At 43.3% G+C, this 270230-nt stretch overlaps 3 protein-coding genes across 12 annotated transcripts; 1 reads left to right on the top strand and 2 right to left on the bottom strand.

Moving 5' to 3' along the window:
• Positions 1-26614: 26614 nt before the first annotated feature.
• On the bottom strand, positions 26615-33422 carry DPH3 (diphthamide biosynthesis 3). 3 transcript variants are annotated; one of them, XM_088798317.1, is made up of 3 exons: positions 33138-33422; positions 32501-32597; positions 26615-29109 (listed from the first exon to the last, which is right to left on the bottom strand). In XM_088798317.1, exons 1-3 carry the CDS (start codon positions 33243-33245, stop codon positions 29051-29053), a joined length of 264 nt encoding a protein of 87 aa, XP_088654443.1. In that variant the 5' UTR covers positions 33246-33422; the 3' UTR covers positions 26615-29050. The 3 variants fall into 3 exon arrangements, with proteins under 3 accessions (XP_088654443.1, XP_019581555.1, XP_019581556.1); XM_019725996.3 differs by having other exon boundaries at positions 32523-32597; positions 33138-33397; XM_019725997.3 differs by lacking the exon at positions 32501-32597.
• A 167-nt stretch (positions 33423-33589) lies between these two features.
• Positions 33590-69255, top strand: OXNAD1 (oxidoreductase NAD binding domain containing 1). 8 transcript variants are annotated; one of them, XM_074312806.2, is made up of 11 exons: positions 33590-33960; positions 38368-38523; positions 39464-39503; positions 40368-40494; positions 40784-40847; positions 52165-52271; positions 60069-60210; positions 64366-64525; positions 66981-67126; positions 67891-67999; positions 68669-69255. In XM_074312806.2, the coding sequence occupies exons 2-11, from the start codon at positions 38464-38466 to the stop codon at positions 68821-68823; spliced, it is 1110 nt and encodes a 369-aa protein (XP_074168907.1). In that variant the 5' UTR covers positions 33590-33960; positions 38368-38463; the 3' UTR covers positions 68824-69255. The 8 variants fall into 8 exon arrangements, with proteins under 8 accessions (XP_074168907.1, XP_074168908.1, XP_074168911.1 ...); XM_074312807.2 differs by having other exon boundaries at positions 33590-34040; XM_074312805.2 differs by lacking the exon at positions 64366-64525 and adding an exon at positions 36431-36499 and having other exon boundaries at positions 33595-33960; positions 66884-67126.
• Positions 69256-82614: 13359 nt separating this feature from the next.
• On the bottom strand, positions 82615-269435 carry RFTN1 (raftlin, lipid raft linker 1). The gene is made up of 10 exons (XM_019726003.3): positions 268955-269435; positions 252191-252343; positions 195828-196011; positions 172952-173060; positions 142352-142691; positions 133958-134161; positions 123145-123260; positions 95845-95948; positions 93284-93365; positions 82615-84010 (listed from the first exon to the last, which is right to left on the bottom strand). Exons 2-10 carry the CDS (start codon positions 252333-252335, stop codon positions 83612-83614), a joined length of 1683 nt encoding a protein of 560 aa, XP_019581562.3. The 5' UTR covers positions 252336-252343; positions 268955-269435; the 3' UTR covers positions 82615-83611.
• Between the last annotated feature and the right edge of the window lie 795 nt (positions 269436-270230).

Genomic DNA, 270230 nt, shown 5'->3' with positions numbered 1-270230 from the left:
TGCAAACAGTTTCATTGGATAGCACTGATCTAGATAGAGTCGTCTTCTCATCGAGAGAAGAAAGTGCAGCCATCTTCTTCCTTCAGATCTGTCTATATTTAAAACAATTTCTCTTAATATCCTGAGGTGGAGACAGAGCTAAAAATTCTCAGACGACAACCTTGTAAAGGGTATTAATGGTTGAAAAATAAAAATTAAACAAGACCTCTATTTTTTTAAATGAACTTTTATTATTGGCATTGTGGGTATTTGAAATTGCTGAAATAAATTAATATAATTAAATAAAAAGCTGAATTCAATTGTATAAGTTGTGTTTGACAGTAATTAACAGAAGGACCCAGATGGCTTATTACTTAATTGGTTGAACAAAGAAACAACGTGGTGTTTTTTGCTTCCTGAAACATCCCCATGATTTATTACTTTATTACAGAAATGGCTGTCAACTCAGTCCCTGGCTGGTACTTACAGACCCTTAATTTAAACAAAACAGATGCCTCCATTTAGTTCTAAAAGACATTCAACCTTTTTCTCATAGTGTAACTGAGTGTTCAAATTCTCTTCTCCATGGGCTCAGTTCTGATTTTATTCGCAATGATCAACTTAGAAGTAGAGAGACCTGGAAGTTGGAAGATTTGATTTTCGAGTTTGATCTTCCTATGTCCACCTGAGTTTTATGATTGAAGTTTATTCTTTGGGTTTTAAGATCGAATTCGTCATTACCCCCACCAAGTTCACCATTATGAAGTATCTTAATGAGAGGACAGACAGAAGTATTCAGCCAGCAGTCTAGAGTCCAACATTCTTTGCACTATTTCACAACAGTAAAAGCAGATGTCATCCCTGGAGAGGCCCTGATTATTTCCTCTTTGGTCTCAATGCCATAGAGCCCACTGGCCAACACAGAATTCCAGCTCCCATAGATATCAAAAAGTCCACCAGGTCCATGAATGATGGTCACTCACTGCACCAGAACTGGACATTTTCAGAGGTCATCTTGAGGGAGTTCCATTTTCTCCTGAAAAGCCATGAAAAAAGCCAGTTGGACACCATGTGATCTGTGACCAGTTACCAAATCTGGTAAAAGGCAGCCCATTGACATAAGGTGCCTTGATAGGCGCAACTCTATATATTGTGTACACTATTTATGCTTGTTCTTTATTTTTTTTAAATGCTTGTTCTTTAAAAGCTCTTTTAAAAATGCAGCTTGTTTGTAACCACTTTTGGCGAAATCCCACAGCACTTATAAGTCGTGCCTTGATTATTCAAACATCTTGATTTAGGCATATTTCATGATTGTATTAAGTACGATAGCCAAGGAGGTGATATTTCCAGGATTCTAGAATCCTCCCTATTTCTGTATAAGCAACAGTTCTTCTCATCTCCAACCTCCTTGCCAGTTTCCACCCCTTCTTCCATGCAGTGTGTTCTTTGGATATGGAGGTTTGTCCTTAGCACTGTTTTAATCATGTAAGGTTATTTGCTGGTGTCATAGTTCTTTCCACAGGCCTGGGATGCTTATATTTCCTCGTCACCAAAGGCTCTATGTAATAATACCAATACCCTACGCTATCACAATAGATGAGCCCCTTGCCTGACTTTATTTATTTTAAAATAGTTATCATGATCACTTCACCCTAGTGTGATAGTTTGAAATTTCAGCCCAAACAGATCAGATTCATGTTTGAAAATTAGTTTCCCAACAATTTCCAAACTGTTGAACTAACTTACAGTCAACGATGACATTCTGTAACCCCTGACAAATGCTAATGTGATACAGTACTCTCTCAGGAAGAATACACGGCCAACTCTGCTGCAGCTTGGGCTTAGGAAAGCCTTTCAGCTTTTCAGTAAAGTGTGACCATCAGGAAGATATCCTTTCCTTCATTGAGAGGCCCTCACAAAGCCACTGCTCACTGCTATCCTTTAGGTAAAGGACAGGGTGGCACCGCTTAATGTGTTGTATTATTAATATCCAGGAGAGCCTCAGGAGCCATCTGTGGGGATGGAGTCCCGGAGAGCAGTTTCCAGGCTCTCGGCCTCGTGGAAATGTACCAGCTTGGTTATTAGATGGCCATCAGCTGTAATCAGATGACCATCTACTATGGCTGGGTGGCCAGCAGCTGTTACCGGTTAGCCGTTAGTCACTAATATAACTGCCGTGGCTGAGCTAGGGGGGTGGTTGGTTGGCAGAGAAGTGGATGGCAGATTGTGGATCGTGTGGCTCCTGTTTCCTATGTCTCCAACCCAGCCACCAACGAGAATATAGTGGTATGACTCCCCTATCCGTGGCTCTATTGGTGTTCCTTTTTGGCCTCACCATGTCTTGTGTCCACCCGCCAAGAGCGGGACCAGAGTCCCTGCATGACACCATCTTTAAAGTAATAACCTGCTCAGATGCACCAATGCTGACCCTGTTCAGAGGATGGAGACGTTCTGTTGTATGGGGGGTAGGCAACCAGAACAACTCTCCAACTCTAGCCATTCAGCTACAGTGGAGCGGCCTTGTTCTCACAGCAGGATTCCACCCTCTTCTCCCAGTTGATTGGTTCCAGGGAGGACATCCTACCCAAGTTGGGTCAATCAACACATATCCCAGTAATTTTGTTACTGAGACTAAGAAATTAGTGTTTCTGTCAGAGATTTAAGAGATGATGTGAAAATGTATGAGCTGTCAGCAGCCTTGTTTTCTACTGCCCTTTGAAGCTGATGAATCCAGTCTGGATTGAAAGAAAGAGAGTGGGGTGGGGATGGGAAGTAAGTGTACAGATAGGAGCAGGCAAGAGATGGATGGAACCTCTTGTTAGTATTCAAGTTGTTGGTTCCAATTTGCTCCCAGGGTCTTGCTAGACCCCTGTCCTCAGAGTCCATGAAATGCCCTGAAATATTTTTGTTTAATCCAGTGCTCCTCAAATTTTACTGTGCTCACAAATCACCTGGGCATTGTGTCAAAATGCAGATTGGTTATGCTGTGCTCTCCTCACTTTCTTTATCGTGCCCTTTGATGCCCTTTTTCTCATCTCTGACTGAAGCTGCTTTTCCAGCACCCATATATATTCTTGTGGCATCTTTTATGTCACTCTCCTTTTCCCTCTATCTGGCCACCGAGGCCCTTCCATCACCAAGCGCAATTTGGATCTTGATGGAGTGAACAGCATCAGTTTCTCCAAAGGATTTTTGGGGCACTGAGCAAATCCATTAATTGCTTGAATTGTTAGCTCTTCTCTGCCTCAGCTCCTCTCTTGGAAGAATCCATAGTATGAAGGCACAGAAATGCCATTTAATGTGGACATGGGGTGATAGAGCCATTAGAGGTGTTACTGGTAGTGGTGGGAATACAGCCTTGGTCTTGAGGAGGCAGCTGGGGCCGTGACAGACAGGTAGCCCTATATAGAGGATCTACATAGAGGCAGCTATAGGAAAACCTCTGGAGATGGGCTAGGACCTGTGGCCTCTAAACATAGTCGCATCTAAGAGTCAAACATGAGATTAGATGGTAGGAAATCAAATCCTGCCAAAGCCCCAAATTTGATTCACATAATCCTTACACTAAATCCCTCCATAAAATTAAAGCACAATTAACTAAGAGATTCCAAATTCACCCTTCAATACCAGAGTCTGTGACCTAGAGTGTTCTGGCTCCACCTGCCTCCCTCTGGTTGTAAAGATTTAGTGTGCTCCTGAAGAACTTCCAGCTGTCGCTATTTCCATTTCTTTGCCTGAGGGTTTTCCTAGAGTCAAAGAAGGTTGCTTCATGAAGTGGGGCAGGCCAGACATGCCTTGAAAGTCTCCCCCAGGAGCAGCCTTCAATCAAGAGTCAGTGTAAAAATATCTCTGCTCGCTCACCTCTCTGGTAGGATAATTCTGTGGTGCATGTTCTACACCATTTCCCGGAGTTTACTGTGGGATTAAGCTCTAATTGCCCACAGTGGCTTGAGAAGGCATCTTTAATTGGCTACATTCCCTTCCCCACTGACCTACTGGTGCTTCCTAAGCTTGTCTTCCAGATAAACCACTTGCAGTCAAATCCTTGTCTAAACGTCTTCTAAAGGGGAAACCCAGCCTAGGACATATGGCCTGGCTTACCAAACCTTCCATCTGTAAAGGTTATCTTGCTCATCAAATTCAGCTCCTTATCAGTAGTCCCACCCCATATACTAGATATCCCTTCTCCCCTGAGTTGAACTTATCCCACTAAACTGCAAGACCAGAGAGTATGGGCTTCTGGGTAGCTCTGCCCCAGGAGAAAGAGACTGGGGATGGGGCAACATATTCAGTCCTTATCCCAAGCTTACCAGTAATATTAGACACCCTTCCTCCCTGGGGAAGAACGAGTGAGGGGCAGAGAGAGACCACGAAAGTTGCACTAATTGATGTCCCTCCTTATAAAAAGCTGAAGCCTGGGGAAGCAAGGTTCCTCCTACATCACAAAAAAATGTTCCCTCTCATATTCATTATTTTTCTGTAACTGGTACATACCAGTGTTAGAGAATACATAGGTGTACCGTGTAAGTTAGAAGTGGAGAGCATGATTGCTCTCCATGATAAAGTGAGAGGACTCAGATATGATGTCAGCATTGAGGAAGTGAAGGATCAAACCGTGTGGTGAAGACTTGCTAATAAATAGAAAATGCTCAGGCGGTATTCCTAGTGAGGGCGGGAGACAGGTTGCCAGAGGTATTTTCAGAGTTAGGTGTCTAGTCCTCAATATATAGTTGTTTACCTTATTTCAATCACCCCCAATTTTTAGCCAAGACTTCCGCATTGACTGTGTACTGTGTTGGAGGATGGAAATCCAGGAACAGGGAGGGTCGAGCTCCCTATCTGGGAAAGAGCGGCCTTTGCAAGCTGGGTAGATGGCAGTGAATCTGGGCAGTCAGTGGAAGCAGGGTGACATTGCTATAGAGAAGAAATAACACAAATTCTTGCTACACCCCATCACACAGTGCCACTCAGAATAAATTTACTTAGCTAAGATAATATTTTAAAATTATATTAGACTATAGATTAGAGCAAGGGTCAGCAAACATTTTCTATAAAGGACTAGATAGTAAATAGCTTTGGCTTTGCGGACCATACGGTCTCTGTCACAACTACTCAACTCTGTCGTTGTAGCACAAAAGTAAGCATAGATAATAATAAATAAATGAGCATGGCTGTGTTCCAATAAAACTTTATTTACAAAACCAGGTGGCTAGCGAGACTTGGCAACTCTAGTTTGCCACCCCCTGGACTAGAGCATTTGGCCCAGCTACAGAAGGAGATACATTACAGATTCTTTAAAAACAAACAGAGCAGCATCAGCAAAGAAATTTTGAGTGAGCTTGAAAAACAGAAAAATAGAGTGTTTCTGTACTATAGATAACAAAAAAGCAAAGAAAACAAAAGAGAACCAATCTATAACACACACTCTCATTACAAACAGGCTCCAATCCTTTTTAGAAAGAAATAGGAATAAACAAACAAATAAATCATGTTTTAAATCAATATGTAAAATGTTAACACTGTAGCCCATAGCCTTCTTTTTTGCGGAGACATACAGATTACACAGGCCTTCACTCTTAACAGAGGTTGGGCAGAAGGAGCTTTCTTAATGAGAACACAGGCTACAGTAAGAGCAACAACATGGAAGGGAGGGCTGCTAAGTAGCAAAGAGTAACCCTCAGCACTGCAGGCAAGCCAATGGGATTAAATTGCGCTAACAGATAAAACTTGGCCCTCTATTTTTTATGTTGTTGTGATGAAGACACTCACAAAGGGCGATGCACACACACAGTTCTTTTGCCATTGGGATGTGAGGACAATCAGATACAGACTCTTGTGTGGGCAAGAGCAACCACCCTCTGTATTTATAAAAACTCTGATCCCTGGCATCCAATTCAGCCAAAGCACAAACAGTAAGAGAAAAGCCAAGTAAAGGGACTTCCAACAGCAGGGCTTGAGGCCAGGGCTGTACCAGGCCAACAGACCTCACTCGTTGTGCTCCTAAGCCGACACGGGCCCACAGAATGGGTTTAAAGGCCAGACCAAGGGGTGCCTCTTGCCTATTACAATCTATCTCTGGAGCTGCCAACTCATCATGCCCCTTCAAGTGTCAGTGTCGGCAGGTCCAAGGCTGGCTCCAGATAAAACGAACAGCCAGAGGCGCACCCCCCCGCCACACTCACAGACAGTGCCAAAGCTCTCCAACCCCATCTCTGCTTTGCATCCTGTCACTCTGCCCTCCACACTGCTGACCCCACTTGTCATTGTTCCGTGAGCCTTTAGCATGCACAGGGATAGGTGGCACCACAGCTCTGAGTACCCGGGTGGAATGATGCCTACTTGCTTTTATTTTGGAGAGATCTTGTTTTTTCCCCCATGTTGGTTAGATTCTGAATGCAATGAAAGAATGAGAAGCCCCTGTTCTTACTATCCATTGGGAATGTGATTTTCTTTATCAGTCAACTCTTGGAGAACATCTTTGACCACTCTCCATTGGAGGCCCTTGTACACAGCTCCAGGTGGTCGGTTCGTTTTCCTGGTGGTGAGCCACCACTGTCTACCTGAAGGTCCAGCCTTGTGCCCCTGACAATGACATCCCCTCACAGATTGGTTTGGGCAATGGCTCTCCCAGCTGACCAGTTCTCCAGCACCTTCCTCCAACCCATCTGCCACTTCCTTGAGTAGCCTCTCTACCCAGCTGGTCGTAGCCCAACAGGTAGAATCCAGATGGAAACATGCTGCATGTTGTCTTAAGATAGCTGTTGTCCTGCCTACATTGTTATTTAATATGGCTCATGGTATAATTATATTCCAGACTAAGCCATACACTTTTTTTTTTTTTTTTTTTTTTAAGCAAAGAGCCATGGTCCATACTTCTTTGTTTACCCGTCAGCCCTCACCACAGGGCTGAATGCTGGACTGCATGGATTGTCTCATGGAAGAGAAAAAAAGGAGTTGGGATAAAAATGAATGACATTTCAAGATCTGAGAGAATAATCAAGTTGAAAAAAACTTTGAACAGTAATTGGGCAATAAGACCTCTGTGAACAGACATACCCATCATCAAAAATAACAGTAATAACAAGCACAAGTGTTAAGCCTGTGCTAAGCCCTTTACTCACATTATTTCTTCTTCACAATAGGCCAATGAAGGAGGTACCATTATTATCCTCATGTTCTACTACTTCATTCTATTGTTGAAGAAAATGAGGTTTACATAGATTAAGCAATTGTCCCAAAGCCATACGACAAGAAAGTGATACAGCTGATCACAAACCCAGGTTCATCTGGTTCCCCGGTCTTTACCTTTAACCTCTACATTTTATTGCCCTGAAATATTTGTAAGTGAAAAAAAAAAAAAAAAGTAAAACAGTGACCGTCCCAGTGGGAATGGCTGAAAATACAAAGCAAGTTGTTTGAGGACCTGCCAAAATTAGATGCATCAGTTAGAATACATTTAGGTGTAAGTAGCAGAATAACCCACTCCCAGGAGCTGAACAAATAATGATATTTTGTTATCTCACATGCCCAGTTCAAAAGTAGGCAGTTCCATATTTGGTGCAACAGCTCACAGACGTCATCTATGAACCAGGGCTCTTTTTAACCTCCAGTCACCATCCCTGTTGGCTTTGATTCTGGTATCTATCTCTTCCTGGTTACAAGATGGCCACCACAGCACCAAACATCACATCCTTGCCCCAGTATCTCAAATAGGAAGGAATAGCGGCCGCAGGAGGAAGCTCTCCTCTAACATCTTTATCCCCAAAGAAAGCAAGTTTTTCCCCAGAAGCCCCTCAGCATCTTCCACTTCTGTCTCATTGGTCAGAACTATGTCACATGATCACCTTTGGCAGAAAGGGAAGCTGGAAAAGTGACTAGGAAGGTACCTCAGTAAGTGGGGAAAGGGCTGAGCACACTGCCACCCAGAACCTAACTGGGGTTCTGTGAGTCAAGAAGATGGGAGGTTGACAGGATGGCTAGTAAGTAGCTGTGTTGTGAGATGACTCTTTTCTTAGACAAGACTGAGCTCTTCTTTCTTTTTATTAATTATTGATTATGACCCTGAGACAGAGACCTGTAAAATTCTGAACTCAAACTCCCAGGTATTATCCAATCAGCTCTTGCCCTGTGTTCAAAGGTAGGAATCTTCAACTGCCCCAGAACTAGCTCAGTTTACTCAGTTTGGGGTACGGGGAAGGCATATGGGTGCCTGCCATCTGGATCTCACCTTCTACCTCCAGATTTGGTCAAACATTCTAAGGAGCAAAGGTGTTTGGATATCTTTCATTACACACCTTCTGGGAACAAATATGGCCCCAAGGTACCATCGAATAAAACTCTTTCTTTTATTCCTGTCTCGAAGAAGATGGTTTCTATTTGCTTTCAAAAAAGAACTTAAAAAGTGAGCAAGCATGGTTCATAAAAGTGAGAGGAAAGAAATTTCCATAGGATTTATAAAGATTTTCTTCTTTTATTGTATGTCATAGGAGAGTATCTGACATAGGAAGTTGCTTGGGAATTTTGCTTAAAACAATAGTTACAACCCCTTAACCTCATCTGCTTCCCATAAGTGGGAGACGTCATTCCATGATAGAGTCAAGGGGCCTCTGGATTTTCTCAAGGCTTTCCCATAAGGCAGATGCTTAAGACGAAAATCCCCCATCCCTTTGGTTCTAATCCGTCCCCTCTTAGTCCAGTCCGTAACCACAGAAGGTAACAGAATCTGGCTAGTACCCAGGAGAGCTGACTTGGAAAAGTGAAAATCTATGCTCTGACAAATTTCAATAGCTGGACTTGAAGTGGTCCCCAAGCACAAAGTTAAGTTTCTGAATGACGTGTTTACTATTAGCAACCCAGATTACAATGCTCTTTCTAGAGTGAATTCTATACTTAGGGATACTTCCCAATTAAAAAAAACAAACAAACTATAAATATTTATTGGATATCTATTACGTACCAACGACACTTGTCCCATATGTTTTCTGAGCTCTTTAGTGTGGATAACCTTGATGAGTAGCCCATGAATCAGAAAATTGCAAAATATCATCTTCATTGCGTTATGTCAGCACAGACTCAGGGAGAGTTGGATATGTACTCTCTGGTTTCTGGGAAGGCAATAATATTTCAAAAACAATTCCAGGAAAGCAAACAAATGAGCTTTTTGATACATTTGCCAAGTGGGACACAAAGTAGAACTAAATTTGTAAATAATAATTATTTCTCCAAAATTGCTATGAGGACATGCCCAACATTCAGTGCTCCTTAAAATGCGTATTATAAAGTCATAATCCACCTATGTTCGGATAATTCCCAGGTGTTTCTCCAGCCTTGACTCCTCCCTGGAAGCTCAGATTCACTCATTCAAGCACCATCAGACTGCAATTAGAGCCCAAGTGATCTGACTAAAGAGCTCGCCTGCTGGAATCCCTTCCATGTTACTTACTACCTTCAGGATAATACCCTGGCTCCCCGATACAGCCTGCCCTACAAGGTCCTTCCTAGCCTGGCCTTCACACTCTGGACTCACCTCCTACGCATCTCTAAATACATTCCCAATACAATACTTTTTTTGTTTCTGCTTTTGCTCTGCCCAGAATGCCCTTCTCTCCTTTCACCAGCTTGTTTTTATCCATCATGCAAGACTTAGTTCATGTGTCATCTCTCCAGAGAGTCTTCCTCAACCCCCCAGGCTGGGCGAAGTGCCCTCTTCTGGTGTCTGCATATGTAGCTCTGCCTAAACATGAACCACTCTGGATTAAAATGATCACACGCATGTGTCCACTAGACTAAACAAATTTTGCACATCTTTTCACCCAGAGTCCTTAGTATAGTATCTGACTCTTGTGAGACACATAATGCATACTTCTTGAACTTGAACTAACGTGATAACATCTGTTTTTGTGCTTTGAGTCCAGTAGAGTGAAAGCAACCAACGTTACAGAATTTAAATTTAGACACCTAACAGCTCTTATTTGCAGTCAAATTTAAGAGGACTTTGTCCTGATCAATTGTCTTCCAGTGTCTTTAGACTAGAAAACAAGAATTCTCAATAAGCTAAAAACATTTTTTTTTTAAAGAATGTGCAATTCTAGTTCATTGAGGTGAAAAGGAAACATTTTTTTTTTTCAAAAGCAGAATCATATATAATTTTAAGTGGTATAAAGAGACACAGATCAGGTAAGCCAGAATGTGCTGACTAGAAATGAACTATGAACAATTCATTATTCAACATGAGGAGATTAAAGAGAAAAGCTTCAGAGAACCTGGAAGTAATAGCCATGGAAGATAACTGTGCAGAAGGCAAGATCCCCATGCCCCACACAGAAGGCTTGGCATTCTACCTGGAATCTGTGGGTTCCAGAACAAAATAGGGAGGTGAGCATGCAGTGCGGACATCGGTTAAAATCCGGGGGAGGGGGCATCAGTTGCTTAAGCCTGGGCACAATGGATTCACTATGAAGTGTGTGGTCTTTACACTGTAGCAGAGCAAATGGAGCATGAATGGATTCAGTCCCCAAACTCAAATGTATACCCATTTTGAGTTCCAGAGTGCTAGGCGGTAGATACTCAGTCCTGGTGAATGTCAAGTTCCTTCTCCTGGACTGGGTCTGGGTCCCAGGGACTTGCACTGTGTCACGACATCAGAGGCCATGTGGGCGTCTGCTCTTTGGTCTACACAAGTGGTTTCTGAATCTTCCTCATTCATATTGGGAGGGTCCCTCTGTTCCCAGCTTTCACTCTTTATCACCTCCTCAGTGCTCCCAGGGGCTGGGACGTCATTTATTCCGCTGCTGTCTGGGCAGCAGAGCACAGAAACTGGGCACACAGAAACACTGTCTGCTCACACTCACCACAAAGCCACTTTGGCTTCCACACTAAGCTGACACCCAGGGAAATGCTGGGATCTTGCCACCCCCTCAGGTCTTCCTGTGAAGCCCCAGATTCACTGTGCACTTGACAGCCCCCTAACCCCAACCTGGGATGGGAGCTGGCCCAGTACCCTTTCTCAAGGCTCATACCAGCATCTAACTCCCTGGCTATTCTTCCATCTGGGCCCCACCTCTGGCCAGGCATATCCTGTCTCTTAGACAATGGGGTGGGGGCATGTGTAGAAGTTTCATTTTGGCTCCTCAGGAGAGTTTCAGAGTCTGTGGGCTTTCACATTTCCATACTTCTTTGCATTTTGATTTTTTCCGCGAGGCAGTAAATGCTACAGACCAGATGGGGCCCGGGCATCTGTACTTTTAAAAGGTCGCCAGGACTCTGCCATGTAGCCAGGGTTAGGGGATTTTAATGCTGTTGAGATGTAGCCTTATCAGGTAACTGCCCTTCAACAATTGCAGAGGCCAGAACAAAACTGAACTTTACATTGTTCCTAAGAAAAACTGGGTGCTGGATCTTTTAGGATTCTTCGGTTTACGAGCAAAAGAACACCTAACCCCAACTGTTTTAAGCAAAAGGGGGAAGTAATAGATTCATGTAATTGGCAAGTGTGGGATAGTTTACCTTCAGATCCAGCTTGATCCAGGAAACAAAAGGGCTCACCAGGATCCATTAGTAGGTCTGGCTTCCTCTGGTTTTGCTCTATTAGTTGGTCCCCAAGGTGGCCCACCTGATGGCTTTAGACTCCCCCTCTGGCTGCAATAATTCCGGACCTCACATCCTTCACTGTGCTGTTCCAGAACTCTCATGCTGCATAACAAATTATCCTTAAACTTCATGGCTTAAAACAACTATTTCATTATAGCTCACAACTTTCTGGGTTAGGTGTTTTGGTATGGCTCTGCTTTGTGTGGTGCCTACCGGTGTCACTTGGCGGTATTCAGCTGGTGGCTGGTCTAATCTGGAGGGTCCAAAAGAGCTGCCTCTCAGCAGAATCATTTGGCAGGCTGGCTCAGCTGGGCCCTCCCCTCTGCATTAGTCTCAGGGCCTCACTTGGCATCTCTGTGGCAGCGCCGTGAGGTTTCTTACATGGAGGCTCAGCATACTAAAAGACCTGCCACTCCTCTTAAAGTCCAGACCTGGAACTGGTATACCACCCCCTCCACCATCCTCCATCCCTCAAAGCAATCATAGATCAGCCCGATTCAAGAGGAGGGGAAACAGACCCTACCTATTAAAGGAAGGAACAACAAAAAAATGTGCAGCCATCTTTAAACCACCACTCCAACAGGCTGAGCGGCGAAGGCTGAGTCTACCTGCCAGAATCCCCAGCGAAAGCTCTGAGGGTCAGTCTGATTCAACAGGCTTCAGGAATGAGCCTGCCCCTGAGCCAATCTCTGTGACAAGGAGCTTGGGAAATTTTGATTGGAGCTGGGGGTGGAAACAACCTCAGCCAACATTATGGTTAAGTTTTGTAGGGAAGAGATGGTGGTGGGTGGGTCCTGGGGAAGTGTACTAGTTTGAGGTAACCTAAGAGCAGAGTTGGACAAGGCCTTGGATGCAGGTGCTTTATTTGGAAGGTGACCCCAGGAATCAGGATGAGGGAATAGGCAGAGTGAGACAGGAAGGGAGGAGATGCCAGCGTAAGGGTGTTGTGAGCAATGGGCCTTGATTCTTCCTCTTCTGAGGAATATGCTCCAGAATGTCCACTGAAGGGGAAGCAGGCTGGGACACTTTCCCACCAGCTCTCCTCCCTTACTGGTTGAAGGGGCATTAAGTATCTCCGATGTATCTTGGAGGCTGCACTCACAAGAGTAAACTTGTCTAATGTTAGTATTCTGTAAAGTTGTGTGTTAAGGAGGGAGGGGACTCAGCAGCCTAGGTGTGGGTGCCAAGCCTAGTGGTTGCTGCCTTTTTCTTCCTCAGGCTTCATATGACACAGACTCTGGGCTCTCATAAAAGTGACAGGTGCCCTCGTGAGCCCAGCTGCAGAGCTCTAAGCACCAATCGACTCATGGAGTGCAAGGGGCAGAAGAATAGGCTAGATTGACAGGGCTCTTCTGTCTCTTGAAAAGCTCTTTCTAAGTGTGGCTGGAGACATTTAAGTGGATTCTCTCTACCTCCCCAGTCACTCATGTGAAGCTGCGATGCTCATGGTTGAACCTTGGAGTGCTGCCAGTAACAAGGAAACTGACAATGCTCCCCGATTCATTTCCTTTCATTAGTTTGAGGGTGACAAAGCACGATGGTGACAGCTCAGATAACCTTCCCAGCCACAAAATCCTTAAAATAAATGGAGCCTGGCTGTCAGGGAGGAGAGTGACAGGCATTCTACATGTTGCAGACTCTGCTGCTAGCTTCAGCCATTGCAGGAGAACTTTAAATGGGATTTGGAGCCTGTAAAGAAGCTTCTGAAGCAGGGTTTGTGCACGGCCACTTATATGACTACAAAGTTCAGTAAGGTACGGTTGGAGACACCTCTGGTGCTTGCGCCCTCGGCCACTTCTGCTTTTAGCCGCAGCTCCTGGACAGTGCTGGGGGGCACGGATTCCCTTAGCCCATGTTAAAGGTCTTCTGAGTTCTGTCACATGGTCTTCTCTGAAGGCAGAGTTGTTACACAGCCAGGGAGCAAGCATCCTGGCTTGCTGGGAGAGTTACACCTCCAGAGCAACCCTCAGTCACCGAGGGCATAGGATCCAGTGGATAGATGGCCCACCTGTCTGGTGGATAATTCTAGGAGGTATGCTGTATGCTTCTCAGGAGGGCCCATCAGTGTTAACCAGCAACTTTGATAACATGCCCCTTATATCGGCTTTTTCTTCTTCCCCATCTCACTTCTCAGTCCCACACTCTTGCTTCCCAGGTTCACCTGCCCCATTAACCACCTACTATCCTTGTCTCAGGCTCTGCTTTGTGGGGAATCCAAACTAAACCACACATGAACACAGCCTTCCTTTATTACACAGCCTTTCCAGGCTTACACAGTGGATACCAAGTACATTCATTCTCCACCTTAGGGCTGCAGAACTAGAACAGGGCCTCGCCAGTCAGATGCGTCTGGGAATCCAGCCACAAGGCCCATGGCCCTGCTATAGGGCTAGACCTGCATCCTCACACAATCAAGAAGTTCTCTCCAGGTTTCTTCAATGGATCTCCCTTTCTAGCAGGAACCAACTGGAGGCATGTGATAGAAATGCCAATTAAACGATTTTTGTCCTGCAGAGTTGTAGAAGACTACTGAAGCATCTTATATAATTGAAGGAAGGGTTGGAAAATCAAACCACAGGAAGGGCAGGGGAGCAGCTGGGCCTCAGAAGATAAGCTGTGCCACTGGCTTCCTTACAGAAAGAGAAATGTGGCCCCAAACAGCTCAGGAAGCCCATTTTAAAGAAGACAAATGCATGTGCAAATATCGTAATGTGAACAGATTTCTGCAAGTTCCTTGAACAAGTTGTTTCACTGTTTTCAACCAATTCACAGTACCTAAAACATATGGTATATGATTAATAGATATTTGTTGACTGAATAAATGAATGACTAGGAGGAGGAGACAGCAGGAAAGAGAGGAGATGGGGTGGGGGAAGGAGGTTTGGGGTGGGATTGAGGATAAAATTATCTAGCCCCTGGCTTTGGATAGTTGCTGCTCTTTCCAGAGCTCATGGCTGGTGATATTGTCCCGTCATTCCTCTGCTCAGAAGGCTGCTGTGGCTCCTCGTTGCCTGTGATAAAAACTGACGTGCTAAGTGTTACACGCAGCTCCCCCACAGCCTGGACCTAACCACCACTCCTTTGCATGCCCTCCACTCAGAACACACTGGCCCACAAGTCCAAGGCAGCTGTCCTGAAGCTGTTGTCCCCAGCCACCATCACTGGTGCCCTCCGGGGAAAATATCATTCATGTTTCAAAAGGGATTTTAAATTGGTTTCATGTGGGAAACATATTATCTTGTCCATATAATACTATATAACAGAACCTGATGGGGGATAGTAAATTCTGAATACAAAGTAACACTCTTCTAACTCTGGAGGGGAAAGTAGGATACCATATAGCTAAAAAAAAAAGTATTTCTATCAATGAATATTGGAAATGGAAGGATTATAGGAGTAAACTATTTTAAATAAAAATTAGAGGGCATAATTTTTTCTAGTGAGTTGTATGGCCCATGGCTCTTAATTGCTAAGAAAACTAGAGAAGTACGAAAGAAGTATCTTTACAGTGTTCTTATTGTTATTATTGCTACATACACTATCATTATTTTACGTCTTTCAGACTGTGGCTTTTCATATATAAATGCATTTGAATAATGGTACATTTTAAATGAATTTGGAACTTGTAGGGGCGAAAGGTAGTATGTCTTCTACTCCAGCAACTATAGAAGTAAAGTGTCTGCGTGTAAGACATTGCTATATTGTACGATGCTGAGGACAAAGCCTTGATGGGCCATGGCATAGAAACATGGACCAATAAATATGTATTGAATGAATGAATGAATGAATGAATGAGAAAACAGATGGGTAGTGACTATTGGGCATCCACTGTGTGTCTGACACTGTGCATGCTTAGTGTGACATGCTTAGCACATGTCACCTCATTTAATCCTCACAACCACCCTGCAAGGTGATTTTCATCATTCCTAGTTTACAGAAGGAGAAACCGGCTGGTCCAAGGTCACAAAACGAACAAAGGATTCAAATCCGGGAATGTCAGCTCTCAAGGCTTTTGCCTTTTACATTGCGCTGCTGCTGGCCTGTAAAGTGAACTTGCGCCATCTAGTGGCAGAACTAGAACAAGTACAACAAGCAATTTTAACCCCCTCACTGCGTTAAAGCAGCAAGCTACACGCCCCAAAAGGGTTTGCGGCAGCTGGAGAAGCAAATAGGCTCATCTGTGTCCCACCCTCACCCTAACCCCACCACCAAAAAAGGCAACAAGAGCAAATGGCACCATAAATTCTAAATAACAACAAATAATGCCAGGAGATTTTAGGAAAATGAAAAACCATTGGGCCCCTGGTCCTGCCTTGGTGGAATGAAGTGATTCAGAGAGAGGAAACTCTTATTTTCTCATAAGCATTCCTACATTTGGGTGGTTCAGTTCACTCACGGAAGAGTCCAGCTACCATTTTAAATACCCATTATATGAAAGATGAGGTAAGCATAGGTTTCAACCTGGGGTTGTTATGAACAACTAATCTCTAACTCTGAAACCTCTATTACAGGGCTTATCAGAGAGTTCGTTTTAATTGTTGATTTAAGAAACAAACAAGCAAGCAAACAACTTTTCTTTGGCCCAAGTGTGAGTTCCTTGAGATCAGCCTCCACTTGCATTTCCCCTAAATGCAGTGCCTAGGGCGGCGCCAGGCCCAAGGTAGGCGCTCAGTGAGTTATGGAGAGTGCAGAGCACGCGGTTCCATGGGGAGGCCTCGAGCGGGGTCCTGCAGACTCTACCACAGGCTGGCAACTCGATTGTCAATGTATATATATTTTCAAAAAGTTAAAAAAAATATGACCCTCATTCAAATTACGGTGAGCATGGGCTAAAGATTTATTTAACTCATTAATGAGGAAATCAGCAGAGTGGTAAAGCCAGCTCAAGGAGGCACTGGCATATACCGTTAGTAAAAGAATATTGCCTTCCAACAAAGAAAAACAAATAAATAGAGCAAAATATAGCACCCCCCTACCCCTCCAGAAGATGAAGCAACAAAGAAAGAATGTTGAAATGAGATTGCAAAATTAGATGATGTCTATAGGACAATGAAACCGGTGGGAGTTATGTTTTCTGGTGGATAGAAAATACTGGCATCTGTAGCAGGCTAAAATCACCTGGAGCTTAATTACTCTTCTACAAATTAATATCTAACTTCATAGAGCCTGAGCCCTAATAAAAAAAAAAAAAGAATTATAAGCCAAACACAGGCACGTTTCTATAGAGATTTAGCCAATTCTTGGGCAGGTCCTGTTGGACAATGCTCCAGTGTGATAGCGAAAGGATATGCAGCCATCCTTTTGCCTTGTTTCCATGGTTTAGATGATTTTCTTAGCAGTACCATTGGCTGGACTAGTCCTGAAATGTTTCCAGAATAACCTGGAATTCTTATGCTGCAGGGATTCTCAGAAAGCACCTAAGACCTTTGAATTTTGTAGATGAGGAGTCTGAGGATAAGAAAGTTGTCACCAGAGAATCAGTGCCCTGCTAGGGGACTCCAGTTTAGAGCCCCTCTCTCCTCAGCACAGGGCTTGAGGTTCCCAGGGGGCCCCCAGACATTCAGCCCAGCCCCCTCTAGAATCCCAGCAGTGCCCCCTTCCAAGTGCCTTTCCTCACATGGTGCCTACTCTCCTAGGCAAAGCTTCTACCTCCTCACTACCCTCCTTCATACTCTGCCCGTCCACACACACCTGGTTCCATTACTGACTTCCCTACAAGCCCAGGGGTGTCTAGGTAGCTCAGCCCCCTCCCCCGTCACTTCACCTTCCAGCTGCCTCCTCCTCAATCCTGGGAAAACTATTAAAAGTTAATTCTCAAGAAACTGGTAAAATCATGGCTCTCGTACAGATATAAAAATGAACACATGTCGAAAGATTTTATTTTTCTCATGAGGGGACCATTTTATTTAACTCATGAGGGTCCAGGAGGTGTTGTTCAAGAGAATCCAAAGAGCAGACACATTTATAGATGAGGAATATTGAAATGAACATGTAAATGAAGCAAAACCCATTTTTTCACAGGGTGGGAGGGCAGACAATTGAACCTTTACTGAAGTACAGAACGTGCTCTCCTGTAGACGAGAATGATCTTGCATTGCTGCCACTTGCCTACAAGGACAAAGTTGCAAAATAGCTCAAAGTCAATTAGAGGCTAGAATCAAAAAACCTGGAGGGGTGCCCTCTAGATGAAGCATAGTTTTCTATTGAAATACAAATTATTTTCTCTACACTGGGAAGATAGAAGCCCCTCACCATCCCCCTGCCCTACCCAAATTTTCAGGGCTTCCCTTGACCCCAATCTGCTGTCCCACACCCTGGTCCAGCGCTGTTTTCACTGAAGATCTACCTCTTGCCCACAGGCCTGGCATGGCGGTGACCCTTCACACAGCACATGGGCACCCCTGGGAACCAAATGTTATGTGTACTTGGTGCTGAGGCTTCCAGCTCATCTGTGGGCAGCCGGAGTTATTTGGGAGATTATAACTCTCCAACCCAGTCATTACCCACTGATCCATTCCCCTCCTAGCGGCAGTCCCACCTTCTCTGTTTTTACTATTCTTTGAGGAAGGGTGGTGTTCGGTTTCATGCTGTATGGGGACAGAGCCAGGAGTGCAGTTTCCAGGCTCTCGGCCTCACATGGAAAGGTGCTGGCTCAGGTAGTAAATGGCCATCAACTGTGATTGGATGGCCATCAGCTGTGGCTAGTTGGCCGTCAGCTGTAACCAGTGAGCCATTGGCCACTAATATAACTGCCGTGGCTATGCTAGCAGCAAAATGGGGGCTAGCAAGAAGATGGTGGCTGAGCTAGCAAGCGGTGGAGTGTGGATTGCGGATTGCAGAGAAGTGGAAGGCAGGTTGCGGATAGTGTGGCTCCTGCTTCCTGTGTCTCCAACTCAGCCGCCAGCGAGAATATAGCAGTATGACCCCCCCTATCTATGGCTCCGTGGGTGTTGCTTTTTGGCCTCACCATTTCCTGCGTTCTTATGTGGGGAGCAGGAGCTGAGACCCCGCCTGACACCCTGCATGACATGCTGTCTGTTGAAAATATTCAATGAGGAGGTATTGTTCAAGTGACTGCTTCCCCTCAAAACACACAAGAACTTATTTTGCCCTAGAAAAGATTATAGGTACCTTAGCCAAAAGGCAAGTGGACATTCTCATAGTCTGCATCATGGGTCCCATGCGCTTGGGCTGGTGTTCTCTCTCTCTCTCTCTCTCTCTCTCTCTCTCTCTCTCTCTCTTTCTCCCCCTCCCCCACTTCCCTCTCTGAGTCTCTGCATCTGTATCTCACTCTCTTTCATACTTTTTATACACACAAACACGCATACACATATCTCATATAAGAACACATATAATATTATGTTTAAAGATATCAAAATACAATACAAAGTAAGTACCAACAAGTGCAGAGAATGGGCAGCACAGACGTGCTGGAGTCATCTGCAGAGAGGACTCCTGGGCCCACCGAGGATGAGCCTTTCCCTAAATTGCATCTGGAGCAGGCACATGATGAACGCTGATGATCCCAGGTCAGGGGTGCCTACAGCTCCTCAGAGACAAAAAGATAGGGAACCTGGAATCGCAGTGAGAGGAATGGAAGTGGAAATGAGGCATCTCTCTGTTTTTACTTGAATGCGTTTTTAAATGCTTCTCTTACCTCAGGTTGGTGATGAACTCTGATGAGCCTCAAGGCCAGTTACCTCCACACACCTGTGGGAGGCATCACTGAGTGCTTTCCAACTGCCGAACACATCTCCTCAGAGAGGCCGTGATCACAGCACAATCTCTCCAAGTGGGTAGCAGGCACTGTCTTTGGATTCAGTTTCCCTGCACTTGGGCATGAAGCAAAGAGGTAAGCTGACCCCAAAAAGAAACGGGGTCGGGGTAGGGGAAGGACTACCTATTAGTGTGGTGGGGGGAGGGTGGGCGGTAGCAGGGCATGGTAGAACTTTCTGGCCACCTTAGAATGCGTGGAAAGTAGACTGATTAATAACAGGCACTGTTTTCCCAGTTTTTATCACTGTGCTTGGCACAGAGTAGCAGCAAACCCTTATTTAGCACTTTCCATGTACCAGGCACCTTTCTAAGTGCTTTGCTTACATTAACTCATTTTATTCTCTCAACAACCGTTTGAGACAGGTGCTGTTATTCTCCCCATTTTACAGATGGAGAAACTGGGCAGAGACAGGGTAAAGTGCCCCAAATCACACTAGAATGAGACAGAGTGAGACTGTGTGACAGAGGCAGGTGCTGTGCTAAGTGCTAACGTTCATTATTTCGTTCAGTATTCACAGCAACCCTGCGAAGCAATATCACTGTGTCCGTTTTACAGGGGAAGAAACGGAAGTTCAGAGAGGTTAAACCATTTCCTAAAGGGACTCTACTAGTAAGTGATGGACTCAGGCTTCAAATCAAGGATAGTAGCCATTAGGGGCTTAGTTTCCCTGTGCTGTTCACTCAAGTGAATTGTTGGACTGTCAGGAAGCAGCCTGCAGAGTTGTCCAAGTGCCTTGGTTGTCCTATATGCCAGCTGGGCCCAGACTGACTGATGCCTGACAACCAGCATCTTAGGATTGGTTTGGGGTTCAGAGACAATCTGGGGATGGGTATAAGGCTCCATCAGCCCTTCCTCAGTCATCTGGGGTGTTCTCACATCGGCGAGGACAGATGTGCTCCCTTCCTCTGATTAGGGTCCAGGAGTGAAAGTCCTGCAAAGGGGACAGTGATTCCAAGAAGAGACAGCAATGGAGTCCCTCCAATCCTGGGACCAAGGGAAGAGGAAGGACCCCAGGTGGGGGTGGGAGACTAGATGAAGGGGTCTGGAGGGGCTGGGATTCAGGTCGTTTCATCCTCTGTGTGTTGGAGCTCTGGGCCACGAGAGGGCCTCAGTCACCCAAAGATCCATTCTTTTGGAATTTTGCAAGACTTTTTTTTCTCTCTTGTCTTTTTAGTCTAATTCATTTCTGTCAATTTTTTTTCTGTTTACAGTAACGAAATATTGGAACAATGCAGCTTACAAAAATAAGAGTAGTTGGAAGAAGTCCAAGGATTGGTGGATTGTTTATATAAACTGTGGTAAGTTCCAACATGTATAGAATGATTTTATTTTTACTGAAAAAAGTACACATGTGCGTGCGTGTGTGTGTGTGTGTGTGTGTGTGTGTGTGTGTGTGTGGAGAGAGAGAGAGAGAGAGAGAGAGAGAGAGAGAGAGAATTAGAAAGATATACACCAAGGTATTATTCAGTGTTGGCTGAGTTCTCAGGGAAGTTGGGATAACGAGAGCTCATGTTCTTTATTTTCTTTTGTTTGTCTGTGTTTTGTGATTTTTCTGTTATGAGGATGCATTACTTATAGAATGGGACAAAACAACAAAATTCTGTTATAGAAGAGGGTAAAGGGGGTCTAATATATGGTGATGGAAGGAGAACTGACTCTGGGTGGTGAGCACACAATGTGATATACAGATGATTATTACAGAATTGTGCACTTGAAACCCATATAATTTTACTAACCAATGTCGCCCCAGTACATTTAATACAAATTTTTAAAAATCATTTCTCCAAACCCTCCTGCTCCACGGTTGAGCCCATGGCCTGGAGAGGTGAACAGCACTGTCCTTGGCCTTCTTGCCCAGGGCACTGACCCACTGAGACCACAGATGGGGCAGGGACACGTGTGCAAGCGAGAAAAACTGGAGCCATCTGGCTGAGGTCAGGGAGTCCTTCTGCTTCGTTGTGTCCATGTAGTGAATCCTTAAAATTGATGATGAGTAAGGGGTATGTTTGGCAAAGAACGAAATTTCCAATCATTTCACTGCCAACACATACATTTGGGTCACTTATTGGCTTTTTTTTTCTTTTTTTAATCTGTCCTGTTCTTCCTGTTCTTAAAGATTCTCTGTAGTACAATTCTATTTTTTAAAATCTTCCTTGCACAGAGATCAGGCCTAGCTTTCATAGACAAAATACTCTTGGAGCATATGTATTGATTGAATGACACTGCTTACCCATCTTTGGAGTAACTACTAATAATCTCCATACTTCTCCAAGCAGAAAGCCCTCCTACATGTCTGACTTTCTTGATTTTTCCCCCTGCTAACACAGCATAGTGTGGGGGAGTGCTTAGCCAGGCCAGATGGACAAGTCATGAGAAGGCCACATTTTACTAGGCGTATATAAGCTGTATTTAGCAGACTTGTTAATGGTTCAAATGTCAAAGTTTCAGATACGGCCATGCAGATCACATCAGACTTAAAGTGACAACTGCTCACCTGATTTGAAATGGTCTAGATAACACACTGTTGGGTACCACTGAAATGTATCAGGAAATTAGTTGCAATGAAAACACTCAAAATGAATCATCTCCAAGTTCTGGCAATCTGGAAGCAGACGTGTCAGAAAAGTAGGTAGTCAAGGTTTCTCTGGGCATTATATCTCGCTTTTAATGGCACTATGAGCATAGGGCCCCATTTCCCTCTATAATTAGAGCTAATAAATATCTTCAAGTGGGTATTTTTGGCAGACTTTGGAAATATTAACCTATTATTACTACAGTTACAAGGTTCTGAATTTGAATATGAAAAACATAGCCAAAGTCTTGTTCATCTCAAAAAGCAAATGTAGCAAAAATTAGTCCCACGGGACTGTTGTCTGATGTCTGGCCAGCAAGATGAGTGTGGCTGACTGAATGTTTCCACTGCTTCCATTTTATCACTTGGAAAGTTTTTCAATTATTTAAACACTGCTACAGAAGAAACAAAAATGGGATTTGGAGAAAAAAGTATTGGATTGAAATCCAAGCCTGCCACTTAATGACTGTGGTAGATGAGATTATTTTTCAGAAATATTCATTCCTTGCCTCCCACCACATCCATGGGAGAATTGTATTTCCCTGCCCCATTGACTTTGGGTTTGGCCACGTGGCTTGTTTTGGCCAATGGAGCGTTGGCAAACACAATGTAAGTGAAGACTTGCAATGCACATACCCAGTGGGAATTGGCTCTTGCACCTCTTGTCTTGGCTGCTCCCTGGTCTGAGGAAGAAGAGATGTGCTATAGGACTGAGACTCAGTCTGCAGTTTAGAGCCACCCAGCCAATCCCAAGCCAGGATTGGCTAACCCCAGCTAACCCATAGACACATCGGAGAATTTTTAAATGACTACTGTTTTCAATTTTCGGGTAGTTTGTAATGCAATAATACCTGGCTGACATGTTGGCAAAGACTCAGTTTTAGTTAACATGGAGATAATAATGTCAACATTACAGTGTGATCGAAATGACATCATGCTATTATCACTTTACCTGTTTAGGAACAAACAAAGTGTCCCACTCCCTGCCTGGGCTCCCCGACACTGTATATGGTGACCATTTAGCTAAGCCGGGACTACTCTATTTTCCAGAATTCCCTTCCCTCTATGTACCTGGGTTAGCATTGACCACCAGAAAAATATTGTGCAAGATTTGGAAGCCAGAAGTAAAGTTCTGCTCTGAAGGTGGGAGCAGGAATAGTGGGTGGTTATGCAAGTTGTTGCCGATCTGTTAGCTTGCCTTGTTCTAGGCCAAGTACTTAGGCAATTCCGTGGGGAAGGGGACCATTTTCCTCTGAAAGTCACACACAGCATCAAGGTTGGAGGTGGTGAGAGACAGATGTACGTTCCACTTTGTATTTTCTTTTGTGCACACCAAACTTTCTTTTCCAATCACCAATTCGACTGACCTATGGCTACTTTAGGCTCAACATCAGATGCAGAGGTAACAGGCTTGGCTTGATGCCACCGCTCACTCCCACAATTATGGAAAAGTCTAACCCCTATAACAAATCCTTCATTCTCTAGCACTCCCAGTTCTTCTCTGGATTGAACTCTGACATATTATAGCTGAGCCCCTTGTTGTTTTAATCTGTAAATTCAGGCAAGTTCCCCAGATCATAGTCTTGAGCCATTTCTGATGGAGCAAGAAATATGTAACATCAAGCTATCCTTCACTGAGCCCTCACTATGTGCAAACACTCTGCTGCTTTGCATGTATTATCTCATTCAATGTCATTAAATGGTCCCAATCCCCCATCCTGGCTAGTTCACGCTTGTCATCATCACCAGTTGGTAGTTCAGAGATACCTGCTAGCTACAGTAATATTCCAAGTTCTGCCATTTGGGATTGTAGACGGGGACCCAGTGCCCTCTGGGGTGACCCTAGGTAGCCTCTGCTGCTTTTGTGTAAAGAGCCTGGATCACAGGTGGTACCCATTATGGGTTTGTTTCCTCCTCTTCCCCACCCTCAACCTTGGCATTAATCTTTGTCCAAAAGTATACTACCCTTTGACCCGACCCAAGAACTCAGTTTCCTTCTTAGAATGGAGTCCGGCCCCAAATCTTTGTCTGGTAACTTGGTCCTGCTGCCATGGTCAGGTCTCAAATGGGAACTGCTTGCCTCAGTCCCACGTGTTGACTCTCCGGGATTGAAGTAGGGCCTCTGGCTTGGGGCCATTTATTGAGATGCCCCACCCCTTACTAGACATTCACCCCTAATTGGGACCGCTTCATATTGACTCCCTTCCCCCATCCAATAACCCCATTTGCTCTCTAGGACTGAGGTAGCTGCCTTCCTTGGATACAGGCTACTGGGCCTTGTGCCTCTTCAATCTGCACTGCTCACCGAGTCAGGAGTCAGTTTCCCAGTGTTTGTCCTCTTTCAGGAAGCAAGTGTTATGACAAGGTTTGCCAGGTTGTACAAAAATTAAATTTCATGGAGCTTTTAACCCAAATCCTCAGGTGGATTTGAGAGGTTTTTCAGTATCAATGGCTATGGTAGTTTTTGTGCTGTACCAACTTGGCTAAGCTGGAGCAATGTTTCCCAGCATTCTCTTCCCTATCAACTGTTCTGGGTTACAGTTGGTTAAAAAAGAGATTTGTGCAAAATATGGAAGGCAGAAAGGAAGCAGCAGCTGTGACCTTGAAGAGCACTGTGGTTAGAGGTGGTGAGACAGATGTGGAGGTGCCAGTGGTTAATTTGTCCCCTTTCCTGCTGAAAGGCAGCTCTTTCTCCTGTCTGCCAGCTCTACTGACCAACAGCAAGGCTTGGCTGTGAACTCCTAAAGTATAATTGCAACATAGAAGCAATGACCTTCCCAGACTTCTGCACCAGCCCCGTCCATGGTTCCCACTCCAGCAGCGGTATGTGCCTAACGTTCAGATTTCCCTGCAAGCTCAAACTTGTTCCCCAGCACCAGAGTTTGGGAAAGACTGGTTAGTGACTTTTCTTCCCTAATTTTAGGGGTAACCAGTTTTCCTTTGAAAACTGCTAACATGCTTTCCTAGAATTTGACCAATATTCACTCAGAATTCTACTAAGATTTTTCCCCCCCCGAATTCTTGAGCTCTCCTGCAAGTCCATAGAGAAAGGTAGAGATTCCACTGTTCCTTCCCCAGTGTAAGCACTTTGTGAGCTGGGAATAAGATTTTTCAACTGTGCTTTCTTTTTCATGTATCCTTTGTTTTAAACCCTTAACAAGGAATAATTTGTAAAACGGTTTCCCAGTCGAATATGTAATCATGAGCAATTTGCCTTGTAGGAAGTAGGCAATGGCGGCCATCCGCAAATGGAGTTAAAGAAATCCTAATTACTTACACCTGCAGAAGCTGTCATTTTCATAAGGTGTGTAATTAGCAGCCAGAATGTACGCTGGAAACGTGTGATTGCCTGTTTAATAGGGGTGCAGCCCTGAGGCTCCCATATTGGGGCTCTCCCACTGTGTTCATGAGCCCAGCCTGGGATCTTCAGTCACTTGTTAAGGCTGATTGCATGACTGAACACAAAGTGTGTGGCCAACTGAGCCCACACACTATTCCACATGCAAAGCAGGTGTGACCTTTTAAAAAATTGAGTCTTTTACTTTGCCATTATGAATTTTCTGCTTTCTTAGCTCAGTGGGTCTCAGCTTTGGCCACATGTTAGAATCACCAGGGAGATTCTAACCAGGGCTGATGCCCAATCTGCATCCAGACTAACGAAATCCCTCTCTGGGGTAGCACGTTTTAAAGCTCCTCAGAGAATACCAGTGTGCTTGCTGTTGTTTGAAAACCAGTTCTAGACCCCTGGGTCTGAAACTTTAGCTGCATCAGTCATCTGGAGGGCTTGCTGGAAACCCAACCCAGATATTCTGTAAGGTGTGGGTGTGCCCAGTGCTTCACACTTCTCATACTTATTCAATGCTCAAGACAGTGTTGAATTCCTTTTGAATTAGAATACTTTTCTGCACATACATCGTGCTTAATGTTTCATAGTCATTAACTCATTTAATCATTTTCACAGGCTATCTATCATTCTCATCCTTCAGGTTTCAGAAAAAGGGCCAGACCTGTCACCTTCTGTTCATCCTTTATGAGGCACCTGGTGCAGTTACTATCACGTCACCTGCTTTGTTTCCTTCTGGGCCCTAACCTCTCTGGACTCTTGCTATTTCCTCTTTGAGTTGCGCATAAAGTCCATCATGGCAGAAGCCCTGCCTGTCTTCACCTAGTGCCGAGTAGGTAACTGGCACGCCACAAACACTCAAATGAATGAATGCACAGAGCAACCATAGGAAAGCGGTACTAGTATGGTTTATATTTCCCAGACCGGGATATGGAGATACAAAAAGATTAAGTAACTTGTCTAAGGTCATAGCGGAGGAACTGAGACTCAAACTGATCAGGGCTGGGCTTTCAAGCCACTGCAAGAATTGATCGTCAGCCTTAAAAGAGAAGCCTTCTTTCCCGGCAATAAACTGAATTACTCACCTAAGAATGTCAAGTGTCTTTGCCTTACTGCCAATTAATTCAAAGCTCTATGTTTTCTCAAATAACAATAAAAATCCAAAGCCCAAACCCATGTGGCCAGACTGTAGAATCAGTGGCACTTTTTTTCCTATTTAAAAACTACTGTTCATGCCAGAAACCTTACAATGCCCCAAAGCAGGTTAAATATTTGCACCTCACATAATACATCAAAACCTTTTAATAAAAAAAGTTAGTATTTAGGGAAAGAAAAACCACATTAAAACAGATGGATTTAAATTATGACTTTATTGAGCATGCCAATACAATCATTCTGATAATAAATTAATATGTAGTTACAAAATGTTGAGTGCTTTCTCAGAAAACGCTTCTGAATATGTACACTAAAGGATACGCAGAATCCTTTAAACAGCTGACTATAATTTTCAAACTCAGAAGTGTGGTAACATCAAGTCACTGAAGAATGGAATCTCTTTCTCTGTAATTCATGAGTTAGATAGTTTTGAGTTTAAAAGATTTCAATAATCATTTCAACCTGCAAGCTACATACCCTAAAAACACAGAACTTACAGATATCACCTGACCCAGTCTCATATGCGTACAGATGGAGAGTCCACTGGACTTGCCAATGATAGAGCCAGTAAGAGACAAGAGGCTGGATTACAAAATCCAAAGGTGCTCCAGAAATGTCTGCTGAGCTAAATAAGGCACATACATCACACAGAGCTTTAATCATGTCTGAAAGACCCTGGCTTTACTTTCTGCTTAACAGAAATTGAAGTCCTGATGTGTTCTTTTGTAGCTAACAAATGTAGTGACTCAGTTGCTTAGGAAACAAAATCGTTCCCATGATTGCAGCTTATCACGGATCGCTGGCGGCTGTTTATGCTTCTTTGCTGCTGGATGTGTGGACTCGGGACAACTGTTCTTCCTGCTGTTTTGTGCTCCTGTCGACATCAAGGGTGTCTGTTCTTGTTTGAAATCATCATCAGCGGAGGCAGCTGGCGTCCTCAGTGTCTACAAAGCCATCGACATTTGTACACGGGACAGTGCATTTCTCTCGGCAGCTCATTCCCACCAGTCAGCACCTACTCTGCTCATCCGAGCCATCACGGGTTCCACAGCAACTGTGGATTACTTCTGGGGTGTCAGCGTCCCAAACAGCAATGAGATTTCTCATCACATCCAGAAGTTGCCATATGCTTCGTGTGACGCACCAAGCACTTCTGGCACACATTTTTTGGTGATTTGTCTCAGTCTAATGGCTGCACAGAGCCATGCTGCCAGCAGGTAAAAAAAGGCCACTCACCTGTTTTAATTTAAACCCTGATGAATGTGTGCAGCACCTTTATCAATCAGTAATAGAATGTTCACATTCTGGCAAGCTATTTTTCTCTCTAATTGCAGGAGACATTCCCAAAACAACCTACCAGATTTCAGTTTTGTTTTTTTTCTAACTTTTATATACACAGCAAAATTGTATATTATAAAGGGAATTTTTGAATTTCCATGTAAGCAATTCTAATTTCTAGCTACTCTCAGCACTGTAGCAAAGGAAGACTGATAGCCTATCTTTATATAGTTCTTTTTCCACAGGGCAACATTTCTCTGTAAGAGCGAATGTTTGGTTTGGTTGCAACTTACAGAGGCTTATTAGATGTGCTCTCAGGGGCATACTTATTTAGAATAGGCCTCTTACTTTCAAGTTCATCCTCAGCAAATACAAGAGTTGTAAAAGATTTACCTTTTAGGAGTAGTGACTTGATTTTGTGGTAATGCTAAAAGCCCGGCCTCCGGCCATGAAGACGTGACATTTACCCCTATCTACAATGCAATTTCATTAGCTGTATCTACAAAGTAACAAATAAGAACTCAGATAAAGAAACAGTATCTGATCTGGCAACAACATTCACACATCTACTAAACGGGCATGATTTTTGCCTGTCATTCTGTTAGCAATTTCACTTCTTTTGGCTGTTTTTCTTTTTATCTTATCCTGATTTTCAAGGAACGTGCAGAATATCGGTAAGGAAACACCATGTTCTTTGACTATTTCACTTTCTGACTTTTCTCTCTCACTTTTAGCTCTGAAACAACTGTGTTCTCAGTATATTTTCTAATACCATGACCAGGACTCAAAGCATGAAGTATAATGGAAAAGGCACGCTTAACAGAACAGTAACATCCTAACAGTGGCAGGACTGAGAAGACTGGGTTGGAGTGGAAACTGATTTTCTTAAGTTTAGAACAGCAAAGCTGATGTCAAATTTCAAAAAGCGCTAATTTTATTCATCTTAATAACCAATTTAAAAATAAAATCCCTTTTAAATTAAGAAATCCTAATGACTTTGAGGTAGATGATACTATTATCAGATAATAAAATAGTTATAAGATATAAAAATAACAAAACTGAGGGAAAAAAAGCATTGATTTGAAATTATCTTCCTTTAAATTCAGATGGAAAATTAAGACTACTTTTTCCAATCCAAAGTTCTAAGCACAAAATCCATGTATGTCACGTTATGGACTTGCTTCTTTAATTGGAGATGAACTCAGCATCTGATAGAAAGAATCCACACTCTCACAGAATAGCAAACTACAAAATGGTTGTCCTCATGAAGAAGCCAGTAATTTTGCATTTGATTTTCCCAGCTTGGCTCATTCCCAAATGTTCAGGATTTGGATTTATAGTCTTTTTTCAGCATTTAACTAATTCTTTGTTGGTGGAAGGAGCTGGGATGGTTTCTCCACACATAAACTGCTCCTAGAAAGAACAAAATATTAATTATTCAGTGTCTGGGTTACAAATGCATCAATATTAAACTTGTATCTTTTTACAGAATCAATCCAGCTCTGTGAGTTTTTTCATTGCTTTATCACTTCATCCATGTTCAAAGAGTCAATGTCAGCACCAGAATTATAAACTTAAAAGTGTATCAGTTTTCAGTCCTGAATTCGTATTTAATATTAAGCACCGTATCTTACAAACAAACATGCTCATCTTTACCACAGAGCATTCATTTCTCAGAAATCATTTATAAAGACACTGCCACACCTTTTAAGTGTCTGTATTAATTACTACTTACACAAAAACTTCTCCACTTCAGTATTTGGTCATTCAAATACCTGTCCCCTTCAAAGTAATTACTTCAACTAAAAAGGATAGCTCTTTTAGTTAATCTGCAATGTTAGCTACTTTATAAATGAAGTCCGATTTCTGATTATTTATCCAGCTTATGTCAGCTACCACAAGAAATCTCTGCCTCCCAGGTTACCCTCATCTCCTGCAATCTGATCACCATAAGGATCAGTCTGTATTCTGTCCCTGTCGCTGTGTCACTCCTGCCCAGCACCTGGAACCACTGTGCTCTTTGGAATTTATGGTCCATCACCAGCACAATGTTCCATATTCTCAACCTCTTCTTTAAAGGTCCCTGTGCCTTTCTGCTCTAACACAGTGGTTCTCAAGGTGTAGTGGTGGTGAGGTGGTGTTGATTTTGTCTCCAGGGGACATCTGGCAATGTCTGGAAACATTTTGCGTTGACCTAATTGAAAAGGGGGTGCTACTGGCTAATGGGTAGAGGCCAGGGATGCTACTTAACACCCTCCACTGCACAGGGGAGCTCTGTACAACAAAGTTATTCAGCCCAAAATGCCCACAATGCTGAGGTGGAGAAGAGGCCAGCCCGCAAGGACACTGTTTCCCCTGTAACCCCTGAAATGAGGCTCTGTGTTCTCTCTGAGCCCCAGTACTACACAGACTGGAGGAGGGGCTGGTGACTCCTCTCTGCCACTGTTCTTCCTTCTCTAAAACCCACCAACTTTGAATCTTATGTCATGAGACTATATCATCACTATTTGTCTCTGTTGCTATCATCTTCCCCTCTTGGATCCCTCATTCCGACTCCTCTGGGATCTCCAGTGTATTCATCCTACCACCTTTTCACTGCCCCCCTCACTCCCTTAATGTTTTCTTTATCTAGTTTAAATTCATGGTCAATTATGGTAATTGCTCGTCTCTCACTCCACCCTATCCACTTGGCAAAACCATAACCCTGGTTGAATCTAACTTCCTTTGTCTACATTCACCCATGTAGCTGAATGTCTGCCCCGTAAGCCCTCTCCATCATCACCAGTTACTGTCCCATGTCTCTGCTCCCCTTTGCAGCAAAATCCTTGAAAGAAATGTCTGTACTTGCTGCTTCCTATTTTCTCTCATTCTCTCCAACAGGTTTTCCACCCATCTGGCTCTGTCTCCTTTACTCCACTGACACTGCTCCTGTAACCATTACAAATGGCCTCCCTGTTAAAGCCAACTGTTAATTTTTTGTTATCTTTTTATCAGTGGCATCTAATAAGGCTGATCACTTCCTCCACCTTTTCTCCTCTGGCTTCCAGGATATGACACCGGTGGCTTTCCTCCTTCCTCAGTGGTTGCTCCTTTCTGGCCAGCTGTGCTGATTCTTAGCTTCCCTCCCTGACCTTTTAATACTGGAGTGGCCCAAGGTTCAGTCCTTTTTCTTTTTTGTCCCTCTCTACTACATTCATAGTCCTGGTGATCTCATGGCTCTAATACTATCTATATGCTGACAACTCCCAAATTTACAGTGCCAGCTGAACACTCTTTGAATGCTATGCTTACATATCCAATTGCTTTCTCACCAGCTCCACTTGGATGAAAACTAGACCTCTCAAACATAGTATGTCCACTTCTGCCCCACTATCTGCAGTCACCTCCCCCTCAGTTGATGGTAAATCCATCCTTCCAGTTATGAAGGCCACAAATGTTGAAATCATTCTTGACGCCTCTCATATCCAATATCTAATCAATAATAATAAAAAAAACCCTATCCTTTAAAGTGTATCCAGAATTCAACCAACCACGTCTCAATATCTCCATTGCTCCAGCCTGGGTCAAGCTACTCATCCCCTCCTTTGATTAGTCTAACAGCCTCCTCCCTGGTTTTCCTGCCTCTATCCTTTCTCCTTCATAGTCTACTCTGAACACAGCAGCCAGAATCCCTCTTTTAAAACTTGAGTTGGATCATGGCACTTCTTTGATCAAGAATCCTCCATGGATCTCCATATCATTCACAGGAAAAGCCGAAGTCCTTAAAGTGGCCCACAAACATCTCTGTGATCTGCCCCACTCCACCAATTCATCTTGGATGATTCTCACCCTCATTTACTCTGCTCTGGTCACAGTGGCCGCCTTGCATGTCCCTGCTTAGGGCCTCTTCACTGAAAGTTCCCTTTGCCGGGCTGCTCTTACCCTGTGTATATACAGAATTCACTCCCTCACCTTTTTCTATCTTTGCTCAATAAGGCCTGCCAAGATCACCCTATTTAAAATTGCAACCTCTTCTCATACCAGCACTCCTGATCTCCTTTACCCTGTTCTCTTTTTGTTCCGGAACACACTTTAATGCAAGAGTAAATCAGTAAACTTCTAAATCATAGTCTAAATTATTGTCTGCTTCTCTCATGAAGCTAACTACCTTGTTCCCACCTTCCCTAAACTGATTTTAGAGCTCATCCTTAAGATGTTAAGCTGTTTTATGTCAATTATGTCTCAAAAAAAAGAATGTTAAGCTTCTTACTTAAGACTTTATTCAAAGTACTAACCTAAAGTTGGGGCGGGGCTGGGCAGTGATAACATTTGTTTTTTATTGTTAATATCCCTGGGTGAAAAACAATACGACAACTAAAGGCTAAAATGAAATTGTAAAATCGCAACTACAACTATTTCTCAAACAATATATTGCAGGTATTCTATGTATAAGCCAGGTAAAAAATATGATACAATTGTTCCCTTAAAGAAAAGTCTAGGAGCTCTGAACAATTTTAATTACTGATTAAATAAAGGAGGAATAAAGACCGTCAATGAATTAACCTGTATAATTATTTTTCTTCTATTTAGTAAGTAAGCAATAATTTTCATTAGATACAGAGTAGTTTCCTTTATTGCCCCGTTAAAGTCAAAATGAGTTAATTAGAACTTTAAACTTTTAAATTTACAATACGGCTATTAATGGGTTTTAAAAATTGCTATAAAAAACACAGTATTTACCTAACACACTAGGTTAGAAAACACCCCCCTTGCCTTACATATAGACAGACTGTCCTAGGTTCTTGGATCGAAACCCTCCCCCCACCTTTTAGAATTCGACCCCTTACTTTGTCATAAATCACTTTTATAATGAGAGAGCAGCTAGGACACGTTGCCACGTCTTCCCCATTCTCCAAATCTTCCTATAACAAAACCAAACACCGTATGATCAGCACAGTCTTCCCTTGGCAATCTCCTCCTCCCAAACCTTCCCACTCATAAGGGCAAGCTCCTTTGTGGCCTGCCTCCCTGCAAGGTGAGGGCCAGAAGGGCCTTGCGAGAGAAACGCCCTTGGAGACCGCATTCTCCACCGAAGCGTCTCTTGGGAAAAACACCCAGGAAGGCGAGTCAAGGTTCAGTCGCCTCAAAACCTCTGGGAAGACAAAAACACGTTCCTTCCTCCAAAAAGGCATCCCAAGAAGTGGGACCCGACGTGGGACGCCAAGTGGGGGAGGACGGCGAGAAGTCTGCCACTCCCTCCCTGCCCCCCTCCCCAGCCCGACTAAAGGCCAGATGATGGGCCCACTGACAGCTCAGAGTATCAACTTTGGGGAGATCCATGAACAGGATAAAAATGGGCGTGAGTAACTATGAGCCGGATGGGCGACTGATCGGCGGAAGCAACATCGTAGAGCAAAAGCGCGCCTGCTCCGATGAGTCGCCTGGTGGGATCCTGAAGTTACCCTGGTGATGCAGAAGTTATCCCCACACGGGCAGGGGTAGAAATACGTCTCCAGGTCCTCGTCATATTGGAAGTCCTCGATCTCCACCTCGTCGTGAAACACCGCCATCGTCACTGGGGCCAGCAGAGGGCTTGTCACCCCGGCCGCCCGACACCGACCCGGGTCGGTCTAACTTCGCGGATGCCGGCCCCAGCCGGGGGTTGTCACCACGCACCCGGGGCCGGAACTATCGTTTCCGGCGCATAGACATGACGCAACTGCGGGCTCGGAGGCCAAATGGGTGACCTGTAACGGTCACCATGGAGATGGCTGAGCAAGGGGGCGGAGACACTAGAAGACAGCGCTCGCGGCTCTGCGGTGTCCGGCCCCGCTTCACCCATTGGGCGGAAGTGACCAATAGACTATGAGGATCGCGCACGTGACCTCCCTGTCACGCCCCGGAAACCGGAAGCTTCCAGGCACCCGAGGCGGAGTTTAGCCCGGAGCTGCCAGATAGGTGTAGTGATGGCGGCGTGGAGGAGTTTCACTGCGGCTGTTGTTGTGTGGATTTTAGTCCGTGGACCTTAGAGAGGCCTTAACCAGGCCCCGCTGAAGACCGCAGCAGGCCTAAGTAGCATAGTTCTGGCACTCGGTGCCCCTGGGGAAAGAGCCGCAGCTTTGCTTGGTCTTCGGCGGCACTGGCTGGAGAAGCTCAGCCTTCGTGATCTTCTCCGTGACTTCCCAGTGACCAACGAAAAGCTCCCCTGGAATTTCAATTCACCGGGTCACCTTGAGCTCAGGGCGACGCGTAGCTTGTAGTTCCTGGCTGCACTCGGCTGTTCAGGTACACCCACGCCTCTTCCTCAGCTCGGATTGTACTCAAATGCCCTAAGTTGTGTTGCTGAAAGGACCAAGACCTGGGAGGTAGATTGAGTTTTAGTCCTGTGTTTACCAAGCATATATCATTATTTACTACAGTGATTTGTAATGGCATCACCTTTTCACAGGGAGTTAGCTGTGTGCCAGGTATTGCGCTACGTATAATTCTTCCATCGACCTTGGGAGTTTAGATGTTATTCCATATTATTTATCTTCAAACTAAGATACAGAGAGTTGGGAATCTTGACCCAAATCATATACCTAGGAAATGAAGAGGCTGTCTGTCCCTAAAGCCTGGGAACAAATTATTTAGGTGAACCACAGTTTCTTTTTTTGTAAAAGTAATGGCCTCAGCAGTCACAGCATTATTACCATGAGGCTTCTTTATACCTTGAAGCGAAATGCAAATTAAAGGTGCTTTGTCTTGGAAGCAGTGCTAGTGTGTATTTTGGTATAACCGGATTCCGTGGGGGTTTTGCTTCATTACTAGGCAGTAATTCAAATCTTGGTAGAGAAGGAACGCAGTGCAGTGAAAAAAGTGCTGTTGAGCAGCAGATCTGGGCTCAGAATCTGACTTGTGAACTAGCTCTGGGAGCTGGATGTTTACATTTTTGGGCCTTATTTTTCTGACTAAAGTGGGTTGGATTAGAGATGACTTACAAGTTCCCGTTCAGCTCGAACATCCTAGGACTTCGTTCAGCAATCACGTGTACCGTATTTAGTTTATATTCACATATATAAACATCCCTATGCTTATTTATGTACACACACTCAAATGTTTGCATGGAGTTACCAATTTTATGCCCACCGAAAGTGAAGTTCCACCTGGTCTAGCTCTCGTAAGGCTTGAAAACCTGGAGGCAGAGGGATCTTTGGGAGAAAATCTAGAAGTTACATTAAAGGAGTTTGTAGAAGATTATTTCAGAAGCCTCACAAACACTCCATTTTGCATTATTGGAGATCTACTCAGCAGTTAGGGAAGATTTTTATACCTTTGGAGCATTAACTGGGATGATTCTGCTCTGTTTAAGCAAAGGAGAAATTCCAGTAAAGCCCACTTAGCCCCCTGGCTACTCTCTATAGCCCTGTAGACACAGATACTTCCCAGGTACCCTCTTGGGGTCAGGAGGATGGGAGAGCCACCAGTGTCTATTCAGTAGGCCCAGTGAGCACTTTGAGGTTGGGAACCATCGTTAGTTCTCCAGTGCTTCTGAGAATAAGTACCTACAAATTAAAGATGAGCCAGCCATTTCTGAATGTACAGAAATGGGTGCTGGGTGCAGCCATATTTGGTTCATGGAAGTATAAATTGGTAGACTTTTTAGAAAGCAATTTGGATCTCTCAAAACAATTCATTGGGGAATCTTAAAATCTGAGGTTAGTAGTCGTAAAAGTTACAGGGGTTGTTGGGTAATTTTCTGTATAATTTCTTTGTACTTTTCCAACTTTTCTTTGTGTATTACTTAAAATGGAAAAAGAAAAAGTAACGAAGCACTAATGAATAATAATTGACACTATGTGCCAGGCACTGTACCAAATGGTTTACATGCACTATGTCATTAAAACAGTCCAGTGAGGTATAGGTATCATTAATCCCATCTTCACCTTTGGGACCCTTGAGGTTTAGGGGCTAAGGAGACTTGCCTAAAGAGGTAAAGCTGGTAAGTGGCAGTAAGTTATGGTGAGAACTCAACATCGGTCTGACCCTAGAACCCAGACTTTTCTTACCTTTGATGCCATCTGTGATATGAGAGTGTGAAACAGCTAGATGAAACAGTAGCCCTGGAGCTCTGCAGGCTGCTGAGATTTTCACTAGAGCAGTGCTGATTCCATTGAGACCTAGGTTTGGGGGTCTTCTTGACTTTCCATACTGTTTTCATCCTGCCCTCTGTTAGCCATACCCTCTATCTGCCAGGGCTGGTTCCCTATGTGGTGCTGCCCAATTTGAGTTCATAGTGTGCTGAAGAAAATAAAACTATAGCCAAACATGTGATGTGTTTTATTCCACCCAGCATTTAAAAAAGAAAACAACATTACAGTGATTACTAAACTTTACATCTATTCCTGAAAGGTAATGGAAACATTCTATAATGTTTTGTACCCTGGAAGTGTGACAAAAGCAGATTTACTAGTTGTTACAGGATCATTTGAAGTCACAAATTTATGGCTTAAAGTTTTTTTTAAATTTAATGATAAAATGATAACACTCCTGATCTGGAAGATAACAGTGACCAAAATTTTTAGCATAAGATCCAATTTAGAAATGGGTCATAATTATGTAACAGAAACTACTTTGTGAGTGCTGTTGTCTGTCAAGCTAAGGGGAGTTGTGTATTGGTAATATCAAACCGCTACCTCTCTAGATTGTGTGGCAGGGAGGTGGGGGGTTAATGTATTTGGGTTGGTTTATTTGTAACACTCTTCTTGCTTGCCAGATACTTCCGTAGACATTTATTCCTCTCAGCAATCCACTGAGGTGATGTTGGCATTCCCATTTAAAAATGGTAAGAGGCAACTGGCCCAAGACCAAAAAACAGGAGGGAGTCAGATCTGAGCCCAGTTCCACGGATTCCAAGTCAAGCACTCTTGAAATAACTTGTATACCACTAGGGTTCCCCTGCCAGATGCCAAATTCTGGGAAGCCCTTTGCTTCCTCAGTGGCACCTTGGCTTCTAAATCAACAGGTGCCATGATATTTCTGTGAATTGACTATATTTCAGTGTATTAGTGCTCTTTGAGGCATTCCTGGGTTTTCTTTCTCTCACTGCTCTCTCATACCTCATTCAATCGATCAAGTCCTAGGGCTCTAATTCCAAAATACATTGTATGCTGATCTACTGCTGTCATCTCGGTAGCTTTGTGCTACTCTAACCTTAAACTGGAGCCTTCTGACTGGACTCCCTGCTTGAGCTCTTGCCCCTCTATGATCAGCTCTTCAAATAGCAGCCTGAGCAATCCTTTAATGTAAATTCGATCATGTCCCTCTCCTGGTTTATTCAAATTCTCCAGTTGCTTCCCATAGAATCACGTCCAGACCCTTACCATGGCCTGCTGTGATCTGGCATGTGTCTGCCTGCTCGACTTCGTCTCACGTCACCTAGCTCACTGTTGTCCCATCACACTGGCTATGGTTCCTCTAATACACCAAGCTCGTTTCTGTGATTGGGCCTCTGCCCCAATGCTCTGCCCTTGACGTCTGCTTAGCTGCCTCTTCCTCATCATTCAGGGCTCAGCCCAGATGTGTTGAGAGAGACCTTTCCTGATGCTCCCACACCCACCCCATCACTCTTAATTTCTTTATCATACTCATTGTAATCTGTAAGTGTCTCATTAATTATCTGTTTACTATTATCTGTCACACACACTATAATAAAAGCTTCATGATGGCAAGGACCTTGTGTTTGGTTCTTTACTGTGTCTCAATGGCCTAAAATAGTGCCTGGCATCCCCTTAATTGTTAAATAAATTGAGTGTACTTACTGAACAGAAACCAGTATAGTTCCTTTTAAATCCTAAATTTATGATAATTTTCTCTATTTTGGAAATAGAGCTAATTAAGAATTTTTTGGTGAGGGAGGTCCTATGAGGATACTAACATTTATGGAATATTCTTGTTTGTTATGGTTTTAGAAATTAATGTATGTTAATATTACATAGTTAATTGAATATTACATTAAATATATGAAACCATTAGATATATTTAAAAAAATAAGTAGTTTTGTTTTTTAAATACCTATTGCTTTGGAAGTCACTTTGAACACAATTTGATAAAACTACCCTTTATTTACCAGTAGGTGGCACTCTTGGTCATGGTTACTATTACAAAATAAGATTTTAGAATTTTGAAGAGAACAGCTTTTAAAATTAACATTTCTTTGTTTTCTAGTTTAGTTGAGCGGTGGACCATTCAAACAGCATAATCCTAAAAGCTGTATCTTATGTGAGGACAGTTTATTTTCGCAGTAGTTGTCTAGAACATTAAGCAGTACAGTGTTTCCATATTAAACTATACATCAGTTAAATATTATCAGGCAACTTGGCCTTAAATGACACTAACTGTATCATTCCAGCAATTGGTCTGGTCTTTCATGGGTGGATATCCTAAGTAGCAAGAGTTAAAGACAAACCAAGAAAGATGAAAAAGAAGCAGTAAGAAAAACAATCAGAAAAGGCGGGGGGTGGGGGGGGCCAATCAGAAAAAAGAAAAGTAGAAACATAAGGAGGGAGAATGGATGGAAAGGGTATAATTAAGAGTAGACTCGCTGTGAGGTGATGCCCGCTGATTATAATGAGCCTTTCCTTTTGCAGCTAAGAGGAGTGCTTTCTAAGTTTCCCAAAACATTGTTCTTACATGTTGTCTCTGCCATTGCAGGAACTTTGTGAGAATTTCAATATATGGAAACACTGTCTGTGTTCCAACTGGTGTATATCCGAAGGTCTCAGTATAATACCAGGACCAAAATATTGCATGTCACTCAGTCAGCCAGCCATATACTTAGTGACTCCTAAAATCTCATGGACGTCTAAAGTAAGTTTCTTTCTTTCAATGAATAACACGCCATTTTTGGTTTAGCGCATTTAAAGGAGAGAAACTACATTTAGTAGTCTTGCGTGAGGTAAAGAGGCTTTATACTTTTTTCATCTACTAGAGAGAAATATAGCAAGTAGCATGTTTATCTACAATGGTGTTACATCATACTATGGCAAGAAATAAATCTTTTACCTTATCTAAAGATTAATTATGAAGCAGTGGGTTTTTAATATGATTTGGTTGTCACTGAATAAATTACATACGACATATTACCACCTGATTTATTTATTTTCTGTCTCTACCTTCTAAAATACAAGTTCGCTAAGAACGTCTTTGTTTTGTTCATGTGTGTATCTCCAGTGATTGCCACATAATGGGCTCTTAATAAATATTTGTCAAATGAAGGGCTGAATTAATGAATATGGATTAGGAGGGTAAACACACCTAGCTTGAATATTTTTCTAGCACCAACTTTATTACCATTAATTTATATAGTGCCTTCCAAAGAGCTTTGAAAAAAAGTGTTCACATACATCTTAATTTATTCTCAAGCTAACTAAGATAGGAAAGGACAGTTATGTTATGGCCATGTATGGTGAAAATGGCCATCTTAGGCAAAGAGATATCTAAATTAAAAATTGACTGAGGAAAACAGAATGTAGGAACCAGAAAAATACATCATCTGACTCCCAATCACTGCTTTTCCTAATAGGCTAGTAGTTTTTAGAATTTGAAATGTTGGGAACCTTTGTGGGTTTTTGTTTTTTTAAACTATTTATTGAAGTGTATACCATACAAACAGAAAAGTACATAAATCCTAAGAGGACTTACTGATTTTTGTTTTTTTTATTAAGATAAATTTTTTAGAGCACTTTTAATACATAGATTAATACAAAGTATTAATACATAGATTTCCCATATACCCCCTGCCCCACAGATGTGTAGCCTCCCCGATTATCAACATCGCCACCAGAATGGTACGTTTGTCACAATTGATGACCCTACATTGCTACATCATAATCACTCAAAGTCCATAGTTTACATTACGGCTCACTCTTGGTGTTGTGTGTTCTATTTTGGACAAGTGTATAATGACATGTATCCATCTTTATGGTCTCACACAGAGTATTTTTACTGCCCTAAAATTCCTCTGATTTGACGAGGATTTATAAAAAGAATACCCATGCAGTCAGCATTCAGATTAAGAAACAACATTGTCACTACTACTTCCCCAACGGTAACTGCTAACTTGATCTCCAGCTTCATAGATTAGTTTTGTCTGTTTCTCTGCTTTACCTGACTAGACCCATAGAATGTGAACTTTTGAGTCTGGGTGCTTTCTTTTCATTCAGTGTGATATTTGTCATACTCATCTGTGTTACTGCATGTAGCTACAGTTTGTTCATTCTCACTGCTGTCAACCTCTGTTTGTCTGCCCCTTGCACTTTAATAGGAAATTAATTAAAGACTTATGTGGTGCTCTTTGGGCAGAATACAATTATCAGGCAGTTAGAAAGTCTACTCTCCTCTTCTGTAATAGCTTAAGATTAGTCACGTGAACTTGGTCAGAGATTTTGGAAACTAATAGAGAACATGGATATTTGATGGCACCAATAATTATATATGTATATACTGTGGCGACCCGTTGAATCAACTCTATGTAGTGGCAGAACTCTTGTCAGGGTGAAGTTAGGCCCTTCATTGCTTTGTTTGTTGTTAGATGAGTAAGAACATAAGCACATCCAGCTTGAATATTGGGCCCTTTATTGGCCCCCAAAGTAGTGTGATATTTCTCTACTTTTTCTTAAAATAGTTTAACTTTCAGTTTTATGTTTGCCCAGGAGGCGCCATGGGCTGTGCTGCTGTCATGATTCCTGGGTTGTTGCGAGGCCCTGTTGGAGCCATCTGTACTCAGGCTGCTTCGCTGAGATCGACACGCAGCGCCGTGCGCCACCTTTCTCTAACCAGGTGAGTCATCAGCCTTCAGCGTCATTTGAGGTTGATTTTCAAAGGGACCTGACCTGCTGTGGGTCACGGGAGGCTTATCACACTCCTGAAGTCATAACGTAACATACTGCTGAAATGTGCACGACATCAGTAAATTGTTCAACTTTAGTTAGATGTGCAAATTTCCAGTGACCGTTTTCCAGGATCCATAATGTTACATTGTATTTTGGATAGTTATGATATTATAGGGGAAACTGATTATTTCTTATGAGGATAATATTGAATAACCTAATTTTACTTTCTGTTAAAGCGTAATGAAATCCAAAAGGAAAACTGACCACTTGGAGAGAACTGCAAATGTCGTTCGACGGGAGGTTTGTATCTTTGGGCTGTGGCAGGTTTTCCGAGGCCAGATAGTTTGCACACAGTTATGACTGGCTTACAGAGAACGCATTCGATGAGCTTGACCTTTGAAGGACAGTCAGGGAGTTTGTTATTTTTCTGTTCACAACGTTTCTGAACAGGACACGTGACAACAGATTTGAGAAGATGACAGTTAAACATTCAAATTTTTCCCTTTAAACTTGGAGTGAATGGATTAATTTTTGATGAAGGAAGTATAGCAGCCATTGAGGGAACTGTCCTTACAGGTATGATGTGTAGGGTTATATTTTAGGGATAGAACTTCGTTTAGAGCCTACATTTTATGAATAGTTTACCTTTTCTTTTTCTTTGTTATTAATTAATTAATTAATTAATTTAGACGCTATGTCCCCAAATCCTTGTTTTTATCCCTACTTTAGAACAACTTCTTATTTCATCAAGGAAAAGGAAAAAGTACTAACATCTGAAAAAGGAAGGTGGAGGAGCTCTTGTCACCTTTCCCACGTGCAGATTTGTTGCTACCACACTCACACTGTAGAAGCTAATCCACCACCTGACGGGTATCAAGGGCTGGGAAATAAGGATCCTCACCCTTTACTTCTGAGTAACCATATTTTCTCTTAAAAACATAAATTGGGTATTTGTTTTGCTTTTTGAGTGATTTTTCACATATTTGTATATATTTAGCTTAGTGTTATAAGATAAACTATTTCATATAAAGAAGGATTTATACATATCTGTAAACATGGTCAGAAATTCTGTTGTCACAGTAGTTTCATTTTTAGTAGTAATAGTAGGATCCTATTAATTAAAAGAGTATTGTTTGGGCCCTTTTCAAGCTAATTCTATTTTCAGAAAATTTCTTCCGGACTAAGGGTGGTGTGTTTGTAGATTCAGCTTTAAGTCGATGTTGTTTTTTGCGGTCTGTAAAATTAGTTCAGCATAACATTTATGGATGTGTGGGAAAATGCACTTTCCCAGAGATGATAAATCTGAAAATACTTTTCTTTTGGTTTGTGCAACACACAAAAATGCTGACTCTGTAAATGTGAGATTTGTTAGAATTTCTTTTTTAAAAAGTGAAACCTTGCCAGTTTTGAAGAAAAAGGGGTTTCACAGTCTTAGACTATACTCTTTTCTGTTATATTTTGAGGCAGGTAGAACTAGAGCAGAATTTGTCAGACTCTCTGGAAAGGGCCAGATATTAAGTATTTTGGGCTTCATGGGCTACACTGTCTTAGTTCCAACTACAAAACTCTGCCTTTATCGTGTGAAAACAGCCATAGACATATCAACAAATCAGTGTGGTGGGTTCCAGTAAAATGTTCTTTACCAAAACACCCAGATTTGCCTTGTGGGTAGTAGTTTGCCAGTCCCCGAATTAGAGTAGTCATTTCAGAATTTTACAGGACAAAATTATTGAGACTTTTTGGGGGGTTTTTTGAGCCAAGTTTAAGAAAACTACACAGAAAGTTAATGTGAACTCTAATAGTGTGATTGAAACTTCAAAATTTTAATACCTGGAAGTCAGAAAATTTCAGGGCTAATTCCAACCATCATATTACTTTGGCGGAAGAATTTTCCAATTGCAACTCTCCTCCTTTTCTTCTGTTTCTAATTTCCACTCCTCTCCCAAACAGAAAAAGAGCTGGAAGCTGGGAGGAGCTGGATAAAGCTAGATGGTGCCTGGGGCCACTACTTCAGTGGTATAATAAGGTCATCAGGGGCTCACCCCAGTCCCTTCAGAGGGCAGCTCCTAGCCATAGAGCAGGAGTTCGATCTTGGACTTGCTGAAATGAACAGTACCTCAGATTGGGCCATAACAGAACTGGCCTACCTCATGGTCTCATCTGCCTCTTGCCTTTAATTTACATTGCTTTACGAAACTCCCCACATACCATTTGCTCTTCAGTTCAAGTCTGAGTAGCCTAGAGGTAGGATGGCACCTGAATTTTGCTAGAGGAAGTAGAATCTAGGAGATGCAGTGGCTTCTCCCAGGGCCAGGGGCAAGCTCCAGCACAGGTCTATGATTCTGGGGCCAAAAGACCCTGCTGTCCCTCCTGGAGTGGGTCGAAAATGGTGCATTCATCCACCCAGAAATTTCCTTTCCTTATTAGACATTGGGTTTCCTATAGAGAACTTATTGAATGGCCATATTATGATGTTAATGCTTCTTACTTGGATCTATAAATAAATGTCTTGGGTCATGCTGATGCAGGAAACTGAACTCTGAATTGAATGACATTTGACTGTTTGTGTTGCGTTCACATTTTTTTCATAAGGATCAAAGAATAAGCAGTCTGCGTAACCTTAGAAATGTCAAGGAGATAAGACATAATGTAATGCAGCAACGATTGTTCACTTGTTCCGGGTAAGACTGATTTCATTGCAGGAGTCACTCTGTGCTTGGCCTCTGTAGAGGGCTTGCCCACTGAGCAGGATATACTCTATTTATCAATTTGATGGGAGAGTTTGGTATTGAAAGAATATATTAAGTTACTAATTCTTATGCAGTCATTTGGAAGTGTGCCAGCCACTAGGCTGGGTCCTTGGTATTAGGGGTTGCAGCATTGAAAATGATAAATAAAGTCCCAGACATCAGATTGTAGAGGACTGATTTTGTGCACCTAATTCATTTTGAAAAACGCCTAATCCTGTTTCAATTGTACTAGTTTCCTTCTTTTAGAAGTCTCTGCCTTATCCTACAAATGCCTTATGTGTATTGTTTCCTTTTTGTTTAAAAGCACTCGATTATACAGTAAGCTGTTACTTGATTCTCACAGCCATCCTGGGAGGGAGGTGTAGGGATCCTTATTCCCATTTCACAGATGAGGAAATTCAGACTTCAGAGATTTAGACAGGATGCCCTGCTTCCAGATTTGCCTGGGATAGTACTGGCTTATGCCTCTTGTCCTGGGGGAAAGGCAGTAGCACGCCTTTCACTCTCACAAATGCTCTGTTTTGGATGATAAATTATGTTGTCAGCCTAAGTTTAAAGGACTTGTTCAAGTAAGTGGAGTACACAGCCCTTGAACTCAGATCTTTGATATCAAATTGGTTTTTCTTTCTACTATAACAGAACATGACACTGATTTAGGCAAAGTTTAATTGAGATAAAGTTCACATATCCTCATCTCTGTTCCAAGTCAAAGCTTCCCTTAAGTGTTACTGGGTGTAAGAAGGGGGGCAGTTACTGCTGGCACAGTAGTCAGCTAATAAAGTCACACGGCTGGGATCCGGGAGCAGAGACCTTCGGGGATGTCCTGGTCCAGGTGCTGATTATCCAGCGCTGATAATCTGCCTGACTCGTGCTTGCTGAGGCCTGCGTCGGAGTGGCATGGGCTGCTGAGCCAGAGAGCTGGCCTCTGTCCCAAGTTTACCCTTCCAGTTCTGTTAGTCGTCACCTATACATTCTGGGAAGATTGTATGCTGGAGTGGCCTTCTTCAACTTGGTGGGGAAGGGGGCATCTTTTTAATAGGGAATATTTCCTAACAGTTGGACACCTAATGTGCTTTGATTATCAGAGCCTGTTGCTCAGAGAGCCTTTTAGAGATGATGCAGCCTGGGACGAGCAGTGCTTGGCATTCATGACACTGTCAGCTCTGACAGAGCAGAGAGTGGTGGGGAGGCACCTCAGGCCCCACCACCCAGAGCTAGGTGTGCAATGTGTAGTTTCTTGGAGAAACTCCCAGGGAGGTGCAGCCTGACGGCCGTGGAGCTGGCCTCTGGGCCCGCAGGGTGCACAGCTGCCTGCTGTGAGTGGAAGCCCATGAGGGAGACTCCTCGTGGGAAGGCCCAGCTCCCCAACGCTGTCGCCACAGACGCTAGCACAGTGCTGACGTGCCATAGGCCCTCAGTGCCTGTTTCACTGCACAGAATCCCACCTCTGTCGCTGATTACCTCACTGCCTTGGATGAGTCACTTTTTAAAATAGTAGCAGGGATGATGCCAGTTACTCACTCTGTGGTTCTATACTGATAAGAGCTGTGAACAACAGAAGACTTGCCTGTACTGCTGCTTCCTCCCTATGCCCAGAACTTACCTTGTTTGTGTCTAAAATGTACAGTGTCAGTGCTTTTCACTGACGCACTTTTGTTCACTAAATTAAGTGATCTAAGAGGCAAGGCTTTTTTCCATTTCTCCCCCCAGGAGACCCAATCAAATTCAGTGGATTTAATTTGAAATTCAGCGGACATGTGTTGAATGCCCGCTGTGTGCTCAGCCCTGTCCTAGGTGCAGGGGGCCCTGCCGTGCATGAGGCAGGTAAAGCCCCTGCTGTATGTGGAGCTTATTATGGTACCAATAAACCAGGGAATGTCAGATGTGATACACACTATGAAGGAAATAAATAAGGCAATGGCTGGGGGTACAGCTGCTGTTGTCAATGGGTGTGTAACATTTGAGCTGAGACTTGAGTAAGGAAAAGAGCCAGCCAGGTGCACAGCAGTCCTGGCAGAGGGATTGGCAAGAGCCAAGGCTTTGAGGCAGGAAGGAGCTCGGCATGTTCAGAGGAAGATGGTGGGATGAGAGGTAGGCAGGGCCCAGGTTGTATAAACTGTGGGCTCAGAAAAGGAGGGATTTTATTCTAAGGGCGTTGGATGGTTTTAAGCAGGGAAATGACATGTGATTTACACTTCCCATGGGTCATCTGTTTGCTAGGTAGAGCAGTGGGCAGGTCTGGGACAGGTGGGGCCAAAGGGAATCCCAGACTGAGGATATGGATGCAGTTAGTGAGAGAAGGAGAGGAAACCAAGAGGTTTCTGGCTTTGGGATTTGAATAATCTGGGTAGATGGTGATGGTGGCATATATTTGCTAGCATGGAGAAGAACAAGTTTGAAGGAGGGGAAATAAAGAGCCCAGTTTTCGAATAATATGGGCTGGTAGGGTGGGAAGTGGATTGCAGATGAAACAAAATGAGCCATGAGTTTCATCCACTCACGTCAACTTGAATCTCTGGGGCATGGGTTCGTGGAGATTCATTATATTATTTTGACTACTTTTATATTATGTTTGAAATTTTCCATAATAATAAAAAGGAAGAAACTTTGGGAGATAAGTTCTGTGTTGGATGTGTTGTTTGAAATGGAAATTCAAATTGGCAGTAGGATATATGAGTTTGGAGTTCAGTGCTGGAAATAAAAAGTTTAAGCCACATAGAGAGCAAGGGAGGAGAGCCCAGGCCTCAGCCCTGGGCTGTGTCAACATTCAGAGGCCAAACAGAAGAGGAAGGGCCAGGAGAGGAGAGGGAGAAGGAGTGGTCAGTGAGACTAGAAGGAAGTCAGCAGGGCGGTGGTGAGGCCAGGAGGAAAGGTGTTTCAAGGAGGGCGGGGCCCTCTGTGTTGGATTCTGCCGAGTTCATCATTGGATTTAACGAAATGGGTAGTGGGTGACCAAATGACCGGCTTTCGTACGTTGCTGAGAGGGAAAGCCTGACTGTTGTGTTGGAGAGAGAATGGGAGATAAAAACATGAAGCCAGGTCCCTGTATAACTCTTGAAAATTTTTCTTGTGATTGGGAGCAGAGAAATGGGGTGATAGCTGGATTAAGGGAGAAGCTTGTTTTGTTTTTTGTATTTTGAGAAGCAGCAACGCTCAGTGGCAACGTGCCTGGATTCCGGTCTCTGCTTTGCCACTGACTGGCTCTGGGACCTCACGTTTTCTCATTTGTAAAATGCGGATAATGTGAATACTTGCCTTCCAGGGTTTTTATGAAGATTGAATGAATTAATGTATGTAAAGTACATGGCACATGTACAGGTGTTTGCTGCTGATGTTATTTGAAGTGGCAGATCCAAGTGTCGCATGTGTTGTTGTGCAGAGCGGGAGAAAGGGGTGAAGCATGAGAGGGGATACTTGCTCGCATGAAGGCTTGAGAAGGCAGAGAGACCAGCCCAGGTGGACCGGTTAGCCTTTGCTAGGAGCAAGGAGAGTTCATTTGCCAGGATGTACCGTGTTTCCCCGAAAATAAGAACGGGTCTTATATTAATTCTTGCTCCAAAAGACGCATTAGTGCTTATGTTCAGGGGATGTCATCCTGAAAAATCATGCTAGGGCTTGTTTTCCGGTTAGGTCTTTTTTTCGGGGGAACATGGTAGTGTTGACGAGCATAAGCCACTTAAGTGGTAGAGTTGACAGAATGTTGTGGTCTTTTCCTTGTCAGTAAATCACTTCAATAAAAACCAGTTTCTTTGAATCAGGTTCCTACTCATCAGATTGGTACTCTGCTGCAATTTAAATAATGTCTCTGGGCCTTGGTGTCCTTAGGTATTAAATGACATCTCTTTTTGATGATGAATGAATTTTCCTTCAATTCCGAAATTCTCTGTGCTCTCTGTTGTTTCAGGTCATCTCTAACCTTGGCTTTGTCTACATTTTTAAGCCCTCAAATGAATGAATGGGAATGAACAGAGGAAGCCAGTCAGATTTCCCAAAGAAAGACCTATTTCCTGTACAGAGACTTTTACAGCAGCAGTAACATCAAGATATCCTACATAAAACCAGCTTTTTAAATCAGTATGATGGAATTTCCTTTTAGATGCTGACTTCGTCAAAGCATTGAAAATGTGAGCTGGTAAAAGTTGGCAAATGTATTGTTATTTTATTGAACAGTAGAAGGGTCTAAATGTTATTTTATGGAAAACTTCATTTCCTGCCATGTGTTTTAACTTAGGACATGGCTAGTTGAGGTTTCAGTTGTGAAATCTTTTGATCCATTAAGTATGAGAACAAGTACAAATGTGAAATCATAAAGTCTCTCTCCATCATGTTTTACTTATTCAATAAAAGAAAGAATGGCACACAGCAAGGGCCACGAGTACAAATCTTAGTCACGTGAGACTAGCTTCCGAATAAAATAAAGATGCAGCCTTCAAAAAGATTTTGCTAATGTTTTTAGTCCACATTGCTAGGGATCTTTATATAGTGTGCAGCCTTTGTATTAATTAAATAAAGTGTTAAAAGGGAGGCATGTCTTTAAAAGTATGTTCAAGGGATTTTGCGTCACCAGTTCCAGCAGTTTTGTCCAGATTATTAGGATGAATAGCAACAGGGATATTGCCATTCATGTTAATACCAATAGACATAAAGCGTCTGGGAACACTTTTGGTCATGGAGACTATCTAAATGAAAATAAGACTTTTTCAATAGAACGTGTAACTTCTTTCCCTTCTTCACTGACTTTTATATTTAGACAGTGGCCAATGTTTGGTGATTTCATTTTGCACAGACGGGCATTTGATTTTGAAGCATGCTCCCATGTTTCAGCTGCAGTTGTGTGCGCCTTTCCCCCTCCCCCCCCCAGGGATTAGGCATGGTGGATTTTCTGCCACCAGGTGACTCTTGGGGATGCGTTTAAAGCTTATATGCATCTAGTTTTGTTCATGAGTCTGACAGATGCCAGTTAAGCTGTTGTAAATGAAATAATCTAGCTCTTGGCTGTGTTTTTACAGATTATCATATTGAAGGAAAATAATGAATGTTTATAAAATAAACATTTCTTTTTTTTGTGAACCTAAAGAAAAAAAAGAGACAGTATTAATGTAAGGGAGAGTCCTCTGATGATACTTATTACTTGTCTTTGTAATAAGATATTTAAAATGGAATGTGTGATAAACAGAAGATTCCGGTTCTGCTGACGAGCTCCCTGCCTTCCCTGCCCTCTCCCACCCATCCCAAACCAACTTTTTTAACAACAAAAAGCTCCTGAACTTTTACTAACCTTCATTCTAGAAACCAATTTTAAGTGACTTCAAGTCAGAGTCTTCATTTATTCTGCAAATATTTACTGAATCTGACAGTGTGTTGGGCCCTGTGCTTGATCTAGGGAGTTGGTAGAGGTGTGAATTCTACCCAGTACTTGATCTCAGGAGGCCTGTGTGGTCTGTGTGATGAAAAGGACATGTGCATGAGTGTTTATAATTACATTCCTATGTGCTAAGTATGACAAAGGCAGAAACATTTTATGGGAAAAGTTGAGAGGGTGGAGAGAAGAGGGAAGACCTTGGGATGGGGTGGGGGGTAGGATTTGAGCAGGGCCTGGAAGGGTGGGTGAGAGGTTGCTGGCAGGACTGAGAGAGTGTGGCATGCCGAGGGACCTTGGCAGGGTTGGGGGAGGTAGGCAAGTGTCAGGTGCCTTTGAGGACCAGCAAGTTGTTCAGTCTGGCTGGGAAACCACTAGCCCAGGGATCCAGGAGGAGTTTAAGTTGGTATGAGTTACAAAGGCCTTTTAGCATTTTGGGTTTTGTTTGTTGTTGTTGTTTTTTTGTTGTTTGTTTGTTTGTAGTTGAGTTTTAGAGAGCCCCTGAAGGTTTTTGGGAGTAACTCAGTAAGGTTGGAACATTAGGAGTATTTATCTAATGTTGGCTGCTTTGAGAGACAAGGAGGAAAAGGCAGCAGTTCGAGTGAAAAGAAATTCTTGGCTCGGGAGGGTGGTGGGTGCACAGGGGAGGAAAAGACGAGCTGAATTCATGGAACTTGGCCGTGTTAGGGACATGATGCCTGGAAGAGACAAAGACTGCGTGTGTGTGCGCGTGCGCGGCCAACTGAAAATGCATTTGACTTTATTGAGTCCAAGATGGGTCTGGAATTGAAATCCTGGTGATGGAAAGCAGCTGATTTTATGGGGCTCTCTGAGGGCAGGAGTTGCCTTCTCCGTCTCTGCCTCTCCAGTGCCTGGCACCAGGCTCAAGCAATGTTTGTGAAAGAATATGGTGGTTCTAGTCATGCACATAAGGGAGGGACAAGACTCTCTGGTGGCTCAGGTCCAAGTAGGCCTGGGTTTGAGTCCTGACTCAGCCATTCCTGAGTCACCTCGAGCGAGTTACTGAACCTTTCTATTTCCTCATCTGCAGGATGGAGGATAATAACACTGTCTCTTTATTCATATTAGCTGAATGAATTAACGCACATGAAACATTTAATCCAGCATTTGGTATACACCCGAGATAAATGCTCCTCAGACATTGGCTGTTGTTACTCTGGGGTTTAGTAGCTTCGGGAATGCTCGACGCCTCAGCCGACAGAGGGAGTAGGAGTGAGACAGTTTAGAAAAAGCTCCCATTGAGGAAGTGGGAGGAGAAATGGTAAAGGAGAAGGCCCAGGCTCAGAGGGGCAGGAGGGGACCTGAAGAGTTCGATGTCAGCTCTTCCAGGCAAGGAAAATGCTTTAGGATGGAAAAGAATTCAGAGAGACCAGGGAGGGTGAGAACTGAGACTTGCCATTGAATTTGTTCAGGAAGCCATCCCAGCAACCTTGGAAGGAGAAGTTGTAGGAAAGCAGAAGCCAGGTTGCCTATGGTTACGGAGAACACCAAGGAAAAAGGGAAGATTCTGTTGGAAAAGGAAGTATCAGGAGAGGCAGGTACAGCTTTTAAATTTGTTCTGGCAAAATAATTGCTAGGATGTGGTACGAGGCCACCAGACTTTACAGGTTCTTACTGTCATGCAGGAGAAGCCCCCCGGGGGTGTGCAGTGCGCAGTCTGCCATGTTCTGCCTGGCAGCACTCGTGTGATGGCATACGCAATTATAAATGAATGAAATGTAATACATAATGTAATAACAAGTAAATATTATTATAAACTTACTATAATGAATGCAACAACATACATTATAACTGACGGTTAATGAGTGTGCACTTACTATAGGCCAGCGGTGTTTTATGTTCTTTGCTTCTATTATCTCATTTAATCCTTTCCCAACAACTCTGTGAGGTATGGGCCTTGTTATTCTCATTTAAAGCTAAGTGGGGGCTAGTAACGTGCCCGGAGTCACTCCGCTGGTAAGTGAGTGGTGGAGCCAGGGTTACATAGGCAATCTAGCTGTAGAGCCCATGCTGTTAACAGCCATACTATGCTGCTTTCCTTTTTATTTTGCTGAAAGTTTAGGATGAGCAAATGGCATTGGATATCATGATGAAACAGAAGGTCTAGAGGGAAAAACTGAACCTAAAGGAAAGGGCTGATAGGAGCCATGAAACGGTTTCCGGGAGGGCAGGCAGGACTAGGATCACAAGTGCAGGGGGACGGTCAGTAGGGAAAATCACCCCACCTCTCTCAGGGAGAGGAGCTAGAGAAGACTGGCAAATTACAGAGAAAGAGAGGCAAGGGATTTTACAGGAGCAAGAGAAAGGTAGAAAATTTGAAGAGATATTTTGAAGTGGTGAGGGAGACTGTCATCCACGTTGAGAATTTTTCTGTGGATTATTAAGCAGTGTCTCCCTCTGATAGAACGATTGGACCTAGTCCTATTGGAGACAAGGCGCTGAGTGAGCCAGCATTAGGGTAGGGGGTTCCTTGACCTTGAACAGATTTCTCAGGCACCCTTTGGTGGAGCCGTGATAGTAACACCATCCGAGGAGAGTGACTATATTTTGGTTTCTTGCTACTGATGTGATTTGCTGCTGGAAGTGGCATTGAACAGCAATAGGATGTTGAAGAAAGACTCATACTGTCTTTTTTTCACCTGCTGTGAAGATGTCCCAGGTTTAGGGAGGAAGAGAAACCCAAAGGCGGAAGAAACAAAGAATGAGGTAGAGGCATTTTGAGTTTGAGGGTTGCCGAGGCATGGATGGCACTTAACCGAAGAGTGCCAAACTCAGACCTCTTTAGGATTTTCTAGAAACCAGATACGTCATTTAGAATAGTGCTTCTCAAACTACTGGTGGTGAAGGGCTGTTGCTTTAAGGTTGTGGACTGTTTATATTTTGTAAAATATAATAAAAATGGATTAGAAAAAATAAGTTAAAACAACAAAGACATAAGAAGTACAAACCCAATTTGTTTTCTATTTTTAGAGTCAACAGATATATAATTTACTCTGCATTTGTGAAAATAAGGTTTCTAAGTGCTTACTTTTAATTTCTGAAATTTCTTGTCATGGACTTCTTGCAGGTTCAGAACAAATGCAGGCTCGTAGCTCACAGTGGGTCTCCGTGTGCGTCCATAGTACAGACAGAATTTAGAAGCCAGGCAGGCTCTAGTTCCCTGAACTCTTCCCACCAGAGTACTCAGCCTGGTACGGGGCACATGCTACACACTCTACAAATAAATGCTTGTTAAATAGTCCCCTTCAGAGATGGTTTTTGTATGCAGAATAAAATTCAATCAGTATTTAACAAGTCTCTCACAAACAAGATAATTAAAATTTGTTCACCTGGTGGTAGGCAGAATTTTAAAGCAAAGTGTGCTTTATCTTGTTTTGCAATTTTCAAAAACCACATCTTCAGAAACCCTGAGCTACCAGAAAGCCGCCGTTTGTTCCTTGTGTTGTGTACACACTAACCTTAGCCACAGTTCCTCTTTTGACTCAAGGTCGTGTCTGCAGCAAAGGTGTGTGGAGCTGCCAATGAGTCCCCCTCCGTGAAGAGGCTCCGCCTGCTCGTTGCTGATAAAGATTTTTCTTTTAAAGCTGGCCAGTGGTAAGTGGCTTTTCTGTTTCCTGTGTTGTGTGTGTTTAAGAAGGTGCTATCAGAGGGCTCATTTTTTCCTTCTGGAAAGGACTTCCGTTGCCAGCAATTTCTCCTGAGGAATGAGTATTCTAGACCATCTCCATTCGGGGTGAGCCTTTTTTTGGCATGGAGAATATGATTTTTTTCCTAGCCTCGGAGCTTACCTTGATTTTGCACCCATGGCCCTCTAAGTCATATGTGAAAATTGCTGGCTTGAGTTTTCAGATTGAAACAAAGCAGCTAGTTCTGGTCTATGGTTCCAACAACTCTGATAATTCTGCTCTGCAGGGACGGTTGCTAATAGAGTGCCCTGCAATAATCTACTCTGCTAGAATAGGTGTTGCTGGGGATTGATTCGTTTTTAAAAATTAGTCTTTAGGTCAAGTACAGAGTAAAGAGCAGTCTGAGAAGAATAGCCAGTTATGTCCCAGAGCTGGCCACCCTCTCGACTGAATTCCTGCATCATTCATCCCATGTCTGGGTGGGGTTTATTATTAGTGCTGACTTTATTGTCAGGAGCCGCCCCCGCGCCCCTCTCTCCCCCTCTCTCCCCCGCCTCCCGTCAGTCCCAGTCCACACCACACTGAGGAGTCTGCCCCATTCAGCTCTGGGGACCAGTCAGTATCCTGACAGGGAAACAGCCCCGCTGTCCCCCCTCCCCGCCAGTTCCTGTGAGTGGCCTCACTGAGCTGCAATTCAAGGTGAATTGTAAATAACTTGTATTTCTTTAGGAAAGGTGTGTTTGGGTGTATGTTTCCTTTATTTAAATAAAGCATTCATTTCTAAATGAATTTCTGGCATGTCAATCCTGGTAGCATTTTTTAGGAGTCACTTGACTAATTTTGGCAGTCCATCTGGAAATGTGGTTTTGTTAGAAGGAGGATGTGTGATAATAGCAAGTGTGATAATAGCAAGAGTTAGCAGTCTTGTGTTAATAGTTTGCCTTTGAATTTAGAACTAGAAAACAAGATGCTGATTGCAATAATTTGCGTTTGTGAAGCAATTTACTGCAATCTTTGCACATGTTCAGTGATACATATTAAATGCATTTGGGCTGTTTTGGCGGGGGGTGGGCAACGTTTCTACCCTTCAGAAATAGTTTAGCAGTTATTACATTGAAAAGTGGAAACTTTCATTGTAATGATCTGTCTTTCCATATTTCCCTTCTGTGGAAGTGTTTGTGTCGTGTGCACAGCGTTGCTTTGTGCCGTCAGCTCTGAATTGGGCCCAGACTCTGACGCCAGTCCCCAGTCTTTTGATGAGAAAAGGCCTGTGCATTGGTTTCTAATGCTGCTGTCACCGTGTGCCTGCAGGTGTATTAACACTTGCAGATCTGTAGTCACCGATGAGAAAAATGTCATCATTCTGTAGTGATACATCCAGAAATAGGGTCGGTCCCATTGTGATCCTCAAGGTAATACTATCAAGGTTGGTGGCATGTAGCCCATATCAGTGAGCGAACTTAGTCAGGTCACTGAGGCCAGGACCGGTGTTAGTATGTGCTTGACAGACACCTGCCTCACAGCGCAGATGTGGGGGTGGTCATCTGGCAGGTAAGTGAGGACTCCCCCTCAGCAGCCATTCCTGGCGCTGGGGCCTCCCTTTTTAGAAGATCAGTCCCTTAGCGTGGACTTCCTGCAGGGCGGTAGGTACCGACTCCCTCTGCACATTTGACTCCGTGGTACAGAATGGCCATCTGCTTAGGGTGGGGTGTCTGCTCCTTCAGCGCTGTGGCTGCATGGCTTGCAGTCTAGGCTCTTAGCTCCTCAGCTCGGTAGTAACCTCCATGTGGCACTTGGGAGGCGAGGACAAGGGTTAGGGAGTGTGGATGTGGCTGCCATGCCGTTTGTGTCAGTAGGATTCTCAGATTTATCGCTACTTAGCGATAAAGGAGAGGATTGCTGTTGAGCTTAGCTTTGGGGCGGGAGACTGGGCCACGGTGATCCCCTATCACTGGATTCCTGACCGGTGGGCTGCTCTGATACATGCCAAACTGAGGGGGTGATTCCAGACCCGCCTCAGAGCTCTGGGGTTTTGGGCACAGATCCCAAGTGGACACCTCAGCGTAGACCCGAGATTGGTCTCCAGGGCTCGTCCTGGGCACTGTGTCCTTCCTGGGCCCTCCCAGAGAGGGCGGACTGGTTTCTGTGCTAGGAACCCAGTCCCAAGAACTCAAGTCATCGAATGCAGAGAGAAAAGCCAAAAGGAGAAACGGCCTCTGAACCCCTTCTTACGTGAGCAGGGCCAAACCTTTAGGGCTTCCCTCGCCAGTGGGTCCATCCCTCAGTACCTACCTCCTTGGTGAGTCTTGCCCTTCACTTCTTCAGAATTCCTCTTTCCTGAGGGTGGAAAGATTGGCCCGCTCAGGGCTGGCATGTGCCACCAACAGTCCTCGTGTGGTGTGTGTGTGCTCGGGGCTGCCACAGTCCCTTCTCTGGTGCTCAGTGCAGTGGGCTGGGTCCACCCCCCGGGGAGGCTGTCCCACAGTGTCACACGCCTAGTGCTCTGGGGACTGCCCAGCTCACATGTCCGCTTTTCTGCGTGCTAGCTCTGTGTCATGGGCAGTTTCTATCTTTCTCTGGGCTTCGGTTTCCAGGTATTTAAAGAAGGAATAGTAATATTCCTGTATCTTGGGATATGGTAGCACTTAGTGCAATGCCTAATATTTAACTTTATTAGTTTGTTTCTTGTTATAGCCAATGTTCCACTCAGTCATTTAGATCATTTGTGTTGGTGAGGCCCAGGGGACAGATTCCAATTCTTAGTTCCTGGGCCCGTTCTCCTGCAGTGACGCTGGGTTGGAAGAGCAGCAGGCCCAGTAGGTGTGGGTGTACATGCGTCTCCAGTGACCGGATGCCTCTCGTGCCGTGGGCAGCTCTGTCTGACTCCACGGGGTCTGCGCACAGGACACCACCCGAGGGGAAGCAAGCGCAGCGCGGTTCTGGAAAGAGAAAGGTGTATGTCTGGCTTCAGACAAAATAACGTATGTTTTTATGCTTGAAAGTGACAGGGCTGTACTAGAAGAAGGAGAACACCAAGAGGAAACCCATTAGAGGAGCAGAATTAGAGAAAAAAGACTACCCCACCCTCCAGCATCTCCGCTGTTATAGACAGTATACACCCTACACAGCCGTGTCCGGCAGCCTGACTCATGTGACCACACACAGAAGTGCTGCAGTTGTCGGTGTCGTTGTCCAGACTGTCCTCCATTGCTCGTCTCGTGAGCGCTACGTGTCTTTTACGACTCCTGTGAAATCTTGCTCAATTCCTCTACCTCTGGTAGAATTGACGACTTCTTCCTCAGCTCTCCTCCTCACCCCCAACTGACTCCCCACAAGCAGTTGTTGTTTTTTAAATAAAACAGTGGCTTTAATATTTTCCGATAAAATCAGGATCACATATGTTGGAACCAAGAAATCTCTGCTAAGTACAGATACTTCCAGACAGATCTCAAATGACGAGCATTTTTTTTTCTCTCTGCCAAGCAGATTTTGACATAGCCCATTTAATTGTATTTATTTGTTAATTTCCCTCCCATTCGGGTGAGTTTATTGAGGGCAGGAACCAAGACATAACTTGCATCTTTACTTCTAACATGAACCACAGTGCCTGGACATTGTAGGCAGGTGCCACCTGTAGTGTTTGCACAGGGGATGTGTGAGGGGCTCCGACTACTACAGTTGAGGACTGAAGAACTTTGGGATCTCATTATAAAGCATCGCTCTTTGGCCACGGTTTTCGTGCCTGCTTTGTGCTGGGCACTGGGGCTGCGTCTGTGGGCAGGACAGCGCTGCCTGGTGTGTCCCAGTTAGACATGGCTATGTGTGCCTCACTCCAGAATTAGGCTTTTTCTCAGTTCTGCATATACTCATGCATCTGGGGCTGCAGTAGGTGCCTTAATTTTTGGCTCCAAGACTGCTCATCCCACAAAGGTCATTTTTAAAGTGGTGTGTGTGTGTGTGTGTGTGTGTGTGTGTGTGTGTGTAAAATAATTCTTCCTTGGACACATGTTTTATCAAACATGTATTGTGCATATTTTCTTAAATCCATTCACATGCGGTTTCTATGTCATTTGAATTCTTCTGTCGCATTTAATGAGGGGACTCCTTTTTCCCAAAGGTACCTTTCCAGATTTTCTATAGGATTCGGTTTCGCTCACCTGAGAATGGTCTTCATCAACATCAAGCAGCAGAGGGCGCTGTAGTGCAGGAGATGAAGCAACAAGAGTAGTTCGTTGACTATTATTTTTTTACCATGTAAGCTGTGGAGATGCTGTTATACCTCCTCACTGAAAGCATATAGGAACTATGTTAATAAATGTTAACTATAGTCTTTTAAAATTTGTATCTTGTCTGAAATGAAAGGGAAATTAAGGTATTCGTGGGAAACAGTCACATGAATATAGGTGAAAGTAGGCTAGGGAACTTTTCTGGAGCATTTCCAGTCCAGAACTGGTTTTTATAAGACTATAAAAAGTAAACAGATATTTAAGGTCATAGATAGAAAGAAAGCATCTTTTGAGGTCATAGATGAAATCAGTAGAGAATATTTTCATGTAAGCCTGCAAGTAGGAAAACAACTGTGGGAAAATGATACTTTTGCTCTTTGATGGCAGAGAAACATGTCGATTGGATGTTTGATTTTCCTAGACATGGAGATGAGGATTTTTTTGTGGTCCCGGATTCTAATAAATTTTTCTTTCCTTGGTATGTGACTACGTTTGTTGCACTTCCTAGAATCCCCAACAAAAGGGTTTCTGTGGTACAGAACTATTGAAGGCTTGAAACTTGAAAGAATTCTAGACTACAGGAGTGTGGTTAGAAGAAAAGCAAGAAAAATAAGACTTTTGGAACTTAGAAGGCCATATCGGCCTATTTAGTTTGTCAAATGCCAGTGAAAGAGTTTTTGTTGCCTTTTTATTCACCTCTTGAAACTGTTTTATTGAGATATACTTTACATATTATAAAATTCATCCAGGTAACGCATAAAATCCATCCACTTAAAGTGGTTTTTAGTAGTCACAGAATTGTACAATCATGAGCACAATCAACTTTAGAACATTCTCTCGTCCCAAGAAGAAACCCTATACTAATTATTATTTATTCCTCATCCTCACCCCCTTAGACAACCACTGTTCTCTTTCTGTATTTATGGATTTGCCTATTCTGGACATTTCTTATCAATAGAATTATACAATATATGGTCTTTTCTGTGACTGGCTTCTTTCACTTAACATAATTTCAGTGTTCATCTATGTTGTAGCACGTAGCAGTACTTCATTGTATGGATACACACATTTTGTTTATCCATTTATCAGTTGATGAACATTTAGATGGTTTTCACTTTTAGGCTATTATCAATAATACTACTATGAAAATTCGTGTATATATTTTTGAATGGACATATATTTTCCTTTCTCTTGGGTATATACTTAGGAGTAGAGTTGTTGGTCATATGGTAACTCTGTTTAACATTTTCAGGCACTACCAAAGTGTTCCAGAATGGCTGCTCCATTTTACCGTCCTGCTGCAATGTATAAGGGTTCCAATTTCTCCGGATGCTTACGAACACTTGTCATTGTGTTTTTGATTAGCCACCCATCCCAGTGCTTGTGAAATGATAGCTCATTTTGATTTTGATTTCCATTTCCCTAATAACTTATGATGTTGAACATCTTTTCATGTGTTTATTGGCCATTTATGTATCTTCTTTGGAGAAATAGTTATACAAATCCTTTTCCCGTTTTTTTAATTTGTCTTTTCATTACTGAGTTGTAAGAGTTTTTTATATATTCTGCATGCAAGTCCCTTATCAGATATATGTTTTGCAAATATTTACTCCCATTCCGCCAGTTGGTTGTCTTTTAACTTTCCTGATGATATCATTTGTAGCACAGTGTTTTTCATTGATGCAGTCTAGTTTCTGTATTTTTTCTTTGACCTTTGTGTTTTGGTATCTAAGTAACCCTTGCCATGAAGAGTTAGTCCTGTGTAAGTTTTCTAAGAGTTTATAATTTTAGCATTTACATTTACATCTTTGATCCATTTTGAGTTAATTTTTGTATATGGTGTGAGGTAAGGGTCAAATTTCATTCTTTTTACATGTGGATATTCAGTTGTCCTAGCACCATTTATTGAAAAGACTAATCTTTTGCCATTGAATTGTGTTGGTACCCTTGTTGGAAATCAACTGACCATAAATTTAAGTATTTATTTTTGGGCTCTCAGTTCTTTTTCATTGATCTATATGCCTGTTCTTATGCAAGTATCACAATGTCTTCATTACTGTAGCTTTATAGTAAATTTTGAAACCAGAAAGTGTACGTTCTCCAGATTTCTTCTTTTTCAGGATTGTTTTGATGATTCCGGGTCCCTTGAATTTCCATATTAATTTTATGATCAACTTGACAATTTCTGCAAAGAAACCAGCTGGGTTTTGATAAGTATTGCATTGAATTTGGAGATCAATTTTGCGAGTATTGCTATTTTAACAATATGAAGTCTTTCAATCCATGATCATGAGATGTCTTTCCATTTATTTAGGTCTTTGATTTTTTTTCAACAATGTTTTGTGGTTTTCATTGTGCAAGTATTATGCTTCTTTTGTTAAATTGATTCTCAGTTATGTTATTCTTTTTATGGTATTACAAATAGGATTATTTTTCTTAATTTCACATTTAGATTGCTAGTGTATAGAAATACAATAGATTTTTGTTATTGCTCTTGTATCCTGCAGCCTTATTTTACTTGTTAATTAGTTCTAGTGTCTTTATAGTAGATTCCTTAGGATTTTCTGTATACAATGTCATGTCATCTGTAACTTCTTTCTCTCCAATCTGGATGCCTTTTATTTCATTTTCTTGTTTAATTGCCTTGGTTAGAATCTCTAGAATAATGCTGAGCAGAAGTGGTGGGAGTGGACATCCTTGTCTTATTTCTATTCCCAGAGGAGGAACTTTCAGCCTTTCATCATTAAATATGATTCTGTAGATTTCTTTATCAAGTCTAGGAAGTTCCCATTTATTCCTAGCTTGTTGAATATTTTTATTATGTAAGGGTGTTGGATTTTATCAAGTGCCTTTTCTGCATCTGTTGAGATGATTATGTGGGTTTTGTCCTTTATTTTATTAAGTGGTGTATTTCATTGAGTGATTTTCAGGTATTAAACTGGCGTTGTATTCTTGGGATTTTTGCATCTGTATTCACAAGGGATATTGATCTATAGTTTCTTTCCTTGTGATATCATTCTTTGGTTTTGGAATCAGGGTAATAGTAATACTGGCCTCATAGAATGAGTTTCGAAGTGTTGTTTTCTGTTTTTTTTTAGAAGATAAAATTGTGAAAAGTTAATATTAATTCTTCTTTAAATGTTTGGTAGAATTCAAGAGTGATGCCACCTGAACCTGCTGTCCTTTTCTTTGTGGGAAGTTGTAAAATTACTAATTCAATCTATTTGCTTGTTACAGGTCTGTTCAGATTTTTTGTTTCTCCTTGAGTCCATTGGGTAGTTTTTTTCTTTCTGGGAATGTGTCCATTTCATTTAAGTTATCTAATTTTTTGTCAAACAGTCGTTCATAGAATTCCTTTACAATCTTTTATTTTTGTAAGGTTGGTGATGATGTCCCGTCTTTCATTCCTGATTTTAGTAATTTTCTGTTTTCTCTTTTTTTTTGAAATCAGTCTAGTTAAAAGTTTGTCGGTTTTGTTTGCCTTGTTGCCTACTTTTAAAATTGTTTCAACAGTAATAATTTATTTGCCTTCCTTTTAGGGTCGATTTCTTTATCCCAGGAGTCTCTGTGGTTGGTGGGTTCTCAATATGCTCTAGCCCCAGACTGCTAGAACAAGAGAGAATGATAGAATTGGCAGTGAAATATACGAACCACCCTCCTGCTCTCTGGATTCACAATCAGGTGAGCAAACCTCTATTTAAACTTGCAGATTAGGGCATCTCTGCCGCCCACAAAATTTCTGTTAGCTCTCTTAATCTATCTAAGAAACCTAGGCTTGAGTGAAAAGGGTAAATGCTCACAGAGAGCTCCCTTACATCCAGAATTCAGACTCCAAAAGGTCAAAGAAGCAGAATCTTTTTGGTGCATTAAGGATGACTCAAAGATACTTTGGAATCTGGAAATATCGTCTGGGTCACCAAGCAGTATTCAGTTGAATACTGCTTTAGGAGTAAAACATTTTATTTATATGTAAGTTTTTGAAAATTGGTTCTTTGTATGTCTTGTAAATGGTAAATCTACAAAATCAGATTATTTTGTCCTAACCATCCTAATGAAGGGAATTAAACTACCATTCTATCATTATTTGGATGGGAAACGGTCTCTGATTACATACTGCTCAAGCCCAGAGCTGAGCACTACTAAATCTGAGGTGTCCTTGCCTCTCCATTTCAATCTCTAGAGATCTCTGCACATGGGATTCTGAGAGGGAATCCACATTTGCTGCTAATAACTCATGCCTCCTCCGGGGACTCAAACACAGTCCTACATAATAAGCTGCCTGCTCATTCCCTACTAGAACTCTGATAACAAAGAATGAGCTGAGAGCACATCAGTTATTTGTCTACTTAGTTTTTGACCTTTGTCAGTTTTGTTTTACTGCCATCCCTTTCACTTCTAGTGTGCGCCTATCCCATCCCAGGCATTTTCTTATCCCCTTTACCGAAAAGGAATGTATCAGTAAAAATACTGTAGATAGATACACTGATTTTAAAATTTATGTGGAATGGCAAAGGAACTTGAATAGGTAAAACACTTTTGAAAAGTAAGGCTAAAGTGGGAGGAATCACATTTCTCAAATTTAAGATTAAAATAAAATGACAATAATCAAAACAGCGTGGTATTGGTGAAGGGATCGACACACAGATCAATGGAACGGAAAAGAGTTCAGAAATAGACTGACACACATATGGCTATTTGATATTTGACAAAGGTGCTTAAGAAATTCAATGGAGAAAGGCTAACCTTTTCAACAAATAGTATTGGAACAATTGTCTATCCATATGCAAAAAAAAAAATAAACCCATAAAACAAAAAACCTTGACCTATGTCTCATACTTTATATTCAAGATTAACTCAAAATAGGTTGTAGATCTAAGTATAAAACATGAAACTATAAAAGTTTGAGAAGAAAACATAAGAAATATTCTGAACTTGAGGGTGGGCAAAGAGTTCTTAGACACGACACCAAAAGCAAGATGCATAATCAAAATTTAAAAAATTTTTTCTGCAAAAGACACTATTAACAGAATTTAAGAAAACAAGCTACAGACTAGGAGAAAGTATTTGCAAATTAGAGAGCCAACAAAGGACTGTATCCAGAATATATAAAGAACTCCCAAAAATCAGCAAAAAAGAAAACAAATATAATTTTAAAATGGCCAGAGAATTGAATAGATACGTCACTAAAAAGCATGTAAGGATGGCAAATAAGCAATGAAAAGATGTTTAACATCTTTTATCATTAACTGTTAGGAAAATGTGGAGTAAAACTATATATAATGGGATATATACAGACCTGTTAGAATGACTAAAATTAAAAATATTGACACTACCAAGTGCTAACAAGATTGTGGAGCCACTGGAACTCTGTTAATATAATGCTTATGTTGCCAACAGGAATGCAAGGTGCTCAAGCCAGTCTGTAAAACATTTTGGCAATTTCCTATAAAATTAAATATACACTTACCATGAGACCCAGCAATTCCACTCCTGGGTATTTATGCTAGAGAAATGAAAGCTCTGTTCGTATTAAAACCTGTGCATGAATGTTTACAGCAATTCCATTTACAGTTATCAAAAAGTGAAACACCCCAGATGCCCCTCGAGAAGTGAATGGATAAACAAACTGTAGTATAGTCATATAGTGTATTGTTACTCAGCAGTAAACACAGATGAACTATTATTTATTGATGGCACACAGCAACTTGGGTGAATCTCAGGCATTATGTTGAGTGGAAGAAGCCAGTCTCAAAGGCTATGTACTGTATAATCCCTTTTATGTCACATTCTGGAAGACAAAGATACAGTGATGGAAAACAGATCTGTGGTTGACAGGGTTAGGGTTGGGGAAGGGTGTGAGCCTAAAGGGATAGCACAAGGGGCTTTTCTGGGGTGAGGGAACTGTTTTATATCTTGATTCTGGTGGTAGTTACACAGACGTATGTATGTGTAAAATTCATGGACCTGTACACCAACAAAAGTTTTCCTGGAATATAATGGAAAAAATAAAGGATTTTTAAATCTATGGGGGCATAAAAAATATATGTTCTTATGGTTTACATATCAAGTTGTGTCTGTTCAGAATAACCCCTGGCTGCTTGCCTTAGCATTTCCATTGTAAATGTATCCTGTCACATTTTTATCCTCCAACCTTCTGAGTTCTTCCTTTGGTGTGGCCTTAGCTGCATCATTCCTTTTTAGATTCTCTTTGGATTTTCCACCCATTACTGTCTCGAGGCTACATCCTGAGTCTCTAAAATATGCCGCGGGTATGGGACAAGCAAGGTGGCCTGCACTCACTGTTAAAAGGAGCTTAGCCATTCCGTCTCCTAGTGCTATGCGCCCCCTCCCGTTGTCAGTCTCCCACGTGACCTGACCTGGTCCTGGTCCATAGCTCCCTGCTCGGTTTCATGCCTCATTGGCATTTCAATGAAGGAACTTATTCTTGGAGGCTGTAGAAAATCTCCAAGTGGCATCGCTTGAATGCACATCCTAATTGTAGTGCCTGCTCCACTCTGCCCAGTGGGAGTTGCAAACAGCCTTTATGAAGTCAGATTTTTCTTGGAACCATTCTCAGGTGGCTGTATTCCTCCCGAGGATTTGTCTTATTAAGCTATTAGAGTGGACAATAGAGGCACATGAGTGTCTGGGTGGCAGCAGGCTGCTCTGTTGGGACACGGGATAAAATGCCATAATGTCTTCCTTTATTTCATCTGCTTTGGCTCAAGCTCCTGGCAGGGTAAAGGGTTCTAGACAGCTGTTGTGTGCCTGCTCCAGTTGCTGTGGAGAAGTAGTGTATTTCAGAAGTAGAAAATCTATACCCAAATTAGATACATTGCTATGTGATTGAAGGTAATATCCTTTTACTCACTTCCATATTGTACTGTACAGTACTTTGAGTTTTATCATTCGTGCTACCCTGGCAGTTTTTATTGATCAACAAAAGACAAAGATGGCTTTTGATTCTTTCCAGATGCTGCAAATTAGAAGATAGATCTACTGAAGATTATTTTGTCATTAAGGAGACGACAGGCTTCTTGAGTATTATCTTTCCCTGGGGCATGTTTTCTTGCCAACCTTAAGGTTGAAAACACTGTGGTTTTTAAAAACAATAACCTAAAGGCATTTTTGTTGTCATTACTAAGCATGCCGAAGAAGACCATTGGAGAAAATTATTTCTTTTTCAGTTCTTTGTCTCTTACTGTTAGATTCTTAGCGCTAAAGAGAGAAGTGTACAGGCAAGCAAGAGAGGGGGAGGCAGGGCATAAAGAGATTAAATCCATTGTCATCGTTAGGCAGAGCCTCTCGTATCATAAATTCTATTTTCAAGACTTGAAAGGAGGGAACATTTTAAAGCACTTCGGTAGCCAGTGTAGTGATTCTTAGATTTTAGTTATTACTAACAGAATGCTCCCTTGATGCTAATTTCTTTTGTCAAAAATGAAAACCCACTTAGTATTTCATGTAAAAATCTCCTACATATTTAGAATAGTTAAGTTCAGATGTATTTTCCCCCTCAGAGAAAGGATTTCCATTCATTTAACAGTTCTTTACCAAAAAAGACCTGTTTTGTGAATTCAAATAATTTTTTTTCTTAGATTTTTCTCTAAGATTAACTCTTCTTTAAGTTATAGAGCCTCAAATTAAATTCATGTCTAAAAGGACTGACTGCCTATCTGCCATGCAAGGTGCCAGGGTGTGAATGCTAAAGGTTCAGTCTTCAAAGAGCATATGGTACGTTCATACGTCTTAGGAATGAGTTCATTTAGTTGATTTATGTCAGGAATGTGTAATGAAACAGGCCTATGCTCTTAATATAAATTTCTTGATTTCCAGATTCTGTTTTTTAGTGACAGAGAAGAAGGAGGCAGGCACCCCCAGCACTTTTTCTACCGGACAGCTGCACTGACCAAAATACCCTATTCTGTGGAGCTGGATGCCAAAAGGGAGTTTTCCCCCTCAGTGTGTCAAGTGATGCCCACCACAGCCCTGTGGGGTGAGCTGGACAGCTGCTGAGACCCATTTTCCAGATATGGCAGCAGAGGCTCAGAGAAATGAAGGGACTTGTTGGATATCATAGAGGATGTGATTAAAATTCAGTCTTCTGACTCCTAGATCAGTACATTTTTCTCCAAACTAGGTATTCTCAACCTTGTTAGATCCAGTGGCCTTTCTCTAGAACTATCTTGAAATGAAATTCAAAGTTAATGTAATCAACACATAAATTTTTAGAGGTAACGTGATTCTTTAAGTGTACTACAAAAGAGAAATAAAAGGATAAAGGAAAATGATTCACAAAGTCTATGTATTTCTTATAAATGCGTGGACATATCTACATGAGAAGGTAGAATGAAGTAGTCAGATGGCTGTTCCTCAGGGTAGCGTTGCCATGACACACTGTGCACAGATGCAGGTGGTGAAAGCTGTTGTGTGGTGACACAAGGCTCACATGCACATGTTCCCAGTGAGGACATGGTTTTCCAGAACAGTGAACATGCTTGGTAAAGTTCTGAGCACAACCAAGTACAAACTACACAGTGGTTACATTCTGGAAAATTCAGACTACATTAGATCCATGCAAAAAACACTTTTGAATTTTTTTTGTAAAATGAGTTAGAATCTAGTCTCAGATCATTAAAAACCAGTTCTCACCTACATGTATGTCCTATGGGTCATTGAGAACTCTGTGCATTGCAGATAATGATGTGCTGTTAAACCAACTCTCTGAGTAAACACTGCCCTGATTTGCAGCATTTGCTGATTGCTGTGCTGTAAATACCCCCATAATGGCTGTATGTGGTACTCACCCCGCAGTGTATGCGGTACTCACCCCCCAGTGTATGTGGTACTCACTTCCCAGTGTGTGTGGTACTCACCTCCCAGTGTATGTGGGACTCACCCACCAGTGTATATGGTACTCACCCCGCAGTGTATGCGATACTCACCCCCTAGTGTATGTGGTACTCACCTCCCAGTGTGTGTGGTACTCACCCCGCAGTGTGTGCAGTACTCACCTCCCAGTGTATGCGGTACTCACCCCCCAGTGTGTGTGGTACTCACCTCCCAGTGTGTGTGGTACTCACCCCCCAGTGTGTGTGGTACTCACCCCCCCAGTGTGTGTGGTACTCACCTCCCAGTGTATGTGGGACTCACCCACCAGTGTATATGGTACTCACCCCCTAGTGTATGTGGTACTCACCTCCCAGTGTGTGCGGTACTCACCCCCCAGTGTGTGCGGTACTCACCTCCCAGTGTATATGGTACTCACCCCCCAGTGTATGCGGTACTCACCTCCCAGTGTATATGGTCAGTGTATGCGGTACTCACCTCCCAGTGTATGCGGTACTCACCCCCCAGTGTGTGCGGTACTCACCTCCCAGTGTATATGGTACTCACCCCCCAGTGTGTGCGGTACTCACCTCCCAGTGTATATGGTACTCACCCCCCAGTGTGTGTGGTACTCACCTCCCAGTGTATGTGGGACTCACTCCCCAGTGTGTGTGGTACTCACCTCCTAGTGTATGTGGGACTCACCTCCCAGTGTATGTGGGACTCACCCCCCAGTGTGTGTGGTACTCACCTCCCAGTGTATGCGGTACTCACCTCCCAGTGTGTGTGGTACTCACCTCCCAGTGTATGTGGGACTCACCTCCCAGTGTATGTGGGACTCACTCCCCAGTGTGTGTGGTACTCACCTCCTAGTGTGTGTGGTACTCACCTCCTAGTGTATGTGGTACTCAGCCCTACTGTATATGGTACTCCCTCGTGTGAAGCCTCAGGCTTCCTATTCTTGCTGCAGGGAGACATGAAAAGTACTGAACGGTGCTGCAGTACTTCTCTCAGTCTGTGGAGCAGCTCTGGCTATGCCCTGCTGGCAACCAGGAGGAAACCCCTGGTACCCGCATTTCTCAGCCCTGATAAGTCCAGGGCAGCCACAGCTAGTGACACTTACCCTGTCTTGCCTCTCCTAGCTCCATAGCTTTGATCAGAACAGGAGCGCCACTCCGAAATGGAAACTCATACTTCAGAGCTGTCTCCTGAGCCCAGTGCCTCTCCACAACTCAGTTCCTTATCTAAGAAGTTAACAAATGATAAAATTACTCAAGTGAGTCTCCTCAGTAGTGGAGCAGCTGCGCAGTATGGAGCACAGAAGAGCAGAGTAGCAAATAACCTATATAATGGATGAGTGGGATCAATTCACAGGGCCCTGGGAAACTTGAAAGCAAGCTGCAAACATGGTCCTAAATACTGATACAAATGCAGTAGGTAGATGCAGTCAGTTTTAGTTAAGAAGAACATTTGGTTTAAGACCTGTGCTACAAAAGAATAAAGGTTCTTTTCTTTCCTGCCTTAGTGTACACTTGACTCTGAAGTGGCTGTGAGAGTGGGTGGAGAGTTCTTCTTTGACCCTCAGCCTGCAGATGCCTCTAGAAACCTCGTGTTGATTGCAGGAGGAGTCGGAATTAACCCTCTGCTTTCCATCCTGCGGCACTCGGCAGATCTCCTCAGAGAACGGGCAAACAAAGGAAGTGGATATGATACAGGAACAATAAAACTATTCTACAGTGCAAAAAATACCAGCGAACTCCTGTTTAAGGTATAGATATGTGTGTTTCGTAGGTTGCTGTGGGCAGACTTGTGTCATGATATTAATTGTCCACAGAACTTTCCTCTCTCAGTTCTGTCTTCTCTGTAACAGTTCAAACAAAAGGCCCGACAAGGCTTAGCCATGTTCGAATGAGAATTAACACAGCTTAACCAGGACAGTCAAAATAGCTAGTATTGAGGAGGCTCCCAGTGACATGATCGGATAGGGCAGGGCTTGTGGGCCTCAGTCTGGAAGTGGATGAACAGAAAAGTCACCATGGCCATGAGACTCGGTCAAGAGTCAAGCAACTTACAAGTGGGCTCAAGTGTTAACAGGAGTAGGTGAGACGTACTTAGTTTGGACCCAGCTGGGTAAATGAAACCCCCATCAGTTGCATCTGTTGAAACTAAGCTTTCATTCTGGATTGCTTTGCAGCTGCAAGGATGAACAAAAGAACAGAAACAGTTAAAAGACACAACTGTGGTCAGTGAAACTGCTGCTTAATTGCTAAGGCTTAAGAAAAAGGAAAAAGGAAAAAACTCCTGGAGACTTAGTAATATGCTTGTTAGCATGTTCACATTTCAATTAAAGCCAAAGAGCCCTGTGTACTCCGAATGCTCCAGCCGGCTTGGCTGCAAACAATGTCTGCCTAAGTAGAGAGCAAGAGTGGCCGACGTGTGCAGAATGGGAGGCGAGGTTCGACGTCAGTGGTTGTACACATCTGTTTTGATTTTTTAAAATTGTAGTGTGACCAAATATGTTTGACATTCCAGAAAAATATCCTCGATTTAGTAAATGAATTTCCTGAGAAGATTGCATGCAGTTTGCATGTTACAAAACAGACTACACAAATCAGTGCAGCACTCAAGCCATACATCACGGGTAAGTCCCCCCAAAATACTTCGACTATCTCTATGGAGTTACGTGGTAGACATACCAGTTGGTTGAATGTAGATGCTTTATTTTTGGGACTTGCAGGCTGGGAATGTCACTACCTGGGCAATTGAGAGGTGATTCATGGTGGAAAAGAGATTTAGTTGGATTTATTTACTACGTGCAGGTTTCCTATGACCCAAATTAAAAATTTATTTTCCACATTTTTTTAGGGGACCTTTGTATCATCACTGCAATATGCATATAAAGAATTTATATTCCAGCTTTGACTGAATCAATGCCATTTGCCATTAATGGTGGTTTAAATTACTTGTAGTTTCCCCTGCCTGGTAGGGTTTTTCACAAAACAGTTTCTTGACTTTGCTGAAGGCTGTTTTGAATCTCTACCAAAGATCAGTAAACTCTCTGGCCCTGTCTGCAGAAGGCATTGTGATTCATTTCCTACTTTACTTGCCATAAGTTTAGGAATCCTGGAGATGCCCTCGCTGGGGTCTGGCCTGGATGCCAACAGGAGCCATCGCGTGGATGACTCAAGACGAGAGTCACTAACCTTGAGTCACTGAAACAAAAACACTGTTGCTGAGTTGTAGGTAGTCCTTCCTCATTGCAATACAAACACGTCTGCTCTAATTTGGTGTTTATTCTGTTTCTTGATAGAAGGAAGAATAATGGAGCAGGAGATAAGAGATCATATTTCAAAAGAGACTTTGTTCTATATCTGTGGCCCACCTCCAATGACAGATTTTTTCTCCAAGCAACTGGAAAACAGCCATGTTCCCAAAGAACACATTTGCTTTGAGAAGTGGTGGTAGTGAGCAGGCAAAGGTCGAAGAGAGAAGGCTCTGAGAACCACTTAGGACAGCCACAGGTATTATGCTATATGACTTGTGGCTGGGTGAATTTACCTCTACTCAGCCTTATTTTTTAAGGCTGTGAACTAAGTGACCTACTGGAGAATAACAGAAAAACCAGCTGACAGACTTAAATGATAAACTTTTTGCAAAGACTCCATTGATTAAAACTATTTTTTACTATATTGACTTTCTTTTATTAATAGCTGATTATCTCATGATGTACTTGAATTGGTCAGTATAGATTTTCTTTCCCCTGAGGGAATAAAAAAAGGTATAAACTTACATTTAATCATATGAAAAGGTGGTTTTGTGTGTGAAATGCAGGCTGTCTTTAAATTATTTGACAGCAGCCTACTATCTTATGTTCAATAAACTTATAATTTAAACACATTCTTAGTGATGTTACTTTGGAAATTCTTTCTACTTAATTGTCTTAGTTGACCGCACCCTGGCCTGCAGCCTTGCTTCTTCAGACCATCAGAGTCGGGTTTGGAAAGAGAAAATTGTTAGGAAAACTGCTTTAGGGAATTGAATGACCAGCATATTTGCTTAGTGTTAATGAATATCCTCAGTATGTATCCTGACTAATTGTTAGTTCCTTCTCAAATGAAACCCTTTGTGCGTTCTTTCTTGGCTGCGTGCCATTACACTACATGTAGGAGGTGGCTTCTTGGTGGGGACAAAGGCACTGGTGGCTGCCGTCTTTCACATTGAATCTGCCTTCCGCCGCCGTGCTCACTGGCTGTGGAAATGTGCTTAAGGTTGATTAGGGGTGGTATAGAGCTGTTTCCAAATCATCGCTCTGCCTTTTATTTCATTCCTTCACCAGGGTCGTTCCTGGCAGCAGCAGCAGCTCAACACATACTTGTCGAATGACTGAGAGAAAGCAAGACAGTTGAACTCCTTGCTAAGCCTGGGTGGGGAGGCATTCCCCAGGGTGGGGAGAGAGAGAGGTGGAGCTTCAGCCCAAGGCTGCCCTGGTAAGGCCAGGCCGTTCATACTGTGACAGTCTCCGGCCTAAGGCTTCCATGCTTAGAGGACACTGAGGACACAGGAAGTCTGGGAAGAGGGCAGATCAGTGCTGGAGACCCAGGAGCTCCAATAGAGAAGACGCTGTTCTGGAGAGAAGACAGTTTGCCCCTCTCCTGTCTCTGGCTGCAGGCCTCACAGGGACTTCAGGGCCTATACATGGCTTTGATTTACGGACCTGGCTGGCATCACCATTCCAGCCTCTACTCTGTTTTGAATTTTGTCAAGTTTTAAGCAGAGATCACTTGTCAACTATTTTGATCCCAAATATGAATTCAGCAGGAGGAAAGAGGGGCCATTGACCTGATGGGAGTATCCAAGTCCATCCAAGGCAGTGATCATCTGTGTTTCAGAGATGAGGGGAATGTGAGAAGCCCTGGCTGCTATAAGACTCCCCAGGTGGCCCCAAAGTGTCCAGGCTGAGGGCTGGGCTTTAGGACCGAGTACCAAGAGCATAGGAGCACAGCACGATGAGCTTAGGTATGTGAGAGAGCAAAGGGCTCTTCTGATGACAGGCAAAGGCAGCTGGCCGGAGGAACCGCAAAGGGATGGAGAAAGTGGCCACCGCAGGCCTTTCTGTGTTGGTACTGGAGATGCAGGACGAGCGTCTTCAGGGTAGCCTGCGAGGGGTGCTGCCCACTGCCTCCATCCAACCAACACCACGGCCCGTGGTCCTGCGGTTACAGAGCAAGGGCCTCCTGTCCTGGAGATGCCCGCTCTGCAGCCACCCTCCCAGTGACTCACTCACCTTCTGTAAACTGCTGAGATGGGCCAGGTCGTGACCTTTGCCTGGACTCTGGTTCCTTCCAGCTCTCATTTCTGGTGCTGAGTGCTGACGAGTATTTCTGGTCTGCTGGCCAAGAACGTCCTGTTGCCCTTGCTTGCCAGGCCCGTCAGGATCTCTTTGGTACTCACACTGAGCTAACTCCAGTCAGGGTGCCTTGGGATTGAGAATGGAGGCTGGAGAGAGCTCTTGAACCAGGCTGCCTGGGTTCAAATCCCAGCTATGCCACTTATTAAGGAAATGACCTTGAGCAAGTCACTTAACTGTTTTATGCCTCAGTTTGTGATTACACACACGTGTGTGCACGCTGGCCCCTGCATATACAGGTAACACTCCCAACCTTGTAGCGTTGTTAATTTCATCCTCAGAGGATGAAATGAGATAACAGAAATAAAATGCTTGCAGAACACTACAGTTGTGTGTGTTACTAATTTGCTATTCCTTGTCCTGTTCAGAAAGGATTGCAAGAGGTTAGTTCACTAACCTATAACCTTCATGTGGGTAGGACCCTGTCTTGTTCAGCACTGTATTTGGCACATAACAGGTACTTGATAAACATTTCTTATGTGGGTGAAAGGGCCTGCCCAGAGCTGATGAGGTATATTAAAGGAATTCTTAAGGATTCTTCTGAGTCTGTGGGTTTATGAAATGATGTTTCTTCTTGTGACATTAGACCCTTCCACAATCTACTCAAGAGATAGGTTAAGCTGATGTATGAATCTTTCCCAAATTGTAAGTGTCAGTATGAATACCAGCGCTCACCAGAAAATGGGTCAAATACCTGGTCTTTTCCAAAGAGTCCACCATCAAAGGAGCTTTCTATGGGGGACAGCACTTACTTTCAACCAACAGGATGTCTGCAGGTGGACATCATGCTCTGAGAGAAGGATGTCCCCTGAGACCCCGGTTTTAGTCAGTAGCGTCTACTTAAAAAAAAAAGAAAGAAAGAAATCTTAGGAAAGTTTTCAGAGATACCAAAGAAGACAGTAAAATGAACTCCTGTGCATCCATTATCCAACATCAGTGATTTATCACCATTCTGCTATTTTTGTCTTTGTTGTGTTGTCGCCTGGTGTATTTTGAAGCAAATCCTAGAAATTATATCCTGTCACCTGTAAATTCTTCAGTATGTATCTCCTCACAGATACATCCAGGGCCATAATCATACTCAACACAAGTAACAGCAATTCCTTAATATCTAAGACCAATCTGTGTAGTTTTCCCCCATTGTTTTGAAGTCTGCACATTGCATCAGTTGATGTGTCTTTCAAGTTTCTTTTAAACTGAAGCACCCTCCCCCCACCACACAGACACTTTTTACCCCCCTTATTCATTTGTTGAAATTGGGCCAGTTGTCCTATATAATGTCCCATCTCACTATTTCTCTAAGATGAGAACAGAAAACATCTTTGAGTTTCATTTAAAATAAAATGAAATTACAGCTCTTGGGTTAAATTATCAGATTTTTGAATTGGCTTACTGTATCCTCAAAAGTGTCATTTAACATGATCCTTTACCTGTATTTCATGTAAACTGGTGATTACATCTAGAGCTTATTTAGATTCAGATTCAAGTGTTTTTTTTTTTTTTGAAAGACTACATTATAAGGGGTGGTGTTTACTTCCTATTTCACACATGAGGAGGTACGTAATGTCTGATTGTCTCACTCTTAGTGTTATTAAGATTGACCAATGGGTTCAGCCTTTGTCAGCCTGATCCATCCAATAAAGTCCTCTATCAACCTTTCACCTAATTATCTTAGTAGCTGTTGATCATAGCATATACCTACTATTCATTAAGGATTAATTGTCCATTTCTATCATTTTTCCTGCATTTATTGCCTGTGGTTCTTCTATAAAGAACTTTCCCTCATTGACTTTGCCATGAAATGCGTCTGAACAGGAAAGACAGTGCTTGTTTCTTTCCCTTTATTTATTAGGTAGCCTGTTCTGAGCAGGTGCCCTGGCAACCTTGAGATGACCAGTGAGATTTTTTTTAAGTATTATTATGAACTTACGGCTTTTTATATATTGATTGTTTTCATCCACTACAGTCAGTTTTTCTATGTTCCACTTGTTTCAGGTTGCCACTGCTGTGTTGGTGGTCCACACTAAATCCTGGGCGTTGGTGAGGTTTGGGGCTCGTAGAATCACAAAAACATGCTCTGCTAAACAGGAAGGAGGAACAGGAGATGAGTGTGGTGCCAGGAAGCCACAAGACAGTGTCTCGAGGGATGTCATGTGGCTGATAGGACAGGAGAGATGAGTTCTGATGAGCAGCCATTGATTGAGCAACTGGAAGGTCATTGGTGATCTTGACAAAATGGATATAAAGAGTGAAAACATTGGAGTGGGTTTAAGAACAACTGGGAGGAAATAAATTGTAATGAGTGAATATAAGTAATCATTTCAAGTAATTTATAATGGAATGGAGAAAGATGGGATGGTAGCTGGAAAGGGAAATGGGGTTAAGGGAACTCCATTTCTTTGTACTCATTTAAAAATTTTGTTTTTAAAATTATTTTGAAATATTTTAGATTTATAGAAGAATTGCAAAGAGAGTACAGGGTTCCCATACACCCTTTACCCAGCTTCCCTGAAGGTCAACATCTTATATAAGCATGGTGTATTTATGAAAACTAAGAAATTAACAGTATAGTTAGATTAGTACAGTATTAACTAGTTTTTTTGTTTGTTTGTATGTTTTTAAGGTGAGAGAAATAGCAGCTTGATTGTATGAAAAACTATGAAAGAGATTCATTGGGACTGCAGTTGGGGAGGTGACGACTTTTTCTAGCGGATAATAAATTTGTTAACTGTCATTTATTGAACATCTACAATGTGTAGTCACTATGCTAGAAATTGAAGAGAGGAAAGTATAAGACAAAGGTTATCTTGAAGAGCAAGTTAAATACTTTGGGGAGCTATTTTTTTATGAGGCTAAAAAGTGATAAAAGCTATCTTCTACAAAGAAATATATTGAGTACTGAGAACATTTCAACAAGATTGAAAGTAAAAATGCTCTGGGGAAAATATGTTTTTCTTTGCAACTATCACTGGTTGAAAGAAAAGCTGGGGAAGACAGATGTCTGGGCAAGTCATTGAAGTGACAGAATCCAGTGGGTGGAGGGTGGAAGGGTACCACGCTCTGGAGACAGCGCTCAGGAGAATTATTATGGGATGCATAGCTGCATGTGTGTATGCACGCACATGTGGAAATACAAATATGAGCGTGCATGCAATGATTGTCAAACAGTGCTCAATGCTATGTTCCTCTGCCTGAGGTTTTTTTCCCTTCTGAATGGAAAACAGCAATTTCCTTTATTCCTGGGTATTACAGATGATCATATGCTGATAATTTAACCCGAGAGTTGTTATTCCATTTTACTTTAAATGAAACTCAAAGGATACTGTTCTCATCTTAGAGAAATAGTGAGACGTCTCGTCTTTAATATTACTCTTTGCTAATACGTGCACACAGAGCTCATGTGGTGATGACAGACACAGATACCTACTCACCCACCATCAAATCAAAGCATGCATTTTAAAATGGTTTGTGCTCAGGAACCCAGACTTTCCTAGTTGGTAAGAGCCTAGGTCAGTCTGTTCTGAGTTATTAAAAACCCTACAGGTGCCCTAAGCCTAACCTAGCCTTTTCCATCTCATCCCCATGTCCCATTTTGCTATGCTTGAGCCATCCAACATTTTGTCTGTTCCTTTGTTCTTTTTTTAATTACCTGATAAATATGATTATAAAAAATCAAATAACATGAATGTATGTACACTAAATGCTCAAGTCCTCTGATGCCCCACCCCACTCCCTTGCCTAGGATGGCCTGTATAAAGAGCTTTCTAAGTAATCCTTTTAGACATTTCACAGTATATTAACCTTGTACACATATGCAGGTATGTGTGCTTGTGGGTTTCTTTTAACTCCAAATTATGGATATATATATACATATATATATATATGTATATATATATATATATATATATATATATATATATATATATGTATGTATATATCATATATATATATCATAATATACTTAACCATATCTTTATGATAGATGTTTAGATTGTTCCCAGTTTGGGGTGATTATAAACAATATTGCAACGAACTCACTTGTTCACATAATTTTTGTGCACATATTCCTGTAGAGTTTCTTGAAGTGTCATTTCTGGATCAAAACTTGACTAGTATTGCCAAATTACTCTATAAAATGCCTAATTGATTTATATTCTAATAGATTATAAAAGTACTCATTTCCCTACCTTCTAGCAACACTAAAGATTCTAAGTCCTTAAACTGTTTTTTCTTGTCTGTTAGGTTAAAAAGAGTATTTTTTAAAAAATTAATTTCCTGTTTTCTCCCTAGCATTTTTTCCCTAAAGTGTTTTAGCCATTTCTCTTTCTTTTGAGAATAGTGTGTTTGTTCACATTTTATGTCCATTTTGATGTCTGACTGATTTGTAACTCTTTGTAAAATAGAATGAAGGCTAATCCTGTGTCTGTTAAATGTATTGCAAATATTTTTTCCCATTCTGTTTTCACTGAGTTTGGTGCGTTCTAACTTATACCAGAGTTGAAATTTACATACAATCCAATATATCAGTCTTTTTCCTGGGCCTTTATGGATATATTTTCTTCTAATACTTTTACAGGTCTTTAATCCATTGGGGACTTATTTTTGTGTTTGATGGGTGGGGTCAAGGATCTGGTTTTTTTCCATATGGCTTTCCAGTTGCCCAACACCATTTATCAAGTATTCCACACTTTCCCTGATGATTTGAAATGCCTCCGTTATCACATACTAAATTCCTTCCTACATATAGATTTTTTTCCCCTAGATTCTCTACTCTGTTCTATAGGTCTCCTTATTTGTTCCAGCTCTGATATCACATTGTTTTAATTACTCTAGCTTTTTAGTATAGTCTGTATTTTCTGCACTCCCCCCACATTGTTTTCATCTCCAGGTTATTTAAACACAAACAGATCTTACGCATAGTGATATAACTTCACTTTCACAGGTAAAGTCATAAAGGAAAACATAGGAAAGAGTGACTATGGGGTTACCTGAATTCATTGATCCTCTACATTTTGGTTCGGGCTTCCATTATCAATTGAACATTACAGCAGTACTTGGCAATGGGCACGTACTTCGTTTTGTCTCATTAAATTACTCCACAACAATCATGTGAAGTAGGCAGAGTGAATGATGGTGTCCCATTAAGGGAATGGAAACAGAGTGGTTAGATAGTTTGCCCTATCTCACATGGCTGGGGAGCAACAAAGCCAGACCTATAGGATTTGGTCTCTTTCTGGTCTTGGAGAACTTTCCTCTCTGCAGACTCAGACTTGGGCTTGTTCCAAAATCCTCCCACCACTAATGGGGTGGGCTCACTGCCATTTTTTTTAGAAAGACTCAACCAAAACTCCCCATCGCCAGAACATTCCAATTAGTGAGAATTTTTGAAAATCCAGCTAGGCCTCTCTGCTTTTAGAGACTAGGAGTCTAGAGAACAGATACCAAGAATGGGACAAAGTTTGGTTGGCTGTGCGACATGAAGGAAGAGCACAGCGCCAGGCATCGAGATACCTAAACCGGTCCTGTTCTATATTCTACAACTCGCTTCCTTCATTGACTCCCTCCACCTCTCTTTGTAACCGGCTTTCCTTGTCTGTCAAGTGGGTAGGGCTATGCAATTGAAAATCCCCTTCTACAATGTCATGATGGAAAAGTGGGCCTTAGAGATCAAGGGGAGTTGAGGTTGACTATTCAAATGAGATGATGAAGTGTCTTAACTGTCTTCAGATATTTGATTAATTGTTGCAATGACTGTTGTTTGCATCTCAAACATTGACCTAAGAAGAAATTGCCTTGGACTGAAGCGAGGGAAAAGTTAGGTTCATATAGAGAACTTTTGGATACAGTGCTGATTAAATTCTGGAGTTGGGGCCCAAGAGAAATGGTGGATTCACCATTAGTAAGAAAGAAAACGGACATTTGCCTATGGAGTTTGAAGTGGGCTGGACTGAACCAGGGGCTGAATTGAGAGTTCCCTAGCTTCATGACAAGGAAGAGTTTTAGGCTGTTATTGGGCATTTTGTGGATCCAGAAACTGGTGAGCTTGCTGGTTGTCCTTCCTTCCAAGATGACCTTCTTGTTCTTTTTATTGAAGAATCAACTAGATATGACATATCTAGAACTGAGTGTTCACAAACATAGAGGTCCATTACAGGAAGCATTTTGACATTCAACCTGATTAGGGAAATATATTATCAACATTAAGCCTTTATATTATTTAGAGGCAGCAGAAAAATCCAGAGCCATACTGAACTTAATGACTAGTGAGCAACACATTTAAATACATTAGTGTAAGTTTTACTGCATTAGTTATAGGGTGAAAACCTTTTCTTTTTTCACAAGTGTCATGTGGGGTCTCTGGTCCCGCTCCCCGCATGAGAACGCAGGATATGGTGAGGCCAAAAAAGAAATACCCATGGAGCCATGGATAGGGAGTTCATACCACGATATTCTCGCTGGCGGCTGGGTTGGACATACAGGAAACAGGAGTCACACGATCTGCAATCCGCTGTCTGCTTCTCTGCCAACCAACCCCCCAACGCAGCACAGCAGTTGTATCAGTGGCTAATGGCTAACTGGTAACGGTTGATGGCCAACTAGTCACAGCTGATGACCATCTACTACGTGAGCCAGCACCTTTCCACGTGAGGCTGAGAGCCTGGAAACTGCTCTCTGGGACTCTGTCCCCACAACAAGTCAACCAAAATGAGATCTGTGTTTTTAAACCATCTCTGGAGTGAATGAATCCCGTTAGCCCATTTTCAAGACATGGTCCCGTAGTGGACAGCCGTGGCTGTAATTGTCAGCATCACCATTAAAAATCATTTTGGGGGCAGAACTCAGGCTCTGCCCCTCAGACCCGAGACAATTCCTTTTGTACAACCACACGCCTTACCCACGGCATCTCTGCACCAGCTGCTTCTATTTCTCAGCTCTCTCCAAAAATTAAAGACATAGTACTTTGGTTCTTAAGGAAGGTATGAAGACTTACGTTTTAGTGATTTTATAAAACAATGTTGAAGTAGTCATTCAAGTCCTGAAACATAATCCATGAGACTGGTTCTAGAAAAGTTCCAAGCCACAGCAATATCACTGGAGTATTTATTGCTCCGAGGACATGCCTTTGCTACGGACAGGACTCACTTGTTTCTGGTATGGCTGGCAACTTCAATACCTCCTTCACTTTCCAGTCAGTGGTAAAATTCAGTCAATTTTCACTCCTAAATTACTATCACATGTGACCCCTTCTCTCCCTCTTCACTAAGGTGAAAACCTCCAGCCCTCTCACCTGGACTAAAGCACTGGCCTCCTAACTTGTGCCTCTTCTTTTCTCTCTGGGCCCCCTACATACCAGCTTTCTCTTTTAGCGGCGGAGATCTTTTACAAATACAAATATTAGGTCATTTCCTTGTTTAAAACTGATCAACAGCCTCCCGTGAGGACTGGAATCCTTACCATGGCCCTGCCACATCTGGCCCCTTTCATCTCTAACGTCATCCCTGCTACTCTGCCCCTTCCCTGCCACACACACACTGTAAAAATGCCTTACTGGACTTTTTCCAGTTACTGGAACATGACAAGCTTCTTTCTTCAGAGGCTTCCCTTTCAATTCTTGCTCCTCCTCATTACCAACCCTTTCATGGCACTTAACTGTGTGCCAGCCATTCTCTAAGCATCTTGCATCTATTAATTCATTTCTTACAACTCTTATCCCCATTTTACAGATGAGGCAACTGAGGCACAGAGGGCTTAAGTAACTTGCCAAAGCCACACCTGGTAAGTGGCGGAGTCAGGTTCTAGCCAGGGAGTCTGGCTCCAGGCTCCACGCTCTGAGCCGCTAGGCACGTTCTGAGCCGCTAGGCACGTTCTGAGCCACTAGGCACGTTCTGAGCCGCTAGGCATGCTGCCCCCCACCTGGTGCTCCTGTCTCAGGGCTCAGCCTAACTCCGGCTTCTCCATAGAGCCTTGCCTAGCAGGTTACGTCTCCCTGTTCCTTCACGGTATCCTGCTCTTCTCCACGGCGCTTACCCAGTTATAACCAACTGGGGCAACTACTCAGTGTCTGTTGTAAGTTCCGGAGGAGTCAGGATTGGATCTGTCTTCATTCATTGCTGTCTCTCCAGCACCTAGCACCGTGGTGTAGGCATTCAAAACTGTCTGTGTAGTGCGTGATCTGATCCCTTATGCCCACATAAATGCACAGGTCTTCCAAGCGGGCCGCTACCTCTGCTGGAGGGAAAGGAAGTGTCACACCACACTGTCTTGCAGGGGCTGGGGAAGCAAGTAGCTGCTGGGTTCAGAGAGCCAGCTGTCTGTAACCAGAGTTAGTTTTCTTAGTCTGGCCACAGAAATGATCGTTATCAACAGGAACCTGTGGTGAACATCACTTTGCTTCCTTCTCTGGGGACAGCCATTTCAGAAATCCCAGCCAAAGGCTTGGGTCTTGGACTTAAATCTAAAGTTCACATGCTTCCCTGTTCCAAACTCTGGGAGCCAGGTACAGGAAACCCAGACTCTCCTGGGAAGCTGCATCAGTCGTTCTGGCAGGTCACAGAGCGGCCAGAGTGCGGATGGCCAGGGGCACACCCTGTACTGCTCACGCAGTCAGCTCCCAGCACTTCCGGGAGGGCTGAGGGAGACAGGACTCCCTGAAACGGCTGAGGAGTCAGCACTGAGCTGCCTCCGGGCTGCGTGTCTACACCCCAGTCCTCCTTTCCCCGCCCCCCTCTCACCAGCCCTTTCAGGACTTCATCGTTAGTCCCTATTGCTGCGCTTGGCCTGTGCAGGGCCGGGAGCCCCAGCAGGACAGAGCTGGGACTGGCTGCTCCCTGCAGTTAGTCCACCAGGGCCAGCACACCCTGCACTGGGTATGGGCGCGACCACAATGTGTTCCATGACTGATGAATTTTGGGTCAACATCTTCCTACTAATAAGCATTGCTGCATCTGAGAGCTATTCTTGAAAGATGTTTTGTGGTTTAGAAAAGGCCATAATTAATATGTGTAGAGTACTGATAAAATGTACTTCATCAGAAATGAATTAGAATGTCTCCTAATGTTTTTTTTCCCCCCTTGAAGCTGGTCCCATCATGTATAATTCTAGTGACGTATGCTCAATTTGGAGATGTAAAAACATTCAGGGAAAGATTGTTACTTATAAGCCACTCACAAAGATTTTATAAACATTACAGTATTTCTATTAGGATGGGATACGCTATGCTTCAGTAACAGATAAACTTCCATATCCCAGTGGCTTTGCACAGCAAAGATTTACTTATACCTCGTGCCACAGTCCATTTCGAACTACGCCAAGGATGTTGGAGCTGAAGAGAGGGCTGGGGTTGCATAGGGTATTTTAATGTTCAGGCCCCGAGTTGGCTTAATCACATCTGCTCATGTCCTCTGAGCCAGAACCCAGTCACAGAGCCCAAACCGCAAGAGTGGCTGGGCAGTACAGGAGCCCATGGGTATTGGGTGAGTACTGACAGTCTCTGCCCCATTTATTACCTATCGGTATTATGATGAACTGCTACCCACAGAGCGCTTCCCCCAGACCAAGTACGTAACCACCCCTTAGTAATCCTCACAACAATCCAACGAGGTGGGTGTCATTAACCCCTTTTCACAATGAGGAGATGGGTGCTTGCAGGTGTGAAGGAATGAACTGGAGGTTGCATCTGTAGGTTGTGCAGTGTTCTAACCAGCTCTGGTTAGAGCTGTTCTAACCAGCTCTGTCGGACCCCAAAGCCAGGCTGGGCTTTCCCACTGCATGAGCCAACACAGAACATTAACACAAGTGTTGGCTGGCTCTCCATACCTCCCTACTTTGTCCTTGTGGCCTCGTTCACCGGAGAGCAATACACCTGCCTGCTTTTCTCTAAGCAGCTCTGGTAAGAATTCGGCCTCCGCCTCCCACAGCTGCCCTGGGAATGATGCTAACCTCCGCCCATTACCCTCTCCTGAACCTCCGGAGGTGAAGAGTGGGTCATGAAAACAATTCCTAGTGAACGACTTAGAATTCAGTCCCAGTTTCATAGGAACATCTCTTTTGTTCTTAGGGGAGACTCCCCCCACCTACCCCGGCCCAAAACCTCCTTCCACAGGCAAACGACTGGGCCAAAGAACTACCAGAACCCTCCATGGCAGTCAGTCCATCTGCTCCTTCCATAGGCTTGCCCTGGCCTCCTGGTACCTTGGTTCCTCAGACTCCCTGGAATGCGCCATCCTGCTGCCTGGTGGTGGCAGCAGGGCCTATTCCAGCCACTTAGGTCCCCCCTTCAGTCACCTGATCACCCCCCCCAGAACTCCCTGTACCTTCAAGACCTGCTGTGACAGTGGCAACCACAAAGACTACCTGCCACATGCACAAGCCTCCTCGTGCCAAATGCTACAAGTCTTCGCAGCTTATACTGGTCACTGGGGCCTTGTCAGTGCCAACGATGGCCCTGACGGCCCTGACAGCCCCCACAATGATCAGCAATCACAGGAAAGTGAAATTTCCTTCAGGAATTTGCAGTGCCCTTGCAATGCACATAGGATGCTGGACTGGATTTTAGGGATTTGGTTATTTAGCTTTTATAAAAAGCATTGTATTTCACAAGGAGTAAGCTGTGATTTGATTCACAGCAACCCTATGGTCAGTGGGTCTCACCGTTGGCTGCACCTTAAAAATCCCTGTGTGTATGTGGGGTGGTGGTGGTGGTGGTGGTGGTCATGGTGGTGGTGGTGGTGGTCATGGTGGTGGTGGTCACGGTGGTGGTCATGGTGGTCGTGGTCACGGTGGTGGTCATGGTGGTGGTGGTGGTGTTTACAAATCCTGATGCCCAGGCCACTCCCAGTGTCTGGTGTGGGACCCAGGTTATCAGGGGTTTTGAAAGCTCCCCCAGTGATTCTAAGGTGCAGCCAATTTGAGAACTGCCTGTGGGAGATTGATATTTTGCCAGGTATCAGCAGGGGTGTGGAGAAGTGGAGGAAAAAACAAAACCTTCAGGAATTATTTGTTAGCCTGGCCTTAGGGCCCAACTTCCTGAAGAATTCAGATTAGCTACAATCACCTTTAATTTTTTTCCACAACAAATTCAGCCAACATAAATGTCATTTAATTATTGAAAAATGTACCCAATGCTGAGTGGCATAAGGCCATCTACCTGGAGGATGCAGCCTGGGATCGTATGCTTTTCAAAGATGTGAAAGCTGGGCATTGTTTTTGTCCCAGCCTGCTGCTCACTAGCCTATTTTTTTAAAAAGCCATGATCCTCTAAGATATGGGCTAACTGGTAATATTTTTATTAAATCATAATGCTGTATTGATATTCCTAACGAGTATAATTGTGGAAAATGTTATTTAAAAATAGTTCTCTTTGAACAGAGCCTTCAACCTTTCCAGGTAAGCTCTCGGGGTTGGGTGGGGGAAGTCTGCTCAAAAATCGAGAGGAAAATGACTGTACAATGTGGCTGTACAAGGTTCAGTAAATATTTTACACATGCGTCTTATTTTAGCAAACTTGCAAATGGGAATCACTTGCCTCATTAGATAATTTACTTAAAAGCTCGGAAACATGCTTAGAAACTGGCGTGGGGCTTTTTGTTTTCAAAAGGTTTGTCTCTATCACCTTTACATGGTGGTACCTGAATCCCCCTTTCTATCTTCTTTCTACAAATCACAAAAAAGCACAGTGTGTTCAGCTGGCGCTGCTGTTTCCCACAGGAGCTCATCCTTCTCCAAAATCATCATGCTGCCAGGAGTTAGAAACTTATGAAAAGTAAATGAGGGATGTGAGGTCGAGTCCTTTGGACATCAGCTAGGACTTTTCACTGTGACACAGTAAATACTCAATACTCACAATGCACTAACTCATAGATGATTTATTGCTTTAAGTAACTAAACAAGAAAGAAGAGACAGGTGGTTGTTTTGGTCAAGACACTCGGCATCCTCTCTCCAAGGTTTGCCAGTTGCATCTACTTAAAGCCTTAACAATACTTTCTGGACGATATAAACACGTGGTAGCATACATGGGAAACAACTTGGCCAATGATACACTGATTAAAAATAGCACATAACGAGGACACCCAACCAGTCGGGTTGCCCTGAAATGACAGAAAGAACATGTGTTCACGTGGTGTGCTGAGTACAAAACCGTCAAAACTTTTTTTTGGCATTAATACTAACACAGAATACTTTCTTGGACGTTCTGCAAGAGCAGGTGCACAAACAGAATTACCTCTTCATTTCCAGATTTCCAGTATCTATGGGAATACTTTGAGAAAAGCCAGGAGGTGGGGCACCTCCCTTCCTCTAATGTGATTTTCTTTGCCAAAGCATCAGGGTCTGGGGGGTTTCAGGAGAGAAGAGCAGCTGACAGGGCTCCAGGGACTGTTACAATCACCAGGTAGCTGCAGAAAACAGCAAGGGACGGACAGTGCCCCGGCAGGGTGTGGGAATGAACAACACACAGCCTTGGTTTGGAGTCAGGGAGGCCCATGGACTTGACCCGGATGCTCCCTGGAGGCCCTGGGGGGTGGACACAGGCACTGGATGGTCCAGACCCTCCCACTGAGGAGTGACAGAGCCAGGGCTGGGCCTCCAGCCCCGAGTCTAGAAGAAATAACTTGATCTCTTGCATTCTAACACTGGAGCATTACGACACGTTTCAAATGGATATGCAGAAACCAACACTGTCAGGGAGCCAGCCAGCCCTTGCAGGGCCTGGGAGAGCTCACGAGGAGAGGTCAAACCAAGCCAAAGGGTAACACAGGACACCAGGGCAAATCAGTCCCCGACCCGGCTGTCGGCACAGTGCCTCGGGTTGGCCAACTCACAGGGCTGCCGCTCCAACCGCCGGCGACTCAGTTGTCTTCTGCTGTCAGGGGCTCTGCAGCTGCTTCCTCAGCACCTCCCTCCCTGGCATCCTCTCCAGGACCCGACTGGCCCTCACAGCCCCCCGCTGGAGCCCTGCAGTGGCCAGCAGGACCGTTCTGCATGGCGGCCCCCTCCACACAGATCCGGCTGTCAGGACACAGCTGTTCTCCTGTGACCTCCTGGAAGGGGACCTTCATCTCCTCGGAGGCTCTCACCTCCAGCTGCCGGCTCAGCACACAGTTTCCCACATCTCCAGCTTTAGAAAACTGTTCTTCTACATTCTTCTCATTTTCTTCTGCTTGTCGCTTGTCTCTGGCACTGAGTTTACCTTTGGATTTCCTCATCTGCCTGCTGTGCATGTCTTCCCGGGAGAATCGCCACTGAAACTAAAAACCGAAGAGGATGGGGATAAATAAAGGCAGTCTCTGTGAACGAGAGCGTCACCTGCACATCTTCTTGCACTGACACCCATATCACTTTTTGGAGCAAGACACACAATTCCCAGCATTCATGGGGCAGAGACTTACCGACACCAAACATCATGGCCCAAACATATCACACCCACCCGAGAGCCTGCTCAATGCCTTCCATGGAGAGTACTTTAAAGGTGGATTTTAGAGTGTTGTGGGGGGCCGAAGGGGTACCTCTTTCAATTGGCCCCATGCCAAAGGCTTGGAAGGGGAGGTCCTCAAATCCTATTATTTGAATGAGCAGGATGGGAGAGGGGACATGGGGCCTGCCCTGCCTAAGTGCCAGGTGTTTGGTTACTTGCTTCTCTTCTGAGCTAGCTGTGGGCCAGCATCGTCTCACCTGAGTTAGAAGGGCACAGAATGTGGGGTGCCCAGATTACTGCCCCAGCTGCGGGGACTGCTGCCCTCAGCGGAGCCCCTCTCTGCTGGCAGCCTCCACCATCTTACAGAAGGTCACACTCCCTTCTTGGGGCCACCTATGACCAATGACTGATCCAGGTGGGGTACAATGGGATCCATTCTCCCTGTCCCAACTCGGGACAACTTGAAAAGGCCACCCCAGCTCCAGATACCTGCAGGGTCGGCTGAGGGCGCTGCTGAGACGGCATCACAGCTCAGCTTCTCCCCCTGCCCACTCCTGCACCCTCCTTACCCCACAGGTGTTTGTTCCTGAGGGCAACTTCCTCCTTTCAGATCTACCTCAGACCTTGCTTCCCAGGGAGTCCGATCTGCAACCAAGCGTTTCCCCATGTGACAGGGATGTCAACAGAGACTCAGAGAGGACTCAGGTCAGGCAACAGAGTTGGGCAAGTACCATGTCATGTCCCAGCTGTGGAATGAGACCGCCAGCGGAAAAGTTGAAATTCCACCGCTCACTGGCCTAATTTTGTTTTTTTCTAATTTTTATTGGGGAATATTGGGGGACAGTGGCTTCTCTAGGGCCCACCTGCTCTAAGTCATTGTCCTTCAATCTAGTTGTGGAGGGCGCATCTCAGCTCCAAGTCCGGTCCCTATTTTCAGTCTTTAGTTGCAGGGGGCGGAGCCCACCATCCCATGCGGGAATTGAACAGGCAACCTTGTTGTTGAGAGCTTGTGCTCTAACCAACTGAGCCATCCAGCCTCCCCTCCGGAAGCTCAGTGGCAGCTTGTTGTCTTCAATCTAGTTGTGGAGGGCACAGCCCACTGGCCCATGTGGGAATAGAACCAGAAACCCTGTTGTTCAGAGCTTGCGCTCTAACCATCTGAGCCACCCAGCCACCCCAAACTAGCCTAATTTCTTAACCTCAGCGTCCTCATCTGTGCAATGGGGACAGTAACTCTAAAATCAAGATTGGTAACCTGATTTTCTGTAAAAGCAAGATCCGTTAACTTTTTCTATAAAAGTCAGATAAATATTTTAGGCTTTGTGGGCCATGTGGTCTCTACTGCAACCATTTAACTCTACCGTGGTTGCAGAAAAGCACTCATAGATAATAAACAAATGAGCGTGACTGTGTTCCAATAATACTTCATGTGTAAAAACAGGTGAAAATAAATAAATAAATAAATAAATAAATAAATAAATAAATAAATAAAAACAGGTGTGGGCTGGACTTGGCTGCGAGCCGTCGTTTGTCAAGCCCCGGTGTAGAGGGTATTTATATGGTTTCAATGATGGGATAATCCATGTCATGGACTTAGCCCTGTGACCAGCACATTATATACCAGATACGTTTGCTGTTACCATGAATGACACCAGATGTAAGTTCCATTAGGTCAAGGATGCCATCTGTCCTATTTACTTCTGTATCCCTGGGGCACAGTGCCTGGCACAGAGTAGGCACTCAAAAACCACTTGTGGGATGCATGATTGGAAGGATGACAGAGCCCAGCCAAGCCGGCTACACTGTGCTTCAGGGTAAACCAGTTCCATAATGTAGAATCAAAACATCGCTTAGGGTTTAGTGAGGAGGGATGGGTACATCTGCACATTACTTCTGGGTGATCTCCAAAAAAGAGAAATTAAGGAAGGAAACGAAAAGTTCTGCTGAGTGTGCTGACTACATGAACTGTCTGAGCAAGACAGTTTAGAGGCCTGTGCACTTGGAATAAATCTAGGCAAATGAGCTTGAGCAGACATGCAAACACTGAAGGGTGTTAATTAAAGAGAATACCTTGGAAACCTCGGAGTCATGGGTCACTGCATTTATAAAAGAGGAATGTGTTCTGTGGGCTAACGACTCAGCAAGAACTGTAGCCTTCTTCTACTCCCCGAACATCAGGGGTGTCCCCAGTTTTCCTGAGCCAAAGACCCTCTGACCTCTGTCATTCTAGGGGGTCAGTATCCCCAGGATGGCCAGTCCACTCAGGATGGGGGCCCAAAGAGTCAGAAGCCAGGGATCCATGTGGTGTGTGTTCCCTCGGGAAACTGGTAGCCACAGGTTCTCCAGGATGTGCCAGACCTTGCTGTGAAAGGCACAAAGAACAAGAGAGAAACCCCAGAGGAGAGCGAGCTGGGTAGGTGGGGGCCAGAGTCAGGACCCCCAGCGGCAGGGAGTGTTCTTATTGGGAAGAGGAGAATCATGGGACTAGATTCTGGGCATGCCCGACAGGTACAGCTCAGTGACTCATGGTACACACAGGGGTTTAGTTTAAGTTCCCATCATGTCTTTCTACTTCAGTCACACTACGTTGGTTTCGCCAAATATGGACTTAAAGCTTAGCCCGCCTGCGATTGAAAGAAAAATAAAGGGAGTCTTCAGTTCTGATGACTTCTTACTAGGCTGGTGAGGGGAGCCTAGGAATGCGGTTGCACCATCAGTGGAAAATGACTGAAGCCTTCACCACACTGTAAATAATTGAGTACTTTGCTAGGAAAAACCAAAAACGTGCTATGTAAATTTTTAAACATCTGCCATCTTTGCAGAGCTCTCAGTGGTAGAGACCTGTTTTCCCAAATAAAACATTTGCCCAAGCACTCACAGGGTTCTGAGATTGAACACGTCATGAGATTTTTGCATTGAACACCTTTTGGACAAGACTGGTAAATTTGAATATTTCATCAAAGAAGAGAAAAAGGAACGAAGTATATGCTGAGGTGAGGATTGAACTTCTATCCTATCCTCCTCCACCCTGCCCTCCCACCCAAACCCCAAAATGGGCTCGCCTACAATGGGATGGGTTTTCCCCCAGCCCCTCCTTCAGTGCGGTTCTCCCTCTCACACTATAGCTGACAGTTTGAGCTTCTTCCACTTAAGCCAGGAGTTTCCAACAATGGCCTGAGAACCCCTCCACAGGCAACAGTTTGCCTCAGGCCCCCACCCCAGGGGTGCCCACTTTGGCTGAGACTGCCAAGCAAGCATCTCAGCTCCATAACCACCAATGCATGATGCCGACTTTGGACCTCAGAGCCACGGCTGTTGCCTCGGACACCAGCCTTCTGTGGCTCCCAGGCACAGGTGATCATGGGTCATAACTGCTGCCTTATTACATGCAGCAGCTGCTGCTGCATTTTAATTCCAGCCCACATGGAAGAGCCTTAAAAAAAACAACAACTGATGTCCCCAAATAGTCAGCGCCTCTGCGTTTTGCATGTTTTTTTGAAAAAGGCCCATTAAGCCTGCCTGCATACAGTGCTCCGAGGGTCAGTCGGCTGTCAGGGAAGTTGGAGGCAGTTCTACTTTTGCTAAAGAAGTGGTGAGATTACTTTAGCTGCAAGGCCCTACATGCCAAAATGTCAAAGCATTATAGTATGGTGGCTGAGACCCCGATTCAAATCCCAGTTCTGGCACTTGTTCGCTCTCCATCCTTGGGCAAGTTATTAATCTCTCTGGATCTCAAGATCCTCATTGCTGAAATAGGTGTCTCTGCCAGCAGGGCTGTGGTGCACACCCCAGGCTGGGAGTGGATGTGAATAGCGACCCCTGCAGTTGGGTGCTAGACAACTGAGGATGCTTCCACCTGGGCCAGATTCCATCCTCAACAATTATTTTCTTATGCAAACCCATTCTCTCAGGGGCTGCTCTTGCTAATTACACAACAGAATATTCATGGTTCCTCTGGGTGACCAGTCATACCCAGTTTTCTGAAGAAGACCACATTTTGTTGATCACCTGATATAATATGACTGGAGGACACAGACTGTGGAAAGGGCCTGTGGCAGGCACACCAGCTACTTTCTCCAGGAACGTGCCTGGACTGCTGGGCAGAGGAAGACTTGGGACTGTCAGCGCTGAGCTGGCAGGGAACTATTCCAGCCAATGTTTTCTGTCCTGCAGAATCATCACAGAAAAATCTGCCAAGCCACATGCCTTCTAGGATTGCATTGTTTTCTGTGTCGTCAGATGGGTTTGTGCGGACTCCCCCTGCTGCCTGGGCACCCTGATCCTCCCACAGCTGTCCCCGTGCTGCAGCCAGACACTCAGGAGGCTGTCTGACTCCACTCTTCCATTTTCCTCCTCTCTCCTTCTCTCCTGTGTGGGCACATTTTCATGAGGCAGGGAAGTAGGAGCGGCCAAAACTCAGGGACTGCATAATCTAAAACCTAAATGTTCCGAGTTGCAAAGGCAGACTATCTGTAGAATAGCTGCCTAGGAAAAAACAAACACATACCAAGGAGTCTACTATATGTGTCGCACATTGTGATAAGGTTTCCCATTTCCCTAAATCCCCAAAGCAATACTCTAGTAGGCATTGTTAAAGCCATTTTATAGATGAGCATGTAGAGGTTCAGAGAGGTTAAGTAACTTGCCTAAAGTCACACAGCTAGAAAACAGCAAAGGTGGAATTCAAACACAGGTGTCTCTGGCTCCACACTACCCTCCTAGCCTCTTATTCTTGGTGAATGAAAGGCTTTAGTCCCTTGCCCTAGAGAGAAGGGGGGAGAGGAAGCAAAGGGAGAGGCCACACATCTTTGGATAGCTCAGCCCAATGCATACGTGCCTCAGCTTTCAGACTGTACCATGTTCAAATGCATCTTCTAGATCAGGAGCTTGACTCATGAGGCCAAGTGGTCAGCTAATGGAAGTTCAGATTTAACTGCCAGTAAGGATTCTTTGGTTCAGTTTATTAATAACAAGTATCTACACTGGAGGCTCCCTGACAGGCCCATTTAAAAAAAATCAATAATGATAAAATTTGGATGGAGGTTCATAGGTGGGCCTAGAAGGGCCCCAAACTGTTCGACTAAGACACTGGCTCTCAGACTGGAAGGACATCATCATCACCTGGAGGGCTCCTTCAAACCCATCACTCACTCCTCTTAGAGTTTCTCACTCAGTGTGTTTGGGAAGCGGGGCAGCCATTCCAGTTCTAACAAGCTCCCAGGTGAGGCTGATCCTGCTGGTCCAGGAGCCATAATCTGAGACCACCAAGCTAAGGAAAGCACCTGGGCAGAGGTTAGCTGTGTGAGAAACAGCGGGTGAGAAAAGAACACGCCCCTAAGCCTCCGCCATGCCCCAGCCCCGCCATGCACGGAAGGGCCTCCTGGTCTCCCTCCCTTCTGTCTTGACACCAGCTCCCTCACACCCAGGCTTCTCTTTCTCCTTGAAGCTGGGGACAATCACAGTCTCGAACAGACAACAAAAATTGCTCCAGATCCCAAGGCTCAAAAAGGTGACATTTCAGAAAGCAAAAAAAGGAGAGGCAGGGATGTGGCAGCCCCTGGGACAGGGACGGCTTTCCGGGTTGTCTCTGAGAGGGTGTCTGTAACAATCATACTTAAAGGCAGGCAGTGCAGCCTGGAGGATGTGTTTCATATCTTGAGCAGTATCAGGGAGCGTCTCTGCACTCCACAAACAAGCTGCAAGTTAGACTGCACGATGCTGGGGGCCTTCGTAAGCAGGGTATCTGTGGCACGGGGGTGTGCCACTGGTGCCTAAAGCAAGAAAGATGCCAACTAGCCATCCATGTCAGAAATAACTGAGGAAAGAAAACAAATCCTCCATTTCACAGCAGTGTGTCCAGAGTTCCATGTCAGCAGGGGCTAATGAATTTAATTCGCACATTTTGAACACGATTCGTTATCTCCCTTCACTTCAAGTAGTTTAGAAGGATGATTTCTCCGGTGTCATAGGAACCACCTATTACCTTTGAAGGAGTTTCATATTTGCTCTGAAAGCCACACTCACATACACACAAAGAGGTTTCTTTCAGATGATGAAAAGTCTTGATTGGAGAATTTTGTCCACTTTGCTCGTTAAGAGGACTGCTTCCTTGGTGTTGCCACCCTTGTGATTTCTTTTCTTAAATTTCAATGCTAGAGATCAATATGTATGTTCTGGGCTCAGAATTTTGATTACTCATTCACTGATTCAACAAATATTTGTTGAGAACCAACTTAAAAGCCAGGTATTGGGCATACGACAGGAAAAACGTCTTTGCTCTCATGCACTGCCTCTACCAGTACAGGATAAGCTAATGAATACAACTAATTAGAAAGGAGAAGAGAACTCTGAAAGAGAGGAGCGTGGTTCTTCCCTGTGTCTCACAAATGAGCCTGAAAGGAGAGAACATCATCCTGAGTAAATACAAAGGAACAGTGTCCTAGGCAGACGGAACAGCCAAAGTAAAGGCCCTGGGGCAGGAAGGGACACTGAAGAGCGTGAGGCCAACAGAGCTGGGAAAGCAAACATGGGGGCCAGATCACACAGAGCCTTGTGGACCATATGACAGGTTTCCATCTTCATCTTAAGAATAATACAACGCTTTAGAACCATGTTATAAGCAGTGGGATGACATGATTCCATTTGCTTTTTCAAAAGATCACTTTGTCTTTGAGTGGAGAACATATTGGAAGGGAGACCTGTCATTAGAAGACTGGAGTAGTTGAGGCAAGTGAGGGTGCAGAGAAGTGGAGGATTCCAGATTTTCCAGGACCTAACATAGACATGTCTTAAGGATTGACTGAATACAGGGGAAGGAGATGTGGAGAGACAAGGGTGATCCCTAAGAGAGCAGGTGACTCTGGGTCAGTGGTGGCCCATTCCTCTTGGTAGAGGGAGGTGGGCCAGGTGTGGGGGAGGGACAAAGTCAGGAGTTGCTCTGAGATTGTTGAGCAGTGACAGGACAGGTAGAGCTGGGGTCTCCGGGGAGCAGGGAGGGCTGAAACCGCAGATAAAGAGTCATCAACACAAAGGTAGTGAGGAGAATTTCTCCTTCTGTGGATGAATGAGATTTTCTAAGGAAGAGGTTAGAGAGTGAGAGGAGAATTGGGCTGGGTCTGAACCCTGAGGAACCTGGTGGAAAACCATGAGAGTATGGTGGGACAGAGCCAAGAGGAAAAGGTGCTTCAGGAGATAGAGGCAGCTGACAGTTTAATTGCTGCCGGGTGCTCAGGTACCGTGAGGAGTAGGTGGGGTTATTGCCACAGGCACAGGGGTAGACAGACCTCATGGGAGCAGAACGCCGACCTGAGTCAGCTGAGGAGCAGATGACAGCAGTGGTGAGATAAAAACAAGACGTCCGATGTAAAGTCCCCTCTCTGGGACTCTATCAGGGAGGGAACCTCTCCGGGTCACATAGAGAACAAGTGCTCGGCACCAGCCAATCCTTGCAGTGAGTAGGTGATAAATAAGTACTTTAACAGAGAAAGCAGCCAATCCATATAGTTGATTGGGGTTGGAAGTGTCTACTGACCAGAAAATAAATGACCCCTATCCTCTCAGGATGTTTCCTGAGGAAAGTCACTCTATCCTCTTAGAGCAGCTTAAAAACCTTGAAAATCTCCCTGCTGCTCAAGGTTCCACTGGCTCATCCCCCTGTGAGAGATGTATGGCCTTCACCAAAATCAAAACACGTGTCTCTGCTTTGGGATCCCACGGCACCACAACCAGGACAGCTGGCAAGAAAAGGCAGCACCACCTCCCTCTCTGAGAGGGAGAACGGGTTTCTTCTGGTGTCTGGTGGAGCCTGGCCTGTGCTATTGTTGAATGTGACTCTGTGAATACACACGGTCCCCAGGAGCCGACAGCAGTCGGGCTGATCCATCTTCCCGCCGGCGGTTGACTGCTCCTGGTGGTTAATGTTGGGTTTGGCAGTTGCCTTCTGGTTCTCTGCTGCTGTCACCTGTCACATTAGCATCTCAGAGCTTGGAGAGAGACTGTCTGCAGCACTCTACCCCATCTGGCTTCAAGGCGCCATTTCCTTGGCATTTCTCCCACGAAAGTCCCCCTCCCTGGATTTGTTGGCTGGTGAGGGGCTGCTCCAATCTGTTCTGTTGCCTGGTGCTCCTGTCCGGGCTCCATGTCCAAAGAACCTGAGGCACAAGAGTGGGAGCCCAGGGACGGTGGCAAATGTGAGGAGAGGAGCACGCCCAGCAGTCTCTGCCGGAGAGCATGGCCTTGGCCATCAAAGGTGGGGCACGATGGCCCCAGGTGACACCTGACTCGGGCTTTGGCAGGTTCCCTCGATTCACCTGCCTCTTCCTGAGCAACTGGTGAAACGCCCATGGGAAAAGCACCTTCCAGCAGCAAAGCATGGGCGTGTGAAGCATCAGAAGCATCTGACACAGGACGGACTTGGGCTTGACGTTATGAAACACAGGAAATATTCTGTGAATGGCCACAGTCTCTCATGGTGACTGTGTTTTCCAGATAGTTCATGTGACATCCAGTGAGGGAACGGAAAGGAACCTGGCGATCCCCAGGACAGTCTGACCTGAAGACTCACTGCCACAGGTGGAGGCTGGCTGGCCTCTGTCCACACCAGCCACTGTCACTCAGGGGCTTCTGGGTCAGAGCCTGTCAAAAACGGGCTGCGGTGGGGTCTGTCTGCCCAAATCACCACACTTCTGATGTCTGAGGGATCCGAAGGGCAGGCCAGACCTCTACCCAGCTTGCAATGAGATGAAGATACAGAGATGCTGGGCCTGAGCTCAAGCCACCCCCCTCATCCCGACAGACTGCAGCTGACTTCATGACCCTATTTTTAGCCTAGTGGGAATATCTGGCACGCTTGACTGTCCTGAAAAACCTCTCTCCTCTGCTCTTCTGGCCTCACCAGTAGGACACTGGCAGACAAGGTCCCCCAGTGCCCTCACCTGTCCCATTTTGGCAGCCTCAGTCTGATTCAGTTTGCCAAGGGGCTCAGGTGCCCTTGGGCTCAGAGCCCTTGGAAGTTGGAGCAGGCTGCCCGCTCAACTGCTGAAGACAAATACACTCGAAGATGAAACCCTGCAAAGAAAACCTGAGGAAAGCCATCAAGGTCACTTACCTTTGATTCCTTCTTCTTGATTTTCTGAGGTAGACACGGTCTCTGAAGAAAGACAATCTGCTTGGTGGATACACTGCCCTCCCTGCAACACACGCGGAGCTGAGAATGAGCTATGTTATACCTGGGGGGGACTCTAAACCTCACACAGACACTGTAATCCCTAATTTCATAAGGCCAACCAAATAGTGAGGAAGAAAGGAAGGCTGCCACCAAATAGTGAGAGGTCAGAATCAAGAAGCGCCCCCCTCCCACTCCCAGGCTATCCTCCCTTGCTTCTGGGGGGCTATCTCAGGGGCCCAGTCAAAGTTTTGTGGGTATCCCTGCAAAGTCAATTTCATAGCTGAAAAAACCCCTTCCCTTGATGTGAAATAGCAGCTATCACCTTGGCCAAATGATGACAAACTGGCTTCTTTAGTGCCAAAAGGGTGAGAGACCTCTTTGAAATCTGTCTTTGGTAATGAGGTCCCAGAGGGGCAGGCAGATGAGGACCTGGGTGAAGAGCTCTGCCCATCAGCCATCACAGGGACAGTGGGCAGAGGGCTGGCTGCGCACCGGGTCCCAGGCACGGCCTGGCACACGCTCACTGAGCAGGAGGGCCATGCCACTCCTGCAGGCACACAGATGAAGGGCAGGCAGAAAGGCAGGGATTGGCATTAACAAAGCAGGTGAGGGGACATTTATGAGCGCCACCCATTTTTATGGCACAATGAGTGTGCTTTCCTCCCAGGAAGGCAGATAGAAATATTATAAAGGAGATCATTGTTTTCTCCCCCACCCCCATCCTTCTGATTACTTTCTTAAATGTCTATTTTACAAATGTCTTCTCTGCCGAGGCAACATGTCACCACATGGAGTGTCAGAGGGTAAGGAGGGAGAGGACTAATATTCCCTATTTTATTCCTGGGCTGGGCGGGCTGGTTCCACACATAATGGCTCATGTAGGTCTCACCACAACCTTTCAAGGATTGGGACAGACACCTTTACAGACAGGAAATGAAGTCTCATTTAAAAAGCAGGCTCCACAGCACACAGCTAAGATCCAGGTTCAGGTCTGCCTGATTCTATGCGTTCTCCCACTCCACCATGAGGAGTCACTTAAGGCACAGGGCCTGGGGGACTAGGGAGAATTATTGAGCAGGTGTGACTATCTGAGATGCAGACAGACAGAGACCTATCTGCACCCTGTGGGCTTAGCTCAGAACCAGCTGGAGCATCCCATTGAAATACATTCTCATCACAATTCTTGTCCTCTGGAATGGGTGGTGGGGCAGGCGTTCTTCTGTCTTACAGACGAGGAAACAGACTCAGAGAAGCTACAGGACTTGGCCGAGGTGGCAGACTGAGGACTGGGGCCACAAATCCAGGGTTCTTTCCATTCTGCTGCATCGCCCTGTGCCCCTACAAGTCTTGGCTAAGAAACAATATGGTGGCTCTCAGGGGCCAAGGGGTCCAAAGGTGGCTGCAGCCTGGCTCCTGCAGGTACACAGACCCACCATGGCCCAATGTTAGGAGGGAGACAGACTGAGGGCCCAAACAGGCTTGTGGAGGGACCCAGGAAAGGCTGGTTGTCACCATCATTCTGCACACCCAGTCTGTGCCCTGGGGCTGCACTGCTCTGCCATCTCCCCATCTCCCCAGCTTTGCCCCATGCAGTCCCAGACCCTGCAGCAGTGGATATATAACAGGACTGGGGAAGGTGGGGCACTGAGGGCCACAGGAGGGGGCATCCCTATAGGTTAGCAAAGAGGCGGCATGGTGCACAAGGAACCCTTGACTCTGCAGACTGAGTGAAGTGCTGTGTGGCCTCAGGTATGTGATTGAGGCTCAGTCTCCTCATCTGTAAAATGGGAATCACATATATGCTCACAACCCCCACAGAATTGCTAGGAGGACCAGTTTAGATAGCAAACCCAAAATATAGATGGAAGGCCTTTTAGGGTTGGTATGACTAGAACAAACCCATGGGCTCAAGGGCTGGTGAGCAGAGCCAAGGGTAGACAGATGATCATGAACATGAAATTGTAAGAAATGCCACAAGCTAGGGCCAAGGCTCCAAGTTTTCACATCTTTAGGGGGACTGCTGACCAGTGCTATGATCTTGGGCAAGTCCTTCTACCTCCCTGGCCACCACTTTCCTCAGCTGTAAAATGGGTTTAATTTTTAAAAGTCCACCTCATAGGATTTTGGGGGAATTGAATGAGATTTTATACATAAAGTGCCTACCTAGCCCAGCAGAGGGCACATAGCAGATGCTGGATTTCTTTTGCATCTGAGAGCCCCAGGCGTCCTCAGGTGGCTCATCTCTGACATGCTGGGCAGTAATGATTCACTGGCCAAGCCTCCCCATGTGGGAAGAGGGGTGCAGAGGAGTGCTGTGGGGGAGAGCGGTTTAAGAATCTGAAATCCTAGCTCTGCCACTTCCCAGCTGGAGCGTTGATGTAACCACACCAGCCTCATCGGCTTGTCACAGGATTAAATAAGTTATATACAAGAAGTACTTATCGAGAACAGTGCCTAGCTCCGAGTAAGCGTTCAGTAATAATCATGACTGTTCTTGTTACCTGTTAGTCTTGACGACGGGAGTTGGTAGCACACAGGTGAGCTGCCAGCCATAGGCTGCCAGTGAGTTCAGCAGGGGCACGTAGTCTGTCTGCACCTCGACACCCTGAGGGAGAAAGGCGACCGTGAAGGATGCTGCTGCCTCGAGCTGCCACCTGAGTGACTGAGAGGAGCTGTTCAACCCGCCCACCCAGCCAAGCAGAAAGAGGTGGGGGCGTCCTGCAGCGTGGAGGCCCTGCCTCTCATTATGCTTCCAGAGCTCAGAGCCAAAACACCAACATGGAACCTCTTTCATGGCCCCCTCTCAGCCTGCATATTGGCAAGGAATTAGAGCCCAAGGATTAATCCATGAATGTTGTTTTATTCTTGTCTGGACAAACAGCCTCTTGTGAGTTCTAATGAAGCACCATCACCTTGCCTCAATGATGTATTCAGGCCATATGACAACACACATCGCTCTGGATCATTTCGGAGAGCGTCGTGGGAGTTAAATTACATTTGACAAATGATCAAGTCACTTACATCCAGCCACAGCAGACGCACACACCCTGCGTGTGCACATAGAAGGAGCCTCACCTGTGTTATGCAGCCTGACACAGGGGTAAATGGATGCTGCTGGGTTTTATTTCAAATCAGTGTGGGTGGCAGGGAGACGTGCCTAATATATGCCTTTGAATTCCGAAGCTCCGTCCTGCTCCCACAGGGAGAGAACCCCAAAGTGAGGCCACTGCACTGGGTCCCACATTCTGCTTTCTCCCTGCATCAGGCCTAATTTCTTACGCTGGGCTCCTCACTAGACACCGCCATCCTGTGTCTCCATTGGACTCCCCATCTCAGTTAGGCTGGCTTCTGAACATCTCAAACATGTGTCCAGGTTCCTTCCAACTGAGGTGGCCACACGGATTCATCACCTAGTATATTGGAGCTGTGGTGGGTACAAAAGGGGAAGGAAGGTCCTGTCCTACTGCTGGAGTTCACGGTCCAGCAGAGGCAACAGCACAAACACACAAGTAACCAAAATACACAATGGGCTGCTGGCAGGGCCACGAGGCTTCCAAGGTCAGCAGAGAGGAAGGACGCAGAGCTGGGCAGAAATCGGACAGGTGGAGCTGTGGAAGGGGCATTCCAGGGGGGAATTCCAGCGTGTACAAATGAAAGACCACACTGGGCCTAGAGCGCTGGGGAGGATGGGCTTAACTGGGGCACTTAACTGTGCAGAGGGGCCACCGGTGGTGAGAAGCTGTCCTGCTGGTGGCCTTTGGGGAATAGAACTCGCTTGTCCGGCTGCTCTGGGTTAGGGAGCTGACCAGCCCTGCCTCTTCATGTGGCTTTTAAAGCTTCTATCACTGGGCGCCTGTCCCACCTGAACCACTGGCAACCAATTTGTCCTCTGGGAGCCTCAGTTTCCTCAATGGTATAAAATAAGTCTTGGCCTTTGTCAGTGGTTCTCAAAGTGTGGTTCCTGAGGCAGCAGCATGAGCAACACCTGGGAACTTTTAGAAATGCAGAGTCTTGAGACTCAACCTAGACCTCCCGACCAGACAGGAAACTCCCAGGGTGGGACGTGGGAATTCGTTTTGAAGAGTCCTCCCAGGAGTTCTGATGCAGCTAAGTCTGAGCAGCACTGCCTGGACAATCATTCAGATCTCTTCTGATGACAGAAAGAGTCTGGGATGCGGCGGCCAGCATGCATCAGCTGTTACCTCAAGCCCCACCTTTCCCATTATTCTCCACGTGAGGAGAAAGAGTAGAGAGACTCTGAAAGGATCAGCTCTGTTAGAAATACTACTGCAGCTGACAGGAATGGAGGGGAGGAAGGGGAGAAGGGTGGGGAGAAAAGAAAGTGGGGGAAGAAGAGGAAGGAGGTGGAGAAAAGGAATGGAAGTTAAAGGAGAGGGAACAGGAAGGGAAGGAGGGAAGTGAGGAAAGGAGGAGAGAGGTACAACCGTAACCAATTTATTTACAGGAGGGGGTGGGAAGGGTCCCTATTCTGGCCCTGTTTCTGAAGCCCCACTCAGGCCAGAGATGGCAGCAAATGACCAGGCGACTCCCCTTTCTGCCTGGCTCCCTGGGCACGTGGCAACCTCCCTTCCAGACCAGCACAGCAGGACACCTGCTGTGGCTGCTTTATCCTGAGAACCCCTGCCCCCCACCCTGCATTCCTGATTTAAAGAGAGGAGGGGAAAAAATGTTAAATCCACACTCTCAAGCTTTGCGAGGTTATGATTACTTGGGCCTATCAAGAATAACCTTCCCACTTTATCAAGCACTGTGACAGACCCACCACAATCAGACAGTAGCCATGGCAACCAGGACAAGCTTTGGCGCCTCACAAAGCCCTGAGTGGCAGAATGGAGTCCTTTTATTGGTGACTGTGCCTGGCCGGTTTTCTCCACGGGCACCCAAACGGCAAGACAATGGACACCTCTGCTGTCGCCTGACCTGCTTGCTCAGACAGGCCTCGTAAGGGGTGCTTCTATTTTGCTCTATTTTATTTCATTTTTATCACTATCTTAAAGAGAAAGACAGCAGGATTTCTTCCAAACAGGTTTTCCCCTCTGGGTTGGGGATACCAGCCAGAGGGTGCAGAATGATAAACACTAAAAGGAAAAGGAAAAACACAACCAAACCTAACCCTGCTTGGGAGAGCTGACGGTTCAATCTCAAGTGTTAATATCTGGCTGTCACATGGTGGGCTGAAAAGTAAAGTACAAATGGTCGGGGGTGAGGTGTTACACTCTGCCAGACCCTACCTCTCCTCTGACTATATGGGCTGGTCTTGATGTAATTAATGTTGAATGTGGTTTTCCATAGCATCTATCAAAACTGGTTTGCTTATTATCCACACAGTAAGATGGCACTTCTAAAATATGACACCAGCCCGCTGCAGTCAGTGGAGGACGCTTTCAAGTCCATTAGCTAAGAAAGATGGTAGGAAACCTATATGGATGGAAGGCTCTCTTTGATCTGCTTTTCTGTGACACTGCAGTGAGGAGGGAAAAGCACAAACAGCACTCCAAAGCCAGTCTGCTTATCAAATGAAAAGACATTTCTTTCTGGGAGTAGGAGCAAAAATTTTAATTAACTCTCTACTCTCCTGTGTGGACACGTAATCTGCCATCACACCTGGAGTGCTAAAAAAAAAAAAAAGGAGCATGTCCTGTGGTTCTTCAACTTGTATAAAAGGAATTCATTTATGTTTATGATTCTTTTTTCTTTGGTTCCCTATTATTTCTTTGGTGGTCGCAAATCAACTAAAGAAACAGGCATCCAATACAACCTTCCCTTACCGTCCAAAAATTATGACAACGGAGTGTAGTTTATGACAAATGCATTTGTCTTTTGATCATTTTGTTTTTAAAGATCTTCCATGCAGGAAAATAACGAGGAGGTGACACATTGGTCCAGTGAGAAAGTTTGTATCCTGAGTATCAGTTTGCTGTTTCCTTTTTAATTTGTGGAAGCAATCTGGGAGACAAGCAGTTTAAAAGAAAAGGCTTTGTTCCTTATACATGATTGTAAATGAACACGGGAATTCAATTTTACATATCTGAAAATTTGTGGGACCAGTTCTGGGATGGTCTTTGTACCTGAAAACAGTGATTGGGGACTGTTTGCTTTCATCCCCAACAGCCACAAGACTGGGCCCTACCTAGCCTGTTACCAAGAAAGCATCTGAAGAAGAGCCCTGCAAAAACACTGCATCTTTTGTAAAATTGCTACCAAAACACTAATGCCCAACACTATTGGCTGGTACATTTATATGACTATTTCTTTACTTATCAATTTTAGATATCTTTTGATTTACTATCATGGGAAATAAAGGGTTAGTGCTCTCAAACACATTTCTTACTTCCTCTTTCTTAGTGGCCCAGTTATAATGTAATTTTAATTAAATCAAAAGTCAGTATTTATGTTATTACAACTTTGCAAATTATTGCTCAACTTGAGCTGGTCAAGTAATGCACTGTGACCACACCTTCCTTTTTATATAATCTTATCTGTTTCCTGGAGTTAATTATGACCTCATATATATTTTTTTCATCTGCCTGGTTGTACACCAACCCATCATTAATTTATATTCCATATCTTCCAACACCTCTTATTTATGCCCATCAATAAATCCCATGTACCTAAATTCATTAGTTCGATTTTTTTTTTTTTCCCCCCTACTGGAGACATCATTTCTGGTGCTTTCTGTACCCTTGTTCCAATCTGGTCTGAATGCTTTCCATGCCTGGGTTCTCCTTCCACTGCTGTCTATGGCTGGTGTTTTTCTTTCTTGGTTTCCTCCTCATTTTGCATCCTCTAGTGGCTCCCTAGGAAACAATGTCCTGGAAGTCATTTGAATCCCTGACTTCCTAAAAATGTCTTCGTCTTCACCCTAAACTAAAAGTTTGGGTACAGATGTCTGGACTGAAATCTATTTTCCCATGAAAATTTTGAAAGTATCGTTCCTCTAGCTTCTAGATGTTAGAATTTTGCGATATCTATTTTGATTATTAATACTTTCAGTGTAACCTGCTGTGTTGCTTTGAAAGATTTTAGGGTATTTTTCCCCATGAAGTTCCAGAATTTGACACTGTGCTTAGTGTGGGTCTTTTTTCACTCAAAGGGCTCTCTATCCACCTGATGGCTTTGCAATCTGAGGATTCCCGTTCTTTAGTTCTGAAAAGTGTTCTTTGTTTTTCCTTTTATAATTTTTCTCCCCTCCATTTTCTGTTTGCTTTCTGGGCCTCCTATTACGTAGTCAAAGTGTAGGATTGATATTTTCATTTTATTGCCTTTTCCACCCCTATTTTCTTCCTCTTTTTATTTTACCTTCTGAAATATTTTTTTTTCATTTTACAGCCTGTTTTAGTATGTTTTTAAATTTCCTACTGCCTTATTTTCAAGACCCAAAAGCTCTTGCTTATCTTCTGAGGTTTTTTTCTTCTTCTTTTTGGGCATCTTGTTTTTGTTTCATGGATGCATATATTTTATCTCATTATTTTAAGTGGTTTCTTCTGATTCCTGCATTATCTCTACAGTTACCCGGATGCATGAGGCAGAGATGGGGGCTAGAGATCTCACCACACTATATAAGGACTTTAAATCAATGCCCTGATTTTCAGCTCTCTAGTTCATTTCCCACCATCCCATGGAGACTTATGCTTTGAAGACCAGAGCTTTTTCTCAGGTTCTGCAAGAGAACCAGCTCCCTGCTATACGCAGGTTACAGCTTTCTCTACTTTGCTAATCCATTAGCATTCCTCCATGCACTTTCGATCTTCTAAAAATTTGTTGAAATCACTCATCTTCTACTTTTTTTCTTTCAATCTTTCCATTCTTGTTGGGTATGTTATCTATCTATCTACTTATCTATCTACCAACCTACCATCTACAATCACTTTTCATTATTCACAAGCGTTCTCTTCTATAATGTTGCCACAAACACTGAATTAATGAATACTGAACCACTGCTTCTAGGGAGAAGTACAGGGTTAGGTTCCTGCAAGCCTCTGATCACAACGTCTTCATCAACTGATAAATACAGAAACTTGTTTATGTGTATTTCTGTTTAAAGACACCTTGTTAATATATACTGTCAATTCCTTAACTTTGACCTCACGGCCAACGGCACTATAAGTCAGACCTGAACAAAGCTTCTACCACACACATTTGCTGTGTAAGGCCCATCACAGCCTTCTTGTACTCAAGAACACTAGACAGCACTTCAGCCCTGTGCCTGGGGCCATTTAAAGCAGCAACATCACCAACACAAAAAGCACAAAAATGTGAAAATATGGCACTAAGTAGACCACAAAAGAGACAGTTGTTTATAATATGACAATTGAAATAAGAAGGTGGACAGTCACCTTAGCTGGGTTGCACACTGGCGACTCAAATTTTTTGCTATTCTGCGTATCGACAAGTGACAATGAAAGCACTGAGTATTGCTTTGGGGATTACAAATAAATTTTAGAAAGTTGCATTTGCAAATATGGAATCAAAAATAATGAAAATAGTCTCTCATCCAACTATCTATCATTCCTTTAGTATTATTTTACAGGGATTTTTCAGAGGAGAAGAAATGTATGCCTGTGTCCAATTCCCCACATTTAACATAATTTTATTATTTTACTTTTTAAAAGGTCTACTAGAAGCCCTTTCTAATTACCTTAGAATCCAGAAGCCATAAAGTAAAAATAATAAATGTGGTGACAGACTTAAAAACCCTTCTGCGTGACAAAAGACAAGCTATGCAAAGTCAAAAGACAAATGACAAGATGCGAAAATATTTGCAGCTCCTATTACAAAGAAGAGCTCCTGAAAATTGATCGAAAAAAATCCAGTAATCCAAGTTTTAAAGTGGAAAAGGGTAGGAAAGAGTCACAGGAAAGGAAATTCAAATGGCCATTAAGCCCATAAAAAAATGCCAAATCTCACCATAAGAGAACGTAAATTCAAACCTATCGTATTGGAAAAAACTCCAAGGTTTGACAACCACTTTGTTGACAAGACGGTGAGGAAGCAGCCTTTTCATACATCAGTGGTGGGGGGCAAACTGACACAACCTCACGGAGAACAATTTGACAGTAGCTCTCAAATACACAAGTACTGAAATCCCCTCCCTTATCCGTGCTTTCGCTTTCTGCAGTTTCAGTTACCAATGGTCAACCTTGGTCCAAAAATATTAAATGGAAAATTCCAGAAATAGACAATTCCTAAGTTTTAAACAGCACGTTACTCTGACTAGTGTGATGAAATGTGGCGTTGTCCCTCCTGGGACATGGTCATCCCTTTGTCCAGTGTATCCATCCTGCATATGCTGCCTGCCCATCACTTAGTAGCCATTGGGGTTATCAGATCGACTGTTGCAGTATCACAGTGTTTGTAATCAATGTAATCAAAGGATACTTAGAAGAGAGAGGCAGGAGGAAGGTCAGAGTCAGAGAGAGAGAGAGGTGTGAGGATGGAAGCAGAGGTCAGAGTGATGGGCCTCGAGCGCGATGGCCTCTAGATGCCGAAAGGGAACAGAATGTCCAGGAAAGTCTCCAGAAAGAAGGCAGCTCTGCCAACATCTTGAGTTTAATCTCTTAAAACCCATTGTGGACTGTTGGCCTCTAGAGCTGTAAGAGAATAAATTTGTGTTGTTTTAAGCTATTACATTTGTGGTCATTTGTTATGACAGCGAAAGAAAATTAATACGCAGTCTGAAGCCAGGAAAGGTTAGAATGAAAATAAAGACTTGGAGGCATTGGCCAACACAGGCTAGAAGAAAACTGGAGGAGGCGTGAGGCTGGCTGAGGCCTGGAATCCTAGGGAGGGGAGTGAGCAGAAGCTGTATAAAAACATTGAATGAATGGGGGAGGAATCAGCTCATGAGCAGCTCCGGGTGGAAAACAGGTTTAAGAAGAAGGATCCACGCCATCAAGTGTCCTGAGAGGGCATGAAACACGAAACCAGAAAAACCATCTCTGGAATGCTTAGGGAGGTCTCGGGAGACTATGCCAGGACATTTCTGGAGTGAAACGGCAGATGGCAAGAGGTTGAGCAGTGCTGGTAGTGAGGACGAGGCAGGGCTTCTAAACCCGGTCTCAGGAAACCTGGGGTTTGTCGTGACTGCACCTGGGCAGCAGAGACCCTGGCCACAAAGGCACAGGATAAGATAAGAGTCATGCCCTCAGATGACGACACAAAAGATCCAAAGAGGGGCAGGAGGGGAATGCCAAGCTGGAAAGAAGGAACATTTCACCTCCATTTATCAAAGGGAAAGTGGATGCTGCAACGCGGGGGCAGGCATGCGGAAAACGCAAGTCCTTCAGTGCCCCACAGACCATACCCAGCACCACCATTCATTTACAGTTCTCCACACTCAATCAGCCTTGCTCTGTGCTGGGCACCTGGGAAGCACAGATATGTGAGTCTCTTCTTCAGCCCCAGGAGATCCTGGTCCGGGGGATGGTGGGAGAGTAAGCATGTGGTTCCCCACCAGATGGAAGCCACTGGGAGTTGTGGTGGAGGGAAGGACAGAGGAAGGAGTGACTTGTCCTCTCTTCTTTCTGGGGAAAAGGCAAATCCCTCAGAGGCCAGTGGAGGCTGCAGGAGCCCAGTCTTCCTGGCCCATCCTCCCGCGGGCCTCCTGTTGGACCACTGCCTCTGCCAGCCCAAAGGAGGGGCAAGAACCCTGGGCTGGCTGGAGATGCTGTTTTCCTCTTTGTTTTACACACAATGCCCCAGAAAAACATGTTGCTGATATGTAATTAGGCCAACATAATAGAGTCTAAGAAAGCAGTCGGTCTCATTTTAGACAACTTTGGCTTTCATAACGTTCAAAGAGAATACGTTAAAAAAAAAAAAAAAAGCTTAGTTTTCAGATGTAGAAAAGGGGGCAGATGAAAATACATGCAGTGCAGAGAAGGCTTCTTTCTGTTCCAAGGCTCTTTACCCACCCCTGCTGGTTAACGCACATCTTTGCCTGATTTTCTCTAACAAGCAAGAAAGGCAAACTCTGTAGCCCTTTGAGAGCCCAACAAAATAATAATAATAATAGTAATAATAATAATAATAATAATAATAGCAGCTATTATTTGAGATACACTGTTTGCAAAAATGGCCTCAATGATTACCCTCCCTGTATCCAAGCCTCTTTACAACAGAACATTGTAGCTCCTCCCCTAAAAAGGTAGAATCCATTTCCCTGCCCCTTGAATCCAGGCTGGTCTCGTGACTTGCTCTGACCAACAGAATATAGTAGAGGTGACATTATGGGGCTTCTGAACCTAGATCTCCAGAGACCCTGTTACTTCCACTTGCCTATGCTACAATAGGACAAGCCCAGGCTTAGCCTATTGGATGATGACAGACATGTGGCTCAACCAACTGGCAGACATGTGAAAGATGCTGTGTTGGACCAGGTAGCGTCAGTCAACCCATCAGCGACTGCGTTAGCACGACTGAGCCCATTTGAAATTAGTCAAGCCCAGGCCAGCTCAGCAGAATCACCCAGCTGAACTGGGAACTCTGTGGCAACCGTAAAGGGTTGTTATTTTAATTCACTAAGCGTGGGGTGTGCTCTATTCCAGAGAAGAAGCTAAATGATATATTATTACTACTATTACTAGAGGAAGAACTGAATACCCAGCAATGTCGAGGAGGACAATCGTAGTGAACGTCACCTTGCTTGATACGAGAGAAAGAAAATGTAATAGCGACTACTTCATGGAATTCAGTGCTGCTCATTCTCTACCACACGCAAAGCTGGCGTGCCTAGCCCTCATTTCCTCCATGCCCGACACACTATAACCTTGCATCACATCTGGAGCCCTAAAGTCTCATTTATGATAACCTACAGTGAAGCCCAGCACTGCCACCAGCGTAGCCTGGGAGGGACAGATAAAGCCCCACGCGGGGAGAGGAAGTCTTAGCTCAAGATGCTGCTCTGGCTTCTCCGAAAGTACCACGCATGCCAAGCTGGCAGGAAAACCAAACCTGCACAGGCAAGATAACACTCTCCTGGATTCTAGGACAAGCGGGGTGATGTGGTCCTGGTATGTACCGTGTCTCTGAAGCCACATACTCGGAAGGCAGAGAGGGGCTGTTGGGACAGAGGGAGGGGCAGGAGACAATATGCCAAACTATTATCCTGACATGCACCTGCCTGGGTGGGATGAGAACCCTAAGAGGTGCTTTACAATACAGGGCTCAGATTAGGTTGGGGGTAATAAGGCCGAGCGCTAGGAGGTTCAGGGGGTGACGGCTGGGGCGGACTCTGACCATTAGTAGGGACAGAGGCTACTGCAGTTCTGAGTGCAAACAGTTAAGCAACTCAAAGCTGTTACATCCTGTCGGCTGCACAGCAGGGACCTCATACTGAGACAGCACGAGGCTTACATCCTCCAGAAGCTGACATTTTACACACATACTGAATGCATCAGGGGTGAGCGTGTCCTCTCTGGCAGACTTGGAAACAGCTTTGTTTGATAACAATTAAACACGAAACATTTTCTCCATCCAGGGACTTGCCAAGTCCCTCCCACTTGCTTTGATGAGAGAGGAAATTAGGCTTTGTGGGAGTAAATGGGATTTGCCACTTTATTACTCTCTCTCTAGATAATTTGAGGTGGATGAAAGATCACATTTTTAACCTTTCTTTCTTAGAAACCTCATCTATTACACAGAGGTATTTAAAGAGAGTTTTCCCACAGTATATAATTAAAAGTATTTACTTTGGAGTGGGGTCCAGAGGTTTGTCAGCAAAACCTCTAAACCTTAAAATTACATCAAAGTTATCACCTTCATCTACAGTAGATTCCTCACACAGTACCAACAATCATAAAATGATAACCCAGAAGATGTCTCTGAACAAAGGCTCATTGAAAATCTTAACAGAGAAGGAAATGGAAGTTAAAGGGTTATTCCACTGTCTCTGTGCATCTAGCAACTGGCAAAGCCACACAAAGCACTATGTAGTGGACTGTATCAACCTTGGGTTCATTCTGAAAAGAAAGTGGGTAAGAATCGGGACAGTGTGGAATACTGTGCACAACGGGTTTTCTCTCCCTGACTTTTTCCACCTGGTAAATTCAAGGTGCCACGTTCCCACTTTGAGCATTTGGTCACTCAATTGTCAGCATCTTGTTACTATGGTTACCATGATTCTAACTCCACCCTCTCCTCACATTCCCCTCTCCCTCAAGCCAAATTACGTTGAACTAATCCTTCCAACATGTTCTCTGAGGACCTTGCTCATGGTAAGTGGGCTTCTAATAGGATCTCTGAGGTGCTGGAAGTTGCTAACAGGAATATCCAAGCTTCAGGACATGTCAGACCCCTGACTGTTCGGTACTCTCGCCACCATGAGTCCTTCCATTCTATCTGGCTCCCTCATCCACGACAGCCTAGAGATAAATCCACCAGAGCCTCTAACAGATGCACTCTTGGGTTTTCATCAGCACCTGGACTGATGCACCAAAGGACAAGCTGATGAAGAGAAAACCAAAGTCAATAAAATTAAAATGGTCTCCGAGAGACTGGCCAACTCTGTTTGGAGTCCACTAGAAAATCTCCCTCTGTTCCTTCCCTCATCATATCGATCCCTACTTGCCACTGATTTTGATTATCTGTATATTGCTAACTCCTTCACTGCAATGGAGTCTCCTGAAAAGCAAGGAATTAATTTTGTTGTCGATGAATCCCAAACTCCTAGGGAAGTGTCTGGCACAAAATTAGTGCTCAATAAATAGTTGTTGAGTGAATGAATGAAAGTACCTATCCTCTCATTTTTGGGGTAGGTTCTGCCAATGCTGTCTTATATTCTCAAAGTCTCAGCAAAAATGCTGTAAATCATACCCAACGATGATGAGACATGAGTTTAAATTAACTCACCATTAAAAATGTGAGTGAATCTGCAGGATGGTGAGATGCCATTTTGGGGGGCATGCTGTATGTGGTAGTTGGAAATATATTCATGTATGAAAATTAAATGCGCACAGACATATGCTGGTCACCAACTACTGAAGCTGCTTAATGTTTTAGCAAAGATTATCTGGTAAATCATTAAACTGGTCATACACAAATGTGTCCCTGTATCTGTGCCACTTGTAGTCTGTTGCAGATCATTCTATCAAGATATAGTGTCTATTTCTCCACCTCTTGAATCTGAGCTTAGTTTTGTGACGTTTTTTGGTCAATAGGATATTAACAAATGTAATGCAAAATGAAATAAGCTAGCACATTGGGGCTCTTGGGAACCCTGTGACTGCCATCCCATGAAGAAGCCCAGGGCAGCCTATTGGATGTTAAGATACGCAAGGCCCTGTGGCCCCAGCCAATAGCCAGCCATGTGAGTGAAGTCACCTTGGCTCATCCAGCCAGCAGCTAAGGCCTGAGAGAGCCCATGAGAGATCAGCTAAGCCAACTCAGAACAACTGCTCAGCTGACCAAAAGGATTCATGAGCTAAATAAATGGTTATTTGAAGCTACGAAGATTGGAATGGCTTGTTATGTAGCAACAACTAACTGATACAGACTAGAAAACGAAACATCCAATTACCACTCAATAGGGACAAGTCTACCTGCTTCTTTCAAAGTGACTTTGTCCTCATATGGGAAGGTGACTGCAGAATCTTGTGGCCCAAATAAGTTTTAAATAAGGTAATGTCTTTATGATGCTCCTCGCCCGTCACCTTCTTGCCCAATGCTCCCTCTGAAGAGCATCAAGAACTGTCAAGGTGACATCCAAAGGAAAATTTGTTTCGATGGGATAAGTATTAGCTAGCTTAAAAAAGTATGAGTCTTGAAATCAAAAAGTGATATGAAGTACAATGAAAAAGCTAAAGAATATTCATGGTTTACAAGAGCAAGAAAATGGAAACCGTCTAAAAACAATCAATAGAAAACTAAAGAAATGCATGAAAATATAATTGTTCATATACTGAAATACTCTATAGCCATTTAAAATGATGAAGTAGAAAAATGGTATGATCTCATTTTTTGTAAAAAATAGGCAAATATAGTTAACATACTAGAAGAATATACATGAAGATGTTATGTAGCTATTTTCTCAGTGATAATGAGAGTAGGATGATTTTTTTCCCTTGTGTTTTCTAAACTGTCTTCAATTCATGTATCACTTTTTTAAAAACATCTTTATTGGGATATAATTGAAATACCTAAACATTCACCCAAAGTATACAACTCAATGGTTTGTAATGTATTCACGGAGTTGTGCAACCATCACCATAGTCTAAATTCAGAACATTTTCATTACCCCTCAAAAATTCTTATTCCCATTAGCAGTCACTCTCCTTTCCCCCGCACCAACTCTAAGCAACCACCAATCTACTTTCTGTTTCTATAAATTTGCCTATTCTGGACATTTCGCATAAATGGAATCATACAATATGTGGTCTTTTGTGACTTTACCATGTTGTCAAGGCTCATGCATGTTGCTGCATGTATCACTACTTTGTTCCTTTTTGTTGCCAAATAATATTCCATTGTCTGGATATACCACATTTTGTTTGTTCACCATTTGATGGACATCTGGCTTGTCTCCACCTTTTAGATATTATGACTAATGCTCTTATGAAGATTTGTGTATGGGTTTTTATGTAGAAATATGTTTACATTTCTCTTGGATATACAGTTGATCCTTGAACAATGCTGGGGTGGGAGTTAGCAGTGCTGATCCCCAATGCAGCTGAATATTCACATATAACTTTGACTCTCCAAAGATTTAAGTACTAATCACCTACTGTGGACCAAAAGCCTTACCAATAAAATAAATAGCTGATAAATACATATTGTATATGTTATATGTATTATATACTGTATTCTCACTATAAATAAGCTAGAGAAAAGAAAATATTAAGAAAACAAAAGAAAGAGAAAATACATTTATAGTGGACCCACGTAGTTCAAACCCATGTTGTTCAAGGGTCAACTACTGTATGCCTATGAGTGGAATTTCTGGGTCGTATAGTAACTACATTTAACATTTTGATGAACTGTCCATGCATCACTATTATAAAAAGAACAGACCTCTTGGTTTCATTAGACTAGCTCCTGACCCATCTTAAGTCTAATTTGCCAAGTGATATACACAAAGAGACACCCCCTTTCCACCTCAGCTGAAAAGGATATTTAAGAATTCTGCCTCAAAGAGGCCACTGACTTAAAAGCAATGGGTCAACCATGTATCCCAGCTTAATAAAGCTGGAAGGGATTGGTGTGATCCTCCATTTCCGTGGTTCTTGGGCTGGATGAATTTTTTATATGCAGATCCCTAATTTCTACTCCCAGACCTACTGATACTGAATCTCCAAGGGTGGTGCCTGAGAATGTATATTTTTTGTAAGTTCCTAGGTGATTCTGAGCATTATCATGGCTTGGGAAGCACTGATCTAGTACTTCCTGTCCAAAGCAGGAGGACCACCTACATCAGATGACTGAACATTTGAATCACACTTGGACCTGGAGGTTGACAGCCACAGGCTCCAGCATCTTCCACCGCTGAAGGGTTCCACATGAGCATTCCAAAAACGACCTAGTTTTTCCCTTGCAATCAGCCTCTCTCCTTTACGATAAATCAGCCCTTCAAAGATATGGAGTCAGCTACCTGATTGCCCTTGTTTTTGCCTCCTCCAAGACAAATATACCCCACTGTTTTTTTCTACCATTTCCAGCTGATGTATCCTCCATTGCTGTCCCTCTCTTCTGTACCCTCCTCCCCACAGTCTTTCTGTGTTTCTCATCAAATATGGTGGTTGCGATGGGACATAAGACTCCAAGCCAGCCAGTACCAGACTGAAGAACAGAGGGATAAGTAGCTCCCATGTGCATTTTCATCAATATGGCCAGTTATCTTTTATAAGTAGGAGTAAACTGACATTGTTCCATATTCATTCAACCAACGTTTGTAGAAAATTTGTAACATGAAAGAAATTAATTTGGATCCAAGGAATATGAATATCAGGAATGGCTAGTCCTTGACTCAAGGAGTTTGCATAGCAATTTAAAAAACTGAATAGCTCTCAAGTAAGGTGGAACATGATAAGTGCCAAAAGGAAGGGAAAGCAAATTCAGCTGAGAATTCTACAAAGAAAAGGTAAGGATCTCAAAGGTGAAGACTTGAGGTGGAGAAGGGACTCAGCAGAGGGGAAGAGACAACGAAAATGGAGGGACAAAGTAACACAGGGTGTGATATAGAAAACCTCACTTTGTCATAGCCCAGGGAATTTGGAGGGTAGTAGTAGGTACATTGTTAATCTGTATTAAATTCTTTTTCATTAGAATTGCTTTCAAATCAGGTATTCTCCAGTCTATATGATTGACTCTTTTGAACTTAAATGCAATTGATGTGTTTTTTCTTGATACTTAAATGTATCCCTGTTATATTTTATTGGGCTGGTGTTGCTTCAGCATTGATAAACTAGTAGATAATGTGATTTGAAGGGGTTTAAGAAGTCAAGGAAACCTACTCAAAAAAGAAGATAGATTAGATAAGAAATTTGCAAGGTTTCTTTTCCTTTTTTTTTTTTTTAAAGTAAAACTAGTGGGGTACTTTCCACAAACATCAGTTGTAATCTAATTTAGAAACCCAACATGTAAAAACAGATTCAGAAATAGCCCTTCTTGTTGACGTTGGCATGGGTGGGTTGTCCAGACTCTTCCCCACTCCCCACTCTCACACCTGCCCTGATCCTCTCCCCCCATGTCCAGCTGGAATGTTCTTGTGGAGTCCAAGAGTATTCATGTTCTTTAGATCCTGATGGCCTCCCAGCTTTAGTGCTCTCACAGGTCTAGATCTTTGCACAAGTTACTGAGAAACAAGATAAGGTGCAGGATGGCATCACTGGCCCAACCAAACCACGTTCTTGCTGAGTATAGCCTCTCAACTACAAATAGGCCCTTGCTTTTTATTTACTTTAACTAAAATTCTTGGCCAAGTGAATTTCAAAAGGAACAAATTCCAAGGAGTGGCAATGAGTGATCGTTGAATTACAAGAACGCCCTTCAACCCTCTGTACTTACTGATTTAACACACTAAGCTCTTCTTGGAGAACCATTCGCGCTGTTCTCATCCGTGGCTACCAGACTACCTATGCATTTAAAAAGTTCTTATAGGGGGCCACATGGGAAGCATAAGGAGTGCAGGCGGTCCCTAGGAGCAAAGACCAGGTTCTGGTTGGCTGCCAGCAAGGAAACAAAGGAGTCCTAAACCACAAAGAACTGAATTTGGCCAACAACCTGAATGAGCTTTGGAGTAGATTCTTCCCCCAGAGCCTCCAATAAGGAACTCAGCCCTGCTAGCACCTGGTTTCGGCCTTGTGAGACTCTAGGTAGAAGACCTATTGCGCCCACCTGGACTTCTGACCTCTAGAAACTGTAAGATTAATTGTTTAGGCATGTGTTTCAAGCCCTTACAGAACCACCTCCCACCGTTCTATCTCAAACACATTAATCAAACCTAAAGATCAAGCCCTTCTTATCACATTGAGCATTGCCTCACTCTTGCCATCCTGTGGCACTCACTGTAGGTTTTTAAAGCACACTATTTTTTTAAAAAACGTATTTATCACAAGATTTTGAAATGTGATGATTTCTTTCACTCTCTCCTTCTCTGCAGTAAGGCTCTAAATTCACCATGCTCCATGCTCTTCACCAGAATGCACACTCGCCTAGGTTTCTGGCGATTTAGAGCCTTTCACCACCCCTCAGGAAACTTGACAATGAAGAGAAATTATTTATGGGTGTGGAAAGGCCAGGGGGCGGGCATCCATTTTTAATGACTGCCCTCCCTCTCTCCAGTTAAAGGAATCAATCCTTCCTGCCCGAATTTCCTCCATTCATTATGTTTTCACAGTGGCTGACACACAGTAGGCACTCAGTATTTATTTGTTGAATACATTTTTTTAAAAGGTCTCACTCACTTGTATAACAAAATTTTGTACAGGAAGTGCAATGTAGGTGTCTGAGAGAACAGGACCCTTGAAGTTTATGGAAGAAAAAAAGTACAGATAGAGATTAAAGTAATACTCTGGTTTCTTTTCAAATGGTATAAACCTTTCACCTTTTACTAAAAGTCAAATCCTTCCTTTCATCATCCCATTATCTGTGCTGTCACCAAGTTAAAGAGGTATTCTTTAAACTATCTCTAGAACATCCCTGCCTTTCTAGTCCCACTCAGTGGCAAACACTGTTGGTTGCCAAAGTCACCAGCCACTTGGCAGCCCAGGTCTCCCTTCCTGGCTGACACCCTCTCCAGCCCTAGCTAACCATGATCTTTGACAGTGACGTGGATCTGTGACCAGCCCTGGCCAATGGGACCTAAGAGAAACTCTGCTTGGAAGTTTCTGGTAAAGGTTTCACTTGCTAATAAAAAAAAGGGCACATGGTAGGAAAGGTCCCTGTTCTTCCCAGCTGTCATGTTCTCATGAGATGCTTGGAATTGTTGCAACCACCTTTGGCCTAGGATCACAAAAAGAGACCTGTCAGACAAGCTGAGGATACAACTGGGTCCCTGATGCAGAAAGGTGACAGCACCTGGGTCCCCGATGATGTCCTTAAGCTGTTGATAAAATGGACTCTGCAACCACGCCACCTTCTTCCAAGACTTCCCGCTTGATGAGAGGAGATGAAAAATCCCTACTGTTTAAGCCACTTCTACTTGGATATTCTGCTACTGACAGTAGAAAATACCCTAATGCCCACAGCCACCACCCCTATTCTCTCACTTTGGGACCTCTTTCCCAGGCTTCTTTCTGCTTTCCCCCATTCCGGTCCATCTCTCCAAACACACATCACTTTGGAGCCAACTGTCTGGATGCACGGCTCTCTGATGAGATCCCCAGCACGGCCCCCTTCAACGCACTGCCAGGCCTGGCGCTTGCCTCACGCACAGCGTCCTCCCCAGATTGTCCTCCCAGGCAGAGACGCTGTCAAGTCCCTGCCACGGTGCTCCACTGGAGTTACGTCCATGCACGTTGTATCAGTTCGCTCGCGCTGCTGCCACAAGTGACCACAAACTTGGTGGCTTACAACAATAGAAATGTATTCTCTTACATCCTGGAGGCCAGAAATTCAAAGTCAGTATCGCTGCCAAAATCAAAGTGTCAGCAGGGTCCCGCTCCCTCTGGAGGCTCTAGGAAAGAATCCATCTCTTGTTTCTTCCACCTTGTGGTGGCTGCCGGCCTTCCTTGGCTTGCGGCTGCATCACTCCAGCCACATTTCAGAATCTCTTTCTAATCTGTGTTTATATCACCTTCAGATCTATCTGTGTGTAAAATCTTCCTCTGCCTCCTAAGGACATGTGTAATTATTTTTAGGACCCACCCATATATACAGGACAATCTCCCATGTCAAGATTCCTAACTTTAATTCCATCTGCAAAGATCCTTTTTCCAAATAAGGTAAGATTTACAGGTCCAAGGCTTAGAACCTGAGACTTTTTTTTTTGGGGGGGGGGCACTGTTCAGCCTCTTACACGTGTGCCTATGAGGGTACACCCAGCTCTGTGTATCTGTGGGAGGAGATGCCTCTGGGGAAGGAAAACTAGGGAACAGGAAGGTGGGAGGTAAGAGAAAGATTCACTGTTCAACATACATACTTTTGGACTGTAAATATTTGGCTACAATTATTATAAAACCCACACTAATTTTTACCCCAATTTGCAACATAATTTGCATTCTTACCTGGGAGTTTTTAAAAGAAATAATCTATTTTAGGCCAAGTTCCCCAGAAGCAGACCCTTAGAGGAGGATTTGCATGCAGGTAACTTGTTAAAGCAGAGCTCCTGGAGAGGGGTGGGGCATCTGGACAAAAAGCAGAAGCAGCCAAGCAGACATGGGTTTACCCAACATCCCCTGAACAGTAGTAGCTCAGCCTCACCCCACAGTGGGCTCTGGAAAGTAGGTTGTGCTCAGAAGCGTCCCGACCTAAGGCCGGGGAGCTGGGCTTTCATACCCCACCTTCTTAATCTCGGACAAGGACGACCCCGGGGACATCTAAACACCCAGGCACTTTGGCTCTCCTTGCCGGAGCGCAATGCGGGCTCCAGGAGCCCAGAGGCAGGTGTCGCGAGAGACTCACAGGTGCTGGAAGGGAACGCACACGGGTAGAAGAACACTGACAACATCTACTATGTGTTCTAACTGTGAGAAAAAATGAATAGATGTGCTTTCTCTTCTGGTCTGCCTCTGCCGCCACTTCCACCCATAGGAGGCCCCCTCCCAAATGTCCACATCTTGAGTGTCAACACGGAGCTGGAGCTCCCTGCCACCAGCCGGCCCTGGTCAGCCTCCACTTTCTCCCAGGGCACTTCTGGTTGGCAGGATACCATCCTGCACTGAATGCTTTGCTCTTTATTTTGCAGGAAGTCTTCTTCCCACCTGGATATTCTTTGCTTCAGTAAACACAGTAAACACCCCTTTGCATTCTTAATCCCGGGCAGCAAAGAGCAGGTTACTCTCTGACCCTGTGGGTTTCCCAATTCCCTGGGCATTCTCTGTTTTGTACCCACTAATCCCCTCCACCTTAAATGCTTTCTTCTCCTGCATAGTCTTCCACCAGCTGCCAGCCACCGCCCCATGGGGAAGCCAGCGGGCTGGTTTTGGCCCATCATCTCTGTCCTGCCACGGCTACAATCCGCAGGACGTTTCACGAACCCCAATCCAAGCTGCTGCCAAGGAGAAAGGAGAGGGAAGATTCTGTCTAAAAAAGGTGTGAGAGGGACAGCCATCCATCCAGGGCTCACTGACCCCAGCACAGGGTCAAAGACTCAGAGCAGAAGTCAGGACTCAATGATCTGATAGAGGATTTTGAGGTCACTGTTTTTAAATACAGTATCATTTTGGAAAAAGGAGTGACTTACTTGGAGAACACAGACTGTATAAACTCAGAAATTGTTTTGTGAAGGCCTCCACCAAGTTCCTAACAGCCAAAGAGTACCAGAGGCCCTTTCTAGGGACAAGAGGCAAAAGGATCTCAAAAGTTCAGCGGAAGGTTCCATATGGCCTTGTGGCAAGAAATGGCCAAAGGGAAGCTGGCTCCAGGTGGAACTGTCACTCTGGAATAAAAGCTGGAGGCAACCAAGGAAATCAATGAGTCTGCAGAAGTTGATGAGCGTGGATTTGTAAGGACAGCGGGAAGTAGCTGATTCTCCCGGGACGGTGACAGAAGTGAGGCGAACCCAGTACAGGAGGAAGAAGGTTAAGCCTACAATAAGTTTAGGTGTACACGACTACACACACACACACACACACACACACACACACACACACCTTTAAATATTATGTTCAAAGCAAGAAATTGTACAAAGACAAATATGCTGAAGACAATTCCTATTTTACTTTGTTTTCTACAAGGAGAAAATAAGTATATCAGTGGACCTGTGCAGTTCAAACCCATGTTATTCAGGGTCAACTGCATTTTTGATCCGTGTTTGGGAATCCGCGTATGGGAAGGGCCAGCTTAAGTTATATGTGGATTTCTGATTGTATTGGATGGTTGATGCCCCTAAACTCCCGCATTGTTCAAGGGTCAACTATATATCTAAAGCCTAAGAAAAGAAAAAAATATGGTGGGACATCACTAGTTATCTTTTAAAAATTAAATTTTAATTACCCAGGTAAAATGAATATTTCTCTATAGAAAATGAAAATATTATAGATAAAGCTACCTTCCACGCTTCCATTCCAAGTCACATGTAACTACCGTTACCAGGTGGATGGGTGCCCTTCCAGGCCTTTTTTCTGCATTCACACATATCCATAGAAACTATGTCACGTTGTTTTGTGAAGTTTTTCCTTCATTAATGGCATCACAATGTTTGTATCTGTATTAGGGTTCTTCTGAGAAACAGAACCAAAGTCTGCGGGGTCGGGTCTCTTAAGGCCTTCCCCTGATTCCATGAGGCCCATCCACATTATGGATGATTAGTAATCTGCTTTCCTCAAAGTCTGCTGATTTGAAGGTTAACTGCACTTAAAAAATACTTTCAGTGCAGCATCTAGATTGGTGTTTGACCAAACAACTGGGTACCATATAGCCTAACCAGATTGACACATGAAACTAACCATCACACTATCATTTCGCAGCTTGTTTTCCACTTAACATTTCCTTCCGTGTCAATTTATACAGACTGACCACATCCATAATAAGGAGGTACCATCCTTTAGGTAACCAGTCCCCTATTGATGAATGTGTACACTGTTTCCTTTTTTTCTATTACTAATAATACCGAAATGATGTCCTTGGACATGCCTTCTTGTGAAAAAGTGTTTGTTTTTCTAGAAGAGATGGTCATGAGGTGTGAACTGGCTGAGTCATGGGTAGGGTGGCCATTTAAAATTTTTAATAGAGGCTGGCAACCTCCTCTCCAAAGCAAACCTCACATTTTAAATTCATCAAGCCCAAATGAATTGCATTTTAAGGAAAAAGTGCTCAGCCACACCGTTCAGCACACAGGTGTGAAACTACCAAAGCTGAGGAGAGACACAAGGAACTTTTTGATCAAAATGAAGGCACTGAGAGAGCTACTAGATACATCGAAGGATATCCTGCTCGCCTCGCAGACCTCATCTGTGCTGTGGTGTGTGCTCTGGGCTGGAAAAGGAGTGGAGTTACAGCCTGGGAGAGGCTGGGTCTTCAGCCCTGGTCCTTGCATGGCATTGATCACCCCCGGGAAAATCTTCTGTATCACAGGAAGAAGGCAAAGAACTGCTGCCGCCTTTGGCACAAAAGGCTATGATCGCAGAACCAAAACAATTATCTTGGAGAAACTGTGGCAATGAAAAAAAATACCAGATGGTTTCAAAAGAACAAATATTGGCTCCCTTGTCAGAGCAGAAGGTAGTGAATTCTAGATACCATAGAAATTGATGTTACTCCCTGGCAAATCCTAGGGCGGACTGTTAAAAGAGATGGTTGGGGCCCTTGGAAACAAAAGATTGCTTCCCAGCAGCCTGCAGAAGTTCATGAACAACAATGGAGGCCTCCTATGACGTTGGATGAGGTTATGGGACGGGCAGGGTGTGGAGGCATGGCCCAGAATGAATTTCAGTCACAGAAATGCATCTTCCCAAGCCCTTCATGAGCCCTTTTGGGAGAAGATGGTGACATGTTAGGTGGAACAGTAGGGCCATCTGTAACCTTGCGTTAGAGACTAGAGAAGAGATTCCCACAGCATGCCAAAGGACCGTGTCCTCCATCCAGTCTTTTTGACATTGGGTGGGCCAGGAGTCAGCCTATATCTGAAACCTTCAGAGAAACCAAAGCTGGGTTGATCCTCGCAAATGTAGGATGATATCAACATGATAAAAAAAAAGTCTCAACAGGCTGGAAAAATGGGCATCAACTAATAGGATGAGATGAGCTGGGAGTCAATTCAACAACAGATGGAATCCATAGGTAGACGATGGAGAGAGCTGCCTACGCAGCACCTTGCATCACAACATCTGTAATGAATACCCCAAAGCCAATTCAATCTCCAGCTGTACCAGCAGAAGCCTCGCTCCCCTTCAGGGAGACCAAGTCCTTGCAGGGAGCACGCTGTTCTCCAGGATAATCATGCCCTTCCAATCCCAGCAAATGAGCACATCACATGTTCCCAGACCCGTTTAGGTCAGTTAGAACCATTATCATAATGATGTGTCAATTTAAATTATTTAAATTGACAGTAAATGCAAAAGAAGTTGCTTCTAGGAAAACTAAACTGAATATTTTGAAGAGACTTGACAAAGGACATATTTTAAAATAAGAACTGTGGCTGAATTAGAGAGGGGAGAAGAAATGGAAAAAGCTAGGGGAAAAAATCATGAAAACAGAAGGATTCTGCAGTCAGATCTCTTTCCTAGACTTTCCAAAAACTGACAGTTTCTATTGGTGACCGTGTACTTTGGGTGTGGTTTATACCAGAAAGGTGAAGTGGAAATCCAGTCAGCAGACCCCAAACTCAAAAAGATTGGCAAGTGGATGTGTAGTTACATATTTTACATTAAGATAAAATGTGTAAGCTATGAATATGATTTTATTTGGCTCTTTTCAATTGACCTTTTTCAGTTAACTGACTGGCCACCCTACCAACTGCATCAGCTAAACGTGCTTTGTTCAATTCTGGCAGCGCATTTCAAGAGAAGCCCTGATAAACTTGAAGGCATTCCAGGGAGACGGATGGAGGTGGAGAAGGCTCTATGACTCAAGGGCCCCAACGGTGTCCACAGCCTGACGGTGGGCTGTCAGGCTGAAGGCTATGTGGACTCAGAGGAAACAGGGTCCCTGGCTCTGTCTGTCAGTCTCTTACTCTTCACCTACTCATGTAGTTTTCCCTTTCCTTTCATAGACTTACCCATTCTGCTTACACTCTAGATTGTAAACTAAGAAAAAAAATATACAAAATACAGTTATAAATGCCCTTTCAATGGACTTTTATCCTCCTCACAACTGTCTTTAATTTTAGGTCATAGGTTTCCAACTGAGAAAAATGCCATTATTTATATTTGACTCTGTACTTTCCCTCACCCAACGTCCTCTGTTCTTTCAGAACAAGATCAAGGCAATAGGGAGGGGATCCTTCTAATGGATGATACCAGGTGTCTGGTAAAAGAAAGTGGTATTTATTTATTATATGCTAAGTACTACATTTGCAACTGTTTACTATAGTATCTCTTTTAATTTTCATTAACTTTGAGAGGTTGTTACCAGTGTCCCCATTTATACAATTGAAAAATGGAAAAACAAATCGGGGTTGGTTTATTTTGTATACACTCAGTTATTCAGCTGGAATAAGAGAGCCAGGATTCATACCATGCCCAGACTAGCACCTACATTCTCTTTCCAACATATTGCACTGTTTGCAGAGCTGTGAAGAGTGAGGTAGGTTTTCTTGTGGAAGTGTGTGTGTGTGTGTGTGTGTGTGTGTGTGTGTGTGGAGAGAGAGAGAGAAAGAGACAGAGAGAGAGGGACGTGAGGAAGCTGTACCTGAACTGGAACGCACATCAGCACACAGAGTGGAGAATATTAATACACGCAGGAATAAAGAGGCAGGAAAGGGACAAGTCAGTGCCAACTGTGAGAAAAGAAAAATGACGGTGAGAGGTTAGAGATGTTTTGTGGTTGGAGTCCAAGAGCTCATGGGATGGCCCGGGAGCACAGTGGTTGCCAGAAAAGCAGGGTCAACCATAAGCCAAGTGGGACCTGCCCAGGGCTTGAACAGGAAAGCCCTTTTCTACAGGCCAAAAAGATGAGGAAAAAAGGAGATAGCTGGGTCTTGAAGGCGGCAAGTGAGGGAGCTGATGCAGCACGTGGCGGGCCATGCAGAAGAAGGGCTGTCTCTGGGTCAGAGTGGAGGGTCTAACAGAACCTCTTCAAAGAACGGAGTCACAGGCAAACCTGGTCTGGACTGGACCTCGCTGAACTGTGCCGGTAACCCAGCTAACCTCTAAAGCAGGATCCTCAAAGTGGGTCAATAGGATACTCTGGGGGGTAGAACCTGGATATCTGAGTTTTCAAAAGGTCTCCGAGTGATTCTGATCCAAGCTCAATTTTGAGAAATGTTGGTCTACCCTTGGGCTGAACCAAAAAGCCTTCATCCTAATTCAGGAAGCATTTACTGGGTGAGTTGGAGAACAAAGATGAATATCTCCAGCCAAGAAACTCAGAGTGAAGGGAGAAAAGTAGATAAACGAATAAAAGTGAATGTAACAGGCGCTCTGACAGGCTTATGTGCAGAGAACTATGGGAACACAGAGGAAGGAGTCTGGAAGTCTTCCAGAAGGAGGTGACCTAAGAGCTGACTCCTGAAGGCTGCCCACACCAGCTGCAAAGAGGAAGAGAAACCCAGAGGGGTACAGTTTGCTCCAAAGAGATCTTCTCTTGTTTCGCCATTGAGAGGCTAACGCTCCTAAAAAGGAGAGGGGTCTCCTTTCACTGTGGGAAATGTGGGGATGCTCCACACACACCAGAAGCAGGTCTGAAGACTTGAGCACGGAAAACTGGTGAACAGCAACATCAAAATCATCAATCCACTTGTCATCACTCTCATGAAAATTAAGAAAATCTGTTTCTGCCTAACTAGATGCCGCCAAACCTGTACATAATTTGAAATGTGATGAAATAAAGGCCCATCTAGTGGTGTGCTGGAAAACAATTACAAATGCCTCTCTAGGGGGGAAAAAACCCCCATAATTTCTAGCGTTTGCCAACTTCCACGGTGGAATAATTCCACCATGGCCAATTTCAAGCTACTAATCTGACTGAATTTGTCACTTGAATATGGAGTTGGGAAGAGACACACGGAATTGGTTTTATAACTTGGTGCACACCACTGGACTTATCACAGGTCTATAAATTCTATTTCATTTCCAAGGATTCCTGGGGAAAAGCCAAAGCATTTCTCAGGAGAGGGAGGGAGGGAGGGAGAGAGAGTCATCGAGAGAGAGGGAGAGAGTTGGTGGGAGTGGTGACGGGGGCAAGGACAACACGACCCAACGCTAGTGTCACCAAATAGATTAATGCACAAACATACAAGCGGTCAAGAGGGAAAAGTTCAAACATCCAAGAAAGAAATAAAATTGACAAAAGAAAGGAAATCAATCTGCAAACCCAAGAAAAGTTTCTGAATGAATGTTCATTTTTTCTGATCTAACTTCTTAACCCATAAAATTGACCTCTTACATTGAGAAGACAAGGGACCTTTTAATGGTTGTAACCTTATCCCCCTCCCACAAAAATGTTGTATAGTAAGCATTCACTCCAGTTACCCATCCAGGTCACAGTTAGTTTCAAAGACTAAAGAAATACAAATCATTGGGGTACTCTTTCCATCACCCCTTTCGTCCAATAGCATCCCAGAGCCCGGGTGAGAGTGGCATCTGTACTGTTCTTTTAGACATTGGTTCTTAAAATTGTGCATCTGAATCCCCTGGAGGGGTTGTGAAAACACAGATCGATGAGTCCCATCCCCAGACTTTCTCATTCAGTAGACCCAGGTGGAGCCCAAGAATTTGCATTTGTAAATTTCCCAGGTGGTGCTGATGCTGTGGTCCTGGGACCACATTTTGAGAACCAGTTTCTTAGATGATATTGGATCATGGCCATCAAGTCATGATTTTTGAGGAAAACCGCAATGCCCTCCCATAACAGCCATTCTGATGAGCAGTCAAGGAGAGATTGTACTCACGTCGCTATGGCCTGCCAAACACTTCTGCACATGCAACTGTTTTGGGTGCAACGATGCATGGCTTGCTGTTACAGCCAAGTGCTGCAGAGCAAGCCGAGTGCTGAAGCATGCAGACTGTTTTCAAGGTACCCTCAAGATCCTCAGCTGTGACCACTGTGAGTTCGTATTTCACCACCACCAGGAGCCTTCACTGTGTCACAAGTGCTGGGCTGGATGACCAGCACTGCCCCCATCTTACAGTTGAGTAAGTTTAGGGTCCCCAGAGGGGACATGACCTGCCCTCATTGCACGGTGCACTGCTTTGCATTTTAGACTGAGCCTCACTTTCTTTGCACCCCATTTCCTGTTAGCGTGTGAAGGCTCACTGGGATCAAGGTCAGGCGGGAGTAAGTGGTGGAGCCTGGTCACAAACCAGGTCATCATCTGATTCCTCACCCCAAACGTCCTCGGGAGTCCTGGCCATGACCCTCACCTGCCTTAGATGGTGGTTTTTGGAATTCCGGTTTCTGATTAAGACATTTTTCTTTATCCTCTGTTGCTGTCACACTTGCAAACAGTTATTTCCCACCACTGCTCATATACAGGCAGGCCCCTAAAAGCCCTACTCCCTACTTCACTGCTGCAGACGTAAAGGCTGACTAACTGCCCCCCACCCCAGCAAGCAGGTGAGGGACTTGCCTCCAGGCTGCAGCTCCCGAGGGCACTGAGGGCATGGCAAGCACCTGCTGTCTGGTGGTACCGTTATCCCACACCCCTCACAAACAGCTGCATCCACCTGTGTCTCACTTTGACACGGAGAGCTGGGTTTGTCAGGGGCCCCTCAGAATGACACCACCCCTGTGTTCTTCCAGGGCTTTCAGGAATCAGTCCTCCATGTTCAAACTGCTTCTCCCTTTATATCCAGGATGCTGGTTGGACAAGAGATGAGCTTAAAAAGCCCATGCTACCAGAGTTGGAGAAATATCTTTAAAGTACACACCAGAGAGTGTGAGAAAGAAATCAGCTCTTCCAAAGTCCCAGAGGAACACGGCTTGAGGAATTCCTCTGCTAATTGCAATTTGGTGGCCTCACGAGTCCACATTTCTCAAAGACATCCTTCAGCACTTAATGTGTAATGCTGGGCCAGGGACCTAACCTCTCTGTGCCTCAGTTTTCTCATCTGTAAAATAGGAGCAATCATGCTACCTCTCGCATAGGCTTATTGTGAAGACTGACTGAGCACGTGTGCATATATTTCTTCTGAGCATACCTGACACAGGAAGCCATAGGGTCTCGCTCCAATAACGATGCTGCTATTATTATTACGGAGGCCACAAACTGTGTGTCTGCCTCATTTATGTCACTTCCAATTTTCAGTTATATGCACGTTAATGAAAGAAGAATCTTTTCCATCGAAAGGTCCGGCACACTTAATGTGTTTTTCCTACAGAAAGGGAAATGTGGGGCCCATTCCCCAAGTCAGGGCTGGAAAATGAAAGGCATGAAAGGACGAAAGGGGTCCTGGTAGGGTCTACCCACCCAGGTCAAATGCCTTTCAGAGGAAAGCCACAGCTGAGCAGCAGCCACAGGCAGAGCCAGCAAGTGAATAAAACAATCACCGTCCGAATAAAAGAAGCGCCCCTGCCAATCCCACACTTACTTCCAGGACCGTCCATTGTTCGACAACAATAGCATCATAGCCCTGCATGGTTTTGCTATCTTCTGTGGAAACAGCTTCAAAGATGAATACTCCATCTGTCAAACCATGTAAGGAATCTGTGGAAAAAAGAAAAAGGCGGTGGGGTTCTGTAAACCGTCTGTGGCAGAAGCCTTACAAGCAGCAAAAATTTTCACTGCATTCATTAATAATCCCAATCAGAACATCTTTTCAGCATGTTAATTAAAGAAGGCACACACAGCCATAGCGTCTAGCCCCATCAGAATGAATGAGACTAATTTACCTCGCAGTTCTGAATAATATCCTTGATTTTATGAGCCCAAATTTCATTGTTAGCAATCACCATATGATTTCACGCGTTTACCTTCCATTTCATGCTCCAACGTCAGGATGCACTGGGGAGAACTTATTCAGGATAAAACACAGTCATTTAGAGACAGTTTTTAGAAGAAAACTATATTTAGGTGAGAGATTTCTTTTGAAAAGGGGGAGATAGATACAACACACCAGATCTGAGCTTGTCAGATGCATTCTAGATGAATCGATTCTTGGAAGTTCCATATGATATGGGCTGCTGTACAGACAACACTTCAGGCAGCTCTTGTCAAGAGGCGGAATTTGGGGGAAGGGAGAGTTTTCCCAAATGATTTACCACTGAAAACATTTCCTTGGGCATTGCTTTAGTCAATGTACCCGGTTCTGAGTTCTGTACAATTCGACAATGGTACACTACACACACGGCATGACTCAAGACTGTCCTGGGCAACAAGAGTATAAAGCAAATTACAACAGGGTCCCTGCCCCTGCAGAAGACATTGAAGGAGGAGCTTTTGTGCCCCCACCCTTCACCCCACCTTTTGTTACTAGCTCCCAATGACCTAGATTCCTTTAGATTAGAGATTTTGGGAAACAGGACTGGACTTAGAAGCAGATAGTTTGGGTTCATGATTTACCATGAGAAGTGATATGACCCCTTTTAGGGACTTGGTCGCTCATCTGTGAAATGGGCTGGTGGACAGAGAATTCTTCCTGGTCCCTAGATTCTATTCTACAAATCACTGCTCAAGCAGACTGTTATGGACCAAACTGTCTTCCCTAAAATGTACATTGAAGCGCTAACCTTCTGTATGTGGAGATGTGGCCTTTAGGGAGATAATTAAAGTTAAATGAGGTCATAAGGGTGGGCCCTAATCTGTTAGGTCTGATGTCCTTATAAGAAGAGGAAGAGACACCAGGCCCCCTCCCTGCCTCCTTGTGCAGAAGAAAGGCCATATGAGGATACAGACAGAAGGTAGACTTCTGTAAGTCAGGATGAGAAGTGTCACCAGAAACCAAATTTGCGAGCACCTTGATGATGAACTATGAGAAAATCAATGTCTATTGTGTAAGCTAACCCACTGGTGGTATTTTGTTATGGCAATACACATAAAATGTTTAATGATATGCTACTTTTATTTAAAAGGACAATTCACACAATAATGTGACCTTCTTTTTCAGGGAATTCAGAAAGTCCTACGAATCACACTGGAGTTCAGGGACTGCCAGCATTTTCCAGAAGTCACAAAGAAAAGGGCTGACAGATGTAAACACAACTATCTTTAGCTGCTGTCTTTCCAAAGACCTCATAAACAAACTCAAAAGACTACCAAAATGAGAAAATCATTTGCAACAAGAAAAATAAAAAAATAAATGTCTAAGCTTAACATTCTTTATATATTAAAAGCTTTTTACAAATTAAGCATTAAAAATACTCAAACACGATTAGAAATGGGCAAAGGACATAAAAAACAGCTACTTAACTATCTCTCCTCTCTCTCTCTCTCTCTCTCTCTCTCTCTCTCTCTCTCTCTCTCAATCTCTCTCTCAATGGTAGCAGAATTATGAGAAGAAAGTCAAGAGTAAGAGTATTGGGGAAACCAGTCAATTAGTGGCTTATCATGTGATTTGCTTAGCCAATGGGATATTAGCAGGTATGATGCAAACAGGGGCTTGAAAAGCACTTGTGTGGTTGGGCTTGCTCTCTTGTGTCTCTGCGGCCACTTTGAGAGGACATGCCCCAGCCAGCCAGGTGGTTCAAGGAAGATGAAATACAGGTGGAACAGAGCTGCCCCAATGGAGCTTAGCCTAGATCAGCTGACCCCACAGACCTGTGAATATGAGCCCAGCTGAGTGAGATCAGCAAAGCTGCCTCAACAGAGCTGCTCCAGCCATTCTGCAAATATGTGAGGATAAATGATTACTGTTTTAAGCCATTGAGCTCTGGAGTGGTTTGTTACACAGCATTATTGTAGCAATTGCTGACTGATCCAGTGCCCAACCTAAACCTAAGAAAAATGAGACCAGTGTACTTTGCTTAGCCTAGGGTCATTCCTGATTAATCCAGGATGACAGACAGGCTTGACCAGCTCAACAAACCATAGTTGTTAGAATAATTCATGGAGCATAGCTGCCTTATCTTTATATTATTTCTATCTGACAAGATAATACTCCATTTCAAGTAAGACCTCTGTGGGTTAATCAACACCCTGCTCCAGTTCTTCATTTATTTCCTATCCTATGAATCTGTCATCAAACAGCCTTAGCAAAAGTCTCGAGCTGCCTCTCTCCTCTGCTGTGCTAAAAAGCTTCCCCCAAGTGTTTGTTCAATGTCCTCCTATGAGACATTTTACAAAGGTGATCAGGGAAGAACAGAACTGCTCTTCAGCAGAACCACGTGACAAGCATTTTGAGGTCCAGGACAACCATAGTCCAACTCATTTGAAAAGTTCTGGTCCAGCTGGAGCCCGGGCTGCAGGAGGAGGCTACAGACCCCTTTGAATAAAGCTTTCCCAAGTCTCGACCTGAGAATGCTTGGAACAGAAGAAACTCAATGATTCCTTCAGGATCATGTCAGCACAGCACAAATTCATCCTCAAGACTTCTATAAAACTGTGTTGTATCTAATTTCCGAAGTCTCTACTACAGATCTCCTCAATGCAACACCTCCAGGCCCCTTTAACTGTGCTTGCCATGTGCTTTAAGTATTAGAGTGCCCGATGTGACATCAATGACATGATGGTATTTAGCCTGCCAATAATACAGTACAGCAGAGTTGAGGTCCAGAAGGGGGAAGAAGACACTGCAGCCCCTCCAGACTTTCTTTCCCACCATCTGCCTGGCTGTTCCTTCTTCCTCCTGAGTCACAGGCCTGGGAGGAGGGCTGTGTGGTCAGTGGGGAGCGGTAAGGCCAGCCTTGGGGGTGTGAAGCAGGAACAAAGAGGCTCTTACTTCCCAGCTGCCTCAGCCAGTGTCTGCCTCTAGCCTCGTGGCCTGCCGCTCTGTTATCCTGAAGCCAGAATGCTGATCTACCTACTTAACTCCAAAGCAAGTTCAGAATGGCTGTCAAAATTTGGTCATCTGTAACCGCAAAAAAGTCAATGAAGCACAGAAAGCAGACAGCTGAGCTTTTAAAGAGCCCCTGGTTTTGATGGCCTTGTCCACTCCCCGTCTCCTCACTGCCTTGCTGGCTCTGCCTCACTGTGATGTGCACTGAGCTGGGTATAAATAGGTCTTAGAGTGAAGACTCCTGATCTAAAAGGTTAAATCGCCCTCCATCTATGGAAAACACTCCATTATCCCTGCATTTTTATAAAAGTAAAGCAGCTTCCCTACTGTGCACAGAAAGCTATTTGCTCTGGTATTGTATAAATATTTGATGCTGGTCTTTTGGCAAAAGGCCACCTTAACACTCCAAGCTTATGATTTACAAGAAGGATGTGGGAGAAGCAGATTTGCCCTATTATCCCAAGAGGTAAATTCTACGAGGCAACGGCTCTTCCCCTGTAGCCTCTGAGACATTAACACTCCGTCTAGCAAACTAACCTTCAGGCTCACCCTAGGTGCTATGCTTCTCCCAAGTCTAGCTTGTAACCGTGCGCACCACGACAGGTGGTCAATGTATACGGTCTAGGAAAAAAAGTTACTGTGCTCCTTTTAACCAACTAGACTGGACTGAATGGTCCACGCTGGGGTAGCTGGCATGACATATCCTTGGCTCTCTGAAAGCCTCTTCTCCCCATTAGACACTGCATGGTGCTCACGGCACCACCTTGATTTCAGGAATGGCACGTACCAACTGCATGACCGTAACTGCGTGTGTTGTCATACTAACTTGTAACCCTATTGCAAAAGAACCACCATTCAACTAACCCCCGGATGATGGTGCCATGTTGCTTCCCAATCACGCTGCAGCTCATCTGCTGACATCAAAAGACATCTTCCCCATCTTTTCCAGCCCTCACTGCTGCTCTTGGCCTGCCTTTCTGCATTCTCAATCTGAAGAGGTGAATAATCTAGGGGAGACATTATTCCTCTTCAGTTATAGTAAGGGTTAGCCTGCAAGTTCAGTGCCATTTAACTGACTAGACAGGGAAGAAATGCTCTGATTCAGTGCTTGCTGGATGGGAGGTACTCAGGCACAATTCATGGTTTCTCATTGAATCCTCCCCAAAGTTCAGCATTCCCTCTTAGTGGGTGAGAAAATGGAGGCTAAAGTAGTTAAACCATTTGTCCATGTTCAAATGGAATGTAAGGGCCAATTCAGATCTCAAATGTGGTTTGTTTGATCCCAAAGCCTAGACTCTTCCAACAACTAACATATTTATTGAGCTACCACGACAATGTGCCACCCATCAAGGCTAGGGACCTAGGCTGTCTATTGCCTACCCCAGCTTATGTGACCACCACACCATACTCCCTGCCTTGATGTTTTGGGTGACCTCTTAGATGAGTCACAGTGAGATGGCCTTTGGGCTTCGTTTTGGGAACAACTCTATACAGATGCCATGCCTTCCTACATGGGGCAAAAACCAAAAATATACTTATAAATGGATTACGTTTATATATACATCTAGTGACACAAGGGATAGTATGCGGTAATGAGAAGAAATGATCTGCGTTTACATATGAAAATGTGGATGAATCTCACAAACATAATGAGTGAAAGAGGCCAAAAATGACAAGGGCATATTCCATTCATATCAAGTTCAAAACTGCAAATCAAAACCACCTTACACCTATTAGAATGGCTGTCATCAAAAAGAGAACAGACAATAAGTGTTGGGAAGTTATGGAAAAAAGGGAACTCTTGTCCACTGTTGATGGGAATGAGAATGGGTACAGCCACTGCAGAAAACAGTATGGAGGTTCCTCAAGAAATAAAAAAATATATAACTACCATATGATCCAGCAATTCCACTTCTGGATATGTATCCAAAGGAAATGGAATCACTATCCCAAAGAGGTTTCTGCACCCCCTGTTCATTGAAACATTTTTCACAATAACCAAGACATGGAAACACCCTAAGTGTCCGTGGGTGGATGAATGGATAAAGAAAATGTGATACACACAATGGAATATTATTCAGGCATAAAAACGAAGGAACTCCTGCCATTTGCGAGGATATGGATGGACCTTGAGGGCATTATGCTAGGTGAACTAAGTCAGACAAAGAAAGACAAATACTATATGATCTCACATGTGGAATCTAGAAAAACTGAACTCCTAGAAATAGGACAGGATGGTGGTTGCCAGAGCTGGGGGCAGGAGTGTGGGGGAAACGGGTAAAGGTGGTCAAAGGTACAGACCTCCATTTGTAAGATGAATAAGACCTGGGATGTACTATACAGCATGATGACTGTGGTGAACAATATTGCATTATGTATTTGAAAATTGCTAAGAGAATGGATTTTAAAAGTTCTCATCACAAGAAAAAAATGTGTAGCCATGTTTGGTGATGAACGTTAATTAAACTTACTGTGGCAATCATTTCACACTATATACATATTCGCATATCAAATCTTTATTTTGTGTAACTTAAACTAGTACAATATTATATGCCAACTGTATCTCAATGAAACTGGAAAAAAATAAAATTCAAAACTAATCAATGGTATTTCATGTTGGGACTGTGGTCACCCCTGGGGCATAGGAACTGGGAGGGGCCAGCGGGGGTCCTTTCAAGGCGGCTTGTATGTTCTATTGCTCGAGCTGGGTGCCAGGTACATGAGTGTGCTCACCTTGGGAAAATCCACTGAGCTACGTCCTTATAATCTGGACTGCTTTCTGTATGTACATGAGCTATGTGGCAATAAAAAATGAAAGATGTGTTATGGGTACAAGAGAAAATGCATTTAATGGTGCAAGTGAAATCTACGTATCCCTTACGTTAACTGGCTCCTTAGAAAGAGAAGCCATGCCTGTAAGACTGGGCCAGACGTTCCTGGAGACAGCACTGTGCAAGGGAGTGGCTGCTGGCACCAGCGGAACAACCCTACACCCCCCCGCAATTCCACTCTTCCCACCCTGAGCTCTTTGATCCCCGAATCTGCAGGTTCCTGGTGATGCATACCCCAACAGTAGTTTCTCCCCTCCTCACCATGGCCATGACTATCACCCAGAAACCTTTATGGATCACCTTCTGTATACAGGGCACAGTGTACAGGCAGTGGGACACTAGGAAGCACAGGACACAAGACCCGCCCAAGGCTTTGCAAGTACGAATGTCCGGATAAAATATGTGTCTCTGTGTGTATTTTATTTGCAATATGTGCATGTGTTTTACACGTGTATTTTGCAAACATAAGGTAATGTAGGTTATGCTAGGCATCAGAAAACATGGTATAAATACCAAACGATAATTGGATTTAGATGTAGCCGGGGCATCAGGAAAAGACTCCGGGAAGACAATCTTTTAAAAGGGTAGAAATGGAGAGACATCGAGGTTTAATGGGTCTCCCGATGGGGCCCAACATGTAGAACACATCATCTGGAATGTATTCCAATCGTAAGTGCTTAATTTATCAAGGCCTTAGAACTAAATTCCACTTTATAGGAAATAGGGGCTAAAGGAATATGATAAGTGACACCACGAGGCACTGACCAGACAAACCCAGAATGCAGGACATTCTGCAGGGTAAGAGGCCAGGTTTATTTCAAGCAGTCAGGGTCAACGGCAATGGCTTTTCCGGGTAAAAGAGAAGCGAGGACACGGTCACCATCTGCAGTACATGTTGCTGGATTGCATTCTGGTTTGGACAACTTGCTACAAAGGACATTTTTGAAATAATTGAAGACATCCGAATATGGGCTGGAGAAAGGCGATAGTGCCAGAGCAGGAAGGACCGCTGGGCTAGGAGAGGGCAGGGGGAGGGGAGGGCCCGGACAGGGCCACGGGCAGGGCAAGGGGAGCAGAGTGAGGTGGGGACAAGGAGAGGATGAGGGCAGAACAAGAGAAATGCAGAGGAAGGACAGGGCCAGGGGGACAAAGGGAGGGCAAGGGCAGGGCAAGGACAGCTGGTGGCGGCGGCAGCATTGGTAACATTGTTGGCCGCAGGGATTCCACTGGCCTGGAGGCCCTTGGTGGTAAATCAGGTTCCTGGGTGGGTCTTCAGATGGTGGGCAGCCAGTTCCCCCTCGCCGTGACCCCTGCCCCCCTGCCCACTCCTTCTCAGCAGCCATTTCAGCAGAGGGTCTGCCCTCCCAGCCTCTTCTACCCTCTAGAAGTGTAGATTCTGGCCTTTTTCTCAGTGGCTGGAGTGTTTCTGTGTGCCTGTCCGTTCTTCTGGCTGGCCACCCAGGTCCCATGATTTCCCTAAGGGTGACCCTGGAGCTCCCTTCCCTCCCCAAGGACAACCCAAGGCCCTGCTGGGGGCCTCAACTTCTCACCGACATGGACACCTCTCTTCTCTCCTCCTCACGTCCCTTTTCCCTGCCCACGCCGTTCTTTCTTCCTACCACTTCCTTGCCACTTAGGAGCTGGTAACCTTGACAATGACTTAATTGCTCTCTGCCTCAGATTCCACAGCTGTAACACAAGGATAACAGAAGTGCCTCCTTCACTGTTTTGTGGGGATTAAATGAGTTGCTATGTTTGAGGCTTAGATTAGCAACAGCTCATAGTACCTGCGAGGTGGTGTTATCATCAGCATACTTCCCTTTCATCCAGGCCTTAGTTTAGACACCTGGTCATTCTAAGGAAAGGAGCCCCGGAGATCAATCCGGAGCCCAAACTTGAGGACTATGCAAGTCTTTCCATGTCTTGAGTAAAAACTCGAAAACAAAAGCTGGAGCCTCAACTGGATAATTCAGGCTAAAACATCACCTTGGTTATGGGACAAAGTTCTCATGGGAGTTTTATGACTCTGTGGAAAATATTTTGGAGTATAAATATCCATTTAAGAGTCAAGACTGGTGCTTTTCCAGATGGCAAACAGCTTAAAGATGTGCTTCTCGCTCTGCCAGGTTTATTTCTAAGGACACTAATTATCTTCTTAGAAATAGGTTCCTTTTATAATTATGATTAGCTTGCTTTTTTTTTTTTTTTTTTTTTTTTAATTCTGGGAAAAAAAACATATGCATATTTCATCCCTGGCCAACGGAAACCTTGGGTTTTTCCAGAGCAGAAATGCCCCCACCCATTAAGCACTCTCCGTTCCAGCAGAAACACACAGGATGAAACCATGTTTGAATTTTGAGTGGGTCCACATTAATTTTGTTCTGAGAATTTTGCAGCCATCTCTGAGACAGAGACGTGCAGCTATGGTGGAGCTCTAGATGGGGGCAGCCTTGCTGTGGAGATGTCACAGGCTCAGTGCAGCAGTGTCACAGCTGCACTTGCCAGGGGAAATTTCATGTTCTGTCTTCAAGGCCGGAAGGTTGGAATTAATGCAGCTACAGCCAAGGGAGGATATAACACAAAGATGCGAGTGAAATCTGAACATAAAACTGTATAAATTATCTGTGTTTTGGGACTCCAGATCAGACAATGGGATAAGGAGAAGTGGAGGATTGACTGAACCTTGACTACTCAAGTACAATGGCTAGAGAGACAATAAATGGCATTGTGAACTTTCAAGGTGACCTCTCTTGGGGTTCAGCTTGCCCGTGACATGCTTAGGCAGTAGCCAAAGAGAACATTTCCCTTTTGATGCTCCAGTTCTCCAAAGGGGGGAAATATTACCAGTGGCTGTCTGTGTAGCTGCTACCCCAACACCTCCCTGCACATCTTTGAGAAGTTAGTACAACTACCCATCACTTTCCCAGGAGAGATTTAAAACTATGCATGACCACAGTGACTATATAGGCGCCAAGAGGAGATAAGAGGAGCTGATACTGCCACAATCCAAGATGGGAAATGGGGTGTCTCTGCAGGAAGCAGGAGGTGAAAGTTCCTCCCTGGCCTCCCCAAATGCTGACGAATCAGGGCTGTAAACATTATCCCCAAGCTGATGCCATTGATGTTTTATGGTGCGTCTCAAAATAGACCGTGACATTATCTAGCTTCAAGGAACTTTGTAAGCACCCAGGGAAGCCCTCCTTGTATAGAGGGAGGTTACAGACCTTGCTGCTAGGGAACCAAATCAACTCTTCAGTAGTTGTATGAATGAAATGTATACTCCAGAACTATACTGTCCAATACACTAGCCACTAGCGACAATAGTCATTTAAATTTAAATGAATGAAAATTAATTAAATTTAAGAATTCAATGCCTCAGTCACCTGAGCCACATTTTAATCGGTCAGGAGCCGTGTGTGGCTACCATATTGGACAGCACAGAACCAGAACACTGCAGTCATCACAGAAAGTTCTACCAGGCAGTACTGCTTGAGATGCATTATTAATGAGCCAGGTACCTTTCTTATGTCATTCATCCATTCCACAAGTGGTTGTGGCCCACGATACATTACAATGCCTGCTGCTACTATATCAACACATTAACACTAGACACTGATATTTAGATAGTAACAAAGGGACTTGCTAAATCCAAAGTGTAGACCTGTCTGTGCTGTCCAATGTTCTAAGGCTTTGGATGATTTACAGAATGCATATTCAGCATTAAGACTGATGTCTCCCTCTGAGGATGTTTGCCAGCATTCCAAGGATTGCAAATAATATAGAATCCAAACTCCGTTCCTGACTCTGCTAATCCTTAGAGAGAAAACTGCTCAATAACCAAGACACTGCTGTTGATGTGATTCCCCTGCCAGGTTTTGATAGGATCAATGAAACTGGTGTCACATTTTTCTCACCTAGGAATCCTACAGACTAGTAGCCCCCAGGATCCACACAGGCTGCCATGTTGGTCCCACTTTCCAAATTGCCTCCCAGCTTTAATGTACCCTAGTGACTTAACTTGCCTTGGTGTTAACCTGAAAACCTTTTTTTTTTGCTTGACACATTTCCCCTCTTTGGGTAGTTTCTCTCTGCCTTCGGAAAGCTGACAGCCATAGAGCTGCCCCATGCAGCAAACCCCCAGGGAGAACCCATTACTGGGGAGGGAGGACCGGGTGTCATGATACCCAGGACCGGTGTGTGTCCCCACAGAGCTTACAGGAACCAGGGTGTTCAATTCACTTCTCTGGTGTTAATTCCAAGGTGTGGTACTGCTACTTCAAACTATAATAGCGTCTACAAACAATTTTCACTTTCAGAGAGGCATGATCCCAGGGGGTAATTAACAAAACTGGGAATCATCTTTGTAAAGGCCTTTACAACCACTGTAGATTGAGGCCACCACCAATGAAACAGAATCACATCTCTTTCTCCATCATTTTAGAAGATACCTGGCTGACTCCCAGACAGGTTAAGAGAGCACAGGTGATGCGCTTTATGGAAAATTCCTCGAGATGTGTTCATTAGCAATCAAATGCAGCATGTTTATTAGCTGCAATGCTTTCTGAACGGAGCAGATTCTAAGACAACAAGAATGAGAAGCCGAGTTCATTAGGGCCACTCAAGGGCTGTGAATTCCGTACCGTTGACCAGGCCAAGGTAGAAGACCGCATTCACCAGCACGCCTCCTTTCCGGAAGTGGTCGCTCATGTGCTCCAGCCAATTGGCATCCAAACCGCTCACCGTCTGGCCGTTCGTGGAGACCCGAAGAGGAATGGTGACGGGGTAGTATTGCCGGCACTCCTGATGGCTCTTGGGTTTGTTGAAAAGGGCGAAGATCTCCATTTCTGTTGGAATTCGTAAAGGGGGTGGGGAGAGCAGAGTTCAAACAGTGATAACAAGCTGCCTCACGGGGTCGAGTGGAATCTCTTAGGAGCCTGAAAAATTGATCTCAATGGTAAAATCTCTGTGAGGTTGCAGTGTTGCCAAATAATGAAACCTGATTCCTAGTAAGTTGGGGTGCCGTGAAAATGACATGGGCTTCAAAGGTTGAACCTCAAGTATGAGACCTAGGTTTTGAATCTGGCTGTCATCTAGCTGTTACAAGGAACAGCTGTTATCTGGGAGTAATTTGTACAGTTTGGTGTTTGAGAGAAGGACAGAGGAGACATTTCTAGAAATTCATAGAAAGGTGTTTTGAAAGAAAAAGCAGACCTACTTGGGCAAGAGCTGGTCTTTAAAAAATAGCAAATGTACACAGGCACATGAAAGCAAAAATACTGCTGCAATTCCAGGAACCTTGTACATCCCTGAACTCACCCTTTATAAACTGCAGTGGTGTTTCCTGGGGCCGAACCCATAATACTTAATCAAGTACATCAAAAATACATCATTGACATGTAAAAATAAGTATGTTCCAGTAAATGAGGGTTCCTGCCTAGAGTGGTAGGTCTGCTCAGCCAGCCAGACAGGCACTGGGAGTCGGGCGCTGAACTTTCTGTTTCTTCATTTATGGCTTGGTTCTTCAAAAATCAATACTCGCTACTACCCAGCAACCGACCTATATCTGCTGTATGTGCTGTCGGCCATGAGTGAGCAGGACTGGCCTCCAGGAACAAATACCTGGAATTTCAATCTAAGTGTGGAGGTCTATTTTTGTGTTCCTCATTTAGTCAAGTAATCAGAGTACACCCAGCTTAAAAAGGCACTGCTTACACAGGCTAGTCAGGAATATGCTTTGGTTTCCAAAAATATCTATTTGAATCATAAGAAAGTCCTCACCCTTCTTTCAAAGAAATATTCTAAAGGTCATAAACAACGGGTGACATTAGCAAAAGGGACAAAGCACATTCATACTCCTTTCAGGAGACACCTGACCTATACCCACATTCTGTACCCCGTATTTCAGTACTTCATAATTTTGGCACTATCCAAATACTAGCTGAGTTAAATGGACTCAATTTCCTTTATTTAAATAAATGAATTTTAAAAGGAAACTTTGCTTCCAGACCATAAAGGAAACAGCTACCACTTGCTATAAACAGGAGGGAATGATGAGGCACATTAACACCAAATATGTCAATCCATGTAACATCTAAAATTATCTCACATAGGAATTGTATTCTGGACAAAGGAAGTCTTTTCACAGCCCCATCTGGGCAAGCATCAACAGAGATCCCAGGGGAGCAATGCTGGGCCGTGAGCCTTTGTCATCAGCAAGAGTTAAGCTACCAAGAGGGTCATTTCAAGTGATCCATTGGCTGGAACCAATTAGGAAAGGAAGGTGCCCATCTTCACAAGTGGTCACCTGGATTTTGAACACCAACTCTGGCCTACTGATCGTCCCTACCCCAAATTACCTTTCTCCGTCCACTTGTCTGACTCAGGAAGCCATCTCCAGTTAGTAAATGCTTTCACATGAGAAATCAGGGCTCGGTGCAGGGAGCTGGCAATCATTAGACTATTTTGTGAGTTTCAAATGCACACTTGAGGAATGGAGTCATGCAAAGAAAGGTTTATAATGGAGGGGAATCAAGCAATGGCTGGGAGCTGAGGTGGGAGCATAGAATGTGAACTAGATAATCAGGTATTTTCTAGTCCTAGGTGCCAGGGGTTCAAATAAAAGCCATAGCTACAAAGGCAAGAGGATGAACAGTGCTTTAGTGAGACCCTGACTTCATTTGGCTTTCTTCAAAAGCAGATCCTGTAAGCTTTTGGGTGCAAATAGTTTATTTGGGAAGTGAGCCCAGGGAACAGAGTGAGGGAGTAGGGGTGAGAAATGGGGAAGAGATGAAAGCCAATGAAGCGTGTATTAATGAGTGGGTTACTGCCATGGCAGTTTGGGCTCAGTCCCCCTGGGGACCTGAGACGTTGTAGAGAACACACCTCAGGTTGCTTTCCCCAGGGGCAAGGAAGCCAGGGCCTGTTTCCTCATGAACTGAGGGCCATCCCGAGGCATTAATTCCCTGGGGCACCTGGGCCTACCAGGCATGTTCCCATTCCAGGGGACACCTGCAGGCAAAGGCTGAGAAAGCTGTTCTCAGGTGACCCCAAGGAGGGGGGCAGGTTAGAGCACCATTCACCATAGTGGGCTATAGCCAAGTGCAACAAATTAAAAAGAAAACACAGCCTCTACACAGGAGGAGTGAGTGCGGAATTCAGAAGTGGCCAACGTCCAAAAAATATATGACAACACTTGATCACACAGAAGGATTCCCCACTCACACAGCAAGACAAAAACACGACTTTCCCAAATGCGTAATGGAACAGAAAAAGGGGAAGGCCAAAGGGAGAAGTGAGAGTGCCAGGCTGGGATGAATGGAAGATAGGGTCAGTCAGACAACATAGCTGTGTGGTGCTACAGTGCCACCAGCTTTCCCGCCTGGGTCCTCCCCACGGTGGTGGATCGAAACTAGAGACAGACGTAAATTTTTCAGGAAAGAAGGGAAATGCTGTTGGAATCAAGAGCCTCCAAAGCATTACTAGTAGCAATGAAATATTAGGAGAAATATGATTTCAGATGCGTGACCCTCTAGTAAACTCTGTCCCACTCTCTCCTTGGCCAGGATCCTCTTTCTATTCACATGAACACCAGCCAAGAGAAAATGTCCCAGAATGATGCCCTTTGATGTTTTAATATTCTGATGCTCCAAGACACATCCTTACATGAGCAGGCACCAGAGATTCCAGAAAGAAGCCCCAAGTTTGTTTAAATTTTCTCAGCTGCTCTGTGACTCTGTCATGACCCTAGCTGAAATGTTTTTCCAGACATGGGACAGAAAGTCCCAAAGGAGGGGGGAAGGCATTGTTTCTGAGAATGTTCCGAGAATGACTGAAGAGCTGGACTGGCGGGGCACCCAAGAAGCCTCACGACTGTCTTGTATTTCTATTTCTGTCTTGCTGTCTTTCTCTTTCTCCCTGACACTGGGGGCCTTGCTTAGTGCCATTCAGATCCCTTGTGTCCAGAAAAGTCCTTGTAATATGATAGGTGATGCACATATGTTTGTTGAATTGACCTAAGCCAGACAAGTGCAGGAAGCTAGGGGAGGAAGAGGGGGCGTGGGACCTGCTGGGTGCTGCCAACCTAAGAGCCAAGTCCACTCTGGCCTTGCTAAGCTCCTCAGGAGCAGGACGGAACGAGGCAGATACCTAGTTCTGAGGCTCGTACCAAGCAGTAAAGTCGCAGGCATGGGTTGGAAGTCTGCAGTCTGTCTGCAAGTAAGGACCCCCTGGAGAGCCTGTGACTTGCAGGTAGTAGGAGGTCCTAGTGTTCCTGGAGACCTCCAGGCTGGAGGGAAGAGAGGGTTTAGAGTCTGGCTTAAATCATGGGGCTCCAAAGGCTAGACTGAGAGAGAAGGGGGCTGGGTGGGAAGGAACAAGCGGGAATCAGACTTGGCCTGGTAGCTAGAGTGAACTGGGACTAAGGTCTGCTGAGGCCATGGGCAGGGGGAACTGAGCAGAAAGCTTTGCATCTGGAAGGCAGGGCTGTAGGCACCATGGTGGGAAGAGAGGGCAGAGAGCCTTGGGCCTTTCCAGATGCCTGACTCTGGGAGGAGGCTGCTTTAGGTTTCCATCAGGCTCAGGTACTAATAGCAGGGAACTCTGGGCTTGGCTGAGGCCTGTTTGCCAGGGCAAAGTGTGGAAACTGCTGCACGCACAGCACGGTACTCCACGGGAATCCCCTCGTCAGGATGACAGCAGCCATAGGCATGCGCACTGCATTTTCAAGAGCCTTTCACCTTCATCATCTCATGTGACTCCCCCAATCTCCACAGGAGGAACATCGGTTCCATGCCCAGAAGGCTTAAGTGGATCCCCCAGAAATCACAAGCTGGTAAGTGGCAACGCCAAGAGTCTTTTAAACCCCAAACTCTGGGCTGTTTCCCAAGTCTAACAAGAGGCTAATTTCTTCAGTGTACAGAAAGCAGGAGCTGATGACCATGGGTGGGAGTTCAATACCTGTTTGTTAATGGACTGAGTGAAAGGCCAGAAAGACGGTGGCACGTGGCAGATTTGTGAGGAGGCAGAACCACAGGGTATAACTATCCTGGGGGCCCAGTGAGGGAAGGGGGCCACGTATCAGAAAAGCCAGACTCAGGAGGGCACCTCCTCTCTCTCCCCACACAATGAGCTGCCTGCCAAGGAGGCCTACTGACTAAAATCCCCTCAGCCGAAAAACACCATTGAGATCACTGGCTTGGGTTTCTGGCTGGCATTTCTAAGTATTTTAAATGAGTAGGCGCAGGGTAGGAAGGGCAGTGCTTGAAAGACATTTTATTATTATTTCTGCGACAGTGAAACAATTTGAATTTGTAAGAGCCTGTCTGGCCTCCTTGTTTCTGTGACTGGAAGTTGCAGCAACAGCGACACTGAGGGAAGGACAAATCAGGAACGATGGAGGCCAGGAGAGAAGTGACAGGTGGACATCCGTCGACGCCTTCTGACCTTTCCTGCACTGGCCTTCCCTGCTCAGCCTGCTTATTACAAATGAAGAAAACATGCTCCCCACAGACAGAAATGCCTCACAAGGTTGGGGGGGAGGCGTTCATGCTCTTCTGAGCAGAGCTGCTGGTGGTGTTTGTGTGTTTGCCATGAGGTGGGGGCAAGTGAGAGAAAGGAAGCATCCTGGGGCAAGGCACTGGGCTGGGTCTGCGCCTGCTCAGGTGATCTCTGCACAGCAAGGCCATCAAACCAATAGGAAATTCCCCTGGACTAGAAATAAAAGTCAATGAGCACGAAGAAAAACACATGATGATCCTCCCAGGGACCTGCGTGGGCAAGGGGAGCAGTATAACCTATGGACCAGAGCCTCTGTTCCCAGGAGCCCGCGGGGATGGGGAGGCAGTAACCTGCCCTGCTTCTGGATGGAGAATTCACGGGCAAGCCCTACGTGAGCAGTCGCAGCCTGGACTGGCTCCCCTAGGCCTCCTATAAAGGAAATAAATTAAATGAGCAGAAAGAAGGGGAAGGAGGGAGACTCCCTCTGGACTTTTTTTAATTGTCTTGCTATGATTGCCTATTTAAGCCCACCTGGCAGAAAGAGGAGTAAAAACACTTCACCCTCCTTAGGGGGCCCTGAGAGAAAGGCAAGCTGAAAGCTGAGCAAGCAGCAGGGAGGGGAAGCTTAGGGTAGGGGGGGCGCTTGTGGGGGGTAGGGTGATGGTGCACAGAGAGACAAGACTTCCCAGGAAAAGGATCAGGAGGGCGGCTGTGGTCAGAGGAGTGCCATGACCAATGCGAACAGGGTCCTTGGACATGGTCTGCAGGGAGGCTGAATGCTCACATTATGAGATAAAATTGCACTATATGAAGGCATGGCGGGTGACTTTCCTTATCTGTGAAATGGGCATAATAACAGCATCTTCTGTCATAAAGCTGTTGTGAGATGCAATCAAGATGACACATAAGAACTTAGAAGAGTTCACTTAGAGGGTTACCATCATCATGAGTGCTGTCTGCCCATCCCCCACAAAGCCATGCATGGGACCAGGAACCCCTGTGCATTCATTTACTGATTAAAAAAAAATCCAAAGGGTCATGTATTTCACAAAAAGTGCAAAAAAGGATAACAGTGAGCTACCTAAATTTCAGAGACCAATGGTCTCCTAAGCAGACAGATAAGGGACAGCCTCATGGGTAGACAATAGACAGACAGCTGCACACCCTGGGGGGAGGGGGGAGGGGCTATAACACCCTCCACAGCTGAAATGCCCATCTACTGTTGGGTTGACCACTCCAGACACACACTAACCCATATTCCCTAGCAGGAACCAGTTTTCTAGTAGGTAATAGGGACTTGAGGAAATGAGACACAGGCCAAGACTTGTATGTTCAGGGTCTCTGCGTGTTCAGGGGGAGTCTTTCAGTGAGAGAGGTGAACAGCCACAGGGCAACAGAAGGCACCTGGGGGAAGGCAGGTCCTAGGACAAATCTCCCTAATTAATTCTCCGTGGGGTTAACCACAGGAGGCAGGAAGTCTGGAAGGAATCTTGGACAAAAGTAGACTCTGGAACAGGACATATCTGAAAACTCCCGAGGGGAAATTCAGCATTAACTGCCTCCTTTCTCAAAGCCAGGGCTCCATGCAGAGGTGGAAATCAAAGGTCAGGACCACTGAACCTGTACCCCAATAATAACAGCTCACACTTAGGACTCAAGCAGTGCTGAGTGCTTTAAATGCACATCCCATTTAACCGTTCACGAAGAAACTGTTGTTCTATCCCTATTTTACAGGGTAAGACACTGAGGCACAGAAGGGGGCCTGCCCAGGACTGCCTCGCTGGAAGGCGGCAGATGAGTATAAGTGGAGCCTGGGTGCTTAACCACTGTGCTTCCTACCTCTCCACAACTCCTGCCCCTTTCTCCTGGAGGGGCAATGGCTGCCTGAACCCTTACCCCCTCAGCCTCCTGGACTGCAAAGAAGGGCTCTAAGGGGACCCAGCTTCCTTCTAAGGACTCAAAGCATACACACTCAACCCAACAACATTAGGCAGATGGAGGTTTCTGGACTAAGGCGTGGACATTCATTAGGAGGCACACACAGGGTCGAAGTGTGCTCTCGGCTACTCTGGAGGAAGCAGAAGTCTACCTCAAACAGTGGAAAACCCTACAATGAAGAGACCTACTTCAGTACATACTTATGTAGGATCCAGGCCTCGAGTAAACAGTAATCCTAATATATTCCAAAACCGAGGCAGCACCAATCTCTTCCTCTAAATCAACTTCGCAAATAAGTCCCCAGAATGAACCATCTCACAATTTTCTTTTCAGGAAGTATTGACATAACAACAGCAATAAGAACAAAAAAAACAATTTCACCTTCTTTTCTGTTCTCAAAGCATGAACTATTCTTCATTTATTTAAAGCTAATTTCAAGGATTAGTAAATCAATAATAACATTAATCAGGGAGCTGATCTAGAATGGCTAAAGAGAAAAGTCTCCGAAGGCCTAGGGGTCTCCTCCTGTCAGTCTTGTTACTTGTTCACGTTCCAAAGACTAGAAGGGGCCACGTAAGTACCTGGCTCTCAGGAAATGACTGGATGTTAGATTTCCCAGAGAAAGAAGAGGAAAGGGAATTATGGGGAGATAAAGAGAAATGTCACTCCCTGTAAAGTGAGGGCCTCAGGAAATCTTGATAGTCTATTAGTGTATTACACAGGAAAGACCAAGTAGAGAGGTGAAGTGGGATGGTGGTTACGCCTCCCTGGGCTCACATGCAAGATCTGCCAATTTCCAGCCTGGGCAAAGATTTACTCTCTAAATCTCAGTTTTCTCAGCTGTAAAATGGGTAAGGATACTACAGCTCACCCAAATCGAAGGGCTTTTGGGAGAATTAAGAGCTCAGTCTTATAAAATGTTTATTGGCACCGGGCCTGGTACACTGGAAGTATTAAGACATGTTGGCTATCGTCACCGTTGTGTTATTTGAAATCCCCAACCTAAAGCACATGCTCTGATGGCCCTTATAATGTAATTAAGAGGATTCGCATATTGGTGGTCTCTCCCTGGCAGAGTGTTCTCTCCATGGTGCCGATCTGTCAACTACGGAAACTCCCTGAAATCGGGCTGTTTACAGCCTAGTGAGTTGAATCACCAATTTCCTGCACAATTTGTCCTCCACCGGCTTTCTTGATTTCTTTCTTTAGGCAGATATTCAAAATAAGCAAACCCAAAGTGGCGTGTATGTTCTGCATTGGTGCCGGCACGTTTACACTTCCTGTGTTATAGCAGGGTAGTTCAAGGGCAGTGTAAGAGCATGGGGGATGAAACAACTCACGTCCTAGAATCCACTTCAAACATGACATTTTAGAACCACTGTAAGTCAATTTTACGTGGTTCTGTTCTCCCCGGAAGTCACAGCTTCACTACGTAAACAGTCAGGGGGCCCAGAAAACGGCTTGATGACGTTTCCCCGGTTTGATGGACTGCTATCTCTATACTCTAATTCCATTTCTTTTTTCTAAAATGCCATGGGGATTACTGAAAAGCTGAAAGCCTCTCTTCAAGGGGTCAAAAGTCCGTGTGCTGACATACTTACTTCCCGAGAGTGGTTTCTCATGCGTTTCTGATGGGTCACCATCCGGTCCATCCACAGTCTTGCTCACCCCGAGGGGTGAAAATTCTGCACCATTCCCTTCTTCCAAGGACAAGCTGTGTTGCTCGGCAGTGGGTGGCTCCCCTGTTGGGCCCTGGCTTGGCTCTGGGCTTCCGTCTACTCCTTTTGGAGTGCCGGGGTTTTCGTGGTCCCCATCCCTGCCAGGCTCCTTTCTCACATCTCTGGTATCCACCAGGGAACTGCTGCCTGCTGAGTTCACGGGGCAGTGGTACTGAGGTATGACACCGACAAACTTCAGGCCTCTACTCGCAGCCTCCTGGACCTGTGAGGCAAACAAAATGAAGGGAACCAAGTGAATGGGGTGTTCTGCCAAAGGGAGGGTGCATGCAACAGCCACATCGCCTCACTGGAGGCCTTTGAGGAGATTTCAGTTTGAACGCGAGAGCCATCACGCTGGCAGAGGCTCCATGAACTCTAAGCAGTGCCCACACCCCACCCCTGGCCCGACTGTGGACAGATAGCGTGGGGCTTGCGTTTTCGAACTATGGAAAAAGAAAGCATTTGGCTATGAAGGGCGGGGGTTACCTTTCTTTGAAACACTGCATTACTCCTTATTAGCTTTTTTTTTTTTTTTTTTTTTTTTCTTCTCTCCTAAGAGGCTAGAAAAAGGTTCTAAAAGGATGAACTGGAACAAAGAGAGTTTGAAAGAGGAAGTTCATTTTGGTAAGAGTTTATTTTTTCATCATTTTTTTTTTCTCTGATGAGTCACCTGCTTCCTGCCCATCAGGCTACTGCATAATCTCGTATGTCTATATCACCATACACTCATTACCAGATGACATTTTATGACCCAAAGAGCTTCCTCTTTCAAACAATTGTTTTGGCAAAGAAGGGCAGAGGTGGGGGAAATCACCACCGTGCAGAAGCTGATGTGCACGGTCCCCGCAAGAGGGGACATCTGACGGCACCTGTTCCGTGGGGCTCTCAGTCTCAGCTGAAGCCAGAGGAGCCCAAAGACCACACCTGGCCCACAGGCACTGCTTGGGTAGACTCGTGACTCTGCAGGCCACAGTACACACCATCCAGTCTAGGTAATGGGTAACTTCCTTGTCACTTCCTGAGCCCGCAAGATGGGGGACAAATGGCTATATGGAATACTGTGGCATTTTAATTCTCCTCTCCCTAAAAAATCCCCCAGGGCAGCTATATGTAGGAGTCATAAGTGAAAGAAAAAAAATGGAAGGTAGAGGCCTAATATAATCAAGCAAGAGCCAGCCACAACTAGACAATGGGCGTTAGGGGACTTTCTGGGCAAGGATACTCAAATAAATCAGGAGGTAGAGACCTCAGAGTGATGTGAGTGTTAGTCACCCTCCCCTAAGTGGATGACCTCAGAAAATCTTGAGGCCTCTGCAGTGATCATCTCCTGACATTTGAGAATTAGTAACAAATATCAGCAAGGAGCTACTCTCTCTAAGGGAGAAGCAAGCGTTGGCTGTCTTCTTTGGATAAACCACCCTAACTCTAACTAGAAAGTCATTTTAGTTCAACATTGTACATTCTGGAAAACAGTCTAGAGCAGGTGCCAAGTGTGCAGTACAATCTTTCTACCAAGTCTAGCCTGTGCTCGATGCAACAATGACAACAGTAGTAATTACCACCTATTGCACACCATGTGCAATGCACTACACTAGGCCCTTTCCATAAATCGTTTCGTGTAATACTCCCATGACACTGCATAATATCATTATCTCCATTTCACATGAGGACACTGAGGCCCAGAGATATCAAATCATAAAACAAGCAGTGAAGAACCAGGGTTGAAAGCCAGGTCTGGCTTGGGCCCAAGTTCACTCTCTTAACCACAAAACCAAGTGGATACATCTCAAAGCATCAAGTACATAAATGTTCTTGGACATGTATATGTTGACACATATGCCCATAGTTGGCTCAATTCACTCTTCAAAAGTTAAAAAAAAATTTAAAGTCATCCTTTCCAGTCTAAAAACTTATTTTTCACTCATTGATTTATGATATCCACCGACTTTTAAAAATAATTTTGGAAAGCTTATAAAAAACATAGCTAACGAAAGTTTTAGGAGAAAAGAGTGGGGAGATAATTATACCAAAGAACCTTAGGTTAAGGGAAGCTATTGCATTTAAAGCATATGAGCTTCCTGGTAACATAGGCAAAAAAGATAAAGTCAATGGATTTTACAGTCCTCAAATGAAATAAGGGAACACACCCAGTCAATAAGAGAGAAGCATAATTTTCTACTAAGGAACAGAGAAATGTATTGTATGACTCTTGTAGAGATATGGAGCAAAATGCATCTTCTTCAGTTTTACAGAAAATGGAGAGACATTTTTCTTACATCCTTTACATATTCTTAACCCTTGATAGACGGTGAAGACATTATGCTAAAGCACCAATCTTTGAAAGTCCTCCTATGGGGAGCTAAAGTCAAATAATCCAAGTAATTGACAGATAATAGATGGACAACTGCAACAGATGACAGCATGCTAAAGTGTGCTGAGAGCCTGGGAACTGGGTCACGTTAATACTAACTTCCTTAGTTCCCATGGCATGGAGTATGATGGCTTTTCTCTAGTCTTAACTGTTTGTGAAATAATGCTGCCAGCCTATGCTTCTTCAGAAGGATTCCGAAAGACTGGCTCTTCAGTTAGTTTTAAATACATTATGCAAATTCTGAATCCACAGCAGTACAAGTAAACTAAAACTAAACTTCCACAAATTTCTCCATTTGAGAAAATAATATTAACAATTTCCAGATACAGCTCCTACAGGAAGGACAATTAGCTCTTTCTCAACCGCAGATCTCTATTTCAACTTTGAAGCCCCTTAGGCTCCAGTCCGGCTTTCTCCCAAATAAACTGCAAGTAGGAGCCTCTCCATTTCTGCTGTGCCTGAGGAACAGGTGCACGAGCCCCTGCTACTTGTGTCTCACCACAGAGGAAATAGCTATGACTGCTGAAACATGTAAAAACTGGTCCCACTGAGGGCTCAACCATAGAACAGTCTCAACTTGAGTCATGGGGTTTGAAGGAGGAAAGGCCTGGCTTGGAACCCCAGATGTGTAACTCACTGGCTTAGGGAACCAGAGTATGTTACATAAATTCTCTGTGCCTCAGTTTTCTCATCTGTAAAATGGGGGATATCATGCTTTCCTTGCAGTTACTCTGAAGATTAGACATATATGGCAAGTATGCTGAAGGATGGGGCAAAGAGAAGATACTCATGGCCGTCATTATTGCTCTGCCCTCTCTCATTAATGGGTCCCAGGCTTCCATGGCCCTGCAGAGACTGCTAAGAATCATCCAGAGTGAGCAGGTGAGCACTCTGGACACGGGGCAGTATCCTAGCAAGCCCCTCCTCACCAGACTCAAAGAATCAGAGAGCCTTTGACATCAATCAGACATGTGCCCTCTTCCACAACAAACTGGGCCATCATATTCCTTTGCCCTGTTCTACTGCAAACTTATCCTCCATGCCAGGGGTTCTCAAAGTGTAGCCTCTTACTAGCAGCATCAGCATCCCCTGGAAACTTGTTAGACATGAAAAGTCTCAGCCCCTCCTGAATCAGAAACTCTGGGGGTAGGGCCCAGAGATGTGTGTTTTAGCAAGCCCTCCAGGTGATTCCAGTGCGCTCTGAAATTTGAGAATCACTGCTCTAGAATACATATTTCACAGGGCTGGGGTTTTGTGCACTTCTGTGTCCTCAGTGCTAGGATGATGTCTGATATATAGCAGGTGCTCAAGAAGTATCCGTTGAATAAACAAATGAATACATTAAATAATGAGTGCATATATGTGTCTCCTCTCCCAGAATGAGTTCCTTGAAGATAGGGATGGAAACTGATTAATTTTTCAGCTTCAGAATTCAACAAGCATGTGATTAAGTACCTACCCTGACCTAGACCAACACTGTGCTTAGGTGCTGGGGATACAAAACTGAAGTCCAATTCTCAAGAAGCTTCACTCAAAAACACTTTAGAAATAATTATATTAACATGGTACAATAATGCTTATACTATAATGTTATCTAAAAAATCAAGACTCTAAACTTTATGGACATGATTATGACAGCTATATTTCTATTTGTGTCTAATTTTTCAAAATTTATCTAATGAGCATGCACACTACTTTTAAAGGTGAAAAAAGTATATATTTCAAAAATTTCTCATAGAAGGTGATAAATACAGTAATAGATATAAAAGTATAGCAATGACAAGGATGAATGTGATTATTTAAAAAGTTTCTCACAGAAGGTCAGGGCTGTAACACATGAAACAGTGTAATACAATAGGAAGAGGTGGCGAGTGCGGCAGAACTGGAGTGTGTGTGCCTTATCTTAACCATTCAAATTCATTTTCCCCCCCAAAATATCATGTTAGACAAAACCTATCTGTGGGCCAAATCTACAGGAGGCTTTGAAGGATGAATAGGAGTTCATCAGAATAGGTGAAAGAAAGGAAGAAGGGCAATGCAGGTAAAGAGAAGGAAGGATCCTCACGGGCAAAGGCTTGGTGGTGTGCAAACAGCTTGACGTATAGAAGAAGCTTCTAGAAATATTTCTGGAACATGACATGAGAAGCCAGGAATGCCCTGAAATGAAGTTGGGCTGAAAATCAAAAGAATCATATCATGGATGTCAATGGATACCATGCAAATTATATACCTCTGGTCTCTCACTTCACCCTGGAGGCCAGAAGATCCCCAACTTTCCCGCAATAGTAACTCGAAGAGCAGAGGAGAGTGGGGGTCTGAGGGCAAGGCACATGATTTCTTTGCTCATCGTTTATCTTAAACATTAATGAAAAATTTGTATCCCGCACCACAGTTTGCACAGAATAAAACTTTTAAAAAGATGCCAAAGTTAAACCCCTCCCACCCAATCCCAAGCATTCCAGAGAATCCATGTCTCAGGAATTTTTGGCATTAAATCTTTGTCTGCATCTCTGCTTACTTCCTTTAGGTGGGTTCCTGGAAGCAGAATTAGTGGGCAAATGGATGTTAATTTTCAAAGGCTTGATACAGGCTGCCAAGTTGTTTACCAGAAAGGACAAATAGTCCTTTTTAACCAGAAGAACCGCATTCAGGTTTTATAAAGATCAATATTTGGCTAGACCCTGGGGGCCTTGATACTTTCTACATTAGTACAGGCACTTTCTTTTCTCTTTTTCATCCAGTCATTTGACTGTGTTTGTCAAACTGAATCCTGTTTGTTTTCCATTCACTCATTTGTTCATTCATAACCTTTACGGAGCAAGCCCCAGGTGCATGATAAGGGGGGCACAGGTGGTGTTCATCAGGGTTCATCCTCAGCTACCAGCTCTCGTCACTCTCCACTCCCCATGGTGACCTCCTAGACTCACCTGGGTTTAGTTACTAGGCATATGTTCATTATCCCCTAATTTGGACTCCGCAGCCCGAATTTTCCTCAGGGGTTCAGATCATAGCTGATGGGGTCCATCATAGATCTCGTTTCTCAAACTGGAGTCACAGGTATCTTCCTTAGCTCCCTTTCTCTAACCCTGTGTACCCACTCACCATATCCTGCCGGATTTATTCCCCCATGTTTCGTGCATTTTTCCACCCTACTTTCCATACTTCTATGATTGTTTTACTTCAGAAGCTCAACCTCTGTTGCGGGACACCACCGTTACTTCAGGCTTCATGAGCAGGGCGTCAAATCAATATGGAAGACCAAATCATGAATACTCAGTCACCTTGGTTATGGGATTCTCCACAGACTGTCACATGCATGACCAAAATTTCTCTCACCACTGTGCTCAGTGAAAACAACAACTGTTAGCACCGTATAACTCTTCTACGAAGAATTTCAACACACATGACCTAGGCCTCAAAATAACACCTTACAGAAGAGGAAACTGGTTCTGAGACAGTTACCTGACTGGCCAAACGTCTCAGGGCTAATCACAGGCAAAGCCCGGACAGGACTCTGAGAATCTTAATTTCAACCTGATGCTCCTTCAGCGATACCACTCTTTCCACTTTTAGTTAATCCAACCTGTGCCAAGATGCCCAGGTGGATACTAGTTTAAACTGAAATACACCCTCACCCACCTTCTTGTTTCTGCTACATTTAGGAACCATCTCACCACCAGCACTTAAAGGAGTAATAATTGCTGGTTTTGGCATAAGAAATTAAATAAGACCATTTTTCATGGATCCAAAACTTCATTTAACTTCTCTATAAAGAGTAAGAACAAATCTGATGGTAACTGTATTTTCCCAACCTAAAGGCAGGGATCTCGTGATGTGAAAAAGGTTTTTTTTCTTTTTTAAAAAATTTATGTCTATAAAAAGTCTCAATGCATTGTAAAAAATATATCCTCCTTGGATATATTATTTAAAGAATCACTTTTATTAAAAAAAACAAAACACAAACAAGATGATATTGGGATACGTAATCCCAGAAAATCTAGGACATATTGTCTGTTACCCTACTTTCAAAATGAGTAACATGCTGCTAATGATAAGTGCAAACATATACTTTGTCTCGTACATCTGTTCATGTTTTAGAGTATGTATGTCAGTCAGAGTGAAAGCAGTTAGGGAGAAATGGGACATGGGCTGGATTTGATAAAACTGAAAGCTACGTGTAACATAGGAAAAGGAGCTGAAAAGCCTCCTGCCAACAGGGCAGTGGGAATTGAAGTGGGCACAGGCCATATAAGAAGATATAGGTGAAGGGTCAGGCACAGTCTAAGACCATTTTGTCTGAATCAAATGAAGAAGGTGTCATGGTTAACTTTTTGTGCAACTTGGCTAACCTATAGTGACTAATTGTTTGGTTAACACTAGATGTCTAGATGTTGCTGTAAAGATATCTTTTAGATGTGGTGACATCCACAACCCACTGACTTTGAGTAAAGTCGATTACCCTCCATAATGTGGGTGGGCCTCATCCAGTCAGTTGAAGGCCTTAAGAGCAAAGACAGGTTTTCTGAAGAAGAAGGAATTCTGCTTCCAGACAACATAGAAAATCTGCCTGAGTTTTCAACCTTCAGACACAACAGTGCAGCATCACTCTTACCTGAATCTCTAGCCTGCAGGATGGCCCTGCAGATTTTGGAGTTGCCAGCTCCCATAACCACGAGCCAATTCCTTAAGATAAATCAATCTCAATCTCAATATCTCCTTCAATAGATAGACAGACAGATGCAGTCTTCCCTCAGTATTCATGAGGGATTTATTCTAGGGCCCTTGTAGATACCAAAATCCGGGTGTGCTCAAGTCCTTTATATAAAGTGATGCAGCATTTGCACATAAATTATCCATCATCTCCTATATACTTTAAATCATCTCCAGATTACTTATAATATCTAATACAATGTAAATGATATGTAAATAGTTGTTATACTGTATTGTTTAGGGAATAATGACCAAAAAAAAAAAAAAAAAGAAAGAAAAGAAAGAAAAGACTACATGTTTGGTACAAATGCAACCTCAAAGGCCTAATGACATAGTACATGCCAGCAACAACATAACATTCTTTTCCAAATATTTTCAATCTGTGGTTGGTTGAATCTGCAGATGAGGAACCTGTGGGTATAGATGGCCGGCTACGATCCTATTAGTTCTGTTTCTCTGGAGAGCTCTGACTAGACAGGAGGAGAGCAGGTAAAGGGAGTGAGGGGACTAAGATAGCACAGGGAAGGCTGATGGAGGTCTTGAAATCTAAACCTGACACGGTGTGAAATGAAAAGATGGCTAGGAGCTCTCAGGAGGCAGTGAGAGACTATGTGCTCCAAACGGAAACAAAACCAGCAGGACTTAATCTGGCATTGATTCCAGGTCCCAAGGGAGAGGATGAAGCACAGCAAGAAGCCTGACAACCATCGCTGTTGCCCAGGTACAAGAAACTTCCCCACCATGTTTTTAGGTGAGGGATGTTATAAGAAATCTTAAACTGATAGATGTAATTTCTATAAGCTATAGGCAGTTTCTAACCGTATGATGAACTGAATGGACTGCCTATAACTAATGGCTAATTAATGCTGGAAATCAGAAACGTACTGACTTTGTAAAACTACAGCACTCTGCTATCTATTATGGTAGCCACTAACCAAGTGTGGTTACTTAAATTTAAATTCATTCAAATAAATAAAAAATGCAATTCTCAGTCACACCAGCCAATTTCACGTGTTCAAGAGCCATGGTGCCTATTGACTACAGTACTGGACAGTGCAGATATAGGACATTTCATCTCCACAGAAAGTCCTATGGGACAATGCTGCTATAGAGCGTAATAAAATATAAAATACTGAGTAATAGAAACAGAGCTTTCAACGATGATTTCAGAGGCATATAATACAGGGTAAAGACCAAGACTCACATGCACAGACATCCCACTGACCACTCTGACCCTTCCTCATAACTCTTGGGCCACCATTCTGTGACAGCTGATATCTTAAAATATTTGGGGATCCATGGCATATACAGGGAACCTACACACAGAAGCATGTACTGTATGTCAAGAACAGGCACAAAAATGCTGTTCTGGGTTGCACGGTTACACACGTGTCTTTACGGTGAATATTTTATCATACACACACAACCCTTCTCATGTTTTGTCACCTAAACTCTTGTACAGCTTTCCGAAAAGGGAAGGTTCAAAAATAACATGAGATTTAGCTCAAGTCTGAAGCTGTCTTCAGTTCTGACATGTTAACATTTAGCTTCAGGAATTGAAAGCTTTACCACGCACTGCTGGGTGTTTAGCTCTATTATGGAGCCACTAGGAAAGAGCGTGTAGACCATCTGGTGTCGTGGTTTTCTCTCTTAGTGACTGAGAGGTCTTAGAATGAGCACTGGACAAGGAGTCTGAGACCTAAAGCTTTGTCTACCTCTGCCACTCACTAGCTTTGTTACTGGTCAACTTGGTTGATCTGAGTGTGTTTCCTCATCTATAAAGTGGGGATAATAATATCCATTCATTCTTTCCATAACTATTTACTCAATATTTATAGGTGCTGGGGAAACACTAGTGACCAAAAAGGCTTTTCTCCTCCCCACTTGGATTTAATACATGTTGGTTTTACTTAAGGGGGTAACTGAGAGAATCTGAAGAGTTTTTGTGGTTCACCCTTTGCAATCTGTTGATGTTCAGTCTGAGGGACCACTGCTTGCCCTGAAGTCCCAGGCAGGACTGGGATTTGGGGGAAGAGGTACTTTTTTATTTGCCTCTGCTATTAGAGGAGATAATGGATTTCAGGAAATCCTGAAAGAATTCAGAAAACTCTAACCTTAAGACAAAAGGAAGAGGAGGGGCCCCGTGTTCTGGTGGGAGCAGAGAATGAATCCATCCTGTGGTAGCTCTGTTCATGGTAGGCATTTCTAACAAAAGTTTTATTTGCGCTCATTAGCTGTGTTAATTGACTCAGTTCTTTCACTTAGATTATACCTAAATTATAATTTAAGTTAATTGACTCAGTTCTTTCACCCAGATTACACCTAAATTATTAGATAATTTCCCGACTCATTAAAAATGTAGCGTATTGGAGTTAGAAATAAGTAGGAATGTTAAACTTCCACTGCCCAAAGATCTTGAACTAGCTCTTAGTGACCCCTGAAAGCTAACCTACCAGAAGACCCCAATCTGCATCAAAAGTCTAAATCAAAGATGCAAAGAAGGTGAACAAGAAGAGGCCTATCTGTGAGGAACCACCTAATGGTACATGAAAGAGCAGCTAAGTGGCCAGCAATGTAGGGCCTGAGCTACCTTAGGAAGAGCTGGAACTCGCATCTCTAGCACTGTCAGGAAACTTTCTCTAAGTTTTGTCCCTACTTTTCTTTATTTGTTAGCATCATTTTTCTTATCTAAAAACAATTTTCTCCATGTGGCAGAAAGTATGGCCATTGCCAACTTCTGAGTATTCTTGCTTACAGCTTAGCTACTAGCGGTAGAAGGCCTAAACTTCCTGGTTATATACAGCAAAAGATCCCAGAGAAGGGCTCGGATTGGTCCAACTTAGGTCAGGTGTCCAGTTCTGAGCCAATCAGCTCTGGCCAGGGGCAGGGTGGCTCCCCTGGAAATCATACAGCTGCACTGTGGGAACAAAGTAGCTCTCCTAAGAACAGGAATGTCAGGACAAAACAAATATTTAAGTATCTATCATGCAGATACATTATGTTGTGTGAAATAAAATCTGAAATTTGTTCAGGACCCACAGGTACTAAAGAAGAGAATATAAACCAAATATTATATGAGGCAAATGATATTTAAGCCAAACAAAAATAAGCAAATACATCTGTATCTATCACAACAATGTTAATATATTTTGTTCAAAGTAATTCCTGCATCAGTGCGCTAGGTTATTTTGTCTGCAGAGACATAGCATTCTATTACTTCACACGGGGTATCTGTGCATCTCTCCATCGGGTCTGCTCAAAAAGACTTCCCGTCCCCCAACTTTATTGAAATATAATTGAAGACAGTTTTTAAAAGAATATTTCTGGAATTGATGTCCAACCCCCAACCATTCAACTACACAAAGCAGTTTGTCATAATAGATCAGGAGGGGCACAGTGGAAAGAGTCAACATGCTGGATCAAACAGTGTCAGCTTTGGCATGTTTTCACTGGCCCTACAAATCCTAATCTCTCTCAATGTATGCCCATCAGCAGAAGTTATCGTGTATGTGGTTGCCTGTACTCAGGATCCTGGAGCAAAAGCAAAGACCTTGGCCCAAGAGAGCTGCAATTATCCAGGTAGGAGCACTGAGGGAAAAGAACTGAGAGGAGAACCTGCCATCACCTGCTAAGTCTGCAAGACTCCCTAGATTTACACGAGTCCCAGTCTACACCCACAAAGGAACTGGATAAATCAAATCTCAAAACATCATGTTAGCAAAGCACTTAAAGAGATTTTCGTCATAGTCTCATGGGAAAGTCAAAGAATGTGCATGGGCCTCACAGTATGTTCTTTTGTGGCTGCCTAAATCCATGGATGGTAAAATAACCTTACGTGGAATCTGTGCTTATGGAAATGGTGTGGGGGAAGGATTCCCATAAGACTAGCAAAGGCTAAGAGGTAAGAAAGTGTCATAAGTTATGCAGAAAACAGCAAATTTCAGTCTTCCTGCACCAAAAATTCACACTCACAATAGCTTACATTTACTGGAAGCCAAACACTGTTTTAAGGGCTTTACATAGATTAACTCATTTGATCCTTATAATAAAAATAAAAAGTAAGTATTCTTTTTTGTCCCCATGTTACAAATTAGAAAATTAAGGCACAGAGAGGTTGCACAAACTGCTTAAGGTTACACAGCTACTAGTGAACGCAAGTAAAATTCAAACCTAGCAGTCTGGTTCCAGAGCCCATATTCCTACCTATTACATTACACAGTACTGTATTTGCTACAGTATATCCTATGCTTTAAAAAGCCAAACCAGGGCTAGACCTTGAAGAGTGTTGAATCTTTAGAGTCTGAACTTTTTCTTCTGTAGGCAATGAGATGCCATTATTTCTGAGCAGCAGTGGCATAATCAGGTCTATCCCAAGGAAAATTACTGTCTACAGGATGTGGTATGGATCGAGGTGGGGGCAGGTGATAGAAGTGAGCAGATGGGAGGCAAAGAGAGTGGTTGGGGGCCAGGGAGTCACTGCAGAGCATGTGGGAGAGGTCATACCAGCCTAGCCTTCCCATGGAAAAGGATGTGAGAGGTAGGTGGGAGAACAAAAGAGGGACACCAGTCTGCTGACTAAAAGGTGGTACACCACGGGACTCTGATCTGATAAACTATTGGTAACCTATCGTCCAAACAAGGACACTTTTGAGAGCAAAAGGTGACACTACTAATTACGTTGTGACGGCAGGCATGAGATACAACTGATCCAGCAAATGGAGGCATAGGATCACCTAGTGAAACATGACCAGCAGTGAAGACCTAGAAAGCTGCTTTAAAAAATAAGCAGATGGCTGTTCTTTTTCATCCTTCCCCGTCTAGTATGTGATCCACTTCTTCCATCACTCTCCTGCTATTACATCTTTGGTTTCTCTGCCTGGCTCCTCTCACAAATAGCAAAGCTATCCAATCCACTTAAGGTTACAGCAAGGGAGGCTCAAGGTCTTCCATCAATGGACACTCTACTGACCAGCAATCCTTCCATTCACCCTTAGCAGATATTTTGTGCTTCCTCTTGGGGTGCCCCACCCCACGTCTTCACACCCCTCCGCTTTCACAAGCCTTTGTTTTATCATTCAAAGTGCATTTCCATCTGGGGACCTTAGCACTTGCAGCAACTTGTTTGGGATGCTGTTCTACGAAATCTCCCCATGACTGGTTTCTCCTTGTTATCAGGGTCTCCTCTTCCCATTTATGGATATCCCTGAAATCCCAGTCTAAAAATGCTCACCTGGTCATGCTTCAGCATATCTCTTTGTTTAATTTTCATCATATAACTTATTTCCACATTTTTTTTTACAAACTTATTATCTGTCTTTCCCAGTTGAATGAAAGCTCTGTGAGGGCAGGAACATTGTCTATTTTGTTCCCTGCTCTGTCCCCACCATCTGAAGTAGTTCCTGGTACCTAGTAAGTACTCAATAAATGTTTAATAAAGGAATGAATAGATTAAATTTGCAGAATCTGAGGTTACTTCTAAGTGGAAACATCTATGTGTCTATAATTTCGGTAAAAGTCCATCTGGGGCTAATAATGTTTTGCAAATACATGGAGAGTTTGAAAATCTGCACATCATTTGTATCATATTAACAGAAAAGAAAACTGAGTCCAGAGAAATTAAGGGGTTGCAGGTCCAGGGTTACATCTCAAGAAAGCAACACTATTAAAATTATTTGCAGCCCCTGGGTTTCCAGTCCATCTCGTAACAAACCAGGTCAATCTTCCCTTCAGGAGAAAGGAAACATGTAGCTACAAACAATTTGTTAACATCAGTAATTCTTATCAAGGTTAAAAAAGACCTCATAACTAGGCATTCCACTGGGCCTTCTTTCATAAAGGTACTACTTAAGACAAGACAATGCATTTCCTAAAAAAGAAAATAAAAAGAAGAAGAAGAAAACAATAATCTAGGTAGAATCCACAATCTTGGAGTTGCGGAGGTTGACAACCCCAATTTTATACTTTGGTAATACTAGTGACCCTGGAATTAAAGGCTTGGGGTAAAGAACCCAAGGGTTTATTAAGACCCCTGGGAATATTCTGGAAAATCAATTTTAGAGTCTTCATGGAACTCAAATCTCAGTACCAGTTAAATGACTGAGGCAAAAGAACATAAGTTTGAAGAACTTTAACCAGGAACAGATGTTTCCTTTCACACCACGCTGCTTTAACATCCAGTATTCGTGACATTTTTCCCACTATTCCCTGATTTACATAGGCTTCCAAAACATTAATGAAAGGCACTTTCACAAAATGTTGAGATGGTGCTGGTGGGCCAATGCTATTCGAGTTTTAACCCTTGGTTAAAAAAAATTCTTTTCTATTCCCATGACTCCAGACCAACAAAAATATAACACGGTCCTAATGGTATTTGAAACCTCTATGGTAAACAGAGCAGTTCAACTAAGTACTTGGGGATGGTTTTCATTACAATGTGCAAAGAAATGAATGTTTTATTGTTCTTTTGTAAATACCCTGGAGAACCCTGGGATGGTTTTTCTGGAAGATGGAAATGATTTGAGAGAGTTTCAGATATCATGAAGATATGTGATCTCTTTGAGTAACAAATAGGGTGTTTTTTTTGGTGGTGGTGCTGTGGGGGTGTCTTTGCATTTACAACTGTTGAGAATTACACTTAAAGATTATTTTCAATGCCCAATAACTCTTCTATTCAATACTGAACTTATTGTTTCCACTTCTTGCCTTCATTTTTACTTTCTATGTATTCCATGTTAATCCTGCACGTCTCCAAGTCCTCTCCTAATAGAATGAACTGTGAATGAATAGAGCATGTCTGAATTCACATGTAAGGCAGACTGTATTTTCCAAAGGTCATCACAATAATATTTCTCATCCCACACGGTCTACTAGACCCTTCTCCTCCCCCATCAAGAGGTGGAGTCTATGTTCCTCTACTTGAACCAGTATGGGCTTCGACCCATGAGTCAAGTATAAAGGATGCTATGTGACTTTTGAGGTCTGGACATAAAAATGCCATGAACTTCCACTTTGTTCTCTTGGGATGCTTGCTGTTCTTAACCATTATGTTTTCAGGAAGCCCAAGCAGTCTGTGGAGAGGCTTGCAGCCATCCATGTGAGTGCACCATCTTGAAAGCAGAACCCCCAGCCACTGACAAGCCACCCTAGTTGATACCATGTGGAACAGAGATCATCTGTCTCTGCCAAGTCCTGCCCAAGTGGCAGATTTTTGAGCAAAACAAGTGATTATTGTGGTTATGAACCACTGTGTTTTGGGGTGGTTTGTTTTACAGCAACAGACACACTCTTCAAATACAGTAATCCTTACTAATTCTTACCAATGGGAAGACACAAGACCGCAATAATTCCTTCAAGTAAAATACCCAATCCTTTATAAAGGCTGCAGTTAGCAGCACACTCAAATATGGAGAAACGTAAATAAGGATAACACAAATACTTCTAAGGGGTGAGCCTGTCGCAGACATGCTTTAATAAGGAGGTAAAAGCAATTTGTAATTAGCCTCTAGTTTGTGATGATGCATCCTAACTGCTGGAACAAGTGGGTACCCTGCGGCAAGCCCCACCCCCACAGAGCGTCTTCCATTATTAATCTGCTGAGCAAACCTGCAGGCAAACGAAGGCTCAGTCCTTGTTTGTCACAAGTTAGAAGTGTGCAGCACAGGATATAACGGTGATGCTTTACTATTCAAGAGTGACACAGAAAGATGCCACAATTCCCTGGCACCATCAGAGTCACAATGAGTCGCACAGATCCCTGTGCTTGAGGCTTAGGAAAAAAATCCAGCTGTGTTATTCTTAAACTGCCATAAGGAGAATCTTCCATTGCCCTCTGGGGAGTTTCTCAGAAGTTAGAGTAGCAACTGCATCTCTCATTCAAAATGGGAAGTCATTGAAATAAAGTTTCTACACCACCTGAATAATGAAGAGTTCCATGAAAAACTAACTTTATTTCTACGAGGAGCATATTTACACATTTTCTTTTAAAATTTTTCCATCTCTTCAGGTATTTTTCTTCTGACTTCTACTCTTTGTATCCTCCATATCACCTTTTCTCTGAAGGAGGTTCCTTTATAAAAGCTTCTTGGACTGCCTTTTGCTCTGTAACGGCCTATCACCCACCAATAACATCCTTAGAACCCCCACAAAAACATCCTGACTTAAAGAAAATGTGGTATATGCATTCAATGGATATTATTCAACTATTAAGAAAAAGGAAACCCTGACATTTGCAACAACATGGATGGACCTGGAAGCATTATGCTAAGTGAAATAAATCAGACAGAGAAAAACAAATACTGTATGATATGACTTACATATGGAATCTAAAAAAGTCAAATTTAGAGAAACAGAGAATAGAACAGTGTTTACCAGGAGTCAAGGGGTAGGGGAAATGAAGAGATGTTGGCCAAAGGGTAGAAACTTCCAGTTAGAAGAGGAATCCCTTCTGGGGATGTAATGTATAGTATAGTAACTATAGTTAACAATACTGTATGGCTTGTATAACTGAAATTTGCCAAGAGAGTAGATGTTAATATTCTTACCACACACAAAAATGGGTAACTATGGATGTGTTAACAAACCTTATTGTGGCAATCATTTCACAATACGTAGGTCTATCAAATCATCACGCTGCACCCACTAAACTTATACAATGTTGTCAGTTATATTCCAATAAGTCTTGGGAGGGGGAGATCACTACCACCACCACCAATTAAACATCCCTGTTACCCCCACCAATAATACCCCGCTACCGCAAACAAAAACATCTTACTATCCATCTCCCCCAGCTACCTTTCAATACCTACGAATGCTGCTAAAGAACTAACAGAAGGAAGATGTAGATTGGGAAATAGTTAGATGGGAAACCTTGGTTTAATCTATTTTCTCTTATTGCTTAGGCTAGATTTATAATAATTAGTTACTGGAATACTTGGGCCATTTATCCAAACATACATATCTTGGGTTACTTCTACAGATTATAGCACCACCCACATAATGGTAATCTATCTTATTCTTCAGTCTTTTAAACATTTAAGAAGTCAGAAGTGATCCAACAAATGAATCATTTTAAGTTTAGATTTTCCTCACAGCAGATATTTTCCACTGGAGTATCAGAAGGCAGCGTTTACTTTTAACCTTAAAAAAAGAAACTTGTTAAAAAAACAATAGTCCTTACATTAAACTCCAATTACAATTATTAGTTAAAGGGGAAGAAAAAAATAGTTATCAATCAACAAACGTCGACTTACTGGGTAAAAAGCACAGGGAATACGAAGATGTGCCCAGCAAAATGCATAAAATGAAGGCATATGGCACTAAAATTCAACATGCCACCATCATAAACCTAAATTAATAAAATAAGCCTCTTGATAATAGGGGAGAAAGAATTGAAAAGCCAGGGTTGACCCTAGAAGAACAGAATATTAGAGATTATCCGTGTGCAAAGCCTCCTTTTACAGGGAAGAAAACCAAGAATTTGAGAAAGTGATGTGCCCCGCCTAAATGACTGCCCAAGTTATTATTTAAGTAACACTTTTCCTTTACTGGAATCAGGAGAAAATTCTGGAATTGGGCTTTTAAAGTTCCAGATTTCTCCTTGAGGAGGCAAGTCAGTTTCGGTAATTGAGTACTTCGTGTCCAAGTGTCTCCCCTACCTCCCCTGCCCCCGAGCCATCTGCAACATCAACATTGCTGACTGATCTAATGTGATCCAGCTCTGTGAGTGAGAATTCTCCCAAAGGCAGAAACGGGGAAAACCTTACATGGGTTGTAATCCTGTCTCACTGGCTCTCAAAACCCTCAGAAAAAACTGCACATAATCTCAAGCAGTAAAAGTGAAACCTTCCAGTTTTAGGGGAAGATACAGCAGGCAGCCTAACTGCTTGCCAGAATAAACTCCATTTCTCCATTTCTCGGATGAGACACCCCATCTTCCACATGCCTCTAGGTTAGTCCAAATTCCCACACTCATTATCTGTGCTGGATCCCAGACAAATCCAGCAGACGAGAGGTCTCACCGAGCGGGATATTCAGCACCTCTGAACAACGCAGATGGGAAGTTCAACCTGTGATGCAAACCCATCAGCTACCACATGTGTTCACTGACAGCGCATAATTAGCACTCAAAGCATGTTACGTCTCATAAAATACATACACATCCGCGATATATGTATGTACATATGCACACACACATATATACATACATACACATATGCATACATGCCAAATTAGAAACTTGCCTGGTGATAACAGCAAATTCCATATTTGTAAACATGTCTGCTAGGAAGCATGAACTAGAAACGGGTGACATATAACCCTCACAAGTCACTTCCAGGGATGGTTTACTCAACAAGTTTCAACCACCCCAAACACTGAAAAAAGCTACTGCGAGTTACAGGAAAAAGAAAACGCATGAGTGTCCGTCGATCTTCATTGCATCATCTCTGAAATCATCTGTTCCCATATTCTGATACCTTTTGAGCCTTGGAAATCCACGGGCTGCCACTCTTTTCATTCCATAAATAGTCATTGAGCATCTACTCTATGACCTACACTATTCTCGGCCCAGGAAAAAAGAGACAACAAACAATAAACATAATCATTAGGTGAAAATAGGAAAGTGTCTTAGGAGGTGAAGGGAATGACTAGGGTGAAGCGGCAGGGGATAAGGTGCTCTTTCTAAAATGAGTGGGCAAGGTGGGTGGGCACATGGAGAAGGTGAACTTGAACAAAGCTTTGAAGGAAGTGAAGCAGTTAGCCAAGCGGATATCTGGGGGAAGGAGGTCCACAAAAGTTATCCCCCTCCCAAGAGGTAGGCTACATTAAATAACCACGACATGGTGATGCGATCCACAGTACGCTGGATGGGGAAATCCAGTCCATATCCACGCTGTATCTCTTGGATATAACATGGGTATATCCTGGGGTTTACACCCCTCCCCCCTAAATGTTATTTCTCAGAACAGAAAAGGGAATTATTTTATACATTTACAGACTTACACAGTCTCTCACCATACAAGGACCCTGTCACTGTTTTGAACGACAAAATGGTTACTGGGGAAAAACACATTAATCAAAGCTAGTTCGGGATGTTTACTAAAGTCATCCGATGGACTCGATTTTTAAGAAGGAAAAAACGTTTCACAAAAATTTAAAACAGTAAACCATGAAACAAAATTTTGGGTGTGGCAGTAAGCAATCTTCTTAAAGACTGCTTTTAAAAAGCAATGCAGGAAGTCTATAGACAAATGAAAATAAACCAACTACTGGGACATGGAAGAATCTCACAGAGTGTTGAGCAAAAGATGCCCTTTATAAAGATTCCAGTTACATAAAGTTCAACACCAGGTGAAGCTAACCTTTGGTGTTAGAAATTAGAAAGAGGCGACCTTTGGGGAGCAGGGGAAGTGATGATAGAGACCACCGGGAATGCTTTGGACTGTTCTGTTTCTTGCCCTGGGTGCTGGTTCCCCAGGTGCATTCATTTTGTGCTAACTCACTGAGCTGTACATGTATGATTTATGCACTCTCTTGTTATTTATGTTATCTTCAATAAAATGAGATTTTTCTTTTCTTTTTAAGAGCCATGTAGAGTAATTGGTTGCATTATGGAGATTTCTCAGCCAGATATGAGCTGGATAAGAAAAAACAACTGTCCTAATGTTAAATGAATGAGCACTTACGATGTAGGGTAGAGTTTCTAGTGATAGCATCATTCATGAACTCTAAAAGCACTGAACGCCAAGCAATTTGGAGGAAAATAAATATGTTGAGCTTGAAACCTGGGTTACATGTCCCAAAAAGTCATTTCTGGTGATGATAAAAATACTGAAATACTAATAATACTGATAAAAATACTAAAAATACTGAAAGCAAAGATGCAGGAAAAATGTTGGAATAAAATTGTTTTGTGAAATGTAAACATAGGGAACAAAAGCACTACTTCTAAATTTATATATATTTTTAGATGAAATATATATATATATATATATATATATGTGAAATATGCATGTACAACTCAATGAATAATAATTAGTATCATAAACAGAAATTTAATTATTTCAAATGTATTCCTCAAAGGTTATATGGTAAAGTTAGCCCCAAACTGTTGTTTAGAATTTTTCGTGGGGAAAATTTGCTTCAGTTAGCTAATATAAGTTATATACTACCCCTTGTTCCTTGTTGCCGACAAGACTCACAATCACAAATATTTTGTATCAACTTAGAAAACATGGAAAACTGAAAACTGTTTAAATAAATGACTCATATAAAACTTTGTTGTCCAAGACAATAACTACTAGCCACATGTGGCTGCTGAGCTCTTATAATATGGCCAGTGAGACGATGGAGCTGAATTTTTAATTTTATTGAATTTTAATTAATTTCAATGTATATGTAAAAACTGACGCGCTATAAAATATATTTCTGTTAAATACAACTTCATTTTATAGGACATTTCACTTTATTGAAAATTTAGTGTCTGTCTGAATTAAGATGTGATACAAGCGTAAATTATATACCCGATTTTGAAGATTTAGTTTCTTTAAAAAAAAAAAAGAATGTAAAATATCTTATTACATGTTGAAAACATAATAGTTTGGATATACTGGGTTAATTAAAATATACTACCAAAATTAATTTCACCTCTGTTTTTTACTGTTTCAACATGTTTAAAATAGAAAATTTAAAATTACACAGGTTGCTTAAATTATATTTCTATTGGACAGAAATAAAATGTCACTTCTGATTAAAGACTATAGGGGAGAAACAAAAGAATGGGAAATGCAAGCTGGAAAAACCAATATATTTGAAGATCTGATTAATAACCATGGCAGAAGAAGTTAGGGGGAGGGGAGTAGAAAGAAGCCAGTCCTTCTTTTAAGAGACCATGGTCAGATAAGCTGGAACTGACCCAGACAGCAGAGCAAATGCTATCTGCGATTCCACAGCTGTCAACAAATCCAATGACCTCGCTTTTGCTGACTATGTGTTAGAAGATTGCTATGTCTGTTATTAAAGAAGCAAGAAGAACGACAGAGGCACCGAGCAAGTCTTGCTGGGGTGAAAAAAGAGACCAAGGAGTTTTAAATTTCCCCGCTTCAAGTCTCCCCTCCATTAGAGGTTTGCGCGAGGATTAGCAAGCACAGTTACACCAAGTGTCTGGACAGAGACACTTGTTTTAGTGGAACCAAGAATATACAATAAAGTATTTGATTCATGCAAGTCTATGGCATGTGCAGCTGGAGACAGCCAGTATCATGAATCCATTGTAAAGCGAGAAGACTGACCCTGCCCACCCACCCATGACCTGTCATTGTTCATGGTCAGTAACTGGTCAGTGGGTTTCTCCTTGACTTAGTGCATTTTCCAAAGTATGCTCCATGCCATAAATAGGTATTTGGGGAAGAGGAGAAACAAGGGGAAAGTTCTTAAATTACATTTGGGAAATGCCAACTAAGTTCAACTAAGTATACAGGTTTCTTACTGCAGACCTTTCACAGGCTTGACTCTTCTCAGGAGCATCACGAAGGCTTCTGGTGTGCATGTTTCCCAAACACACTGGACTATAGAACCTCCTTTTCCAAGGAGCATTGCAGGGAGGGCACATATCAAGAGGAGCTGGCTTAGAAAGAAGAAACTCTTGATCTTCATTCCTTTTGGCTTTACTCTCAGCCAAAAAGGAACATACATTACTGTCTGCTGTAAACATGGCTCAGAAGCAGTGGGGGCCAGAACTTGGTGGTTCTCCAAGCTTATCCTTTGCCAGACTCCTCCTGGGGCCTATTTCAATAGCTGTGGGAGCAAGGTACCGTGTTTCCCCAAAAATCAGACCAGGTCTTACACTGTATTTCCCCGAAAATAAGACCAGGTCTTATAGTAATTTTTGCTCCAAAAGAAGCATTAGAGCGTATTTTCAGGGGATGTCTTATTTTTTCATGTACAACAATCTACATTTATTCAAATACAGTCGTGTCATCTTCTTCTGAAACATCGTCATAAAATACTAAATGCGTCCGTCTGGCTGATGATCTTAACTGGGGCTTATTTTTGGGTTAGGTCTTATTTTCAGGGAAACACGGTACATCTCAGGTGCCCCATGGCCACAGCTGTGTCCTGGAGAAGCAAACATTTGTCCCTCACCTGCAGGAGCTCCCAGGCTGGCCTATAGCCAACCCAAACATCTGGCCTCAGGCAAAGTGATGAGTCTTGGTACCACCTACCTCCTACCAACAAGAGAAGGATGAGGAGATATTAGTCTTCCCAAGGTGCCAAAAGCCACCCAGGAGGGTGAAAGGTATCCTGAGAAGACTGAGTTATGCCCAGGCCTCATTTCTCCCCAGAACAAAACATTCAGAGGCACATGTCTGCCCCTCCAGCCAGTTTCCTTTGTCTTTCTCCTCCAGTCTTTTGCCTGCTCCGTCAGCCTCTAGAATAGTTTCTGATTCCTTGGATTTAGGGGCAGTTTCTCTGTAGAGACCACAAAGGAATACAGGCCTCACAGCCACAGGCCACTCTCCATTCTGTGCACACCTAAATGCCATTTTTAGGGATCCCAAGTTAATTTTTTTCTGATTTTACAAGCCCTTTTATTATTATTATTTCATGTGATATATGCTCCGAATGCCAAAAATTACATAAAACTGCAGTGTTTTATGTGGGCACGTTCTAATCCCCTAGTCAGACATTAAAATTCAGTCGCTTGATAAAAAAATTAAATAAAAGAACAATGAAGACAATTCAGCAAGTCCAGGGGTTAAAAGAACATCTTAAATTTAAAAGTGGAAAATAAATAAATAAAAAGAATAACAACTCTGAGCCATTGTAGGAATAATATGGGAACACACATGAGTTCTATGGTGTAAAGGGTAGTGGTTTTTCATCATAACCGAAAGACACTTCGGTCATGCAAAAATATGTACTGAGAGGGGAAAGGCCACCAAAAGAACTTCCACAGAAGTCACTAATGACCTCATGGCCACATTACCAATGGCTATTTCTGACTTTTAGTCTTCGGGTCACTGACAGCGTCGACAACCTCGCCCTTATTGAAACACTCCCTTCCCTCAGCCTCCATCGCCAGCACTCTCCGAGTTCCCCTTGGCCCTCTCTAGACTCTTACATTCTGCCTCTTTTCGCCATCAGCACAGCAGTAAATGCTGGAATTCCCAGAGCTCAGGTTGAGGCCCTCTTGCTTTGCACCCTCCATTCCTTCCTCAGCGATTTCGTCCATGACCATGGTTTCAATGACCATTTACCAGCCAGTATCTCTAACCCAGAGCTCTGCCCTGAGCTCCTGGGCCACAGAAACGATGGCTTGTTCTTCCTCATCTCAGTAGAGGCTCCCTACTCATCCAGCTGCACCATCAAAACCAGCCTGGCTCCCTCCCTCCCTACATGCTCTGATCCAATCCGTAAACAACCCTGGTCCCATAGTTCTTAAATCTATCCACCTCCCCACATCTCCACCATGAAGTCACCACCTAAGCTAAGCCACAACCTGTGTCTACAAAGAGCTATCCCAACAGCGTCCTCACTGTACCTACCCGTACCCTGCCCCCAACCATCCAGTCTCCATCCTGTAGCCATTCTGATCTTTCCAAATTATAAATTGGGTATCATTCTCCAGCTCCTCCTCAAAGCCCTGCAATGGCTTTCCACTGCATTTGACATAAAGATCCAAATCCCACGCCTGGCCTGCAGGCCCTGCACTGTGAGCCCTGACTACCTCTCCAGCCTCACTCCACAGCTCTCAACCTTCCATCTTCTGCAGTCAAGTCACCACGGCCTCCTTCCTGTTCTTCCAACCAAACATGCTCCCTCCCACCCCATGGCCTTTGTCTACACTATTCCAGTCCCCATTTCCTCCACTTTCCCTCACCTGTTTACCCCTCAGATCTCAGTGCAAATACCCTTCTTCATGGACCACTCCCTCCTCTCACTGACAGCCTGGGTCAGAGCCCCTCACCTGTTCTACTCCAGCACACCTGTTTGTGATTATACCTCCATCACATGACTACCTGCTTTGTGTCTGTGTCCTCAGCTAGACTGTAAGCCTCACGTGACCAGGGATATTCCCTGTGCTGGCTCACTAAGGACCTGCAGACATTACTGCATAGGAGTTCCCCAAGTTATCTTTAAAAAAAACACTAATGAACCCCAGCCCACTGGTACTGGCTCTTGGATTCAGGCAGGGGAAGAAAATGCAGCACAAGAATTTGTCTCATGTTTAGGGAGTGATCAAGACAAGCATATGACTCCCTCCCTCTCCTCAGGCTCAAATTAACAGCAACTAAGCTTCCTGGACAGAACAGTAAGATCTCAGGCCAACAAAAACAGCAGGAGGACAGAAGATCAAGAGAGGCTGGGGCGGGAGAAGAACTTTGTAAGAAAAGAGGCCTCCAGTCAGCCGCTCTCACAGTTTTTCCTCCCACTATGCACGTTTAAGCTTATAAGCATCCCACCTCCTCCCCACACCGCAAGGGAAAGGGTGACCAGTCTACGTGCACGGCTGATGCCTATTCTGTGGACTCACCCCACCCCAGACCTGCCTCCACCTTTTATCACCTCTGACGTCTATTAACTTTCCCCTTTCTACTGATATCTCTCAGCTTTCAAAGACGCTCCAATCTCCTATTTAAAACAAACAAAACTTCCTTTTACCTGTACCCTGTCTTAGCCATCACTCTCTCTCTCCTTCTAAACTTATTTACTTTTAAACCCATGCTAGGGAGGCCTCTGCCTGTTCCACCCCATGCAAATTGCTCTTGCAAGATGTATCAGTGGCTTCCAGTGGTCGAACCGAGTGGGCCACCTGACGACCAGGTTCCAACTGGACCTCTTTCCTACTTTTGTACTCTTCTCTAGTCTCTTCCCTCAGATTCTGTAATATCATGCTTCTTTTCCCTGCTTCGTAAAACGTTCTTTTCCTCCTTCTCAGGATCCTCCCCAGAGCCCTGGCCACAGTGCTTGCCTCCTTGCCCTTTGCAAGCACAGGTGAGGTCTCACAGCATGAGTTCATCCTGTCCCCTAGCTTTGCCACCTCGACCAGTGGCTACTCAAGGTGTGGTCCTCGGCCCACTGCTGGTCCACAAACTTTTTGTTAACAGTCCAGGACAAGACAGGTACAAAAAGGTAGACTAAGCATTGAGGCACTTTTCTAGCTATTCAACGTCGTGACTATGTTTTTATTGCATTTTACTAAAGTATCTCTCCTTAATGGCTTGGCAGACAAAACAAACAAACAAAACCTGCTCCTTCGTCACAGATAATCTGAGAAACCCTCGTCTAGATCTTACATTTTTTTAAATCGATCTACCTGCTTACAGTGAAAACCCAAGAGACTTTGCAATAAGAAAATAAAGAAACATTGTCAACTTCTCCTAAACAAAGCAAGCCAACTAGTCAACCACACAACAGAAGGTCCTTATTTCCACCAGACAACAATGAGTGCATGCTAAGTAGTAGATGTCCCCTTGAGATAGGCATGTGTCACCCAGATGGCCACCTGAACCACTTTCTCACCGTCATTATTTGCCTGGCCCCTGTGGGCCTCTGAGTCTGCACCTCAGACACCCAAATCTCCATGCCTAGACTCCCCCTGAGCTCTAGCCCAACAACCACAACTGCCTTCTGGAATGTTCCCTTGAGTGTCCCACTGGCCCCTCAGTTCCCACAGGTCCATCACCAATTTCATTATTGCTCTGCCCCAAGTGGCTCCTCATGCTGCGTTCCCCATCCTCACAAATGACCGCACCTCACATTGAAGACACCTGAGTGTCGTCTTAGGTGCCTCTCTCTCCTTCTATGATGCATCTTAAGGATTCTTCCTCTACATTCCTCTTTCAATTTGTTCATTAACAAATATTTATTAACTTCTGGAGACACGACAGTGAACAGGACAGCCCCACTCCCAGCAATGCCTCACTTCTCACCCTCAGCCTCTCCTCTGCCCAGCCCCCAGCTCTTGTTCTTCCACAAGGAGGGCACACTCATTGCTGGAATTGCAGGTCATTTTGCCTTCCCTCCTCCCACCCGCCTCCCACCGGATTTGTCTTTTTAAAATAGCACGGTTCTCGTGCTTTGGGGGTACATGGGGTACAACGAGGAAGGGGAAACCTTTTTACCATCATTTTCTTTTCACTCTGAATTTGCACTAATTAAAATTAGATTCTACACTGCACTTGTAGAAATGAGGCTCTGAATACTCAACAATCAGCCAGAAATCAATGATGAGTCATTTATATACCACAGCAAAGTTTCATAATCCTGGGGATTTCGGATAGTTTGTTTTATTAAAAGGAACCACTGACATTTAAAAAAAAATCTGCTGGGTTCCTTTCTTTAGAAGTCAAAGTATAAGCAGCATCATTTGGTTTTCTGAAGGGCAATGTATCTAGTTTAAGCCAGCCCTGAGTTTCTGACCATATGTTGTCCCCTCACAGGGTAAGGCAGGGGTCAGCCTCCCCTCCCTTCAACTGTCTTCATCCTAAAGGCTCCGTGGTCCAGTGTGAGACAAACCTAGTTCTAAGTAGCCCATGTAAGTCAGTGCCACCCCTCCATTGTAAAAAGGAGGGGATCTAAGGAACACAGCCCAGAGCTGAGGGCCTGAGGGCAAAGGCTGCATCTCACCTGGACGATGGCATACAGTGTGGCCTTCTCCACTAGGCAACAGGGCCTGGAGACCCAGCCTTCACTGAGGGGAGGCCTGGAAGGTGCTCCCAAATCTGTCCCCATGCACCAGACACAGTCGCACCCATCTACCTCCCATGCCCAACGCGGCCTTCTGGCTGGGCCAGCCCCACTCAGTCCCTGAGAGCTGTGCAGAAGAGAGAATGGCACAGTGGTCACGCATGTGGCCTCTGGGTCAGACAGGGTGGGTTCAAATCCTAGTTGTGCCTTTCACAGGTGCAACTTTGGGCAAAGTGCATAGCTTCTCTGTGCCTCAGTTTATTCACCTGTAAAATGGGGATAAGTCTTTCAGAGGGGGTGAGATGAGGGTGAAGAATACAGTGCATGTAAAGCCCTTTAGCACAGGGTTGCCTGGCACACAGAAGGAATCCCATGTGGAGTAAAATCCCATTTAAAACTCAAATAAACCTATAGATACTTAAATATGGGGCCAGCAGCATTAATACAGCCAGAGGAATTTTTTTTTTTAATGATTTTCTATATTCCTGACTCAGGGTAATTCCTGCCCCTGGAGTCTAGGGCTCCAAGCCGCCTTCGTCTTTGTTGTCAACCCTGGTTTGAGTAGGGCTCTGTTTCATGTAATCCAAAGAACCCTGGCCAGAACAGGCTTCCTCCTCCCTTTGTTCGTCTTACACTCCAGGCAAGCAGGACTTGACTCTTTTTCTGCCTTGACCCTTCTTCCCATGTTCCTGTCCACACCAGGAATAGTACTGGCCACCTCGCCCCTCCCTCTCTACAAGTGTCCATCTCTCACTTTTCAGAGCCCTCATTCTAGGCATCTCTCCAAAACCTTCCCCTGGCCACCTGGATACAGAACCGTCCCGCTCTGCCCAAGTCCCGTTACTGCCCACTGGTGCCTCCGCATCGAAGGACAGACCCAGGCTCCATCATTTAGCCATCCCAGCCCCTGGGCACAGTCCTCGTCTCGTCTGAGCCGAGCTTCCTCCTGTCTAGAAGGGAGCCACTGCTGCCACTGTGGTCTCTTAAATGGAATTATTGTGAAGCACAAACCAGGAACCCTGTGCAAAGACTGAAAACTTTAAAGTGCTTTCTAAACATATAAGCACTTTCCCAAGATGCTCTGAAGAATGTAAAGTAATTTGAAGATGAAAATGTAGGCTCTTCATTCTATATTACTTTGTCTCCTTTACAATCCTCTGGGAACTCTGAAGAATAGGAAATCCCAAGGGGTCCCCACAAATCCAGCAGGCACGTAAGACAGGCTTTGGAAGTACCAGGAAGGCTGAACCTTCGTCAGGAACAGAGGTGGCACTGTCGCTTTCCCACAGCCTCACAACTCTCCGTCCCTCGAGCATTTGGTTCTAAGACTTGGAAAACACTCCAAGTCTGCCTATAAATCAGAATTTTAAATGTGCTGTGGTCCATAATAAATAATTTACATAAAGGACCAGTTGGATGGAGCATAGCAGGATACAAGAGGGAAAAACAAAATCCAGTAGCCCAGATTTAATTTGACCAGCCAAAGTGTGCAGAGAAATCATTACACCACATTGAAAGGAATAGAGAATCTTTATACATCTCCCTTCGTCCTCTGTGAAAAATCATGATGGAGAGGGGCGGTAAATTATGGCATCTTCAACTAATTTTACATGACACAATACAAACGACTTTATTTTTCCTAATTGTGAAAAATAATGAAATCGCCTTACCCTCCTTCTATCCATGTTCTCTATCCAAAGGTTCTAATTTACAACATTTGGTGGAAAAGTAATACTGGGACATTGTTCTTAAGAAAAAAAATTCTAATCACTGTGAGTTCAATTCTAATATGCAGAGAAGAATATAAGCTTATCCTGCATGATGTTACAATGACAAAATGAGTTAATTACCATCTCATCCAAAGACAGATCTACTTGTCATAGGAACAGGAGCCATTATTTCACACAAAATAATGACCCAGATTAAAAGTAATGACTGCAAGCTGTAGCCGCCAGCGACACAGTTTCATCTTGGCCTAAGTGAATGGCAATTAACAAGTGTCACCACTCTATAGATATGTAGGGACCAAGCTATTCACTGAAAAAACACAAATGGATTTTAGTATATTGCTTCCCAGGAAGCTTCGGGGGTCTTCTACCTGTGTGATGACAGAAAAATTTACACATGTGTAAAATTCTGCCATCAACTGGAATAGCTGTTGACCCTACAGAGGGGCATTCGGCTCCCTCCCGCTCTTAGCTCACAGAGGTGGTGTTTTCTCCAGAAATCCTGTCCAACAATAGAAAAGAGGAGCAGAGGGAAGGGGGCCCAGTCCCATCAATGTGTTCATCTTTTTCTGGTTGTCATGGCCACTAGCCTAGAAATTAAGCCAGAGCCAGCACTGAGAGGCAGGAATGCTGGATACGTCCAGGTCCAGCCCTCAGCCATGACAGTGCAGGGGCAAATGGCAGGGTAGCCTCAGCACACCTGGGTTCCCCAAGGCAGGAAACTGGACTTCCATCCTGCTGAGCATGACCATGAACCACCTCTCTATGGAGATGAACAGAGGCAAGAGATTCTGGGGTACACATTTTGGGACAAATGCCGGGTCAGAAATCTCAGGGCTGCCCTAGTGTGCAAGTTGTCTTGTCTGTGTGGACCCAATAATTTTTATTGGAAAACCAGGGGTACGGCAGGTGCAGGTGGGCTTTAAAGAAAGTGTACAATTTTTAAAATGTTAAAAACAGAATTCTTATACACGCACAGTGAGCAGGTATCAATGACTGATGTAACCAATTATTGAACAAACCATCAGATACGGAGGTACACACTCACACCCCCCCTCACACATAATCAGTCGGGGGGGAAATGGGATAAGAGTAAAAGTTAAATACAAAACTGGCTTGTGCTTCAGGGCATACAAACCATAACTTTGGGGTTATCTCCTCTGCTGGACAGATGTCCATCAACACTTCGGACATGACAGACACACAGTCTCTGAGTGCTCACCCATCAGGTTGCTGTCTCCTTAAGAACTGACATGGGTGTGAGGCAATGGGTCAGCCACACGATGACCAGGTTTGGTTAAGACAAAAGCACCAAACCATATGTTTCTTAAAACAGCATATTTGATAGTTCGGCCAGAGCCTATGCCCTCATCTTACCCTCAAATATGCCAAGCATCCGAGTCTTAATCATAAAACCATCTCAAAAACTATGTTTTCCCCGGTACTCAGATCATGGGTTAAATTCCACCTCGAGGATGTCCCTTCACAGGTTTATTAGAACATTTTATTTGCAGTAATCCAGAGAAGATGGCCCTATTTATACAGACATCTATATAAGTTATACAAACAATCGTGCTCGCAGGCTTATGCATGTCTAAACAAAAATTGCCATTTCCCCATTTCTTAAGTAACGATCTGAGTTTTACCAGAGTAGAAAGAGTCTCCAGTGTCCTAATAAAATTACCAGAAATTCTGACCTAAGAGATCATCTGATTCCTAGTCTCCAGTCTTGGCCCCCACCATACACGAGTGGTTATTCCCAGGGCCTTGTGAAGCTTGAACACTCAATAAATGTTGAAGGGAAGGAGGCAGGAAGAGAACAACAACAACGACAACAAAAGAATCAGTAGGTGTTTAAAGGGACGATCTAATTGTTTGACTCTGTTGCAAGATTTTTCTCCACAGCCCCCCACTGTCTGTACATCTGCGTCCTGGCCCCTTCTCCCACACTTCGCGCTCCCTTTTCTCCTCAGCTCCTCTGGTCTTTCGATTCCCCTCACTCCCCAACCTGCCCCAGCCCAGACTCGTTACCACACAACACCTTCTCATCCTTTCAGTCTCAGCTTGAGGCCCCTCCCGGATACCCAGAACACACCATGTCACTCGCGCCTCAGCCCCCTGCTTCCCTCCTGGGAATGCCCATCACACTCCTTCAGGATTTACCTGCCTGTGCTGAGGATAAGAGCGCAGAGACCATTCCTATTTTGTTTTCTGTATCCTGTCACCTAGGACTATTTTGGCCCAATGGTGACCACCCACATATTCATTAATGAATTCACTAGGTGACTCCCTGGATCTTAAATCATTATCACCTCTACAGGGTAGGGAATTGTCAATTCTTGTGGAAGACGAGGTAAGGGAGAACAAGATAAGCATCAAGTAATGAATTCAGGCCTCATTTGGGCAAGGGCATTCCTTCTGCAGTAAATGTCATCATATTGAAACTCTTGTGGCTGCTGCAATTAGGCGGCAAGCCTCGCATCGCATGAAGAGGAGTTCAAAACCAGACACATTTCTGGGCAGAGAACCAATCCTGTGCAACTAGGCAACTTTCCTTGGTATAGTCACAAGCTAGTGGCCACAGGACTCTGCTATGTCCCACACTAAGAAAGGTGGGTAATTCGTGGCAATGAAGACCCACAGGATGAGTAGAAGGTAGGCTCTGGAAGGTTCACACCACCTTAAGGATTTGAGAGGGAAGGTGGCAGTGGGTCTGCAGGCCTGTCAGCTATTAACGTCACTCCAGCCTTAAAAGACAAGCTCCAAGATCCCACTAGCCACCTTGTTCCAGACTCAACTTCAGCCTGAGTAACGTGTGGGAGGGGGCTGCATCTCGGTGGGGTTGCTCAAAGGCCCGGGTCAGAGGAGACCCTAGCTCCAGCCCAGCCCAGGGAGTGTGGCTGACCTGCCCTAAGCCAGCCCCTTGCCTGTTCTCTCAGGGGAGTGCTCTGCCAATCTGTTCAATTATATCCTGACTGCAGGGCTCACCTTCTTAATGAACTCTGGGATGATTTTTTTGTCTGTCAGGTGAACTAAGGAGGAACAGCAGTCTAATTCCAAGGTGTAGCCTTCGTTGTGAAGATCAGTTTTCTGAGATCTGAAGAGAGAGGAAAACACACAAAGATTAAGATTTTGCACAATATAAAAAAAGTGTAGGTATTTAATAAAACCCCAAATTATTTCCTGAAAGTAAAGGCCAAAAGGCACTGTTGAAAAATAATTTACAGTAAACAACTCAAGTAATAGGAAGAGATCTACATCATGGAAAGACCTCCCAGACATATCATCAAGTAAAACACATCATTCTAGAATGACGGGTTTAGCACAAGATGGCCTACACACACACACACACACACACACACACACACACACACACACTCCAGTAATATATATTTCCCATTGGTTTATATCTTCCAAGGCACAGACAAAGAACTAGTAAGACACACATCAAACGAATAACAACATTTACCTCTGGCGGATGAAGAGGGTCTATATGGGTGCTGGGATTAGGGGAGGTAGTGGTGATCCAAAGTGATTTGAGCACTATCGCTACTTTTTTTCACTTTTTCTGAAGCGAATATAGTCATCGCTTAGAAAGTTTAAAAACAATACTTAAAAGACTTTTAAAGGGTTCAGTGTCTACAGAGGGAAATCTGGCAGTTTCTATCAAAATTAAAGATGCATTAAAAAAAAAAAAAGACTATCAGGCAACTAACACAGAAATTCTGGGAGAAGCGTGGGTGCCTGAGGTAAACACCTTTCGTCCTCCGGTCAGTGCAGAGGTGTCCAGCATGCCCCGCCGTCTCCCCACACCGGTGGTGGGGCTGCGTCTTCATCCCCACCATATAGACATGCCCGTGATACACCACTGTGCACACTCAGGAAAACCAGAGGCAAGTGGTCCCTAGGACATTCCAACACTTCAGTCATTCCTTTGAGGGGCTCCTGGGTGACACTAACTTGGGACTTAGGAACTCCTGGAAGCCACATGGGAGCCAAAAATTGAAGGTGATTCCTTGGCCCGGGCAGGGGTAAGCAAAAGGAAGTGGAATTGTAGTGAAGGGGTGACAGAACACATTCTCCCTTCATGGGGAGCGGCACTTAGACACCAAGGCCCAGGCTCCGTCCAGGGCTCACACCACATGCACAGCCACTCTCTACTGGCGGAGCAAGGCCACTTATGAGGAGGGACCCCTGCCAGCCCCAGTGAGAGCAGGTGTGGCCAGAAAACTCTTACAGTGGGCACTTCCACACTGAACTCCTGAGACACGTATATCCCACCAAAAAAAGAAAAGAAAAGAAAAAAGAAACAGTTTCTGAATGCGTATTTGCTATGATACTTTTAAAATGATTTCTAAAATAGCATTCAAATCAATTTATGCTACCATTAATGATCTGGGCATGATTTACATGAAATCCAAAAGTGAAAATATTAAAGATGATTTGGTGTTCCCTAGGTGTGCAACTGTGATTGGGTAAGCAAATATCAACAGCGTATTTTGATTTTGATTTTTCCTTCTAACATATCCTTTCAGGAGTAGGGACTAAGGCACATACTTTTGAAATGCAAAAGAACAAACTCATTCCAAACTGGTCAAACTGGGATAAACTAACTCCAAAAGAATAAACTAATTCTGCACCCCAGCCTTCTTGCCTTAAAACTTCATCAGAGACTAGATTCATGCTTTCATTCCCCACCACCCCCTCCGACATTCTCTCCCCCCCCCTTCCCAACAAAACACATACTAAGAGGAACTAAAGCAGAAGACTTTTGAAAGAGAAGACTTGGTCACGACATACTGTCATATGTTTTGTGTGGGGTCTCAAAGAACAGAGACAGACGTGGGAGGAGAAGCGTTCTAAGATGTGACACCCCAGTTGCTCCACCACACTGAAGACTAATATCAGGCTCTACGAGGTCATTTATAAATACCCACCGAGATTTTAAATGATGGAGTTGAAAAACAGTCATCATTTAAAGTAAGTCAACACTGTAGTTACTCAGTAAAACACCCATGAAATGAATGCAGGGAAGAAGAGTGTCTTTAAGCAACTCACAGTCCAGATTGGTAAGGCCTCGTCTTTAGTACAGGATCTAATAACTACCACCTCTGGTGCTGAAACAAGCAATTCTATAAGAAGAAAGGCAGCTCTGGTTCATTTCGACAGATAATTAACTCAGTTACATCGGAACTGAAAGAAGTACAAAAGATCAACAAATATCAGCATTATTACAAATTTTCTAGATGAAACATGAAAAAAATCCCATCTCTGCACATGGTGTCTTGGAAAAGCAAATCCAATACATATTGGTGGAACTGATGAGCAATACTAATAAGACTCCCTTTGCCTTAGGAATTACCTCTGCAATTTGAAACACAAGGATTGTAACACTGAAGAATGGTTGCAGGGGGAGGAGGCAGCAAAAACCCCTGAATCCTCTGAGGACAGATGCTGGCTGCCCAAGCCTGGAAGTCACAGCACTCTTTGAGGGAGCTGGCCAGAGCTGGGTCACACAGAAGTCACACAGAAACTCTTTCCCTGCCACTAACCTAGTGAAACACAGCGTCAAATCCACCAGCAGAGGTTGCCTGTAGGGCTACCAGAGGGAGTTTCTGGGCCCCTCAGCATTGGGGGGGGGGGGGTAAACATGGTTGTTGTGCCTCACCCCAGTGATGCCCACCTCCTGGCATTCATGCCTTTGTAGTCCCTCCCCTTGAGTGAGGGCAGGACCGGTGACTTGCTTCCAATCAACAGAACGTGGCAAAGGGGATAGGATGTCACTTTCGTGATTGTGTTATGCTATAAGATTCTGTCTTAACAGACTGGAGCTAGAGATTTCCCTTGCTGACTCTGAAGAGGTAAGCTGCCATGCTGTGTGAGGGCATGTGGCAAGGAATTGTGGGCAACCCCTGGCCAACAGTCAGCAAGAAACAGGAACCTCAGTATTACAACTGCAAGGAAATGAATTCTGCCAAAAACCTGAGGGAGGACAGAGGCAGATCTTTCCCCAGTCGAGCCTCTGATGAGATCGCAGGCCCAGCCAACACCTATAATGCAGCCTGATGCCACCTGAAGCAGAGAATCCAGATAAGTGACAGAAACTCTGAGATAACAAATGTATGTTGTTTTGAGCCACTAAGTTTATGATAAGTTATTCCAGAGCATAGAAAACTAATAGCCGTTGCTGAGGAGGACGACGTGACAGCTTCATATTCATAACAGGCCACTCCCTGGTGGCCAGGTGCAGGCCCAGGCTCATAAGATCCAATCAGACACCTGAGAGCTGCCGCTGACTGGCAATGAGTGTTCTACACCCTGAGGGCAAGGAACACCCTGGCCCAGAGAAGCAGACATCCTCTAGGAAGTGGCTCCAGGGACTGTGACCTGGCCATCTGAGGGATCACAACACGAGGGAACAGATAGTCTGCAGGCAATTAAGTTCTTAAGGAAGAAGCAGTAAGCCGAAATGCTCAGCTGAGCAGGCATTCACCACCGTCCTGTGGTGGGAGGGAAACACCAATTATGTTTCCTCAAAGTCTCTGTCCTTGTGTCATCCTGGAAATAAAACATGGAAAACTACCAAACTTCTCCTGGCCTGAAGCCCAGATGGCTTCCACTTCTGAAAAGGACAGGGAGCTCTGGGTTTAAACCAGGATAAGGAGGGACACACAATGCATTTCTGGAGATGTAGGATTAACTACCAGTCAAAGGCTCTCTTACCGGGCATTAACACCAAATACTCCGAGACGAAGGGCAGGCACTCTGAGAAACATAGTGACATATGCTTCCCATCTCCCTCCTGCCTCCACTCCACAATTTCCTCTAGATTTATTAGTTTGAGGCTCCAGGTTCCATAGCTAACTAGAGGTGGGTCAGTTACCAGCTGTGTGTCTTTGGACAATTCATTTAAACTTCCTGTGCCTTAGTTTTTTTTACTGTTAAATGGGGCTATTATGAGTAGCTATGTCTTAACATCACTGTAAGGATAAATAAGACAAAAGCCTGTAACGCACTTCACACAGGGCACGACATGAGATCAGGGCTCAACACATATTAGCTGTGGCTAATCTATACTGTCATCTGTAACTGCCTTCTTTACCTTCCCAGCACACTTTCTTCACAGTTCATAATTATTCACTCAATAAATATTGACCACACTGCTATTATATACCAGACACTAAGCTTTGGCATATATCTACAGACAGAAGAGACAAAATCTCTGCCCTCATGGAACTTACAATCTAGTGGAGGCACATTCACGAGTATATAACAGACTGTTTCCAATGGTGGCAAGCAAAAAAGGAAAACAAACAAACAGAGCAAGTAAGAAGAATCAGGAGCTGGGAGGGGAAGCTTCAGTTTTAATGAGAAAGGTCAGGGTAGCCTCACTGAGAAGGTGACATTTGGAATAAAGATCTATTGGAGGTGAGGGAGTTGGCCATGCTGATATCCAGGACAAGAGCTTCCAGTCGGAGGGAAGAGCTACTGCACAGGCCTGAACCTGAGGCCTTGTGGTTGGAGCTCAGCGAACAAAGGACAGAGAGGAGGAAGAGGAGACAAGTCAGAGAGCCACTGGGGAGCTCAATACTGCACACCTTGCAGGCCACAATAAAGATAGTGGCTTTTACTCAGAATGACAAGGGAAGCCCTTGGAAGGTGTTGAACAAAGAAGTTACATGATCTGATTTACTTTAAAAGGAGCCCTCTGGCAGGAGGGAGGCAGTGAAGAGACTAACTCAGTGCTGCAGGCCAGCGATGATGGCAGCTCAAAGTGGGTTGGTGGCAGCGTAGCAGTGGTGGGGAGTGCGGGATTCTGGATGTATTTGCAAAGTAAAACCTTCAAGACTTCCTTATAGACAGGTTGTAGGGTGTGAAAAGAAGAAAGCAGATGAAGACAACTCTAAGGGTTTCTGCCTCAGCAGCTGGGGGAATGGATGATGTTGCCACAGCCATGGTGGGGAAGGGTGAGCGTGGCACAGGCTTGGGAGGAAGATGAAGAATTCAATTTCAGATGTGCTCAACTTGACATACGGAGCAGACATCCAAATAGAGATGTCTGGTAGACACTTTACTATATAGTTGAATCCATACTTTAGGAGATGGGTCTGGAGATGTAAATTTGGGAGCCATCAGCTTCCAGATGGTATTTAAAGCATGAGACTAGATGAGATCTCAATGAACACAGAGAGAGAATAGTCAACGACTGAGCTTTGGGACCTTGAAAAGGTTGGGGAGAAAAGAGGGAAAAGCAGCAAAGGAAACAAAGAAGGAGCAATCTGGGAGGAAGGAGGAAAACCAAGAGAACATTCTGTCCCGGAAGTCAAATCGAGAGAGCATGTCAAAGAGGAGGGTATAAGCCACCCTGTCAATTGCTTCAGTTAACAGCTTACTAATCTTTAATTTATTTATCCTTTTGCAATCCCAAGAGGGAAATTGGATTTAACTCACCCTATAGAAACAGGTATGAAGAAACCTGCTTACATTTAATGTATTATCTTGTTAAATGGGCTGATTGTCAACTAAATCTGTGGATCTGGGTTCAGAAAATAGTTTGGCTCCTTGAAAAAAAAATCATCTTCATGCTGCTAGGTTATAGCTCAGAAACAGGCTGGGGAAAAATTAACTAAAAAGAACTCTGACCCATCTCACACCTTGGGGCCCTCACTTGTACATGGCATTGGAGAGTTGAGAAGGGTTTACTTCCAGCCATTCCAAAGGAAGAGGGAATAAAAGTATATTATTGAGCAGAGATGCAATGTCCTGAAAGCCAAGAATGAGTAAGACAAATGAACTCAAATTTTTAGAGTGCAGCAATGTAGTGTTAACAAGGTACAAAAACATAGTGGTCCTGACTGCTTAGGACACTGGAGAAGCAGCTGAGACATCACAGCCCAGCTAAATTTTAAGAAGCCATCATAACATGACAGTTAATGCAGTGTGGTAGCCTGTTTTGCATCCCGGAATTGAAAGAGAACATTAATAGAACAACTGATGAAATGCAATAAAATCCAATATTTGGTTAATAGTAATGGACCAATGTCAATTTCTTAGTTCTGACAAATGCACCACGGCAATGTAAAATATTAATGATGGGGGAAACTCAGGGAAGGGTATATGGAAATTCTCTGTAATTTCTTTGTTAAATCTAAAATTATCCCCAAATGGAATCTATTTTAAAAAAAGAAAGAAGGAAAGCCATCATATACTTTGGGGGATTTGTGTGTTTGTTTTGATTCTATAACATTTATTGTCCAAGTCAGTGTTTCTAGCCCTAAACTACACCTACACCCTTTCCTAACTATACTTCTCATATGAGCCCTTTCAAATCACATGAGTGCAATGACTGAAATAACTGGGTCTGGGGGAGAAAAGAATACTCTTTGATTGTGCCCCAGTTTTAGGCACTGGAACAATCTAGCAAGCAAACCTTGGGCTCTGTGAATCCGACAGGATTTCCCCATGAGGCAGGCATTCTCAGTCCCGGCTGTGTTCAATCTTAGGATCACGTGGGGAGCTCTCACAATTTCTGATTTAATTGGTATAAGTACGGCCCAAGCAAAGGGACTTTGAAAACGCCCAGGTGATTCTAACGTCCAATCAGGGTGGAGAACCACTGCCCAGGCAGGGTATGCTGTAACTGCCACTCTGCTTTTCTTTGGGAGATAACTGAACAAGTCATAGAAAAGAGAAAACATAGAAAGAATGACTTGTAGATACCAGTATGCAGACTCCTCTACCTGCAGAAGAAGATAAACCTCCAAGAAAAAGCACCAGAGATAAAGGAAATATAAGAGACCGCTATCTATGCCTCTTTTGGTCAGAAAAACTCGAACGTACTTCCAACTTATTTTCATTTTTTGACTGTGGTAAAATATACATACGGTTTACTGTTTTAACCACTTCTAAGTGTGTAATTCAGTGTCATTAAGTAGATTCACACTGTTGTGCAACCATCACCATTATCCATTTCCAGAACTTTTTCATCCTCCCAACAGTCCCTGTTTCTTTGACACCTCATAAATAGGACTTGGGCCAAAAATGAATGTGAACAAGTAGAAAATTTAAATTTGTCAAACAAACACATAAAAACAGATTTAGATACTGAACATCTGTGCACAAAGCTTTCCTAAGCTTAGGGTACGAACGCAAAGAACCCAAGTGCAAAAGGACCTCAGATGTCACACAAGTGTCCACAGGTGCCAGAGTTGTTTAAGACCATAATAAAGACCCCCGATTCTGTGGTACACTGACCTGATGACTCATACTCGAACATCAACTGTAAAAAAAACTGTGTGCAAACTCAGAAACACCCGGAGAGCCTCACCCATCACAACCATCACGCCTGCCAAGAGTTGTACGGTCATTCTCCAGGCAGCCAGTAAGAAGATCAGACCAAGACAAACAATGAGTGAAAGAGGATTGGTTTTTTCCTCCACCAACTATTTTTATTTATTTATTTTTTTATATTCATGTTTTTCAGTTACAGTTGACATACAATATATATTTTATATTAGTTTCAGGTATACAGCATAGTGGTTAGACATTTATATAATTTATGCAGTGATTCCCCAGGTTAGTCTAGAACCCATCTGGCACTATATGTATGTACTTGTTGCAACATTACTGACTGTACTCTCCATGCTGTACTTTACACCCCCGTGACTATTCTGTAACTATGTATTTGTATTTCTTAATCTCTTCACCTTTTCCACCCAGCTCCCCAACCCCGCTTCCCCTCTGCCAACCATCCGTTTGTTCTCTGTATCTATGAGTCTGTTTCTCTTTTGCTTATTCGTTTATTTTGTTAAGAGGGTATTTTTTGACCAAAAACACATAATCTAGACACTTTGTTCTCAATAAAAGATACAGGAATGGTCTTCATATGCACCAAGAAATACGCTCTCTCCTATTTTTCATCAAACACAGAGTCCTGTCAGGTGCCCCGTCCCATCCCCATTTCTGAGAGCAGTGGGGCTTCAGAAAAACTTGTCTCCACCACGAGAGAAGTCAGAGTGCAGGCGTGATATTAAATGGCAAGTGCCATATAACGAAGGTAGGGGGGCGACAATGGCAGCAGTGAGAACCATGGGGAACTGGGCAGTTTATATAGCAGCCATTACTAGGAGTTCCAGGCCACGGTTGCCAAATCTAGTTTTTTAAGAAAGAAGTCAACTTTTGTGTTTTCAGGTCAGCCACAACTGTCAAATTTTGGCTCCAAGGAATGTTGAATGTTATGTAGGCCACCATATTTGGGATTGAATTTGACCTCTGAGCCACCAGTCTCTAGCCTCTGGGTTATACACACAAAGCTCCAGTGTGAGCCACAGAAGGCTGGATGCCAGGGAAAAGATAAAAGTGAACAGATTATCTAATTCTGTCATAATCAGAATAACTAACCCATAAACCCAACCCAGATATTTCATTCCTTGTAATTACTCAGCAGATTCTTTTTCTCAGTGCTCTCACGATCCAACCAGACCATGGCCAGTACATTTATTTACAAGCCTCTGTCTGCAGTTACAGTGGCTGGGACATAACCATTTACTAAGCTAAGAACATGCTTGTGATGCTTACGAGTGCTTCAATACTTGAAATTACCACAGGCAAAAGGGTTAATCCTCAAATTATTCTGACAAAATGCCAAGGAGCAAATTGAATACCCATTTTGGTCTCATGGCAGATCTGAAATCAGGCTACTAAACAACAAATGCCTGTTGAAAAACTATTATAAACTGTGCTTTTTAAATAATAAGCACATGAATAAAAACATCATAACACTATTTTAAAATAATAAGCATGTAACAGATCTCACTTCAACTCATAAATCCCTTAGATAGCTTCAAAGACTATGAGTTTAAACCTCTTCTTTTTCCCAGGACACTAAACATAGCTTGAGCGTGAGTTATGAAAAGAAAGGACAGAGAATGTGCAGTTCATCAATAAGGCTATTTTTGTTTCATTTAGGAATAATCAGAAAGAAATAGTAACAAACATAAACTTAGATTACTAGGCACTTCTCCAACTAGAAAAAAATATTACTAAATTACAGAAGCAAATTTTCTATCTCTGGGAAAACAGGAAGAAATTTTAAGATTATTTTCCCCAAGGCAACACCAAGCTCAAGTAGAATGATCAGAATGGCTTTTTTTTTTTTTAATGAGTAGTAGAGACGGAAATTAGCTACAGATCCGAAAAAGATTTGTCAATAAAAGAAAGAAAAAAAAAGGCTTTTTCTAGTTTCATTAGCCTATTTAAAACGAATGACATTAAAAATATCTATTTATTTATTCATCTATTTATCACCTCTTGACCACTGACCATATACAAGCAAGGCATAGAGTCAGATCCTGCCCTTAAGAAACTTGTAGTCTAAGAAAGATAAACTATATAGAAACAAAAGTGCTATGAGAATTCAGTTATTTCCATTGTCTGGAGTCAGGGACATTTTTAAAAAGTAAGGAGCATGTAAGCTGAGTCTTTGAAGCTGCATGGAAATTAGTGGTGGATAAAATGGATACAATAGATGCAATGGACAAAAGGACATTCCGGGCCCCAAGAAAAGGAATTACTGAGGACCTAGATGTAAAAAACCACGAGTTATATGATGTAATTAATAAACAGGTCAGTTCGGTAGAAGACACGTGAAGGTGAAGGTTGCTTTATAGTTCAGCTGCATCAGGAAACATGCGCCTAATGAGTGTATGGAAGAATCTGCTGTTAGTATGAATCTGAGATCGAGGCTCTGCAGTAGCTGGAGCAGAGAAGTTAAGAAATGAAGCTGGAAAGAAAAGATGGGTGCATGTCGCTACAGGATGGTACTGGACTTCATTTTGAGGTAAAGGAGAGTCACGGACTGTCTTAGATAAAAGAAGATTAACTAAAGTACGGATTTTAGGAAAATTAAGCAAACAACATTGTGTATGATGTAGGAAGAGGGGAAGATTTCAGGAGAACAGAAACAGAGAGCTGAGCTAAAATTTTTGTAGAGGGAGTGGATGGATGGGAGAGAGATTGTAGGTATTTATTGTCTCTTCAGTTGGTGGTGGTTGGAGCTGGGGAGTGCTGCTTAGCTGCTTCTCAAAGATGCTCTCAGGACAGTGTAGAAAATAATTCAGGTAATTTTTTTTGACCTTCTCTTTGCAAAATGAACCAAATTAAGAAAGGAAAGGAAAAGGAAAGGAAAAATAAAAGAAAAGAAAAATGAGGCTGCTGGTGTCAAAAGTTTCCCCTAATAGCGAAGCGTAAGAAATGCTTGAGGAAAAAATAGACAAGTAAACAAATCCTGGTGAGTCTTCAAATAAAGCACCCAACTACAGAGTCCATCTGGGGAGTTCTGAAGTAGAACTTCATTCTACTGAATGAAGTAGAACCCTTTCTCATTCACTAATAGACATTCATAATTTCTGTTGATAAGGGTTTGGTATCACCGGGAACATTCTGGAAATGATGGGGGGAGATGTGTAAATGATACCCTAACCACACACTCTCTTAGGGAGCTGTGCACTGCCACGTGGACATCTAACTATGTAACTCTTATTTATTTTAGAGAAATCTTGCCACATCCTGTCTCTCTACTTACAGTTAGGGCTGGCTCCCTGTGATAAACCATCAGAGATTGCACAACAAAAGTTCACCATTAACCTTAAAAGGCAAGAGGAAAACAAACTGACAAGCTTTACCCCAGTGGTCCCTGTATAATGTACCTGTGAAAGGATTTCAATCCCCACCAACTTGAACTACAGAAACGAGAACAACCACAAAGTACAGGATTTGGGGCAGATTCTTACTTTCTCCAGAATCCTGTAAGGCTCCTCATTTATTTTGAAAGACATGGAAAGGACTGATATTAGTATTAGTGCATACATAATATTTCAGCACAAACATAACACTGAATAAAAACCGGTCTGCCTGATATTTTCTGGTTCAGAAAAGTCACATTATCTGCAAACAAAAATAACCGTAAGCGTTCCACCCATGAACACGCTTCATAAGACTCTCTCATGGGCCAGGGCCAGTTGAGTCACAGGAAGTCTCTTTTCTATCTACATTGAATGCACATGCTCTAATTAAAGTTTGCTTATCGTTTCCTTCTTTTCTAGATCTTCCAACCTACACCCTCTGAGTCAGATGATGGAAATATTCTGTATCTGCTCTGCTCAATACAGTAACCACTACCTACAGGTTGCTACCAAGCACCTAAAATGTGGCTAGTGCAACGGAGCAACTGATTTACATTTTATTTAATTTTAATTTAAATTGCTAATGTGGATAGTGGTTACCTAATAGAAAAGCACAACTTCGCTCTACTTTCAAACTTTATATTAATGGCATTACCCTCAATCTGCAATTACTTCACAGAAGAAATTTTAAACCATTTGTATGCTTCATGAGGGTTAATTTAGTTAAAACTACAAAAAATAATCCACAAATCCACTTCACTAAATTCTTGATTGAAAGTGTTCTTCTGAATAATCCTGTAAAAACTATTTATAGTGTCAGATGGGTACTAGACTTATTGGGAGGATCACTTCATAAGTTATATAAATGTCTAACCACTATATTATGTACCTGAAACTAATACAAAACAATATCCAATGTCAACTATAATTAAACAAATAGTCATGGGATATAAAGTACAGCATAGAGAAATGGTCAATAATATTGTCATAACTATGTACAGTGTGAGATAGGTAATAGACTTATTGGGGTTATCACTTTGTGAGGTATATAAATGTCTAATTACTATGTTGTTTTATACATCTAAAACTAACAAAAAAAAACGTATTCCTTTGAACCCAGACTCTCTCGGGACCCATCCTGCTCCACACAGACAGGTGACCTCTACATCTGCATCCAACCAGGGCACCACCTTCAAACTGAATGTTAAGCATCAGTAATCTATCATTTCCTTCCTAATTTTTCAACATACATAAATACACATAGAAACCTCAGTTCTCCTTCAGCATGCGTATGTCTACCCTTTTGAGTAACAACTGGTCTAGACAGTACATAGAATTTTCAGAAGGAGCACAAAGATCTAAAATAAAACTTGACTTCCAACAATAATATTGAATTCTATATTCTTGAAAACACCTAGTAGAAATTCATCTCAAATTACTATGTAAATAAATTACAAATTCCAACAGGGTTTACTGGGAACCAAAGAAAATCACTTTAGACTTTATATAAAAAAAAATCAATGTGCAAAAGTTGCCAAGATCCTGAAAAAGAAGAATAGTGCCCTACTAGATATTAATATACACTACAAATTTACTATAATCAAAATAGCATGGTATTAGCACAAAAATCAAGAAATAGATCAAAGGGACAATAAAGAATCAGGAACAGATTAGGGTATATACAGAAGTCCAACCTGTAATAAAGGTGGCATTTCATTCAGTGGCAAAGTTAGGTTAATGTAATAAAATGCTGTTGTCAAAGGAAGAAATCCGGAAGAAAATAAAATTAGACCCTCTTCCTCACACCCAAACTCTAACCCAATGGTTCTCAATTGGGGGCAGTTTTGTCTGTCAGGGGACATTTGATAATGTGTAGAGACATTTTTGATTATCATAACTGCAGACATGGGGAGGGGGAGTGTTTGCTTGAAATCTAGTGGGTGGTGGCCAGGAATGCTGCAAAATATCCTGCAATGCACAGGACAGTCCTCCAACAAAGACTTATCTGGCCCAAAATGTCAATAGTTGAGAAACTACGTAGGTTGAGAAATCCTATCCTAATCCTTATAGTTAAAACTTAAAGAGGAGTAGTGTTAGAAGGAGATAGATTCCGATGTGAATCCTGGCTCCTCTACTCATCAAAAGTGTGACTCTGGACAAGTCACCACTGAGGCTCATTTTTTTCATCATGGCTTTCAGGAATAAAGATCATGTATGAAGGTCTTACAATTAAGTTCACAAACTTGTTGCAACAATGTTGCTAACCTTTTTTGATAATCAGAGGGATTATTCATTATGAATTTTTACCAGCTGGACAAACAGTTAACCAAGTTTACTATTTGGAAGTGCTGAAAAGGCTGCGTGACAAAGTTAGACGACCTGAACTTTTTACCAACAATTCGTGGCTCTTGCATCATGACAATGCACCAGCTCACAGGGTACTGTCTGTGAGGGAGTTTTTATCTAGTAAACAAATAACTGCATTGGAACACCCTCCCTACTCACCTGACCTGGCCCCCAATGACTTCTTTCTTTACCCAAAGATAAAGGAAATATTAAAAGGAAGACATTTTGATGACATTCAGGACATCAAGGGTAATACGACGACAGCTCTGATGGCCATTCCAGAAAAAGAGTTCCAAAATTGCTTTGAAGGGTGGACTATGCACAGGCATCAGTGCACAGCTTCCCAAGGGGAGTACCTCGAAGGTGACTGTAGTGATATTCAGCAATGAGGTATGGAGCATTTTTTCTAGGATGAGTTCACGAACTTAATTGTCTGGCCTCGTATGTCATGAAACAGTGAGCAAGGACTCTGGCCAACCAGAGCGATACATAAACGGTAGCAATTCTGATGACTAGCATAAATGATAAATCCTGTTAGGAAGTGTCTGCAAACATATAAATAAATGTTCTTCACAAGAAAAGTGGGCTTGTTGTTGTTGTTGTTCCTAGTAAGATCTAGGTGGCTTGACAGAACAATTTTGGAGACTTAAACTACAGAAGCCTAACAATGAAAATTTCAACAAGTTAGGTGTGTTACAAATCTCCCTAGAGCAGGGACTGTGCTCATCTCATTCTCTCCAACAAAGCCTACTACCTTAGAAGACACAAGATACCTAATAAATATATTTTGATTTTGTTTTTAGGGAGCAGAGGGGAAATAATACACCAATGGCTTAAGAACCATCATTTGCATAGAATCGGTTAGTGCAGAAACTGGTAAGACCCAGCCAGTCTGCTGAATGAAGCCATCTAGTGAGCTCCAAATAATTTGCAGTGGCAGCCCTATGTCCTAAAACCAGTTTGGGGATAACCAGTCCTCTGATCCCACAGCCTACCATGGGGACTGGGGATGCTGCAAAGCCCAAAGGATTCTGGGAATTCTCTGGGGACCCTTCAGTAAGCTCCAGGGACTGTGAGCTGAAAGATGTGCATTTCTGAGCCATGAGCCTCAAGATGGAACTTATGCCCCACCTACCACACATTCCCACTCACCGCCCCTACACTTCCACACTGAGAAGTCCTTAGGAACTGCTTCAGCCTAGTTTTCCTAGGTAGGATATGAAATGGGAGGAGGTATGTGATAAGGGAACATAATGGTACCTTTTGGCTACAAGATAGAGTAAGTCTAAAGCCTCTGCTGAACACATAATAATGTTTTCAACAAACATTAACAACAAAAACAACCATTATGAGGACACAGTGAAAATAAATTACAACACTGAACACATACAGGAATGAAGCGAGAGTGCTCTCAGACCCTCAAAAAACAGGTGTACGAATATGAGCTACTAATTTGGTTTTTAAAGTCTTTGTAGCCATTTGGAGTTCCAACTCGAGGTTGATGAATAAGAGGCAAATGAAACGATGTACTCTACTAAATCATATTTATAGCATTTACTCTTTGTAAAATGGTTCTATCTTTCAACCATGTAAAAAATTATAGGAAACAGCTAGATTATAGACATAATCATTATATCAAAACCTCAAGACATTGAAATCACTAATAAAGTACTTATATGGAGCCTAAAATTATTTCTCACCTGCTGCTACATTCATAGCTAAAAATGTAAAATTCAATTAGTACTTGTCTTTTCTAGGACCCATCACTGGTAATGCCCATTATATAGTTCTCAGTTTAAAAAGCACACACAATCAAAGTTACTCTGATTGACAAAGAAAAGGTGAAAAGGACTTTGCCAGGAATAAAGTAAGACAATCTGAGTTCCTAAATTTAATATGGGATAGGCATACAAACACAAAAATCTAACCTGCAATGCCACAGAAATAAATCTTCCTGGAGAGTCCATTTTTATTTAAAGATTGTGTGTACATGTGGAAGGAGGGAGCTTTTATTTATTTTGTTTTAAAACAGATACAGACTTTTCATGGTACTGTAGTATTTGCATAAGTTTTAAGATCAAAAGGAAATTTCAAAGAAATGTAATGCTTGTGCTTCTGTGTTTTGGGTACCTGCTCACTGTTCTCTGCCACTCCAAACTACTGCTGGGGAAAGACTGGAAATCACTAGTTTGTTAATTCTCTCTCTGAGGAGACAAAATAAATAAAAAAATAAAACGTGGGGAAAGACACAGGCAACCAAGGACATAGCTATAAAAGAAGGTCGGGAGAGAATGAACTCTCATTCAAACAATTCACATCTCTCTTGATCTCTCCACTGGGATAAAAGCCGACTCTTGGAGGGAGAGAATATGAATAACTAGGGAAGCCATTTAGGGGTGTGGCTTGCAACAAGCTCCCTTTCCCCAAGAGAATGTGGCTTTGGCATATTAGGTTGGAAAGTGCAAACACAATAATTAACAGTGAATCCTGCAACTTCAACATGCCAGAAAAGAGTGTCACTCCATGTGAGATGGGGAAATAGGAAGAATACATTCAGGTAGTCTTCTGTGATGCTGGACAGCTCCATGGGGGGTAAGGTGGCAGTCAGGGAGAGCTAATCGAGTTCTCCAAACACCTTGGGAAGCTTGAGAAAACTGATGAAGCATGATGCCATACCAGCAACGAGGGTCAGCTGCAAGAAAAAGTGGGGGTCCTTCCTATATCTGAATCCAAAATAATGACCTCTGTACTAAACAACACCTTTGCACTCCCTCCTCTAAGAAAAGAATTTCGCATCCACCTTCCCAGATTTCTGCTGCCTGGGAAGAAACCAGCTGTTCCAGCTTCTCCACCACAGTAACACATGTCAATCACTGCTAAACCCAGCAGTGCTATTCTTCCCCATGTGGGACTCCAACAATCCAGGGCTGAACCCCAGCCTTGTGTGTGAGCGTTTTCTAGGGCACACCCCGGTGGGCGCTACCACCCGCTGTGTGTGTCGTTTAATTATGAAACCTCTTTCTAGAAGCCCTGTAATTCTCCCAAGAGTCAAAGTAATTGGTAGAAATTAGACATAAAGGGACCCAAGGCCGCTTAAAGAGGACACTTTCGACTGTAATTTTTAAAAGAATTTTCTTTTTAGTTCCAATATAATTTTGTACTTCCCAATGTTGCCCTTTTCAAATGCCAAAGAAAATGTTCATGTTATCTTGTGGGCTGTAAAATAGGCAAAGTAATGCATTTGTACTTCACTTAAGGTCCACAAAGATTTCCTTTCCTTTGAAGGCCATCCTATGGATGTTTTTTAAAAAAAGAAAAAAAAACTGTGAAAAATAACATACCTTGTGGCAAATCACTGTTATTTGAGCAATGAAAGAATCATCTGTGTGTGTGTGTGTGTGTGTGTGTGTGTGTGTGTGTGTGGTGTTTGCGTGTGCATGCATTTCACTACTTGGGTCCATGCTGCCTGGCTACATTATCAAGATGCACTTTTAGCTCTGGTAAATAATGTAAACCAAAGATACATCCACCTTGTCATGAATTTATGGTCCTTTAATGAATGATGGTAGCAAAATGTCAGGGCATGGTTGTACTCCCCTTCAATTCGGGAAGATTCTATTGAGCAACACCTACTCAGTATCTGGCACTCTGAGTAAGTAATGGGAATCCAGAGATGAAAGAAGAGTTAGGATGGGGGAGGGGAGATGGGCAGACACGTGAAAAACAATAACAAGAGCATCTGAGAAGTCTGCTGAGTGCTGGGTATGAAAGGAAGAATAGGCGGCTCAAAGGGTGGATGATTGACGCCACCGAGGCAAGCATCAGAAACCTTCAAGGTTGCAAAACAGCAGCCAGTGGAATGAGTTAGGGATACACAATGCTATTCTGGGAAAGTGAGGCACCGGTTAAAAAAGAGAAGTTTTCACATTTAAAAAAAAAATCCAGATTTTTGGCTTTTCTTATAAAAAGTACAAGATCTGGCAACACTTGGCAAGGGGGCAGAGTTCAGCTGTGGCTCTCTAATACCCAAGCATCCCCCCTCAAGAAGCCTGGCCCCTGTAGGCATCTGAGTTTGCAAGTCCTGTCTTAGAATAAAGGCAGAGTCGTCAGGATTTCAGATTTCCGGCCCAAGAGGGGACGCAAGGGTTAAAGCTGAGCACTCCGTAAGATCTGCTTTTCTGGAAATAAAATAGCAAAAAGCCAAAAATATTGTCTCTCTCTGCATCGCTTGACACTGGGTGGCCAGAGCTGACCCATTAACAATCAATCTGTACTTGGGAACCCAGCTTGCCGATGCAGTCTGAGAGGGAAAACTTCTCAGACTCCAAGCCTATGGTCAATTTGGAACAGAGAAGCTCGCTTAGCACAGCTCTACTCGCAGAAAGCCACTGCCTCTCTTCTGAGAATCACTGGAAGTATCTGGTGTAGAAAACAAGGACCACAGCAGCCTGGGCTCAGTCAGCAACACCACTGTGGCCGGTCCCCGTGGGCTCCCCATGGCCTCACACAGCCTCCCGCAGCCTCGCCCAGCTCGGACTTCTCTCACGACTCCTGATGGCCCGGTGGCCACCTCCCAGTGGACATCCTGCCACAAACACGATACAACCAAACTGATGCCGTCCACGCTCCTCCTGTGGTGGATGCGCCCTGGATTCTTCCTGGGAGCACTTCCGTAATGATCCTCTCAGGGTTCGCTTCTGAGAAAACCCCACCCAGGCACATCCCCTTCCCCCTCCCTCTTCCCAGCCACTAGGAGTCAAAAGCTCACTCATATTTTGATTCTTCCTCTTCCTTCATGGTGTCGTTTTACAGATAAACATTAAATCCAATACTTCCTCCAATCAGGCACATCGGACACCTTTCTCTTCCTTAGCTTCTTACTACAACCTACTTTCGTTACTGATCAGCTCCCACTATAACTATTGCCATGGTTTCTCAACTTCCATTTTCTATCCCCTCTTATGATTCCCCTCTTAAGTTTTTGAAAACTCAGCACCTCAAATGGTTGATCCTCTAAAACAAAACAAAACAAAACAAAACAACAAAAGTATTGCACTGGTTCCCCACTGACTTCAGGATGGAGCTCTAACTCCTGAGCCCGGACATCAGAAGCCTCCTGATCCAAGCGCCCCTGCTTCTCATGCCTCTTCTCCCTGATTCCCTTTGGACCTCACACTCCAGTCGCCCCACATCATCCATGGTCTGCTTTTCCCAGCTCCCGGCTCCCCTGGGCCAGTCCCCCTGCCTGGAAGACCCTTCTCACCAATTGTGCTCCCATTCCAGACCCAGAGCAAATGGGACCTTGGAGCCCTTTCTTTAGAGAACCTCCATTAACAAATTTCCAGGTGAGAGGTGAAAACCAAGACCCATAGATTTGGCTGGGCATTCACATAATTTGCATATATACTTTACATCCCCCTAATGGATACGTTTCTTGAGAGTTCGGGGCTCTTTAGAGTTGTCTTTGCATAGTGAAGCTATATCACATGTTTATCTTAGAAAAATCTAACTGAAAGCGAGGAACGTTTACCACTTAAAACGGTGCCAGTTATTCCACTCAGCAGGCAGATGTGCCCCAGAATGGATGTGAGATAGGAGGCGTGCAGATCTTGTTTCCTCAATCTCAGTTCGCGCACACACACCTCTCTAGGTGCAAGCATCTCAGCACTGTAGGTGTGATTCTAATGAACACGCACTATAAACCCTAACCAATTTCCCCATGGGGCTCACTGTTGGAAACACCCATCTGATATAGTCCTGAAGGAAAACATGCATCGGTCAGGTAGAGAGATGCTACAGTATTACATTTCATGGGCAATTAAAGATATTGTCAAGGGCAGTTTTGATTATATATGCATTTTCCACCTCCCACCAGGGCTTCTGAATCCTGCCCGCTGCATTAGCTGCAGTTCGTCTGTATGCCCCACCATCTGACTCTAGGCCAAAAGGCACCTGATGAATGCCAGCAGAGTTTTCAGATGTCTTGTCCCCTGTACCATACGAGGCATTATTCCAGGAGACCTGGACCCAAATGGCTTCAACCCATTAGTGATGACAAACACATCACTGACACTCTGAACTAGCTCTCTGTGTGAACAACGACAATTCAACAATTGAAGAACAGAACAGCACAATGCATTTTTGTACTTACATCTACAACCATAGAATGACCCAGAATTAAACACTCACTCACGAAACATCAGAAGTGACATTTTAATAACTGACTTCTCTTAGCCATCAAGTTTTGAGGTCTTTAGCAACTTACTTTTAGGAAAACTGCCTGAAAAAAAAAGAAGGACAACTTAACTGTATTTAGAACTCAGAGTGAATGTAAGTAACGATATTGTCAGAGAAAAATCACTGAAGGGTTCCAAAGAAAGAGTAGAGAGAAGGAAGTACAAACTCCCTTTCTAGTTATTCTCTAAGTATCTCATTCGGCTATTCATGCTTGACTCTGTTTTCAAAGTAACTGACTTTAAGCTCAACACACTTAGGATTATGAACAATTTATAGTTAGATGTGTGATTTGGCCGCCATCTTAAAATGAAATGGCAGTTATCAGAATTTTCAAAAGAAAAGATCAGGTAATTTTTCATGGATTTAAATGAAATTTATCAAAATGACGGAGGGCTCAGAGGAATGTTACAGCACCGAGCGTTGGGAATGACACATTAATATTCCAGTTAGACTGTCAGTGATGCTCTCATATTACCTACACTCCACTAGAAAACATTTCATTGTATGACAAATTCCTTCCATCCTCCTATGTTTGCCCAAAAGAAAAGCTCCTTCCTCCAGAAACATTTCCTTAGTTTTCTTTATAGCAGGAGATGACTTCTCTTTTTCCAAACTCCCATGGCATGAGGTGCACATCTTATTTTCTCAGTTAAACTTAGGAACCTGGAAGGCAGGCTCCACATCCAGGTGAACCTTGCAGCTGTACCTTCTACCTTCCCACAAGTACAGATCCTAGCATGTACCTTACAAAGCATAGAAGCTCAGTAAGTGTTTGCAAACGAATGATTGAGTGAATGAATGAGCATAAGCTTGTATGGTTCTGTTCCTTTTCCTGGTCTTGCTGCAGACCTGAAAGGCTAGTTAGCATTTGCTAAAAACATTATGTTCACCTTTCAAACACAGGAAAGTTGATATCCAACTTTCAAGTAGTCATCCCATGGCGATTTTTGCTAATAAACTTGATCTGGACTGATAGTAACCTGGAAAGTTTATCTACAACTCTTTTAATGTGATCTACTCAGAAAATATTAACCAGGCATTTACTTCCTCTTGGAAAGTGAAATCATTTCATTTAACATCATCTATGGCTGTCAGAACTTTGGCAGACTTTGTGAAAAATATCATCTACACTGTTTGTATTAAAAATTAATCACATAAGTTTCTTTGTTGTGTTTCTGCTACTTAAACTCCCCACTGACACAGAAAAGCTTCTGTGGTTTGTTGGTTTGTCTGTTTGTTTTTAATAACATGGGGTCTTTTCCTCATGATGCAAAAATACATGATTATTGCATTTGCTAGGAGGGAAAATGACTGTACTTTAAAATTATATTGTATAATGACCGCTTTCCCACTACCATTACTCCTCCCACCTAATACCAATGGGGAATGGAAGTGGCGTAAATTCTCCTGGTCATTTCTGCCGTGAGAGTGGCAAATTACCATTCTCCTTACCATACCTGGCAAATTACCATTTGTAATTTGTTTTTTAAAAAACAAAACCAAACAAGGTGGGGGCAGTTTCAAAGACCCAGTACAACATTATCTGAGAAATTTCTTTCTCCGTATCTGCTTATCAAAGAGTTAGACCGTTCATTAACGTCATCCAGGCAGGTAGTCCAGGCACTCTGGACTAGAGTGAACTCAAACCCAAGGAGAATGCCATCTACTCTTTCTTGAAAACCCTCCTGCACACCAGTATCTCATTCTTCTTAATAGCTTGACCCATATTCCTCTTCTAGAAAGTAAACTCATTAGCTCACGGCCTGTCCTCAACGGAAGTAAAGAACCCCTACTGAACACCCCAGCTTCACCACTGGTTCTAAGCTCCATAGCAGGAAAAAAACCAAAAAAGACATCTTCACATTTAAAGTCAAGTTCATTTATAATGTGCTGATTCCATGGCAAGTCCTGTGCTAACGTCACCTCCCCTAGTGGAATTACACTAAGGGATACTCCTGTGATCTGATCAAAGTGGGCTTCTCCCCTCTAAATATCAAGGCCAATGGAAAGATCTAAGGAACAGAAATACAGGAGCCATGTGAATGCCTACATAAGTTAAAAGGTACATGGTAAGTCAGTTTTATTTTGTTTCCTTGCTGAAATTCCAAAGACTGTGGAGTAGTAAAATCAAGGAGTCATGAAATTACTACCTTATCTAAAAATCGAAGATATCCTCCCCCACTTCTTTTTTTCATAAAGGGATTGCCCGCGAGAATCATTGGTACAAAAGCACAGCCGGCGCTTTATATCAGGGTTCAGATGCAGGGAGGGAGTTAGCCTGCCTGGAAGCAAGTCAGAGCTCTGCATGCTGCCATCCGGATGACCTTGACAAATAATTCAACGTCTGGGCTGCAGCTTCCTCACCTTTAATATGGGAATAAAAATGGTATCTATTTCATAGGCTGATGATGAGAATGAAATGAGACTCGTAAAGCCTGGCACACAGTGACACTCACTAAATGTGACCTACAGCCATCATGCATGTCTTATATTGTCAGTGGAGCCTAAAATCACTATGGTTCCCAGAACAATTTCCTTTTGTGATTGACCCACGTATTGATCGACAGACATAAAGAAACCAATAGGCCAAAAAAAAAAAAGGGCAGATGTTTAAAAAAAGTCTCACTCTAGAAATACCGTGGTCATTCTGGACGTTAACAAAGGTGCACGCCACCTTTCATTTCAAATTCTAATGCATGTTGACTTGGCCTAAGAGCCCCAGAGCTTGATCAGCCATGAAGACATGAAGAACTCTGCTTGCCAAGAAAGAGGAGTCCATCTTAGCTATGCAGCCTCCCGCCTCCCCCGGCTGTCCCTTCTGAGTTTACTAGTCCAATGTTTGTCCACTTGGCATAGCAACTCTTAAAAAGAGAGAAAAAGAAGCAGTCACTTTGCACTTTCTCTCTTTTTAAAATATGGCCCATGTTGTCATTCCTGTCATGAGAATTGGTCAAAAGACATCTGATTTCCTCTGCCAGACTTTATTTCAATTTTTATTTTTACAAAAGCAGCAAAATATACTGTGTTCTCTAGCCCAACTTCACTGTATTTTTTTTTAATTATTTAAAATTAAATTTATTGCTCCTTTTGAGAAACCAACCTCCATCTCTCATTTCCTAATTAGTCCCAATCAAAATATAAGAGTAAGCATTCACTTGGGCAAACCATACTGAAAAACATCCTCAAAACCTTCAAAATCAAAATCTTCAAAACTTTCAAAAGCAAAATCATGACCAAATCAATTATAGCACTGATTCAAGTGCATTTTGCTTTTCCTCCAGAATGATTGGCAGAATTTATGGTGGGCTAAAATGGTCAAGTATTTCTAGAGTTTGGGGAAAGATATTAAGTTTGTATATAGCCTTTAAAAAAGTTAGTGTGTTTCCTAGCTATTATAGTATTATACCTGAACTAGCTGCATCATTCTGGGAGTACACCTTTCAGAGCAGACATTTTCTAGCTGAGTTTAATCAAATAAGTCCAAAATAAATTAAAAAATCCAAAAATCTAGTGTTTGCCATTGCCTGTCCGAGGGCAGAGGCTCTGTGGACACACATTAGCCACCTCATGATGCTAACACCCACCGTGAGAGGCCTTACCTTTCGGTTTTCTTGATTAGGATGGCCCTGAACATGTGCTCAAGGGGTGTCTTCTGCTCATGGGTTGGTTGCACGAAAGGGTGCAGGGCCACCAGCAAGAACCCTTGCTGGTATAGTTCCAGGAGCTGGTTTGGCAGGTCTCGCAGGGAGGACAGCCTCACTGCTGAAGATCGCGGGAGGTCCGCTGGGAATGGTGAGAGGAGAGGCTCATTAGAGACCCATCAAAACCACCTGCCCGACCCCATCCAAGTCCCTCTCTTGATTCGCAAAGAAACCACATTTGCAAAGAAAAAAAAAAAGGACAAAGTATATGAACAGGCAATTGCCTAAAAAAACATAAAAAGCCCATCAATGTTTGAAAAGACACCCAAACTAACTCAACATCAAAATGAATATTTTTCACCTACTGAATTATTTTAAAATTTGGACTTAAAAAAATTTTAAGAAGGATACACAAGGTTCAAAATTCAAAAGGTACAAGCCTATATATACAGTGAACAGTCTACATCTCAGCCCTATTCCCTGCCTCTCGGTCTTTGCCCCTAGAGGCAACAGATACTATCCATTTTTTATACACATGGTAACAATCGCCAATCAATACTATCTATTTTTTATACACTTGGTAACAATTGCCGAATTCATACACAAGTAAGATTACGTATCTCCCTCCCTTTTTACAGAAACAGTAGCATAACATTAATGCACCTGGCTTTTAATCAATTTTTATCAATTCTCAGTACACTATTCTTAGAGACCATCCAATAGTAGTACACAGAGCTCTTCATCTTTTTTCCAGATGCACAGTGTTCCATGGTATAATGTACCACAGACTGCCAAACTTTTGCTTTTATAAGTCATGCTGCAATGAAAAATATTGCTTTTATATTATTTCACATGTATGCACATACCGTACAACTAAAAAAATAAATTCCTAAGTGTGAAATTGCTGGGCTAAAGATAAATGTATTGTAATATTTTCAGATATTGCCAGATTTCCCCCACAAAATAGTACGAATTTACCTCCCATCAGTGATGTATAATCACTGGCTGATCTCATAGTAAGAAAATGACCCCTGCGGGGTGGCAATTTCTATTTCTCCTATGTTAACTTATAGTTTTTAATTGAACATTTCACGTTCAAATGCTATCTGTGTTGCCTTTTCTGTTAACTGTTCATAATATATTGGATTATTGGTCCTTTTTCCTATTGGTTCATAGGAATTCTTTATATATTAGGAAATCTAGTTCTTATTTGGGATATCAGTTACAAATATCCTTCCCCAATTTGTTGTCTTTTAACTTTGCATAAGGTGGGTTTTTGCCATGAAGAATTCTTTTTAATGAAGTTGAATTTATCAATCCTGTTTTCAATAGCTTCTGAGTTTTATGTCATAGCAGATCTGGAATTATACAACAATTCTCCTGTCATTTCTTGTAGGATATGGTTCATTTTTTGCAAGTACATCTTTGTTCCATTTGGAATTTATGCAATATGAATAATATGAATTAAACATTGCTCCCCTCCAAGGTTTATCCACCTTTATCATATATTATATTCCTGAATATATTTATGTTTATGACTGTGATCCATTAATCTATTTTAACAATTTTAGTTTCACACTATGTTTTAATATCTGGTCAGACTATTTCCTGAATCTTCCTATATTCCTGTTTATTTTCTGAATATTCCCGTCTCTTCTTATTTGTTTTCTCAACCAGTCTTTAAAATCAGCTCATCAAATACCCCCTCCAAAAAAATATCTTGTTGATATTTTTATTGGCTCATGTTCAAATTATAGCTCAACTAAAGGAGAATGAATATTTCCATCAGGCTACAAGTTCCCATCCCAGGGCATGGCATAATTTTCGTTTATTCAAGACTTCTTTGGGGTCCCTCAGGTGCATATTAAAGTTTTTTTCACATAGATATTGCATACTTATCAAGTCTATTCCTAGTTATTTTATACTTTATTGCTAGTGTAATAACAGATTTTTTTTCTTTTTACTTGCATGATATCCATCGTGAGCAAGAATATTGGGGAAACAGGCATGCTCATCTCAGTTGATGGGGTGAACCTTTCTAGAGGGCAATGTGGTGTTGGCCTGATTCAGACCTAAAAGTGCACACACCCTTTGTCTGAAACCTGCTCCTGGGTATTACACCTATGACTAGCCTCATAATGTTTTTCAAGATATATGGACAAAGGTATTCACTACAGGGCTGTTTGTATAGCAAAAACCTAGAACCGAAAAGTTCTTCGTTGGAGGTCTAGCGAAACACTGGGAAATCCCAACGATGAATCCTGTGAACCATTTGGGAAGATTAAGGTAAATCTGTTATGTGCTGATGGAAACATATCTAAGATATATGACTAAGTTAAGAGGCAAAGTTTGTAGCAGTGTTTATCATATGATACTCTTGTATAAAAAAATTAGAAGGATAGATAGACATGAATAAGAAGATTTCTGGAAAAAACAGCACAAAAACTAGAATTAGAGAGAGGGACTGGAGTAGAGAGGGGAGCATGGAAAGGTGGGTTTTATTTTGTACTTTCAGTACTACCATCAATAGGGATCATTTGGGTGGAGGGTTTATGGGACATTTTAATTTATTTCTTTATATGTAAAAACAATATTTAAAAGTTTTTCTTATATATTTAAAAATAATGTGTTATTATAAAACACAAACTTAAAACCAAAATCCAGAGGTACTTAAGAATACCACTTAACATCAGATAGTGCAGCTCTCATTTCCATATATCATGCAAGAAATTTACAGGAAAAAAAAATCTATAGCAATGATTCACTCTAAAGCAAGCGTCTGGCATCCTGGAGGGACCACCATCAATAACAGTGACAAAGATGAAACCGGCTAGGAAAGCAGAAAAGTCTGCACTCTTTCCCTTGGAGGATACACTCTGGATATGCTGCTCAATAAAAACCTAAAGGTAAGTCTGGTAAAGAATGTTGGGCCCCTCCACATTCCCATGCACAGAAACCCATCAGGTAAAAGGGGTCCCTGCTCTGGAGCCCCTGTTTTAGAGTAAGTGTCCTCCAAGTGTGCTCCTGGATCCAGCAGCAGCGGCGGCATCCAGGAACTCTTGGGCCCCACCCCAGACCTACTGAATCAGAATCTGAGCGATCTATGTCTGCACAAGCCCTCCAAGAGATTCTGTGGCTGAGAACTACTCTCCAGAGGGTTCCGCATTGGCCCTCCTCCAACCACTCTCCTCTTCACCAGCAAGGAACCTGGGGATCTAAGCGCATGTGCCCACCTGTGACCCATGCTCCGACTCACACCACCACAGCCCTGGAATTCCCGCCCTGACAGTCCCAGGCCCACGTTGAGAGCCTGTGCAGGCTTCTTCCCGGGTAGTGTCCAGGATGGCAGTGTCCCCTGTGTGCACTTCCCCAGGCCCAAGGGGACAGAGCTGAGGGTGAGGCAAGTGAGGCGACACCTGACACAGGTGCAAAATTTAAGGGGCACCAATAACTCAGTAACCAAGATGAATAAACATTTAATGCAATATGTTAAAAAGTAAAAATGAATGCAAAATCCATAACGAACAAAATATCAAAAATTTTAATAAAGACGGGATCAGTATTATTGATTTTCTTCCTTTCTGTCGCAAGCTCCAATATGGCTCAGCATGGCACTGTTACCCAGCACGTCTTTTTTAAAAATGTTGCCTCACCCTAGTGCGGACCCAGGCCCAACATCTCCTCTTGCAGCCTCGTCCCGGGCCCAGCAAATCACAGGAGCGGGTCTGTACATAGGTTGTGCCCAGGGAACAAGGGGCAGGTTTCCTCTGCTGTCAAGAGATTACAAAACAGCTGAACCAAAAGGGTATATATACAACTGCGTGTGGCATAGATGCTCGTTGTTTTATTTGAAACACTGAATGGCCTTTTGGTAGGAGTGTAGGCCTTTCTGGAGGGTAATTTCAAGATATCAATCAAACCTAAAACTACTATGCAGCACAGAGATCCCCTCTTCTTTCATAAAACTGTATGTAAAGAGCACCTGTGAGTCATCAAATGTGAGACCTCACACTGAGTCTCTACAGTTCACTATTTTGTAAACGTTTCAAGTTTTTCAAACTCTTTTTGCTGTAAGCTTTACTTTGATTTTTGATAACTTACATGTTTCCTCTTATGTATCACAGTGTAATAAAAAAATAAAAAGTAGTCGATGTGTGGAGAAAACTTGGGATTCTAGTACCAGCTACATTCCTCAATAGCATGAATCCTGGGCATATGACCATTCAGTTTCCTCGTACAAAATGGAAATAACAACACCAGCCTGTCTTCCATGGCTGTGATAATCAAATGGGGCTGAAAACTATCATACCCAGTGGTGCTGGCAGTCGTGGATGGGGAGCTGGCCAGTGGGCCTGGCCATCTGCAGACGGTGACGACAATATTGTGCTGGGGCTATTAAATCCTTCCACAGTCCCACCCACACCTAAAATCAGTGCACTACATATATTAGTCAGTCAACTACTTTATAGTTAAATGCTTCCTGAATAAAACATAATACCTTTAAATTTTTTATCTTCAAATCTAAAGATGCATCTCCTGTCAAAATGCAGCAATTTTTATGGTTTTAATTTTTGGTACCCATGCTGTCAAAGTAAGTTTAGCCTCATGGTTAAAAACAAAAACAAAACTCAACAATTTAATTGCAATAAAAACAAAACAACAACAACAACAAAACAACAACACAGGCACCTATTGTAAATATGATTAATGGGCTTAATTTCATGTTTCTATTTGAATGTTAACTTTAAACAAACAAACACACAAACAAAAAGCCTAGTTCTTAAGTGCCCAACCCACCAATATTATTGCAACAAATGAAGGGATGATTTATCTGTTTGGATGGACGTATCAATTGTAGCCTTTTGGTCTATTTCTCACCCCACCCATCAGAATAACCTCTCTGCTATTTTGTTTTTTTGTAATAGTTGCCTGATTCCATTTACACATTATGTAACCTTGGGCAAGTCATATAATTCCCACCCCATCTCTTGGGTCCCTCGTTTATAACATTAAGATCCTGGACAGGCTATTCTGAAAGGAGCGTCCAGCTTTAAAATGCAGTGATTTTGTTATTTCAATTTGGACATTAATGTACCAGTTTCTAAGTAAAAAGTTTTCAATGTGACCTAAAAGAGTTTCCCCCAAACCAGAGCCAAAATAGGAATGAGGAACGGCCCATATGTGAATGGGTGGAGAGATGGAAAGAGAGACAGGAAAATAATCTGTTGCCAGCATGGCAGGATCAAAATCACTGCTGTCCGAGGGTCCCAGCCTTCTGCCTGTCCCTGGAACTAGAAGGGATTCTGCTTGCTCTGACTGTCCCCCAGAAGTGCAGGGAACTTTCCAGGGGAGTTGTAGGCTGCAGATGCCTCCGGCGTGGGGACAGAGAAGTGTTGCTAGGTTCCTGTCTTCCTAGCAGAGAGATGCAAGGAAAACAGGGTGAGTTATTTGAAGTTATTATACTTTGGCTTCTTGGACTGAACCATATAAGTCACGTCATCATAAGTGAAAATTTCTAAATAGAATTCTTCATATTCTGAAGACGAGCACCACTGATGAGGTTGTCTTGGCCAGCATTGCTCTCTAATATGAGAAATGCCTCCGTTAGGGCCCAAGGTCCATCTGAGGATCACACTTTTCTCCCCACTTTCCAATCTGTCATGTTCCACAGCCTATCTACAGTGGTTAGTCTGCAAGTCCAGGGTCCAGGGTGGACGCCCACTGCTCCCACTCAGGGAGCTGTGCCTTCATCCCAGACGAGGACTTCATTCTATTGCTGTGCAAAGCCCAGTTCTCCAGCTGGTTTCTCCCTCCAGCCTGGGCAGGGGCTCATCTCATTCCGTGACCTGGTAGAGAATCTGGTGCAGATCTCAAGGAAAGGAATTCGGGCCCCCGGGGCCAAATGGATAAAATAAGTGAGACAAAGCGAGGGGAAGAACAATGAACACCGAAGTGCCACGTCGCCAAGGGGGGTGACACCTTGTCCTTCCATCCTGGCTATTGCCAATGGGCACGTAGGCTTAGTGGTGCCAGAACTTCTAATTCTTAGCTTCAAGAAGTCAGAAATCTGGATCCTCATAGAAACTCTCCTAATCTTTAAATCTGGCAAGTAATTTCAATTTTATTTTCAATTTCATCTTGGTCCAAAGCCAAGACCGGGTAGGTTGCAGAGTCTGGATGGGGTATTTGATAAATGTGGAGGGATGGATATCCCACACCTTTCCTAGCCCTGCTCTTAGCACAGTCGAGAGACTGTGTGAGCATCAGTCATGTATTGAAGAGCTTACAATCCATTCATTCCCACATCATCACAATTTACATCAGTCTTCAAGGATTCATCTGTAGGTATTTGATCCCGGGCTCTATTTCCTAATTCCCTTCTTTTCTATACTGGTGTTGAGATGAACAAAGAATTTAGAACCACGTAATTATATTTTGAATGCCCTGGAAATCTTGGCATTGTTTGTTTGTTTGTTTTTGTTTGTTTGTTTTTCCTCACTCAATTCACAGGCTTTTTAAAAAATCAAAATACGTAAGGCCTACTGGAAAGGTATTTTGGGTGACATGAGAGTCCAAAGATCTTTTGAAATAAGTATTTTGTTTTTCTTTCAGAAAATAACTTCATATAAATAAGCCATTATTCCTGGTGGAAAAAGAAAGAAAGGAATGAAAACAGGAAAAAAACATAATCCACAAAAACCACACATTTCTTAACACTCCTGGGATAAAGTAGATTTTGTTTTTGCTATGACAATGTTTTGTTTAGCAAAAACATTCCGCAGCCCCATTTATTCCCTGGAAACGAAGCCGTTCAGACATCTGCAGAAGAGCCAAAGCTATGTCTTTGATACTTCAAACTTTATTATTGGGAAAGTACCAGCTTCCAACACAAGGAAGAAACCGCTGCAGAGAGCAACAGCACACATGTCACCCAGCTCGCTACAGCAGGCAACTGTATGCTGAACCGCAATAGCTTCCATTATTATGTCTAGCAATCATTTGTGACTTTAGCCTAATTATTCAAAGTCCGACTCTGCTTTTCTAATTTCATCCGCTAATGGATCTGTCAATGCCAAGAAGCGCAACACGAGAGACAGCATCTCCCGTGAGTAATTTCCCTCACAGGTGAAGCTGATAATGACATAGTCCAACCAAAAAGTTGTGTGTTTGTTTTTCAAAGCTTCTCGAAGGCTGCTATCCCTATAACATCAATCTGCCTGTGTTTTGCTGTAGATCCAATTTAGCAAAACACTAAAATCAATCATTTTTCAATGTAGGGTTCTTCATTGTATAGATAAGGAATAGGAATTCAATTTTTTAAAGAACATTTACAGTCCTTTTCCTCTGTGTCATTTCTAAGTCTGTGGAATAAAACTTTCATTTCACTGCTTTTCAAATTTTTTATTAAATAAATTCATGTCTCTGAAACTTAAAATAAAAAAAAAGGAAACATGTTTCTAGGCTCAGAAGACCACTCCTTTAAAACACTATTTATTCTCTTTTATTTTTTTAATTGGAGTGAAATTCACATAACACAAAATCAATCATTCTAAACTGAGCTATTCAATAGCATTTAGTGCATTCATAATGTTGCCCAACCATCACCTCTATCTAGTTCTAAAACATTTTCATCAGCCCAAAAGGAAACCCCATACCCATACTCATTAAGCAGTTATTCTCCATTTCCTCTCCCTCAAGCCCCTGGCAACCACCAAACTATTTTCATAAAACATAATTCTGAACACTTGAACTAAACCATGGTTAAACTAAAGGGGGAACTCTCAGTAAAACCAAAAGCACTTCTTTGAGCTTACATAAACCTAGGATTCTATAGGTCAGAGAGTAACTGAAAAAGCAACAGATGCCTCATCAACTGTGTTCTTGAGATGCAGACCACCAAACCACAGCTGACTGTTAAGCATCATGTTAGACTGTATGACAAAGGTGAGTGTGTGTGTGTATGTGTATCTGTGTGTGTGTGTCTGTGTATCTGTGTGTGTGTGTGTGTGTGTGCGCGTCTGTGTGTGTGAGAGGGGGAATCACGTTGTTATTGGTTTGCTTGTCATTTCAAAGGGTGACACATAGTCACTGAATGTCACACACACAGTATTGTATTGTCAAAAATTCACTGTCTCGGTATTTGTAAGGAGAGTGCCTGAATAATTCCCATTGACTATATCCACTGATCAAAACCAAAGATGGCATTGTTCCTCATCTCATCAGTCCATTTTGTCAGAGAAGACATAGGCTAAGACTCACCAAAAAATCTTTTCAAGAAATACCAGACACCGTGCTGCTTAGATTTCACAATAGTTTTCACTCAAATATTAAAAGCAACCAGCTAGAAACTGAACCCAGAGTGTTAATAAAATATTTCCTCCACTTAAAAGTACTTTTTTAGAGGAGACACAAAAAATCACCAAGTATTCAGAATTTCTAACCTAACTCATCTACACCAAATCCAAGAAGAGCCGAGCATGAGGCAGAAGGGAAGCTAGTTATCAATATTTTATGCCATTTTCCCAATTGAGCATCATAGCATGATAGCTGACACTCCCGGTAGTTCTCTTTTGATTTTGAGAGTAGTACAATAAACTGATTGCATCAAAGACCAGCCACTAATGAATATGTACAAACAATATGGAAATGAAACTATTTAGAATGTAAATGGGACCCTATACGGATTTCTATGATAAAGGCTCAAGACTTTGCACAAAAGTAATCAGCACTGAAAATATTCAGCACTTGAAATGTGGATAGTCCGAATGGGATGGGCCATAAGTGTAAAATACACACTAGATTTCAAAGACTTAGTATGAAAACAAAAGGGTGTAAAAATAGCTAAAGAAGGTGGTTTTTTTTTATATATTGATAACACATTTAAATGACAATATTTTGGACACATTAGGATTAAATAAAATGTATTATTAAAACTAATTTCACCTGTGTCTTTTTACCTGTTTTAAATGTGGCTACTAGAAAAGGTGGATTTAAGCATGTAGCTCGCAGTATATACCTATTGGACAGTATTACTCTATACCATTACTTACCAACTATTTGTTTCATAGCATCTATCAAAATTTTTAATTATACAAATTATTCATTTACTTTTCCCCTCCTGACTTTCCCAATAAATAAGTTCCACCATGATAGAGCCCATGCTGGGTTTTTTCACCAACAAGCTGGCCAACTCACAGTGCCTGGAGAAGGCTTATCACAATCACTGTTAAAGGAAGAAATTCTCTACCGATATGGCCACGGCACCAGCACTTTTCCCATCAAAAAAAGCTCAAAGCAAACTATAATCTGCAGCTACTCTGGGGGATAGTTAACTTCAAGGTCTCCACACACTCTGTGCCCCAAAGTAGGTTAGCCACAAGACCAAGAGGAAAGAATTATAATTGGTCCTATAAAATCATTAACCAGTGTAAACCTCAGAACTTGGAAATCTTTCTTTTTTAATGATAGTAAACCAAGCATAACATAAAATTTACCATTTTAACAATTATTAAGTGTACAATTCAATGACATTAAGTACATTTACATTGTTGTGCAACCATCGCTACCATCCATCTCCAAGAAACCTTTTAACCAACAGTGTCAGTTGTATTTCTCACTCAATCTTTCACCTCAGCTACCCAAGGAGAAAGGACACCTCACCTCCATTTCACCATCTTTCCTTTCTCTGTCCCTCTGGGGTGAACAGGAAATAGAAGAGTAGCAAGAAGAAAGAGAAGCTGCTAAGAGTTACTATAACTCACAAATGTGAAAATCTGCCGCTGGAAAACAATCAAAGGTTGATAATGACAACTAAAGCAAAGGAAGAACATAGAAATTTCACTTTGCAGAAATGGCCAAATGACAGGACCAAGACCATGGTTGTAAACAAGAAGTGACTGGGCATCTTACCCCAAAACAGCATAAAATGGAGGAAAAAAAGGTATTTCCCAAAAAGTACAGTGCCCCAAGGGCATAAACACACTTCAGTTTGGCATTTACACAAGGCAAAGATAATATTATTATTTCTTTTTATCCTGAGTTATTATCACAAGGGTCTCAACTCTATAACAGAGTTTCACATTGGTATAGCAATAAAGTTTTCACTTATAATTTTCTTTTTAAATTTCAGAATAATATAAAATAATGCACTATGGAAACTGTTGGAAAGCATAAAAATTCACCATAGGCCAAGACTAGTTTCAAGAGCTTATGACAATAAATTCCACTCTCTTGGGACTTAGAACAACTTCAACTCACAAAGGAAACCCAGTCATTGTTTCAAAGGCACAACCCTAGAGACACCAGCAAGTACTTATCAGTGGATTCTCTTTTTTCCTTGCTGTGGTGGAGTCACACCGTGTATTCGGTGGCACAGTCACTGAAACCATTCTTCATGAGGCTTACAAAAAGTTCCACATATTGTAAATGCAGTTTAATAAATAAGATTCTTATGTGCATGACATCACAAAAGATGCAACAAAACTCAAATAAGAACAGGACCAGACAGTTCTTGTGCTCTAAAAAAGGCTTCCGCACCTGCATTTTCAGCTTTGCATGAACAATTACTGTGCTCATGCACAAACTCCCAAATTGGTGCATGGAAATAGAAAATCATACACACAAGTTGAGCAGCTCTGGGCTCCGCTAACCAATTTGCATGCAAAATTGTCATCAGCACTCTCCGATTTATTTATTTTTCCCATCTGAGAGATGGTGGGGTGGGGGTCTGTGATGCCTTGGGAGGCTGATTTTAAGAGGCATTTTGGTTCTCACTATAAAAAAGGTGTCCCTTTGGTTTTTCAGGGTCTATGCATGCATGTGTGTCTCTCTCAGCTGCCTTCTCATGTATTCTAGTGGAAGAGGAGACAAGCTTGAGAATGAGATCAAATAGAATAATTAGGTGAGAGCAAATGGCCAAGGGGTACTCTTCAGAATAATAAAACAGAGAAGAAATGTGGTAAAAACAATTACAGTTACACCCAGAAAAATGTCATCTATCAGTGACAATTGGCACAAGAAGGAAAAGACGTATTTTAACCAGGCAGAAGAAAGAACTTTCCTGACTTGGCCACCGAAATTTATTGAAATGAACTACTAGGAAGTTTGTCCTTTGAGATTGTCCATGAGGATGTGATAGGCATTTATGTGCTTAAAAGGCATCTTTAGGTTTTCTCTAAGATTTTCTTTCTTCTTCCCTTCTTTCCTTGTTTCTTTCCTTTTTTTCACTTGAAATGTGGCTAGTATAAATTAAGAAATGATGAAAGTATGAAATACACAGAAGATTTCAAAGACTTCATATTAAAAAAAAGAATGCAAAATATCTCTTTAAGAATTTTTATTGATTACATGTTGAAATAATATTTTGAATATATTGGGTTAAATAATGTATCATTAAATTAATTTACCTATTTTAATTTTTTTAACGTGGCTACTAGCAAATTTTAAATTATACCCAGAGCACACATTATATTTCTATTGGACAGGTCTGTTCTAGAACTTTTTGTTTTACATTTATTTATTTTAAATTTATCTCAGTCCAAAAAAACATGATCCCTTCTCTACCTTTATTAAGGTCCCACGTTAATTCCTTACTAAGCATCTTTTAGTTACCGCTATGAGTAAGGTCACTTCTTTTCCCCAAATAAACCTGCAATGCCTAGGACTGGAGAAAAGCTGCCAAAAATATTTACAGTGTGGAATGAAATGAGTACCCTTTCTTTGAGCGTATTAAATCTTCTTTTTGCTCATTGTCACTATTCCAAATTGGAGGGGGAAAGCTTCCAATTAGGCCTTACTGCCTTCATGTTTGATGATTGGGTCTCTGAGACTCTTAAATGCCTGTTCTTGGAGAATCTCTAGTAATCACACTGGCTTCTAAAGTGTTTACCTCTCTGGAGCAAGTGGGTTCACAACCTTTTTCTGCCCCCTACTCTGTTGGCAGGTCCAAACACGGTCCTGAATCACACCTCCCACCCCACGCGGGGAATCTCCAGCTGAGAATCTCAGTTTCAAATCACTGCTCTGGCAGAACTGGAAATAGCTGCCGGAGGCAACCAGCCAGCCGGGATTCTGGCTGAGATTACTCAGATCAGAAATATCATAGACAGTGGACCTTCCAGTCTGTTTTGTTGAGTCCCTGGAAGTGCTTGTACTGATTTTCCGGATGATTTATGTTACATTCCAGAAAAACAAATTGTCCCTCATGCACTTATAAATGCATCCGCGCGGTCCTAATGTTTTGACTTAACAGAGCTGTCTCCCTTCCTGTGCTTCCTTGCCTGGTTCCTTTGGGGGTGGAATGAGGGCTTTGTGATATTCCAAATTCCCACGCATGAGGAAGAAGTGAGTATTATTGTCGCTCTCTTCTTAGTGCAGTTTGTCTTAATTTAACTGATGCAGATCATGTTAGGCAAATAGAGAACAGAAATCTGGAGTGGAACTATAGGGTAGAAGGCTGGTGATGTACTAATATTAAATCTGGCTAAGGCAGAGAGATGAGGGGTGTACTTACTGGCCAAGGTTCTGGTCTGGAGCAAGATTACCGGGGTTCAAATCTCAGAGCCACTCCCTACTAGCTGTATACCTTTGGGTGAGTTATGAGCTCTTATGGGCCTCAGTTTTGTCTGTGTTGGGTAAAAGTCATGTCTATCTCACTGGGCTGGCATGAGGATTAAGTGAGATAATACACATAAAGCACTAGAATTGGGCCCGGAACCCATACTCTTCTATGTTTGTAAGCTGCTCACATTATAATTGTCAGTGTTATTATTAACAACCCTAATCAGCTCCTAAGTTGTTACCTACCAAACACGGTATATTTTCATGTCCATAAGCTGATCCTTATGTCTGAAACCACTCCAGCTTTACATCAATAGTCTTTAGTTTTCACATATGACTTTAATTTCTCAGCCTAAGCCACAGGCCGGCATATTTTTTTCTTGCGACCTTCCTTTTTTTTTTTTTTTTTTTTTTTAAGTAATCTTGGTTGTAGGTCCTTGCTTTTCATCACTGTTGTCTTTTTTTATTAGTTTCAGGTGTACAAAACAACAGTGATTAGCTATTTATATCTCTCACAAAGTGATACCCCCAATAAGTCTATTACCTGTCTGACACTGTACACAGGTATTACAATATCATTGACTATATTCCCTACGTTGTACTTTACATCCCTGTGACTATTTTTTTTTAAATTATAGTTGACATCTCTTTCAAAAGCTGGTGTAACTTCTATTCATTTATGAATGTAAACCAAAAATGTGTCTAGAACATCAGGACTCAGAAAAATAAATGAGGCAAAAGCCATATTGAGGGGTTCCTACCGCCACGATTTGCACCAGACTATACAGATTTCTCTAATACTTAGAGAATGGGGTATGAGGAGGAAGGGGGTGAGGGCATGTCTGCAATGGGCCTGGAGAAGCCTAGCGAGCCAGTTCTGGAAAATGGTACCATGAGGAAAAGGACAGCAGAAGGCCCCAGTGAGGTACATAGCCCACATCCCAAAAGGAACAAAAGAATAAAGGAAATGATTGAGAAAAGAGCTGGAACCATGTGGGAACACATTAAGCGCCTTTACCACACAGCACACCAGGAAAAAGGCAGATGCTGAGGGCATGGTAAAGAGGAAGGCATTAGACAGGGGCTGTGATAGGAATATGTCACCTCTGCCCTGACATTCTCCCTGCCTGTCTTGAATCCATCCCAAATTTATCAAGTTAAATGTGCAAAGAGAAAATATGTCTGTGAAAGGAGCACACACCCGGGGATAATTTCAGACTCTTTACTTTCCTTCCTCACCCACATTTCCCAAATTCTTCTACTAACTGCCACCAACAAGGACTCATATCTTAAATTCTCCTCCCACCTCGGGCCTGCCCTGTCTGCAGCTCCACCTGGGAGCATTTCAGGCATAACATTTACAGTGAAAAAAATAAGCCCTAAAAGTCTGTCCTCAGCTACTGCAAAGAAAGGGGAGGCTGAACAGGTAGTGTCTGGCCACACAGGCACACAGTGCGGGGAGCCTTGGAGAGGGAAGGCGCGCTGTTGGCGACCTGAGGCCTCTACTCCCCCAGGCTCAGGACACCCCTCCCAGAGCTCTCCCACTGCACCATGAAGCTGCAGGACCGGAAGTCCCCCCGCAGCCTGTTCAGGTTAACGTCTCCCATATCTGTGCTGCCTCAGGTAACTTCCGCTGGCAATTGGTTTCATCGCACAACACCAGGTAGGCATCCCGACCTGTCTCTCCCTGCTCCCGAGAGAGAACACGTACTCTTCACCCAGGATTATAACAATAACAAATGATAAAGAAACAACAACACTGACCCAGTATCTCTTCCACATCAATCAGAGGAGGTGTTATTTTGCCTCTATTACCTTCTTAGGAGATGAAAAAAACAGCTTCTAGGTCTCAAGTCTACAAGGGACCTGAATGAATGGCGGTGATGTTGGTGACGGTGACTGCAGGGGGCTTCTGTGACGTCTGAGAGGAAATGTGCGTAGGCTGTTGGCTATAAGGTCTGTTGCTCAGAAGGAGAACTCCGGGTTGGAGATGCAAAGCTGAGAATCATCTACCTGAGCATAAATACTCATTGAGGCCATGGGCTTGTATACGCTTTCATGATGAGAGAACATGCAGAGAAGAGCAAACCTACAAGTGAGTATTGCTAAACTCATGATATTTAGTGGCTAAGCAGAGATGGGCAGCTCTGCAAAGGAGGCAGAGGAGCAGCCAGAGAGGCAGGGAGGAAACCAGGAGACTGTGTGAAGGAAGCCAAGGGAAGAGGGAGCAGGAGAAGGTTGTCGTAGGTGACCACCAGATTCACCAAGGCCTTGCCCTCCAGGACGCACAGCGATGCCCCTGCATGCTGGATGGTCACGGCTACTACGGTGCCCTCTGGTACTCTCATGGTCTTCTGCTTAACCAGCTGGGTCGTGGGCCTACCCAAAGCTAGCTGGCTATAGCCCCAAACTTGTTTATGCCAGTTGTACTGGATGTAATGAGGACATTTAATCAAATATTACACAAACTGAAATGTAAGTAGACAATGAGAATTGTTCCTAAGAAACCAAAGATTCCATAAGAGAGAGCTGCCTCAAGAAATGGCTGTCAAAGTGGATGAGGGTGAGGAAATAATAAAAGACTAAGTGATTTTTAAATATACGGTATTACATTTAGATTGTTTTGTGAGCATTCAAGGTCTCCTTCCATTTAAACAAAAACTATTAAATTTAAAAGTTTAGATGGTGTACTATGGGTTTACACACAAAAATAACGCAGCTCTTTGATCAGCAGAAATATTATCAAAGACCACATCCCTATATTTAAAGATGTGCACATGAATGTACATTTTTGTGTTTTACGCTAAAACAAAACATTTAAGGTGTGTGTGTACATTTTTTAAAATGATTCCGTTTAAGCCAACTTTTTTGATTTACTGACCACTTACATTCTCGACTGTGACCATAAGGGAGTGGTCAGTACTGCCAAATAATTCAGTCAGATGAGGAATAGAAAATATCCCTGGGATTTAGGGACAGCTGTGAGGGGAGAAATGCAAGGGCAGTCAGGCTGGAGACAAGTCAACTGTTATCTAACAACTTTGTTCCTATTCTTCCTCAACTAGTGTATTATTTTCCACTTAGTGTTTGAGAATTTAAATACTGCTTTTTCATCTACTTGTCTGAGAACCATGGCTTCAAAGAATTTTACAGCTGAAAGATCCCTTAAAAGTGAAGATGATCACCCCAATAAATTTAAAAAAATGCTAACAATTGTTACCCCAATAAATTTTTTAAAAATGATGATGATGATGATGATGACGATGATATAGAAGTATTACAGAAATACTGTTCACAACAATAATCACAGTGATAGCTAACTTCTATTAAATGTACATTATAAGTACACCATTGTCTTAAGTGCTTTACATTCATACTCATTTAATTATCACACCATCCCTGAGCTATATATTTTTATCTCCATTTTAAAGGTAAGGAAACTCTGGACCAGAGAGGTTGAGTAAATTTCCCAATGTTGCACAGCTAGTAAGTGGTGAACCCAAGATTCAAACCCAGGGATTCAGAGCCTATGCCTTTAACCTCTACACTATGAAGTCTTCCTAATTACTTAAGCCAGTCCCCTCATTTTACAGATCATAAAATCATGTCCACAGGGATTAAACAATTGGCTATATGACATATAACTAGCAGCAGAACCAGAACTATGAAACACCCCTGGGTCCCAGTCCAGTGTTCTTTCCACAATACCACAGAACTGTAACGAGTGCAGCAGGACCAGAACAAAATGATTCCTGAAGACCAATGAGCACTGTGTCCTTGCTTCTTCTGCCCACCTGTGTGCCTCCATGGTGCTCCTTCCTGGCCTCTGCATCTGGTTTAAGTTCCATCAAGAGTCAATTGCTTGAATCAGTCTTTTCCTTGGAAGCCTGATCACAGCAAAGCCTTTCTTTAAAATGGAATGTTTATTTTTTCAATGAATTTGGTAATCACGATTGAAAAAAAAGAAGAGCATGAACATATGCAACACGTTTACTGCCATGGAAGTCTATAATGGGAGAACCAGAAAAATACGGATAGCTACACAGTGATGCTTAATAACTATCATAAACCAGACTTGCTTATTTTCAGGGTATGACACACAAAAATAAAACAATTGTTGAAAAGCAAACCCAATTTTCAAATTTTAATTTTAATAGTGATATTCAAGGACATTTATAAAGTGGGGGCCGAAGTAATTCAAATGCAAAGAACATGTTATTGACATCCTCCATGTCCTTGCAAAAGTTGAAACTGAGACTTCTCCCTCCTGGACCCACACTATTTGGACACTGATGGAGGGAATCCCAGTGCAGAGTCATGGTCTCCAACATCAGCAGGGCCATGGCTGCCCATGGCCCCGTGACTCCCTCTCCTAACAGGCGTAGGAGGAATTACAGATCCGAACCACATTTCATCTACTCCATGGCTCCAACCACCACTTCCTCCTTGGTGAGGCCACATGCCCCACACTCCTAAGTCTCCAGCTCCTCAGCTCCAGACCCACACCAGCAGTTGGTTCAGAAAAATCTCCATCTGCAAATGCCACAGGCAATTGAAACTCAAGATGTTCAGAACAAAACCCTGCCATCTTTCCAACACTTGCCCTGCCTCCTGCATTTCCGCATGGTTCACAGTATCACAACGGAGAACAGCACAAACCCAGACCCCAGAAAATGACAGACACCTCCCTCTTCCGTCTCCCTCTTCTCTACATCCACTGGTCACCGCATCCTGTCAAGTCTCTCTCTCGAACTCTCCTTTCTAAGGCTCCTTCCTCTCCACTGCCACTCTTTCGGCAGCTCCCTTTGCTTCCTAATTACCGTGCCTACACTCAGGCTGCCCTCTCTGCACTGTCTACACCAGGGATGTCCAAACTTTTTTCAACATTTTTCACTAAGGGCCATATGTGGTAAAATACACAAACAGCCGGGCCACTCACTCGAGGTGAAGTATGTATTGCCTCACCTGGTTTATTTAAGTAAACTAAATATGTTTTTGGAATTTGCTGTGGGCCAATTAACAATGGATCATGGGCCGCAGTTGGCCTGCAGGCCGCAGTTTGGACACCCCTGGGCTACACCAACAGCAGGACCATCTGGCTCAAACACAAGGCTGGCACACCTTTCCTGTCATCTGGCCCAGTGGATCTCACAGGGAATGGTACTGCCTCCTAGGGAACATTTTGAAAATTTGGGGAGGGAGATCACACTGTTAGTTAGCACAATAATTGGGAGGTCACTACTGTAGGTGAAAGCCAGGCAAACTTTACACCTACAAGGCACAGGGCAGCTCTACAAAGAATTGTGCTGATTCCTACACGATTTTTGAAAATCCCACTGGACATTCTTTGTAGATAAAAACCCTGCCCATCTGAGCCTAGAATTTCACTTTGCTTTACATATAAACAAAAATAATTTTATTTTTTCAATAAAATTTCAATATACACTGAATTTTCAATATACATTGAATTTTCCAGGAATGTGCTCCTGTGTAAACCAAGGGAGATCAACTGCCAGAAAACTGTTTCTCAACATGGTTTCTGAGCATACCTGCATCAGGCTTACCTGAGGGCGGGGAAGAGCACGTTTGCCTAACAATGCAGATTTCCAGGCTATAGCCCAGATCTACTAAACCAGACCTGCATTTTAACAACCAGGTCCATTTACTGCTCACTCAAGTTTGAAAATGATTGTGTGAGAGGCTATTGGGAACCATGTTCTGAAAAGAGGTTAGGCCAAGGGGCAGGGCGGCTCAGCAGGAAATAGTTCTCAATTGATTAGTAATGCCTGCATGGTGGCAGGAATAGGAGAATGCATACAGACACACAAGATGACAAGATCCCAACCTTTCCTTTCTCCTCTCCCCCATTCCCTGTTTGCTTAGAGAATCCCTCCTCATCCTTCACAACTCTTTCTAGAAGAGACTTCTTCAACCTACCCCTAGGGTTGCCCTCTCTTCCTCAAGGTACCATCTAGTACTCTCATGTTAATATAACAGTTTTCTAGTGTGTTTTCCAGGGAGGCAGGGACTTTGTCCTTTTCATTCTGTCCTCCTCACAACTAGCCTCCTTTTTGCCTACCTAATAAACAGAATTCAATAAACACTTAGCAAATGAATAAATTATTAAAACAAAAGTTTAGAGCAAAAACAGCACCAGTTACTGGGAAGACCTAGATGGCAAAACTGTCTCTTCCCCTACACCACACTGCCTCGCATTAAGATCCCTGGGTCCTCCAAAGATAAGGCAAGACAGGCTGACAAATAAAGACTGGCAGCCAGCAACGCCTCCCGCTCCAGCACCAGGCTTTGTCTGGGCATCGGTGATGGAGGCCTGCAGGCCATCAATGCCTTGTCGCTCACAGTAGTTGGACTCTGCTGGGATTAGCGAACAGCTGCAGAAACAGCCCCACAGAACCGTCCCAGTTTGTTTAGGCGGTGCATGTGAGAAAACTTGCTCTGTGGTGATTTTCTTTAACTATCACTTGGAGGAATGATGTTATTTTTAGGGGGTGTGCCAAATGAACATTTGTTCACCTGAGCTTTGTGTGTGTATGTGAAAATCCTCACACTAGTAGTAGCCGGTATTTTTCAAATCCACTGGGAAGAGACTCCATAAATATGAAAATAAAAACCTCAGGATGACGAGTGTGCAAATTAACCCTGGAACCAGGCAAAGAACCATTGCTGACAGCCATAAAACAATAAAGCTGGCCATATGTAAGGATTAGGAAAATTCTGAATAAGGGAGCATCCTGCCCAAAAGTTTTGTTAGGAGAGGACATTAACACCAGTCATTCATGGATTCCTCCAAGCCCAATATATTAGCATTGGGGCAGGAGGTGTCCATTGTATTCAGTTTCAGTGGCCCTGAAAATTCAGGACCATGAGAGATACACTCCCTTCTGAGCTCACTTCTCCTGCTCTCAGATAATCAACTAATAGAGTCAAAATAATCTAATCATGAAGTAATAAATGCACATGGCAAAAACACAATGGATAGCCTATTCAACAAAATTCTACATCAGCTGTTCTGTCAAGATGATAATGAAACATCAGACAATCTGTGAGAATACCATGCCAAGGAGGAGAAATACAAATTGGGCTCCTCTATTCCTCATGGAAATTATTAGAAGATTCTAAACTAATCAATTAGCTCAGCATCCCCCACTACCTCCAACCCGTCTCTGCATTATCATTCCTCTTCATGAAATTTCCTAGGAATCCACTTACTATGCTGTGATCTCAGATACCAAATGAAAATCAAGTTCTCTGCTGAACACGAGAGAAACTTTACATTGTAATGTAAGATGAACTGATTAAGGGTACTTCATCTAGGAACCACTAATTCTTGAAACCTCGAATCGGAGTTGGAGGAAATGTCTGGAAGGATGAATGGAGCTTAGTTTTGATCACACAGGACAAATGGATTCTGGCACTCAGCAGGCGGCCTCATTAACAATTACAGTAACTAGGGCTGTTCTTTCCAAAATAATGCTCTGCAGGTTAGAACGCAGCCCCAATCTTTGGCAGAAAGAATACCCTTCCTTTTAGGAAACAAGTTGCTCAGGGCTTTGAGAATATCCTAAAAGATGCCAGGGAGCTCAGAGAGGAGAATGATTTATCTTTCTAAGGCAAAGTTCATCTTACCCAAATTCTTACACAATGGAAAGGGATTGCAAACTCAGATATACTTGGAAAACATTTCTTATTTAAAAAATGGTAAACACTCTCCATTGACCAAACAGAAAAAAGGTCTCAGAACCACTTTTCACGCTTCAAAATTCTTGAGGATTCTTTTAAGAGCTTTGTTTATATTTATCGATCTTTATTATATTAGAAAATTTAAAGCACAGATATTTTATAACAAGACTATCCAAGCACACATTAATTAGCCATGATGTCATCATATATTATGAGCCTCTGGAAAACTCCACTGTGCATTTGTGAGAGAACAAGAGTGGAGAAGGCGAATAAAGATCTTAATATTATTTTGAAAATAGTTTTGCCCTTAGGAATTCCCAGGGGTCCCCAGACTGCACTCTGATAACTGCTGGCCTAGAGTCATGTCTGGCTGACACAGAGATGTCTTAGAGATGTCAACTGTTTCAAGAACCACTTCTATCGTAAAAGTGAAACACTGTGTATTACGCATCAATAAAAAGTTTTAAAAATGACAGATGCCAGTTTTATAAGAACTTCAACAAGTATATATGAAACTTTCTGGTAGTTGACAGGAAAACTGGCTCTTTAATTTTTTACAGTTCACCACATTTGTTTTATGGCCTCTACTAGTACAGATGACTTACTGCTTCCACACAGGATTATGCAATGTCTCCACAAAGAGACGGGCCTTTCTGGGTAAATTCATTCTCTTCAACAAACACTGTGTGCAGTCAGGTCACTCCCAAGAAACAGGACTTAGTGGTTAAAAGTGCAGAATGCATGTACAGAGTGGGACCTTCTGGGTTCAAATCCTGGCTTGGCCACTTGCCAGGTGATGTTGGGTAAATTACTTAATCTCTCAATGCCTTTGTTTCCCCCAAGTAGAAAAAGGGACAATAAATAACAGTGTTTACCTGATAAGATCTTTATAGAAACCAAAAGGGATAAATGCCTAAGACATAGTAAACACTCAAAAAATGCCGCTTGCCATTATGCCTTCTTTTATAACACACAAGGCATTCCAAATGTCTCACAGTGGTTTTAAGCTCAAACTTCCGAAGTACAAGAACTACAAACTTACTTTAAAAAAAACACCATTTATTTAGTTCTGTGAATTTTAAATAATAAAATCGTAAGTTTTTGTTTCAATCCCTGTGATGGAAAATGGTAAATGATGCCTGAAATAAAAATGAAATTCATGCACTAATCTCATAGCGGGGTGGGGAATAAGGTGAATATCCAGATACTTCATACAAAAAGAAGAATACCTATTACCATTGAGACTTAATTCAATAGATATTTACTAAGCACCTATCAGGTACCTGGCTTGTACTAGGTGCCAGGGAGAGAAAAAGAAACCAGATAAGGTCTCCGAACAATAGGGGCTTACCTAGTCTAGTGGGGGCAGGAATGGAATTAAATCAATACAGCATGTGTCCTACTTATCATTAAAGCTAGGTCATGTTCAGGGCGCTTCTCAGGTAGCACAGTCCTTAGCCCAGGCTAACGCAGAAGAAAGGGCAAAAGTATTGTCCTTGCTGACATTTGGAAAACATTTTTTCCCTACCAGCGAAGTGAATCTTTCCTTTCACTTGTCATTAATTCTGTTTATCTGCAGGAAGTCCATCTATCTACAGCTTTCCTATTTCACTAGCTCTTCAATATGGATCTTTATTGAGCTTTTCCGTCTTTGTAAATCGTAAATTGTCCTTTCAACATCCCTAATGACAAGTATTTCGACCCATACATTCTATTTGCATATCATAGTAACAGCCTCTTATTTAGATGTCAAATTCCGGTAAGTAAAAACTCAGAAGTGTATAAAATAAACGAAAAGCACTAAGAAGCCAAAATAATTCTCAAAACCACGGCTACGTTCCACAAACTTTCCTGCCCTTTGGAGAGTCTCTCAGGTCATAGTTACTCTTACTTTATACACATACACAGCAAGTCTATTCATCTTTTTTTCTACTGGATTAGAAGTACAAAATCTGAAAAGTAAATTGAAAACATAATGTTCAGCTTCATGAATTCTCTAAAGTTACAAATCAGGACTACCTGGTGTCTGCTGGATGAAATTAGTCTTAACAGACCAGAAAGGCCTAAGTAATGGCCACGAAACATTTCAGACATCTAAAGTCTTATATAAAGACCCCTTTGCCCTAGTGAAACACTATTTTCCATTTTATTCTATGTCAAAATACTGGAAATTAAAAATTGAACTCAAATCTACACTCAACATTTTCTTACAATTTTTCTTAAAAATTCTAGTCCATGTTCAGACTTCACTTGCCTGAATAGCTAGCTATCACATACATCTTTGATGACCTAGTCAATGTCATCTTGATATACAAAAAAGATGAAAAATGATGATATTATTATAGAAATGTTGGCCATTACTACTTGTTTAAATGCTAGAAAATAGTAAACTCTAAGATTTATATACAATAGGTTTTGAAAGAGGTTTACCTGTTTTTTTTTTGTGTTTTTTTTTTTGCTTCTATAACTTTTAGCTATTTAACATTTGCAGACTAAAATAAAAAACTAAGAAAATTAAATGTTTTGTTTTGTGTTTTTTTCCTTAATGTCAACAACCAACACCACTGGCCAAAACCAAAACCTCATATTTCAATCAGAGGTTGGGTGAGAAATATATTTTTGTAACCAAAATTTTCTCGCAAGCTTTCTCCTTTTTTGGCCAGGATAGAAATATCATATCAGGGGCCTGTCACACAAATAACTAACGTGAGAGACGTGTGAGCAGACATCACTTGAGCCTCATGTTCTGAGCCAAAATTTAGGATGTAAGGTCTAAAACCAGAAAGAACACTTTAGAGCCAGATGGTTTCAGAACATCTGAGACATGTGGCCACCACAGCTGTGACGTGGTCCGCTCCCTCATACCCACTCGCCCCAGAATTTCTTACCCCTTCATAAGGCAGCCCCCACTCTAGAATGACTTCTTAGACAATATGACAGATAAAGCTGGCTTGCACCCAATGTAAAATGGGGAAGTCTCAGTTTCCAAAATTCAGTCACTTTGGAAAGTGAGATGGAAAGGCCCTTGAGACAGCCCACCTGCAGTGACAATACAGTGCTAGAAAAAGGAAGGACAAAGTAAACGCTATGTGATCCAATAGCAAAACCACAATATGGACCCCATAAGGTGGGCTTTAGATAGAAGCTAATGAACTGAACCTATTTTTCCTTTGACAATCTTTGACGAGGAATAAACTCTGCTATAACGAGTTTCCTAAGCAATTCAAATACAGACATTATGGTAGTGCTCAATAATAATAATAATAATAACTCTTATAAAGGGGTGCCAACCTCCTCAAATAGGCACTAAGGTGGTTTACCTTTGAGGTACATATTTCTTTAAAAACTCTTACATGAATTATCAGCAATAATTAAACTTTAAAATCCTCCCTATATTCCCATTTTTAATTTAAAAATACATATATGCATGTACATATACACATACATAAATACATACACATATATGTATTTTTCACTAGGAAACACAAGCTAAGTACCCGGGATTTGTCTCTAAAACTCTAACACACTATAACCCAATGGCCAGGACACAGACAATAGCAGATGCTTCAAGAGAAAGAATAGAGCCCTTTCAGCCAATTATACAATTACACAATATGACCATATTTACATTATCAAACGGAGGCAGACCCAATTACCTAGCTACTTCAAATTAATAACCCCATTTACCTCAATTATCTGGCAGGCAGGGTCAAAATAATCTGAGTAATTACCTCAATTCACTCAGATGGTATAGATTTGGCCTGTGAGTCCAGAAGTAATTTTTCCTTCCAGAATGCCCCCACCATCAACAAATATCAAAATGCACAAGAACAAACTCACATCAGCTTCATCTATAAGCAGTATAAGCAAATTCGCTTCACTAGCCAGCAGATTAAAATTTGCTAGACTCTTAATAATCCAGGTTTGAAGTGTATTTTCCTCACAAAAACTCATAGGACTGTAGAATCTTAGAGCTAGAAAGGACCATCTATAGCTCATGGTCTGAAAGCCAGCTGCTTACAGCATTCCAACCAGAAATCCAGCTTACTGACTCACGGCATTTAACAGAAGGAGCTCCCAAGCCCAAATGCTTGGGTTCAAATCTTGGCTCTACCAGTTAGTAGCTGCAAGGTGACCCTAGCAAGTACTTACCTCTCTGAGCCCCCAAGTTTTCGTCGGTACAATGGCGGTAATGATGGCACCTATCTTATAGAATTGGTAGGAGGACTAAATGAGATAACACACGTCATGCACTTAGCACACTTCTTGGCACATACTACCATTTTAAAGCACTTACTATCATTATTATACCACGACCACTTCTAATGGGCTCAGTGGTGGGCCCCCCAAAAGATATGTGTACATCGTAATCCCCAGAATCTCTGAATATTAATTTATATGCCAAAAAAAAAAACCCAAAACAAAACACATGATTAAGTTAAGGATCCTGAGAGGAGGAGTTTTCCTGGATGATCCCAGGAGGCCCTACATGCAATCAGATATATCCTTGTAAGAGACAGGCAGAAGGAGTTTTGAGACAGACACACAGGAGGCAACCTAAAAATAGAGCATAGAGAGATGCAGCTACAAGCCAAGGAATGCCAACAGCTGCCAGAAGCTGAAAGAGGTAAGGAATAACTTCTCTCCCTAGAGACTCCAGAGGGAGTATAGCCCTGCTGACACTTTGATTTCAGATCTCTGGTCTCTGGAATTGTGAGAGAAGAAATTTCTGTTGCTCTAAGCTACCATGTTTAGGGTAGTTTGTTACATCAGCCCTGAGAAACTAATACACCATCTTAACAGATACAGCTCTTGTTTGACCTTTAAACTGTGTCTTGATGATGCTGACAATGATAAGGCCAAAGGTATGTGGGAAATGCCAAGGGCTGGTGCTATGGGCTGAGCTTGACCAAAGTAGAGAAGCAGGAAAATGCAAGAGACAATGAGTAAACAGATTTGGTTGGAGGAATGGGTTCAGGGAGGTAAATACATGGAGCCTGAGGCTGGAGGCTTACCTTGTAACGGGTCTTTTCCACCAATAACAGTAATCTAGTATGCCAGTGTACTGTTCGTTTTTAAATAACATCTTTATTCACTCAGCACCTTATGTTGTTTCTTTGTATTTATTATGCTTGGGGTTTGCACAGCTTCTTGAATCTGTGAGTTGATATCACTCCTAAATTTAGGAAAACTGTTAACCCTTATGTTTTCAAATACTGCTTTTGTCCCATTCTGTCCCTCTCTTCTTCCGAGAATCCAATTATACATATCTTAAATTTTTCATAGTGTCCAACTTGTCCCTTATGTTGTCTTCTGTATGTTCCGTATTTGACTCTTTGCATTTCTGTTTGAATCATTTCCATTAACCTTTGTCCAATTCATTATTCCTTGTCTTATGCTATATATAATCTTCTGTTTAACCCCATTCTTTTGAGTTCTTAATTTCAGATATTTTTTCCACCAATAGAATGCCCATTTGATTCTTCTTTGTAGATTCCAATTCTCTGTTGAAATTCTCCATCTTTTCATCTATTTTCTCCATGGAAAATTTTTTCTTGAACATATTAATTATAGTTATTTAAACTATGATATATATATATAGTTTAAATATCATAGTTTATATAAATAAATATAAATAAATAATACATATTTATATATATATATATATTTTAATATATATATATTATATATATATAAAATTCTGTTATTCCTGGATTACCTGTGAGTCTATTTCTAGTGTCTGTTTGTCCTCTTGGGTTTTTTGTCTTTTTTTTTTTTTTTTGGTCACTTTGTCATGCCTAAAATTTTTTTATTAATAACAGACATCACATATATAAAAAAAAAAAATGAAGAGACTTCTGATGAAGTTATCTTCCTCAAGAGATGGCTCTCCCTTTCCTCGGCTAGGCAGATGGACTTGGAGTGGAGACGGGGTGGATCACCAAAACCAATGAGGGATTGGTACAGACTCAAACTATTCCTGGTTTCCCCCTGTTCCTAAGACTTAGCCCACCAAGGCTTTGAACTGAGAGCCTGGTGTGTTCACTATGCTCCCACTCCTTCCAATTTCCCAAAGCAGGTTGTGAACTCTAATCTTTATCTCCTCAGCACCAAGGCTGCTAAATATTCCTTCTGCTTTTCAGAGGCTTTGAATCTCCCAGCCCATGCAGCTTCAGAATTCAGCAGCTGTCTTGAGGGGAAAACTGCCTGGGTATTTGAGGCTCCTCAAGTCACCAATTTTGTCTCTCCAGTTCAGTCCCATGAGACCACCACAAGCTCTGCTGGTTTCTCTTTCCCACAGCAGCGACGCTCCATCCGGGCAAAGCTTGGGTTTCCGGTCCCTTGCTTGCACTCAGAACCAGAAATACCCCAAGGGATAAAGTAGCTACAGATCATCAACATACCTCTTCATCATTCTCCCCTTCCTGACATATCAGCCCCTCAGTCCTCAATGTTTCATACCTCTCGGGTGCTCTTAAACAGAATAATTCTTGTGTGTATATATTTTATAGGGCTTTTCTAGTCTTTCTTGGGATCATTTGTTTACCTCAAACTACTCAATCTTATCCAGAAGCAGAACTCCCTTCTTTATAATTTTCAAAGTACTTTCACTGCAATATTTAATTTTCCCCTTACAGACCTATGGGGGGAAACAGGTCAGTATTTATTACTCTGATCTTTTAGACTAGGGATGGGCAAACTATGTCCTGCTGGCCAAGTCCATCCCATTGCCTGTTTTAATAAATTTTACATTGTCTATAGCTACTTTTGTACAAGGGCAGAGCTGAGTAGTTGTGAGAGAGATTACATTACCTGCAAAGCCCAAAATATTTACTATCTTCTCCTTTACAGAATAAGCTTGCCAGCTCCTATTTTATAAGGAGGAAACTGAGGTTCAGACACATTCAGTTACTTGCAAGTTAATTTTAGAGAGAAGACTGAATCTAAGGTTCCCTGATTCTTATTCCAGCCACCCCTCCATTCTTCTACTTTGCTTCTCATCACAATGATTTATTATAATCATTTTTAAAGATTAACACAAGGAGAGAGGGCTGATTTTGAATCAGATGGTCCCAGTATGGAAAAAGAAGTCCTAGCAAACACAGTATCTTCGGAATATTCAGGGAATTTCAGCAATCACCTTGGAAATGTACCGAAACAAATAATAGAAAACAAGTATTCAAGGATGCCACTTTGAAGTAAGAAAGTCTTAATATTTCATAGGTTTCTTTTTTGTTGTTGTTATTGTTGAGAAAATGAACGTGTCATGCAGAACAATGAAAGGAATCCTAAAGAATATGTTCAATTTTTATCCATTTGACTGCTTAAACTTTAAGCCTTAAAGCTTTCATCAAGGCAGTTCCCTGAGCTGCAGGAAAAAAATGTCCCCAACAGAGGATGGCAGCCCAGAGGGACACACGGACGGACACACACACACACACACACACACACACAAGCACATGCACTATCCTTAATTAAACAAAACAATAGAAAAATCTGATTTAAAATGACTTCAAACAAAGGCCATCTTCCTTCCCCCCCTCCTCTGCTTAATACAAGTACATGATAATTTGCTTCTTTTTAATAAAACTGTACAATCTGATGAGTGGTGCAATTTAGCACCCTATGTCAATTATGGATGCTAAAATTTTCAGAATCATGAGATTGCTAAAATTAAATTACACACACACATGGAGAGAGGGAGGAAGAGAGGAAGAGAGGGAAAGAGGGAGGGAGGGAAGGAGAGAGGGAAAGAAAAAGGGAGAGAGCGGGGGGCATATCTATTGGGGTCAACTAGTCTTTTTCGTTTCCCTACACTTTATGCAGAAGGCTGAGTGGGCATGTCTGTGTTTTGCAAACTATAGAGCCCTATTTTCCCAAGGAAGATGGGTTTATGGCTGGGGAGGGCAAAGCAAGGTGTAAGAGAGAAGAAAAAGACTGATTTATGAAAGTAAGAATCATGCCCTTAAAAAAGAAACACAAACTCTCTCAGAGGTGAGGAAAGCAAACATGGGTGAAAGGAAAGGCCCTTGAGACCTCCATGACAGCATTCCACAGTTGATTCTCCCACTGCTTAGATTTTTGTCAGAGACAGAAAGACAAAAGCAGAACTTAGGTCACATTCCCATGAGTGAGCCATTTAAATGCTCATCGTTCTGTGTCACTCATGCTCTGAATTCTTCAGTGGCCCCCCAACGTCCAGTTTTGGAGTCTAAGTCCCTGAACGCAGCGTACATAGTGCTCTGCAATCCTCTGTCTCCTCTCAAACTCATTTTTTTAGCCACTTTCTGCCTTGTCTGTTCTGCACTTACAATGAGGAACTCCGTCAAAATGCATCATCCCACCATCCCAACTGGCAAAGGAATATAGTTCTACTCGAGGACCACATTTCTACTTCAGAATTTGACATGAAATAAGTTGGAGTGTTTTACTTTATTTTAAAGAGGTAATATCTATAAAATCTCTATAGTAATTTACTGATGATAGTAAAAATATTACAAAAATTATTGAACTGCTTTATGAAAAAAATTTATGAACCTCCCACATCATCTGCTACAAATTTCCCAGTTGGTGGTTCATGAAGCCTATAAAAGAATGTAGAGGATTCTTTTCTGCTCATTGATAAACACCACAAGGAAGGCAGTTTCCAGTTTTCTCCTTTCTATGACATCAAGCCCATTCCTGATTTTCAAATAAAAAACACCAACCAGCCTCAGAAACCAACCCTCTTTACAGGCAGGAGTTTCTCCCACTTTGTTACCAGGTTTCCCCGAAAATAAGATCTAACTAGAAAATAAGCCCTAGCATGATTTTTCAGGATGACATCCCCTGAACATAAGCCCTAATGTATCTTTTGGAGCAAAGCTTAATATAAGACCCAGTCTTATTTTCGGGGAAACATGGTAGTTGAAAATTTCAGAAACATATCCCCTGTCTGCCAAACAAGACTTCCAGCTCCACAAAGAAAGGGCTTCGCTAAGGTAAGTAGGTATGTGTACATATTCTCTCTCTCTCTCTCTCTCTCTCTCTCTCTCTCTCTCTCTCTCTCTCTCTCTCTCTCTCTCTTCTCATAGCTGAAAACATGGAAGGCTGTTCCGGGCTTACTTTGAGCACCTATATTACACAATACTATGAAACAAAAAAATGGGTCCCTAAGGAACTTAAGATGTAGCTGCAGAATTAACAGAATAAAAATACATGAAGCCAAAGCAACATATAATATTTTAAAGGGTATCTTAAGTATTAAACAAAGGTTATGAGAATAAGGAGCTAAAAATCCTCAAAATATAAAAGGCTTTAAAAATCAGTAAGCAAAATACATGTATCCCAATAGAAAATAAGCTAAAGCCAAAAAATAGTCACTTAGTCTTTTATTTTTAAAAATACAAATGATTAGTAACCAGATTAAAAAAAGAAAGTGCAATCTGGCTAGTCAGCAGAGAAATGCTACTCAGGGGAGGAAGGGGTCCAAGGAAAAAAAGATTTTTGTGACCTTTTGGAGGTAGGCTAACCGCTGGCACATTTCACTTTTACTGAGGACATCTCAGAAAAAGGCCTTATCTTCCTTAGCATAATCAGTCATCCTGGGACATAGTAAGCATTCAGCAAACCTAGAGTGAATAAACAAAAGTATACCTCTGTTCTCGCTACAACCACTGGCATTGTAGGCACACTTACTGACCTGTTTGTCTACAAAAATTGGCCACCATCACCTCCTCTCATCTCTGTATGAGGTGGAGTCTATTTCCCCTCCCACTAAATCAGGTCTGGCCTTGTTACTTGCCTTCACCAATAGCATGTGGCCAAAATGATGCTGTGCCATTTCCAGGCCTAGTACTGGAAACATGGCAGCTTCCATTTTCATCCACCTTGGGATCCAGTTCAGCCAGACTACTGAATTATGAGACATGGAAAGAGCGAAACCACAGAAGGAGAACCAAAATTCCCTAGCCTATAGACAGCGTCAACTGCCAGACATATGAATGGAGCCATCTTGGCCTTCATGTCAGGCTCCCAACTGATGCAGCCATACAAGTGACCTCAGATGACACCACATGAAGCAGAAGAACTGCCCTGCTGAGCCCAGCCAACCCACAGAGACATTAGAAATAGGTCATTGTTTGAAGCCACCAACCGCAGGGTAGTGTGTAACATAGCAAAAGACAACTGAAACAATATGTATCTGTTCTTTCTAGACAGGAAGTCCCTAACACAAGGCAAAGCACAGTAACTATGCTACAGAGAAAGGGAGGGAGGGATAAAAGGAGGCCACTGTGATTAAAGGTGTGGTGGTTAATGAAGGAGGGAAACAAAATGACAGACCTCAAGGCCAATTCTTACCTTGCCGGTATGGCAAAAAAAAAAAAATGCGTTAAGACCAGAATTTAGCCATGTGGTAAGATGAACAAAACAAGTAGTTGGGGCGAGAGTTTCAGTTAGAAGAAGTCACTATTGCCGTCCACTCCTGAACTAATGGTCTGGGCAAGGGAACCGTGGGAGGCATGTGACCGTAGGATGAATAGAAAGATGCTGGAAAGAAGAATCAAGTGGATATGATGGTATTTGAAATGGTGGGAAGAGACAAGAAGAAATGACAGAGTCTTGATATTTCAATTGGTGGGGCCAAAGAGCGAAAGGTCAGTTAACGCCTTACTTATGGAGAGGCCACACGGCTCACAAAGTCAGCCATCCAGAATGCGGTCACAGCCCTGCTGAGATGGCTGCAGAGGATGACATGGCACTGAAAGGAAAAGCCACACTCCTCACAGTTAGGGTTGGCCTTTTCTACCTCTCACCTTGCTGCCCACCTTCCTTTCTCTATTTGAACCCAGACATGTGTCCTGTTCCTCAACATGCCAGGCACATCCTGCTCCAGGATGAGCTTCTGTAAGATTCAGGGGGCAAGGCCTGAATGTCAGGAATACCCAGACCTAAGGGCAGGGCAGAGAAAAACACAAAGATGAGTCGTCAAAAGAGATGAATAGAATGGTGTCACAGAAGGGAAGCTAGAGATGCCAAAAGCTAATAGTGGTTCACGAACATCAAAGCTTCAGGAGGTAAAAGCGAATGGAAACGAAGTTCAGCTGAAGGAAGGAAGGAAGGATGAAAGGAAGAAATGGATGAGAGCTGTTCCCAGCAAACAGCGCTGGCAGCCAGAGCAGGGAGTGAACCCACAGTGGAAGGCAGTTGTAAAGCATGTTGGCCCTCACTCCCCTCCAGGCCCGCACGTCAGCAACACCAGCACAGAGATTCACTTTGGGGAAAGAGACTAGGAGAAGCAGACTCACTCTTAATAACCCCAAGTTAATTCCTCAGCAAACCTTTCCCATTCATTATCGTCCTCTTTTCTTCATCAATCAAACCTGCCAGACTCAAAGACTGGAGCATTCAGGAAGTGCTTACTCAAAACACAGAACCATCAATATGGAGACTACAGACCCCAGACCGATAACAGGGTGACTGAGATATATTTATATTCCACAGTTGGTGATGCCTCCGCACACTTTTCACTTTCTAGAAATCCTGTCAGTTTAATTTATGTGGCTCATATCTCATTCCCTTTCAGGCGACAAGCTTTTTATCATTTTCATTTGGAAACTTATCTTCAGGATTTTCCAAATCTGCACCGTCATTAATGTTTGATATACTGTGTTCTGTCTAGAGTTTCTGGTAGATAAGCAGGGCTCTTTTAGATGTTGTCTGTCTACATCCCCTGACCGTTGAACATGCCCCCACCCCATGACCCAGCCTCAGATCCTAACAGCGCTTATAGAATGAGAGGGGCATGTCTCTCCCCTATGGTGGCATTTTCACTTCCAAGTCACTAAAACCCTTTCAGATGTTTTTTTTCATATCCTTCCTATTTTCAGATTAGATGCCTAACACATAAGCCAGCCCAAGTAGAGTAATAGGGTACAGACAAAGGCTGAATTGAAGCATTGCCTCACATACAACCCAGCCTTTGGAGTTAAAAAAACAACAAAAAAACAAACAACTTTACTTAGAAAATATATAAGGCTAAAATCAGATCTCAGATTAAAAATGGTAAAGAAATTATGACTGGCTGAAGCCAATTCAAGCTGAGCCTATTATCACTGATCGTACAAGATGACTTATAAGAAGCCCCAATGCCCCAGTACAATAGAGCAATGAACTCTTTCTAACAGACAGAAAATGCCACAGAATTAGATACAGCCAGAAAAGGGTAGGCAGGTACGCCTTCCCTTCCGGTGGCTGACCCATGAAGGCAGGCATGCAGCCATTTCTATCTACACTAGCAAAAGGCCGGTCCATTCTTCTATCATTCAGCCTGCCTGGACCACATCTGACCACCAGCAGGGCCACTAAGGTGGAGTTTCCGTTGGCAATAGGCCACTAACAATCCTTGAGCTCCTTGCCTATTCCAGGTCCAAATAAGTACAAAAATAATAGCGTTCCCAGCCCCACAGGTACCTGCCTGGTTACATGTAAAAGTGAAAAAAAATTAAAAAGCTAGCTGGTTAGCAAAGTGGTCAAGGGCACAGCTTCTGGAGCTAGGCACCTAGGTGTATAATCCTAGCTGTGCTCCTCCTTACCTCAGTTTCTCATCTGTAAAATAGGGATAATCAGTACAAAGCTTGGTGAATGTTAGAGGGATCAAATGAGTTAATATACGTGAAGGGTTTTGAACAGTGCCTGGCATACTAGTATAGTAAAGGCTATATGAGTTGGCTCTTCTAGAGCTCTGCTGTTGTCATTATTATTGTGAAGTACTCCACAGTAGTATCATCATTATTATTAAGCATTTCACAATAGCAAGAGTTGCTATCAGCATCCAGTTGCAAGGCTGTCACACTTACCCAGGCAGGACAAACCTGGGGCACTGGTCACAGTAATGGAGAACAAGCCAACATTAAGAGGCACTGCAAAGGCAGATCCACGGCCTTCAACAAAAGCCTGGCTCAGGAGGTCAGGGCACTGGAGATGTGAAGCGTGACTCCAAGATGTCATTCTAGGGAGAATGGGACAACAGTGTCCACAGAGGGAAAGGAGGAGAAGATGAGGAGCTCTGGGCAGACAACCAAGTCTGAGGACCCTCCAAGACTTCCAGGGAGGATGCCCTTGCACTCGGCAGATTCTTGCTTGAACATGAAGCTTTTTCTTTTTCCCTGTTCCCATATCAACACTGACTGGACACAGAGCCAGGGCCGGCCCCATGGGAAAGTGGGACAATGAATCACAGAAAATACACCCCCAAGGATTCCTTCTGTTGACACAGAGACATTTCCGGAAGGTCTGCTCTCTACCAGGCATTCCCGATATACTCACTATCTCATCTCACCCTGACAGTGACCCCATGATGCTGTGGGCTCAGAAAGCTTACACAACTTGCTCAAGATCAGTGAGTTAGCAAGAAACAGTGACATTTGAACCTGTATCTACCAGTGACTAAAAAATGCCCTCTCCACTGTACACCACGGTGCCTGCCCTCCAGTAATGATCAATTTATCAAAATCAGCAGGAGGGCCTCAGGTATATTTTCAGTGGCAGCATTTAAGTGAAAAAGAAACTTCCCTTAGAAAACTGCTAAGCCAATCCACATGTGCAGAGAGGTAGATGGGAAGTGACAGAAGAGGACCAGGCTACAGAGCCAGAAACTTATATTCGGTCATTATGAACAAGCTCAGAGATGTGATCCGTCAGGGCCTTTATGTGTCCATCTTTAAAATGCAGATGTTAATATTTGTCCTTCCAGCTCCACTTCTGTATGGCTGAGGAAGCTCCTATCAGATTGACTCTCCTGCAGATGACAACTCTGAGCTCTGGACATAAGTCAAAAACCAAAACAACAACAACAACAAAACTATGTGAGGGCCCTGGAGAGTGTGTCAAGACAGGTAGATACCGGAGAGGAGTCAATACTTGGAAGGAACATACTACACTATGTTTTTGTTATTTATGGTCTGAGTCCAACGTCAAGGCCTACTCTGTACCACAGGGGCAGCTAAAACTCAGAAACCCACAGGCTTACTAGCTTGGAGAAACAGAAGACAGAACCCAGGGCCACTTCAGCTGATGGAACACGAAGGAGGAATCCCAGAAAGGAGACAGAGAGGAGAAGGCTCAAATTCTGTGTATAAATTCTGTCTGAGTCTCTGGTTGACCACTTAACCACACATGTATTAGGTCCTCTCCAACCAGCCCAGTTAAGGCTAAAAGCACAGAATGAGATTTGAGCCACCACTCAAGAGACAGATTTTGCAGTTGGAGTCCTAGTAAACTGCCAGCTAAAACAAACAAGCAAAAAAAATCAACACTCAGCAGAGGAGTATCACAGAACACAGAGTCTCCACAATATAACAGTCACAATGTTCAGAATATAATTCAAAATTACTCCAAAACATGATTAAAAATGTGACTGATTCTTAAGAAAAAAAACCACAATCATTGATGACCAATCCCAAGTACCTTAGAATAAAAAGACAAGGATTTTTGAGCAACTATTATAACTATACTCAGTATCTGTCTAAATCTACCTCACAGAGTTGTTCAAAGCTAAAGCATGGTCAGGCAAGCAAAAATTGTTTTGATAAGTTTCACATATGTTACACCGGCAACATAAAATGCAGGTCATCCCTAATTTTTATGTTTGTTCCTAGGAACCATATAATAAAGCAAACCGTTTTAATATGCATAACCTTGCTTCTAGGAACGTTATACTCAAGGACTAAATTTTTGATGAAAACTCCATTTTTAAATAAATCACGAAGATAAATGATGTGTGATTATAAATCAAGGTCTATAATGCCTACATACCACCATAAATCATCATAAAATGCAAAACTGGGCTACATGTCATCACCTATTTTATGCAGACAGAGTGGATGGTGTGCATAGTGGTTACCACTGTGGGTTTAGAAGTCGGACAGCCTGGGCTCAAACCCTGGCGTCATGAGATAAAAGCTGTGTCCCCCTCCATGAGTTACTTAGCTTCTTTGCATCTCAGTTTCCTACTGGAAAATGTCAATGATAATAGTACCTGCCTTATAGGATTGGTGTGATATTCACGTTCAGAGCTTATACAGTGACTTGGTACAGAGTCAAGTGCTAGGTCAAGTGTTTGGTACAGAGTCAAGCAGGTGAGAGAAGGGAGATGACCTGACCAGCACTGCCCAGCTAACCAGTTACAGAACTGGGAGTAGAATCTAGATCCATTCTTCCATTTTAAATCACTTCATAAAAGTTCTATCAATAGGCATAAGTGTACTGTAAATTGGTTACTCCAAGTTCCTTAAGAATTACAAAATGTATAAAAAACATAAAAAGCACAACTCTGCCATGTCACAAATTTGGTCAAAAAATATGTCTAAAAATTAGAATTTTTTTACCTTTAAACAGTTTTTTACATTCCTTTGAATTTAAAAGGTCTTAAGATGTGGCTTAGAAGAAAACCATCCTTTACAAAAGGTGATCCTGGGACATTTACACGAGGAGGGCCTTTTCTTTTTTCTCCATGGCTTTCATCAGGGCCCACACAGAGAGCCCCAGAATTCACCTCACACATAATCACCAGCAGCATCTTGATACAAGGATCTCATTGCAGACTTTGGTGTGGGGAGACCAAGCGCCTCCTCTTATGCTCTTGTATTCCCTGTTTCTCTTTCCTCTTCCTTCCCATTTCCCTAACAGCTGACGTAGCATTAAGAAGTTTAAGCTGTAAATAAACAATTGCCCAGGAGTTTGGGAGGGAAAGTCGTATTTATTTGCCTGCATGATGGGAAAAGTGTTATAACTGTTTATGAAATTTGGGGATTTTGCCTTTAAAAAAACAACAGGCGCTGGGACAGGGAGCACTGAGCAAAGCAACTGTTCTTCCCCCTCAAAGCCCTTTTTCCTTCTTGTGACTGTGTAAGAGCTGGAGAAACCAAATACAGGAATTCATTAGATACTGAACATATGGAAGCAAAACAGAGCATCTACCCAGGTAGACACTGACTAGACGGGGAGTCTCTGTTCCAGTCCTCCTTCTGTGAGAAGAAGAGATGAAAACCTTCCAAAGTTCCCAGAACAAGACCCCAATCTAACACCCGAGGCCAGAAAGAGGAGAGGGAACTTGGAGAAATCCAAAGGTTACAGGAACTTCTAACATGTAGATGGCAGGAGGACAGGACCAGGAGGCACTGGTGAGAACTAGCTGGAGTATTCTGGAATTACAAGAAACACCCGCATGACTAAGGAGGTGCGGAACCCCATCAAGGCAGAGACAAGCCTGTTGTTTCCAACTCCAGGAGAAATGTGATTTCCTGTTTGAAACAGAGTTGAGCTTTGTCCCGACACATGATGACCTTCCCAGGCCTACAGACTGGTCTCCTAATTATACAGGAGGGAATGTCTGAAGCGACGTGATTAACATAATGTTCAATGATCAAAAGCTGAGAAACGTGGCCAACACGGGGCCACGATGAGACCAGGAGTCGCCAAGAAATCTGGATTCTTTCAGAGGCTGACGCCACCAGCTTGACTGGCCCTGGACGAGCTCTTTCTCCACCAATGGCCTCAGTTTCCTCATCTGCACAGGGTCACGCATGGGTGGGGTGACCTCAGTGGCTCCTCTCCCTTCTAAATGTTTCTGGGAAATCACTGTTGGCTATAAATGTCCTCCTTCATAGCACACATTTCTTCTCGCTGTGTGCATGCATACACGTGTCTGTGCACGTACACACACACACACACACACACACACACACACACACAATTTTAGACTGCAATTACCCTGTCTATTCCTTCAATATAGTGAGTGCAACACTACTGGCTAGAGTAAATGACCTCAGCTCCCAAAACCGGGCAAGATGACACGATACCAGGCCACTGGGGGTGCTCTGAGGCACCAGATTTCCACAAATTGATCAACTTATCACACTGATTGATAAACCCAGAGTTCTCTGAGTAAGACTCAGAGCTCCTTATTATCGAATGATTAAATGAGATACGATCCACAAAAGCACTCTTCATCCTTGCAAGCATTCTATTAATATAAAGCATTACTATTTTCCCCAACCCAGCCAGCCTCTTCTCCTCTGAGGGCGAGCTTCTCCTCAAGGTCTCCCCACTTTTCTCTATCCTGCCCTGCCCTCAGAGAGTATTGAGCCTCACACCTACCTCTGGGCTGCCCTCACCCTGTGAACACTGACCTCTTCTCAGCCAAAAGACGCCTGTGGTCCTCATGCCATGGGTTGTGCCACATTCCACAGTTTCGAAGTTTCCCACCCAATGTGATGAGCCATTGTCTGCCAGCATCTACAGGTGGGTGGCACCTTGGACAGGGATTAGGACAAAACCTCATTTTGCACATGAGAGAAGGAAGGTCCAAAGAATCACTTAAATCATTCCTGTCTTGGGCAGCAAATCCTGTCAGGCCCTCGTGGTCACAATTCTTATTCAACTCTTCGTTGCATTTGATAACATAAAAAGAGTTTCCATTTACTGATCTATGGGCCTACCCAATGCTTTATCTCATGACTTCATTCAGTTCTAACCACCCCAGGGAATACGTCACCATTTTACAGATTAGATACTGAGACTCAGAGGGGCTAAGTAACTCACTCAAGGTAACACAGCAAATTAGAGAGACAGGTCTCCCACCAGGTCTGCAGGCCTCAAGCCCAGATCTGTGCCCCACGAAAGCTCATGCTTTTAATCACTCCACCAGCAGCTATATTTCCTGATGTACAGGGTGATGGACTGATAAGTAGCTGCTGATTAATTACTAGTTAATGCTGCTGTTATTGGTTTTCCTCCCTCCAAGATAAACACAGGCTCTTCCATGAGAAAGATGCCAGCACACCCCCAGGAAGCCGGCCAGCCCTGTGGTGATGAGTGATGCTAGGGACAGTGCACCGGTCATCAATGGGTGTCTGAAGGCTACTTTAAAGCACTCGAGGCGAGGTGATGACAAAACATAGGCTTCCATCCAATGCAATTTTGAAACCATTGATTCGCCACGTAATGCAGTGTTAAAGTCAGAAGAGCCTTAGCCACCACTGTGCTTGCAAAATTCTGCAAAGTGTTGAAGAAAAGCACTATCTGATGGTCCAACATTTCCTATGGAGCCAGTTGGGAGACACCATCCTGCCAAGTTAGAATTCACTCTTTCAGAACCAGGAATATGAACGGAATCAGTGCCAGTCCTTCCACAGCGAGACTACACAGTTCTAGCAGTCAATGAATATGAATGAATGCATGCATATGAACAACTAAAGATTTAGATTCTCGGATCGTTCCACCAGGCAATGAAGCCCAGCAGGATGAGGTGTTGACTGAGGCCAAAAGCCAGGTCCAACAATCATGGAATCCATATCTGAGCAAGGCTGATGATTACTCTTCTAGTTGCACCCGTCCCATATGATTATTCTGCATCCTGCAGACTAGAAATAGAATTCACGTCCCAGGGAAGCATACTGTGCCACTTGGGACTTTTTTTCATGAAAGAGTGAGAGCACGGCATGGACAGTTGCATCTTGCTAAGCAGAAGCAAAGCTGTTTTGTTACATCAAGAATGTGCACAAGGGCATATGGATGGTGAGAATTTGAAGGTGTGGTCTGTGTTTTTGAAGGTTGGTCATTGTGTTGCTGTCTCTCAGGTCTACATTATGCCTTCCAGGCCCTGACCTGTGTGGTGAGCTAGGATTCCGCACGCTGCATTCCTCCTTCGACAGCTGACTTCCTCTTTATTCTGCCAGTGTGAGCTCTAGATGGAGAGTAGATGGCAGGAGAGGGGAAAGGAACCTCCTTCTGTTTGCAGCACCCCATCCTGGAAGGAGCAGCTGGTTCCAACTTCCAGCATCTTTCCACACCCCCAGAAGCAGCCTCATGTAGGTCAGTGGTAAATGCTGAGAACAGAGCAGTTAACGAGACAGAAATGGCCTCCATCCTCAAGGTGCTTAAAATCCCGCGACAGAGAAGACACTGAACAAATAAAGAACTGGGATCACTGCTATGAAGATGTACAGGGTCCTCTGGGAGCCCCATCTCACAGAAGGTCGGGGATTGATGTCAACGGGATGCTTACATATGGGGACTTGTGGCTATTGGCACAAATATATAAGGATAATGGCACCAAACCACATTCAGAGGATCAACTGAAGCTGCGTTACCTGCCTGGAGTCAATATATCTCTAAAGACGACTGGTGTGAATGTGAAAGAATTTTAAAATTATCCCGCATTATACAGTTCGCACATTAATCATTCAGTCATTCAATGAGCGCCCTCAGCACTGGGGCTCTGAGGGCGTAGCAGTGAAGCAGGCAAAGCCATGCTCTCATGGAGCTTACGTTCTTGTTGGGGGACACCATAAATAACGCAAAAAAAAAAAAAATGACAGTATGATCTCAGACGATGCAAGGTCCATGAAGAAAGGAAAGCGGGGAGCGGAAATTGAAAGTGAATGGGGCGACGGGAAGGGCTGTTTTAGGCAGGACGGTAAGAAAAGGCCTCACGGAGAAGGCGGCATTTAAACAGAGACTTGGACGAGGGGAAGGAATAAGCCATGAGAAGATGTGGGAGCGGAGCTTTCCGGGCAGAGGGGTTCCACAATACCATTAGAGAGACACTGCTCACGTGATTCTGGAGATATTCGGAGCATGCCATTATGAAAGGAGATTCTACATTGAGGGAGAAAGCTGTCCGCCTGTTTCCAGCAAATCCTACAACTAACACATAGCTCAGTGGTTGAGTTCACGTCCCCACTGTGGCGTGTGGTTATTTTTCTTTACTTTCAATTTACATGGCAAACTGGAGAGAAATGAATTACATCCCCCTGGGTTTCTCTGTTCCGTACAATTAAGAAAAGCTATTTCTTAGTCACAAGGCAGATGACGACACCGAGATTTCCCATTTTCTCTCCACAGGGAAGCTGTCATCACTCAATATTAATTGATCCTACTTTTCATCCATAAAGCAGAGGTCGAGACACGTTTTTGGTCACAAAACGGCAACTATTATACTATTCAGGTAAATTATTAATGGCGTCTCCATTAAAGCACACCCATATTCATGTGGCATCCACTGCCTCAACTCTTACAGTGTTTTTTTCATGGGGAAAAATGAGTAAATTATGATATTCCTTCCTGATACTGGGTAAATCACCAGTGCCTATCTCGTTTAAGGTTGCCAGAGATTTTCCATCATTTCATCACAACTAGGAACACACAGAAAGGGTGTAATGTATCTTGAGTTCCCAGCAGGACAGCATGTCAATTGAATGCAATTTTATTTTCCTGCTAGAGAGCAGATAAAGTGAAAACAACAAGAAGACACAAGAAACTCAAAAATTGAGGAGAGGTAGTATCATTTATATATTTTTTTCTTTCTCTAGATAAAAATTTCATGTTTATTTTTAACGTAGGACTGAATTAGAGGAACATAGTTTAAGGAATTGAGGGAGGGAAGGAGGGAAAAGAAAAAAGGAGAAAAACAATCTAGTTGTGTCTACAAGTAAACAGCTCACAATGAACTGGGGACATCTGGGAAGAGCTGAACCCCATTACTACTGATGGGGTGACCAGATGCTGGCATCTAGTGAAGAACAATTCTCAAGTTTAACAGAGGGCTTTGGAGGCCTCTCTCTTCCAACTTTTCTTCAGTCATTTATTTATGTAAGTGCTGGGGCTTTGTGGAAAGGTAGCCACAGGACATTTGCATTCCCTCAATATGTTTAAGTGTCGTAAGTCTTGACTTGCACAGCTGGAAGCCAGGATTAGCAGTTTACAGCCAGGGTGATAAATAACTGTGGTCAAAGCAGAAGGCTTTTCTTAACCATATAATTTAGTCTTGAGAAGAGATACACTCTGCTCGACAAGGCCTATGACATAAAATTAGAGATGCTACGGACGTGGCTCATGGCATCAAAGGAAGGATGAGGGCGGAAAAATGAACAGTGATCATTTGCTTCCAGACTAGCAGGTCACGGCAGGGATCACTCTTGTCCATGGCCTTGAAGGGACCTGTGCCCCCATTCCCCAGGTGCTGTATGTTGGCTGCCCCTTCCTCTGGAAAATTGCCCTTGGCCACATGGGAGCCACATGGTCTGGGAATCTAAGAAGCTTGCAAGAGTCACAAAAGCTACTAATGTGGCCCCTTCTTTCTGTTCACTGTGGCAGAAACTGTGAATTGTGTCAATTAAAACCCATTTCTACCTCCTTCAAGCTAGTCTTCCCGGAATATAGAGACTGGAAGCCTAAAACTACATTTCCTGTTTACAGATGAGGCAACAGAGGCACAGAGAGGTTAATGACTTTCCCAAAGTCACACAGCTAATAAGTGGCAGAGCCAGAAATTGAAGTCTGGCTCAAGAGTTTGTGCTCTCAACCACTCCACAATGCTGCCTCTCATAGAAAACAAGACTTTCAACATAAAAGTCTGTATTCGTTTTCTATTGGTATGTATTAATAACAAATTACCCCCAAACTTAGCAGCTTAAAACAAGCATTCATTACCTCACAGTTTCTGTGAATCAGGAATCCAAGTGCAGTGTAGCTGGGTCTCTCTGGCTCAAGGTCTCTAATGAGGTGGCATCAGGGTCAAAGGGATCTCAAGGCTCCACTGGGCGAGGACCTACTTTCAAGCTCATGCAGAACTCAGATCCTCCAGGGCTGCTGGACAAGGGCCAGTTCCTCACTGGCTGTTAGCAAAAGGCCTCCCTAAGTTCCTTGCCACATGGTCTCTCCATTGAGCAGTGCACAACATGGCAGCTGGCTTCCCTCAGAGGGAGTCAGCAAGACAGAGTCCAAGATGGAAGCCACCGTCTTTTATAACTTAATCATGGAAGTGGCATCCTGTCACTTTCGCTGTACCCTACTCACCAGAAGGAAGTCACTAGGACCTCCCATACTCAAGGGAAGGTTACACAAGGGCGTGAACACCAGGAGGCAACCATCACTGGGGCCATCTTAGAGGGCGCCTACCATGCTGCTCAGTACCACACACCTAATACGCAGAGAAGTTGAGTTTAGAGTTGTTTTTACCTCAGGTAACTAAGTGCCTAATGCCAAGCTCTGCCCAGGACTCCCACATTATTCCCAGTTTGGAGAACAAAACCTTGGCTGGTTCTCCTCTCTGGGGCATGGCCCCCCGTCATCTGCCTTAAGCCACCTCTGACTTCTCACTTTATAGCAAAGAAAGTAAAGGGTGTTAGGAGAAATGGTAAGTTTTCTCCATTGTTAATAATTTTGGTCTAATCCATTTACATGAAGTTTACAATATGAACCTACTGAGTAAAAATTTTTAAAAAGTTTCTGTTTTAATTTACAGTTTCCAGGTTGGCAAGAAACAGTGGTGAGAAAGGGAGCAGTTGGGCTGCCAGTTTGGGGGGGAAAAGCAAGGCCATCGAGCAAATCTGCAATGCCCTTCTCGCTGTTCCTAGGCTGCATCTCAGCCCAGGCTGTTAGAAGCAGCAGCAATAATTTTTCTTTCACGAGCTTCATCTTACCCTAGCCAAACAGGCCATCTCTCACCAAGAAAGCCACAATGCACTGAAAACCTGAGCGCACATGCCAAGGCATCCTGGATGCATCTATTTAGTCCCTAAAAGCTCAGCCTGTAGGCAATGAGCAGCCCAGATGAGTCCTTCACCCCCAGGAAGCTGGTTTGATTGAGGCCCTAATGCAGGGGTTTTCCAAGCTGCCGTTTGGTGATCCCAGAGATCAGAATTGCTCTAGGTTTTCCAGGGTCTTCCTGTGCCCACCCAACCATGCAGGGCCTGCCAGGTCAAAGATAGATCATGATAAGTCGAGGCAGACGCTTTTCCAAGATAACACAGGCTCTATTAAGGCAGTGCCCACACTGGACTAGTTTCCAGATACAGGAAAAGAGACAGTGAGCTAGGATATTAATAAGGCAGAATTGGGTGAGATGTTTTAGACATTAGTTTCTACATTGAGAGACTCCGCCTTCTTGTTCACATTTGCATGACCAGCCTGGAGACTGAAAGAGAGCAAGTACTCAATAAACATCCAGTGAATTAATTTTGTTGAATACGCTGTCAAACAAGACTGCTTTCTCCATCAAGGAAAATCCACCCCACCAACTACGTCAGCTCCCTGAGGAATATATTACCAATCTTGCATCAAAAGCAACATCCATTCCATATGGCGCCATATTGTGCCCTACTTACCAAGCAACTCTGAATTTACACCTGGGATACACAACTGAAATAATGCCCTTCTTCTTTTAAGAGGGCCTGATAAAGCTGTCAAACTAATGCATCCTTCTCCTAGTAAGTCATATGAATGCACCTGAAAACCATGTTTATACAACAGAATGAGAAAAAATTCCAGCTGCTGATAAGGGTAGCACGTCCCCATTGCCTACATAATTTTTCTTTATCAGGAGATCTGACCTATAAACAAAGAACAGCTAACGGCACATCTGAAATACAGAACTGAGGAAATGACTTTCTAGACTTAACGGCAGTGACATGCAATTTGAAGCCAAAATCACTTACTTTGTCACACCAGAATTAGTTTTGAAAATATTTCATAGGAAAAATTCAACAGGCCTCCTTTCTTCTGAAGCACCCGAGAAATCTGGTCCAAGTACCGGTTAAGGCCTCTTTACGAATTTCTTTGTAGTATCGCTAATAACAATAATTAATAGCGGGCATAAAATATTAAGTTGTTTTCTGTTCCATTTTAACCAAATTAGATAAAAATTATTGCCACTACCATGGCGATGCTTTTATGAATCCCTGTAGAAAAATAACTTGGTTCTGCTTTGACAGATAACAGTCATCAAGGAGGAATTTCATTTTATTGAAGGCAGCCTTAAGTCTCTGAAATTTACTGCTTACACACATATACACACACACACCTGAGCCCGTTGTCATACAAGACTGAGTGTTGGTTCTTACTCTGGATTTGGAGTAGCTGGGAAAAGAGCAAGAAGAGTTTTTATATTAAGAAAGGAATGCAAAGAATGACTTCCTTCCTCTTAAATCTAATCTTATTACCTCCATTAGTGAATGTTTTTAACAATAATATTAATACTAATAGTGGATTTCGTTGCATTATCAAAAGCAACAATACAGAAGATGTATATAGCAGCTTTGCTCAGAAAAGCTTAAAGCCACTTCACACATATTATCTCATTTATCTTTAAAAATCCGCACTCTGTAAAAGCATATTTATCTGCGGTAAGACATGTTTTATGGGAACTAATTTCCTTACCACTCTGCATCTTCTGTTTAAAAACAGGGTCTGTTTTTAGCACACCTCCCAACCAGAACCTCAACTCATAACTCATGCCACTGACTTCCTTTCATGAGTCTTAAAAACAAAAAATGCACCCAACTCTTAGCAATTATCGAAACTGAAAACAAACGTGACACACGAGTAGGAAATTAAATAAATTCACAGCGCCCAACAATTGCTGTTGCCCAAACTGAAATTACATAAATAAACACACACACTCTCCATGAAAACTCTGCTACACAATTTATTAATGAACAGTGAAAGGAAACAGAAGCTGAAAGTGGGTCAGGAGAAACTATTTAATCTAATAGCCTAGAAATTATATCGGAAGAACAGATGGTTTCACAGAAGTCAATGCTACCTAGAGGAGCAAGGAGCGATTTTCTAGGAAAGGAAAATGTTTCCCTACCCTCCAGCACATACTATTTTCAGCAAAGGAGGAGTCTATATTCAGCCCAAGATAAACTCTGAGCTTGGCGCATTGACAGAACTGGGACTGTGTGGCAGCCATCCACACGTACCCAAGTTCAGACGGGGCCTTCCAAATCTGAGCTAGAGGTCAAACAGCCCTATTTTAAAACCAGCACCAAATGGGAGCTACCACTACACCCTAGTAGGTTATTCATCCACATCTGTGACCTTGGCAAACAAGAAAAGTGGTTCTCAACAAGTGATAGGCAGTGTGATCTTAATGTGGCTTTCCAACTCCCAGACCTTCAGGGGCCTGGGCAGCAGCAAGATGCACAGGCCACAGGGAGACAGAAGACCGAAGTTCAAGCTGTGGCCTGTAAGTCAGGCCCACCCTGTGACTGAGCCTCCCCACCTATACAACAAGACTGAAAAATCACTTACAGAGCTGTAAGGATTCCTTGAGCTAAACTATATGAAGCTGCATGGCAACCCGTACAGCATGACACTTAGTTGCTATTTTCATGCCCATCACCTATGACTCAGCAAACCCACAGGTCAGTTCTCCTTAAAGCAGGGGTCAAAGGGAGGGCCATCACAGTTAGTCTTCAAATGTCAGCTCAGAGCCTAGCAAACCTCAAAGCTGTACCTGTACCTCAAAGCTGGTACAGTCAACATTGCTTAAGAACAAAGGCTTTGAAGAAGGCAAGTCTCAGTTCTGATTCTAGCCCCATTACATATTTGCTGTGTGACCGTGGGCATGTTGGGTAACCTCTCTGAGCCTCGTTTCCTCATCTATAAAATCAGGTCCCTGTGATGATTAACTTACACCAAGCACAGCACATGGCTTGTTAGCTGTTATTACTGTTGTTACTGTTACGATATTATCATCACCCAAGTCTGTTGCTCTCGTCATCTGCTGGGACCCTCAGAAAGCCAAGAGAAGGCAAGGGGGCAGAACAGCCTTTCTGCCATTGAGATTAGGGCTGAACAAGAGGACCCTCCCTCAGCCATGAACTTAAGGTTTGGGAGATGTAAAAAGTCATCCCCCTACTCCCAAACTCAAGACCAGGGGACCTCATATGCCTTATGCTGTAACATCCAGGGCTGCTTTGGGTCTCCCTTCTATTCATCCACTTCCCCTCCTTCATGGCTTCCTGACAGTTTGCTTCAAGATTGGTTGGTTTATTTGTTTGTTTGTTTTGCCTGAAAAAAATGCCATCAACATCAGTGACTTTATGTTCAGTTCTGCTGAAGGGCTGCAAATATTATAGATGAATTTGTTATGTTCTAAAGCTGCAGGTATCATATTTAGAGAGAGGTAATAAATACCTCATTAAGGATGGCAAAACAAACACTTCAGGCTACTTGAGGCTCCATCTAAAGGAACCCCATGGTGAAACCCACTTTAAACCAAGAATCCTCCTGTAATGCAAATAACCCCCCCCCTCCAGTTCCTTTTCTTCCTTTCCATAGCTTCCTATGTGGGGCTTCCCTGTAAAGGGGAACCCACACCTGCAGGCACCAATGGCCAGGTGTCACTCCTAACCCACTGCTTGATATATCACAGACTCAAGCTCTGTCCATTAACGCTTGTTCTAGGTTGCCAACTCCACATCCTTTCTATGGAGCCTGGTCAGACTTGCAAAGGGCAAGACAAAGAAACAGAAAAGGGTACAGGGAACAGAGGTGGTGGAGACCTCATTAAGGCAAAGGCTTCCAGAAAAGAGCCAAGGAGTCTGGATCATGTGACTGCCGGGGCCCAACCACAGCCAACAGACCTGCTTCTAAGGAGCAGTGGTTAGAGCTAAGTGTGATGAGACATGTAAGAAAAAACGAAGCTCTAATTAGATGTGGGGGTGCAACTGGGCACCCGATATGCCTGGTGTGTGCTGGTCATAACTCTGGCTGCACCCTGAACTGGGCTATGCCTTCCTGCCCTGGCCAAGTGGAAAAAGCACAGGCATTCACTAGCCAAGGCCCCTACACAAGAAAGGGCAGTCCGCAGGTCCCAGACCACTAGCTACAAACCCGTTAGCCAGCAAGAAACTGCTCTCTAAACCCACCCCTCACTCCTCTTTCTCTAGCTGGGCGCAATGACCTCCTTGCCAATACGCATGGCCATCCATGCCACCTCTCACCCCCAAATGCTTCCTTCCCTCCTTGTCCTCTTGTCCCCCTCCACAGTGGCTGGTCACCCCGAAGGGCTGGGCTCTCAGGGAAGAAAGCCTGGAGGAGGAGAAGCTTTTCTTGGACTTTGAAGGAGAAGAAGGACCCAAATTAGCCTTGTGGGGTAGGAAGGAGGGTCCGTGTTCCATATGGGGTATGGTACAAGCAAAGGCAGAGGGGCAGCAATTTGTGTTTCCATTTCAGGAACAGCAAACAGGTTTCTGGGATGACTGTTGGGAGAGGAGGCTAAGGGCAAATCGGAAGGAGCCGGCTTGAGAACCATTGGCTTTTCTGATGGGCCACCATTCAAGGTTTTAGGGTTCCCTGGACAGGTGGGGTGTCCACTGGGGACAGCTGGGTTTCAGTTACAACTGAGATGTGGAAGACTCAAGTCAGAAGGATGATTTTGGCTGCCGGGAGGAATTTACTGCCCTTGGTCTAATCCAGGGGTTTCCATAGTAGCTAAAGCAAGTGGCAACATCACCTGAGAACTTGCTAGAAATGCAAAATCTTGGGCCCCACCCTAGACCTACAGAATGACAGATTCTAGGGCAGGGGCTCAGCACTCTGTGTCCGAACAAGCCCACTAAATAATTCTGATGTTGCTAAAGTTTAAGAACAATTGTTTGTACCAAGGCTTCCCAACTTATCCCATGTCACACATTCAGCATACTGGGGAAAGAAACCAGGCTTCGGGAAACTGAAGTGACCTGCAGGAGATTCAAACAGCTCGAGGGCTGTAGGGAAACAAAATATCAGCACATGTGACCCACCTGAGGGTAACGAGTTGGGGTACCCACGCTTTTACCAACCACCTGGTACTTCACAAATGCCTGTTAACTCGTTCTCAGCCACGGCTACACACTGGCATCAACTGTAGTTTCAAAAAATACTGATGTCCAGGTCCCTTCCTCATTACTGACTTAATTGATCTAGGGTGCATCCTGGAACATGAAAATTGTTAAAACAAAGTTTTGAGAATCATTGTGTCAACTGGTATTTTTTTCTTTTTTTAAGAATATGGCCTGTCCTTCCAAATATATTTATTACTCGCTACTTCAAGGCAATAAATTATAAGTTGGTCATAATATATAGTTAGGTATATAGGTAGTTACTGAATTTATGTTATGCTTTTAAAAAAATCACACCAATATCTTTTTTTTTTCCCTCCCATCTCCACTCAGATAAAAGAAATTTGCACACCATCTGGTCTTTGAAGGTTCTTAAAGTGTGGTCCCCAGACCAGTATCACCTGGGAACTTGTGACATATGCAGATTCGGAGGCCTTGCCCAGACCTACTGAATCAGAAACTCTGGGTCAAGGGCCTGGGATTCTGGGTTTTAGAGAGCCCTCCCAGATGATTCTGACTTGCCTTCAAGTTGGAGAACCACTACTCTGAGAAAATAATTAGTCCTAAAGGCTTGTAGTCTTTCTCTGGATATTAACATTATTTTGGACAATATCTTAGAAGTTGTTTATCTGTTCATGACCCGTGAAACCAGACAGTGCCAGGATTTATAACTAGCCATCAGACATCCAAGCTCTTAGCCCCAAAACACTGTAGTCTGTTAATTTTTAGACCTTAACGTAAATTGGGATCCTTCCTTTCAGAGTAGTCTTCTTCCAGGTTGTGAAGAGAGATTAAAAGCACAACTTAAACAGACAATGATTCTCAACTGCTTCTGCAGTTGTGTTTAGGGCTACAGTTACCCAGACTAGACATTAAATAAAAACTGGATCCTTAAATGATTCATTGCATAACATGCATGTTTTGAATAGTGAATGTCATCCTATGTTATTATTATGACCACCCAAAATTTATATACAGAGCTTAATGCTGGCAGCCAAACTCTAAGTTTGAGCCTGGTCAACACATTGTTGAAGAAAAAAATCCCAAAGGTCAGCTCTTAAAGCCCTCTTAGACAGGAAAACCACAAAGATGGGAATTTAAAAAATGTGGCCGTGTGAACTGATCCTAGAAATTGTAATGTGTGTCATGGGAATGTTTTACAAGCAAGAATTTAAGGGGAGAAACAGAAGACCAGCTTGAAGAAGATGTGCGATGGAGCATGAGTTACTTTTCGACTTTTTCAGGGTGAAGCCCTTCAGTTTAGTTTAAACTCACCACAATTTGCAGGACAGTCAGGGATGAAGAGAGCCCAAAGTTAAGGCTCTAGTGTTCAGTAAGATGACGCGATGTGCTACAAATATCCAACAGCTTGGTGGCCTCGGACAAGTGACTTTCATAACCTCTCCAAACTCGAGATCTCAATATATTCTTCTATACAATGGAGGTGACTCCACCCCCTCACATGATTGTTGTTAGCTTGTTTAAAATTGATTAATGACCCTAGTGGCTGAATAAAGAGTAGCTCCAACAACGACAAGTAACAACTGAAGCTACTACGTACCTTGCATACATTGTCGCTGGAAAAGTAGAACGGTACAACTACTTTGGAAAACAGCTGGGCAGTTTCTTGTGAAGGTAAACACACATTTACCAAACAACCTGGCAATTCCACTCCTGCATATTTACCCACTAGAAACAAACATATGTCCACACAAGACTTGTTCACAAATGTCCATAGCAGCTGTTTTGATAATAGCCCCAAACTGGAAACAGCCCAAGTGTTCAACAGGAGAATGATTAAACAATCTGCGGCATAGGCATGAGACCTGGATACATACAATGGCATGGATGAATCACAAAAGCATTACACTGAGTTAAAGAAGTCTGACAAAAGAATACATGGTGTGCTTCTACTCCTGTTATTCTAAAAGAAAATGAACCTACAGGCAAAACGCATCTACAATGACAGCAGATCAGTGGGAGTCGGGGCAAGAGCTGGGGGCATGGTGGGCATGAGGGACAATTCTGAAGTGATGGAAAAGTTCTGTATCTCGGGTGTGGTGGGCGCCACACAGGTGTTTACATTTATCACAACTCATCAAACCATACACTTAACATGAGTGTATTTTATTTATATTGAGGTATATTTATATACCTCAATACAGTTATTTAAACACATTCACTGAGATACCCGTCAGTAGGCCTGACAGGTTGGCACTGAGCTCTCTTTTATGTACAGTACAAAAATCCTGTGAGAAGAGAATTCAAACACTGGTCCCACTTTCTACTTACAGTATACTTCTCCATCTGAACAAAGGAGAGAAAAAAGTAATACCTTCTTTCCAGCTTGCAGAGATACTTGGATGATTGAGTGAAAACGTTATTGGAAAATGCTTTAAAACAGAATCAGAGTATCCAGCTATATGGCCCTCATGACAGCCATCGAGGTGCCAACTAACATACCTCCACCTCTACTCCCTGCTCTCCCTCACCTGCCACTCAGACCCTGGGATTGCCTCCTAATCTCTCTTGACCCCACCCACTTCTCTTGTTCCCACTGCAACTCCTTCAGCTGAGACTACCTTCACCTCTTGCTTGATGATTAAAATGGCTTCCAAATGGTTTCCTCTCCCCCAATTTCACCCCTTCCATCCTCCATTCTACGCCCAGAGCAATCTTACCAGAATGTGAATTTGATCATGTCACTTACCCTCTCCTCACCTTAAAAACCTTCAGTGATAATGACAGAGGCTAGAGTCCTCAATCCAAGAACTAAGACCTTTAGTCATCTGGCTACTTACTCCTCCCAAAGGCCACACTCCAACCAAATTGAGTTGCTGACAGCTTCCCATATATGCAATGTTGTCTCCAGGTTCTGGCCCCTCCCACCCCTTACCTGAAAAGATCATGTCCATCCACCCTCATTCTTCTGCCTGGCTAACTCCAAACTCACCTGCAGATCTCACGCCTTTCTTGACACACAAAGCCTTCCAACAAGACTGGGGGATACAATACCCCCACTATCACCATCACTCTAGCACTGAGTACTACCATCGCCTGCTTCTTCATCTCTAAGAGATTTTGAACCAATCTAGACAAGTGTACTAGACCACTGCATTGTGTCCCTTCGAAATTCAAATGTTGAAGCCCCAACCCTCACTGTAACTGTGTTTGGGGTAAGGAAGTAATTTAAATTAAAGGAGGTCATAAGGGAGGGGTGCTCTAATCCAATAGGATAATGTCCTTATAAGGAGAGATGTGAGAGAGAGAGAGAGAGAGAGAGAGAGAGAGAGAGAGAGAGAGACAGAGAGAGAGACAGAGAGAGAGACAGAGAGAGAGACAGAGAGAGAGACAGAGAGACAGAGAGAGACAGAGAGAGACAGAGAGAGAAAGCTCAGCCATGTGAGGACACAGCAAGAAGGCAGCCATCTGCAAGCCAGGAAGAGAGCCCTCACCAGGACCCAACCATGTTAGCCCTCTGATTTCAGACTTACAGCCTCCAGAACTGTGAGAAAATAAATGTCTGTGGGTTAAGCCACCCAGTCTGGAGTACTTTGTTATGGCAGCTGAGATAAACCTAAGACAACCAGGCTAAACCTCCTGTTCAGTCCACCCATATTCCTTAGGAACAATACTTGGCCCCAGGTTGACATTCAATAACTATTTGTGGAACCAATGAACTGTCATCTTATGGTCCCTAGAGAACCCAAGGGCAAACTTTCATAGTAAAAACAGTACTTTAATCTGAATTAGAGATGCAGATTCAGGCCTGGAACCAAGTTATCTCCTCTTGAAAACAGACTAGAGCAGCACTGCCCAATAGAACTTTCTGTGGAGATGGAAGTGTTCTCTATCCATGCTGTCCAGTATGGCAGCCACCAGCCATACGGGGTTGTTGAGTATCTGAAGTATGGCTAGTGTGACAGAGGAACTGAATTTTTAATTTTATTTAACTTGAATTAATTATTATATTTACATAGCCATGTGGCTGCTGTCTCCCGCACTGGACAGTGCAGGACTCGATTGTTCAAGCAAAGATCACGCCCCAGGCACAAGCCTCATTATACAGATCACTCACTGTGCCAACTGTCCCTGGCAATGAACTCATATAAAACACAGTTGATTCTCATGGAGCTGACACAGGTAGCTTTCAAGTGGTGTTAAGAGTGGCCTGGCACAGAGAAGCTGGCACAATGCACACATAAAAGGGACAACAAGGCACTGTTTTTGCAGAAATTATGATGCTTTATGGGCCTCTGTCTGTGATGAAACCCATCAAAGGGCACGTTCATCCCTTGGTGACCAGAGTTAATTAAAAATTTCAGACCTGATCAAATCACCCAGAACTGAGATTTGGAGCAGCTTCTGTGCTTCACTGTGCGATGCCTGCTGCCTTTTGTCTCTGCCAGCCCTACCAGTGAGGTTGCAGGTTCCAGAATCATCCACTACAGCACCAAGCTCTCAGCAAAGGACAACCAAAACAATGTTAAGTCGGATCTTGATTTTTTTTCAAAAGTGCATGTGGTCCCATCAGGTGGAAGGGGACCAGCACCCTTTCCCCGACTTGTAATTTATTAGAGTCAGATGAGCATCTTCTCTATGAAAAATAAGCATCATCAAATGCTACTTAACATTTTTCGATGGCCAAAACCATATGGAAGAGGAATATTCTTATGTGCCTCTACATGATAACACAAGTTTTTTAACAAGAATTGGTGTTTCTCATGGGTGTCAATGCCTATTTGTCTAATGCCTTGCGGCTTAGAAGGGACAAGAGCTTTGATGCCCAAGAGATCTAGGTTCAAATTCTGTCCCAGTCACTTCCTAGCACTGCATTTTTAGAAAAGTTACTTAACCTCTCTGAGTGTCCGTTTCCTTATCAGCAACAAAGGAATGTGTGTACGCATATAGCTCATTAGGTTACTGTGAGGATGAAATGACGTAAGAAGCCACACAAAGATAAAGGTTCACAGCAACTTAATTTGTAATCGCCAAAAACTGGAAATGAGCCAAATGTCCATCAATAGGTGAGCAGAAAAACAAACTGTGGTACATCCGTATGATAGAATCCTACTCAGAGATCAATCAATAAGGAATAATCCCATTAGAAGTCCTGGAAAAGAACTTGCCAGGCTGCCAGGGAAACAAACAGCATATGTAGTGTTTACTTTGAAGGTTAACTAGAACTATTTAGGACACACTATTCTCAGCTAGAAAGCATGAACGAAAAAGAAGAATAGAAAGATGAGCAAGGCTTGGTCTTTGCCCTCAAGGAATAAGTGTAATACATGGGATAAAAGTGGCATAAGGATGGTATTGACAGACTATAGGTATGCAGAAAAGAGTCATTCCCATGAGATGGATGTTAAGAAGGAACAATTATTTCAGGTGGGTGGGATTCTGGCAAGCAGTGAGGGATGGGGCAGGCCCTGTGTGGAAGGAGCAACCTGTGCTAAGCTGGGAAACTGGGAAGGGAGCGTCCCAGTGGGGAGAGGGCAAGGCCAAGGGCCAAGGCACGTGGTCCTCCAGAGGACAAGTTGGGGGAGGGTCGGCAAAGAGCAAGGCCATGCTGAGGAAAGCCCTGAGCGCCCGCTGGAACCTCCATTTCATTCATCCAGAGGAACCAGCCAAAGAGTTCAGCATGGTCAGATTTGTGTTTTATACAAACAGGCCCTATCTCGAGGGCAATTTAGCAATTTATTAGGAGTCCTGACATTTGTATCTTTCAACTCAGTAATTCCCGAGGAAATAATCAGCAATGTGTGCAAAGATTTATGTCCAGCATTGCTTATCACAATATTATTTATAATAGCCCAAAACCTGAAATAACTTAAATGTCCAATAAAAGGGGACTTCTAAATAAATCATGGTATGCTGAGTGATTGAATCAGGTATAGCCATTAAATCATACTTTTGGAACATATGGAATGACAAAGGGCATGCCTCACCATACAATATTAAGGTGAAGAAAAGCGGGATCCAAAAATATACATTGAGTACTCAGTCAACAAATATTGATTATTTACTATGTGCCAGGCACTGTTTTAAGTACTGAGATACAGCAGATCCAACACACACAATCTCTGCACTCATTAGAAGGGCTTCCACCTTCTAATAAAGGAAAGCAGGCAATAAATAAGGAAACAAACAACAATAAGCAAAATATATGGTATGCAAGATGGTAAGCAGTGTTATGGAAAAAATCAAGAGGGAAAGGGATGGAGGGGTGGGTGGAGGGTTGGTAGAAATTTTAAATTGGTGGTCAGGGAAGGTTCCACAGAAAAGGGGATTAAGAGTTTGAGTAAAGAGTCTATCTGGGTAGACTTCCAGGCAGAGGCAACAGGCAGTGCAAAAGCCCTGAGGAAGCCTGGTGGCTTCTAGAAACAGCAAGTCTGCAGTGGTGGAACACACAGGACAAATGGCAAGAGAATGAAGACAGAGGGAAGCTGGTGCCACTCGGGGTAAGGAGAGCCACAACAAGGCTTTGAGCAGCGGGGTGCCACAACCTGTGGGGCGACAAAAGCAGAAGCAGGGAGAAACAGCTAGGATTTTCCCAGTGTTTTCCTAACATTTTATAATGGGCATATGTTCATTTTATAATCAGAAAACAAAACGTAATTCAATCAAAGAAATCACAATGCAGAAAATAGCGTGGGTGCTACGACTGGGGCACAAGGAAGCGAGGAGCAGATAAGGAGCCTAGGGAAGTAATTCAGATGATGAGTGATGAAGCAGTGGGAAGACAGAGCAGGTAAGCAAAAATTACTCTTCTTAATAATAGAAGAAATATAACCACAATGCAAAAAAATATATAAAAAAGAATTCTCCCATAATCTCAGTACCTTGACAATCAATTTTTAACATCTTGGTAATATTTCCTTCCAATCTTCCTTCCTGTACATGCTTTTGTGCTTTTTCCTCAATTGTTCTAGAATGTTCTAGAATGCCTAGAATGTTGCGGGCACTCAAATATTCATTAAACAAATAATGGATGACCAAATGCTCCGAATAATTTTGTGTTTGGACTTGTTCATGTTACATTAACTCTAGTATAAACTTTTTCAGAAGTAGTTCTAATACGCTCGGTGATGGAACGGAAATGGTGGCTGAGGAGAAGGCATGGTCACAGGGGACTAGGGTGTTAAATCAGTCTAAGGGGATGGTGGTGACATTATTCATCAAGGGTGCCAGAAGGAAGTAATCTGATGAGGAAGCTGCTGGGTTCCGTTTTGGGGACTTGGAGGGGTACACAGAAGGTCCCTGCAGAGACACCCAGTTGCCCATCTCTCTCAGGGCTCAGGAAGCAGCAGGTGGAGCCTCAGCATGGAGGTGGGCATAGCAGGAGTAGTCAAGGAGGGGGAGGAGTGGTAGCAATATTAGCAGCCCTACTTCCTGCCAGACACTGTGCTAGGAGCTTCACCCATCTTCCCCCTTTTCATGGTCACAGCTGACCTAAGAGGTGGATATTCATGTGCTCATTTGATAGATGACGACCCTGCAGACCTAGCGATTTGCCCAGCTACTCCACAACAGAGCCAGGATCCACACCCACAGATAGGAGGGCTGGTCCCACTAATTTTCTTTTCTGTGACTAGAAGCTTAAATATACTCAGAAGCCCAGGGGGAAAGTGTCTTAAGATGCTTTAGTTTTGTAGCGCCAGGTTTTTGCTCCCAACTTTCAGGGAACCCCCAAAAGGAAGAATGCTCCCTTCCTCTTCTGAAACATATTTTACATGTTTTCCAGCTTACAATTATAACCTGTTGAGTTCTGTTGTTTTTATGTGTATGAGTCTTCTTTCCCACTAGGTAAGAAGCTCCAGGAAACCATTTCTCCACAGCACCAGCCCACACTCTGCAAATGCTCTCCAGTGAAAATGTTGATCAGTGCAAGTGGGACACTAGAGGTGGTAGGTGACCCAGACACCCTCTGGCTCAGGCAAGGCAAAGCCAAGCCCAGATGGACGAGCACTCTTAAAAGACGGTGGAACAATGGGCAGGTGAGTTTGGTTGGACAGGCAGATCGATATGAGGAGATAAGGCAAATGTTCCTGTGAAACAGGGTCTGTAAACTGGTTGGCCCATGGGCCAAATTCAGCTCTCCCATGTGTACTAATTGGCTCATATATGGCTATAATTTGTAACAATTTTAATTACGTGCTATCTTTTAAAATATGACAGGTTTCACATCAAAATTTGGATCTCTGCAAGCAGTCTTCTTTGGACAGGCCCACACTTTTCATTTCCCCACAGCTCCCCCCCCCCACCACGCCCACTTCCCCAGTGTGTCCTTGTCAGGCCCCAGCAGCACTGACTGGGGCAGCTACAGCTGACCTTGCGCAGGTAGGGCTGCGGTGCCAGGCTGGGTCCGAGCTCACCCATCACCAGGAACACCGGGGTACCTGTACTCACCTGCACTCAGGGTGGTGAACTCCAGGAAGCGGTATTCATAGGACACATCTATCTTGGTTTCGACCTGAGGCCTCTTCAGAGTTGAATAGATATTTCCAGGCCGTTTGTCATCACGTTTCTCCAACTTGTTCAATCCGCAACCCATCTCAGCAGCTGCCAACCAGAGGGAAAAAAGGAGGGGAGTGTGATTGTTTTTTTCCCTGAGATTTTTGTATTTAAACACCGCAGTATAAAAGACCCCATAATTTCCCTGAAGAATACATAAGGGACCTTTATAACATCTAGAATATAATTTAATATATGACCTAAACACCCGAGGAACTGCGCTCAGTACCCAAGCTGGCTTCTCTTTCTGTTAAGATATCATTACCAGACATCCTGTGACTTTGAAATGACACCGAAAGCATACCTGTTCTATATCTCTTTTCCCCTATCTGAGGAAAATAATACTTCAGAGTCTCTCAGTTCCACTACAATCTGTGTACGTGGTTTAAAAATGGGATCTAAAAAGCAATATGGTGTATTATGGTGTCAGTTCATCTGAAAATTAAAAAAAAGCAAGAGATGTGTCACCTTCCCTGCGGTTGCTAAGAGAGAATAATAAGTTGTTGCTACAATTTTCAAACTCCAAAGTCCTTTCTACCCTCAATGTAATTATTTAGACAGGGACTTATATTCATAAAATATCTCTAAAAGTAAATGGTGGTATTTTTATGGGCCTCATCTAAAAGTCCCCCTTTTTTCTTTTATAAACCAAACCACAGGAATAATAGCACGCTTCCACGCTCTTAGAGAATCATTTCAAACCAAAATGAAAACTGGCTGAACACTAATAGCAGGGCCAGAGAAATTGGAAGCAGAAATCCACGTGTATTCGAGCACAGAACTGCAGCCACAGTTTGAAAACAAAATGGAGAAATGTTAACATAATGTGCATTTTGGGTGACTGAGCTTCTAGTCTTCCAGGGGATTAAAAACAATGAAGGTTCTCTGTTTATTTAGGCAGAATGACATTCGTGAAATGACTTTTTATCCCCTCCCCAGACTTCAATGGAAGATATTTTCTTTTAGTGCACCAAGCATGACCAATCCTTCCCCCCTCTCCGGGGCACTGGTCCTGCCATCAGAACATATTTCAGAAAAATATTAACTGGCCAAGAATATCACACACAGAAACGTGGTGACTGCTTCCTTTGAGAGATAAGAATTTCCTTCTGCTCAGTTCATTCACAAGGCACCCAGCTTCCTAAGGCAATTTGGCAAGTTCCAAAAAAACAAAATGAACCTCAAAAAAGCAACGAGGGTGTGTGTGTGTAGGGGAGGGTGATAGTGGAAGAGGATGGTGGAGGAAAACCAGGCTGTACTTTTCAGTAATTAAAAAAAGTCTGGAAGGATAGATGAGAACAGGAAGGCTTACTTATGCCTTAATAAGGGAACATTAGCGTCCAAAGGGCCAGAGCAGACATGATTTATGTGCAATCTGCATGAACTGATTACTTGTAAAATACTCTGTAGTTCTGCAGATTTCATAGCTGATTTGTACGGAGACTGCCTATTTAACTGCAAGAAAGCAAGCCAACTGGCGTCTGCTTGGACAAAGCAGAAGTGGACAGGGGAGGCTCCTAAGTACTGGGGATCAGGTAACCCTGATGAGATGAATATTGTTACCACTAGAACAGAACTGGAAATAACTCAGAGGCTTACCAAGTCACTCACTTGCCTACCACCCTATGAAGGACAGAGTGTTCGGGGCCCTCTTCCTCAAAAATCCTCCCATTCTTGCTATCCTGTTAGGGAAATTCTAGCATTAGAGATTCATCGCTTTGAAATCAGAATCACCCTACCTCATCAGCCCCCTGGAAACCACAAATATCTCCATAGGAAGAGCAAAAAACTCAGCTCCTAGTGGTAGCCATGAACACTTTAGTGTGATTCAATTTTTTTTTATAGAGGATAGGTTCCCTGACAGCAGACAAAAAAGGAGGAGAGGGTTACCAGGATGAGTAAGAAAGATTCAGACAAGGTTGGGAGAGAGTGGGAGAAGAGTGCCAAGAAGCATTAGAAAAAACTTTCCCAATTTACAACTTTAAGGTTTCAATTAGTCTGTCCCAAACTTGAGGTCTCTGCCCAAGTTCACCCACAAAGAGCACTGTGCTTGTCTCACAGGACATGATGTGGCTCTAGGGAAATCATCTATGTGATTAGATACAGAAAAGATGAACAGTACCAAACAATAGCAAAACTGTAATATCAGTGAATCCGTGGGGTTTCAAACATTAGAGATTCATTTCTTTGGAGTGCATGCAACCCTGGTTATGCAACTGCTGTTAAAGCACAGCTCTCTCTGAGAAGGGAGAAATGTGAAGCAGTTGCTGGCCACTAAAACCTGAGTGTGAATTTGTACCTCTTACTCTTATGTGTCAAGGACCCTACTGGTACACCTGCATTCTTTTTAATTCTTTCTGTCATTCTTCTACCAACCCCTACCTCTGTCAAAATAGGAAAGACTTTAGATCATTCCCAAAATATCTCTTATAGTCCCTACTATGCTTAAACAAGTCAGAAAAATCTAGCTTACAAAAAGGAGGAAAAATAAGATATAATAATTCTTTACATTATTGTCAAGTTTTATAAACTTTACTGTGCTATGCAAGGTTCCCAAACCATGCTCACATTAGAATCTGGCAAGAGCCTTGGGGCAGGGAATGAGGGCAGTGAGAGGTGGGAGGCAAAAGGAAGCATGAAGGGACCAGCCTTGCCAGATGCAGGCAAGATGATGCCTAATGTGGTTGCCCACTCTCTCACACAGACATTCAGGCACATCTCCCTCAGGGGTCAAGGTCTTCAGCAGGGCAGAAGGTAAATGTAAGTGTGATAGTTTTCAAATGTGATCCCATACTCCTTGGACACTCCTGCTATCGAGAAATAAGGTCTATGCTACCTGCCCTGAATCTGTGCTCCAGGACTTCTTGACTGAAAGAACATGGCAGAAGGATACAGTACCCGTTTCTGGACCCGGACCTTAAGAAACTGGGACCATCCACTGCCTGTCTCTTGGGATGCCTGCTCTTGGATCCCAGCCACCATGCTATGAGGAAGCCCAAGCAGCCCCCAAAACAGGTGCATGTGAAGACAAACCAACTTGCTAGCCATCTTGCCAGTGAGCTATCTTGGAAGTCAAGCGTCTGCTTCAGTCAAGCCTGTGGAGCAAAGACAAGCTGTTTCCATCAAGACCTGCCCAAACTGAAGATTCCTGAGCAAAATACACCATTGTTGCCCTTTGAAGGGTGACTTGTCAAGAAATAGGTATATACACCAAGTTTGCTCAAAATGACCATGGCCTGCTGCCTCCTCAATTAAACCCCAGTTGAGACTGGCATACATTTAGGGGCCCTGCTTTAGCCATTCACTCTTGGGAGGACATCTGAGTTGTTTCCAATTTGGGTTGATTGTGAATAGTGTACAGTAGTATCTCGGTTTTCAAACGTCTCCATTGAGGAACATTTCGATTTACGAATGCCGTAAACCCAGAAATGCTTCGGTTTTCAAACACGCCTTGGAAGTCGAACATGTCACATGGCTTCTGCCGAGTGCAAGATTCTGAGGCCTAGCTGTCGGATATTTTTGAACATTTCAGAACTTAAACGGTCTTCAGGAACGGATTAGGTTTGAAAACCGAGGTACCACTGCAGTTATAAACACTCATGTAGAGGTTTTTATGAGACATAAGTTTTCGTGTCTCTAGGGTAATATTTAGGAATGGGACTGCTGGGTTGTGTGGTAATTGCAGGGTCCTGTTAATGAAGAATGAGTCCCTTTACACTCTCAGAGTGGCCAGATGCTGACCCCACAGGAGTCATGGTGGAAGGTGAGACCCTCTGAGAGACCAATGGATTTGCCGCTCTACCTCCTGTTCACTCTGGGCCATCAGCTCACTGAGTGTATTTCTCTTTTCGTTATTGTTGTCTGTTTTTGTAAAGGACATGCTGAAAATCACCCATGTGCGTGATATTTTCCCAGTACTTTTCTATGATACATCCAACCCCTAGAGCTCTGCCTCTTCAAATTCCTCCAGTCACTTCACATTGACACTTACTATAAATCAGGTTACATATTTTACGTATGCATTGATTGGTGAATCAGCTTTGATTATTGGGCACTCGTTTGGGAGGGTTTTTTTCTTTTTACATCTTTCTCTTCCCAAAAGACATCCCTACACCCATGTGTATGGATCTCTCTAGCATCAAAGGTCTTAATACCAAGAAACTCCACGTAAGAAGTCTTGGAAAGTAGAGAAAAGAAAAGAGGTAGTTCCCCATTCCTATGGTGAGACAGCAGGAAAAGAGCCAAAATATACTCACAGTTCTCTAGCAGAAATTGGCTAAAAGTATTTAGGAACTGAATGCTGACTAAGAAAGAAAAGACGGTCATTACTGGAGGGTCTGAGACCAACTGCAAGGAGAGGACGTGAGACATTGCAAATGACCAGCAAGCAAACATCCCTCAACAGGTGCCATTCTGAAAAATCAGTTCTTTCTGAATCAAACCTAGAATGGGGTGTGTCTTTGGTATATGCTGGACCAGCCTCATGCAGAAATTGTCAGCTCCATGAGGGAGGGAACTTATGTTCCAAATTCATGCATTCGTTCATTCAATATGCATTTATTAAGGTCTGCTGTGAGGCCCTCAATTACAAAATATAAAAATGGGAAGACCAGGCCCTGCACTCAAGGAGATGGCAGGTGAACGGAGGAGAAAGACAATGAACAGATAGATATACACGGTGCAGTGAGGCTGGCTGTTTTAGAAGTCTGGGCAGAGTGTGGGGCATTCAGAGAAAATCGTTGTGATATAAAACAGAGAGTACATCACCATAGGCAGTTCCAGAAAAAGCTGATCAGCAATGGGGCATGATGTCCTCTGTCATTTTAAATGTTCAAATTTTTATTTTAAAAGTATTTTTAATTTTTTTCTGAAATGCTTCCCAAGACGCCCATAAAACACTGGAAAACCACTTCAAAAAGGATCACCTCCTTAAAAGATGATTTCTTTTCAGCTACAGTTTATAAAAACCTCAGTTTAAAGGTTCATTTCTACTATCAACTAATGCACACGTATTTAAATAATGGGGGCAATAAATGTAGTTATATTTTCAATACAAATTAGTTTCATTAAGAGAGAGCCCTCATTTACCACACTTGCCACTAATCTGAGGCAGGCTGTAAAGCTAATTTTAACACTTGCCAACAGCTCATGACAAGCAACCAGAGACAGCAATTACATGCAATGATGCTGGATCAGATGGCAAACTCATTTTCTATTTCTACATTCAAATCCCATATTTGCAGACTGGAGTGTATTTATTATATCATTCAGGCATCCAAAGTAAGAAGTGACAATCCAAATTTAAAAAGATTTTCCATGATAGGAATATCTCTTTCAACCCAGACATGTAAATAAAAACTTCAAAATTCAGTCAGCTGTTCAGATGATGTCAAATCTTGATATCCTACAAACGTTACCTAAGATAGAAAACAAGGATAAGTAAAATTTACCTGTTGAAAGTGCTCCTGACTTGATGCCAAGTAAAAGAACAATCTATATGAAACAGTATTATTGTATGGTGCCAATTTTAAATATCTAGGTGTATAACTGCATATAAAAATCCACATTCTTTTTTTAAACTGGCAGGATATATAGACCACGATGTTCACAGAACTTTCCTCTGAGTCATGAGATTATAGGTGACATTTCTTCATGATTTTCTTTATTTTTCAAGTTTTTCTGTGTTGTGCGTGCAGTATTTTCCTAGTTGAAAACAAGAAGGGGTCTTATAGCTAGCCTCCAAGATGGCCCTAGGGCTGACCTGTACAGCCAGTAGGATATTGCTGAAATGGGGAGAATGATTGCCAAGGCAAGATTATAGGAGACATGAGGGTTCCACTTCACTTTCTCTTGGCTCATTCATTCTGGGGCAGCCAGCTGCCATATTATGAGGAAGCTTTATCAACCCCATGGAGAAACCAGTCCGTATGGTAGGGAACTGAGGCTTCCACCCAACAGCCAGTTCTAATTCAACATCCATGTGGAAACAGATCCTTCTGCCTCAGAACTGCCTCCAGCCCAGATGACATCTTAACCACAACCTCATGAGAGACCCTGAGTCAGAATCATCCAACTAAGCCGCTTCTGTATTTCTAACTCACAGAAACCCTGCGAGATAACAAATGCTTATTGTTTTCAGCTGCCAAGTTTGGGAGTAATTTGTTACACAACAAAAGATAAGGAATACAAGGGGTATTTACGTTATCCAAAGAAAACACTGGCTTACCACTCCACCCCCACCCCGACCCCCACGTCTTAGTGGATGTCTGATCGACACGATCCTTCTGCTCTCCAGCTAGTCTCCACCACAACCACCCTTAACTAAAAACAGCTCCCTGGAGGGAACTTGCTACTCAAAGCATGGTCCTCAGAGCTGCAGCATTAGCATTCCTGGGAACCTAAGAATGCTAATTGAGACATGCAGAACTTAGGCCCTACCCAGCCCTGTGAAATTAGAACCCATCTTTTAATGGCAAGTGATTCATTAAAATTTGAATCACAGTCAAATTTGAGAAACCCTAGACTATGGCAGTGGTTCTCAATCTTGGTTGCACACTGGAAGCATCTGGAGAGCTGTTTGAAAGTCCTGATGCCCAGGCATTTGAGGGTGGGGTCCAAGCATCAGTATTTTTTAAAGCCCCCTAAGTGATTCTAACTGGCAGCCAGAGTGGAGAATCAACCCTCTAGTGGCAAACCCAGTCTTTTCCCATTTTTAACTCTCTCTCATCTCCTAGCACCCAAGCCTCATTGGGGCCCGGATCTTTCTTAAGCCTCTTTAACCAGGGCTGAGAGCTACAGTCTAGAAGACCGTGGTCCTGCCGACCCTCTTGGTTCCATAACGCCCCCCCACCCAACTCCTGAGTCTCTCTGTTCTTCAGATGCTCCCTTCCCAGACTCTCTGCTGTCCTCCCAAACCCAGGTACGCCCTTAAAGTTCTATTCCTAGTCCTCCTCCTCTTTTACTTTCTGAAAATCACTTTCATTATAAACCACTGCAAACTTATGGATAAGATGGAAAATGAGACATCTATGTACCCACTACCTGGGTTTAGCAAATGCTTACATTTTACATTATTTGTTTCACATCTTTTATTTTTGAAGAAATATGACTTTTTGGATGCAGTCGTTCCTGTTCTCCCCTATCCTTCTGTCCCTGATCTTATGCTTTTACAGTCTACATGTAACACCCAGAACAAGAGATGGCAAAGGTTCCGAGACGCCCCCAATTCATGGTACCCTTAGTATCTCAGCATGTTTTTCACAGCACTTCCGAGGATAAAAGCAATACCTACAGTTTTATTTATTAAGTATTCATGGCCAAACAACTTAGTAGCCTTCTGAAAAAATGGAACATGCAAACTGAAAGAAAAAAATCTTTTTCCTTCATTCTTAAATGACCATAACTATGCACTAATGCGATGTGCATCTGTTGGACACTGCACAACTTCTCAAACCCTGAAATCAAACTGGGTGCCAACACCCTCATTTCCTGTTCCACAATAGTTTTCTTCGCAACCACCCAAAATCCAGCATTGCAAAGACATGATGTCATCAAAGGAAAGTGGAGCTGTCTAATGTTGGTATTGCGAACTCTCACCTCAAGCTAGTAGTAAGGGTGGTACTCTAACACAAGCACCACTGTCTTTCCCTCAAAAATGTAAAACATACCTTACCCCTCCCCCACCATGAGTTTCCTGTAGTGCCTCGGGTGCCTTGGTACAGAGTTTGGGAACCTCCAATACACATTTTTGTGCATGCTCAAAAAGTTACATGACTGTATTGCTTCCTTCTTGGCTATCATATCCCTCCTCATTAGCCTCCCTTTCCCTGCTATAGGTAAAAACTCTCCAGTCCTTCCCAGTCTGTCTTTTCTCCAACTCAAGGGGGACATGCCCAAGGACCAAGGACCAGTTTCAACATCTTCACCTGCAACTTTCTCGGCACTTCCAGATGAATATGCCCCAAAGAGAAGTCAGCATCTTGTCCAACAGGTCTGTTCTTCCTCCCACATTTTTTGTTTCTATGGGTAGTACCACTGCCCTCGTAACATCTAGGCTCAAAATGTTAGGTATCAGCCTGCTCCCGCAGCCGTCCTCACCCCACAAGAGGCCAGGTTTCAAGTGCTGGTAGATGCTTTCAATGCTGCCACTTCATTCTCCAGGCCGTCCCACCATTTCAGGACTGTCAAAAGCCTTCACTCTGGCTTCCCTTGGTTTCTTATCTATCTAATTCCCAGCACTAGCTTTGCCAGATTAATCATTCTGCAGTACACAAGTGGCTCAAAGAGAGTAGTCACATCTGCTGCCAGCTTGGAGTCTTTAGCCTCAACCTCACCCCTGCCTCACTCCTCCTTCCCAGTCTTGTCTCCTGCCGTTCCCCTTCATGTACCCTTGTGTCAGGTCGGACTAAGCCAGTGCTATCTTTTTTACACACCAAGTGCTCTCCAGACTCCATTCCTTTACCTCAACTGGACTCTCCACCTGACACTCCTTCCCTTCCATCTTGACCCTCTGTCTTAGGGTTCTCCAGAGAAACGCAACCAATAGGATAGAGGGTGTGTGTGTGTGGTGTGTGTGTGTGTGTGTGTGTGTGTAGATAGCTGTATAGCGAGAAGGCAGGGCAAAATTGTTTTAAGGGATTGGCTCATATGATTGTGGGTGCTGGCAAGTTGGAAATCTGCAGAGCAAGCCACACATCCAGGGAAGAGATGGTTACAGGACTGAGCCCTAAGGCTGTCAGTCTGGAGGCAGAATTCCTTCTTCCTCAGGAGACCTCAGTCTTTTCACTTAAGTCCTTCAACTGATTGGATGAGGCACACCCCTACTATGGAGGATAATCTACTTTATTCAAAGTCTACGAGTGCTGGTTTAAGTATTAATCACACCTAAATATAATACTCCACAGCAATACCTAGACTGGCGTTGACCAAAAACTGGATACCATCCAGCCTGGCCAAGTTGACACATAAAATTAACCATCACACGCTCCTTTCCTGAGCACTTAGTACATGCAAGGCACTGTTCGAAATGCTGGGGGCACCAAAGTGAAACAAGAGATAAAAATAAATAAAAAAAATAACAACCCTGCCCTCATGGACCTTACCTTGAGGAGCAGAGAAACAGACAATAGACAAAAATAATAAATGAACTTCAACTGTAAAAGTATATCAAATAAAGAAAATAAGCAGAGAGGAGGGATAGCGAGTGCAGGAGAAGGTAGTACAATTTTTTTTTAAAGGGTGATCAGGGAGAGCCTCACCCAGAGGTGACATTAAGCAAAATCTTGAAGAAAGTGACAGAGCGAGCCAAGGTATAAGTGGGATGGTGTCGCAGGCAAGGTGGTGGCCAGTGCAAACAGACTGGAACATTCCAGGATCTGCCGCGTGAAGTGGGGCGGCCGTGGGCAGCACATGCAGTGAGAGGCAGGGGAGGTAGATTGTGTGGGCCGTGTAGGACGTGGTAAGGACTCTGGCTTTACCCTGAGTGAGATGGGAATCCCTGGACGGTTTCCAGCTGAAGGGAGACATGCTCACTCTGGCCATGACTGACCACAGGAGAGGGGGGAGACCAGATGATGATGAGGTATAAGCCTCCAATTCTGGGTATGTTTTGAAGGTAGAAAATGGGATTTATTGGTGGTTTGAAAATAGGGCCTGAGAAAAAGAGGGCATCCAAAACACCTCTATGGTCTGTGACCTGAGCACCTGGAAGGTGGTGGCGGCCACCTTCTGAGATGGGCATGGCTATGGGAGAAAGAGCTGAGCCAAGGAAGACAGGAGAGTGTCTGAGATGTGTTAGCTCCAACCAAGTGGAAGTGTGAGATGGGCAGCTGGTAGATCAGTCCAGACAGAGTTCAAGGGAGAGCTCGGGAGCTTTTGGTAATGCTTCATATTCCCACGTGACAACCAACTTCTCAAAGGCAGCAGTCATGTCTTCTTCATCCCCAACAATGGCTACCCCAGTGCCCTGGCCCAACAGATGCATGATAAACACCTACTGAATCAACATTCCGTCTGGAGTAGGAAAGACTCTTATTTGGTAAAGGATGGAAAAGGGCCTTCGGAATATTAGTCTGCCACTGTCAGTTCACCTTCTCGACAGCATAGTACAGGCATTGGATGCACAGGCTCTGGAGTCAGATCACTTGGGTTCAAATCCTGGTGCCTCTACCTTGAGGAAGCCACTTAACCTCAGTTTTCTCAACTATAAAATGGGGATAACTGCAGAATCTCCTTGTAGGGCAAGGATTAAATAAGTTAACATTTTAACAGGGGTTAGAGGAGCTCAGGCACGTAGAAAAAGCAGTACTGCGTTTCCCTGAAAATCAGACGTAACCAGAAAAGAAGCCCTAGCATGATTTTTAATAAGACATAAGCCCCAATGAGTCTTTTGGAGCAAAACTTAATATAAGACCCGGTCTTATTTTCGGGGAAACATGGTACAAATGTTAACCATTATGAATACTATTACTAGTGTTGTTATCCATTATAAAGATTCCTTTTAACCTGCCTATACCCACAATTACACCACCTGAAAAGGGTGCTTATAATGCGTCACAGGACACTGGAAAAAAATCCCAAGAGACCTCTCTAAATTAAAAAAGTATTTAAATGAACAGTGTGACTCCTTAGGCTTTATATTTCTGAAATTTGGTAATATGCAATATGGTCACATTCCATTAACCAAAGTCTATGATTAACCTAATCTCTTCTCATCCAACTTTATGGATAATATCTATTACAACAATTTCTCCCAATCTGAAGAATTTAGGAGTTATTCCATAAAACTTGAATGGTTCCTCAGAAAATATTTCTTCAGGGTGAAAAAGAAAAGTAGGGAGTTTCAAAACACACACACACACACACACACACACACACAGCAGAAAATGATAATCCTCTGCAAAGAATACATGCTGACAATCTAGGGGGTCTGCCTATGGAACAAAAATATGGAACATGTTACTTGTAAAGCCAAAAAAAAAAAAAAAGTTGTCAGTGGAGTGTAGCTGGCTTCCTGGTTGAAAAACGTGTGGAAACATCCAACACTGTTTTGTAAAATAGCTTAAGAGTTGGTCGGTACCGAAGCTGAGCAAAACAGAGCTGATGTTGACCTTCTACCTCTGGCTGATTCTGGTTCCCCACTGCCACCTGAGGCCTGGCGTCCCCTCTCCACTGAACCTGATTCTGTTCAGTACAGAAGAGGGGAGAACCATGGTTCCATTCCCCCGTTGTCCTGTACAGCCAGGACATGGAAGCTGCCAACCTCTCTAGTAGGCCCTATACCGCAGGGGCAGGCCAGACCAGGAAAACCCCAAAACAAAGCCTTCAAGTACCCTAAATGTTGTCTCCTCCATCTCAGTCTTGGCACGTAGCCATCATGTGTAGAATGTGACCTGATTTTCTAGCTCTTTGGTTCTGGCCCTGCTGAGAGCGATTTTTCTTCCTGAATTCAGCCCAGGTAGGGAGTTAGCTGCACAAATGCATATTTAAAAGCTGAACCAAATTCTTATTTGGAGAGCAAGGAATTAACAGGGCTCAAGCAGTGGCCATTGCTTGCCTGCTGCACCGATCTTTGCAGAGAAAGCATCTTGGTAAAATATGCAATGATAATAATGAAAGCCCTTTTGGAGACCCTGGAGAAAAGGAAAATTCAAATGTATGTCAAAAACTGAATGTAAATGAGAGGAAAGGACACACACACACACACACACACACACACACAACTTTTAAAAGGTAAACATAAAAGAAAAATCTGGCTAAATTTATTTTTGTCAGTAAAAAGTAGCCGAAGCCTTAGCCAGGTGTGTTGCAAATGCTTAAACTGAAGGAAAAAAGAGAAATGCTTCCTGTAGAGTAGCACTATCAGAGAAACTTTCAGTGATGATGAAAATAGTCTATATCTTCACTGTTCAATTCTGTAGCCAATAACCACATCTTAGAGCACTGGAAAGGTGACTAGTGAGACTGAGGAACTGAATTTTAAATTTATTTCACTTTAATCCTTTTACATTTAAATGTAAATAACCACACGTACGTACTGTGTTTGTCCAAACATAAGACCTAGCTGGACCATCAGCTCTAATGCATCTTTTGGAGCAAAAATTAATATACGACCCAGTATTATATTATATTATATTATATTATATTATATTATATTATATTATATTATAACGTTACATCACATTACATTATATTATATAAGACCTGGTCTTATATTATATTTTAAAAAGACCGGTCTTATATTAATTTTTGCTCCAAAAGACGCATTAGAGCTGATGGTCCGGCTAGGTCTTATTTTCGGGGAAACACGGTTGCTAGTGGCTACTGTATTGGATAGCTCAGCTACAGATACTCAAACCAAACAGCTGGCAATGGCTTTCATTTCCTACAATAAAATTACAATCATAATCAACCAACAACATCTTAAATTGTCACCAAAATTAGTACCTCTACATAGGCCCTGGCTGCCCCAGACTCAGCAAGCTTAAGACAGAAAGAAAAAAGAATAAAGAAAGTGATTTCAGTGTGTTATTTCTTGTGACTTTGCACTGCCTACCCAGTTTACATTTCTATACTATGGCTTTGCGTATTGGGAAATCTGTGTGCGTAGAAGGAATCTGCATTTGCGAAATCAAACATCACAGTCTCTCCCTTTCAAATCTGGGAAACATGAAAATGTGAACTTAGGGCAAGTTCCTAACCTCACTAAGCTTCAGTTTTCTCAAGGCTGAAGTATAGATAATAATGGTGCTCACCTCCCATGAGGATTAAATTTAGAGAATGCAGCAGGTAAGGTGCCTAACAGTGGCTGGCAAAGAGTAAGCACTTGGCAAGTGGTAGGCACAATTATTATTTTGTTAATAACAATAGTATAATCTATAATAAAATAAGAACGGTGCCACTACAATGCAAATTTACAGTTAGCAAAGTTTTCTTCAAACACTTTGAACCTGTTTCCCAGGCTATATAAAGTGGCCTCTAGTAATATACATCTCAGGGCCCTGACATCTCAGTATTCACTGTCAACCTCCAGAGAGGCAATCACCCAGATGGGTACCATGAGTTACAAGAATCAGCCAACGCTGATAATGCCCCTACTCTGTGGCAGGCACTGGGCTAGGCTGTGGATGAGAACAGTCCCCAAACACACTGCCGTGTCTCAAGACTCTATACCATCTGCATAACTTGGTCCCCACTGAGACACCTTGGCAAAATGTAAAATATTTCATCCTGGGGTCCCTCGCAGGCAGGGAAGCTCAATTCCTGTTTCCTGATCAGCCAAAACCAGGTTCACCTTATGGCCCTCAGAGAGGGACTAAGGTGCAAGGGGATCTGACAGGGGACCAGTCCATTTTCTCAATTAAGGGGGTGTTGACAGTCCAGGTTTTCAATGACAGGCCAAATCACTTTAACAAGAAAGCTATTCTCTGAGCCTTTAAAAAACCAAAACTGATCTTCCTCACAAAGCAAACACAACTCTTTTCAACAGCCAGCTGCCCAAGCTGGTGAAATCCAACAGGACTCTCCACCAATTCACATCAACCAGACCAATATGCCACAAATCCCCCAGGAGTTTCTAAGCAGAAATTTAGTGGAATTCTGCAGGACTGGGGGTTATTTTTCTCTATATAGAAAGCACTCAGTCAATCTTCTTTCACAACCAAGTGTACATCCCCCTATGGAATTCCCTTCTCTGAAGATCTCTAAAAATAAAATACTTGTCTGATCGTCTGCAATAATTTAAGTGTAAATTCATTTACTGGCAGAGTTAAAGTTTTCTCCCAGTTCCTCCACCTATGAAAACAACATGTTCTAGATTGTCTCAGATGGTCCCAATTTCTGGGTCCCTCTGGCCCCAGAAGAACACTAGTCAAGCCATGCTCTTGATTTGGGGATGGGAAAATAGGTTGTAGTATCTGGAATTTCATACTCATATTCCTTGCTTGTGGGAATGGAAAATGGTATAAGCATGTTGGAAAGTCTGGCAGCTTCTTATAAGCTTTTATGACCCATCAATTCCACTTCTAGGCATTTGTCCATGAGAAATGAGAACGCATGTCGCTATAAAGACTTGTACACAAACATTCATAGTAGCTTTATTCACAATACCCTCCCAAACTGGGAATACATCATGTGTCTATCAACAGGGGGCTATCTAAACAAACTGTGGCACAGACATAACCTGGAATACAACTCAGCAATAAAAAAAAAAAAAATGACTGAACATTCAACATGGATGAATCTCAAAAACATACTGAGTGAATGAAGATTACACAACACTGTAGAATCCCACTTAAATGAGGTTCAAGAATAGGCTAAACTAAGCTAGAGTGAGAAATAATCAGAGCAGTGGTTGCCACTAAAAGGGTGGGGGCAGGGACTGACGGGGAGTGGGGGATGAAGGAACTTTCCGGGGTGATGGTAATATTCCCTTTCTTGATAGAGACTAGGGTTACACAGGTGTATGCATCTGTCAAAACATTATGCAAATGTTACTCTCAAGATTTGTGCATTTCATTATATGTATATAAATTTTACCTTAAGAAAATCATGAACATATATTGAACTCTAAATAATAAAATGTGTGTTGAAATGTTTAGGAGCGACCTGTATCAATGTCTGTAATTTACTTTAAATTGCATAAAATAGTAAGTCAGACTAATGGATGGACAGAAGGATGAATAGATGGGAGATGTGCAAGAAAGCCAATATCGCAAAATTACAGGCTTGAGGTGTGGCTAGTTGGGTGGTCACTGTTTTTGCTACTTTTCTATATTTTCTAAAATGAGATAGACAGGGGAAAGAGTCGCAGTATCCTCTCCTTAGCCCACCGAGTTAGAAATTTGGCAAGCACCCATGCCCACCAAGCCATGGGCCTACATCGTTTCAGTTCTGCTGAAAAGTGAAGATTGCAAGAACTCAAGTAGCTTTACAGGAACTCACATCACTCATGCCAAAGATTTTCTGCCTGTTTCCCTACAGACAAAGCATTATTTGAATGTAAGCCAAAAATTCCTGCTCAAGAGGGAGAAAAAGAACACACTGACTTGTATTCCTAATTTGTTCTCTTTCAATTCCTGCACCGAATCTATTAGCTAACTGTACAACATTCCACTTCCATTTGCCCCACGTCCATGCAGCCAAGAGACAAACAAAGAATAACCACCCAACCCAATGTCTTGTTATACAAATACAGCCAGAGGATGACTGATGTCCCAGCTCGCAGGCCAGAAACCCCACTGAAGGCAAAAGAGGATGCAGAGCTCCCTCTGAGGTTAAAGTGATTTCATTGAGGTTAGCACACACATGCACCAAGAGCCCCAAACAGCTTGTTGCTTAATCCCTCTGTGGGGTTTGGTGACATGTGGGGTCACTTGAACTCGGTGTGGAATTCAGCTGCTCAGAGGTACAAATTAGGAATCCCGGTGGCTCGGGACACGTGGGGTCCATGGCGCACCCTCCCTGCAGGCCCAAAGGTCGCTCACATTACCCCGCCTTCCTTCCTGGCAGGGCCTCACTTATCCTGAGATGACACACGATGGCAGGGGCTGGAAGCCGCCTAGCCTGACTGCACGCCCAGCATCTGAAAACAACTGTACCAATTACAAGAAGGGGCTGTTGTTGGAAACCAGGGCAACCACTCAGATATAGGGATTTGTGCCAGACTTTTTTTTTTTTTTTTTAATATCTTATTTGTTGTTTTTAAGCCCCCTAACAAACTCACTGACACCACCCAGTGCCCCTGGGGACTACCGACAATCACACAGGACAGCCCGGCGGCGTGTGGGGCAGGGAGGCACCAGGGAGCGCGCCTGGGTCCAGCACCTCGGCCTCCACGCTGTTCTCACTGCCAAAGACAGCGATCCCCTAGGTGAAGGGCAAGAGCCCCGGCCGGGGACGGGGGTGTGCATGCCTGACACGTGGATTTCTTGAAATACACCACTCCATCCTGACCCTGACCCAGACCCACCTTGACGTCCACTGAGCCTAAGAAAGTGGGTTAGGACGAGGGAAGAGAACCCCTTACAGAAAGCAGATGCCTGTTTTCAGCGCTGAGGACTCCCTGCGCCCCGTCTCTGAGACTCCAGTGGCTGTGGCACTTCCTCTGAACGTACGGCACGTCTGCTCGCACCCATCCAGCACCCCTGCCCCGGGAACAAACCCGTCTCCCAGGGTGAACGCAGAAGGGCAGCCGGAGACGCCTCCACTCCACCCTCACGCCCTCCTGAATCTGGATTCCGCAGGCAGCTCCCTCCCGAACTTTGCGGAGGACCCCCTGCAGCCGTGTCCTAGACCCACCTGTAGCTTGGAAGCTTCCCCTCTGCTTCCTTCCTAGGAGCCCCCGAGCCTGCAAAGCCCACCACCCTCAACTCTGGGGTGCCTCTCCCCACAAAGCGCCGGGGATGATTTTGTTCCCCAAAAAAGTTGGCCCAAGACGGCTATGACCTATGGATCCCACCCCGACCCCATCCAAACCCCGCCGGAGGTGGGAGGAGGGGCCCTCCGGCAACCCTGGATTCTGGGAAGCAATACCCCAGCTCCCGCAACCTGCAGGAAGCCTCCACGCGGGGCTCCCCGTGTCCGCCGGGGTCCCGGTCCGCTGGGCCAAATGGAGGGGCTTGTGGCCGCATACACCCCAAGTCCTGCCGCGCGTCCACCTACCGTTCCGGACTCGCTGAGAAGGCGCGGGTGCGGGCTCCCTGAGACAGTGTGTTCGGTCCCGGGAGGAAAGTTTGTACCATGCAGAGGTGGCGGCCCGGGAAAGGCGTGGGCGCCAGTGGGTGGGGGCGGGGAGCGGCGGCACGACGTGCTCGTGTGTCTGTCCCTCCCGCGATCCGTGAGTCGGTCCCTCTGCGGAGCCCGCGGCCGCCGCGCTCCCGCTCGCTGCGCCCTGAGCCCGGCGCGCTCCGGCTTCAGTCCCGACGCGCCCCCGCCGCCGCCGCGCGTCCGCCGGCTACACTTCCTCTTCCTCTGAACTCATGTGCAAAATATGCTGCGCTGCATCTTCGCGGGAAGCCGCGCTGCCCCTGACAGCCGCCGCGGGAGCCGCGGGCCCGCCCCGCGCGGCTGCCTCCACGCGGCGGGCAACCGGCTTGCGGCACACACATCCACCCTGTCAGAGACCCCCGCTGCTCCTCCGCGCAGAGGTCCAAGGTTCTCGCACCCTCCCTCTCATCTCCTCCTAACTAAGGCTGTATGCGTCAAGAGCGCGCGTGGGGGTACTGGGATCCCTCAAATTTTGAGCTGGGATGCTGCAAGGCGACTGCCACCAAGGTGCTGATGGCTAGGGGTGGGAAGGGCTGTTCCTCCTTCCCATTCCACAGGTGGGCCCATCCCCTGGCGTCTCAGGTGCTGCCTAAGTTATTTCTTGGGAGTTACTGCTGTGGGAGAGGGATAATGCCACCGTCTCCTTGGTACACCCTATTCCACCAACTTAGGGTGTCCGGGAGGTTTGAGATCTGGTGAGCCATCTTGCCCAAGAAGAAAATTATATCAACAAAGCGCCAGACCCGGGCTGCTATAGTAAAGTGTAGATGTTCTTGGAACTATCCAAACGAAGCAAAATCACGGCGCAGGGGTTAAGAGCCGGTACCCTAGAGCCAAACAGCCAGGGCCTCCTGGCCTCCCTACTCACTCCCTTTGTGACTTGGGTAAGTGACTTAAACGGACTTGTTTTCTTATTTGTCAAACAGAACTTCCTCCTGAGTTTTATATGTCAAGTGTAACTTACACTTAAGTTACTCTGTAACCTAGGTATTATCATTGTTATTATTGATACTATAAGCGACGGGAACAGACCCCACATAATCTAATTATCTACCTTTTCTGGTTGGACAAAGAGGGAACCGTAGGCATTGAAGTCCGCGGGGTAGAGGGTTGGATTCAGCCCCAACAGGGTTATAATGAGGTCCTTCTGGTATTAATAACACCTCCCCAG

This window comes from Rhinolophus sinicus, chromosome 5 (genome assembly GCF_057876585.1).
Source record: "Rhinolophus sinicus isolate RSI-liver-muscle chromosome 5, RSI-T2T, whole genome shotgun sequence".
NCBI lineage: Eukaryota > Metazoa > Chordata > Mammalia > Chiroptera > Rhinolophidae > Rhinolophus > Rhinolophus sinicus.
This window is presented reverse-complemented; position numbering and strand designations above follow the sequence as displayed.

Bases quoted from the DNA above. Each gene is read 5' to 3' on its own strand.
- DPH3 (XM_088798317.1), bottom strand. From the start codon at position 33,245: ATGGCGGTGTTTCACGACGAGGTGGAGATCGAGGACTTCCAATATGAC. The intron at 32,598-33,137 runs GTAACTTCAGGA...GTTTTGTTATAG, and splicing joins ATAACTTCTGCATCACCAGG to GAAGATTTGGAGAATGGGGA. The intron at 29,110-32,500 runs GTGGGGGGAGGG...TGTTCTTTCTAG, and splicing joins AAGGGGTCGAATTCTAAAAG to GAGCAGTTTATGTGTGGAGA.
- OXNAD1 (XM_074312805.2), top strand. The intron at 39,504-40,367 runs GTACGTTTGTCA...ATGTTTGCCCAG, and splicing joins TCAACATCGCCACCAGAATG to GAGGCGCCATGGGCTGTGCT. The intron at 40,848-52,164 runs GTTTGTATCTTT...TTTTGACTCAAG, and splicing joins CAAATGTCGTTCGACGGGAG to GTCGTGTCTGCAGCAAAGGT.
- RFTN1 (XM_019726003.3), bottom strand. From the start codon at position 252,335: ATGGGTTGCGGATTGAACAAGTTGGAGAAACGTGATGACAAACGGCCT. The intron at 196,012-252,190 runs GTGAGTACAGGT...CACCATTCCCAG, and splicing joins GTTCACCACCCTGAGTGCAG to CGGACCTCCCGCGATCTTCA. The intron at 142,692-172,951 runs GTGAGCCCTGCA...TTTGCCTCACAG, and splicing joins TCCCAGAGTTCATTAAGAAG to GTCCAGGAGGCTGCGAGTAG.